The sequence below is a fragment of the Schistocerca serialis genome, chromosome 3 (assembly GCF_023864345.2).
Source record: "Schistocerca serialis cubense isolate TAMUIC-IGC-003099 chromosome 3, iqSchSeri2.2, whole genome shotgun sequence".
Lineage (NCBI taxonomy): Eukaryota > Metazoa > Arthropoda > Insecta > Orthoptera > Acrididae > Schistocerca > Schistocerca serialis.
The window spans coordinates 119,418,583-119,706,940 of NC_064640.1; the positions used below are offsets into that span (position 1 = coordinate 119,418,583).

The 288,358-nt window shown below is 43.9% G+C and overlaps 1 protein-coding gene across 1 annotated transcript; it reads left to right on the plus strand.

Moving 5' to 3' along the window:
* The first annotated feature begins 94,108 nt into the window (after positions 1–94,108).
* On the plus strand, positions 94,109–225,769 carry LOC126471547 (uncharacterized). Its single transcript, XM_050099774.1, has 2 exons — positions 94,109–94,133; positions 223,832–225,769. Exons 1-2 carry the CDS (start codon positions 94,118–94,120, stop codon positions 224,791–224,793), a joined length of 978 nt encoding a protein of 325 aa, XP_049955731.1. The 5' UTR covers positions 94,109–94,117; the 3' UTR covers positions 224,794–225,769.
* Positions 225,770–288,358: the final 62,589 nt, after the last annotated feature.

Below are 288,358 nucleotides of genomic sequence, written 5' to 3' on the forward strand. Positions count from 1 at the left end.
TCCGCCTGTTTAGCTGGATAGTAGCATGCTTCCCTCCCATGCAAGCGGGCCCGGGTTTGATTCCCGGCCAGGTTGGAGATTTTCTCCGCTCGTGGACTGGGTGTTGTGTTATCCTCATCATCATTTCATCCTCATCACCGGCGCGCAAGTCGCCCAACATGGCGTCGAATGAAATAAGAATCGCACTTGGCGGCCGAATTTCCGCAGATGGGGCCTCCCGGCCAACGATACCATACGCTCTTCTCCATTTACCAAAAAGACCAAATAGTTTTCTATCAAACCACACTGCGTCGCATGGTAGTTCTCACAGTAACATCGGAATAATTCTGAGGAGCCCAGTAGATGTAGAAGTGTCACTTCACTGTGAGATTTAACTGAAATTGTGCCTCGCGTTTTTTTAAATGTTGTTTGTTTTGAATCCCCTTTTGATTAGCCGCTTACGATAAAGATTCCCTTGGCAATTGAAAGAGGCTGATCAGAAGATGTACCCTTGCGCCACTTTTAGATGACAGTTGTTTCACAGAACACTCTTTCTGGAAACCTTAAGAATCTGTACATGCTTTTAAATTATTGCCGACAAAAATTTTGATGCATCTTTTTAAAACTGTTGTCCAAAACGCACTTGAGTTGAGTTCTTTTAATTTCAGAGACACTTTAGCACATATTAACTTTCCTTATAGGTTCGTCACACAAAGATCTTTACTCATATTTCGAGTTTCTTATACGAGCAAAGGTAGAATATTTTCAGTGAACTATAGACAATCAATGAGTGAGTATACATTTCAGTTGCCCTGTATGAAAGTAATCTGCTCACTCACATTACCTTCTCTATGGCTACTATTGGCTTTTCAGGCGGCAAGCCGTCACATCACCTGTGTCAGAGATACAAAGGACCATCGCAAAATTGTGTGGCTCACGACCTATCTGAGAATGATTTTAGCCACTCCCGTGTGTGCTTTGCTTGTGAGTCCTGTACTTGATATAATATTCATTTACTGATCAGAAAAAGGATGGACAGAAAATCCTGATATTATCTGAATTAGGATATAACAGATAAGTCACAGTTAAAATTTTGAACTTGCAAAAGGACAGCGCGCTACTAGAATAGTACACACTCGGCCGAAAGAGCTCATAGTATACTCCCTAGGATCAGTAAGAAATTGAAAATTATTTACATCAATCCCCTTTGTTGAAAATTATTTACATTGTAAGTAGGCTGTTTAGGTTTTTATGTAGGTAACGCCACTTAGCGCTCTGTATGAAAAATCACTGGCTGTGCTGTGTGTAGTCTGTGGCTAGTTTGCATTGTTGTCTGCCATTGTAGTGTTGGGCAGATGGATGTGAACAGCATGTAGCGTTGCTCAGTTGGAGGTGAGCCGCCAACAGTGGTGGATGTGGGGAGAGAAATGGCGGAGTTTTGAAATTTGTAAGACTGTCATGAACTGCTATATATAATATGACTATTAAGGTAAATACAGTGTTTGTTCTCTATTAAAATCTTTCATTTGCTAACTATGCCTATCAGTAGTTAGTGCCTTCCTTAGTTTGAATCTTTTATTTAGCTGGCAGTAGTGGCGCTCGCTGTATTGCAGTAGTTCGAGTAACGAAGATTTTTGTGAGGTAAGTGATTTGTGAAACGTATAGGTTAATATTAGACAGGGCCATTCTTTTGTAGGGATTATTGAAAGTCAGATTGCGTTACGCTAAAAAATGTTGTGTGTCAGTTAAAGCACAGTCGTATAATTCTTCAAAAAGGGGACGTTTCAACATCAATTCCCTGTTTAACACAGTTCACTTCTCTCGGAACTATTGTTCCCCGTATTCAGACAGAAAAGTATCGCCAGTGGAACTAGAGCGCGTAAGGTGGTCGATATCTCGCATTCTAAAGAGAATATAAGTACTAGAGAAGCATCCTTCCCACTATAAGCTAACATATTCGATTCTGATCTTTTCAGTGTCCGAAAGGCAATGCTTCAGTTCCCAAAGCAGCAGTTGCACGGAAACAAAGTACTCCTTCATTCCAGAATGATATTTTCACTCTGCAGCGGAGTGAGCGCTGATTAAAACTGTGTGCCGGACTGAGACTCGAACTCGGGGCCTTTGACTTTCGCCGGCAAGTGCTCTACCAACTGAGCTACCCATGCACGACTCACGACCAGTCCTCACAACTTTAATTCCGCCAGTACCTCGTCTCCTACCTTCCAAACTTCACAGAAGCTCTTCTGCGAATCTTACAGAACTAGCACTCCTGAAAGAAAGGATATTACGGAGACATGGCTTAGCCACAGCCTTCACTGTTTCAGAACTTAGTATAATGCCTTGCTGAAATATTAAACGGTCTAATGGTGGAAAGAAGAAGCTCTACATGCTATTAGTTACATGAGTAACATCTTTTGAACGTATAATAGCAGATGTCTGGAGACTGTTGACCGTACAGTATACAGGATGTTCCAGGAGGAATGGTCAATATTCAGCGAACGACCATTCGTAGCAAAAAAGTCTAGTAGACATGAGCTCTGAGATTCATACCTGACTTGTCCCTCTTCACTACTGTGAAACACATCTCTTCTACTAAACAAGTGCTCGTATCTCTTAAGGTATCTTCCTCTAGGCCCTATGTTTATTGGACATTTTTTCATTGTGTGTGCCCATACGATGACATCTCAAAATATGAAAAGCAAAGGGCTTATAATGGAAAAGAATTGTTTCACCGTATCGAAGATGATTAAGTGCTCATAGCTCTTAAGGTACGCATTTTAGAGCCCATGTTTATCAGACTTTTTTGCTTCAAAATATCGTTCCTGTCACCTCACTGAATACTGACCATTTCTGTTCAGACAAGCTATATAACAACTGGAGGAAGCGGCGAGAATCAGACATCCTTCCATAATGCGGATGAAAACACACTGGATATACTGTACAAACCAACAAATGGTTGAAGGCAATGTTGTTCGTTACGTAATCCTTACTAAACATATTTTCCATCAGAAAAAATATAAACCTAAGTTCCTCTAATCAGGCGTGATAAACCTTCTGATGTCTATCAGACCCTGTCACTTCGCATCTCTGTGGCTGGTTAAACCGGTCCCTTAATGCTCCCTGCCGCTGCAACACGTATTACTTACAGTGATGCATGAAGATATGAACGTGTGATAAGGTTTTAGCGAGACCATTTTATGTTTTTGCACGCTACAGTGATTTCTGAGCTCTGAAGAGCCATTCTGTTCGCCTTAGATGAGATATGTTGTTCGTTCCATAGACGTAGGTCCTATGGTGAGGACATCCTCGTGACTCCAAAATACGTCAAAAAAATTCAAATTGATTTTTATTTACAAAGTAATACAATAGCTGTCATGTATATATTAAATTTAAAGTACACAATACAATTTCTAGGATATTAACCAAGCATTGTTGAATGACAACAATAAAAAATATTTACTAATCCAGTCATATTAATGTACTTTAGATGAGAAGAAGTCGGTTACTGCATTTTCTTCTCATTATATGATATGGTAAATAATAATCAATTGGATCTCCTTATAAAGTACTCCTAGATGTAATGAAAGCAGTTGGTCCCAATAAGTCGTAAAGGCTGTTCTGGAACTGTATTTTATTAGTAGCTAAACTATTTATGGCTGGTGACGAGTTACTGAAAATGTATGTTCGTCAAAAATGGATACCATACTGGACTAAAATAAGTGACTTTAAGTATTCATGCAGAGTGTTCTTATTACTATTACTGAATTTTTGAAATGAGCAATTGCCTGAAAAAATACACTTATTTACAATAAATTTTATCGAGGAGTAAATACATTCTAAGAAAAAATCCCGAACCACGAAGCAATTATCCGGATGGGAGGAAAATCGGTGGGCGCTGATGGCCACGATGTTGAGCGCATCACAAACCAACCTCATCATCCAAGAGCCGTATATTAAGCGATCAGATGAGGCTACGTCCTCTACAAAATGTGACGTTAATAAAGAGATATCTGAAGGAGGAGTAGGGTATTTTCGTAAACAACGCCTGCAACTTTTCGCATCTCCCTGTCACTAGCAATCCACAAGCAGTCGCTGTATCAGTGGAAGTGCGTCATTGGTGAGCAACATGTTCCTTCTACCCGCACCCACATGAGGTTTTAAACTATGATACTGTTTGCCAGGGGTCTCGTCCAAGACGTGGAGGGGATCTTGCAGACGGCTATCAAGAGCACTGGGTGCAATCGACTGCAAATAGTGGCACTTATCAACACGAATGACGCCTGCCACTTGGGTTCTGAGGGCATCCTCAGTTCCTTTCCGCGAATGGCCAATTTGATGAAGACAGCTAGAATCACACGCAGGTTGCAGGCTGAGCTCACCATTTGTAGAATCGCACTCAGGCTCGATTGTGGTCCACTGGTCTGGAGCACAGTGGAAGGTCTAAACCAGAGGCTCAGAAGACTCTGCGACGCTATCGGGTGCGAATTTCTCGACCTCCGCCATTTGGTGGAGAACTGCAGAGTTCCTCTTAATATATCAGAAGTGCAGTAAACACAGACAGCGGCTACTAGAGCAGTGTAGTATGTGTGGCGTGCACATGCGGTTTTTTAACTCAGAGGAACCCCTGCTTTGGATCAGAATCGAATTGCCTGCAAAAACTGAAGACACATCAGCCATAACGTTATGAGAGAATGCTCGTCCTCACAGATCAGATATAGAAAAGATTAATATCATATTAAAAACCGCAGGAGCATCTAAGGAAAGGTCCCAGAATTAGTATCGCATATTGACGCTTATAATGTCAAGATAGTATTAGCAACAGAAGGCTGGTTGAAACCTGAAGAGAATAATAACAAAATACTAAATTCAGATTGGAATATTTGTCGTAAAGATAGGTTAATCGCCAATGGTAGGATTGTATTTATTGCAGTAAATAATACGATAGTATCTAGCGAGGTTACCACGGATTCCGAGTGTGAATTAATCTGGGTGAAGTTAAGCATCAAAGGTCGGTCAAAAATGGTAATGGGATGTTTTGGTAGACTGCCTGGGTGAGGAGCTATAGGGGTAGAGCGCTTCAGAGAAATAGCCTTCCTGATCACTCCATTGTAATACGGGATGACTTCGACTTGTCAGGCTTAGATTGGGAGAGCCATGTTAGCATTTTTTCTCTGGTGCCAGAGACAGAGGTTCGTGTGACATTATTCTGAAAGCCTTGTTTGAAAATTTCTCCGAGAACCATTTCGAGAAGTAACGTCTTAGATCTCATAGCAACGAACAGACTTGAACTTATCGAATCAATTAACGTAGAGGAAGTTATCCGTGACCATAAGGCTGCGATAGCAACTCCACGGGTATTACAAGGAATTTTATGAAAGCTTGGAACGCCAAAATATTTTTTGGCTTAGCAAAAGTGACAGGATAAAAATTGAAGAGTATCTAAGTAATTGACATCAAATATTCAGTGCTGAGAACGAAGATGAGGAGTACAAAAAATGAAATAATTCAAAAGCGTCGTTCAGTTTGCCTTAGACAAGTACGTTCTGAACAAGTTCTCAAGGGATTCGAAAGACCTACCGTGGCTTAATGGCCGTGTTAGAAAACTGCTAAGTAAACAAAGAGAGCTTCATCACAGATTCAAGAGAAGTCAAAACCTAGCAGACAAACAAAAGCTGAACGAAGAGAAAATGAGAGTGAGGAGAGCAATGAGAGAAACGTTCAGTGATTTTGAAAATAAAATTTTATCAACCGACCTGAGTAAAAAGCCTAAGAGGTATTGGTCTTACGCAAAATTACTAAGTGGTTCGATATCAGTTATTCAGTCACTCAATGGCTATAAATGCATCGAAACGGTAGATAACAGAGAAAAGGCCGAAAAACTAAATTTGGTCTTCCGAACTTGTTTCACCGCGGAAGATCGTAACACGGTACTTCCTTTCAATCATCGTACGAACGTCTCAATGGTAGATATTGAGATAACCGAGTGGAATAGAAATGTTGCTACTATCGCTCAGTAGTGTAAAGGCATCAGGACCAGACGAGATACGTGTAAGATTCCTCAAAGATTATGCGGAAAATCTTCTCCCCTTCTAACAACAGTTTGTCATAGGTCGCTGGAGCAACGAAGGGTGCCTAGCAACTGGAAAAAAGCGCGCTGTCGAAATATCGTGCTACGAAAACGACTGCACCAGGATGGATATCCGAGAACAGTGTAAGTAATGTTTAACTGGTTTGGGGGTATACAGAGTGTGTGATTTAGTGCTCGGAGCTGCCACCTCTGGTAGTAAAAGTGCCTCTAATCCGGCTGGGCATCAACGTGAACTGAGCTCGGATGACATATATGGTAACATCATACCATGCTACTTCATACCTATGCCAGAATTAATCAGTGTTAGTGGCAGGCAAGAGATGGCGTACCAGTCTGTCAGCAACTCATAACCAGATGTTTTCGACTGGTGGGAGAAGGTCCCGGCGGAGGTTCGAGTCCTCCCTCGGGCATGGGTGTGTGTGTTTGTCCGTAGGATAATTTAGGTTAAGTAGTGTGTAAGCTTAGGGACTGATGACCTTAGCAGTTAAATCCCATAAGATTTCCCCTTTTTTTGTGGGAGATCTGAAGAATGCGCTGGCCCAGGCGACACTTAAACACACTCTGCATCAAGTTAGGTCACGACAGGATGCTAACATCTACATCCACATCTCTACTCTAAAAACCACCGTGAGGTGCGTGTCAGAGGGTACATCCCATTGTACCAGTTGTTAGGGTCTCTTCCTGTTCCGTTCACGTATGGAGCGTGGGAAGAATGATGGTTTGAATGTCTCTGTGCGTCCAGCAATTATTCTAATCTTATCCTCACGATTCCTACGTGAGCGATTCGTAGGGACTGTAGTATATTAGAGTCACCATTTAAAGCCGGTTCTTGATACTTTGTTAATAGACTCTCTCGGGATAGTTTACTGCTGTCTTCAAGAGTCTTTCTGTTCAGTTCCTTCAGTATCTCGGTGACACTCTCCCACGGATTATACAAATCTGTGACCATTTGTGCTGCCCTTCTCAATGTATGTTCAGTATCTCCTGTTTGTCCTGTTTGGTACGGGTCCTACACACTTGAGCAATATTCTAGGATGGGTCACATGAGCGACTTGGACTCATTGATATTATAGTCATAGGATAGTATGCTTTTTCGTTTTGTGAAGTGCACAGTTTTACATTTCTGAACATTTAAAGCAAGTTGTAATCTCTGCACCACATTGAAACCTTATCAAGGTCTGACTGAATATTCATGCAGCCTCTTTCAGACAGTACTTCATTACAAATAAATGCATCATCTGCAAAATCGAGATCTTACTATTAATACACTCCTGGAAATTGAAATAAGAACACCGTGAATTCATTGTCCCAGGAAGGGGAAACTTTATTGACACATTCCTGGGGTCAGATACATCACATGATCACACTGACAGAACCACCGGCACATAGACACAGGCAACAGAGCATGCACAATGTCGGCACTAGTACAGTGTATATCCACCTTTCGCAGCAATGCAGGCTGCTATTCTCCCATGGAGACGATCGTAGAGATGCTGGATGTAGTCCTGTGGAACGGCTTGCCATGCCATTTCCACCTGGCGCCTCAGTTGGACCAGCGTTCGTGCTGGACGTGCAGACCGCGTGAGACGACGCTTCATCCAGTCCCAAACATGCTCAATGGGGGACAGATCTGGAGATCTTGCTGGCCAGGGTAGTTGACTTATACCTTCTAGAGCACGTTGGGTGGCACGGGATACATGCGGACGTGCATTGTCCTGTTGGAACAGCAAGTTCCCTTGCCGGTCTAGGAATGGTAGAACGATGGGTTCGATGACGGTTTGGATGTACCGTGCACTATTCAGTGTCCCCTCGACGATCACCAGTGGTGTACGGCCAGTGTAGGAGATCGCTCCCCACACCGTGATGCCGGGTGTTGGCCCTGTGTGCCTCAGTCGTATGCAGTCCTGATGGTGGCGCTCACCTGCACGGCGCCAAACACGCATACGACCATCATTGGCACCAAGGCAGAAGCGACTCTCATCGCTGAAGACGACACGTCTCCATTCGTCCCTCCATTCACGCCTGTCGCGACACCACTGGAGGCGGGCTGCACGATGTTGGGGCGTGAGCGGAAGACGGCCTAACGGTGTGCGGGACCGTAGCCCAGCTTCATGGAGACGGTTGCGAATGGTCCTCGCCGATACCCCAGGAGCAACAGTGTCCCTAATTTGCTGGGAAGTGGCGGTGCGGTCCCCTACGGCACTGCGTAGGATCCTACGGTCTTGGCGTGCATCCGTGCGTCGCTGCGGTCCGGTCCCAGGTCGACGGGCACGTGCACCTTCCGCCGACCACTGGCGACAACATCGATGTACTGTGGAGACCTCACGCCCCACGTGTTGAGCAATTCGGCGGTACGTCCACCCGGCCTCCCGCATGCCCACTATACGCCCTCGCTCAAAGTCCGTCAACTGCACATACGGTTCACGTCCACGCTGTCGCGGCATGCTACCAGTGTTAAAGACTGCGATGGAGCTCCGTATGCCACGGCAAACTGGCTGACACTGACGGCGGCGGTGCACAAATGCTGCGCAGCTAGCGCCATTCGACGGCCAACACCGCGGTTCCTGGTGTGTCCGCTGTGCCGTGCGTGTGATCATTGCGTGTACAGCCCTCTCGCAGTGTCCGGAGCAAGTATGGTGGGTCTGACACACCGGTGTCAATGTGTTCTTTTTTCCATTTCCAGGAGTGTATTGTCTGTTTCTACACCTGACGATATTTCTTCATCCAAGATAACATGCTGCCTCTTCCCTACCAAAAAATCCTCAATCCCGTCACAAAATTGACTTCATATCCCATATGATCGAACTTTTGACAATAAGTGTAGATGTTGTACTGAGCCAAATGCTTTTCGGTAACCAAGAAATACTGCATCTACCTGATTGCCTTTATCCAAAGCATTCAGTGTGTAATGTGAGAAAAGTGCAAGTTCACTTGATCGATGTTTTCAATACCACAGAGCCACATTGCTTGTCCAAAAGAATCTACTTTATTTTAGGTGAAAATCTTAGAGGTCGATCTTATTGAGAATTTTTGAGAGTTAAATCGGAGTACTTCGGAAGAGGTACATTTGACTTTTGAACTTCGCGTACCATAAATATAAAAAAGTACAAAAATCCGATTGTAGTGTGGTCCCCTTGTCACAGAAAAATGGGCAGTGTGGTCACATAAGATTAGTAGCAGTATGGTATTCTGTCTTACGGCAGGTCTTGTAATGGGTTAAGCCTCTTGCACCTCTTTCGAGTTCTATTTCTCCACTCATCACACCCCCTATTCTTCCTCTTGCTCTCTGGTTCAAATATAAATTTCTAATTAGCCGTCTATCCCTACAGTCAACTTCATGTTTCCTTAGGATTTCCATCAGTTTGTCCCATCTGACACAGTGAAAAGCCTTTTCAAGATCAATGAACACAACATACACCTTCCTTTTCTTCTTCATGTACCTCTCCCCTATCACTCTCAGAAGCCCAGTGGCATCTCTAGTTCCCACTTCTCGCCTGAAACCAAATTGTTCGTCTCCTATTTCCCAATTCAGCTTTCCATATAACCTTCTGTTGAGCGTCCTCAGCAAGATTTTGGCTGCATGCGATATCAGACTCACTGTTCTATGTTCCTCACACTTTTTGCTGTTCTTTTTCTTTTCTTTAGGCATTAAGACACTTTCTGTAAAGTCCTTTGGCCATTTTCCTGTCATCTATATTTGATTACACAATTCAATCAACTCCCTTTTCCCTTCTTTCTCCAATAACTTTAACAGTTCCGCAAGAATCTCATCAATTCCCATTGCCTTTCCATTTTTCATCTCCTTCATAGATTCTTCAATCTCACTAGTTAGTATTGCATTTCCATTGTCATCACCTGTAACTTTATCTTCTACTTCTATCCAAAGGTCTTCTTCACTTGGTCGGCTGCTTGCAGCGTATAGCCATTCTATATATTCTTCCCATCTTCTCATTATTTCTTGGGGTTCACATATGAAGGGACAATTTAATTCTACTCCTGGTAAATTTGATTCATGAAGTAATAAACTTTCTAGGTTCCTCTTACGTATAAGGTACGGTGTGCGATGTTTTGAGTCTGTCTCAGTACATTGAAACGCGCCGCCATCTTAATACCGTACACTTATAAAATCCTGGTCGTCTCGCGGAAACCGGGCGTAAGCTACGGTCAAATTTAACGGCGGTCAACTCCCTCGTTTAACTTTAACTAAGGTCGGTGCACCAGAATTTTGTGTTGACACAGAATTAGATCCGATTTAACCGCGATTAATTTTTAATCGAGGTTGGTGCACTAGGCTGTCAAACGCCGTTTCTGAATGAGAAACTTGGTGCATAATGTTTCTTTATGTACAAAATGTAGATAAGCTTAGGCTTATTTACTGTCTGTGGTTGCTATGAAATACTGATCATTTGTATATCCAAACATATTGCACACTTCGTGATAATCTGGTGCGTGTTGCATGCTACTTTCATAGTGTTGCAGTTTTAATGCGCATCAATGTACTAACGGTGCAGGTGGTGACCATCATGACTCTCACAATAGCGATAATTACATATCTCTGGCTACTTTAGCGACCGAGATGGCGCAATCGCTAAAACACTTAACTCGCATCCGGGAGAAATGCGGTTCAGTTCTGCACCTGGCCATTCAGATTTAGGTTTCTCGTGGTTTCCTTAAATCTCTTTAGACAAATGTTGGAATGGTTCCCTTGAAAATGACACCGTAGATTTCTTTCCCTACCTTCCCAAATCCGAGCTTGTACTCCGTGCCTAATTAATTCGGTTTCTACGGGATGATCAACTCTGATCTTCCTTCCTTTTTTTTACTTTCGTACTACTTTCATCACGCCAAGAAATTGGAAGACAACTGCTCAGTTCACCTGGAGTTAGACAACGTTTTGGAAACTCCATCACAGTATCGTTATCGGCGTAGGATTAATTATCTGACCAACAAACGATAAGACTTCAAAACATTTTCGTAACCGAGATCTTGTTTATCTAATCCTCTCTCGTCGGAGTTTCGGCCTTCCGTCACTTATAGGTATTTTTGCCGCACCCTGTAGTAAAAAACTATAGTTTTGTAAATGTGCATAGCGTTTGGAAACATTTTGACAAAGTCCTTTTTTAGTTCACTCTTACTACTAGGAAACAAAAACATTCACACGTTTCTGCCAAGTGGTAATTTACTTTGTAGATCGATGGCCTACCCACCAGAATTTAAAGCATTTGTTTTCATCTTTTCTTAAATTAATTTAAACAATTAGATTGTAAGATGTCGTTGTTATGTGTTTCACTTCACTCGCAGATAAAAGTCATTCAGTTCTCCACAAACGTTTCAATTCTTTCAAATTTAGTGCATAATGAAGAAAACCGTAATATAGAGCTGTTGAAAGAAGTTACATACATGATACAAATCAGTTTTATTTATTTTGCGAAATATGGCATAATTGTCATTTTGCAGAACGCTTCTAATGATAAAATAACTACTTTCCTTCTATTATTTAACCGGATGACAGTCACTGCTTTTACTTTTACAGTTATCAGTTTTAGCTATGATCTACAGCCGTCTTAAGATCTGGGTTAGGAGGCTACATACGTTGTAACAGTGGTCTGAAGATGGCTGTAGAACATGTGTGAAACCGTTAAATGTAAACGTAAAACCAGAGACTGTCGTCCCATTAAATAACACAAGAAAAAAGCGATAATTTTATTTGTATTTAGCTGAGTTAAGAGAATAAATCTGAATCACATTACAGTCAAATAACGTAAGGCAGTGGTTCCCAACCTGGGGGTAATTACCCCCGGAGGGGTGAAATTAAATTTTCTAAGAGGTCAAAAAAAAATCAGTAATGTTTGGATTTGTAAACTCAACTATTTTCAAAAAGTCATTATTATTATCATCACAATTTCGTAATACTCCAGCACTGCTAGCATTAATGGGTGAGGCAATGTGGTGGGGGTTACAGCTTGTGAAACGAATGTATGGACATCAACTTCCTTGCTCCTCACATAGTCCACCTGCGGCACGTATACTTTGAATCATCCATCTGTGACAGAAAAACTGATACACAAATGCTTAAATATACCTTCTCTGAAATGTATGTAATTCCCACAATGGACCAGAAACTGCTTCATTATTCACTTCGCTACAATAAACGAGCTAACTGAAATCTCAGCATAGCAGTAATTGGCTGGTTGGTTGGCTAATTTGGGGGAGGGGACCAAACAGCGAGGTCATCGGATTTGGGAAGTTTGGGGAAGGAAGTCGGCCGTGCCATTTCAAAGGAACAAAGCCGGCATTTGCCTGAAGCGATTTGGGAAAAGCATGGAATACCTAAATCAGGATGGCCGGACGCGGGTTTCAACCGTGGTTCTCCTGAATGCGAATCCAGTGTGCTAACCACCGCGCCACCTCGCTCGGTACAGCTGTAATTATTTAATGGCTACTATTGTGCGGCAGTGGTCAGACGCCAAGCACTGGCAGCCTAAAGTCTTCCAATTTCTACCATTTCGGGGGTAAAGAGTCCAGGAATCTAGTAGTACACAAGCAGTAGGTATAGTTGATTGATTTTAAAATGAAATGAGGTTGCAGGGTGCGAGTAAAGCAAGTGTCAAAAAAAATGGTTCAAATGGCTCTGAGCACTATGGGACTTAACATCTATGGTCATCAGTCCCCTAGAACTAAGAACTACTTAAACCTAACTAACCTAAGGACAGCACACAACACCCAGCCATCACGAGGCAGAGAAAATCCCTGACCCCGGCGGGAATCGAACCCGGGAACCCGGGCGTGGGAAGCGAGAACGCTACCGCACGACCACGAGATGCGGGCAAAGCAAGTGTCACTAGGAACAACAGTGGTGCAGAGGAAGCACGTTGTGTAATAAGTATTTACCATCAATGTGGATAATTACCTTTCTTTTCTGCAGAAGAGTTGTAGGTAACACTCGCGATGCACTGAGAATTACTTCATCTTTCTACAAATATAAAAAAAAATGTTGTTAGAATTAAGCGGTACCAATTATTCATCAATTCATTAATTCGGGGTTTAATAAGACACCTACGAAAACTAAATATCATTTAAAAAATAAAAGCTTTCAAAGAAGATTCTTTTTCATTCTAAAGTTCGGTTAGGCGTTAATGTTGTTGATGGTTGGTGGGGGTACTAGACAATATCTGATTGCAATCATGGGTAACAGTCTCATAAAGGTTGGGAACCACAGATGTAGGTGAAGCTATACCGACAGTAGGGTCACTAAATAGCAGTCATTGCCAGCGCTGACAGGTACAGCCGGAAGTATCGACCATATAATCTTTGAAGGAACAGTCGTAGGGTTCGTGTGGAATAATTCAAGACGACTCCTCAAAACCGAAACAGCGGAAGCGTCATGGAGGTTTGTACCTTTTCCTCCAACCTATGAGCAGACAAAAATACCACTGCGACGTCTCGATGAAACAATGTAAGACATACATCGGTTCGTTATGTGCTTAATTCACCAGTACCAACAAGACCGTAGCTCTTTCTGTAAGATATAAGGAAACCTGAAACTTGTTTGTGTGTGTCCACTGAAATAACTGAGTGGGTGAAACTTCTTAGTGTTTACTTATTTTTATAATTTCAACACTGAACTACGAAATTTTCCCTGAAAATGACAACTCAAACTTAACCTATTCATTTATTACCAACATTATACAAGCCCAACGCGATCTGACTGCTATGCAGTGTAACATGGCTTCAAACAATTAACTGCTAACTGCTAGTCCGTCCAACCACGGAGTCTCTTACAGAGGGCGCTGCCAACATGTAAGCAAGCTACTGACATAGCCCCCCTGATCCCCTCAAAAAATTTTACAAAGTGTTTTAGGCAGTGGCCAAGACAAAGTTGTTAAATTTTTTTATATTAACGATATCAAATAGATCAGATGCGTACAAAGGTTAAGTAATATGCTGTCGGTCAATAAAGTGAAAATTCTCCTCACAGTCCCTAAAGACAGTTCTATACAGCAGAAAATAAGTCTACGGAAATTATATGCACAAAGGCTGAGCAGTATATGAAAATGCACATGTAAGTAGTGGACAACCATGCAGTCTTGAAGAAGTAGTGTTTTCCTCCCCAGGGAAACACAGTACTCATTTGACATAAAGATTTCAGTTAATATCATAAGACTGGTAATGGGCCACAGCAGAGCAGACTCTCAGCAGAATCAGTCGAAGTCTTGAAGAATATTGTTAGAATTGGTGGGTCACCACAGAGCAGACCCACAGTAGTCCTTGTAGAGGTTATGGTAGTAACGGCCCGACAAAGGTGCAGTCCCACTGCAGTCCTTGTAAAGATTATGGCAGTAACAGGCCACCAAAGGTGCAGACCCACTGTAGTCCTTGTAAAGATTATGGCAGTAACAGGCCACCAAAGGTTCAGACCCACTGTAGTCTTTGTAGAGGTTATGGTAGTAATGTGCCACCAAAGGTGCAGATCTACTGTAGTCCTTGTAGAGATTATGGTACTAACGGGCCACCAAAGGTGCAGACCCACTGTAGTCCTCGTACAGATGGCCAGCAGCCATCCGTTGCAGGTGAAGCTTTTAAGTGTTTACTTATTTTTATCATTTCAACACTGAACTACGGAATTTTCCCTGACAATGACAACTCAGACTTAACCTATTCATTTATTACCCACAATATACAAGCCCAACGCAATCTGACTGCTATATAATGACAACATGGCTTCCATTAATTAACACAAAAGAATGGCCCTGAATTGGAAGAAATCCTAACAATAACCCATACTTTTCATAAGTCACTTACCTCATAGAAATTCTTTATAACACGAACTACAGCAATTGCAGCAAGCATCAACTAAAGCCACTAAATAAAATGATTGTAACTACTGTAGGCTCTAACTACTAGGAGGCATATGGTTAGCAAAAGAAAGATTTTGTTGAAGAGCAAACAATGTATTTAGCAGATTTTACCATATATATATGTGACATCCAGTTCCAAAAATTATATAGTTGTCAATAATTCCTCTGCCCAAACGTTTCCAACTACATCCATCCTTATTTTACAATGCATGTCCTACCAACACTAAGTCTCCACCAAGGACACATGTCCAAGCCGTTCGCTCGCTAACTGCTAACTGCTAGTTCGTCCAACCACGGAGCCTCTTACCGAGAGCACACAGTTCTCTCAGCAATATTAATGCAGTCTATAGCGCTGCCAACTTACAAACACATAAACAGGCTACTTACAAACCGAATTATCATTAGGGTAAATAAAACATGAAGTACGAAAAATAAATACCGCGATTTGTTGAGATGCTTTTACGAAATTAGTCTCCGTCGCATTTTTCTGTCTGTGTGTGAAGACTAAACCACGAGATACTGCAACGGTTTTGATTCGGTTTTCACCAATATATAGATTGATTCACGAGGAGGGTTTTTGTGTATAATTTATAAATGAAGAGTGGAGACATCAAACGTTTTATTTGCCAAATCTCACGTTTGTAAGGAGAATGAAAAGCAATGTATATCTCTTTGTACATAACTTACTTGTATCCAAACAACTGAGAAGTTATTCTGGTAGCAGAGAATTGCGCTCCTCACCTCCTCACTGTAAAAAATAACGAGACACATTATAATGTAAGTAATGTGCTAAGAATGTATTGGCTGACATTCCAGGCAACTGACTGGTTCTATGCCAATAACAAATGTTTTCTCTTTCAAGTGCCATTAATCCTGAGTCACTACGGTTTATTTCTGTCGATAGAAGTACAGAAATATTGCAGTTAAATTTCAACTAGCAAACCTGTATCCATTAAAAACCATTTCTAATACCTTTTACTTTTTTTACAAGAGAATGACAACATTATATTCAAGAAAAATTCTCGCAGTATTAATTTCTGTTTCTAACACAACTCCATTCTTGCGATCAGATGTTGCCAAGTTTGTTGCAGAACTTCCTTTCATGTAAGGAAGAAACGCCAACATCTTCAACAGGTCTTTCTGGTTTGCAACTGATAAACGTGGTTGATATTTCGTATGAAGTGCAGCATGGCACACGTCAACGGTGGTCTTTCCCCTTTTGAATACACTAGAATATTTTTTCCATTATTCTGTTTCAGATTAGGAATTTTTAGTATCTATCTGAGATGGATTAGTATGAGACACTTTGATCATACTGTATTTGGAGGTTTTACACGCCTGTATTGACAACAATATTTCAGCAATACCTTTAAAATCAAATAATTCGGTTGTGTGCAGTGAAATTACAATCGTGTGTAAGTCTTGCGGAACAAAGACTTTGACGCATATCACTTGGAACTCCAGATGAAAGCAGTGCTTCGCTATCCAGGAACTGCGGGCTCAATGTCTCTTTGAAATACTAGCTCCTGGACAGTACCGGTGACGGCATTCTACAAATCTAAAGACTTTCCTATCTTCCTAGCTTCCTATCTTCTTAACACATAACTTGTTAATTTTAAACATTTCATTATCCTAATTAGTTTTAAGTTTGCAAGTATATGCAGCTGCAAATGTGTTAAAACACTGAGAGAACAAATAAGCTTGATTTTAAGTACATGTACAATTTAATATTGTGAAAACACGACCTGCCTTAGTCATTAGGTGACAGGTCAACTTTAAACGGCAGAAAATAAAATATAAAAAAATTGGCGAGACGGAACACACGTCTAGTAACATCGCTCCCAGAATCTGACGAAGACAAGTAAGACTGTCATCGTAGAACCGAGGAGTTGCAAATCAGGATGGACACTTGGGAAGACACTACTGATCAAAAGTATCCGGACATCGCTACGTAACGCTGACGTAACTGTTAGATGTCACGAGAGCCACAGCTGCCGCTATAAAAGGAGGTGGGGAGTATTGTGTTGTCAGTAGAGATGCAGTAACAGTGAAACGGGTCGGTAGGAGGGCTCAGTGACTTAGAACGTGGACTAGTCATTGGATGTCACCCGAGCAGCACATCCATCAGGGACATTTGAAACCTTCTTCTCCAAGTCGGCTGTTGGTGATGTAATTGTAAAGTGGAAACGCAAAGAACAACCACATCTAAACCATATACTTATATGGATATGGTGTCTGTTATAAGTATATACACTCCTGGAAATGGAAAAAAGAACACATTGACACCGGTGTGTCAGACCCACCATACTTGCTCCGGACACTGTGAGAGGGCTGTACAAGCAATGATCACACGCACGGCACAGCGGACACACCAGGAACCGCGGTGTTGGCCGTCGAATGGCGCTAGCTGCGCAGCATTTGTGCACCGCCGCCGTCAGTGTCAGCCAGTTTGCCGTGGCATACGGAGCTCCATCGCAGTCTTTAACACTGGTAGCATGCCGCGACAGCGTGGAAGTGAACCGTATGTGCAGTTGACGGACTTTGAGCGAGGGGGTATAGTGGGCATGCGGGAGGCCGAGTGGACGTACCGCCGAATTGCTCAACACGTGGGGCGTGAGGTCTCCACAGTACATCGATGTTGTCGCCAGTGGTCGGCGGAAGGTGCACGTGCCCGTCGACCTGGGACCGGACCGCAGCGACGCACGGATGCACGCCAAGACCGTAGGATCCTACGCAGTGCCATAGGGGACCGCACCGCCACTTCCCAGCAAATTAGGGACACTGTTGCTCCTGGGGTATCGGCGAGGACCATTCGCAACCGTCTCCATGAAGCTGGGCTACGGTCCCGCACACCGTTAGGCCGTCTTCCGCTCACGCCCCAACATCGTGCAGCCCGCCTCCAGTGATGTCGCGACAGGCGTGAATGGAGGGACGAATGGAGACGTGTCGTCTTCAGCGATGAGAGTCGCTTCTGCCTTGGTGCCAATGATGGTCGTATGCGTGTTTGGCGCCGTGCAGGTGAGCGCCACAATCAGGACTGCATACGACCGAGGCACACAGGGCCAACACCCGGCATCATGGTGTGGGGAGCGATCTCCTACACTGGCCGTACACCACTGGTGATCGTCGAGGGGACACTGAATAGTGCACGGTACATCCAAACCGTCATCGAACCCATCGTTCTACCATTCCTAGACCGGCAAGGGAACTTGCTGTTCCAACAGGACAATGCACGTCCGCATGTAACCCGTGCCACCCAACGTGCTCTAGGAGGTGTAAGTCAACTACCCTGGCCAGCAACATCTCCGGATCTGTCCCCCATTGAGCATGTTTGGGACTGGATGAAGCGTCGTCTCACGCGGTCTGCACGTCCAGCACGAACGCTGGTCCAACTGAGGCACCAGGTGGAAATGGCATGGCAAGCCGTTCCACAGGACTACATCCAGCATCTCTACGATCGTCTCCATGGGAGAATAGCAGCCTGCATTGCTGCGAAAGGTGGATATACACTGTACTAGTGCCGACATTGTGCATGCTCTGTTGCCTGTGTCTATGTGCCTGTGGTTCTGTCAGTGTGATCATGTGATGTATCTGACCCCAGGAATGTGTCAATAAAGTTTCCCCTTCCTGGGACAATGAATTCACGGTGTTCTTATTTCAATTTCCAGGAGTGTAGTTGTGGCAATACTGGCCATGACCTTCCTCTTCTGTGCGCATGCACACATATTACCCGAACTCTTACGGTACTTGGTAAGAATGTCTTCCACGAGTAATGAGTGTGTTGGGTACGGACACTACGAATGTAGTGTGTGGACATATAAGATGAGAATGTGGGTCCCACGGGAGGCGTGCGCGAGATAATCCCTGCATTCGCACTATCCTCTGTGCCCTGGGTGGCTCAGATGGATAGAGCGTCTGCCATGTAAGCAGGAAATCCCGGGTTCGAGTCCCGAGTGGGGTACACATTTTCACCTGTCCCCGTTGGTATATATCAACGCCCGTCAGCAGTTGAAGGTTCAAAATGGTTCAAATGGCTCTGTGCACTATGGGACTTAACATCTGAGGTCATCAGTCCCCTAGACTTAGAACTACTTAAACCTAACTAACCTAAGGACATCACACACATCCATGCCCGAAGCAGGATTCGAACCTGCGACCGTAGCAGCAGCGCGGCTCCGGCAGTTGAAGGTATTAATATATAATTCTAATTACAACTGAACCAAGACCAGGTAGACTTCATGAACTGATGGGCAGGAACCGTCAAACATTGCGGAGGTGGCAGTAAAAATCGTATGAAGTCGATAGAAGCAATCACTGTCGATTTCCAAACTCTACTAGCAGTCCAGCTAGCACAAAGACAGTGCATACGGAGGTAAGAAGAATGAGGTACCATGGTCGAACAGCTCCATGTAAGCCACACATTACTGTACTCTGTGCTAAGCGACACCTGAGACAAGTAAAGACCGACGACACTAGATGGTGGATGACTGGAAGCAAATGATTTGGAGTGATGAATCGCGCTATACTCTGTGGCAGTCTGATGGAAGGGCTGCGCTTGGCGAATGAGTGGAGAGAGTTACCTTATATCGCGTGTAGTGCCGACAGTGAAATACGGAGGATGTAGCGTTACGGTATGGCGGTGCTTTTCGTGGTTAGGGTATGGTTCCCTTATAGCGCTTAAGAAAACACAACACGCGGAAGCATATGAACACATTTTACAGCCATATGTACTGCGTACGATGGAGGAACAGTTCGGAAACGGTAATTGTTGGTTGGTTGGTTTGGGGAAGGAGACCAGACAGCGTGGTCATCGGTCTCATCGGATTAGGGAAGGAAGTCGGCCATGCCCTTTCAGAGGAACCATCCCGGCATTTGCCTGGAGTGATTTAGGGAAATCACTAACAGTAATTGTATCAGCATGATAATGCACCCTGTCGTAAAGCACCATCTTTGAGGCAATGGTTCTTGGACAATGTTGTAGTTGTGGTCTTCAGTCCAGAGAGTGGTTTGAAGCTGTTCTCCATGCTACTCTACACTGTGCAAGCTTCTTCATCTCCGGATAACTACTGCAACCTACATCCTTCTGAATTTGCTTAGTGTATTCATCTCTTGGTCTCCCTCTACGATTTTTACCCTCCATGCTTCCCACCAACACTAAACTGGTTATCCCTTGACGCCTCAGAACGTGTTCTACCAACCGATCCTTTCTTCTAGTCAAGCTTTGCCTCCTTAATTCTATTCAATACTTCCTCATTAGTTATGTGATCTACCCATCTAATCTTCAGCATTCTTCTGTAGCACCACATTTCGACAGCTTCTGCTCTCTTCTCAACTATTTATCGCTCATGTTTCACTTCCATACGTGGCTAAACTCCATAAAATACTCTTAGAAAGGACTTCCTGACACTGAAAGCTATACTCGCTGTTAACAAATTTCTCTTCTTCAGAAACGCTTTCCTTGCAATTGCCAGTCGACAATTTATATCCTCCTTACTTCAACCATGATCAGTTATTGTGCTCCCCAAATAGCAAAACTCATCTACTACTTTAAGTGTCTCATTTCCTAATCCAATTCCCTCAGCATCATCTGATTTAATTCGATTGCATTCCATTACCCTCGTTTTGCTTTTGTTGATGTTCATCTTATATACTCCTTTCAAGACACTGTGTATTCCGTTCAACTTCTCTTCCAAGTCATTTGCCGTCTCTGCAGAATTACACCTTCATCGGCAAACCTCAAGGTTTTTATCTCTTCTCCATGGATTTTAATTCCTACTCCAAATTTTCCTTTTGTTTCCTTTACTGCTTGTTCAGTGCACAGATCGAATAACATCGGGGATAGGCTACAACCCTGTCTCACTCCCTTCTCAACCACTGCTTCCTTTCGTACGCCTCGACTCTTATAGCTGTCATCTTGTTTCTGTACAAATTGTAAATAGCCTTTCGCTCCCTGTATTGGCCCCTGTCACCTTCAGAATTTGAAAGAGAGTATTCCAGTCAACATTGTCAAAAGCTTTCTCTAAGTCTACAAATGCTAGAAACGTAGGTTTGCCTTTCCTTAATCTATCTTCTAAAATAAGTCGTAGGATCAGTATTGCCTCACATGTTCCAACATTCTTATGGAATCCAAACTGATCTTATCCGAGGTTGGCTTCTACCAGTTTTTTCCATTCGTCTGTAAAAAATTCGTCTTATTATTTTGCAGCCGTGACTTATTAAACTGATAGTTCGGTAATTTTCACACCTGTTAACACCTGCTTTCTTGGACTGGAATTATTACATTTTTCTTGAGGTATGAGGGTATTTCGCTTCTCTCACACATCCATGAACCATGGACCTTGCCGTTGGTGGGGAGGCTTGCGTACCTCAGCGATACAGATGGCCGTACCGTAGGTGCAACCACAACGGAGGGGTATCTGTTGAGAGGCCAGACAAACATGTGGTTCCTGAAGAGGGGCAGCAGCCTTTTCAGTAGTTGCAGTGGCAACAGTCTGGATGATTGACTGATCTGGCCTTGTAACATTAACCAAAACGGCCTTGCTGTGCTGGTACTGCGAACGGCTGAAAGCAAGGGAAAACTACAGCCGTAATTTTTCCCGAGGACATGCAGCTTTACTGTATGATTAAATGATGATGGCGTCCTCTTGGGTAAAATATTCCGGAGGTAAAATAGTCCCCCATTCGGATCTCCGGGAGGGGACTACTCAAGAGGACGTCGTGTTCAGGAGAAAGAAAACTGTCGTTCTACGGATCGGAACGTGGCATGTCAGATCCCTTAATCTGGCAGGTAGGTTAGAAAATTTAAAAAGGGAAATGGACAGGTTAAAGTTAGATATAGTGGGAATTAGTGAAGTTCGGTGGCAGGAGGAACAAGACTTTTGGTCAGGTGATTACAGGGTTATAAATACAAAGTCAAATAGGGGTAATGCAGGAGTAGGTTTAATAATGAATAAAAAAATAGGAGTGCGGGTTAGCTACTACAAACAGCATAGTGAACGCATTATTGTGGCCAAGATAGACACAAAGCCCATGCCTACTATAGTAGTACAAGTTTATATGCCAACTAGCTCTGCAGATGATGAAGAAATTGATGAAATGTATGACGAGATAAAAGAAATTATTCAGGTAGTGAAGGGAGACGAAAATTTAATAGTCATGGGTGACTGGAATTCGTCAGTAGGAAAAGGGAGAGAAGGAAACATAGTAGGTGAATATGGATTGAGGGGAAGAAATGAAAGAGGAAGCCGCCTTGTAGAATTTTGCACGGAGCATAACTTAATCATTGCTAACACCTGGTTCAAGAATCATAGAAGAAGGTTGTATACCTGGAAGAATCCTGGAGATACTAAAAGGTATCAGATAGCTTATATAATGGTAAGACAGAGATTTAGGAACCAGGTTTTAAAATGTAAGTCATTTCCAGGGGCAGATGTGGATTCTGACCACAATCTATTGGTTATGAACTGCAGATTGAAACTGAAGAAACTGCAAAAAGGTTGAATTTAAGGAGATGGGACCTGGATAAACTGAAAGAACCAGAGGTTGTAGAGAGTTTCAGGGAGAGCATAAGGGAACAATTGACAGGAATGGGGGAAGGAAATACAGTAGAAGAAGAATGGGTAGCTCTGAGGGATGAAGTGAAGGCAACAGACGATCAAGTAGGTAAAAAGACGAGGGCTAATAGAAATCCTTGGGTAACACAAAAAATATTGAATTTAATTGATGAAAGGAGAAAATATAAAAATGCAGCAAATGAAGCAGGCAAAAAGGAATACAAACGTCTCAAAAATGAGATCGACAGGAAGTGCAAAATGGCTAAGCAGGGATGGCTAGAGGACAAATGTAAGGATGTAGAGGCTTGTCTCACTAGGGGTAAGATAGATACTGCCTACAGGAAAATTAAAGAGACCTTTGGAGAGAAGAGAACCACTTGTATGAATATCAAGAGCTCAGATGGCAACCAAGTTCTAAGCAAAGAAGGGAAGGCAGAAAGGTGGAAGGAGTATATAGAGGGTTTATACAAGGGCGATGTACTTGAGGACAGTATTATGGAAATGGAAGAGGATGTAGATGAAGACGAAATGGGAGATAAGATACTGCGTGAAGAGTTTGACAGAGCACTGAAAGACCTGAGTCGAAACAAGGCCCCGGGAGTAGACAACATTCCATTAGAACTACTGATGGCCTTGGGAGAGCCAGTCATGACAAAACTCTACCATCTGGTGAGCAAGATGTATGAGACAGGCGAAATACCCACAGACTTCAAGAAGAATATAATAATTCCAATCCCAAAGAAAGCAGGTGTTGACAGTTGTGAAAATTGCCGAACTATCAGTTTAATAAGTCACAGCTGCAAAATACTAACGCGAATTCTTTACAGACGAATGGAGAAACTGGTAGAGGCGGACCTCGGGGAAGATCAGTTTGGATTTCGTAGAAATGTTGGAACACGTGAGGCAATACTAACCTTACGACTTATCTTAGAAGAAAGATTAAGAAAAGGCAAACCTACGTTTGTAGCATTTGTAGACTTAGAGAAAGCTTTTGACAATGTTAACTGGAATATTCTCTTTCAAATTCTGAAGGTGGCAGGGGTAAAATACAGGGAGCGAAAGGCTATTTACAATTTGTACAGAAACCAGATGGCAGTTATAAGAGTCGAGGGGCATGAAAGGGAAGCAGTGGTTGGGAAAGGAGTGAGACAGGGTTGTAGCCTCTCCCCGATGTTATTCAATCTGTATATTGAGCAAGCAGTAAAGGAAACAAAAGAAAAATTCGGAGTAGGTGTTAAAATTCATGGAGAAGAAGTAAAAACTTTGGGGTTCGCCGATGACATTGTAATTCTGTCAGAGACCGCAAAGGACTTGGAAGAGCAGTTGAACGGAATGGACAGTGTCTTGAAAGGTGGATATAAGATGAACATCAACAAAAGCAAAAAGAGGATAATGGAATGTAGTCAAATTAAATCGGGTGATCCTGAGGGAATTAGATTAGGAAATGAGACACTTAAAGTAGTAAAGGAGTTTTGCTATTTAGGGAGTAAAATAACTGATGATGGTCGAAGTAGAGAGGATATAAAATGTAGACTGGCAATGGCAAGGAAATCGTTTCTGAAGAAGAGAAATTTGTTAACATCGAGTATAGATTTAAGTGTCAGGAAGTCGTTTCTGAAAGTATTTGTATGGAGTGTAGCCATGTATGGAAGTGAAACATGGACGATAACTAGTTTGGACAAGAAGAGAATAGAAGCTTTCGAAATGTGGTGCTACAGAAGAATGCTGAAGATAAGGTGGGTAGATCACGCAACTAATGAGGAGGTATTGAACAGGATTGTGGAGAAGAGAAGTTGGTGGCACAACTTGACTAGAAGGAGGAATTGGTTGGTAGGACATGTTTTGAGGCATCAAGGGATCACAAATTTAGCATTGGAGGGCAGCGTGGAGGGTAAAAATCGTAGAGGGAGACCAAGAGATGAATACACTAAGCAGATTCAGAAGGATGTAGGTTGCAGTAAGTACTGGGAGATGAAGAAGCTTGCACAGGATAGAGTAGCATGGAGAGCTGCATCAAACCAGTCTCAGGACTGAAGACCACAACAACAACAACATACATCTTGCTCACCAGATGGTAGAGTTTTGTCAAGGCTGGCTCTCCCAAGGCTATCAGTAGTTCTAATGGAATGTTGTCTACTCCCGGGGCCTTGTTTCGACTTAGGTCTTTCAGTGCCCTGTCAAATTTTTCACATAGTATCATATCTCCCATCTAATCTTCATATACGTCCTCTTCCATTTCCATAATATTTTGCGCTCAAGTACATCGCCCTCTATATACTCCTTCCATCTTTCTGCTTTCCCTTCTTTGCTTAGGACTGGTTTTCCATCTGAACTCTTGACATTCATACATCTGGTTCTCTTCTCTCCAAAGGTCTCTTTAATTTTCCGGAAGGCAGTATCTATCTTACCCCTAGTGATATACGCCTCTACATCTTTACATTTGTCTTCTATCTATCCTTGTTCACCCATTTTGCACTCCCTGTCGGTCTTATTTTTGAGAGGTTTGTATTCCTTTTCTGTATTTTTATATTTTCTCCTTTCATCAATTAAATTCAGTATCTCTTCGTTACCCAAGGGTTTCTACTAGCCCTCGTCCTTTTACCTACTTGATCCTCTGCTGCCTTCACTATTTCATATCTCAAAGCTAACCATTCTTCTGCTACTGTATTTCTTTCCCCCGTTCTTGTAAATCATTCTCTAATGCTCTCTCTCCACAACATCTGGTATTTTCAGTTTATCCAGGTCCCATCTTCCTAAATTCCCACCTTTTTTCAGTTTCTTCAGTTTTAGTCTACAGTTCATAACCAATAAATTGTGGTCAGAGTCCACATCTGCTCCTGGAAATATCTTACAATTTAAAACCTGGTTCCTAAATCTCTGTCTTACCATTCCAGTGTCTCCAGGCCTCTTCCACGTACACAAACTTCTTTCATGATCATTAAACCAAGTGTTAGCTATTCTTAAGTTACGTTCTCTCAGATTTGTAACGGGCAGCTTCCTCTTTCATTCCTTATCTCCATTCCATATTCATCTACTACTTTTCCTTCTCTTCCTTTTCCTACTATCGAATTCCAGTCCCCCATGACTATTAAATTTTCATCTCCCTTCACTATCTGAATAATTTCTTTTATCTCATCATACGTTTCTTCAATCTCTTGATCATCTGCGGAGCTGGTTGGCATATAAATTTGTACTACTGTGGTAGGCTTGAGCTTGGCGTCTATATTGGCTACAATAATGCGGTCGCTATGCTGTTCGCAGTAGCTTACCCGCGCTCCTGTTTTTTGTTCATAATTAAACCTACTCTTAGACAATAACATTCCTGAAATGGGCTGACCTGCCAAGAGTCCCGACCTGAACCCAATGGAACAACTGTAGGATGAATTAAACTGTCGACTTCTCTGGTTTCTGATTTTGAAGAAGCATGGGCTACCATTCCTTCACAGACATTCAAACACCTCAATGAAAGTGTCCCCAGCAGATTTGAAGCCATCATAAAGACGAAGAGTGGACACACCCTACAGTAGGGTCCAGTGGTAATGGTCCAGATACTTTTGATCAGGCAGCGTATATGTTCCTTCAGTAGTATCAGTAACGCCTTAGAATCACATGTCTAACATGATTCACACATATACGTTTTATTCATATTTTATTTCTCTCTCAATATTTCCCCGGAGTGCAGCATTCAAGCAAGTCGTCTGTGATGAGTCACCAGGTCACAGCATGTGAAGTCTCGAGCAAAACCGGAGAGTTCTGCAGCTTCCTGACGTGGCTGCGCCACTTTGCTTATCACTTGCAACGCTAAATCGATGATAACGGATGATCCTCGTAAAGCATCTCTTATGTTATGATTGAGATACCCTTGCGCTTTACCAACACGGGTGTGGCTGACGGACGAGAAATGACAGCGCCCAAAGTGTTACGCAATATTTTCTCGCAGCACTTGGCGGTACGGCGAGTCCTAAGTTAAGCTCCTTATCTGTGAACATTGATCCAGTACAGTCTAGCACCCAGCCCGGGTCCGCTAGAGCAGTCCCAGAATATCTGTGTACCGTCAGACCAGCTTCTTCCGTCACCACTGAATCTCTGTTAACTCTGGGCTCACAACACGAGATTATCGCGCGCGAGATAATAGACATGGAGAACCTCATTTACCGTCAGAGTTCCCTAGCACGTTCTTCCCACTCGTTTGGAGCTGTATATTTATTTCCAGAGGACAGTACGAGTTCAACTTGTTCGTTTGGAGATCAAACTATACGCATTATTTATCTTATCTTTACTGTTTCGCCAGTAAAACTTTCTTCTCTTTAGTCGCTTTTGAAAATATAAATGCTGTAAACTCAACTTCAAATGTCTCATTTCGATGACGAGTTAAACTTTTAACAAACTAATCACATTGTATCTATTATTCACATTTCTGCCCGAAAATTTTGTCAAACGATAACAACTTCTAAAAGAATTTCCCACATATTAGATTTAAACTGCGAACAGGAATGAAACTACAGTTCATGTTTTAACGTGTAAATAAAGGCTGTGACACATATTAGGAAACTGCGCTGCGCAGTATTGTATGCCTGTTTCTAAAGTTTGTGACGGACTTTACCTCAAGAAAGATCTTTTTGTTTATAATGGGACAAAACATTTGAAGTTACGTTGTATAAAAACAGCTACCATCCGGCAATAACACAACGTTTTTCTTTTTCACTCTGGATAGGAAACATTGCTTTCCACTAGACAAATAATGTTAACATTTTACTAGTTTCAGTATGTTGTGGACGTAAAACTAGTTTTCTACCGAAATTCGTTCTTTGTTAATCCTATGTAGCTTCGTACCAAGATATTACTTAAGCCAATGCACACTCTGAACTGTCAAAACAAACTGTCGCTTACCATTTCCAGTGCTGAGATGAGTGTATGGGCACGTTACGAAAGCCAATAAATTATATGTTTTCACGCTGTACTTTCAGCAGACGTGCAAAAATAACTTAAAATATCGTTCATATATGAACTTCAGTTATAATTTTTTAGAAGAAATAATTTTCAGTCTTATTTACATCTATCTATCTTCAAAAGTCTTTCGGGCAAAAATACAAATTAAAACCCAGGTGTAGGCAGTACTTAAAGTACTGACACTCAAGCGAGACAAACTCATACAAAAATAAACTGATACCGTCTTATATAATCGAAATGTCGATTTCAAATTCGTCAAAAAACTAGACTGTGAGTTAGTAGCTATAGGGGCACAAAAACTTACACCTCTCACATTTCTCTCATGCGTCACATTAAACATACGTCGCTTCAGTTCATAGATGTCTTTACCATGGTGCGGAACCGACAGCAAAACCACAAAGATCAATTATTGTGTTTTGTAACACACTAACAGCTAACTTGGTCTGCTATAGTGTTGTTAAAATGTTGATGCCGCAACTCACATTTTGTGTCGTCCTGTATCATTCTGGATGTGGCTGCCTACACAAAAATATGACTACTCCCTAGCTCTCTCTCTCTCTCTCTATTTGTGTGTGTGTGTGTGTGTGCGTGTGTGTGTGTGTGTGTGTGTGTGTGTGTGTGTGTGTGTGAGAGAGAGAGAGAGAGAGAGAGAGAGAAAGAGAGAGAGAGAGAGAGCGTGTGTGTGTGTCAGATATGTACAACAGGTCGGATTCTTACGACGAGGGGCATAAGATCATACTAAAAAGAAAAAAAATAGAGAATTGCAATTTCGATAAAATAGAATACCTTTGTTTGTAAGCTATTATTTAATGATAACGTTTGTTACTTGTTATACATTCAAAAATGTATCGGAAATGCTACCAACTGTGTGGACAAGACATGTTGACAACAAAACTAGTGTTTCTGTGATCGCATACTACACTGGTGTGCAAAACTTAAGGACGAAAGCAATTTACGCATGATTTGTCACTGCGAAGTAACAGAGCACGGTGAAACTTGGACAATACATAGAAAAAAAAGCTACAGGACAGTACAGAAGGTAACTGAAAGAAATAATTAATGAGACGAACAGAAACTACCATCATTCAAAGACAACAGTTACACTGAAGTCGCCTCGTTTATGATGGTCCCCTGGACATTACAAAAGGCGGGACATGGTTCTTACAAGGGAACCTCCCCATCGCACCCCCCTCAGATTTAGTTATAAGTTGGCACAGTGGATAGACCTTGAAAAACTGAACACATATCAATCAAGAAAACAGGAGGAAGTTGTTTGGAACTATGAAAAAATAAGCAAAATATACAAACTGAGTAGTCCATGCGCAACATATGCAACATCAAGGACAGTGACAGTTCAGGGCAGCCATGGTCCCGTGGTTAGCGTGAGCAGCTGGCGAACGAGAGGTCCTTAGCTCAAGTCTTCCCTCGAGTAAAAAGTTTTAATTTTTTATTTTCAGACAATTATCAAAGATCAAGCACTCACACATAATAAACTTCGCTCTCCAAAATTCCAGGACATGTTCAGATTTGATTGGACATATGCAGGATTTGGCGGTCTACACACGGAAAAATTTGAAAACGTTAAAAACATGTTTTGACAGAGCACAGGGAAAACTGTGTGACTGTGAAACTGTTGCATTCATTTGTTGCAGTTTATGTGACAAACTCTTATGTCTTCATCACTTTTTCGGGAGTGATTATCACATCCACAAGAAAACCTAAATCGGGCAAGGTAGAAGATTATTTTTACCCATTCGCCAAGTGTACAAGTTAGGTGGGTCGACAACATATTTCTGTCATGTGACGCACATGCCGTCGCCAGTGCCGTATAGAATATATCAGACGTGTTTTCCTGGGGAGGAATCGGTTGACCTATGACCTTGCAATCAAATGTTTTGGTTCCCATTGGAGGGGCACGTCCTTTAGTCTACTAATCGCATGGTTTTGCGGTGCGGTCGCAAAACACAGACACTAAACTTATTACAGTGAACAGAGACGTCAATGAACGAACGGACAGATCATAACTTTGCGAAAATAGAGAATGTAATGTTTTCACTCGAGGGAAGATTTGCACCTAGGACCTCTCATTCCGAAGCTGCTCGAGCTAACCACGGGATCACGGCGCTCCTGAGCTCACATTATCCTTGATGTTGCCTATCTTGCGCATGGACTACTCAGTTTGTATATTCTGCTTATTTTTTTCATAGTTCCACACAATTTCTTCCTGTTTTCTCGATTGATCTGTGTTCAGTTTTTCAAGGCCTATCCACTGTGCCAACTTATAACTAAATCTGAGGGGTGTGCGATGGGGAGGTTCCCTTGTTAGTAGGGTGTGAGATCACTACGGGGGGGGGGGGGGGGACAGAGCATGCTCTGTAACGCACTCCCATGTGGGCCACAAGGTTGGTAAGAACTCCATTAGCGCCGTTGCCGTTGACAACTCCTGGATGGTGGTTGGTGCAGGTGGACGTGCTGCAACACTCTCCTCGCCCACCCCATACGTACTCGATGGAATGTAAGCCTCTGGAACAGGCAGGCCAGTCCATTTCCCGAATATTCTCTCATTCCAAGAGCTTCTCCGTCTCCGCATTTGATGTGGTCGCACATTGTCATCCATAAAAATGAGGTCATGGCCGTATGCACGCCTGCAAAGACGCACATGGGAAGGAGTACAGTGTCACGAAGACGTTGACCGATGAGTGTCCAGTGTTCAAAGATTTGGAGGTCAGTATGCACATGCAACATTGTGTATCTCCACACTATAACACCTGGACCACAAAAGCGATCACGTTTCACATACTTCAGGACGTTCCCTCATATGGCGAGAGGTGGGAACGCGTAACGCAGCCAGGAACATTGTCGAACATGATCGTTTTCGTGGTCTATGTGTTATGGTGTTGCATCGGTGTACTGACCTCCAGATCTTTGAACATGGTACACTCACCTATCAACGTTACTGTGACACTTTACTCCTTCACCATGTGCGTCTTTTCATGTGTGCATTTAACATTGACTTCATTTCTGTGGATGACAGCCGGCCGGTGTGGCCGTGTTGTTCTAGGCGCGTTAGTCTGGAACCGCGTGACCGCTACGGTCGCAGGTTCGAATCCTGCCTCGGGCATGGATGTGTGTGATGTCCTTAGGTTAGTTAGGGGACTGATGACCACAGATGTTGAGTCCCATAGTGCTCAGAGCCATTTGAACCATTTGTGGATGACAATACGCGACCGCATCGAACAGCGTAGATGGAGGAGTGACTGGAACGAGAGGATATTCCGCGGATTGACTGGCCTGCTCGTTTCCCTAGTTTAAGTTGGGTAGATGTATTACAGCATATTCACATGCACCAAAGACAAGCCAGCAGTTCTCAGCAACGATGGCGTAGGAGTGGAATGTCCTTACCAAACTTGTCGCCAGCATGGGATCACATTGCAGAGAATGCGTTACCGTCCATGGTAATCAAACACCCAATTAAGACCCAAGTCCAAGGAATCATCATAAATCATGATGATATCAGTGTAATTTGTTGTTGTTGTGGTCTTCAGTCCAGAGACTGGTTTGATGCGGCTCTCCATGCTCCTCTATCCTGTGCAAGCTTCTTCATCTCCCAGTACCTACTGCAACCTACATCCTTCTGAATCTGTTTAGTGTATTCATCTCTTGGTCTCCCTCTACGATCTTTACCCTCCACACTGCCCTCCAATACTAAATTGGTGATCCCTTGATGCCTCAGAATATGTCCTACCAACCGATCCCTTCTTCTAGTCAAGTTGTCCCACAAATTTCTCTTCTACCCAATTCTATTGAATACCTCCTCATTAGTTATGTGATCTACCCATCTAATCTTCAGCATTCTTCTGTAGCACCACATTTCGAAAGCTTCTATTCTCTTCTTGTCTAAACTATTTATCGTTCACGTTTCATACACTCCATACAAATACTTTCAGAAACACTTTCCTTGCCATTGCCTGTCTACATTTTATATCCTCTCTACTTCGACCTTCATCAGTTATTTTGTTCCTCAAATAGCAAAACTCCTTTACCACTTTAAGCGTCTCATTTCCTAATCTAATTCCCGCAGCACCACCCGATTTAATTCGACTACATTCGATTATCCTCGTTTTGCTTTTGTTGATGTTCATCTTATATCCTCCTTTCAAGACACTGTCCATTCCGTTCAGCTGCTCTTCCAGGTCCTTTGCTGTCTCTGACAGAATTACAATGTCATCGGCGAACCTCAAAGTTTTTATTTCTTCTCCATGGATTTTAATTTCTACTCCGAATTTTTCTTTTGTTTCCTTTACTGCTTGCTCAATATAAAGATTGAATAACATTGGGGATAGGTTACAACCCAGTCTCACTCCCTTCCCAACCACTGCTTCTCTTTCATGCCCCTCGACTCTTATAACTGCCATCTGGTTTCTGCACAAATTGTAAATAGCCTTTCGTTCCCTGTATTTTACCCCTGCCAGCTTCAGAATTTGAAAGAGAGTATTACAATCAGTGGAATTGTTATTTTGAAATAAAAGTGTCATTTCTGTTCGTCACATTGCGTATTCTTTCAGTTACCTACTGTGCTATACTGTAGTAGTTTTTTCTAAGTATGGCCCAAATTTCATCGAGCTATGTTACTTTGCAGTGACAGATCATGCGAAAGTTACTTTCGTCCTTACGTTTTGCACACCACTGCAGGAACTTTAACGCGGTAAACGACGTCGCACGTGCGCTTTGCCGTGTCTTGCTTTCCTTAGAGCTGAGAGGCATATCGTGACGAAATCATTTCCATTTTGTACCCCAAGCCGCAATAACGGCTATTTATGGCTCCGGCTGGCGTAACCCTGCCACGCTTCGTACGATCAATAACGCTAAGATATCCTGGTTGTCTTGCGGACGTCTGGCAGATGAATTTAGTGGTGAACTTCGACCATAAGAACTGCTTTTTTTCTCTTTTAAGAGTCCCGGAATTCCCAAAGGAAAAGTAGATGTCTGACTTTACTGCAGACTAATTTTAAGTGAAAGGCTGAATGAAATGAGTATTAGAATTTAACGACTCGTCGACGTACTTACCAATGAGGAAACGAGGAGCAGTAAAATTACAATACACACACTGGACTAATAATTTCGCTATACATCTAGAAAATTGAGTTTTTCGTAACATATAAGCAGAAACCATGTCTGATCCGCAGCATTAGGTGTCTTAGAGACTGAGCGAACATAATGTCTGACAATCCTCATTTTATCCCCAGTACCGCAAACGAACTTCCTCAGTAATATGAGTGGTATGGACTACATTTCCTACGTGAGGACGACTATGGACCTACGTGCTAGTTAACTAGCGGCTCCCGTTCTGCTACGTGAGGATGACTAAGGATTTAGCCGTTAAGCAGCGGTCGCCATATCTAAATCCATATAAACGGCCGCGAGATTACATGCCTCTACTATGTACCATTGCTTTAGCATGAAACCACCGATGCTGTTGCTAGACAGAGACGTCCATCGGTACACTGAGGTACTTTTACGAAGGCAGTGCATTGTAGCAGTTACTTTCTGCGTTCAAAGCAACAGTCGGCGCGGAGATCGTGCTATGTGAATGTAGGAGATCATTGACAGTGAAAGTTAATATGTCTCAAGTTGTTGCAACGTAAATTTGAGTCTGTACTATTGCTTTTATAAGCCGTTTCGAAACGAAATCACTGGGGAAGTATATAGTTTTTATACAAAATTTATTAAATTTTAGGTCCATTTTTGCTTGTTATTTAGGACTATAATTTCTTTTGGGCACTATGAGTTCATGGAAGTTTTGAGATGTGGGATTCTGTCAAGGAAAATGCGAATTTACCTTCAAATATATCACATGAAATGATGGGTGGTTGGAAACTCTGTATTCTAGCGGTTCCAAATTGAAAACACCTCATTAAAACAATTACTTGTTTACTTTTCACTAATTTCTTCTCGCATTCGTTGCTTACTAGGATTATAAAGGTTAATTAAGTGAAAAATTTTAAAATTTTATTTTTATCAAGCTGGTGGGACTTAAAGGGTTAAGCAGAGTATAAGGCAGCAGTTGGTCACCAGACCAGTGTCCTACAGGGCGACAGCACAAAGGTGTTTCAAGCAGCAGTTATGTCACGAGCATCTCTATCACTTTCGTCATTCTCGAGTAAAATCATCTGATTATAGTCTCGTTCAGTACTTCTTATTCATATATAAGAATATTTCTCGAGACACGAGACACGTTTTTGCCACACTCACTGTATTAACAAGTATCTGATATCACAATTTGTATTTCGCGGAGTGACTACGTAATTGCTTGTGTTTTGTCTATTAGATACTGCGAAAATATAAACCACATCATTTAGTTTTACTATAATAGCCTTCGTATGTACATTGACGTATTTCTTTAAAAGTTCATTTCAGAGAGGTGTTTGTATGAACCTGGAAGACTGTAGGGTGAGAAATAGTGTTTCCTGCATGAAAGGGCACTGAGAGGATCATATAAGGTCGGTCGTGAACGAATAACATATTTGGAGAAGATGTAGCACACGAAATGTATGTTTACAGGTCATCATCTGCCACACAATTTTACTCATCAAAATACACTCCTGGAAATGGAAAAAAGAACACATTGACACCGGTGTGTCAGACCCACCATACTTGCTCCGGACACTGCGAGAGGGCTGTACAAGCAATGATCACACGCACGGCACAGCGGACACACCAGGAACCGCGATGTTGGCCGTCGAATGGCGCTAGCTGCGCAGCATTTGTGCACCGCCGCCGTCAGTGTCAGCCAGTTTGCCGTGGCATACGGAGCTCCATCGCAGTCTTTAACACTGGTAGCATGCCGCGACAGCGTGGACGTGAACCGTATGTGCAGTTGACGGACTTCGAGCGAGGGCGTATAGTGGGCATGCGGGAGGCCGGGTGGACGTACCGCCGAATTGCTCAACACGTGGGGCGTGAGGTCTCCACAGTACATCGATGTTGTCGCCAGTGGTCGGCGGAAGGTGCACGTGCCCGTCGACCTGGGACCGGACCGCAGCGACGCACGGATGCACGCCAAGACCGTAGGATCCTGCGCAGTGCCGTAGGGGACCGCACCGCCACTTCCCAGCAAATTAGGGACACTGTTGCTCCTGGGGTATCGGCGAGGACCATTCGTAACCGTCTCCATGAAGCTGGGCTACGGTCCCGCACACCGTTAGGCCGTCTTCCGCTCACGCCCCAACATCGTGCAGCCCGCCTCCAGTGGTGTCGCGACAGGCGTGAATGGAGGGACGAATGGAGACGTGTCGTCTTCAGCGATGAGAGTCGCTTCTGCCTTGGTGCCAATGATGGTCGTATGCGTGTTTGGCGCCGTGCAGGTGAGCGCCACAATCAGGACTGCATACGACCGAGGCACACAGGGCCAACACCCGGCATCATGGTGTGGGGAGCGATCTCCTACACTGGCCGTACACCACTGGTGATCGTCGAGGGGACACTGAATAGTGCACGGTACATCCAAACCGTCATCGAACCCATCGTTCTACCATTCCTAGACCGGCAAGGGAACTTGCTGTTCCAACAGGACAATGCACGTCCGCATGCATCCCGTGCCACCCAACGTGCTGTAGAAGGTGTAAGTCAACTACCCTGGCCAGCAAGATCTCCGGATCTGTCCCCCATTGAGCATGTTTGGGACTGGATGAAGCGTCGTCTCACGCGGTCTGCACGTCCAGCACGAACGCTGGTCCAACTGAGGCGCCAGGTGGAAATGGCATGGCAAGCCGTTCCACAGGACTACATCCAGCATCTCTACGATCGTCTCCATGGGAGAATAGCAGCCTGCATTGCTGCGAAAGGTGGATATACACTGTACTAGTGCCGACATTGTGCACGCTCTGTTGCCTGTGTCTATGTGCCTGTGGTTCTGTCAGTGTGATCATGTGATGTATCTGACCCCAGGAATGTGTCAATAAAGTTTCCCATTCCTGGGACAATGAATTCACGGTGTTCTTATTTCAATTTCCAGGAGTGTATTTCAGCCCCACAAACTGTAGTAACAAATAAGTTCTCCCAGATTATTCTTTAATAATTGCATATTTCATGGGAATTCATTTAGGTTTTCACTTCTCTGTAATTAAAATCAGAGAATATCTCTTTATGTGCAAGAAAAGCAGTGTAACATATCATTTCCTGGCCACCCCTGTGTGCTAACTCTGGCTGCTATTGTAGTTGCAGTCGCCTCGGCCAGTTTCCTGCTGCAATAGGAAGAGGTTTTGTTTGGCCTCAGTATGGAAAACCAGTCTTTCCCTAATCCTCCTAAATGGACGGTGGTTGGAAGTAGATAGGCTGATTTCAAGGCGAGATATTTACTCAAGACAGCCAGTGTTTTCCAAAGCTCGTTGTAGTGTGAATTTTGAAGGTTCTGCTAGGAAGTAGTACGTTGCAGAAGTACAGGAAGTGGCCTTTAAAAATGCCTAAATTCTGCTCGTGATTTCGATTAGCTGGAGCCGGCCGCGGTGGTCTCGCGGTTCTAGGCGCGCAGTCCGGAACCATGCGACTGCTACGGTCGCAGGTTCGAATCCTGCCTCGGGCGTGGATGTGTGTGATGTCCTTAGGTTAGTAGTTCTAAGTTCTAGGAGACTGATGACCACAGCAGTTGAGTCCCATAGTGCTCAGAGCCATTTTAACCTTTTTTTTATTTATTAGCTGGCAGGCCTATAGATTCAATAATTTCTCGTGGAGTTTCGGCAGCCCTCGTGGAGTAGAGATGGAAAGTCGTGGGCCCTCTGGACCAGAGAGGTGGATCCCCTCCATATCTGCACTAGCATAGTTCAAATGGTTCAGATGGCTCTGAGCACTATGCGACTTAACTTCTGAGGTCATCAGTCGCCTAGAACTTAGAACTAATTAAACCTAACTAACCTAAGGACATCACACACATCCATGCCCGAGGCAGGATTCGAACCTGCGACCGTAGCGGTCGCTCGGCCCCAGACTGTAGCGCGTAGAACCGCACGGCCACTCCGACCGGCCACTAGCATAGTGACCAACACAGAATGTTCTACTGTCATCTCGATGAAAAGGTTAGTACTCGAGTCGAGGAGTATGCGGGATTATGATGTTGTCCAAACGTCTGGGTGCGATCTCTCACTAGTACTGTCCCATGGACGAGATAGTAGACAGAATCTATTGAAGGGTAGCGATTTTAAGGGCAGAGGAGAAAAAAGTGCCACGTTGTGTAGAGTCGTGAGGGCCTGTGTGTTCGACATCCCTGTTCGTGCTTGCTACTTGGCTGTACGAGTACAGCTGGCTGTGCCAGTCAGGTTTGCTGTAATACAGAGGTTCACCGATATTGCATTCTTTGTGTGCTTAACTCCAAGGAAAAGTTTTTTGGGCAGCTGTGCTTCCACCTATGATTGTGATCGTAGTTCACCAGATTCAATATGAAGGGGCAGTTGGAGTGTCAAGAGTTCTTGTGCAGTCGTGTGGCGAGCCAGCGATACGTGCTCATCTTAGATCATTGCTTATGACTCGTACCTTGTTTGTATGACCTGCAGACGGCGCAGACGTATTGGAGCAATAGGGCTCTCTGACGCGAGCTGGGGTCTTAAAGGGGCTTTAATTTCCGAAATATGGAGTTAGTGATCTTTCTTGATCAATGAGGCTACGTTTTCGATACGGACTGCCTAAAAAATATTCTAAAGTGCACTCCCGTGCGCGGGTTTCGAATTAAGCACTTTCCTGCTCTCGGTGAGTATTGCGATAGTGAGTGTGGTAGTGTTCGGTAGAAAGAGGACTCAGAGGACAGCGTGGAGCCAATAGCTATTGGAGGCGAGGTTTTCCTCGAATCAAATAAATTTCATTTGTTTCGATGCAAATTGGAGAGTGATGGTTTTGTATGACTCATTCCCTACTGACTGTGAAATGTATTCCTATTTTATTGTTGTTTTGATTTTAGGTGGGCGTTGCCGGTGGACAGTTGGAGGTGGTGTATGAACTGTTGGCAGTGGTCGGATTTCGGGATATTTCTGACATTAGCTGAATTGCTACAGGGTTTTTAGTTATTGACCTTGGAGCTGTGAGAAGTTTAACCCTATCTCGAGGTTCAAAGTGAGATTGGCGACCCTAACTTAGTATGATTGGCATCATAGCAGAGTAGAAAATTAATCGGAGTCCGCCAATAAACGTTCCCAAATGAATCTGCGGTGAAATTCGTCGCGTGATTTGCCTTGCGGGGCTTTTGGTCGCGGCTGCAAGTGGAATTAGGGGTGACGTTACGGAAGCTCGACCCTAACTTAGTATGATTGGCATCATAGCAGAGTAGAAAATTAATCGGAGTCCGCCAATAAACGTTCCCAAATGAATCTGCGGCGAAATTCGTCGCGTGATTTGCCTTGCGGGGCTTTTGGTCGCGGCTGCAAGTGGAATTAGGTGTGACGTTACGGAAGCTCTGAGTAACAGATGAGATAACATTTCAACACTAGTTGAGCATGGTTCCGAAACCTTTTTGTCTTCGGCAGTACATTTCAACCCTGTAATCAAGCTGAGATAGTCACCACTTTCCTCGAATGCTTCATTTCTCCACGGTTATTCTGCAGATTTTCTTCGGTTTGGTGAAACGACTGCGACTCATTTTGAATCTTGACCTCGAAAACGATAAGATCCGGACATGCAGCTATTCAGTCCAGCATTAAACATTCTTACGTATAAATTTTTGCAGCCTTCAGCCAGCAATCTAGGAATAAGCTCGTGCAGAGCAGCTACGATCTCGTAATAAGAGTCACATGCTCGTTCTTACCATGATAAATAATTGCCGAAAATGTTCTAAGAGACTGGACGTCCATTCTGAAAGATCAAGGTTCAAATCTTATCCGGCCAGCCGCATTCCGATTTTCCAAAAGCTGCGATAGCCCATGGCTCGTTGTGGTTCTGGCATAGTGGTCATAAAGTGAGTGCGGAGGTTGTGCTAATACCTCTCCGAGGATGGAGATAAGGAGTACATAAGTGTGGATGGCGGTAGTGTGGACATGGGCCTGATGGGAGGTATAGCCGGCACTGATGGCCGTCTCAGGTGATTATTTAAGTCTTGACAAGGTCAAACCAGGGACGTAACATCACTCAGCGCGTCAACGGTCGTTCCGAGGTTCCCGTCAGATCACCTGGCCAGTACTTGGATGGGTGGCCGTCCAGATGCGCCGCGCTGGTGGCACTTTCTCCTTTGTCTCTGAGGTGGAGGAGCCAGGAGGTGCGGCGGCGTGGAGTCCGTGATCACCAATCTTTGCGCTAAATGTCCTGGTTTCAACTCCAAATCCTTACGCAGTATTTCATGACGCGAAGTCATGCTATCCTGTTGATGGTGATTCGTTCGTCGGATGGGGAGGTTAAGCTCGGCCACCCACTTGGCGCTCTTCGAGAGTAGATTATGTGCCGACACCGAAATTCACCCTCTCCCCTCTCTCATCATGACCAACACAACATACACGTGCACACACACACACACACACACACACCCATTACAGTCACCTACACTCAGCAGATACACTTAAGTACACAGCTCTTATACTTCGTGAAGGAAAGGTACCTGCGGACGCGAAGGATATGGAAAACCTTTCCCATTAAGTGACTGAACCTACCCTTCGGTGTCTCCCAGACATTCACGTCACACGGCTTTATTTTACTTAATATCAATCAGTTGTGGCGGCCAGAGTTGCTTACGATGACGCACAAGGTCCCCTTGCCCCGCGCCTACTTCAAAACAATTCATATCTTTGACATCTCCGTGACCAGTGACGATATATGACACCTCGAATCCATCCCGGTGTATGGTAGTAGGTGCGAGTCCATTTGCCCGTTTGAGCCTTGAATGTTCTTACCAACCACTCAGCTTCTAGATTTAACTCAAGGTGGAAACTTTAACTTTGTGTTCTGCCTTACGGCAGGTCTTGTCATGGGGGAAGCCTCATCAGAGAGGTCCACCACATGAGCGTCTAGGGAAGTGATTCTAGTGGTGGTGTCCCGTTGCCTTCCACTGCTAATGATGAAATGATAATGAGGAAAACATAACACCGAGTCCCTGAGCGGAGAAAATCTCCGACCCAGCTGGGAATCGAACCCGGGCTTCTTGGCGTGACAGATCGCCGCGCTGACCACTCAGCTACCGGGGAGGACTCAAGGTGGAAAGGAGTGGTGATTTTTTTCACAAAAGGAAAGTGAGCTGCTGTCGGATATGATTGAGTGTGGCGCTTCTTCTAAGGCAAGGGCGGACAAACGTTGCACGTGCCTCGTGGGGTGGGTACACGGTTGCAAGCTAAAAGATTTACTTTTTGCCCAACTGTGAGCGAGCGGGTTCAGCATTACCTCAGCAAACAGGTCGACAGCGCGCGTTGAGGTATGTTATAAACAGGTCGACTGCGCACGAGTGTTTTATTTGCCACTTTGTAATGTCTGCATTGAACTGTTGTCATTAGTCACTTCCTCCGAGTGGGTAAAAAGGCCGAGCTGTGTGTGCCAGTTCCTAGTCCTCGTATGTAACCAGCAGGTTAGAAATGGATTGCAACATTCCTTTGAAGCATATGACAAGTGAAAGAGGCCATAAGTTGATCGTTGTTGGAAGCAAGAAATTTCGGAAAGATAGAGAAACACAACGTGCAGTAGCATGCAGGTGCACAGTAAAAACAAGTCACGTGTTTACTTAAACGATTCTTCAACCCACATTCTGTATACAAATGAAGTCAGTCATAACAATGAAAACATTGCTACTTAAATAGACAAACAACTTACAATAGTGCAAAATGGAAGGCTATTAGTGAATTATGTGAGAGACCATACATATGACTGGTCTAGCGTAGCAGTGGCAGAGTCATAAACCTCTTAAAATGGGAAGGAAAATGCTGTAATGCCAACTTGTGTTTTCCTTCGCGTGCAGTTGATTAAAAGTGATCACCACGCGCAGTTGATCTATTTCGAAAAGCTACCTCGCGCACAGTTGATCACTTTAGGACTAAGTAAAATTTCGGGTCTGCGCGCGGTTGGGATCACCTGGGTTCGTGCGCGTCGTTCGCGTAGACTACGGCAGGCCCCGAGGTACGGGGACAGCTCTCAGGTAACGGCAATGTAATACCTTTCTTAAATGGCGAAGATTTTTTTAAAAAAATATTGACTTTCGGGACGTGTCAATGCAGCCATCTCAATAGTAGAATGTCACTATTGACGACACGAACGTGAGGACAACACAACACCAGTCCCCGAGAGGAAAAAACCTCTGACTCGGCTGGGACTCGTACCTGGGTCCCGTCGGTTAGCAATACGCCGCGCTGACCCGAGATGGATGACGCCGAAGATGATGAGAAGCGATCACTTGACAGTGTACGTTCTATTACAATCAACAGAAAATACACTGCCAATAAAAGAAACGGAGAAGTGGATATCTGGTGTCGTTTAAAATGTGATGGTAGTATCAGCTTTTCTTTGTGCGAAATAATGAAAATTCGATATGTTTAACATGTGGCTCTATACTCGTTGGTCAGCTGAAGTTTGGTATAGAAGGTCATTATATTTCAAAAGGGTGAGAACAGCTTAATTTAAGATCCTGAACGGATGGGAAAATTAACTAATCTTAAAAAGACGAAACCTGGCGAATCTGACTTAAGCTGTTTTTGTCACGAGAAGTCTATAATTTTCTTTCGGCATGTTTCTCATCTAACTGCTATAGTATTTTATGCAGCAGTATCTTCAATATCTCAGGGCGACAGTAATGACAGCCCAGCGGTACGTGCAAGTTACAAGATTGCACCTAATATAGCAAGAGCTGGAAAACCATTTGCTGACGTGGAGTCCATAAATAGAGCATCAATGACGCTGCAGATCTCATCAATGACGCTGCAGATCTTTTGTGCCCACTGAATGTAAATCGTCTGGAGCAACCAGCCTTTCACCGCGGGCTATACGTCGCCGCCTAAGTGCTACGTCTGGTGACGTTTATCGACAATTAATAAGTAAAGCAGGAGATCCCGGGTTCGAGTTCCGGTCGGGGCACACATTTTCAACTGTCCCCGTTGACTTATATCAACGCCTGTATGCAGCTAGGGGTATTCATTTCACTGTAATAAGTAAAGTCCAGGACTTCATAGCATTTTCTGTCGCATTTAATGAGTCGACAGACTTTACAGACCCATATGTCTAATAAACACATCAGATAAGAAACTTCCTGGCAGATTAAAACTGTGTGCCGGACCGAGACTCGAACTCGGGACCTCTCAGAATTGAAGCTGTGAGGACGGGTCGTGAGTGGTAGAGCACTTGTCCGCAAAAACCAAAGGTCTCGAGTTCGAGTCTCGGTCCGGCACAGTTTTAATATGCCAGGAAGTTTCATATCAGCGCACACTCCGCTGCAGAGTGAAAATCTCGTTCTGGAAACGTTAGCTGAGGTTCAAGAGAGACTCCTACGTGACCGCCTGCAAGCAGGCCCAATACAGCCTTAGCTCACAGTAAATAGGATTCGGAGAAGGCGAACCATTCGATGATGCTATAAATAGAGCACTCACAGTAGTCTCAGAAACCACACGTAACTACTTAGCCGGCGGCTGTGACCGAGCGGTTCTAGGGGCTTCAGTCCAGAACCGCGTTGCTGCTACGGTCGCAGGTTCGAATCCTCGGGCTTGGATGTGTGTGATGTCCTTAGGTTAGTTAGATTAAGTAGTTCTAAGTCTATGGGACTGATGACCTCAGATGTTAAGTCCCATAGTACTTAGAGCCAATTGAACCATTTCAGCTATTTAACTGCAATTACCATAGGTGCTGTTGACAATCTCTGATGGCCTGAAATGTTCATGAGACTTAAAGAACTGGAGGTATTTGAGACGCTGTAGCACAGTTTCCTAGACTACTGTCGGACATGGACTTAGAATGGCGCTCGAGCAGTCGCAAAATTATTAAGAAAATAACCAAGGGATTGTCCGAAAGGATCGATCTGTGAGCCCAATTTCTGGAATATCTTCACTGAACCCTTCCTTCATTAACTGGAAAGAGACACGAGAGCGGGTGAAGTAGTCGAATCAGGTGACAACAGAGACCCTCTAGAAGTGGAAAGCTTCACACAGTTACATAGTGGTGCAACACGAACTGGCTAACAGTCGCAAACAATGGAAGTACATACATTCTAATCAAAGTATCACCGAAAACGAATCCCTGCATTAAACTTGTCAACACAGTCATTAAACGTAAAATAATAGCAATATATTTTTGGATAGAACTGGACCAGAGGCATAGTTTGTACGAACATATAAAACTGACAACAGATAAAGCAGGAAAAATACTACACAAACTAGCTCGAATCAACTCGGCCAATTATAGATTATCCACCACACTGACACGAACGTACCACTGTGCACCCTTCAAATTAGTACTGAGCTTTACTTCGAATGCATGGGCATATCATCTAAAACCCGCCATGAACAAAACAGCTGTCAGGCGAAGGCAGAGGAATGTGCTAATAAGAATATCTGCAGCGTATGGTACCGCATCAGTGGAAGCACTGTATTTGGTAATAGGAATATACCCAGCCGACATAACGATCGGACGTCGCCCAGCATCATACTGTTCCAAAATGGGCAGACCTGACAGGACTGAACAAATCAATGGAGTACCAATTCACAACAAGCTTCAATTCAAACTCTGGCGGATGGAGACTTGAAAAGAAGAATGGGACGTTAGTGGTTAGGAGCACCGTGTATGCACCATTCATTGATTTACAGGAGCAGCTGAAGATGAACTACGCCAATCCCAATCGTGGCATGGTTCACTTTCTGACCGGACACGGCCCTTATCCCATGCACTTACCCCGCATTACACAGTAACGCCGCAAACTGTACACGCTGGGCAATTTGAAACTCTGAACACACCGACCTGACCTGTAGGCTGTTCACTAATCTAGGGTAAACAGGACAACACAGAAACGCATTGAAACAGGACACCACATGCAACCTAGGGCATAACGAAGACGCGTCAAACTCACTTAACACTTTAGACGACACAATATCTTCAGCACTCTACGCTCAGTACCTAACCAGACGACCGTGTCACCGATTACAAAATATACAACACTAAAACAGATTTCATAGGGTAGAAAAACGATGACAAAAGACGAATGCACAAAAGTCAATACGCACATGAAACGTAATGGAGACAAGCAAATACACACTACTAACATACAAATACGAGGCCTGTTCAGAAAGTAAGCTCCGATTGATTGCCAAATTGAAACCACAGTGAACATCAGAAATGTTTTACTTGTAACAATTAGCTACACCTTTCAGCTACTTCTCTACGTAGTCGCCGTTCTGACTTAGACTTTTGTCATAGCGTTGTACCAACTTTTCAATAGCCTCATCATAGAAGGCAGCCGCCAGTGCTTTCCGCCAATTCTCCACGCTGGCCTACACCTCGTTGTCTGTGTCAAAATGTTGTCTTCAAAGACAGCGGTTCACGTGACCAGAGATGAAACTCAGGGGGAGACAATTGCGGACTGTATTGTGGGTAATCTCACATTTCCATTTGAAAACGATGCAGGAGCATCTTCATTGCCCCTGCAGAATGCGGCTGAGAATTGTCTTGAAGAAGAAACAGCACGACAGTTATGTAATGTTAGCTGCATAGCTTCAGGCGAAATTTCTCACCAGGCCCTCGTACTTGGCGGCAGACACTATTTTCTAGACATCTTTACGCACTCACTGCGAGCTCAGAAATGAGAAGAGCGACGTGATGCTAACTGGGGTTATACTAGAGACACTACCCAACACATCTGTGCAAAGCTTTATCGGATTTTCATAGTCGTTTCCATTTCGCGACCGTTCGGAGCTTACTTTCTGAACGCCCCTCGTAGATATAACAAACGACTGTAAAATAAGCCTAGTAATAGTCTCAAATATATAAGGGCATAAATAATAAATTTAGATAATTGCAACTGATTGCACGGCAAAGTACCACCTTAAATCTGTTCAAAGATAAATAGTTTTATAATAATTACAATAGCACATACATTTAACAAGCAAGAAACATAACATAGCCAGAACAAGTACAACTTAAAATTTATCGTCGGGATTATAAAAATTAAGAATATGAAAGGCGTCCGGAAGTCAATGGTTCGAGTAACAATACCGAGACTTTCACGCCCGGACTCCTACTGTGGTGGGACAAACCTTTCCCCTCTACCCTACCATGTCATCTTCTAATTTTCTTCTTAAATTCAAATATTATGATTTCCTCGTTCACGTTTATATACATTTTTGTTCAAAGAGTACCACTGTAAAGTTGCATCACGTAAACAATAACAAAGAAAGAGAAAAACAAAAAATCATAAAACGTCCGCCTCAACGTGACAGGGATAGCCTTTCGCTAACTTACGAACACCAACAGACAATAAGAAATTCGGCAGCCAGCCACAAAGAACACAGCAGAAATGAAGAATCCACAGACGTGTCAGACCCTACGCAATTATGTCTGAGGCATGGACGCTGATCTACACATAACTGGGGACTTTTTTTGACATGATAGCTTTAAAGGGTACTACCACTATCGCGTACATCCTACAGTGAAGAGCCAAAGAAACTGGTACATCTGTCTACTATCGTGTAGGGGCCCCGCGAGCACGCAGAAGTGTCGCAACACGACGTGGCATGGACTCGACTAACGCCTGAAGTAGTGCTGTAGGGAACTGACACCATGAATCCTGCAGGGCTGTCCATACATCCGTAACAGTACGAGGGGCTGGAAATCACTTCTGAGCAGCACGTTTCAAGGAATCCCAGATATGTCCAATAATGTTCATGTGTGCGGAGTTTTGTGGTCAGCGGAAGTGTTTAAACTCAGAAGAGTGTTCCAGGTGCAACTCTGTAGAAATTCTCGACGTGTGGGGTGTCGCATTGTCCTGCTGAAATTGCCCAAGTCCGTCGGAATACACAATGGACATGAATGGATGAAGGTGAGCAGACAGGATGCTTACATACGTGTCGCCTCAGAGACGTATCTAGGTGTATCAGGGATCCCATATCTCTTCAACTGCACACACCCCACACCATTGCAGAGCCTCCACCAGCTTGAACAGTCCCCTGCTGACATACAGGATCCATGGATTCATGAGGTCGTCTCCATACCCGTACACGTCCATCCTCTCGATACAATTTTAAACGAGACTAGTTCGACCAAGCAACATGTTTCCAGTCATCAACAATGCAATGTCGTTGTTGCCAAGCCAGGTGGGGCATAAGGCTTTTGGCGTGCTGTTATCAAGGGTACACGAGTGGGCCTTCGGCTCCGAAAGCCCATATCGATGATGTTTCGTTGAATGGCTCGCACACTGACACTTGTTGATGGCTCAGCATTGAAATCTGCAGCAATGTGCGAAAGGGTTGTACTTAAGTCATGTTGAATGATTGCCCGCATCTCGTGGTCGTGCGGTCGCGTTCTCGCTTCCCACGCCCGGGTTCCCGAGTTCGATTCCCGGCGAGGTCAGGGATTTTCTCTGCCTCGTGATGGCTGGGTGTTGTGTGATGTCCTTAGGTTAGTTAGGTTTAAGTAGTTCTAAGTTCTAGGGGACTGATGACCTAAGATGTTAAGTCCCCTAGTGCTCAGAGCCATTTTTTTTGTTGAATGATTCTCTTCAGTCTTCGTTGGACCCGTTCTTGCAGGCTCTTTTTCCGGCCGCAGCGATGTTGGAGACTTGATATTTTACAGGATTCCTGATATTCACGGCACACTCGTGAAATGGTCGTACGGGAAAATCTCCACTTCATCGCTAACTTGGAGATGCTGTGTCCCATCGCTCGTGCGCCGACTACAAGTTCAAACTCATTTAAATCTTGATAACCTGCCATTGCAGCAGGAGTAACCGTTCTAACTGCGCCAGACACTTGTCTTATATAGGAGTTTCTGACGGCAACGCCATATTCTGCCTGTTGGCGTATCTGTGTATTTGAATACGCATGCCTATACCAGTTTCTTTGACGCTTCAGCGTAAAGGCCATCGAAGAAGCTATCTTCTGTTGGTTTACACTGGGAATATTTGGTGACAACAGACTGAGCACATGCAATGAAAGGGGAGCAAATGAGATTTGCTGGATAGCTTGGAAAGAATCTGTGGCGCACAGAAGAATCATTGTACAGCATTCATTGCACTTTGCACCAAGGGGTACTCTGTGCAAAAGCGGCAAAATTAGATTACGTCATGCAAGTGGATATTCAGGCAGTCAGTTATTTGATTTTCCGTGGTTTAACACACTAAGAATTCCATGTACTTTTAGTTGAATTTGGGGCCGAGTCCTGTATCATCCCATGTCACAGCGAAGTCCGGTGACTTAGCCGCGGCAAAGCACTGAACAGATTTTTTTGAGTTGAGAATGCTAATAAACGAGTTTTTAAATAACAAAAGAAGGCATGACCCTAAATTAGAAGATCCAGAGCGAGCTGCCGACGTTGCATTGTTACTGGACATTACGGGACAAATAAATGCTTTAGACACTAGCTTGCAAGGTCAAAATCAATTAATTTGTGAAATGAGTGAAAACGTGCATGCTTTCGCGAGACATCTTGCGTTATGCGATAGACAGCTTTCATCAGAGAATGCAGCGCGTTTTCCTACTTGGATAATGGTATTATTAAGTTATTTATAAACCAAAGGGTCGCCAGGTAGAACACACAGCCATGAATAGGTAAAAGGAGGACGCATTGTGACTCACTTTAGTTTCAGTTTCATCTAATGTACTTTCTATTCGCTATGAACGGGAGGGCAACTTGAACACGCTATTGAGGACAAGAATTTGATCGAGGACCTGCAACGGAACAACTTTTTTAATGAACAACGGTCTGATATCCGAAGTGGGAGAAGCACGAAATCAGTCATTACAGTGTTCACAAATATGGTATGTGAAGCTCTTCGCAAGGATGGCTGTGTTACAGGAAAATTTTTACACTGGTCCAATCATTTGACGCAGCTTATCGTAAAATATTACTAAACAAGCTAGAAGCATTATGTGTAAGAGGAACAGCAAAAGAGTGTTTCCAGTCTTACCTGGAAAACAGGGTACAAAAGATAGAGATAGTTAACATACCTGCTAATGATGAATTTTTAGTAAAACAGTTGTCAGACAAGAAGCTTATAAACATATATGTCCCTCAGGGTAATGTATTGGCTCCAATCCTGTTCTTAATCTATACCAATGCTTTCCCAGACACTATAAGACGTGGAGAGAAAGTTCTGTTTGCCGATGACAGCAACAACATTGTCATTGATTAAAAAGCAGAACTACTATCAGAGAAAGCAAAATAAACACTCAAGAATGTTTACTATTCGGCAGTATGTAATAAATTGAGGCTAAAAAATGGTTCAAATGGCTCTGAGAACTATGGAACTTAACATCTGACGCCATCAGTCCCCTAGAACTTGGAACTACATAAACCTAACTAACCTAAGGACATCACACACATCCATGCCCGAGACAAGATTCAAACCGGTGATCGCAGCGGTCGCGCGGTTCCAGACTGAAACGCCTAGAGCCGCTCGGCTACACCGGCCGGCAAATTAAGACTGAACATAAAAAAAGAAAACAGTATGCTCTTCAGTATAAAGACAGAAAACAACTGCGTGGCATTAAGCATAGATGATAAATCCATAGATTTTGCAACAAACACAAAGCTTTCAGATATGAAAATTGACTATCAGCAAGCATGTAATTAGCACACAAAGATAATGACAGAAAAGATGAACTCAGTATGTTATGCGCTTAGGGTTTTAGAATCAAATTGTAACAGTTAATGTCTTGTGGTGACATACTGTGCCTACATGCACTCTATTCTTAGCATGGGATTCGTTTCTGGTGTTCGAGGGCACAATAGGTTGACATAGTTTTTAAACTACAGAAAAGAGTCGTAAGAAGAATAAGAAGAAGCAGTAGTCGGGCTCATTGACAAGAGCTATTTTAAAAAATGGGTTTACTTACTGCACAGAGTAAGTGCATCTACCAATCTGTTACGCAAATAAGGGAAAACGTGCTACTCCAACAACAGTTCCTCATTTAAACATGCAACTAGATATACTTTGTACTTTCATTTACCGAGGAAAGACAAACGAAAAACTCAGAGCAGCATGAAACGATTTAGGTAAAACACGGGCCGTGGATTTCAACCGTCATCCTCCCGAAGGCGACACCAGTGTGCGAAACACTGTGCCACTTCGCTCGGTATCAGATAAAGAAATTATACGCTGAAGCGCCAAAGAAACTGGTATAGGCATGCGTATTCGAATACAGAGGTATGTAAACAGACAGAATACGGCGCTGCGGTCGGCAACGCCTATGTAAGACAAGTGTCTGACACAGTTGTTAGATTGGTTTTCAAGATTTAAATGAGCTTGAACGTGGTGTTATAGTCGGCGCACGAGCGATAGGACACAGCACCTCAGAGGTAGCTATGAAGTGGGAATTTTCCCGTACGATCTTTTCACGAGTGTACCGTGAATATTAGGAATCCAGTAAAACATCAAATCTCCCACATCGCTGAGGCCGGAATCCCGTTCTTACGCCACCAACTACGACTCAAGATAATCGTTCAACGTGACAGAAGTGCAACCCTTCCGCAAATTACTGCCGATTTCAATACTGGGCCATCAGCTAGTGTAAGCGTGCGAACTATTCAACGAAATATCATAGATATGGGCTTTCGGAGTCGAAGGCTCACTTGTGTACCCTTCACGACTGCGTGACACAAAGACTTGCGCCTCGACTGGACCGGTCAACAACGACATTGGACTTTTGATGGGTGGAAACATGTTGCCTGATCGGACGAGTCTCGTTTCAAGTTTTATAGAGCGGATGGACGTGTACGGGTATGAAGACAACCTCATGAATCCATGGACCCTGCATATCAGCAGGACAGTTGAGGTGATATGGGACGCTTGATAGTCTAGATACGACTCTGAGGCGACGCGTACGTAAGCAGCCTGTGTGATCACCTGCATCCATTCATATCCATTGTGCATTTCAACGGACTTGAGCAATACCAGAAAGACAATGCGACACCCCACACGTCCAGAATAGCTACAGAGTGACTCCAGGAACACTCTTCTAAGTTTAAACACTACCGCTGGCCATTGAACACTCCAGACATGAACATTATTGAGCATATCTGGGATGCCTTTCAACGTCCTATTCAGAAGAGGCCTCCAGTCCTCGTACTCTTACGCATTTATGGACAGCCCTGCCGGATTCATAGTGTCAGTTCCCTCCATCACTGCTTCAGACATTAGTCGAGTCCATGTCACGTCGTGTTGTGGCACTTCTGCGTGCTCGTGGTGGCCCTGCACGATATTAGGCAGGTGTACCAGTTTCTTTGGCTCTTCATTGTAGCCCAAGAGGATGAAAAAGGTTACTAAAAATACATCTGTTTCAAAAGGCACCAAAACATTTTTCACAAGTAAAGCATACTATACAATCAGAGAGATTCGAGCCCACATGGAGGCTAACCGGCATTCGTTTTTCCCGCGAACTAATGGACAACTAGAACAGGAATGGGTGGAAATGACAATGACGGGGTAAGTCTGGGAGAGTTGAAGCACTAGGTGAGCGAGACCAGTGGCATATTTCACAAATGTGACGCGGGAGAGCAGCTCCCTGCTACTTGCAAGGAAGATCTTTTGTGAAGGTGCAAAAGTGTTGCTGTCATTTTCATGTTAGTTCTGGAGAAAAATTGCATTCTCTGTTTTGATAAGCCGTAGTGTTTTATTGAGTACTTGCATAATTTTAGTGTTATGGCTTAGTTCCCACAAAACTCATGCAGTTTTTTTACTTCGAGCTTGACGTATGTGTAGGCATGAAAGTAACCTAAAATGCCCACCGAGTTCGCCGCCTACAGACAGAAGCCGGGTTGGTCCATCCCTCCCAGACAATAGGGAGAGATAGACTACTTTTTTTCATGTGAGCCAGATGGAGCACAATTAATTTACCTTCAAGGCATGTGCAACAATCAACAAATTAGAAACTTCTATACAGACCAACCAACCACTTCAAAGCTCATCAAAAGACCTACTGATTACAAGAACAGCAAAAGAGCAGAGCTATCTGAACAAGTCAAATTCCTTCACTGATACGACTTGGGACTCCACTCCTACTAAACCTGAAACTTTCAAGATTACCACCTCAAAACTGATTACCCCTGAGCCAAAACAGACAAATCTTTTGGAATAAATATCACCTGTTTCTACAATTGATAAAGCCATGGATTTTAAGAGGAACGTAGTAGATGTATCGAAAGGACTAAACTCTGCTGAAAATATTGAAACTGTAAAGAAAAAGAGGTATAATAAAAGAAGGGAAACAGAAAAAGTATATACAGATCATCAAAGAGAAATAATAGTGAAGAGAAAAACAGACTGAATAAGCTCAATGAGAAAAATACTACAAGTAGTTCACAGTGTTCATCAGACGCAGACGTTGTAGTGGATTACGGAAATAACTTTGGTGAATGAGATACAGATGAATGTGTTGGCTGTGATGAAATCTATTACAAAACTAATAAAAATTAAGATTGGATTCAGTGTTTTGTCTGTTCACGATGGTCAACATTTGGTAATAAGCCTAACTGCTATGGTTACTTCCACAGAGTAATGCTTGAACAAACCCAGCAACTCAGAAAAGTCAATGTTCACTCAAGATTTATAATAAACTTACAAAATTGTTTTGGGCTAAAATACTTAATAGTATAATTCTGTAGTCATCGCAAAAATATGAAACTTTGATTGGCTCTTCTCTCCATGTATAGCCATCCTTATATTGTCTATCTCTCCCAGTACGCTATTGCAGATCACCCATTCACCTGTGGATGAGATGGACCACTCATGTATATTTTCATTGTATCATATCTGTTGTATTTTAACTGGCAGTGCCGTAATAATCTATTGTACTTAGGTTTATACGACACGCCATAAGAGACATGCTGCTAGAAGTAAAAAAAATTAGAACACACAAATTTTATGCTAAAGAAGAATGTGACCGAACTCTCCTGGACTTACCCTACACAAAGTACTCTCTGCCACACACTGCAAGTTGGCTTGCGTTGTATAGATGTAGATGTAGAAAGACTGCTTGGAGTATTGCTCATCAGGAATACATTGCCACTTCCAGATCAGATCTGATACTTGACCTATGACCTTCTATGAAGGCCTTCCATCCTCTGTACCCCACCCCTTCAGTAACCATAACCCCATCGCTCTCCCTCCTCTCTCCATCCCCTGCCACTCCTTTTCCCCACCAATACCCCTACCCTTCCCTCCTCCTCTCCGTGCCCCCATGCCCACCCCTTTCCCTCATCCCTCTCTCTCCATCTACCTCCCCCTTTCTCCCCACTCCCAAGCCATACCTTTCCCTTGTCCTTATCTGTAACCCTTTCTTGAAAATAGACCAAACAGACAGCTTCTAAGCCAACACATACATACTGAGCACTCCCAATCAGAGCTCAGTATTTTACTATTCAATCATACTCTTCAACTCCTTCTTAACCCACGTCCCTTTCTTGGAAACAAGTCAATCAGAGAACTTCTGAGTCATTTGTGTTACCCTAGCTATCACAGCTCAGTATTTTACTGCCATAAAGTTAAAACAACTGTCAGAGAGCTTGCTATGATAAGGCTGATCAGGGCATAAAATCATTCTCATCCAGTGGTGATGGAAATGGTCCAATTATCTGCCTTACAGGTTGGAACAGGAATACACTTCGCTTGTCAGCATGCAGACAACTTTTTGTGCAAGCACTCTCTGAAAGCTATATGTGATATAATCAGGGTAATTTTATACACGAATGAAGGAGCTGGAATATTCTGTCTGCTACGAAGGTTGAAATGGGCATGCCAGGTATAGATCACAAGAAAAACACTGAGATTTGTAGTTCATAATATATTATGAAAGTTTTTCAGTACATTTTCTTTAGACATCGATTGCATCACTTTCACATCTATAACCACCATGTTACAATTACATATTCATTGTTATAATTGTCTATAACATCTAGATTCCAATTTCAGTCATTGTTACCATTACATCTTTTCTCTATCTACGGCATATAGATTGCCTTTCGTATAGCTAACAATCAGGGAACTTAATGCTTTCATCTACTCACTGTCGACTGCTTCTTAGAAACGAGGGTTGTTGTACATTCAACTACTAAGCTTTGCCTAGTTTTTCACAGTAGTATTCCAAAGATACACAAAAATGAGATACTTCAATACTTCTGATTTTTTTCAGGGGGAGGAAGGGAGGGGGGAGCGAATAAGAAAACAAGCTTAAATTTCTTGTTGATTTATGCATATGCACTTACACACAGAAAACAAATATTTCTTAGTATTTGTTTGGTACAGTTCTCATAGTATCTAATCTAATTTTTTAACTTAAAAATTAAATTAAAATCACCTATTTTTTCAGTCAGTTTTTCGATAAATACAAAGACGGTATATTCTCGAATTCTAACACATATATAATTTTTTCCTGTAGAAAAGGTCAGCTCATTTTGTACTATCACAAACAGTACGTGAACTTTCTCCTCCGAATTATGAAACATTCTGTTGACTCCCACATACTTTGGGAATAACCACCATCGTGATTAAATAAGAGAAATCAAGCTTGCATGGAAAGATTTGGGATTCATTTCTCCCAAATACCATTCGAGAGTGGAATGGTTGAGAAATCTACATCTATATCCACATATATACTCCGCAACCCGCCGTGTGGTTCGTAGTCCTTATGCGAAATTTACGTTAATGGCAACAGAATCGTCATGCAGTCACCTTCAAATGCCGGTCTTTAAATTTTCTCAACAGTGGCTTGAAAAGAACGTCTTCTCTCCAGGCATTCCCATTTCAGTTCACGAAGCATCTCTGTAATACTCGTATGTTAATCAAATCTGCCGATAACAAATCTAGCAACCTGCGTCTGAATTGCTTCGATGTCTTTCTGTAATGCGACTTAGTGGGAATTACAAACATGCGTGCAGTGCCCAAGAATGGGTCGTACTAGTGTTCTATACGTGGTCTCGTTTACAGACGAACCACACCGTACTCAAATTCTCCCAATAAACCGAACTCAACCAATCGCATTCCCTACAATCGTCGTTGGGTGCTCGTTCCATTTCATATCACTTTGGAACATTACGCGTAGATATTTAATCGACGCGAATGTGTCACACAGCACACTATTAATGCCTTATTAGAACACTACAGGATTATTTTTCCTACTTATCTATATTAACTTACATTTTTCTACACTTATAGCAAGCTGCCATTCGTCACACCAACTAGAAATTTCGTCAACGTTATTCTGTTTACTTCTATAATTACTCAAAGACGACACCTTCCTGTACACCACAGTGTCATCATAAAACAGTCGTAGATTGCTGATTACCCTGTCCGTCAGATGATTTATGTAGGTAGAGCATAATAGCGGTCCTATCACACTTCTCTGGGGTACTCCTGACACCACCCCTGTCTCTGATAAACACTCGCCGTCGAGGACAACGTAGTGTGTTTTGGTACTTAAGAACTCTACGAGTCACATATCTCGGAGCCTAATCCGTATGCTCATATCATCGTTAACAGTCTGCAGTGGGGCACCGTGTCAAATGGTTTCCGGAAATCTAGGAATATGGAATCTGCCTCTTGCTCTTCATCGTTGGTTTGCAGGAAATCGTGCGAGAAAAGGGCAAGCTGAGGTTCGCCCGAGTGATGCTTTCTAAATTCATGTTGGCTTGTGAACAGAAGCTTTCCCGTCTCCAAGAAATTTATTTTATTCCAAATGAGAATATGTTCAAGAATTCTGCAACAAAGACATGTTAAGTATATTGGCCTGGCTGTAAGAAGGTCTGAAAGTAGTTAAGTGAATCATGTGCCAAACACATAACGGTGATTTACAGCGTAAACATGTAGCCGTAGGTTGCACAGTCTGACAGCATTCGTAACAATACTGCAAAATGAACTTTATCTAGGACGAGTACAATGTCAATTCTCTTAGCTCAAATTCAGCTGTTCCAGTGGCGTGTTTTAAATTTTATAACGGTATTAAATACAGCAATCTCTGATTTTCACTGCGCAACGTTTCCCTTAGCGTTATGACATGGCTATTGGTTTTTTTCCCTTGGACAAATACATATCACACCCATGTGACAACCTTGAGTTTCACTGAGGCTGTGCATCGTGAAGTAAGTTGGCATTCACCTACTGTTTCCTTGGCTCTGGCTGCCTTCCTTGCTATGCTGTAACCGGTTGGATAACACGTTCACACGTTCGCAGTGGTGGCTCATAATCCATTATTCACGAAAACTGTTGGGGCCGATGAATTTTCGCTGGATCGCCCCCTTGGGCCGAGAGGCGAATACTTTATGGACCACGGTGGTCTTCAAACGCTGCTTCTCTATGACAAATGATGACAACTGAAAATACATTTTGTATGTAAATGTTTATTTGTGTCGGCTTCTGTAAATAATAGAAGTCACATAGTAAGGAGCTGCTAGGTTTCAGCTGGTCTAAAAGATCCGAGAACTATATTCCTTCATCTTCCCACATTTGTATAGTCAACTTTGTGAAAGAATGTGTTAACATTCCGCAAAAAATGTCTTTAGTCGGTCATACCCATGTGGGTAAATCGTAAGTGGTTTATAGCTGTGACTGTAAATCCCAGTCCGTTACTATACACGGTGGACAGAGTCTGAGATGCTTTTAATGGTTCTATATTCCGACGTAATTGTCATAAGGAATGTGACCAAAATATAACTCAAATGTTTATTTGACACTACAACAGTGAAGCCATAGTCACATTAAATAATTTTTTTCTTTAAAAAAAGGGGTTCCATTGCCGGTTTCAACGAACTACGTCCGTCATTTTCAAATGTAGAACATCAGTTGGAGAACATATAATGGGAATTATGACCATAAATCTTGCAAAAACTGCGAGAAATAATGGGGCCAGGCAACCGAGGCAATGGTGGCACAACCAAGTCACTACAAGTTATGCCCATGCTTGCCCAAACGTTCTTTCCATGCCCTAATGTAGAATAGATAAAAACTACAGCAGAGTAAAAATGGCCCAGAATTCTTGCAATGTGTCCTGCTGTGACACAACGATCGTATGGCTCATATAAATTCACAAGTCGTAAGTGTATCAAGCACAGCAAGCTTTCATATGGAATGCAGCACATAATTTTTCTATGTTTCTAAAAAAGAATCTCAAAACACACTTTACTTTCATGTAGAGTATGTCATTCATACATGAAAGTACAGTGTGTTTTGAGATTATTTTTCCGGAACGCCGGCCGAAGTTGCCGAGTGGTTCTAGGCGCTACGGTCTGGGACAGCGCGACCACTACGGTCGCAGGTTCGAATCCTGCCTCGGGCATGGATGTGTGTGATGTCCTTAGGTTAGTTAGGTTTAAGTAGTTCTAAGTTCTAGGAAACTGATGACCTCAGATGTTAAGTCCCATAGTGCTCAGAGCCATTTGAACCATTTCCGGAACATAGTAAAATTACATACTGTATTCCATAAGGAAGCTTGCTGTGTTTGATGCACTTACGACTTGTGAATTTATATGAGTCATACGATCGTTGTGTCACAGCACGACACTTTGCAAGAATTCTTGGCTATTTTTGCCCTGCTGTAGCTTTTATCTATTCTACATTAGATTAGAACATGGAATGAACGTTTGGGCAAGCATGAGTATAATTTGTAGTGACTTGGTTGTGCTACCATTGCCTCGGATGCCTGGTCCCATTACTTCTCGCAATTTTTGTAAGATTTATGGTCATAATTCGCATTATATATTCTCCAACTGATGTTTTACATTTGAAAATGACGGACGTAGTTCGTTGAAACCGGTAATGGAACCCCCTTTTTAAAGAAAAAAATTTATGTAATGAGACTATGGCTTCACTGTTGTAGTGTTAAATAAACATTTATGGTTATAAGGGTATTGCAAGGTAGGTTTTGCTGAGAAACTATGGTTAAGAAAAAATTCGATACGTTGCGCCGTTTCCGAGTTAATCAGCTTTGAAGTTAGTCAATCAGGCCACTGCGCACGCCACTTCAAGCGGCGCTCCAGGGTGTGTCGCCAAACGTGTCCTTCATTTAGTTCCTTAAACAAGAGAGCGATATATTAGACATCGGACGGTAGTAAGGACTGAAACCTAGCTAAAGGCTGTGTAATCTCGTGCGCTATCACCTACGCTATGAAAACAGCTGACACTAATAGTATCTTATTGACTATTCGAAGTCATTTGGACTATTTTTCTACCGTGACTGTCTCACGAAATATGTAAAGCTTTTTTTTAATTACCGCTACCAGTCACAAACCTTGTTAACTATTGTATTACTTATTTATTTAGCGACATGTTTCGAGGGTTAAACCTCATCTTCAGGCTAAATGGCATTACAAAAACTACTTTACAATAAGGTCATGCTGATGTTACATAGTCTTTTCGTAACTGTTGTGTTCATCCTGTGGAAGACGAGAAAACTTAGTAAGAGGCGATGTCACTTTGGAAGCTGGATTGATGTTTGCACGAAAATGTTTTGTAATGGTCACTCACTTTGTTCTTATGGCGTGGCAGTCTTGTTGTGACCCGTTGCGGTGTTTCCAATTCCGTGGCTCTCTTGGTCACTGTTCATAAATTGTCACTAACATAGTAACTTGGAGGAAACAGTATCACAAACAGTTCTGTAGTGCACTGGGCAAGATGGCGATCGAAATACAGCTGGTTTCGATTTGACTATCGATTTGTCGATATATGTGGTATCAGACGCTTACATGTCTTCTGCACGGCTTGTTACTTTATTACAGATGTAGGTTGACGTATAATACGATAACAAGACGTGCAGAGGACATGTAAACATCTGACACCACATAGATCGACAAATCGATAGTCAAATCGAAACCAGCTGTATTTCGACCGCCTTCATGTTCACTGCACTACAGAACTGTTTGTGATAGTGTTTCCTCCAAGTTACTACTATGTTAGTCTTCACGATAAAGGCTGACAGCCAAAACATTTGCAGGATAAAAATTTATTAAAATTCTTGACCAAGGTTTCGGTATATATAAATATACCTTCATCAGAAGTAAACAATCCTGAACAGGAAGACACTTTCATTAGAAAAACCTTAACATCGGAAATGAGAAACACTAAAACTTAAGTAACAGTGAAATTACCAGAGTAATACAGGCACAAAATCGTTTAGTTACTCATTAAAATTACATCATGCAATGGAGATTAATAAAACAATTGTGCCAAAGGCTTCTGATGAAGGTGTATTTATATATACCGAAACCTTGGTCAAGAATTTGAATAACTTTTTATCCTGCAACTGTTTTGGCGGTCATCCTTTATCGTGAAGAATTTCAACAGTTGCTGTTTCAGCCATGTTTAAAATCTCGTACTATGTTAGTGACAATTTATGAACAGTGACCAAGAGAGGCACGGATATGGAAACACCGCAATGGGTCACAACAAAGCTGCCACAGCAGAAGAACAAACTGAGTGGCCATTACAAAACGTTTTCGTGCAAACATCAGTGCAGCTTACAGAGTGACATCACCTTTTACTAAGTTTTCTCTTCTTCCACAGGATGACCACAACATTTACGAAAAGACTATGTAACATCAGTATGACCTTATTGTAATGTTGTTTTTGTAATGCCATTTAGCCTGAAGACGAGGTTTAACCCCCGAAACGTGTCGTTAAATAAATAAGTAATACAATAGTTGACAAAGTTTGTGACTGGTAGCTGTAATTTTAAAAAAAAAAACCTTTACTAATTGTATCTGCCGGGACGCTTGAATTTTCGCGCGCAGCGGCTTGATCTGCTAACTTGGAAACGGTGCAATGTATGGAATTATTTTTTTAACATTATTTCACAGCACAAACTATTCTTCAATACCCTTACAAGCTTTACAAACTGTTTCTGATCTTCCTGTATAACGTTACTAGCACTAGCATTATAGCGTATTAGTCCACCTTTGGAACCCAGTACAGCAGCAATTTTGGTGTCGCGGATTCGACAAGTGACGGTAGATTTCCGGAGTAATGTGGCACCAGATGTCTACGGACAGCTCACGCAATACCCGTAAATTTCCGGCTGGTGGTTTGTCGACGCTGCTGACGTTCTCACAGGGTGAACCTGAAGCTCAGGCAACAAGGGTATTTTCTGAATATTTTTGTACAAGGAATCCGTGGCCTTCGGTGGCTCGTTACAGAGTAATAATGGAATTATGATTTATTCGGTTTATTCACTTACCACATGTTCTTCTGTGTAAGTATCTTCCGCCGGCCGGAGTGGCCGTGCGGTTCTGGGCGCTACAGTCTGGAACCGAGCGACCGCTACGGTGGCAGGTTCGAATCCTGCCTCGGGCATGGATGTGTGTGATGCCCTTAGGTTAGTTGGGTTTAATTAGTTCTAAGTTCTAGGCGACTGATGACCTCAGCAGTTAAGTCGCATAGTGCTCAGAGCCATTTGAACCAGAGCCAAATACCTTCCCAGCAGAGAACAAGCCTCTAACTGGCAATCGTCAAAAATTACAACACAAAACACAGAGTAATGCAACGATTCTCAGATGTAAAGGTACTGAGATGTGGTTACCTCCGCTGCGGAAATAGCTCGCAGCTCACAGAAACTCTCAGTCATCACACAATTTCATTGCGTACCCCGCATATCTGTCGTTAGAATCACGTGGGAATGAAAAAGAAAAAAAAAAGAAACAGCAGCGAGATTCGATCAACAGCTTACAAAACTAGGCGGTTACTCGCTCTTCTGGGGCATCCTTGAATACTAGCGATCATACGAAGTATGTAAGATCGCGTAAAAGTTTGATACTCGATTTTCTCGGGAACGGTTGAGAGTTGCGACCTCCTGTTTACATAAGTTGAAGTTCCAGTCCTGTTCTACACACACTGTCAATATGCATCAAATCGGCGAGGGGAACTTCCAACATTGAACAGCCCACGAAACTCCCCTCACCGATTTGATTCATACTGACACCATGTGGAAGACACGACTAGGACTTCAACATAATGTAAACAGGAAGACGCAACTCTCAATGGTTTTCGAAAAAATAGAGTTTGAAAATTTTATGCATGCTTATATACTTTGTATGGTCGACGTATTCAAACAGTTCGCAGCAGAGCGAGTGAGCGCTTAGTCTCAAAAGCGCGGGGTCCTTGGATCGAAATTTCCTGCCAGCCCTTCTTTTTTTCGTTCCCGCGTAATTCTAACAACAAATTTATTATGACGGTGCAGATTGTCAGTATTTAATGATCCATTTATTATTTTCATAATCTTTATCCTGAAAAATCAGGATTTTCGTAAGGAGACTGGAAATAAAAAAGGATACTCTTCAACTTTCCATCAAATCATTACAGTCATTTTATTTACATTATTGTATCTACATTTGAGGCAAGTATAATGTGTAACCTACGGAGCTCTGAACGAATCATAATGCTACTGATCACAGAAACATGGAAAACAATAATTACTGGATCATACAGCACTTGTAATGAACGCCGAAGTTTTGCGTGTGCATTGTTTTTTCATTGTGACTATTGCAAAACAAGCGTGGTTTACATTCATAAACGACTCTCGGTTATCACACAATTTCATGGCGTACCATGCATAATTGTTGTTATAATCACATGGGAATGAATGAAAAAAAACCAGCAGAGAGATTCGATGCACAGCTTATAAAACTAAGCGGTTACTACAGATGGTTTATCTCTTCATTCAGTTCTTTTGTAAACAAGCATATTCCAGCCAAATTTCCCCATGTCTTTTCACGTCGTGATACTGATATTCATCGACTCACGAGTCCTTTAATGAAACTTCCAAAAGATTAAAACTGTTAGCCAGATCGAGACTCTATCTCAGACGCTTATCTTTTATGAGCAATGTTTTTACCACGTGAGCTATCTGAGCAAAGCCTGCGGTCCTGTTAGAAGATGTAATCGCCAATGGAGTCCTTTATTATCTGGCCACCCAATCAAGGAATTTTTATTTTTTCCTTCCTACACCACTACCGTTTGGTCATCTGCCGAGATATTTGCTGTTACATTCGTTTTATTACGTTCCCGAGTATCTGTTATCCCTGTTTCTCGAACATTGACATAAACTGTTTTATACTGTTTTGCTTAGATCGGGCCCTGTCTTTGTTTTTCCTGTTGGATCTCCGCCAAGTTCTATGATTTCGTTACTACGCCCACTTTTGTTCTTTGCAAATCGTTCTTACTGACTCCACTGTTAATACTTTTTTTCCGAAGAAGTTGCTGTTGGTGTGACACGTAAATAAGTTCTCCTTCGAGCATCATCTGTCGCTGCGATAGCTTACAGCTTGCAGAAAGATCTTTAGCTGTGTAGTACTAGAGAACATGGCATTACCCTCGCATTAACGGATTAGTCCTGTCCAACAGCTCCGCTTCGCCGAGCGCTGAGTTGTGCACGAGGCAGCAGAGCTAGGCAAGTTTCGAAACCGTGCCGCCACGCCGTATCGTTAAAGAATGCTGGTACCGTTATTAGGCATGTTTTACGCTTGGCGCATTGCTGTTGCGACTATACATTGTTTTTTTCCCCCACCCTTTACGGCTTCCCTGTTTTCATATGTACACCCTATCGTCTACAGCGAACCATACAATGTTCGAGCGAATGAGCGATTGCTTGGTTCTCATTACTGTGTAATATGATGCCGTAGAAACTGGTCAATGGGCACGTAGGTTTAGAATAATCTGTATGCTTGTTGACCTGCTTACAGCATAGTACAGTACGGTTTTATGAAGTCTGTTTGCTGGTTCGCCCATTTTTCTTACCGAGCGAGGTGGCGCAGTGGTTAGCACACTGGACTCGCATTCGGGAGGACGACGGTTCAATCCCGTCTCCGGCCATCCTGATTTAGGTTTTCCGTGATTTCCCTAAATCGTTTCAGGCAAATGCCGGGATGGTTCCTTTGAAAGGGCACGGCCGATTTCCTTCCCAATCCTTCCCTAACCCGAGCTTGCGCTCCGTCTCTAATGACCTCGTTGTCGACGGGACGTTAAACACTAACCACCACCACCACCATTTTTCTTCGCGAAATTCAAGCTTTAGGCATGTCTAAAGGAAAAAGACTGCCCGACAATAACATTTTATTTCCCTTCTGTCTTTGTTAATGGATCAGGCTAATCAAACGAACGTAAACTGATCGGGAAGAAGATTACAAGTTCTTGGTACCCAGGCGGAGATAGATGGAACATGATATACACGGATGAGTCACACATTTTCATTACGATTTATGATTTGCCTTCTGGCAGTAATATTGCAAATGTGCTATATAAGAATTCGTTCACCATGCTCATGTAGTACTAGGGATAGAAAAGTGGCTGAAACCAGATGTGAAAAGTAATGTAATTCTAAATTCCGATTGCAACGTATATCGCAAAGATATATCGAACGCCGGTGGTGAGAGCGTGTTTATAGCCGTAAAAATACGATAATATCTAGTGAGGTTAACACAGATTCCGCATGCGATATCATTTGGGGAAATTAAGTGTTAAAGGTGGATTAAATATGGCTCTCGGATACTTTTATAAAACCCATGCCTGAGGAGCAGTGACAGTGGCAGGGAACCATGTGAAACTGTTCTAAATACCTTATCCGAAAATTATATAGAGGAGGCAAACAGAGAATCTAATGGTGAAAATAAAATATTAGAGCTTCTGATCACCGACAGCCGCTAACTTATCGACTCAGCGAAGTACAGGGAATACAGGTCTTAAGGCACTTACAGCATCACTCACTACAGCTGAAAGTAAGAATGTAAAAAATTTTCACTCATCAAGGGCGACAAAAACAAATTTTATATTAGCTGAGCGGTCAAGACGAAAAATTCATATCTAGGATCGAAAATGTTGAACATCAATGGACGAAGTTCAAGAGTATTGTTCAATGCCCTTAGGCAGGCACGTGCCGAGAAAAAATTGTGAGGGATAGGGTAGACCCACCGTGGTTCGACAGTCGTGTTAGAAAGCTGCTATGAAAGCAAAGATTGCTTCACTTCAAATTTGAACGTATCCAAAGCTTCACAGACAAACAAATACTGAACGAAACCAAATTGAGCCATGTGCCAGGCGTTCAGCAAATTCGAAAGTAAAATTCTATGTAGCGACTTGACAGAAAATCCTAAAAAGTTTTAGTCTTATGTTAAATCAGTAAACTGGTCGAAGCCATTCGTCCAGGCACTCTGTGATCATAATGGCATAGAAACAGAGGATGGTCGAAATACTAAACATCTTTTTTCCCAAACTGTTTCACTGAGAAAGATCGCACTGTAGCTCTTTCTTCAAATCGTCGTACGAACGTCAGAATTGCAGATATCCAAGTGAGTGACCAGGGGGAAGGAAAGGGACTGAAATCGCTCATCAGGAGAAAGACCACTGGACCTGATTTGATACCGGCCGTTGTGGCCGAGCGGTTCTAGGAGCTTCAGTCTGGAACCGCGGGACCGCTACGGTCGCAGGCTCGAATCCTGCCTCGGTCATGGATGTGTGTGATGTCCTTAGGTTAGTTAGGTTTAAGTAGTTCTAAGTTCTAGGGGACTGATGACCTCCGATGTTAAGTCCCATAGTGCTCAGAGCCATTTGAACCTGCCTGATGGGATACCACAACGATTGTACGTAGAGTATGCGAAAGAACTTGCTCCTCTTCTAACAGCAGTGTGCCGTAGGTCGCTGGAGGAGCGAAGCGTTCCTGGTAATTGGAAAAAAATGCAGCTCATTCTCTTTTTCAAGAGGGGTTGTCTAACAGATGCACATAACTATGGACACATATCTCTGGCGTCGTTCTGTTGTAAAATTTAGGAACGTTTTTTGTGCTGGCATATTATGATATATTTGGAAACTGAAAATGTCCATGGGCATTAACATGAGTTCTGGAAACAACGATTGTGTGAAACACGATCTGTTATTCCACGAGACCCAGGAAGCAATAGATACCGGCGTCCACGTCGATGCAATGTTCCTTGTCTTCCGAGAGGCGTTCGCTACAATTTCACACTGCCACCTAATGAATAAAATATGAGCGTACGTAATATAAGACTAGCTGTGTGACTGAAATGAAGATTTTCTAGCAAGAAGGTCGCATCATGTCTACCTCAACGCAGAAAAATCTTTAGACGTAAAATTATATTCAGGCGTACCTAAATGGAGTGTTATAGGACCATAACTTTTCATATTATATATAAGTGCCCTTGTTATAACGACGGGAGTTCCATGAAGCTTTTCGCGGATGATGCTGTTGTATACAGAGAAGTCGCTACGGTAGAAAATTGTAGCGAAACGTAGGAAGAAATACTTTTGAACACGTTCTCTGAAAATTCTCTGAGCAGCTAGGTCGGCAGCCCACACGGAATGGAAATATCTTAGACCTTGTAGCTACAAATAGTCCTGAACTTACCGACAATGTCAGTATAGAAACAGGGATTAGCGATCACAATGTCAGTATGGCAACTATGATTACGAAAGTTAATAAATCAGTCAAGAATGGTAGGAGAGTGTTTTTGCTAGACAGAGCAGATAAGCAGTTATTCATATCTTACTTAGACAGTGAATTTGCATCTCTTAGTACCAGTAAGATGGATGTAGAGGAATTATGGGCAAAGTTTAACCAGACTGTAAATCTTGGTCTGGAGAGCTACATGCCTAGTAAATGGATAAAGGATGGCAAAGACCCGCCACGGTTTAATAACGAAATTCGTACGATGCTGAGGACGCAGAGGCTGTTGCACTCTAGGTTCAAAAGGGGAACGCACAAACGACGACAAGCGAAGGTTAGTAGAGATTCGTGCGTCTGTGAACATATCTATGCGCGAAGCATACAACTACCACCGTCACAAAAAGATCTGACAGAGAACCCTACAAGATTCTGGTCCTGTGTAAAATCGGTAAGTGAGTCTTAAGGCTTCCATTCAGTCTCTTGTTGACCAGCCTAGTGTGGCAGTTGAAGATAGCAAAACGAAAACCGAAGTTTTAAATTTCATGTTCAAGAAATCGTCCACGCAGGAGAACCGTACAAATATACCGTCATTTGACCATCGGACAGACTCCGTTACGGACGACATAGAAATAAGCATACCTGGCGTAGAAAAGCAACTTAAAGGTTTGAAAACAAATAAATCACCAGGTCTGGATGGAATCCCAGTTCGATTTTACAAAGAGTACTCTACGGCATTGGCCCCTTACCTAGCTTGTATTTATCTTGAATCTCTCGCCCAGCACAAAGTCCCAAGTGACTGGAAAAAAGTGCAGGTGACTCCAGCATATAAGAAAGGTAAAAGATCGAACCCGCAAAATTACAGATCAAAATCCCTTACTTCCGTTTCCTGTTGAATCCTTGAACAGATTCTCAATTCGAATATAATAAAATTTCTTGAGGCTAAGCAGCTTATGTTCACGAATCAGCATGGTTTTAGAAAGCATCGTTCGTGCTAAACTCAGCTTGTCCTTTGCTCACATGATATACTGAGAACTATGGATGAAGGGCAACAGGCAGACTCCATACTTCTAGATTTCCGGAAAGCTTTGGGCACGGTGCCCTGTTGCAGGCTATTAACGAAGGTAGGAGCATATGGAACAAGTTCACAGAACTCATATGAGTGCCTCGAAGACTTCTTAAATAATAGAACCCAATATGTTATCCTCGACGGTGAGTGTTCATCACAGAGACAACGATATCGCCAGGAGTGCCCCATGGAAGTGTGACAGGATCGCTGTTGTTCTCTATATATATAAATGATTTGGCACACAAGGTGGGCAGCAGTCTACGGTTGTTTGCTGATGATGTCGTGGTAAGATGTCGAAGGTGAGTGACTTAGACAGAATTTCCAGTTGGCGTGATGAATGGCAGCTAGCCCTAAATGTGGAAAAATGTAAGTTAATGCGAGTCAGTAGGAAGAACAAACCTGTAATGTTCGGATACAGTCTTACTAGTGTCCAGCTTGACACAGTCAAGTCGTTTAAATATCTGCGATTAACGTTGCACAGCGATATGAGGTGGAACGAGCATGTGAAAACTATGGTAGGGAAGGCAAATGGTCGACTTCGGTTTACTGGGAGAATTTTAGGAAACAACTGCTCAAGTGTTTCGGATCCGTACCATGTCGGATTGAAGGAAAAGATCGAAGCAATTCAGCAATTTGCTACCGATAGGTTCGAACAAAACGTAAGTGTTACGGAGATGCTTGGGGAACTCAAATGGGAATCCCTGTAGGAAAGGCGGCGATCTTTTAGGGAAACACTATTAAGAAAATTTAGAGAACCACTATTTGAAACTGACTGCCGAACGATTCTCCTCTCGCCAACATACATCGTTCGTAAGAACCATGAAGATAAGATACGAGAAATTAGGGCTCATTCGGAGGCTTATAGACAGTGGTTTTTCTGTCGCTCTATTTGCAAGTGAAAGAGGAGTGGAAATGACAAGCATTGGTACAGGGTACCATCCACCACGCACCTTGTCGTGGGCTGGGGAGCATCTGTGCAGATGTAGATGTAGAGGACCTGCTGAGGATCGACGCTTGGTGCAGGGATTCGCAATTGACCCTCATCATAAACAAATGTAACGTATTGTGCATGATTAGGCATAAAGACCCATCATTGTATGATTACACTATTATAGAACAATCACTGGAAGCAGTCATCTCCATAAAATATATAGGAATATGGATACGGATCGTCCTAAAGTAGAACGACGACACAAAATTAATTTGCAGATAGGGCAGCTGCCAGACTGAAAGTCATTGGGAGACTACTCAGGAAAAGTAGTTCACCCACAAAGAGGGTAGCTTAAAAAACCCTCGTTCGACGAATACTTTAATATTTCGTCTCAGTCTGGGATCCAAACCAGACAGTGTTGATGGAGAAAATAGAGAAGATGTAAACAAGAGGAGGACGTTTCGTTACAGGTTCATTTAGCAAGCGCGAAAGCTTCACAGCAAACTCCAGAGGTACACGGTACAAGAGAAGGAAGGAAAGTTAGGATTTAACGTCTGCGGTGCAAGACAGGCGTTCTGTATCAGAGTGTGGTTTACTGTTAAAGCTCCGAGAGTGTACTTCCCTTGTAGTCAAACAACAATTTGCTTGCTCCTACGCATATCTCGCGAAAAAGTTCATGAACGTAGTACTAGAGAAAATCGAGCTGCCATGTGGTTTACTTTTAAAGCTCCGAGAGCGTACTTCCCGTGTAGTCACACAACAATTTGCTTGCTCCTACGCATATCTCGCGAAAAAGCTCATGAAGGTAATACTAGAGAAAATCGAGCTGCCATGGTGACTTAACAATAATTGTTCTCGCCGTGAACCAAGGATAAGGCAGTAGTACACAAAATACGCTCCGTTTGCAGCATATATATGTAGATTTAGATGTAAATCACGGTTATGAAGTCACTGTAGCAGGCCTCTGGCCTAGTGTTGTCGGCAATTGAAAGTAGAACCTCAGTCACCATGCGATGCGTGAATTCAGTAATAACAGTTCTGGCGATGGTTTTTGTTTTATATATATCGTGGCCGGCCGAAGTGGCCGTGCGGTTAAAGGCGCTGCAGTCTGGAACCGCAAGACCGCTACGGTCGCAGGTTCGAATCCTGCCTCGGGCATGGATGTTTGTGATGTCCTTAGGTTAGTTAGGTTTAACTAGTTCTAAGTTCTAGGGGACTAATGACCTCAGCAGTTGAGTCCCACAGTGCTCAGAGCCATTTGAACCATTTTTTATATATATCGTGGGTTTACGCTCCAGGTTAGTGAATTTAACTCTGGCAGGCGTAAATAAAATATGCAAGAGTACCGTCCAAACTAATGAACGGGGAAACTTATGACCATTAAATGAGACACAGTTTACAATGAATCTGATTTATTCCAATGAAATTATCGTCAAACAAATGGCAAGCCGTGGAAACATTAATCTTCTCACAACAAAACTGCAGATAAACAAATGCAACCTGTGAAATTATTAATCTAACAAGAAACTTGGGATATCTGATATGGTGGGCTGGTAGGAAAGATGCTAATAATCGCACAAGTCAATTAATTACGATCGCGAACTGACTACTGATTGCCGTGCAGTTGATTGAAAATAGATAGTACTACAGAAGGGAATATGTCAAACCTGCGGTCAGAGGTGAAAGCAACTGTCCATGCCGTTAAAATGCAAGTCTTCAGAGTGAAGCTTGAAGTAATTGGATTACTTAAAACTGATTTTAATGGGCACACATTGTGTAGAGGTTGCGACTCGATCTCATCATAATATTGTATGCCTCAGATAAGGTGGCTCGGAAGGCCAGCGGCGGAGACTATGGAAGATCGTCTTGAAGTTAACGAGAGAAGTCAGTTACGAAGACATTAAGCTGCACCTCTCTGCGTAATCTTCCCCACGTAATTCCTGCGATAATACCTGGTGTACAGTCAGAAACAGACATAAGAGATCACCTTAGACAAAGAGTACGATGGGTGGAATTTAGGTGCCGCAACATAAAACTGTCTGTCCAAATTGAGGTCCCGCATAGGTACCGCTACAGCGACTGCCCCGGGGGCAACGAGCCGCGACAGCGGTCCGCTAACTTACGTTCATCCGTGAATCAGCATCTTCACACCGTCAATACAAATAAAAAAGTCTAGCCATTTTTTCTGACTGTTTCTGCAGACGTAACGGTCTTATTCCAGTAATGACTGAATATTGCCGGCAGTACTTTATACAAAACGATAGCGAACAGCCGGCCGCGGTGGCCGTGCGGTTCTAGGCGCTCCAGTCCGGAGCCGCGCTGCTGCTACGGTCGCAGGTTCGAATCCTGCCTCGGGCATGGGTGTGTGTGATGTCCTTAGGTTAGTTAGGTTTAAGTAGTTCCAAGTTCTAGGGGACTGATGACCACAGCAGTTAAGTCCCATAGTGCTCAGAGCCATTTGCATTTCTTGATAGCGAACAGAATCATGAAAATTTCTATCCATATATTGATTTTTTCCTTCTTCTTCGTGTCACACCCAATTTATGATAGGTGAATAACACTTATTAGATTCCACATTCTATGCTGCACATGAAATGAAGTGAGGAAGGCAGCACAATGACTAAGAGGTTGAACTCGTATTTTTTAGGAGTAGGGCCCTGATCCGCGTCTAGCCATCCTGGTTTAGGACTTATGCAGATCAGCTAAAACACTTTAGAGACGTAGCTACATGGTTCGTTCAACAAAGCCACTGCATCATATGCCGTTATCTATATTATTCGAGCTTACGTTTCCCATCCTTAATTACTACTGCTGGTAGTGACGCTAAAGACTGACTTTCCTTCCCTTTGCTTCAGACATAAATTTAAAGTCTGAGAAATCCTGGAACATAGGATTAATTGATTTGCTTAGTAGAGAACTCTGCAGGAATATAGTTTGAAAATAGTGTTTGGAAATTTATGTGATTTCCAGGGCCATATTATTTTACTCACTGACTATTTCTTTCAACATCTCAACATAGCTCCTGTTTCCAGATGCTGCATTTACACTGATAAAAATGATAACAGAACTATGGAAGAAGTACACTTGAGAGGTGGATGCTTCGAATCCGGCATCACTTTCTACACTGAATCCGCCGTTACCAGCCTCGCTTAACCTCATCAGCCTCGCTATTAATCTACATCTACACCTACATGACTACTCTGCAATTCACAACTAAGTGTCTAGGAGAGGAAATAAAGAAGGAAGACTAGGATTGAACGTCCCATCGTCACTGACGTCATTAGAAAAATGCCTCTGAGCACTATGGGACTTAACATCTGAGGTCATCAGTCCCGTAGAAGTCTTTCTACGTCCCTACAACAAGTGGTTCACAAGACGTTTCGATTTAAGTTTTTCATGTGTTTTTCTTACTGAATGTTGTGATAGCAAACCGCAAATCGAATCTGCCCTTAACGAACGCTACTGCAGATCTTCACTTTCGTTAGGTCCATTTCACCCACACTGGCTCTTCCGAGCCCATTGTACAAGTCTTCTCAATAGAGAGAACAAGTACCTAGTCAGACGAATCCCACTTACAGATTTCGCCTTCAGCCCGAACTTATAATCGCATCTTAGGTGTTTGTACCCTAGTATCTGCTCAGTGTATATTTCTCGTTAACTGGCGAGAGCTTCATCCTAACTCTAAACATAAAAGGGAAACAGTCAGAACAACAGTGTATATACTGTAAACTGTTTCATTTCTACTCATCTCGATCTAGACGATACTTTTAACTCTAATCTTTCTTTCTTCTTTTTTCTAAACCACCATATGAGCAGTGATGTACGCTACGGTGTAATGAACGCTATATGCCGCACACAAAACTGTTTATTAATACATATAAACCCAAGAAATTTCAATGCTAACGGAATTCGTACACCTCCAGAAGATCCATAAACGAGGCATCAGAACGTCTGTTAGTAATTTTGTAGTTATTTAGTACACGAGACTGCAAAACTGTAGTATGCCACATGCGACAGGTATCGAAATCATTAAAATTACTTTGATTGTTTCCAGCACCCAGAATACGTACTGAGGCATCGGTAGTAGAAAGTCGCTGAGTGAAGTCATTTTGAAATCATTCTACGCCCTTCGAGAGCAGGGCATTGCTATGGCTCTACTGCAATGCGGAACTGCTATCCAAGTAAATTAATTTATTTAAAATAGTTACGTATGTCTGAATTTTTTGGCTCTCGTTTAAACATATAATATTTCGTTGTGCTGATATTATTGTCTGCCGTGAAGCTGAAACTCGCAACGAATATTTAAGAAAGACATGCATCTCGTTTTATTTACAACAGAGTCATCAGTGATCTGGGATAAAGCTGTACTCGTAAAACTCACTCCATCTTCATTATCCATTACCTTGTAGCATTCGTGGTAAATTCAAGGAAAAAAAAATTCTGCTTGGGGTTTGGGTGCTGCGTGTGTTCAGTTGTCAGTTCCTCTATGTCTGAAGTGTAGGGACGGTCATAAATGAATACTCACAAAGACGCGAATTTATCATGGAAAGTTGTACTAAAATACTGGTTTTATGTACTTCGAGAAGAACATGATGGAGTAACTACATATTTCTCTAAAGTGAACAACCAGATGAGAATTCTGCTATAAAGATTGAATTTGACGGGCTGCTAACGAAAAATCAGTGATTTTAAAAATTCTGAATGACACGTAATTGTGCGAATTGGAGACAAAAATTAGTTTACAGTTGCAACGCAGTAATTTTCTGTATTTGTTCCGCAGAATAAGCAATAATCACCTATTGAAATCAGTACTTTCCGCCTTATTGATCGCTGTGCAGCTCCTATGCGAGTCCTGTTTCTGTGCTGTGTGTGTGTGTGTTTGGGGGGGGGGGGGATGGAGGTTATTATAGCGTCATTGGAAACAGTGCTCTTCTCGATAGTTAGTTAATTTAATGAGCTAAATTTGACAGTTAAGTGAATTGTATCGCTGTAGTTATACGTCCACCACAATGAAAACAATAGATAACAAGGCAGAAACTTAGGTAATTACTTAATCACTGAACTCCTTTCTGCACGAGCAATCAAATGCTGAGAAAAACTAAATCGTTCCATCAAAGAGAATGAGATGTTGCTTCAAACTTGAAAGATAATTAAGTTACGAGTGGTAAGCTAACAACAAAATAATTCTCCCGTTAAACAATATCTTGCTGAAAACTTGGTTCGATATTTTTCACTATATATGAGGTCTGTCTACACTACTTAGATTACAAAGTACACAGCAAGTAAAACACTCCAACGGTCTATAGCAGGATCTATATAAGACGCCTTAATGTTACGAGATTCAAATATCTTAACAGTAAATAGCAAACATTTAAATATGTGATTAAACGATCTCGGCCGTAGTCGTTAGGAAGTCGTTAGAGTCAATGAATAATAATGTTTCTACAATCGTAGGCAACTTTCAGGAACAGTTGCACGTTATATAAACTACCTTACCACGTTCACTCGCTACATTTTCGTCTTGGTACATGGATGATGATGGTGCCCACTGAGTACAAATTTAAGGAAGGAAAGAAGATGAACCTCTGAACTCCCGTCGACTGCGGGGTCATACTAGAGATGGGGAGCAGCATTGCATGAGGAGAGAAATCGGGCGTATCCTTTTCAAAGGAATAATGCGGTTTAACTGATTTGTGTAATCCACGAAAAACCTAAATCGCTATAGCCGGCTGTGAATTTTAACTCGGATACTTCCGGATGCGAGTCCAGTGCTTTAACCACTGAGTCACCTCGCTTGGTAGCTAGTTACATAGGCAAAAATTCTACTATTCTTTTGTTTTTAACGAGCAAGAAAGAGTATTACCATTTTTCTTTCAATCACATGAAAGTGAAATCGCGTTTATATTTCGCCCACAATGATGAAGTGAGTAGCTAGTTACATAGGCAAAAATTGTACTGTTATTTTGTCTTTAACGGGAAAGAAAGAGTATTACCATTTTTCTTTCAATCACATGAAAGTGAAATCGCGTTTATCTTTCGCCCACAATGATGAAGCGGATCAGCATTCGCCAACATTAGCTTAGACTACTGCTTAAAAGCAAGCGTACATACTTTTCACATAGAAAAACTAAGGAGTAACGTAAATAAATATCTTAAAATTCCTCTCTGCCAGGATTTGTGGTCATATCGGACCCAGTTAACTAATTCACAAATCTTATGGGCAGTGTCAGACGGAAGGATTAATGTCTTACCGACATAATGTTCCTGAAAGATGAAGCACTAGCCGAGTCGACCAGAGTTGAAACATAAAAACCAGCCACAGCTTTGGAGAAAAAAAAACGTCCCGGCATTGGACTCAAGTGCTTTAGGGTATCCTCGCAGAACCTATAGTGAGGTGGCAAGCCGAGAATTTGAAACCTGGTCCTGCCATACCAGTCATGCGTTTAACACGCAGCGTCATTTCCTGCGGAATTTTCGTGAACAGTACACAGTGACGACTAGGGATGTTACAGTACCTAGGCGCCATCTCGATTACAAATTTAACTTCTTTTACGTTATTTGGCTTCGTCGGTGTGGGGCCAGTGTGTTTGGCTACCACACGGAGAACATGGATTCGATGCCAGCTACCACAGGCGACTGTTCCCTAGTGTGAGGACTGGGACTGGAACTACGCAGCTTCGTGAGGAACAAGTAGCGGCTCTGGTTTCGAAAGGCGTGATTACCAGCCGGGAAAGCGGGATACTGACCTCATGCCCCTCCAGTACTGCCGCCGAATGACGAGATAGAGAGAGGATGTAGCTGCGGTCGGCAAGCAGGCTGAACTCCTACAAGGGCGTCGGCGTCACGCTGTTTATTTACAGTGTTCGCCATTGAAATGGCGAATAATGACGTTTTACTTATTGCATCTATGCAATATAGTAACAAATTACATGATTATATTGTTGGGTGATTTGACGGTGGGCAGAGAGCGAAATTTACTACACGGAGCTGCTACCTCTAGCAGAAACAACGGCTGTAACTCGGATGGACAGAGATGACAGACACAGGTACATTATTCCATGTCGATAAACTCTACGGTGTCTACATCTACATGATTACTCTGCAATTCCCACTTAAGTGCCTGACAGAGGGTTCATGGAACCATTTTCATACTACTTCTCTACCATTCCACTCTCGAATGGCGCGTGGGAAAAAGGAACACCTAAATATTTCCGTTCGAGCTCTGATTTCTCTTATATTATTATGATGATCATTTCTCCCTACGTAAGTGGGTGTCAACAAAATATTTTTGCAGTCGGAAGAGAAATTTGGTGATTGAAATTTCGTAAATAGATCTCGCCGCAAAGAAAACCGCCTTTGTTACAGTGACTGCGACCCCAACACGCGTATCACATCAGTGACACTCTCACCCCTATTGCGCGATAACACGAAACGAGCTGCCCTTCTTTGCACTTTTTCGATGTCCTCCGTCAATCCTACCTGGTAAGGATCCCACGCCGCGCAGCAATATTCAAGCAGAGTACGGACAACTGTGATGTAGGCTGTCTCAAAAATGGTTCAAATGGCTCTGAGCACTATGGTACTTAACTTCTGAGGTCATCAGTCCCCTAGAACTTAGAACTACTTAAACCTAGCTAACCTAAGGACATCACACACATCCATGCCCGAGGCAGGATTCGAACCTGCGACTGTAGCGGTTGTGCGGCTCCAGACCGTCTCTTTAGTGGGTTTGTCGCATCTTCAAAATGTTCTCCCAACAAAGCGCAACGTTTCTTTCGCCTTACCACAATATTATCTATGTGGTCTTTCAATTTGAGTTGCTCGTAATTGTAATTCCTAGGTATTTGGTCGAATTGACAGCCCTTAGATTTGTGCGATTTATCGTATACCGAAAATTTATCGAATTTCTTTTAGTACCCATGTGGATGACCTCGCACTTTTCTATGTTTAGTGCCAATTGCTACTTTTCGCACCAACCGTGGTAGCTGGCGAGTAGTGTCGTGCCAACCCCTCGATAACCCACGACCACGACGAGAAAATTCCAGGAATCAGAGCCAATACAGAGGCTTATCGACAATCATCCTTCCCACGCGTCATTCGCGAGTGGAAAAGGGAAGGGAATCAGTTAGTGGTACCAGACGTACACTCTGCCACACGTCATTAGGTGGCTTGCAGAGCATGATGTAGATGTAGATGTTTTCAGAGGGTGAGAGATATGGAGAAAGTGCTGGGTAGGACAACAGTCGAGAACCCTCTGTATCGAGGAACAGTGGTGGGCAAAAAAAGGGAGACACCAAAAACACAACAAATTACCATAATACGGTACAAGAAAACCGTTGGCATCCATAATAGCATCCAGTCGTCTCGGAAGGGATAAATGCATAAATACAGGTCCAGTGTGGTTTTGAACACAATTTTGTAACGTTTTTCTTGCAAAACAGAAACACGTTCAGATAACGATGATGGAGGTGGATAGCTATCACCCACCTTTTTCCTCCAAATTAGACCAAAAAGGCTCAATAATATTGAGATCTGGTGACTATGGCGGCCAGGGGAGATGTGACAGTTCATCCTCGTCCCTAAAAAACCAGGTCTTGGGGATGCAACCTCTGTGAACAAAGGACGTGTCGTCTTGGAACTCAGCATCACAATTGGAGACCAAACGTTGTACCATATGACTAACCTGACCAGCCAAAACGGTCAAATAATCCTCGGCAGCAATGCGACCTTGCAGAGTAACTATGACGCGCATGGAATCTACATCTACATCCATACTCCGCAAGCCACATGAAGGTGTGTGGCGGAGGGTACTTTGAGTACCTCTATTAGTTCTCCCTTCTATTCCAGTCTCGTATTGTTCGTGGAAAGAAAGATTGTCGGTATGCCTCTGTGTGGGCTCTAATCTCTCTGATTTTAGCCCCATTGTCTCTTCGCGAGATATACATAGGAGGGAGCAATATACTGCTTGACTCCTCGGTGAAGGTATGTTCTCGGAACTTCAACGAAAGCCCGTACCGACCTACTGAGCGTCTCTTCTGCAGAGTCTTCCACTAGAGTCTATCTATCATCTCCGTAACGCTTTCGCGATTACTAAATGATCCTGTAACGAAGCGCGCTGCTCTCCGTTGGATCTTCTCTATCTCTTCTATCAACCCTATCTGGTATGGATCCCACACTGGTGAGCAATACTCAAGCAGTGGGCGAACAAGCGTACTGCAACCTACTTCCTTTGTTTTCGGATTGCATTTCCTTAGGATTCTTCCAATGAATCTGTCTGGCACCTGCTTTACCGACGATCAACTTTATATGATCATTCCACTTCAAATCACTCCTAATGCCTACTCCCAGATAATTTATGGAATTAACTGCTTCCAGTTGCTGACCTGCTGTATTGTAGCTAAATGATAAGGGATCTTTCTTTCTATGTATTCGCAGCACATTACACTTGTCTACATTGAGATTCAATTGCCATTCCCTGTACCATGCGTCAATTCGCTGCAGATCCTCCTGCATTTCAGTACAATTTTCCATTGTTACAACCTCTCGATATACCACAGCATCATCCGCAAAAAGCCTTAGTGAACTTCTGATGTTATCCACAAGGTCATTTATGTATATTGTGAATAGCAACGGTCCTACGACACTCCCCTGCGGCACACCTGAAATCACTCTTACTCCAGAAGACTTCTCTCCATTGAGAATGACACGCTGCGTTCTGTTATCTAGGAACTCTTCAATCCAATCACACAATTTGTCTGATAGTCCATATGCTCTTACTTTGTTCATTAAACGACTGTGGGGAACTGTATCGAACGCCTTCCGAAAGTCAAGAAACACGGCATCTACCTGGGAACCCGTGTCTATGGCCCTCTGAGTCTCGTCGACGAATAGCGCGAGCTGGGTTTCACACGATCGTCTTTTCCGAAACCCATGCTGATTCCTACAGAGTAGATTTCTAGTCTCCAGAAAAGTCATTATACTCGAACATAATACGTGTTCCAAAATTCTACAACTGATCGACGTTAGAGATATAGCTTCATACCACGGTATGATTGCTCAAATCATCACCGAACCCCCACCGTGTTTCACTCTTGGAACATAAACCCGGAAAGAAGTTGGAAACACTATGGAACAAGACTCATCACACCAAACGGCATTCTTCCAGTGTTCCATAGTCCAAGTTGTATGACTTCTGCACCACGTTTTCCTGTTACGGGCATTTGCATCACTGAAGAATGGTTCTGGAGTTCCAGCTCGCCCTGCACTTCCCTGCTTATGGAGCTCCCTTCGTGTTGGACTGATATTGACAGGGCATGGCTGTAACGGATTGTGCAGCCTCTTCTCGATCCCTGAGTCAACAGATGAGGACGTTTGAAAGACATCAACCATCTGCACGAACAGTTCGACGACGTTTGCAGTAGCATGGACTATCAGCTCGGAGACCATGGCTCCGGTTACCCTTGACGCTGTATCAGAAACAGGAGCGCTTGCGATGGTATACTCAACGACGAATCTGGGCGCACGAATGGCAAAACGACATTTTTTCGGACGAATCCAGGTTCTGTTTACAGCATCATGATGGTCGCATCCGCGTTTGGCGACATCGCGGTGAACGCACATTGGAAGCGTGTATAGCCAGCTGGTGTGGCAAGCGGTTCTAGGCGCTTCAGTCTGGAACTGCGTGACCGCTACGGTCGCAGGTTCGAATCCTGCCTCGAGCATGGATGTATGTGATGTCCTTAGGTTAGTTAGATTTAAGTAGTTCTAAGTTCTAGGGGACTGATGACCTCAGAAGTTAAGTCCCATAGTGCTCAGAGCCATTTTTTTTATTTTTTTTTTTTTTTAGCCCTCTGTCGCTAGACTGGTTTGAAGTAACTTTCCACACTAGTCCATCATGCGAAAAACTCTTTATCCTTGTATAAAGTTTGCAACCTACATCGACCTTAATCTGTTAACTGTAATAAAGCTTGGGTCTCCCTATTCAATTTTTATCCCCTCCCCTTATTCACACACGCACGCTTCCCTCTATTACCGAACTGACGACTCCTTGATGCCTCAGGCTGTGTCCTATAAACCAATCCCTTCTCTTACCAGGAAAGTACTTGGGCTCGTACACACAGATCTGTATGAACGTTTGGTTACAGGACCATTATGTACCTCTGAATGTGCTGGTGGGTGTCGTTTTTCTGCAAAAACCTGCAGTCATGCTCTAGATATCACTGTAGATGTAATTGTAGACGCCATACGCAATGCAGCAATCTTAACTATAAATGTAAATGCGGAATGTCAATAAAATTATCCGAGCAATACGAATGACAGCTAAACGCACAGTGAAGAAATGCAAGTTGATCGCATGGCGTATTTGCACATTCTATAATATCAGTGTTGAACGCCACGTCAATGACACTTTTGAAGCTGTTCACTGGTTCTCCAATATCGTAGCCAGCGTTCTGCCACGCGTAACGAAGCATTGGTCTGTATACTCCCGCAGATAACTAATTGTAAATGACAGAATGCATATTCATGATAAAGAATCTGTCCTGCAATTTCGGCTGCATATTACTGGAACGTAGTTTAATGAAGTCTGTTATTCTCGTGGCATATATTTTATATTGCCTGGAGAAATTCACATCCAGTGTTTTCCGCCAGATGCTTCTAGTAGTACTCGTTCATCCTTATGTCCAGACCAGGAGTCACAAAGTACTAATGACTTTCTCGACAAATGTGGATTCAAAACTGACAGAAACTTCAGATGTTTCGTCATCTTCCCACTTATACTTGCATCGACGACGACATTTTGAGGGCACCGCGTTTCTATTTCCCTTGACACGCGGGGTCCAAACTTTCCACTGGATTCTTGGAAGCAAATATAGAGTTTGTCTGCCAATCGTCCCTCCATTGATATAGCATCATCGATCGTGTAACTATGTGCACAGTTAACTGATTGCAAGATCGCGACAGTGTTTCTCTCCCCTTTCACGGATAGTGTTCTGTCACAAGAAAGTTCATAGTTGAACTGACTCTGATCACAGTTGCATACAGAACTAATATCGATGTTTACTCTCGTGATATGCTCATTGACGTCAGCAACAAACGTTTGAGCTCTTTGAGTCAGCTCTTCTTCGTCATCCTTATCTTTTCGTGCTTGGAGCATAGTGATACGGCGTGATGTTATCCCAAACTCCTTTTTCATATTAGTAATAAATACTAGTGAAGCTGTAAAGTTTGTACACCCGAGATTCCTGGCTATGTCCAATGCCCAATGTTGTAAATGCCAATAATGAACGGCGAAACCTCATTCTCGCGCTTTAACGAATTTCTCCATTACACGCCCCTTGATGGTCTTGAACAGCAGTGTACGATTTCCTTTGAAAACTGTATTTCCTTCTCTTTTCTTTGCCACGTAATCCAGTATGTTTTTAACATTGCTTTTAGACTTCAATTTAGGTTATCTTTTCAGAAGCTTGTCGTATGTGTCAAAACCTCTTACGTAATAATCATCGTACATGTTCTCCAGTGTGTTGTCATCAAACGCCGTGATGATACTTGCAACTTTAACCTTCTTCTTGGGAGACGGTTGGTATTCACTGCCACTGCTTCCATCGCCTCTTCCCGCACTTGCCGTAGCACTACCGTTTGCAATGAGTTGTTCGTCATTATCATCCCTATCATCATCATTATTTGTTAGTGTTACAACAGTATCTGTTTCTAACTTATGCTCATATTTCTGCACTATAACAGATACCAGAAAACATGCGAATGATTCGTCTTCTAGACCAATACCATCTTCACGAGGAAGGGTTCTTCGTAACTTCATCTCAACCAATCGCAATGCATCAGCAGGATTGATTACCAATCGCCGAGCCCTCTGACACTTCAATATACAAATAATGTCACAAAACGCAACTTCAGAGGCCCAGTGCACCGTCCCTACTGGTCCCGACTGGCGTACCGGCAGGTCAGCGTGCAATGCGGCATGGCATACGCAGAGACCTCTAACGGACGACTGCAGAGTTTTGCAGATGCGGGAGTATCACTAGTGCAATAAGAGACCTTTACATTATTTCTCACACGATTTTGGTGTATTTGTGCTTGTTCGAGCCCAAGTACTTTCCTGGTTAGCCAAGCTGTGCCACAAGTTTCTTTCCTTTCCAGTTGGGTTCAGAAGCTCTTCATTGATTATACGATAAACCCATCAAATCTCCGTCATGCTTCTCTAGCACCATATTTCAAAGCTTCTGTTATCTTCTAGTCTGAACAGTTTATCGTCCACGTTTCACTTCCGTACAAGGCTACACTTCAGACAAATGCCTTTATAATGTCTCTGCTTGAGACATCTTCAGCTATTTAGTTGCCCGAGTAGGTAGTTTTAGTGTCTCGTTTCCTAATCCCATTCCTTCACCACTATGTGATTCAGTTCGATAACACTGTATTCCTTTGCGTTATTTTTGCTAGTGTGCATCTTACAACCTCTTTTCAAGACACTATCTGTTACGTTCAGCGAATCTTCCAAGCGCTTTGCTATCTCTAACATAGTTAAATTTTCATCTACAAATGTCAAACTCTTTGCGTCTTCTCTCTGAACACTCTCCAAATTTGTCATTGTTCTCCTTTGGTGCTTGCTCAATTTACAAATTGCTTAATATCAAGCATAGGTTTCGATCCCGTCTCACTTCATTCGCAACATCTACATCTACATGGATACTCTGCAAATCACATTTGGGTGCCCAGGAGAGGGTTCATCGAACCACCTTCACAATTCTCTATTATTCCAATCTCGTATGGCGCGCGGAAAGAATGAACACCTATATATTTCCGTGCGAGCTCTGATTTTCCTTATTTTATCGTGGTGATCGTTCCTCCCTATGTAGGTCGGTTTCAACAAAATATTTTCGCGTTCGGAGGAGATAGTTGATGATTGGAATTTCGTGAGAAGATTCCGTCGCAACGAAAAACACCTTTCTTTTAATGATGTCCAGCCCAAATCCTGTATCATTTCTGTGACACTCTCTCCCATATTTCGCGATAATACAAAACGTGCTGCCTTTCCTTGAACGTTTTCGATGTACTCCGTCAGTCCTATCTGGTAAGGATCCCACACCGCGCAGCAGTATTCTAAAAGAAGATGGACAAGCGTAGTGTAGGCAGTCTCCTTAGTAGGTCTGTTACATTTTCTTTGTAAGTGTCCTGCCAATAAAACGCAGTCTTTGGTTAGCCTTCCCCACAACATTTTCTGTGTGTTCCTTCCAATTTAAGTTGTTCGTAATTGTGATACCTAGGTATTTAGTTGAATTTACGGCTTTTAGATTAGAGTGATATATCGTGTAACCGAAGTTTAACGAGTTCCTTTTAGCACTCATGTGGATGACCTCACACTTTTCGTTATTTAGGGTCAACTGCCACTTTTCGCACCATTCAGATATTTCTTCTAATTCGTTTTGCGGTTTGTTTTGATCTTCTGATGACTTTATTAGTCGATAAACGACAGCGTCACCTGCAAACAACCGAAGACGGCTACTCAGATTGTCTCCCAAATCGTTTATATAGATAAGAAACAGCAAAGGGCCTATAACACTACCTTGGGGAACGCCAGAAATCACTTCTGTTTTACTCGATGACTTTCCGCCAATACTACGAACTGTGATTTCTCTGACAGGAAATCACAAATCCAGTTACATAACTGTGAAACATCCGCTTAAAAATATTAAGAATGACAGTGCTGGTAAACCTCTTACGTTATTTGATTTTCTCTCTTTACTTGTTCATATCATCACTAAACTGACACACAATATTTTAGCGCAACGCAATCTGACTTTCAATAATCCCTAAAAAAAGAATGGCCGTGACTAATAATAAACTATACCTTTCATGAATCACTTACCTCACAAAAATATCCTTTACTCGAACTACTGCAATACAGCGAGCGCCAATACTGCCATCTAAATAAAAGATTCTAACTACTGAAGGCACTAACTACTGATAGGCATAGTTAACAAATGAAAGATTTTTGATAGAGAACAAACAATGTATTTACTTTGATTTGATCCATTATAAATGGTTTCTGAAAGCCTGCGACTGTAGATACAATAGGTTTGTTTATAGATAAATAAATCTTCTGCTACCAGTCACGATTTTTCTTTATTTTACTATTTGCACGACGCGATTCGAGAAATAATTCCCATTTTCAAGTGCGTTTTTTTGATGTGTGTTAAGCCATTTCTTTTGATGTTGTTTATATAAGATATTTTCGATGTGTAAAGTGTACAAGCTGTGTGTGATGTTAAGTGTGTGTGAGACTCTACACAAATGGACCATTAGAAAACTTAAAAGTCAACAAAATGAAGCAGACTCACACACACTGACAACATCAAAAGAAATGGCTTAACACACATAAAAAAACGCAGTTGAAAATGGGAATTATTTCTCGAAACGCGTCGTGCAAATAGTAAAATAAAGAAAACTCGTGACTGGTAGCAGAAGATTTATTTATTTATAAACAAACCAATGTATTTACCTTAATAGAGTTCAAAAGTAATTATACACTCCTGGAAATGGAAAAAAGAACACATTGACACCGGTGTGTCAGACCCACCATACTTGCTCCGGACACTGCGAGAGGGCTGTACAAGCAATGATCACACGCACGGCACAGCGGACACACCAGGAACCGCGGTGTTGGCCGTCGAATGGCGCTAGCTGCGCAGCATTTGTGCACCGCCGCCGTCAGTGTCAGCCAGTTTGCCGTGGCATACGGAGCTCCATCGCAGTCTTTAACACTGGTAGCATGCCGCGACAGCGTGGACGTGAACCGTGTGTGCAGTTGACGGACTTTGAGCGAGGGCGTATAGTGGGCATGCGGGAGGCCGGGTGGACGTACCGCCGAATTGCTCAACACGTGGGGCGTGAGGTCTCCACAGTACATCGATGTTGTCGCCAGTGGTCGGCGGAAGGTGCACGTGCCCGTCGACCTGGGACCGGACCGCAGCGACGCACGGATGCACGCCAAGACCGTAGGATCCTACGCAGTACCGTAGGGGACCGCACCGCCGCTTCCCAGCAAATTAGGGACACTGTTGCTCCTGGGGTATCGGCGAGGACCATTCGCAACCGTCTCCATGAAGCTGGGCTACTGTCCCGCACACCGTTAGGCTGTCTTCCCCTCACGCCCCAACATCGTGCAGCCCGCCTCCAGTGGTGTCGCGACAGGTGTGAATGGAGGGACGAATGGAGACGTGTCGTCTTCAGCGATGAGAGTCGCTTCTGCCTTGGTGCCAATGATGGTCGTATGCGTGTTTGGCGCCGTGCAGGTGAGCGCCACAATCAGGACTGCATACGACCGAGGCACACAGGGCCAACACCCGGCATCATGGTGTGGGGAGCGATCTCCTACACTGGCCGTAAACCACTGGTGATCGTTGAGGGGACACTGAATAGTGCACAGTACATCCAAACCGTCATCGAACCCATCGTTCTACCATTCCTAGACCGGCAAGGGAACTTGCTGTTCCAACCGGACAATGCACGTCCGCATGTATCCCGTGCCACCCAACGTGCTCTAGAAGGTGTAAGTCAACTACCCTGGCCAGCAAGATCTCCGGATCTGTCCCCCATTGAGCATGTTTGGGACTGGATGAAGCGTCGTCTCACGCGGTCTGCACGTCCAGCACGAACGCTGGTCCAACTGAGGCGCCAGGTGGAAATGGCATGGCAAGCCGTTCCACAGGACTACATCCAGCATCTCTACGATCGTCTCCATGGGAGAATAGCAGCCTGCATTGCTGCGAAAGGTGGATATACACTGTACTAGTGGCCACATTGTGCATGCTCTGTTGCCTGTGTCTATGTGCCTGTGGTTCTGTCAGTGTGATCATGTGATGTATCTGACCCCAGGAACGTGTCAATAAAGTTTCCCCTTCCTGGGACAATGAATTCACGGTGTTCTTATTTCAATTTCCAGGAGTATATATATATATATATATATATATATATATATATATATATATATATATATATATATCAGTTCATGACATCCAATCTTACAAATTTCGTTTTTCTGACGGACACACGTCCAGATCGTCCGCTCTCAAAACTCTGCCATCTCTCTCACCACATCCACCACTGCTGGCGGCTCACCTCCAACTGCGCAACGCTACGCGCTGTTCACATCCAACTGCCCAACACTACAATAGCAAATATTCCAACAATGCAAATCAGCCACAGACTGCACACAGCACAGTCAGTGATTTTCATACAGAGCGCTACATGGCGTCACCAACATAGAAACCTAAACAGCCTACTTACAACTGTGACGATATTCCATAAGCACGCAATTTCACTACGAGCCGCTTTTGTGGTACAGTGTCAAAAGCCTTCCGGAAATCCAGAAATACGGAATCGATCTGAAATCCCTTGCCAATAGAACTTAACACTACGTGTGAATAAAGAGCTAGTTGTGTTTCACAGGAACGATGTTTTCTAAACCCGTGCTGACTGTGTGTCAATAGACCGTTTTCTTCGAGGTAATTCATAATGTTCCAACACAATATATGTTCTAAAATCCTGCTGCATATCGACGTTAACGATATGGGCCTGTAATTTAGTGGATTACTCCTTCTACCTTTCTTGAATATTGGTGTGACCTGTGCAACTTTCCAGTCTTTGGGTACGGATCTTTCGCCGAGCAAACGGTTGTATATGATTGTTAAGTATGGAGCTAATGCATCAGCATACTCCGAAAGGAACCTAATTGGTGTACAGTCTGGACCAGAAGACTTGATTTTATTAAGTGATTTGAGTTGCTTCACTACTCAGAGGATATTTACTTCTACGTTACTCATGTTGGCAGCTGTTCTCGATTCGAATTCCGGAATATTTACTTCGTTTTCTTTGGTGAAGGCATTTCTGAAAACTGTATTTAGTAACATCTAAGTGGGTTAGTCAAAAATGTGGAAAAACCGCAAGAAATACATGCGTGAACATTAATGCAGATGCTAGCCCAGCCAGCATGTTGCGCTGTTGTATTTGAAAAGAAATGGCTCTGAGCACTATGGGACTTAACATCTGAGGTCATCAGTCCCCTAGAACTTAGAACTACTTAAACCTCACTAACGTAAGGACATCACACACAGCCATGCCCGAGGCAGGATTCGAACCTGCGACCGTAGCGGTCACGCGGTTCCAGACTGAAGCGCCTAGAACCGCACACCGCCGGCTGTTGTATTTGACCACGGACGGTGACTGAGCAGTGTCCTCAATACGTTGCACGTATCAGTCGTGCTCAGAATAATGTTCTGTGTAGTTATGTGTGAATTACGTCGGAGCTAGGTGAATTCGAATGTGGAGAAATTGTTGCTGTTCGTATCGTGGGCGCTTCCGTAAAGAAGACAGCCGAAGTGTTTGGAGTTTTCAAGAGGCAACGTATCGAAGATTTATACCGCATACAGGGAAAACGGACCGAGCGTGGTGGCGCAGTGGTTAGTACACTGGACTCGCATTCGGGAGGACGACGGATCAAACCCGCGTCCGGCCATCCTGATTTAGGTTGTCCGTGATTTCCCTAAATCGCTTCAGGCAAATGCCGGGATGGTTCCATTGAAAGGGCACGGCCGATTTCCTTCGCCATCATTTCGTAATCCGAACCGGCCGATGTGGCCGAGCGCTTCTAGGCGCTTCAGTCTGGAACCGCGCGACCGCTACGATCGCAGGTTCGAATCCTGCCTCGGGCATGGATGTGTGTGGTGTCCTTACGTTAGTTGGGTTTAAGGAGTTCTAAGTTCTAGGGGACTGATGACCGCAGATGTTAAGTCTCATAGTGCTCAGAGCCATTTGAACAATTTCCTAATCCGATGGGACCGATGACCTCGCTATTTGGTCCCATCCTCCAACTGAACCAACCAACCAGTACCCCTGCCTGATCCCAGAACACAGGGAAACCGGAAAAACATCATCAGCTAAGTTACAACTTGGACGAAAGTGTGAACTGAATGATCACGACGGACAGTCATTGAAGAGGTCTGTGACGAAAAATGAGCGGACGGCAGTTGCAAACCTACTGCATAATTGAATGTCGCACTCGCGAATTCTGTCAGCGTCAAAACAACACGAAAAAGGAGGGAATTGCAGTGCGAGTTGGAATAAGTGACGCAAATGCCCGCAACTGCAAAACGTGGTGGCCAAACTATAAAATCTGGGCTATGGAGCAATGGAAGTATGTCATTTAGTCGGATGAGTCTTGTTTCACAGTGTTTCTAACTTTAGACCAAGTTTACGTCCCGGAAGTGAAACATGGCATGGATTCGGGGAGGATTTGGGCTCCAATGTTACAATGCAAGGCTGCATTACTGCCAAAGATTATGTGATCATTTTGGCTGATCAGACACATTTCATAGTGCAGTGGTCATTACTCAATGGTGATGCTGTCTTCCAAGAGAACAGGGCCTCTGTTCACACAAAATGGTTCAAATGGCTCTGAGCACTATGGGACTTAACATCTGAGGTCATCAGTGCCCTAGAACTTAGATATACTTAAATCTAACTAAGCTAAGGACATCACACACATCCATGCCCGAGGCAGGATTCGAATCTGCGACCGTAGCGGCAGCGCGGTTCCCTACTGAAGCGCCTAGAACCGCTCGGCCATAATGGCCGGTTCTCTACACACACCTCCCATGGACAAGGACTCATTTTGTGGGCACGAGAATGAACTGGGCATCTCCGCTGGTCACTACAGTCACCAGACCTCAGTGTGACTGAGCCTTTGTGTTCTAGTCTGGAGAGAAGGGTGTGTGATTGCTATCCACCTCCATCATCGTTATTTAAACTTTCCGCATTTTGCAGGAAGAATAGTAGATAAGATTTCCATAAAAACCACACAAGGCCGGTATTTACCCACTCCGAGGCAACTAGAAGCCCTTTTGAGTGCCAACTGCTTTCCTACACCGTATTAGTCATATAAATGTGTTGTGTTTTTGGTGTTTCCATATTTTCGTCCACCCTCTGTACATCTATTTCTACAGGATGGTCCATTGATAGTAACCGGGCTAAATATCGCACAAAATAAGCGTCAAACTAAAAAACTAGAAAGAACGAAACTTGTCTAGCTTGAAGGGGGAAACCAGATGGCGCTATGTTTGGCTCGCTAGATGGCGCTGCCATAGGTCAAACGGATATCAACTGCGTTTTTTTAAAATAGGAACCCCCATTTTTTGTTACATATTCGTGTAGTACGTAAAGAAATGTGAATGTTTTAGTTAGACCACTTTTTTCGCTTTGTGATAGATGGCGCTGTAATAGTCACAAACATATGGCTCATAAGTTTAGACCAACAGTTGGTAACAGGTAGGTTTTTTTAATTAAAATACAGAACGTAGGTACGTTTGAACATTTTATTTCAGTTGTTTAAATATGATACATGAACCATTGTGAACTTATCATTTCTGAGAACGCATGCTGTTACAGCGTGATTACCTGTAAATACCACATTAATGCAATAAATGCTCAAAATGAAGTCCGTCAACCTCAATACATTTGGCAATGCATGTAACGACATTCCTCTCAACAGCCAGTAGTTCGCATTCCGTAATGTTCACACATGCATTGACAATGCGCTGATGCATGTTGTCAGGCGTTGTCGGTGGATCACGATAGCAAATATCGTTCAACTTTCCCCACAGAAAGAAATCCGGGGACGTCAGATCCGGTGAACGTGCGGGCCATGGTACGATGCTTCGACGACCAATCCACCTGTCATGAAATACGCTAATCAATACCGCTTCAACCGCACGCGAGCTATGTACCGGGCATCCATCATGTTGGGAGTACATCGCCATTCTGTCATGCAGTGAAACATCTTGTAGTAACATCGGTAGAACATTACGTACGAAATCAGCATACATTGCACCATTTAGATTGCCATCGATAAACTGGGGGCTAATTTCCTTCCTCCCATAACGCCGCACCACACATTAACTTGCCAAGGTCGCTGATGTTCCACTTGTCGCAGCCATCGTGGTTTTTCCGTTGCCCAAAAGCGCATATTATGCCGGTTTACGTTACCGCTGCTGGTGAGTGACGCTTCGTCGCTAAATAGAACGCGTGCAAAAAATCTGTCTTAGTCCCGTAATTTCTCTTGTGCCCAGTGCCAGAACTGTACTCGACGTTCAAAGTCGTCGCCACGCAATTCCTGGTGAATAGAAATATTGTACGGGTGTAATCGATGTTGATATAGCATTCTCAACACCGTCGTTTTTGAGATTCCCGATTTTCGCTCAATTTGTCTGCTGTTGACGTGCGGATTAGCCGCTACAGCAGCTCAAACACCTACTCGGGCATCATCATTTGATGCAGGTCGTGGTTGACGTTTCAAATGTGGCTGAACACTTCCTGTTTCCTTAAATAATGTAACTATCCGGCGAATGGTCCGGACACTTAGATGATGGCGTCCAAGATACCGAGCAGCATACATAGCGCAAGCCCGTTGGGCATTTTGATCACAATAGCCATACATCAACACGATATCGACCTTTTCCGCAATTGGTAAACGGTCCATTTTAACACGGGTAATGTATTACGAAGCATATACCGTCGGCACTGGCGGAACGTTACGTGATACCATGTACTTATACGTTTGTGATTATTACAGCGCCATCTATCACAAAGAGAAAAAAGTGGTCCAACTAAAACATTCATATTTCTTTACGTACTACACGAATATGTAATAAAAAATTGGGGTTCCTACTTTTAAAAAAAAGCAGCTGATATCCATTTGACCTATGGCAGCGCCATCTAGCGGGCCAACCACAGCGCCATCTGGTTTCCCCCTTCAAGCTAGACGATTTTCCTTCTTTGTAGTTTTTTTTAATGCCTATTTCGTGAGATATTTGGCCCGGTCACTATTAATGGACCACCCTGTATATGTTGGAAACCACTGTGACGAGCATGGCAGAGGTTACCTCCTGGAAGATTGCGTAATTGCTTCTGTGCACGCAGTAATTAGTCTAACTTTGTCTTCGTGATCCCTATGGGAGTGGTAGCTACAGTGGGTTGTAGTATATTTTTACATTCCCAACTTAATGGCGGTTCTTGAAACTTTGTAAGTAGGCTATCACAAGATATACGGCCAATCACGTTAATGTGATCACCTGTGAAAAGCCTGGATAACCATCTTTTGCATTGCGAATTGGTGTGAAATGTGCAGGAAAGCAAGCAGTGATGTTCTGGAAGGTACCGACAGGGAAGAGGAACGACGCCGACTCCAGAGCCGCGGCCAGCTGCTCTATATTTCTCTGGCGAGGAACCGTGGCGCGAACAGTCTGAACGAGGTGGTTACACAGATTCTCCACTGGGTTTAACTGCAGGACGTTTGGTAGCCAAAGGACTACAGTAAACACATTCTGGTGCTCTTCAAATCACGCACGTACTCTGTGAGCTGTGTGACACTTTGCATTGCCGTCCGCTGTGGCCGAGCGGTTCTAGGCGCTCGCAGGTTCGAATCCTACCTCGGGCATGGATGTGTGTGATGTCCTAAGTTAGTTAGGTTTAAGTAGTTCTAACTTCTGATGACTTGAGATGTTAGGTCCCATAATGCTCAGAGCCATTTGAACCATTTTTGAACACTTTGCATTTTACTGCAGGTACACTACTGGCCATTAAAATTGCTACACCACGAAGATGACGTGCTACAGACGCGAAATTTAACCGACAGGAAGAAGATGTTGTGATATGCAGATGATTAGCTTTTCAGAGCATTCACATAACGTTGGCGTCGATGGCAACACCTACAACGTGCTGACATGAGGAAAGTTTCCAACAGATTTTCCATACACAAACAGCAGCTGACCGGCGTTTCCTGGCGAAACGTTGTTGTGATGCCTCGTGTCAGGAGGAGAAATGCGTATGATCACGTTTTCGACTTTGATAGAGGTCGGATTGTGGCCTATCGCCATTACGGTTTATCGTATCCCGAAATTGCTGCTCGCGTTGATCGAGATCCAATGACTGTTATCAGAATATGGAATCGGTGGGTGCTGGATCCCAACGGCCTCATATCAACTAGCAGTCGAGATGACAGGCATCCTGTCCGCATGGCTGTAACGGATCGTGCAGCCACGTCTCGATCCCTGAGTCAACAGATACGGAAGTTTGCAAGACAACATCGATCTGCACGAACAGTTAGACGACGTTTGCAGCAGCATGGACTATCATCTCGGAGACCATGCCTGCGGTTACCCGTGATGCTGGATCACAGACAGGAACGCCTGCGATGGTGTACTCAACGACGGCCGGCCGGAGTGCCTTGCGGTTTTAGGCGTTACAGTCTGGAGCAGAGCGACCGCTACGGTCGCAGGTTCGAATCCTGCCTCGGGCATGGATGTGTGTGATGTCCTTAGGTTAGTTAGGTTTAATTAGTTCTAAGTTCTAGGCGACTGATGACCTCAGCAATTATGTCGCATAGTGCTCAGAGCCATTTGAACTCAACGACGAACCTGGGTGCACGAATGGCAAAACGTCATTTTTTTGGATGAATCCAGGTTCTGTTTACAGCATCATGATGGTCGCATCCGTGTTTAGCGACATCGCGGTGTACGCACATTGGAAGCGCGTATTCGTCACCGCCATATTGGCGTATCACCCAGCGTGATGGTATGGGGTGCCATTGGTTACACGTCTCGGTCACCTTTCATCGCATTGACGGCACTTTGTACAGTTGACGTTACATTTCAGATGTGTTACGACCCGTGGCTCTACCCTTCATTCGATCCCTGCGAAACCCTACATTTCATCAGGATAACGCACGACCGTGCGTTGCAGGTCCTGTACGGGCCTTTCTGGATACATACAATGTTCGACTGTTGCCCTGGCCAGCACATTCTCCAGATCTCTCACCAATTGAAAACGTCTGGTCAATGGTGGACGAGCAACTGGCTCCTCACAATACGCCAGTCACTAATCTTGATGAACTGTGGTATCGTGTTGAAGCTGCATGGGCAACTGTACCTGTACACGCCATCCAAGCTGTGTTGACTAAATGCCCAGGCGTATGAAGGCCGGTATTACGGCCAGAGGTGGTTGTTCTGGGTACTGATTTCGTGAAAATGTAATCACATGTCAGTTCTAGTATAATATATTTGTCCAATGAATACCCGTTTATCATCTGCACTTCTTGTTGGTGTAGCAATTTTAATGGTCAGTAGTGTAGATGCCTTCGTGCCGAAAAAAAAAAAAACTGCATGTAGTTGTGGACTTGGTCCCCAAGGATAGGCACATACTTGTGTCGATCCATTGTGCCCTCCATAATCATGAGATCATTCAGGGAATGCCACGAAAACATTCTCTAGACCATAATGCTCCCTTCTCTGATCTGGATCCTTCCGAAGATTGTTGCAGAGCGTTTGCTTTGAGACGTTTCACTCCCGATGGAGCAAAAACGTGATTTATCTGAAAAGGACACCTACACACGTCAGCATTCAGTGGACGACCAGCTGCGGTATTGGCTTGTAAATTCCAGCCTTCGTCGCCGATGAACAGCATGGGCGCATGAACCAGGCACCTGCTGCGGAGGCCCCCACAGCGACGTTCACCGAACTGTGGTCGAGGAGACACTATTGGTAGCTCCTTCGATCATCTTGGCAGTAAGCTGATCAACAGTTTTATGTCTGTTCGCCTGTACGCATCTCCTCAGTCGTCGTTTACGTCTGTTATGTAGGTAGCCTATGGCGCACCACAGTTGCATCGGCGCCTGCTTTGGATAGCGCTATTTTCTCACGCACCCTAGCACGGTATACTTAAACCACGGTCTCACACGAACAGTTTACAAACTTAGCCGTTTCGAAAATGCCTCCCCTTCCTGTGTGAAGGCAATGATCGTGCCCTTTTTAACGTCAGATACATTATGTGGTCAAAAGTATCCGGACAACCCTAAAAACATACGTTTTTCATATTAGGTGCCTTTTGCTGCCACCTACTGCCAGGTACTCAATATCAGCGGCCTCAGTAGTCATTAGACATCGTGAGAGAGCAGAATGGAGCGCACCACGAAACTCACGGACTTCGAACGTGGTCAGGTGATTGGATGTCACTTGTGACACACGTCTGTATGCGAGATTTCCACACTCCTAAACATCTCAAGGTCCACTGTTTCCGATGTGATAGTGAAGTGGAAACGTGAAGGGACACGTACAGCACAAAAGCGTGCAGGCCGACCTCGTCTGTTGACTGACAGAGACCGCCGACAGTTGAAGAGGGTCGTAGTGTGTAATAGGCAGACATCTATCCAGACCATCACACAGGAATTACAAACTGCAACAGAATCCACTGCAAGTACTACGACAGTTAGGCGGGAGGTGAGAAAACTTGGATTTCATGGTCGAGCGGCTGCTCATAAGCCACACATCACGCCGGTAAATGCCAAACGACGCTTCGCTTGGTGTAAGGAGCGTAAATATTGGACGACTGAACAGTGGAAAAACGTCGTGTGGAGCCACGAATCATGGTACACAATGTGGCGATCCGATGGTAGGGTGTGGGTATGGCGAATGTCCGGTGAAAGTCATCTACCAGCGTGTGTAGTGCCAGCAGTAAAATTCGGAGGCGGTGGTGTTATAGTGTGGTCATGTTTTTCGTGGAGGAGGCTTGCACCCCTTGTTGTTTTGCGTGGCACTATCACAGCACAGGCCTACGTTGATGTTTTAAGCACCTTCTTGCTTCCCACTGTTGAAGAGCAATTCGGGGATGGCAATTGCATTTTTCAACATGATCGAGCACCTGTTCATAATTGACGGCTTGTGGCGGAGTGGTTACATGACAATAACATTCCTGCAGTGGAATGGCCTGCACAGAGTCCTGACCTGAATCCTGTAGAACACCTTTGGGATGTTTTGGAACGTCTACTTCGTGCAGGCCTCACCGGCCGACATCTATACCTCTCCTCAGTGCAGCACTCCGTGAATAATGGGCTGCCATTCCCCAAGAAACCTCCAAGCGCCTGACTGAATGTATGCCTGCGGGAGTGGAAGCTGTCATCAAGTCTAAGGGTGGACCAACACCATACTGAATTCCAGCATTACCGATGGAGGGCGCCACGAACTTGTAAGTCATTTTCAGCCAGGTGTACGGATACTTTTGATCACATAGTGTAAATCACTCCGTTTCCGCATTACGACAACAACTGCACTGTTTTCCGCGTCCCCTTGACACGCTTTCTACACCCTCTTTGAGTGATTATCGCAAGTTGACGTCGAACATAACCGGTGGTCCTTTTAATGTGACCCGGCCGCGAAGTCTGCGCCTATCTTCGAGTGTCTGCCAATTCCGGTTTTTCTGCGTTTCCTCAACGCTCTCCAAAAAATGTGTGTGACATCTTATGGAACTTAACTGCTAAGGTCATCAGTCCCTGAGCTTACACACTACTTAACCTACATTATCCTAAGGACAAACACACACACCCGTGCCCGAGGGAGGACTCGAACCTACGCCGGGACCAGCCCTCAACGCTGTCCCATTGATCGAACAGAGCCTAATGCTTCCATTCCATGTGCATCGTCTATTATTAATATAGTTTGGTTTCTGTACAAGTTGTAACGTGATTACATTTTCACGCAATTTGAGTGCATAGATCCTGAAAAATCAGTACCCAAAACAACCACCTAATAACGGCCTTCATACGCCTGGGCATTGAGTCAAACAGAGCGTGGATGGCTCGTACAGGTACAGCTGCCCATGCAGCTTCAACACGATACCACAGTTCATCAAGAGTAGTAACTGGCGTATTGTGACGAGCCGGTTGCTCGGCCACCATTGACCGGACGTTTTCAATTGGTGAGAGATCTGGAGAATGTGCTACCCAGGGCAGCAGTCGAACATTTTCCGTATCCACAAAGCCCCGTACAGGATCTGCAACATGCGGTCGTGCGTTATCCTGATGAAATGTAGGGTTTCGCAGGGATCGAATGAAGGGTAGAGCGACGGGTCGTAACACATCTGAAATGTAACGTCCACTGTTCAAATGCGAACTAGAGGTGACCGAGACGTGTAACCAATGGCACCCCATACCATCACGCCGGGTGATACGCCAGTATGGCGATGACGAATACACGCATCCAATGTGCGTTCACCGCGATGTCGCCAAACACGGATGCAATCATCATGATGCTGTAAACAGAACTTGGATTCATCCGAAAAAATGACGTTTTGCCATTCGTGCACCCAGGTTCGTCGTTGAATACACCATCGCAGGCGCTCCTGCCTGTGATGCAGCGTCGAGGGTAACTGCAGCCACGGTCTCCGAGCTGATAGTCCATGCTGCTGCAAACGTCGTCGAACTGTTCGTGCAGATGGTTGTTGTCTTGCAAACGTCCCGACCTGGTTACTCATGGATCGAGACGTGGCTGCACGATCAGTTACAGCCATGCAGATAAGATGCCTGTCATCTCGACTGCTAGTGATACGAGGCCGTTGGGATCCGGCACGGCGTTCCGTATCACCCTCCTGAACCCACCGATTCCATATTCTGGTAAGTCATTGGATCTCGATCAACGCGAGCAGCAATGTTGCGATAAGATAAACCGCAATCGCGATAGGCTACAATCCGATCTTTATCGAAGTCGGAAACGTGATGATACGCATTTCTCTTCCTTACACGAGGCATCACAACAACTTTTCACCAGGCAACGCCGGTCAACTGCTGTTTGTGTATGAGAAATCGGTTGGAAACTTTCCTCATGTCAGCACGTTGTAGGTGTCGCCACCTTGTGTGAATGCTCTGAAAAGCTAATCATTAGCATATCACAGCATCTTCTTCCTGTCAGTTAAATTTCGCGTCTGTAGCACGTCATCTTCGCGGTGTAGCAGTTTTAATGGACAGTAGTGTAACTTCAACGTGTGTGAACTGAAGCGAAATCTAGTGTATTCGGACGGCGATTTGAACCTCATTCCTCCATAACACTAGTGAATGGTATGTTTTCGCCAGGCCCTCCCAGAGGTACGTAGCGGGATTCGACGGTGCCCGATGGAAATCGACAACGGCCCAAGAGCGGTAGGAGAAAGAGGGGGAGGGCGGGCAGTGAACCCGCGGCCGGCCTTGTTCCGGGAATGCGCGCCTCGCTGTGGCGGCCAGTGGGTCAGCCGGGAGAAGGTGATGGTCGGCAGCGCCAGACGCCAGTCGCCGCCGAGCCGCCGCAACATGCCTCTCGCGCCAGGTGAGTCCGCAGCCGGCGCGAGCGACCAGGTAGGCACCGTGGCCTTGCCGCGTGTGTGTTTATCTCTGGCTCCCACAAAACACGGGTCATCTCCCAGTGTAGCTTCAGCGCGAGATGTTCGACGGCAGGTGTCAGCTCTCCGAAGGAAAGAGATGGACATGTAAATAAGCTGGAAACCAGTATTCTTTTCAGCCCCAGAGTCTTCGTTCGCGTTCAGCTGTGTGAACTGTGGAATATAAGAGTGGTGACGCCACATCCACCTTCGTAACATGACGGACAGCATTTGATCTTTTGTTTCTGAATGTCTGGCCATAATCGTTATTTAATAGTCACTAAAATCAGCAGAACTGAATCACGCCCACGTGAGGCTTCAGAGTAACACAGGAACAAGCGTAATCCGGAGATAAGACGTCTCTTGACTAGTAGATTGTTTTGATTATTCGTTCAAAGATGTGCTGCTTCAACTTATGAGTTAATCTCTGAATCTTTATCCAACTTCAGTATGTAACTGACTACATTGTGTCCGTTGTGAGCCGGCCGGAGCGGCCGAGTGGCTAGCCGGCACGGTAGCTCAGCGTGTTCGGTCAGTGGGTTAGTTGCCCTCTGTAATAAAAAAAAACTGAGTTAATTGATCAACAACGAACTTAAACGGATGTCTTACGCCGTCCGCCCCGAGCAGATGCAACGAACAAAATGAGATTAAAAAAAAAAAAAAGTCGTTCTACGCGCTAGTCTGGAACCGCGCGACCGCTACGGTTGCAGGTTCGAATCCCGCCTCGGGCATGGATGTGTGTGATGTCCTTAGGTTAGTTAGGTTTAAGTAGTTCTAAGTTCTAGGGGACTGATCACCTCAGAAGTTAAGTCCCTTAGTGCTCAGAGCCATTTGAACCATTTTTGTCCGTTGTGCGTGTAGTATGATGAAAATAATACTGATGAAGGATGTGGCAGACAAACATGTAGCTTGCACCAGTCAAGGAGCAGAGGTGAACTGAGAATGTGTATCTCAGTATTTTGTGTACGAAACATGGCAAAAACTGACTTGCGCTGCCACTCAGTAAGACACTGCGAAGTGTTTTAACATACTATATGCAACCCGTAGTCCTAGTTTACTTATTGAAATCAGCTTGCCCTAATATTTCCTGAGCCATCTGCACTATGTGGACGAAGAAATCCGTACGACCACCAAAAATCTAAGCAGTCAACCTCCGTTTGAGTATCACTCTGAACTGGCGCTTGTTGTGGCGTTGCATGAACTCAGGAAAGGGTTACAGAAAAAAGGCTTCTTACCAGATGACACTGTCTCAGACACTGCGAAAGCCGATTTGTTGCAATTATGCAATACTGACACCGAAGAAAACCTTTTGTATCACACTAGATTCACTGCTAACAAAATTCTGTCCAAAGTGGTTATATCTGTGGTTTTACATTCCATTTCTCACTTGATCTGAGCTCATGACATTCCTTCCTCTCTACCTAATCGGTTTTTGTTACTCGGATCGCACGCAGTTCCTCGCTAAAGAAACTGAAAGCAGCGCGAGTTTGAGACTTCCTGGTTTTTTCGCGTGATTAGGATAGCTGTCTACGGCAATATGTTGTTTCGCAAGGTAACTAGGCTGTAATGACGATGTCAAATGTGGCCCAAAATTACTTTCAGACTATCATTCTCGATATGTACTTGCTTTTTCAGGACATACTTGTCTTAGATGACGCAGTCGGTAAAAACGTATTACCAGGTGAGACAGATGGCATCAGTGAAGAAACTGACAGTGTGCTTGCATATAAAGCCACTTAATATTTGCCTGAAGTAATTTTAGGAGCGTTTAGAATCATTGAACTTCTGGTTATGAGTACAGGCTCTTATTACTGCTTCACCAAACTTGAACAGTTCCATAATATCAGGAGCGATGAGAACGAAGAGAACAGCAATGATCCTGTCGGTTAAGGAAAAAGATGGTGATTGTGGCAACTGTAGAAAGTGGTTGCACCACAGGTAACAAATTTACAACGTAAAACACTGCGCTGTATCGGCTTCTACCTTTCGTAACATCATAGATGTGGTATTTGTTTTCTCCAAACTCCTTCTCCTTAATGAGATTTTCACTCTCCAGCGGAGTGTGCGCTGATATGAAACTTCCTGGCAGTAGTTCTGCAAGGTTCGCAGGAGAGCTTCTGTAAAGTTTGGAAGGTAGGAGACGAGATACTGGCAGAAGTAAAGCTGTGAATACCGGGCGTGAGTCGTGCTTCGGTAGCTCAGATGGTAGAGCACTTGCCCGCGAAAGGCAAAGGTCCCGCGTTCGAGTCTCGGTCGGGCACACAGTTTTAATCTGCCAGGAAGTTCCTTCTCCTTATTTTATCTTACGAGAAGTGACGTTGACGCCATCGAAACGTAAAGAAAGAAAGTGTTCCCTGCGAGTGAATTCGACAAGCTGTATGTTGTAGCACGCGATGTGCCTAGGGAAAAGCCGGCCGGTGTGGCCGTGCGGTTATAGGCGCTTCAGTCTGGAACCGCGTGACCGCTACGGTCGCAGGTTCGAATCCTGCCTCGGGCATGGTTGTGTGTGATGTCCTTAGGTTAATTAGGTTTAAGTAGTTCTAAGTTCTAGGGGACTGATGACCACAGATGTTAAGTCCCATAGTGCTCTGAGCCATTTGAACCTAGGGAAAATAATTAGAGCAGACTCAATTCTGGTTCACAGATGTTACCACGCATAGGTGTTTAATCAGCTATCAGCGCAGCTCTGAGGGAAAACCGTTTATAATATTCCACCTTCATTTAGTAAGCACGAAAGCGTCAGACAGTTATTGAGAAAACTCCGGTGGCAGGCGCTACAAGAGAGGCGTTCTGCATCACGGCGTGATTTACTGTTAATGTTCCTAGAGCGTACGTTCCTCGAAGAATCAACCAATATAATGCTTCCTCCTAAGTATGTGAAAAGATCATTAAGGTAAATTTTGAGAGATTCGGGCTCGGTGCACGCACGGATGCTCACCAGCAATCGTTCTTACAGCTAACTATTCGCCAATGGAAGAGGAAATGAAGGGAAGTGACAGTGGTACACGAAGTACCCTCCGCCACACACCTTAATGTGACTTGTTGAGTATATATATGGATGTAGATTTAGAAGGAAGTCATCAGATGCCACCGTTAACAACTGAAAAGTAGATCCGTGAAGACATACTTGAACCTGTTACCCATTAAGCCGGCCGGGGTGGCCGAGCGGTTCTAGGAGCTACAGTCTGAAACCGCGCGACCGCTACGGTTGCAGGTTCGAATCCTGCCTCGGGCATGGGTGTGTGTGATGTCCTTAGGTTAGTAAGGTTTAAGTAGTTCTAAGTTCCAGGGGACTGATGACCTCATAAGTTAAGTCTCATAGTGCTCAGAGCCATCATTTGAACCCATTAGACTGAAATTGGTTAATAATCTTGTTTAGTGTTCGCGTGGATGTGGTCAGACACTTAATCTGCAATCATTGGTTGCGAAGAATAACAATTCGTGTTTGTGACTTTATCGTAGGATCCAATCTAATCGTATTCCTTTCATCATAAGCCTTGTGAGTCGGCGCATAGGTTACGATATTGAAGGTGTCGTATTCAGTATTGTGCCTGACTGTCGGATACAGGTTATCCTAGTTGTCATAAATGACTTGAAGCGAATACCAATATGAATCCTCAAACAAAGTCATAGCCAATTTCCATCCGTGTTCTTGTGTGTAATGACCTTGATATCAACGGATCGCAGACATCTAGCTCCTCTTTCTTTCTTGTTTCCCTGCAGCACTGCCTTTATAAAGCATTAATTTTATTTCGATCTAGAGTCTCTAATCTTAACTCAGATACCTTGAAACCCGTACATAAAACAATTTATCTTTAGTAAGTATCACGAGTATTTCGAGGTGTAAATTCTATCCATAAATTAATTTTAAAATAATCTTCCCGTACTTACGTCGCTGTCAGGAAGAATTGTAAGTCAAATAAGCAACAAAAAAAATGCAATGTCTGTTATGTGCGGATAACAGACAAATCTCGGCACGTTTAGTATCGTAGCATATTACTTCCGTTGAAAGTAGGTGCAGGGTGGGCAGCAAAAACTTGTTTACACAAATAAACAAGGAGTATGTGTGTCAGTGGCACCACTTTCCTCTGGCAGCTGCTCCACCCGCAGCTCATGTGAGCTTGCCGTTGCAAGCCTTCCACTTTTTATTTTTCTCGTCGAGCTAGGCAAAAAAGGACTACACCTTTATCGTATCTGACTCATGCTAAGATCAGCATCGTGCCAGACTTTCTGTTGTTAATTCTCGTTACACTACTGTGACATTTTTCTTGTCATACTGTCTTTCAAAGTAATGTAATTTTTTGGCTCGGGGCAGGGGAGACGGGGGGAGGGGGAAGGAAAGTATTGACTCTTTTGCCAATGGATATATTACACTATCTCTATTCACTGCATTAGTGCTCTATGAAATCCTTATGACGTTCCAACATATTCATTATACCCAAGGTATCAATCGGCGAGCGACGTAGCGTCGTCCTTGTATCACTAGACTCACGTTCGGGATAAGCAGGATCGAGGCATCATCGTTCGGCCATCCAGTTTTAAGATTCCTGTGATTTCCTTAAATCACCGAAAACAAATCGCGGAATTATTCTTTTAATAGACGCGACCGTTTTGTTTCCACATTCTCGGCAAGTTAGAGTTTATGTTCCTTCTCTAACGGCCTCGTAGCCGACGGGACGTCAAATCGTAAACTACTTAGCAGCAGCAGTGACCGTGACTTCCTTTGTGTCTCACCATGGAGAACTAGCTACGTAACAACTTCAGATTAACACTGGATATCGTACAAGTGTGCCTTTAATTGTCTAGCTCTATGCTGGAATAATCTAAAATCTTGGAACGAATTAATTCCATGGACCCTTGAAGACGTAAACTGATGCAAGAAAATAAATGAATAATAGGTTTCCAACAACCACGTCGCCGCGCGGGATAGTCACGCGGTCTTGGGCCCCTTGCCACGGTTCGCGCTGCTCCCCCCGTCGGAGGTTCGAGTCCTCCCTCGGGCATGGGTGTGTGTGTTGTTCTTTCCGTAAGGTACTTTAAGTTATATTAAGTAGTGTGTAAGCCTGGGGACCGATGAACTCAGCAATTTGGTCCCATAGTAACTTACCACAATAAATACAGCCACGTCAGACGTTCATTTTAAATACGTCTTGTGTTTAATTTAATCGTATTGACTCGGTGTAATACTAAATAGCCTTCTCATTTTTCGCTTGTATTCCCGCATTTCCGATATAAAGACCAGATTCATAGAAACGTGAAGCGGTTAACACTATACCAGTAGCATTCTCCTCTGAATTACCGCTTGTTCGCGTGTGGAATTTCTACTCTGTACCTCTTCTAAAATAATCCCTTAAACAAGTTGTATCCCTTAAACAAGCTGTATTGCTTGGAGTTCTAAGCCGCTTTGCAGAATTTTCGTGATGAATTCGACGATCTCAACGGCTGCTATCTTTAGGCACTTACGAAATCGTTGTGCTCAACCAACCACATGGTCGATTTAGTGACGTAAACTGCGGACAACAGAATCAGATGCACGTATCCGGTCGACCGAAATACGCAGTGAGAAATCACAAAACTGGATAGAAAATCACTGATAATTAACGCCGTGCGACGTCAGTACATCTAAGATGTGCCGTACCAAACGTATATCAAAAGTCGCCCGCTCTGCATCACAAAATCGCGTGTGATATTCTGTCGCAACAACAAGCATTAAACTTTCTACATAGATAAATTATCTCATTATCTTTTTGTTTCCAGTCGTGATTTTTCCATTCTATGCAATGTGTTGATGATTTCCTAACAAAGAGAATTTAAGAACTTTATAAAATACCTGTAAGTAATCACATGCACATGTAACATTCTGAATTATGTTTAAATTGTATTTATATATTTACAGTACCGTGCCTCCTTGAACGGGTGACATGACCCGAGAAGCAATTTCGCTAATCATTGCCGTGACACCACCGTTATCACGGTAAAAAAATGTAATTCCAATAGCTGGTAAACACCCGAATGCGAAAGGAACGATGGAAGATCAGCATATAACGCCCCGCCGACGGCGTTGTCGGTACTGACGTAACACAAGCTCAGAGTCCCAAATGAAATTGACCGTGTCCTTTTGAAAGAAACCATCCGGCATTTAGGCCAGGGGATGTTGGAGCAACCACGGAAAATCTAAACCTGAATGGACGAAAGAGACTTCCTCCCGCAGGCGAGTCTACTGTCTAAACCACTAAGCCACACATTCAGTATCTGAGATAGATTCGACGCTGTCTTTGTCCAGCGATAACAGGCCTAGTTGTTTTACAGAAGGCAGTCAATTAATGATTGATGTCATAGTTGCAAATATCGTCCATGACGAGCTTAATTTATTTGTGTATGTGTTCAGTGAGGTAACGGGAAATATATAAAAATCAATGATCCAATCGAACGATGTTTACCAAAGTAAGATCTTCCGCAAACCTTACATGCTCCCGAAGCGGATTTGCTTGGACTTAGTAACTCATTTAATGTAATAACAATACTTTTAAAAAAATTATAAATTCGTTGACGTAAAAAAAGTAGGAAAAGGTGACATCTTGTACACATGAAACAATACACAAATAGCTTTCTTTATGAAGTAGCACGACAATAATGAACTTAATGAGTAGCTATCATTGTGTGTGTCCTTTTTTTTTTTATTTTGACTACCATGGATTGGTTTAATACCTGACCACGTACATTCTCATTCTGGAACAGTGGTTGGACAATATAAATAATGTAATGAGAACAACACAATTAAGAACGGAATATAAGCGAGCACTTAATCCAAACAAAACTAGGAGCACAGTGGTGCAGTGGGTTTAGACATAACATTCGCTTGAGTAAGGAGATGGGTTCAAATCGTCATCCGCTCATCCTGATGTAGATTTTCCGTAGTTTGCCTAAGTCATTGCAAGGATCTTAGAAGAAAGACTAGAGTTTAATATCTAGTCAAGTCTGAGGAACTCAGTCGGATAACGTTAGAGAAAGAATTGATTATAAACTTTTACAGAAATCATCCCAGTTCTCCCGAAGTGCTTAGGAAAACTACAGGACGGCTAAATCAGGACGTGTGTCGAAGATTTTAGCCAACACTCTTTACGAATACGAATCAGTTGTCTAGCATTTAAATTACTTACGGTGAACAGTGCAATGGTATCTATGATAAAGTTACGACCGATTGCTCCCCGCATGCTTAACCAATGTGACTTGCTGCACGGTCCCTAATGACCACAATGTCGCCAGGACGTTGCATTTAGGCTTCCTTCTTACTTCCAACCGTACGAAGAATCACTTACATTACTCATAAGAGTACGATGAGGAGCACAAACTTGAAAATGGAAGAATAATGAGTTATAGAAAGGTGAGGAGCTTGCGCGTCCTCGTTAGTTGTGCGCTATGAACACGGAAATTAGTTACGCCAGCTGGTTGCATTTCCTTGAGGCATGTCGGACGTGTCTGCAGTACGTTACAAAAGTATAGCACATGTAAAGACACGACGGTTCCAAACGCAACTCCAGAGACGACTCTCGTGGCAGTTTGTTGCAGGTACACATGAGTTCACTGCCCTAGCCCTTACCTCTTTTGGAATCCCGTTGATGGGATAGCTGTTTTGTGACACAAAGTGACGCAAAACGCACCTAGGTTCTCAACTAAGCCTAAGCCAACGACAGTGCAAACCTAGGCAACAATCTGGGCGCTGATTTCTTCCTTTAACCTTAGTCGTTCCTTCAACCCTCTAGATATTAAATGCAACTACAACAAGTTAAGAAAGTTACATCGAAGTGTCTCTGTTGTTCTTAAACAAAAGATTAAAGTCTCTTAGAAAATTAACTGAACACATTCCATTTCCCTTGACGAATTTCAACGTCATTAAAGTTAAGAAAAGATAGAATCTATATTAATATTGCGTTTACTATGGGATGAGAGCAGGAGAAGGAATCGAGTGTCGTCGTTTTGAAGCAGCCGTACTTAAGTGATTTATAGAAATAACGGAAAACCTAAATCAGAAAGGCCGTAAGGCAATTTGAAGTCTCCTGCGTTGAGAGTGACTCCATTTTCTTAACCTCTGTAACACTTCGTTTATTTACCTACGTTTGGACCATATCTAGTCAGATACTGCAGTGTCCATAACTGCCTTGAACCCGTAACGCGTTATTTATCATCACACGCATAGCATACAAGTATTTGTTTATCATGAATAACACCACCACTCCGCTCAATCGGGAGATCTGGAGGCTTTGGTGCTCTGAGTCGTACTAGGCGGACTTCACATCCGAAGTGTTGTATTTGATTTATACAGCAGGAAGAGGAAGCTTGTCAGCTCGCTCTGCCACCTAGTTGAACATAATTTTTACCTGACACCTTCGCTTCTTGGCGTGTGTGTGTGTGTGTGTGTGTGTGTGTGTGAGAGAGAGAGAGAGAGAGTTGTAGATTACGTTTATGTGTTTAAAAGTAAAGCTGCCAGACCCAAATGTTTGTTTGGTTAGTTTGCACGCTGTGGTTCTTTAGTGAGCATGGCCCTTTCCTTCTCTGGCTTTTGATCTGACTTGCCTGTGAAAGGGAGAGCTACAGTTAAACGTGAACTAGGAACCACAGTGTAGTTTATAATTTTTCATTTACGCAAATCATTGCCACAAGTGAAAAATGCGATATGTATCGGAAAATTTTCTAGACCCGACTGAGCACTGAGCACGTGGTCTTTGGATTTATAGTCTGACGCCTGCCGGGGTGGCCGAGCGGTACTAGGCGCTACAGTCTGGAAACCGCCCGACCGCCATCGTAGCAGTTTCGAATCCTGCCTCGGACATGGATGTGTGTGATGTCCTTAGGTTAGTTAGGTTTAAGTAGTTCTCAGCTCTAGCGGACTGATGACCTCAGAAGTTAAGTCCCATAGAACTCAGAGCCATTTGAACCATTATAGTCTGACACCCACCGACTTAGCCCACCAGCCACTTTTGAATGATTATTGTTGGTGAATGTGATGAAGGCGTGTAGAGTGTAAAGCTTTTGTTGAATCAGGGGAGGATGAAACCAGGTGCCAGCACACTTGTTCGCAATTACACCAATAGGACCATCGAACTTACCGTCACCATCTGACAAATGGATCTCTGAGTGTCACACGCATTAACTCCGCTGCTGAACGTCGAGGTAATTTATTGTTAACTCAGGCACTGGTGCACAGTTGGTCATCAAGCGCAATACAATAACACCTCTTTCCCACATTTACCCAAATTCTATGAACTTTCTCCAAAACACTTAAATGTGAATTGAGGAGAAATCATGTAGCTATAGATGCAGGTAGATAACAAATTCTTCCGCCAACATGATTCGAACTATTTGCACTAGCGTGAGTTTAAAACTTCGGTTACGCGCGTCAGTCCACATTGGAGAATTGCAGTGTTAATCCGTTTGTACTCATAAGCTGTTGAAGTGTTAATCTCGACGCTTGTGATTTCTGGGTGGTTTCCGATGGTCACTTAAATGTTCAAGGAACAGTCCCCAATTCCGCATCACTATTTATAAGTAGAGATCAAAAATTTTCCGTTTGAGGGCGTTACTGCAGCGTATTTGCCGTAGCGCGCCTCCGATGCGTGTATATAGGCACCGACATGTAGATAAGGGAACAGCGTGGCATTCGAATCTTTTTGACATGCGTGCGGTAAATTCGGAAACGTGAATTGTGGCAACATTATTACCAAATGCGTCCAAACACAACCATCGTGGCTGCCGAAAGACAAACACTGGCAGATGTCCATCAGAGAATGAAGAATATGTTTGGGGCAGCACGTTCGTCGAAAACCACCGTTGTAGAATGGTGCGAAAAAGGGTGCTGCTTCACGATAATGCACGTCCCCATATCGTTAATGTCGTAAGACAGAAATTATGCCAACTCAAGTGGGGGACACTTGAGCACTCGCCCTGTATTCCTGGTCTCTCCCCGTGCAATTATCACGCCTTCAGTCCCTTAAAAAAGGCCTTCGAGAAACGACGATTCCTGTGGGACGAGGGTGTGCAGCGGGCAGTTACAGACTTCCTCACTCAGAACGACACTGTGTTTTACCAAACGGGCATCTTCAACCGGGAGCGCCGGCGGAATGATTCCCTCAGTGCTCACGGCGATTTTGCCCAGTTGGCATAGCGATTGTGGACTGCACGGCCTCCGAATGGAAACTTTTTGATCGACCCTTATACTTTCCAAGGGATTTTATGTGAACCGCAAACATATAGAGCCGCAGGAGAGTGCTCACTTAAAATAATGTAGAGTAGTTTACATAAAACCTTGTTCAAAACCTGAAATTTTTGTCGCTTACTGAAGGAATTTTCCCATGTTTTAGTACTCACAACCCACTTCCAGGGTGCGACTGCAACAGTTACCACCATTACGTTTCGTTTGCTTAGCACTTGAATGGATACGATGGATGCTTCGCTGGTCATTGTTGTATGACAGTGTCAAAATTCGTGAAATCAGGCTATGCCACATAATTCAAGACATTTTTTCGAATCCAGTGCAAATCACAAAACTAGGGTGCCTCACTGCAGTTAAACGACATCTTAGTAAATATGTAAAGCTGGGTATGGTTGTCTTCCCCATTAATGAATGTCGTACAGCCTTTACCTCCATCGCCACCAGCTAACTACAGTACCAGTGGTGGCATTTCTCCAGTGCGGGACAAAGATGTGTTCTATCTTCTTTACACCAGAAATTCGGTTTCACACTTAAAGTTTCAATAGCCTCACCGGCAAAATCTCGCAGACCTTTTCTGCGTCAGTGGAAAGTTAAGTTCATGTAATATATTGTGGGGCTTCTCTTTTGCTATCCCAAGGGCTATAGTGGTTGAGAGTCTCATTCAGTATGTAGCTTTAAATTTCCTCAATAATGGACGCTTAAAATAATTCATCATAACTTCATGATGGTTTTAAATTACCCATCTGACGAGATGTTGCTCAGATGGGAGGTGATGACGATCACTGTTCGAGTGACCAAGTATCAGTCTGAATCCACGTAGCAGAGAGAGCGATCCTCTGAAGCTGAAAACGAAATACTGGCGCTTGGACTTCTCATACGTCATTGCTAACACCATTACATAGAATTACATCAATAAAAACAATAGAGAACCAAACTGTCACTTTTCTGTGTAATAATAAAAAGACCTGATGAGCCAAAAATAAGTATGTCACGCTTCGCTCGCTTGTCGAATCCTCAGGTATACTATGGAACAAAAGAAGTTAAATATTTTTCAGAAGTAATTTATTCCTTGATAACTGCATAACTATGAAAATGATTACACAATCTACCCAACGCTAGGGGTAAATGATAAGAAGGGACTCTAAACAGTAATGGAAGTCCCAAATACAACCTCTAGCGCATGGTGTGGGCCGTCACGAGTATACATACGTGCAAGGAGTTTGTTATGCGTTGTACCATCATGAAGCCGCAGTTATCCTAAAACGTATTTCTCCAATATTCCCGAATGTTTTTCTACAAATGACGGCAATACCTGATTGCTAGACGTGGCCAGTGAAGTACACGTTGTCCCAATTTCTCTCAGCACATGTGCAGGTCAGTGGAATATGTTACTGACCTACAAAACATGTTGTACCACGGTTGAATTGTCGGCTTTAATGTTACTTTGCAGCAGAATTCTAAAAGAAGCGTACAAGAAATAGCAAAAGTGAACTGATAGCATTTCGTGTACGTAACAGTTGGGATCCAACAGTTAACAGTTACTCCTGCCCACACCATAGCTCCAGGTTTAGTAACACTATGTGATGTAGTGTGGACCTCATTATTACGCTAAGAATCTCGAGACCAAGTACTTGAGTATCCCTCATTTTGATGCGTGACTCGTATGAGATTGCAGTGCTACGTAATTCATATTCCCAGTGGTCTGTTGACACACCAAATCAGACTCGATGATGAAATATGTTCAAAGGATTCTGTGCTTTTAATCTAACTTCATTAAGTTGCCATGGACTGTGCCACGTAACAGTAACTGTATCAATACTGACCTCAGGGACCGTAGAATCTGATACGATAGAGCTGACGGTAAGTGGCACCACATCATCTAATGTGTTTGTCTCCATCATCTGTAGTCTGATGATAGGCACAAGGAAGTTCCTAGCGTGCTGTACAGTCTTCGTCAGTCCGTGCTGTAAAAGATCGTGCCATTCACGCTCGCTACGGTCGCAGGTTCGAATCCTGCTTTGGGCGTGGATGTGTGTGATGTCCTTAGGTTAGTTAGATTTAAGTAGTTCTAAGTTCTAGGGGACCGATGACCTCAGATGTTAAGTCCCATGGTGCTCGGAGCCATTTGAACCATTCACGCTCGGACCGTAGTCAACATGAGATGTTGCTCTACACACACTAGAACCTGGACGCAATATATGATCTCTTCCAAACACATGAAGTTCATATAACCCGAGCTTCTTCCGTAGCTAGACGACGACAATATTAAGTCGATTCTCAGTACGCCCGGAATTGCCAGTAGTCTACTTAGGCAATGTAGGAAGCGGCTTCTCTGGAACAGAGACTTCATTGATATCACATTAAAATCGTTTAAGATTGTCCTGTGATCATATAAGCATTTCAACTATTTTGCAACCGCTAAATCACTTTGTGTAGTGTAATTTTTTCTGTCTAATAGTTTATTCGATAGCTTTACGACTGGTTTAGAAACCGAAAACGTTGTACTTCTTCTTGGTGTCAGTTTGTTATGAGAGTCAAACAGAAAGTTGTGAGCAATCCTTTCTTGCAACAGCAATCCCATCAGTGTAATAAAACCGATGGTACTCAAAATGACACTCGATGTTTCCTTTCGACAACGTGCTGTCATTTCGTTCCTGGTAAACTCTGCTGACGAAATTCAGTGTGCATACGGATTACGAATGTTTGAATGGGCTCCAGCAGTGTTAGGAGTCAAGTGAAACACTTCAAATATGATAACACGAACACCCAGACAACATCATTAGAGAAGACAAACGTGTCATTGTGAATGAAATTGCAAACATAATTTGCGGTAGGATATATGTACACTACAGGAAATGGCTCAGTTCCTGGGTTACAGAAGGTTTTGTGCCCATTGGGTTCTACGTTTATTGACCGACGACCACTAACTTCAGAAAAGAACTGTTATACAACGTCCTCTTAAGAGATTTTGAAATAAATGAGACGCCGTTTTGAAGAGTATTGTGAAAGGCGATAAAGCTAATCCCAGTATTATTAACATGAAACAATATTCTAGAGTATGGAATGGCATCGTTTGGATTCGCCATCGAAAAGAAATCTATGACAATTCGATTGGCTAGCGTCTTCTGCGATGCCGATGGTTACATTCTGGTTGCTTTTCTTGAGCATGGACATATCATAAATACTGTCCGCTACATCTCGACACTTTGGAAGCTCCGTCGTACATTTCGCGACAAAGCCCTAGGAAGAAGCTCATCCTACAGCAGGATAACGCGTACCTCATACTGCTCTTGTCATTGTAGAGAAAATTAGAACATCTGTGTGGGAAAGACTTCCACACCCTTCCGAACTGGAAATCCACTTCTACCATCTTTTCTGTACTGTGAACGATCAGTTGCGATGTCAAGGCTACGACACGCTGGAGGACATCTGTTATCGTATTTGGGATACCCAAATGGACATCTACCGCAAGGAAATTTCCAGTTTTACAGAAAGGTGGGAGAACCTGCGAAAAATGGGGATTTTACTTAAAAGTGACCTAAAAGTACGTACATTAACGTGTCTAAAGAATAAAAATTAACATACGTGACAACGGATTGTTCATGACTTTCAGGATGACACTCGTATACTATTACATTATGATTAATAATATTGTGTGTGTGTGTGTGTGTGTGTGTGTGTGTGTGTGTGTGTGTGTGTGTGAGAGAGCGCGCGCCCCCGCGCTTGCATGGATGCGTGCGTGCAAAAAGACGTCACGAAGTGATAAATTAAGGCAAATATAGTCAGAATAAAAGTGACTTTCCAGCCAATAACAGAAAGTGAACGTTCTGGCACCCACGCCAATCTCGCGTCACTTTCGTACTCGAAGAACGCGTGTGGAACTTGGCCGAGCGCTGGCTACGCATCTTGCCTCCAAAGCTGTGCTTCTGATACTATATTTTAGTTTACCTCATATTTTCAGCGAGAATAAACAGAGAAAGTAAAAGTGAAATTGCATCTAATAAACATACCTCGATTTTTCTTATCCAGTATGTTCGACATAATCGACATGAAGACACAGGGCATCTGCAACTTTAGAGAATTACTTGAATCGAATCTAAGTTCCAATCAAACTTTCATTTTATCCACGACGGTTTCGCACCTCAAGCCCAGTTGGTGAAACACCTTGCTTCATTGCAGTTTTTGGAATGCTTGAAAAAACTTAAGGCTTCCTCTGCCACCTGTTCTTTTCCTGGTCACCCATGTCGTCAGACTTTGTTCATTTCGTTTCCTTGGAGGAAAGTGCAATTCAAAATTGAGTTCGTCCTAATACTGATTACTTTTCATTGCTGTAGCTAGAATGGTACAAGGCCTTCCTGTACACACGGACTCAGGTAAAGTATGCACTTTGTAATTAACAAGAAAGCCCTCGCTATTCCATAAGCGACATCCATTCATGTGCCTAACCACACTGGTGTGCAAAACTTCAGGCCGATCGTGTTCGACAATATTCCTGTTTGAATTACGTGCTCCCAACTCTTGCCATGTGAGGGTACGTCCACCGCTGTCAAATGATCCTTTTGATGGTCCAGATGTTATGGTGCTGGGAGGCATAATGTTGCATGAGCGTTCTCACATCTAAATCTTCTAGCACGGTACAGCCACCGGTGGACGTTATAGTGACACTGCACTTCTTCCCTATATGCGTCTTTTGAGTGGTTAATTCGGCCCTGACTTCATTTTTTTATGCATGAAAAGGCGTGACCTCTTCGAACAGTTCAGGTGGAGGAGCTTTTGGAACGAGAATAAATTCGGCGAATGGACTGCCCTGCCCGTTCCCCGACTTAAATCTGATTGAGCACGTGTGGAAAGCATTTGAGAGACGAATTTCAGCACGCCCACATGCACCAGCAGTTCTCAACTGCGCTGATGGGGGAATGGAACGCCCTGCCACAAGAATTCCTTAGTAACCTCGGGAGCCATCATGGGAGCACGTTGCGAAGCATGTACTGTCGTCTGTGGGGATCACATACACTATTACGAACCATGTCCCGCCTTTTGTAATGTTCTGGTGACCACCACGATTCGTGGTGGCTTCGGTGTAATAATTGTCTGTGAATAAGAATATCATTTCTCATCGTCTCATGGTGTATTTCTTTCAGTTACTTCTGTACTATACTGTAGCAGTTCTCTCTCTGTATGGTCCAATCTTCATTGACCTATGTTTCTTGGTAGTGACACATCGCGCGAAAGCTACTTTAGTCCTTATGTCCTGCACACTGGCTAGCTACACAGACTGCAAATTCCTTATTTATGAACTATTAGTTCATAAGCTTCTACTCTCCCTTTATTCTCTACACTGTGTGTCTGTGTAGTAATTAATTCCTGTTTCTGTAAGTAAATTATTATTGTCGTTAATTTTTAGGCGCGTAGCGTTATGAAACAATGAGTGCATAGTGCGTGTAGTGTTGGTAGTGACTGGGAGTGAGAAATGAATGAACTGTATAGTACTAACCTTTTTTATTATTAAATAACTTATTTGTAAAACATTATTGTACACTGGGGTCAAACCGGATGAGGTAGCACTGTTTTAACAAAAAAATGGTTCAAATGGCTCAGAGCACTATGAGACTTAACTTCTGAGGTCATCAGTCCTCTAGAACTTAGAACTACTTAAACCTAACTAACTTAAGGACATCACACACATCCATGCTCGAGGCAGGATTCGAGCCTGCGACCGTAGCGGTCGCGCGGTTCCAGACTGTAGCGCCTAGAACCGCTCGTCCACACCACTGTTTTAACAGAGTGGCCTTGTATTCGGGAGGGTAGAGTCTCCAATCTTCATCCAGCCATCCTGATTTTGGTTCCCCGTGTTTTCCATAAATTATTACGGGCAAATACCGGGATGGTTCCTACTATAAGGCCATAATCGACTACCTGTCCCATTCTTGTCATAAGATACCTGTTAGTCTGTAAATGTCTGCATGTATGAATTACTTTCTTTTTGTTTCTCTTAAATTACAATAGCGTGTTCAATAGCCTTGTAAAAGAGAGGTGTAATCTTAGACTTAATTAACACTTTCCATATCTAATTAGGACTGCCATGCCACATGCATGAGTTGTATTTTGATGGATTACTATATGGTGTAAACGACTTCTAATTGTAATTTAGAGCACAAGTTGCTACTTCTCTTCCTTCTTCAAGTTTTTAAATCATTTCCTTAACAATCGTTCATTTTAGGCAACGAGATGTTGGACCAATTTCTATTCACAAAACAAAAGAAAACGAAGACTTTGTTATCATGATCACCGGAGTTTTGAATTTCTTAAGCCTTCCTGAAAATTCTGAAAGGAAGCTGAATCAACTGCAGCGTACGTTTTGTAAAATTTAGGATACTGAACGTAAGACAAGATACGTGTACCCCAACTCACATATGCTAGGATTTTCGTATCTTTTAATTCGCTTCTCGTATGAAACGAAACGATGGGCACGTTGGTGATAGCAACAATGAGCAAAAGGAAAGAAGTATTCCACTTTCCACGTGAAATGGATGTTTTCCAGGCGGACGACACAGGCATTCAAAAAAGACCAAAATGCTATAAAAACATTGTGCGACTCTGTATACTCACAGGAGAATCCAGGCAGCTGTGTGGGTAACTCCAATTGAAAGTAAATATTTTGCCAACCCCATAGTTTTAAATTCGTATTAAATAACGGCCCCTGTCTGTCACGGTATATCTCTTTTCATATATAATACCCTCGAATTATTAGCCCGAGTCCAAATATTAAAGTTCGAAGAGCGACAACATATGTTTAAAAATATTGACACATGTAAGATAAACGTTGGCATACGAATAACACACACCGGGTGGTTATAATTAAAGTGCAACTACTTATAGAGGTCCAGTATGGGTTGTAATTACCGTATGACAGCGAAACTTGGTAGATATTCTAATGTGTTAATGCGCAACCGATTTACGCTAGAAGAAAATAATTTCCGCAGTGCTCAGCACGCCTTGAGAGCGACGTGCTCCACCCCGCCGGCTTTTACTGTCATCAAGGCGTAAAAATATGGTATGATTATCGTCTTATAAAAGACCGAAACCGGTCACCAAACGAAATATATACACTGCACATATGAACAGGACTGTTTTATTGAAATAATTTTAATATAATTTTACCAATCGCTGTTTTTATAAGCGTAAGGTTCCAAAAAAACATTTAATGCTAATATTGTAATGGGGAATAATGTACAGTTCTAAGGGAGAGATAGATAGGACCCGTGTCAGTAGGCTCACGGTCAGGATTTCTCATGATCCGGCATCTTACCTTGGGTGTAAGTTCGCTCTCATATGCTGTGAGAACCGACAAGTCCATTGCTTACGAATTTGAGAAGGCCAAATTACTGCAAGAATTTTTAATTAAAAAGAAGGAGCAGCTTATAAGGCTTACGTTAAATGGTTTGAGTTCCTGCAAAAAAATGAACAAAAAATTGGCTCTGAGCACTATGGGACTTAACATCTGAGGTCACGAGTCCCCTATAGCTTAGAACTACTTAAACCTAACTAACCTAAGGACATCACACACGTCCATGCCCGAGGCAGGATTCGAACCTGTGACCGTAGCGGTCGCGCGATTCCAGACTGAAGCGCCTAGAACCGCCAGAATGAACAACAAGCATCCTATTTGTCCATGACGTCTTTAAAATGACTAGGAAAATGTTCGGCTGTTTTTGACAGAGTTGCCTCTAACATGTCTTCGTTCAGCAAGGAAGGAAGGAAGATTGGGTTTAACGTCCCGTCGACATCGAGGTCATTAGAGACGGAGTACAAGCTCGGATTGTGTCAAGGATGGGGAAGGAAATCGACCGTGCCCTTTCAAAGGAACCATCCCGGCATTTGCCTGGAGTGATTTAGAGAAACCTCGGAAAACCTAAATCTGGATGGTCGGGCGCAGGTTTGAACCGTCGTCCTCCCGAGTGCGAGTAGAGCGTGCTAACAACTGCTCCTCGCTAAGTGTCTTCGTTCAGGCAGGGCAATGCAATTATCAACAATGAACGTAAGTGTAATTTTTTTAATGAATGTAACGCAACTGTTAAATGTGCAAACAAAGGTCCTATACTGGCTTCATAGAGATAATAAAACCTTTACGACGTTTAAATCTATGTCTTCCAGACTGTGGTTGCTGTTCTTAAACCGGTGCTGTATTTACTTATTCATACGCGCTGACAGTATCTACCATCGCAAGGAAAAAGTAAAATATTCTACGCACATGGAGGCATTTCCTTTTCCGCCCCCGATAGGGGAACGACGAAGAAGCCCTTTCCAAATTAGCCATCTGGCAATTTGCTTTAAGCGACTAAGGGGTAACAACGAAAAACCTACATCTGGAAGGCTGGACGGGATTATGAACTGCCATCCTTCCAAATGCTTACCAGTCTAGGTTAAGACTGAAAATGCTGAACCATGTTGCCAGTTGAATTTACTGACAGAGTAAAACTGTGCTCCAGACTGAAATTCAAACTCGGTACCTTTGCATTTCGAGGGCAAGTGCTCTCATTTTGGAAGCATGATACCAGTTAGATGGAGCTGAAGAAAGAATTTTAGTGTAGAGCGCTCCAAAAGAGAATTGAACTTAACTGCTAAAAATGTTCTATGCAAATATTGTATTACACACAATATTTTCGTAGGGCTCTGTACATATACTTACAAAGGGAAACACAGCTAAGGTATGCGCTCGTAAAGCAAGTTATCACTCTTATAAGTTTAAATTTGCATGTAACTTGAAAACTCTCTTCTTCACTTCCAATTTGACCAATGAATTATCATACTCGTTAACTGTTTTTAAAAAAGCTAGATGAAATTGCATGTTACTCAGCTGCCTCAAGTGACTGAGTCCTGCAATATTCTGATCAGATTGAATTTAATGATCAGTTATTACTATCGGCATGAGAACGCATGGATCATGAGGGAGCATGTACATAATTATCTGCAAGGAAGCCATGTCGTGAGATAAACAGTTTCGGTGTTACGGGAAAAAACAGTCACGTAAAACAATGTGTTCCACTCTTTCGTGACTGCTAATTGAAAGACTAATAGTAAGCTGGCGTAACTCTGATAATTACTAAAGTGTAACAACGTAATTAACCCTGTATCAATATCCGGTTCTAAGGTATACACGAAACAGAGTATTCGCGTGTCAAATTGCCCACTCGGTGCTCTTACGCCACTGATGCTCAGCATACCGTTCCACTTAGAAGGATTATTACGATATCAGTTACTTTGTTACTAGAAGCATTATTGCAATACTTGGTACTCGGTTACAAATGCCGCGCCGGATTAGCCGAACGGTCTGGGGCGCTGCAGTCATGGACTGTGCGGCTGGTCCCGGCGGAGGTTCGAGTCCTCCCTCGGGCATGGGTGTCTGTGTTTCTTCTTAGGATAATTTAGGTTAAGTAATGTGTAAGCTTAAGGATTGATGACCTTAGCAGTTAAGTCCCATAAGATAACACACACATTTGAACATTTGGTTACAAATATAGTAATCGCGGGTGTCACAATAAATTAATATATTTCTCTTTGGTTTGTTTCTGTAAAGTAGAAATGGTCTGTTTCTAATGTATGTTTCTGTTCAAAACATTATATTCTCCATTCCCTCTGAACGTCTTAGGAGTTCATAAGGGAAATTTAGGAACATACTCTGTATAGGGAAGAGGGCTGGCCACTAGAATTTATCGTCTTGTCGATGACGAGATCATTAAACGCCAACCATAAGCTAAAATAGGATAAGTACAAAGAAGAACTCCGGCAGAATCCTATCCAAAGGAACTACCCCAGATTTGCCTTAAGCTAAACATAAATCTGGATGGCCAGATGCTGATCTAAACTCAGTCTTAACTAGTGTACAATAAAGTAACAAAAAGTCATCGAATAGCGATATGCACATATACACATGGCGATAGAATCGCGCACACAAGGTATCAAAGCGCAGTGCGCTGTCGGAGCCGTTTTTTGTACTCAGGTGATTCGTTTGAAACGGTTTCCGAAGTGATTATGTCCGCACGACGGAAATTAACAGACTTTGAAGGGAGGGGGGGGGGAATGGTAGTTGGAGCTAGATTTCGGCAATAGTTAGGAAATTAAATATTCCGAGATCCACAGTGTCAAGAGAGTGCATTAACTTAACGACAGATAGCATCGGCGTTTGCGTAGAGTTGTCAGTGTTAACAGACAAGCAACACTGAGTGAAATAACCGCAGGAATCAATATGGGACGTACGACGAAAGTATACGTTAGGGCAGTGCGGCGAAATTTGGCGTTAATGGGCTATGGCAGCAGACGACCGACGTGAGTGTAACTTTGCTAATAGCATGACACCGCCTGCAGCGCCTCTCCTGATCTAGTGAATAGACGATGGCAGCGCAAGATGAGTCCTGATTTCAGTTGCTAAGAGCTAATGGCAGGGTTAGAGTGTGGAGCAGACCCCACGGAGTCATGGGTCCAAGTTGTCAAAAAGGAACCGTGCAAGCTGGTGGTGGCTCCATAATGGTGAGGGCTGTGTTTACATGGGATGGACTGGGTCCTCAGGTCCAAATGAACCAATCATTGACTGGAAATGGTTATTTTTGGTTACTAGGAGACCATTTGCAGTCATTCATGGACTTCATGTCCCCATGGTAATGTGCCATGTCACTGGGCCATACTTGTTCACCGTTGGTTTGAACGACATTCTGGACAATTCGAGCGAATGATTTGGCCACCCAGAACGCCCGACATTAATCCCATCGAACATTTATGGGACATAATCGAGAGGTCATTAGTGCACAAAATCTTGCACCAGCAACACTTTCGCAATTGTGGACAGATGTAGAGGCAACATGGGCAACTGCCTTGCCGCAGTGGTAACACCGGTTCCCGTCAGATCACCGAAGTTAGAAAGCTAAGCGCTGTCGGGCTGGGCAGCACTTGGATAGGTGACCGTCCGGTCTGCCGAGCGCTGTTGGCAAGCGGGGTGCACTCAGCCCTTGTGAGCCAAACTGAGGAGCTACTTGACTGAGAAGTAGCGGCTGCGGTCACGAAAACTGACGACGGCCGGGAGAGCGGTGTGCTGACCACGTACCACTCCGTATCCTCATCCAGTGACGCCCCTCGGCTGAGAGGATGACACGGCGGCCGGTCGGTACTGTTGGGCCTTCCCAGGCCTGTTCGGACAGAGTTTTAGTTTACAGAGGCAACATGGCTCAATATTTTGGCAGGGAACTTCCAATGAGCTGTTGAGTCCATGGCGTGTCGAGTTGCTGCACTACACCTGGCAAAAAGAGGTCCAACACGATATTAGGAGCTATTCCTTGACTTCTCTCACCTTAGTGTAAATCCACTGATCCTCTAGAAATGATATAAAGAACAAGGGAAATTACTGGTTCAGGAGACTAATCACTTATGCGTTATGGTTACCCGCCGGTTGGGAATGAGTTTCCGAAAATGATGAGGATCGTCGTATGTCTACTTGCTATGCTCAGTAGCTCTTATGGAAACGAACTGGCCGCGCGGTTAGAGGCGCCACGTCACGGATTGCGTGGCCCCTCCCGCCGGAGGTTCGAGTCCTCCCTCGAGCATGGGTGTGTGTGTCGTTCTTAGCATAAGTTAGTTTGAGTAGTGTGTAAGTCTAGGGACCGACGACCTCAGCAGTTTGGTCCCTTAGGAGCTCACACACATTTTTGCTTTTATTTTGCCGGCCGCGGTGGTCTCGCGGTTCTAGGCGCGCAGTCCGGAACCGCGCGACTGCTACGGTCGCAGGTTCGAATCCTGCCTCGAGCATGGATGTGTGTGATGTCCTTAGGTTAGTTAGGTTTAAGTAGTTCTAAGTTCTAGGGGACTGATGACCACAGCTGTTAAGTCCCATAGTGCTCAGAGCCATTTTTTGAACTTTTATTTTCCATCCAGCTTTTTCGGGAGTTAATGTTTACCACTTCTAGTTTTCATCTTGTTAAGGTAAAAAAATATGGGTTCTTTTGTACCGTATTAAAACTGGCCATAATCTTTCCGCTACACAAGTCACTTCCTCGTTTTTATACAGCACTGTCGGGATTCACTGTGTGGTTTGATTACTGTTTCGTTCTGATACGAAATGGTGGACCTAAATACTGTTTACAGTAGCTAGTTGGCGCTCAAAATCAGGCAGATTCCTTTTTAAATGCTTTACAATATACAGATAAATTCGTTTTTACATGTCATATTGATTAGTCTTAAACCGAAGTTGTACCCATTTAGCATATATTGAGGTGACAAAAGTCGAGGAATACCTCCTAATTTCGTGACAGACCTCCTGTTGCCCAGCGTAGTCCAACAATTCAATGTGACATGGACTCAACAAGTCGATGGAAGTCCCCTGCAGAAATATTGAGCCAAGCTGACTCTATAGCTGTACATAACTGCGAAAGTGTTGCCGGTGCAGGATTTTGTGCATGGGTGAACTCTCGATTATGTCCCATAATTGTTCGATGGGATTCATGTCAGGCGATCTGGGTTGTCAAATCATTCGCTCGAATTTTCCACAATGTTCTTCAAACCAATCGCGAATAATTGTGGCCCGGTGACATGGCGCATTGTCATTCATACAAATTTCACCATTGCTTGGGAACAAATGCTCAACAAGTAACTGAACATAATCATTTCCAATCGAAGGTCGGTTCAGATGAATCAGAGGACTCAGAACATTCCATGTAAACAGAGCCCACACCATTATGTAGCTACCACAAATTTGCACAGTATCAGCTTGACAACCTGGATCCATGGACTCGTGGAGTTCTATTCCACACTCGAACACTACCATCAGTTCTTATCAACTGAAATTGATCATCTGAGGAGACCACGGTTTTTCAATCGTCTAGGGTCCAAGCGATATGGTCACAAGCACAGGAGGGGTGCTGAAGGCGATGTTTTGCTGTTAGCAATGCCACTCGCTTCGGTCGTCTGCTGCCATAGCCCATTAACGCCAAATTTCGCCGCACTGTTCTAATGGATACTTTAACCGTACGTCCCACGTTGATTTCTGCGGCTATTAGACGCAGTTTTGCTTGTCTGTTAGCAGTGACAACTCTATTCTAACGCCGCTGCTCTCGGTCGTTAAGTGAAGGTCATCACCATTGCGTTGTCTGTTGTGAGAGTTAATGCCCGAAATCTTGTATTCTCGGCACACTCTTGACATTGTGGGTCTCGGAGTATTGAATTTCCTAACGACTGACAACTAACATTCAAAATCTGTTAATTTCCGTCGTGCAGCCATAATCACTTCGGAAACCTTTTCAAATGAATCACCTGAGTACAAGTAACAGCTCCTCCAACGCACTTGCCTTTTATACTTCCTGTACGTGATATTACCGCCATCTGTATATGTGCATATCGCTATCCCATCACTTTTGCGCCTCGGTGTAAAGCTTTCTTAATGTTAATTCTTCTTGCAAAATGTACCGTACGCCTTCTTGTGATACGCATACGGTACCAGCTATTTAATGCGCCTTCAATAGCTGCGCCAATAATCAGTCAAAGCTTGCTAAGATTTCAGAGTGACCGAGCGAGGTGGCGCAGTGGTAGCACACTGGACTCGCATTCGGGAGGACGACGGTTCAATCCCGCGTCCGGCCATCCTGATTTAGGTTTTCCGTGATTTCCCTAAATCGGTCCAGGCAAATGCTGGGATGGTTCCTTTGAAAGGGCACGGCCGACTTCCTTCCCCATCCTTCCCTTATCCGATGAGACCGATGACCTCGCTGTTTGGTCTCTTCCCCCAAACAACCCAACCCCCCCCCCCCCCTCCCCAATTTCAGAGTGGTGCAAAGATTGCCAACTTGCTTTAAATATTCATAAATGTAAGTTTTTACTCTTCATAAAACGTAAAAGTGTCGCATCCTTTGGCTACAGTGTCAGCTTGTCACAATAGTTCAAAATGCTTCAAATGGCTCTGAGCGCTATGGGACTTAACTTCTGAGGTCATCAGTCCCCTAGAACATAGAACTACTTAAACCTAACTAACCTAAGGACATCACACACATCCATGCCCGAGGCAGGATTCGAACCTGCGACCGTAGCGGTCGCGCGGTTCCAGACTGTAGCGCCTAGAACCGCTTGGCCACTCCGGCCGGCTGTCACAATAGTATCATTTAACTTATACAAATAACAAGTGCTGGGAACATAGACTGTAATGAGCACATAGACTTCATCGTAGCTGAAACAGATGGTGGACTTGGGGTCATTGTAGCATACTGAGATAATGCAATGAGTCTATAAACGAGATTGATTACAAAACACTACTCCCGCCCGTGTAGCCTTTAACGCTGCCACGGCTGGGATGAAGAATTATACAGCCCCGGATCGAATCCCACCCGGCAGATTAACGACAATTGGGTCGATGAGCTGGCAAGCCTGCGTGTGGTTTTTCGGCGGTTTCCCACATTCCACTAGGTTAATACCGGGCCTCAGATACATGCTACGCAAACATTTAAAACACTTTCTCACACTTGCACAAAGAATTTGATCTACAGGGTGTTTCTGTAAGAGCGTGCAAAAATTTAACAAGACATAGAGGATGCTCCACTGAACAATTTGAGATAGGGAGCCTGAGACCAGAGAAGCCAGCTTAAGGAGATAATAGGAATAATACCACATTACTGTGTACTTTCTTATTTACATTAGCTGCAGTTAAGTACAAATACCATCATTGACACAATGGATGTACCATTTGTACTGTGTCTTACAAAATGTGCTGTAACTGACGGCCATGAACCTCAGTGCACGCATGACATCGGCAAACAAAATTCTGACGCACCCTAACAAATATCCCTAGTGTGTTTCAAAATAATGTTCAAACGTGTGCGAAAGCTTATGGGACTTAACTGCTAAGGTCATCAGTCCCTAAGCTTACACACTACTTATCCTAAATTATCCTAAGGACAAACACACACACCCATGCCCGAGGGAGAACTCGAACCTCCGCCGGGACCAGCCGGTGTGTTTCGAGTCGTATCACAGGCAGCTATATTTCTGGTAACTAATTCCATTTCCGTATCCACTGGGGTTTCATACACAAGTGACTTTAGATATTGCCATGGGAAATAATCAAGGGGATTCAGGTCAGGTGACCTCGCTGGCCATTGAATAGGACCTCCCCTTCCAAACCAGTAACTAGGAAATACACCATTGAGATGGTTGTGGATATCCACACTGAAGTGAGGCGGTGCACCAATATGTTGTATCCACATCCTCTCACGAACAGCCAAGGATACGTTCTCCAACAATTCAGGTAGAACTCTTGCACGAAGCTCAAGAACAGGTAGCCATTCAGACGGCCTGGTAGAAGATATGACCCAATGAGATTATCGCTTAGCCGGCCGCGGTGGTCTCGCGGTTCTAGGCGCGCAGTCCGGAACCGTGCGACTGCTACGGTCGCAGGTTCGAATCCTGCCTCGGGCATGGATGTGTGTGATGTCCTTAGGTTAGTTAGGTTTAAGTAGTTCTAAGTTCTAGGGGACTGATGACCACAGCAGTTGAGTCCCATAGTGCTCAGAGCCATTTTTGAAGATTATCGCTTACAATGCTGGCCCAGATATTCACAGAAAAAACCTACTTGATGGTGTGACTCAACTGCAGCGTGAGGGTTTTCCTCATTCCACACATGGCTGATCCTGCTGTTCGAAATACCATCGCAGTCAAGTGAGGTCTGGTCAGTAAGCAGCACGATTTGGAGGAAATCTGGTCGACGAATCCACTGTTGGAACAACCACTGACACAATGCAACCCTTGGTGAAAAGTCAGTCGCAAGCATTGCATGGACTCGTTGTGAGTGATATCAGTGTTATTGTTCGTGGAGTACCCACCACACGCTAGTATGTGCAGCGCCCATTTCGCGTGCAATACATCGTACTTGTTGTGGGGTCCGCTGCAACACGTTTCAGCACCTCCTCTTCAAAATCGGGCGTGCGAGTGGTCCTCATGTTGCCATGTCTCTCGTTTCTTCTTTCCAATGAACCACTCTCCCGCATTCGTCGATCGAGAGAAATAAAATCTCGTCGTGACGAATGATGCCTGTTAGAAAATCATTCCCTGTACAGCCTTTCAGCAGGGAGAGAATGGCAACGAACGTTCTTCTACAAAACTGTACCTGTACCGCTCGATCGTATTACTCTGTACGTCTCTGAACAGCACTCAGTAATGAATGGGTCTTATTTGATTCATAGCATGTTCTGTCGTGGTACAATGTAAATACGATACAATAGAGTCACCTTGCAGGGAACAAGGAATGTATACGTAAACAGCACAGTACGTGTAAACTTGTAGGCATGTTAGTTGTAAATAAGCTGGAAAGCAGTAATGCTAGACAAAGCAGTAGATAAGATTACTTCCATACCTACTTAAGCTGGCTTTTCCGACCCCAGGTTTCCTACCTCAGACTGTTCAGTCTTACATTTTTTCACGCTCTTACGGAAACACCTTGTATACGCGAACAGATTGGGCACATTGCTTCTGTCCTGAGTCTAATAGGAGATTGGTGGCCTCATCTGTTTGGTCTCCTTAAACTCTCAGCATCAGCACGAAACACTAGTGCGACCCATATAACAAGTGTATGGGATCAATACCAAATAGGACCAACAAGGGATATTTAGAATGAGATCTTCACTCTGCAGCGGAGTGTGCGCTGATATGAAACTTCCTGGCAGATTAAAACTGTGTGCCCGACCGAGACGCGAACTCAGGACCTTTGCCTTTCGCGGGCAAGTGCCCGCGAAAGGCAAAGGTCCTGAGTTCGCGTCTCGGTCGGGCACACAGTTTTAATCTGCCAGGAAGTTTCATATCAGCGCACACTCCGCTGCAGAGTGGAGATCTCATTCTGGAAACATCCCCCAGGCTGTGGCTAAGCCATGTCTCCGCAGTATCCTTTCTTTCGGGAGTGCTAGTTCTGCAAGGTTCGCAGGAGAGCTTCTGTAAAGTTTGGAAGGTAGGAGACGAGATACTGGCAGAAGTAAAGCTGTGAGGACCGGGCGTGAGTCGTGCTTCGGTAGCTCAGATGGTAGAGCACATGCCCGCGAAAGGCAAAGGTCCCGAGTCCGAGTCTCGGTCGGGCACACAGTTTTAATCTGCCAGGAAGTTTCAAGAGATATTTAACTATACAAAGAAGGACATCACGGAACTTCACTGGTTAGTTTCACCCAAGGAGAGCGTTACGGAAATTCTAAAGAAACTGAAGTGGCAAACTCTTGAATATAGACGCAAACTACGCCGAGAAAGCCTACGTACAAAGTTTCAAGACCCGGCTTTAAATGAAGACTCTAGGAATATACTACGACACCCTAAGTATCGCTCCCGTAAGGATCGTGAGGACAATACGAGATTAATTGCAGCAGGCACGGAGGCACTTAAACACTGTTTCTTTCCGGCCTCTGTACGCGCGCTGAACAGAAAGAAACCTTAATATTTGGAACAATAGGAAGTACCCTCTGCCACACGTTTCACAGTTGTTTGCAGAATATCATTGTAGATGTAGACCCAAAATTGTGCCGGCCGCGGTGGTCTCGCGGTTCTAGGCGCGCAGTCTGGAACCGCGCGACTGCTACGGTCGCAGGTTCGAATCCTGCCTCGGGCATGGATGTGTGTGATGTCCTTAGGTTAGTTAGGTTTAAGTAGTTCTAAGTTCTAGGGGACTGATGACCACAGCTGTTAAGTCCCTTAGTGCTGAGAGCCATTTGAACCCAAAATTGTTCTAAACCGCAGTTTACACTTACTTAACGTCATCAGTTCTGGGACGTTCTTTAAGAGAAGTGCCGCTACATTTCAGATCAGCTGCCCATTTCTTGGTTGTTGGCAATGAAGGACAAGACTCCTTATAAACGTCAGAAATTGTTTCTGTAATCCTGTTGACGATAAACCGTCCGAGATACAGTATTTTACGACGGCAAATCATTCCAGTTTATCGAATGAGATATACACAATACAACTTTAAAAATCAATATAGAAAAAGCTATTCCACAGAGTAAACGAACAGTGATATGCTTTATTGTACAAGACTTTCAAAAATGGTTCAAATGGCTATGAGCACTATGGGACTTAACATCTGTGGTCATCAGTCCCCTAGAGCTTAGAACTACTTAAACCTAACTAACCTAAGGACACCACACACATCCATGCCCCGAGGCAGGATTCGAACCTGCGACCGTAGCAGTCGCGCGGTTCCGGATTGAGCGCCTAGAACCGCGAGACCACCGCGTCCGGCACAAGACTTTCCATTATATCATAAACAAACCTTTAAAGATAGCTTAGTGAATATCCTTTCAGTCTTTCATTTCATCTTATCTAATTCGATAGATTTATCGATAACAGTTCAATCCCCGTGGCAGACCGAAAACTTTTTGCTTTGCCCTCGTGCTTAAACGTGCTTATCGCGATAGTGTTGATACATGGCCTCCCATATCATACTGGCTTTCTTCACTTGATTATTGTTAGTAAAGTTGGTTAAGGATTGAAAAACGTGAAATAGGACTTCCTTGCTCTCTTTCTTAACGTTTGTGCACACGTTAAATGTGAATAAAGACGCTAGTACCGATTAGTAATACAGAATTTGACTTAGCGGTCTGCAAAATGTATTGAAATTGGTGGTGGCATTTTTGATATGAATTACAAATGGACACTGACAGTAAACCAAAATAATGATCTAAATGCTAATTTACTGTCAACTTATCGTTGCCATTCCTGATGGTTTCAAACAGCTTTACCTAGAAAACTGTTGAGAAATGTCCATATGATCACCTTTTAAGTACATACGTTGTTTCTTAAAATATGTCGGTCATATGATGCTATTGTGAATATCACAAAGTGCTGGGCGTTCGAGCACGCGACGCCACTGAAGTCCCTGTCGCTTCACGACCCACACACCGCGCTGACTCACTCACATACCAGGCATTCTGCGCATCCCGATGACCTAGTGCAATGGAAAAAGGAGGTTAATGACTAACAGGACATCATTCGAAAGAGAAACAATGAGGCCAATCGAATTGATGGAATCAAAATTGTGGTTCTGGCAGTTACTTATACAGGTGTTGGAAATGCCACGAGAAATGTATGCTTGAAAATGCACTACTGGTCATTAAAATTGCTACACCAAGAACAAATGCAGATGATAAACGGGTATTCAATGGACAAATATATTATACTAGAACTGACATGTGATTGCGTTTTCACGCAATTTGGGTGCATAGATCCTGAGAAATCAGTACCCAGAACAACCACCTCTGGCCGTAATAACGGCCTTGATACGCCTGGGCATTGAGTCAAACAGAGTTTGGATGGCGTGTACAGGTACAGCTGCCCATGCAGCTTCAACACGATACCACAGTTCATCAAGAGTAGTGGCTGGCGTATTGTGACGAGCCAGTTCCTCGGCCACTATTGACCAGACGTTTTCAATTGGTGAGAGATCCTCACAGCTTTACTTCCGCCGGTACCTCGTCTCCTACCTTCCAAACTTTACAGGAGCTCTCCTGCGAACCATGCAGGACTAGCACTCCCGAAAGAAAGGATATTGCGGAGACATGGCTTAGCCATAGCCTAGGGGATGTTTCCAGAATGAAATTTTCGCTCTACAGCGGAGTGTGCGCTGATATGAAACTTCCTGGCAGTCGTGCTTGGGTAGCTCAGTTGGTAGAGCACTTGCCCGCGAAAGGCAAAGGTCCAGAGTTCGAGTCTCGGTCCGGCACACAGTTTTAATCTGCCAGGAAGTTTCATATCAGCGCACACTCGGCTGCAGAGTGAAAATCTCATTCCGGAAGGGGAGAGACATCATTCGCTAAGACACAACGCGGACGAAAGTTTGTATTGAGTAATATTGACAGATGATCATTGCAGAGGCTTATGACGAAAAATAAGAGGATGCAAAAGTCACTGCGGAACACAATGTCGCACTCGCGAACCTTGTCAGCACCAAAACAACACGAAGAGAGCTCCACAATCAGGAAATTGCAGGACGAGCTGAAACTCCAAAAGCTACTCATCAGTGATGCAAATGCCCGTAACAAAAAAACGTGCTGCCGATGATATAAAACTTGAACTATAGCGTTATGGAAGAAAATCGGTTGGTCGGATGAGTCTTGTTTCACACCGTTTCCAACTTCTGGGTGACTTCCTGTTCCAAGAATGAAACATGGCATAGGTTCGGCGATGATTTGGGCTGTCATATCGTAGTATTCCATGGGCCCCATGGTTACTCTGCAAGATCGTGTTGTTTCCAAGGATTATGTGACCATTTTGGCTGAACAAGTCCATCACACGGTACAATCTTTGTTCCCCTCCTTCTGTACCTCGCAGTTCCCACTGATGTTTCGTAACTTCCATAAACCTTGGTGACTCGGTCATCCTCTTTTGCCATTATGCGAGAACCTACGTGGTCAGCCAGCTATATTGGATCCTGTAGACATGTCCACACAAGGCTCGACGTCCCTTCCTAGCCACGATTGGGATTTTTCACAGTATTTGTAGAGCTACTGGTTTTCTCGTCTATAATATTCATTACCTTCCTTGACTGGTCGCAGTATGTTCCTCATTATCTGTCTCTCCGGGATTTCAAATTTGTCTGTGAGACGCTTCTTGTTGAGTACTAGACCCTCTGTAACAAATAGGGCTTCAGGCCGAATGACTGATATTGCTTCATTTTTGTGCTACGGGAAAGGCACTTTGTGTTAAAGGTGCTTTCGGTAAGTTGCTATGCCACTTTCAGCTTGATTACTAGAGTTTATAATGCTGCTCTTTCGGAAAGATTGGATTCCAGCCATTTTGTTGGTTTTCTTAATTTTTCCCTGCTCCAGGTGCAAAGTGCTCTCATGTTCGCGATGTATTGCGTTCTTTCAAGCGACAGATTCAGCTCCACCTTTGGTGCTTGTTGTCAGACAGTATTAAGTTGAATTAGATGGAAATGCCAGGTCGTCAACAAATGCCAGACAATCAGTATTGAGCACACTGATCTTGTTCCCCAGAAAGATATCATTTCGATGTTCCTGTCTAGCTAACTCATTCAGTCACTCTCTTACTACCCCTTTTCCAGCGCACAGTTAAAAACGAGAGGGAAGAGACCATCTCTCAACTTCACTCCTGCCTTCATTTCAAAACTTCTTGAATGTGTTCCTCTGAACTTTACTCGTGATCTGGTGGTGTTTAATGTCGACTGTATAAGATTATGGGCCTTCTGGTCCATTACTATCTAAATCAGAGTAGTTCCATAAGTCTATTCATACGCTTTCTCAAAATCAACAAAAATGACGACATACTTCTTACCAGCCATCTTCTCTTGTTGTAGCGCTGACTTCAAGTTGAGTATTTCTTCGGTATAAGAGTGTCCTTCACTGAATCCTTCCTGGCATTGTCCTAGTTGTGTGTCTACTTGGGATTCGCTTCTGTTTAATATGGCATTAGAAAGAATGTGACAGGTATCAGCGAAATCCTGTTATAATTATAGATGTTGTCAAGTCTGTATTAGTGTATATTATGTATATGAACAGAGGACGTGAGACGGGACGAGAAGAGAAGACGAGGTATCTATTGGTGACACTAATGGATCGCCTCTGAACTTTTACGTTAGATGCAGCAGTGGAACCGAGATACATTTTCCCTCTCCGGAAATGGAGTACCCAACGCACGCGGTCAACCGAGTAGCTCGCAAGAGTCGACGAGAGGTCAGACTATAAACGGAGACTCGTATATCCGCTCCACGTGTGCACTCTCGTATATATGCACACGGAGGCCCAGAAGGGCGTGACAGGCGGCGTATCGCCTGAGGTAAACAATCTTCCTTGGTGGCCGCCCAGTGGTCGTCACGGAAATGCAAGTCCTCGCGTGCAGCCTTAGGCGCTCGCCTGCTCTCGCGTGTACGACAACCACGCCCAAATGCTTGAAAGTGTTTCGACTTTCCTGTACGGACATCGAAAGCTCTAGTAGTTAAGATGCAACACTCAAATTATAGAGCTATGCAAGTAACCGGCGTAACGCTGGAGCGTTACGTGGGTTATGTGAATAACGAAGTAGATACACTGCGCGACAAAAAAATGAGGTGCCCAGAAGGGGTGAGCTGAGTTCAGAGCGTATATGACTACATGACTATATGACATTATTCCAGTGAATAGAAAATCGAGTCAAATTTACAGATAACTTGGCATTATGAGTCTATTTACACTACCGGCCATTAAAATTGCTACACCACGAATGTGTCGTGCTACAGACGCGAAATTTAACCGACAGGAAGAAGATGCTGTGACATGCAAATGATTAGCTTTTCAGAGCATTCACACAACGTCCTGACATGAGGAAAGTTTCTAACAAATTTCTCATACACAAACAGCAGTTGACCGGCGTTGCCTGGTGAGACGTTGTTGTGATGCCTCGTGTAAGGAGGAGAAATGCGTACCATCACGTTTCCGACTTTGATAAAGGTCGGATTGCAGCCTATCGCGAATGCGGTTTATCGTATCGCGATATATCTGCTCGCGTTGGTCGAGATCCAATGACTGTTAGCAGAATATGGAGTCGGTGGGTTCAGTAGGGCAATACGGAACGCCGTGCTGGATCCCAATGGCCTCGTATCACTAGCAGTCGAGATGACAGGCATCTTATCCGCATGGCTGTAACGGATCGTGCAGCTACGTCTCGATCCCTGAGTCGACAGATGGGGACGTTTGCTAGACAACAACCATCTGCAAGAACAGTTCGACGACGTTTGCAGCAGCATGGACTATCAGCTCGGAGACAATGGCTGCGGTTACCCTTGACGCTGCATCACAGCCAGGAGCGCCTGCGATGGTGTACTCAACGACGAACCTGGGTGCACGAATGGCAAAACGTTATTTTTTCGGATGAATCCAGGTTCTGTTTACAGCATCATGATCGTCGCATCCGTGTTTGGTGACATCGCGGTGAACTCACATTGGAAGCGTGTAATCGTCATCGCCATACTGGCATGTCACCCGGCGTGATGGTATGGGGTGCCATTGGTTACGCGTCTCGGTCACCTCTTCTTCGCATTGACGGCACTTTGAACAGTGGACGTTACATTTCAGATGTGTTGCGACCCGTGGCTCTACCCTTCATTCGATCACCGCGAAACCCTACATTTCAGGAGTATAATGCACGACCTCCTGTTGCAGGTCCTGTACGGGCCTTTCTGGATACAGAAAATGTTCGACTGCTGCCCTGACCAGCACATTCTCCAGATCTCTCACCAATTGAAAACGTCTGGTCAATGGTGGCCGAGCAACTGGCTCGTCACAATACGTCAGTCACTACTCTTGATGAACTGTGGTATCGTGTTGTAGCTGCATGGGCAGCTGTACCTGTACACGCCATCCAAGCTCTGTTTGACTCAATGCCCAGGCGTATCAAGGCCGTTATTACGGCCAGAGGTGGTTGTTCTGGGTACTGATCTCTCAGGATCTATGCACCCAAATTGCGTGAAAATGTAATCACATGTCAGTTGTAGTATAATATATTTGTCTAATGAATACCCGTTTATCATCTGCATTTCTTCTTGGTGTAGCAATTTTAATGGCCAGTAGTGTATCAGCGTGGTGTTGAATCTCCTCTGGCCAGGATGCATACAATGATTTCGTTTTGAAGGATGCCCTAAAGCCATTTTATCCTCTCCTGAGTCAACTCGATCCACAACTGTTGCGAATGGTCCTTGATATCCTGGGAACTGACACAGAACGGAGTTGTCTGAGATGGCCCCACAGATGCTCTATCGGATACAGATATGACCGTCCTGATGGCCACGGGAGTGACTCAACATCATACAGGCTATTTATAGAGATACGTGCCATGTGTGGATTAACACTATCCTGTTGGAAAATGACACCACGATACTGTCTCATGAGAGGTAACACATGAGGAAGCAAAACGTCCGTGATATACCGTTGCGCCGTCAAAGTTCCCTCCGTCACTACCAAACGTGACCTGAAATCATACCTAATGGCTTCCCACACCATGGTACCAGGAGTACCTCCGTTGTCCTTCTCCAAAGCATCAAAGACCAAGACGTCTCCCCAGGTCGACGCCATACTCTCCGACGATGGTCGTCCGGTGTAGGACAGCACAGTGATTCATCGCGGAACACAATGCAACGCATCATCAGCAGTCGAGCATCCTACTCACGACACCCCTTCAAACGAAGCTGTTTGTGTTGTGGTGTTAAAGGCAGCCTATACATGGAACGGTAATACACTAATCTATATGATGTGGGATGAGGCAGAATGTTACAGGGAGTTCATCACGGACGGCAGGCGCAGGTCTGGAGGGGCTACGATGTGCTTGATGCACCCTTGTGGTGGTCAGACGTGTTCGAGCGGAACCTTTACGATGAGTATGTCTGTCCTCATGTTCCCACGCAGTCCAACAGCCGGCCACTGTCACATGCGAATGCCTCACAAATCTGGATATTGCCCGATTCGACCAACTGGCCCAAATGGAGAGCCACAATGAGGCCCTTTTCAATCTCTGCCAGGTATTGATAACGCTGTCTCACAAGAGTACGAAGCTTCTCGGTGTCGTATCACTCAACATCTGATGCTGTTCACACCTGTTATATAGCCTACCAGTCCTGGTATCAACTCTAAACTACACTAATGCACTCTGGTAGCCGTCTACCTGCTACAGAGAGCCGGCCGCGGTGGTCTAGCGGTTCAGGCGCTCAGTCGGGAACCGCGGGACTGCTACGGTCGCAGGTTCGAATCCTGCCTCGGGCATGGATGTGTGTGATGTCCTTAGGTTAGTTAGGTTTAAGTAGTTCTAAGTTCTAGGGGACTGATGACCACAGATGTTAAGTCCCATAGTGCTCAGAGCCATTTGAACCATTTTTTGCTACAGAGAACTGCAGTTCTAATTGTCTGTACCCGTCAATGGTGTGTACATGTAGGAAGTTACACCGACATCCGACCGTGTCTTCTGGGTGCTTCACTTGGTCAGACAGTGTATTTTTAAAAAGATATAGGTAGAACCTTTCGTAACCAAAACGAAGTGACGACAAAGGGAGAAATCTGCACAGCCATCCTGAACAAGATCTTCGTTTAACTAGTTTCCCGCTGTCTTCCTTTGGTGTTTGTATCCTGTCTCAGATATGGAAGTACATTCAGGAAGGAATGAGTGATATATCGGGGCTGCACATGGCTTAATCCTCAGAAAAAACACTAAGATACTATACAGTTTATCCATCCCATCTGATGAATCAACATAAATGTAGTAGAAGACGATCGCTGATCTGTCACAGAAGAGAATTACAACCACCAAGTACCTACACGTATCTGTGCGGAGCGATTTTGTGAGAACCTCAAAGTAAATCCAACAGAAGACGATTACAGGAAACTCTACGTGGTGGACATAACTGTAAATTTCTATGTGCGTTAGGTCTGAAACACCTTGGTTTATCATGTCAGTGGCCTTGAAGCACAGATAGGGGAGGATAGTTATGTGACATCCACATTTTGTGTCTATTTATTCGGTGTCTCAATTTGCACGCCGTCCAGTACTTAGCCTCAGGCATCAAATATTTCTCATTACTTCATAAATGCAGAACAAAGATGTAACTATCTAGTATCCTGACTGCACTCGTCTAAAAATGAAAACGTTCTCACACTGCCGCTCCATTGTTGTTGTCCGTTTCTGGAATATGCTACACGAAACTCTACATAATATTCCTTGCCCTGCTACATTCAAGAAAAAGTTGAAACACTTCCTGTGCCAATTCCTATCCCAAGAAATTTTCTGCTCTGAGATGGAAGCAAATTCTCATTTCCTCTTCCAATACGATTTTTCAGTCACTTACATCACCTTGCTTCATCTACTCTCTTCATAACCAATATTCCACCACCTCCTCACGTTCGTCTATATCCCCGTGGCCCACGCTTTCCCCGGGTTCATTTCTGCGACACTCAACAGTCTGTATAAATCTAATCTACGAGGGGCGTTCAGTAAGTGGTGCAACACTTTATTTCTCTGCCAGTTTCAGTTGAAAAAATGCGGAATTTGTTGTGGGATATCGTGCAATATTCCCGTTTCAGTCCCTACAGTCGCATGAAGTTCTGATTGGTCGCGACGCTATACGTAGCCTTCAAAATGGCGTCTGTAACTGACTTGTGTTCCAGGCAGAGAGCTATCATTGGTTTTCCGCCAAAACAAATTCAGAGTATCGCAGATATTCATGGGCCCTTTCAGATGGTCTACGGATACCTGGCAGTGAAAAAAAGAACGGTTAATCGTTGGGCGAGACGTTTGTCATCATCGAAACAAGTCACGCAAACCTGTCCGATCTTCCACTGCCGGCCGGCCGCACACAGCTTAACTCCTGCAGTGTTGGAACGTGCAGACACTCTCATTCGAGGTTATCGACAGATCACAACTAAACACCTCACTGCACAACTGGACGTCTCTGTTGGTAGTGCTGACACAGTCGTTCACCATTTGTGGCGCTAAAAGGTATGTGCCTGCTGGGTTCCTCCCCGCCTAACAGAAGACCATAAAGAGCAACGAAGGCCCATTTGTGCAGAGTTGTTTGAACGTAACGAGGCTGATCGTGAAAAATTTTTGTCGAACCTAGTTACAGGTTATGAAACATGGGTTCATCACGTCGAACCGGAAACAAAATGGAAATACATGGAGTGGCGCCACACCACCTTTCCTCCGAAGAAAAGGTCCAAACCCGCACCCTCAGCAGGTACAGTCACGGTGACGATCTTCCGGAATTCTGAAGGGGTTTATTCTGCCTGATGTCTTTCCTCATAGTGCTACGATCACCTCCGAACTACAGGGTGTTACAAAAAGGTACGGCCAAACTTTCAGGAAACATTCCTCACACACAAATAAAGAAAAGATGTTATCTGGACATGTGTCCGGAAACGCTTAATTTCCATGTTAGAGCTCATTTTAGTTTCGTCAGTATGTACTGTACTTCCTCGATTCACCGCCATGATTTCAAACGGGATACTCTACCTTTGCTGCTAGAACATGTGCCTTTACAAGTACGACACAACATGTGGTTCATGCACGATGGAGCTCCTGCACATTTCAGTCGAAGTGTTCGTACGCTTCTCAACAACAGATTCGGTGACCGATGGATTGGTAGAGGCGGACCAATTCCATGGCCTCCACGCTCTCCTGACCTCAACCCTCTTGACTTTCATTCATGGGGGCATTTGAAAGCTCTTGTCTACGCAACCCCGGTACCAAATGTAGAGACTCTTCGTGCTCGTGTTGTGGACGGCTGTGATACAATACGCCATTCTCAAGGGCTGCATCAGTGCATCAGGGATTCCATGCGACGGAGGGTGGATGCATGTATCCTCGCTAACGGAGGACATTTTGAACATTTCCTGTAACAAAGTGTTTGAAGTCACGCTGGTACGTTCTGTTGCTGTGTGTTTCCATTCCATGATTAATGTGATTTGAAGAGAAGTAATAAAATGAGCTCTAACGTGGAAAGTAAGCGTTTCGGGACACATGTCCACATAACATATTTTCTTTCTTTGTGTGTGAGGAATGTTTCCTGAAAGTTTGGCCGTACCTTTTTGTAACACCCTGTATATTGTGCTACCCTCAAGAAACTGAAGAAACGATTTCAGCGTGTTCGTCGCCACACAATTGCAGACGTACGTCTCCTTCTCCATGACAACACAAGGCATCACACAAGTCTGTGCACCCGAGAGGAGCTCACAGAACTTCATTGGACTTCTCATTCTCATCCACCCTACAGCCCTGATCTCGCACCTTCCATCTGTTTGGCCCAATGAAGGATGCACTCCGTGGGAAGCAGTTCGTGAATGATGGGGAGGTTATTGACGCAACAAGACGTTGTCCCCGATGTCGACGAGCAGAGTCGTACTACGCGGGCATACAGGCCCTGCCAATAAGGTGACATAAGGCTGTCGCATTGAACGGAGATTATGTTGAAAAATAGGGTTTTGTAGCAAAACGAATGGGAAGTAACCAACCTGCCTTCAGAAAAAAAAGTGCTGCATTACTTTCTGAGTGTCCCTTATATCTGCAAATTTTCTACGAGTATATACACTACTGGGGCAACGGCTTTGCCGCAGTGGCTACACCGATTCCCGTGAGATCACCGAAGTTGAGCGCTGTCGGGCATGGTCGACACTTGGATGGGTGACCATCCGGGCTGCCATGCGCTGTTGCCATTTTTCGGGGTGCACTCAGCCTCGTGATGTCAATTGAGGAGCTACCCGACCGAATAGTAGCGGCTTCGGTCAAGAATAACATCATAAAGACCGAGAGAGCGGTGTGCTGACTACACGCCCCTCCTATCCGCATTCTCCACTGAGGATGACACTGCGGTCGGATGGTCCCAATAGGCCACTTGTGGCCTGTAGACGGAGTGGTTTTATACACTAATGGCCATTAAAATTGTTACACCAATAGGAAATGCGGATGATAAACGGGTATTCATTGGACAAATATATTATACTACAACTGACATGTGATTATATTTTCACGCAATTTGGGTGCATAGATCCTGAGAAATCAGTACCCAGAACAACCACCTCTGGCCGTAATAACGGCCTTGATACGCCGGGGCATTGAGTCAAACAGAGCTTGGATGGCGTGTACAGGTACAGCTGCCCATGCAGCTTCAACACGGTACCACAGTTCATCAAGAGTAGTGACTGGCGTATTGTGACGAGCCAGTTGCTCGGCCACCATTGACCAGACGTTTTCAGTTGGTGAGAGATCTGGAGAATGTGCTGGCCACGGCAGCAGTCGAACATTTTCTGTATCCTGAAAGGCCCGTACAGGAACTGCAACATGCGGTCGAGCATTCTCCTGCTGAAATGTAGGGTTTCACAGGGACAGAATGAAGGGTAAAGCCACGGGTCGTAACACATCTGAAATGTTCAAAGTGCCGTCAATGCGAACAAGAGGTGACCGAGACGCGTAACCAATGGCACCCCATACATCACGCCGGATGATACACCAGTATGACGATGACGAAAACAGGCTTTTAATGTGCGTTCACCGCGATGTTGCCAAACACGGATGCGACCATCATGATGCTGTAAACAGAACCTGGATTCATCCGAAAAAATGACGTTTTGCCATTCTTGCACCCAGGTTCGTCGTTGAGTACACCATCGCAGGGGCTCCTGTCTGTGATGCAGCGTCAAAGGTAACCGCAGCCATGGTCTCCGAGATGATAATCCATGCTGCTGCAAACGTCGTCGAGCTGTTCGTGCAGATGGTTGTTGTCTTGCAAACGTCCCCATCTATTGACGCAGGGATCGAGACGTGGCTGCACGATCCGTTACAGCCATGTGGATAAGATGGCTGTCATCTCGACTGCTAGTGATACGAGGCCGTTGGGATCCAACACGGAGTTCCGTATTACCATCCTGAACCCACCGATTCCATATTTTGCTAACAGTCATTGGATCTCGACCAACGCGAGCAGCAAATTCGCGATACGATAAACCGCAATCGCAAGGCTACAATCCGACCTTTATCAAAGTCGGAAACGTGATGGTACGCATTGCTCCTCCTTACACGAGGCATCACAACAACGTTTCTCCAGGCAACGCCGGTCAACTGCTGTTTGTGTATGAGAAGTCGGTTGTAAACTTTCCTCATGTCAGCACTTTGTAGGTGTCGCCACCGGCGCCAACCTTGTATGATTGCTCTGAAAAGCTAATCATTTGCATATCACAGCATCTTCTTCCTGTCGGTTAAATTTCGAGTCTGTAGCACGTCATCTTCGTGGTGTAGCAATTTTAATGGCCAGTAGCGTAATTCTAAGCTTGACAAGCAAATATAAATTTTGATTTTCTTCTGTCATAGCTGTTATTATTGTTTCCTATTTATGACAGTACTATTTCGAGATGCTACAATCCAATTTTAAAGTAGATATCATAATGTGCGTATTGTCAAATTCCGGGGTTGTGCTGAAAAGTAAGCCCCCGAATGTCTTATGTGAAAACTCTTAAAGATTTTTAAATAAAAAACGTTATTAACATTCTGTATCTTTATTCTTCATGCCTACATTTCTCAAAATAGTCACCCTGGCGACGAAAACATTGCTCCCAACATGAGACCAATTTGATGATACCTTCACTGTAAAAATTTTGACTTTGGTGATAGAACCACAACCTCACCTCTGCTTGCATCACTTCATCACTATGAAAGTGAAGTCCTGAAAGTTGTTCTTTAAATTTGGAAACAGATGAAAATCGGATGGGACCAAGTCGGGACTGTATGGAGGATGACTGATGAGAGTGAACACAAGACATCGGATTGCTACAGACGTCGCAGCGCTCATGTGTGGTCTTGCATGTCATGCTGAAGGAGAGGATGCCCCATGTCTGGAAGAACTCTTCGAATTCGGAACTCGATTACAGAACGCTGTTTCCCATTCACCGACACAGTTACGTTACACCGCCATATTATGCATTACAATTCGGAGCCCTCCAGCGGCATATACGAGGACATGAAGAAAGAAGATAGAAAATGTTAAGAATATCTGTTTTAATTTATTACTCGAAGAGTTTTCACATAAAACATTGGCGTCACTACTTTCCAGAAAGCTCTAGAATGATGCATGCGTGGATATATGTAAGACAGGGCGTTGTCACCCTAATTTTGCCAGTATGAATAAATATCTAAGTAAATAAATAAATCAAGCCGTAAAGGAGGATAATGTCAGAAAAATTTAGCGGAATAAACATAGTGTCACACACAGGCAAAAGAGGTAGCTTATAAAATCTTTACACAGTAAGTTTTGTGACACATGTGGTCAAAAAGTATCAGTGGGAGATGGATGGAGGATGCGAAGATTAGGTTTAACGTCCGTCGACGATGAGATCATTAGAGACGGAGCGCAAGCTAGAACTGGAGAATGACAGAGAAGGAAAGCGGCCATACCCTTTCAAAGGAACCATCCCGGCATTTGCCTTACGTTATTTAGGGAGATCGTGGAAAACCTAAATCTGCATGGACGGACGGTGCTTCGAACCACCGTCCTCCAGAAAACGAGCGCAGTGTCTTTCTACTATGCCACCTAGCTCGGTTATACAAGAAAGGCGTTTGACAGCATACAAAATCTGATTCTCAAAACTCCGACAGCCCGCGTACCAATTCGAAACATATACTCGTAACTGTCGTAGTGACTGCGATGGTAGAACTGAAGATATCTACAGTCCATTTTTGTTGCAGAAGCTTATGTTCACTGTTATTTCTAAAACTTTATAGAGATTTTCTTCAGGTAAAGTGCAAAAAAATGAGTCGACAACTACTGTTGGATACAGAGACCTTCTTACCACACAGCAGGGGGTTAGCCTTACACGACTCGAATATTGTAAGCCATAGCACTGTAACTGCCACTTTCTGTCTAGAGTGTCATTCGTTTCTTTTAGTGTTGTCAACTTTCTCAGGTCTCCCTTTAAATTGTTTTTTGTTTGGCTATCTGTGTGTGGATGTAAGTTCTGTGTGTGTGTATGTACTCACTTTGTTTGTTATTATATTATTTATTTATTCATTTTTCTATTATTATTATTATTATTATTTCACTTTTCATTTATTCACTTAGGAGAGAAATAGGATTTGTGATCATCTGTTTGAAATTTATGTCTGTTATATGATCAGTCAGTGTAAACAGCAAAACCCGAGAGAGTTGCGACAGTTAGAGAAACGAATGACACTCTACACAGAAAATGGCAGTTACAGTGCTATATTTCTAAAACAGGGACCACAAGAAAAACTGCAAGCTTTCAATCTATTTGTTGCATGAATGAAAGCTGTTGGGCCTACATATAATGAATTAGTTGCTGATCTGTAAGCAACTTCTCATTTCATTATAAAAACTTCCATCAACTGTTTTAAATCTATAACCTGTATGTGCAAACGATAATCTACATGTGCAAGCGAAAAAGTAGTGTAATACTGCAGAACACCCACTGAAGATGGCTTGTAAAAAAGGTGAAACGCCTCAGAGTGCGTAAGTTAAAGTAAGTTAAATAAAAAAAAGCAGTGTGCCGTATGCAAAGGCATTTTCTATAAACTACTGAAATGTATATACAACCGCTACGAAAATGGCTACCACAAGAGACTTGCTATTTTTGCTTTTATTATCGTATACTTTTGCCGGCGCTAGTTTTCACTGTTGTATATGTTACACACTGTATAACTAGCGATATCAAAAGTAGAGACACGTCTCGCATTGGTAACCGAATTGCATTGACATGCCTATAAGCGACGGAAGGAAAATAGTCATATTGTTGGTGTACAGTACTGTGGCGTGTGACAATTTACATGAATAATTGGAATGAAAGTAATGGAAAAAAAACGGGATGGGAAAGAGGAAGGAAATAATGACTCCCACCCGCACAGGGCATTGTGACAAGGCAACGGTGAGAGTTGAAAATTAGTACCGGACTCGGGCACGCACTCAGATTCTCAAGAACGGTTGCCTTAACCGCCCCCCCCCCCCCCCCTCTGTTTCCACCATTTTGTGTGGGCGGACATCTCATGACAACCCTTCAAGTTCATGTTGAATGCTTCGTTCACTTTTTTTAAATATTATTCATAGAATACACTGAGCTACCGCGCCGGCAACACGCCTCGGCCAACCGTACACGCTTCCACTCAGACCAAAACTCCCAACTTCACGCTCGTCGCACAGCAAGGATCCACCCATTAACGCACTACTCGCAGATTCCTGATTCCAGTTGGAGTTCGGCCGTTGGCTGTGCATCCGCACTGAAACTCTCATCAAATAGGCGTCGCGCCCATAGAATTGCAGATATTGGTGGTTTCCGTTCTATCGGACACATCTGTAAGGACGCATGTACACTACTGGCCATTAAAATTGCTACGCCACGTAGGTGACGTGCTACAGACGCGAAATTTAAAAGACAGGAAGAAGATGCTGTGATACGCAAATGATTAGCTTTTCAGAGCATTCTCACAAGGTTGGCGCCGGTGGCGACACCTACAACGTGCTGACATGAGGAAAGTTTCCAACCGATTTCTCATGCACAAACAGCAGTTGACCGGCGTTGCCTGGTAAAACGTTGTTGTGATGCCCCGTGTAAGGAGGAGAAATGCGTACCATCACGTTTCCGACTTTGATAAAGGTCGGATTGTAGCCTATAGCGATTGTGGTTTATCGTATCGCGACATTGCTGCTCGCGATGATCGAGATCCAATGACTGTTAGCAGAATATGGAATCGGTGGGTTCAGGAGGGTAATACGGAACGCCGTGCTGGATCCCAACGGCCTCGTATCACTAGCAGTCGAGATGACAGGCATCTTATCGGCATGGCTGTAACGGATCGTGCAGCCACGTCTCGATCCCTGAGTCAACAGATGGGGACGTTTGCAAGACAACAACCATCTGCACGAACTGTGGTATCGTGTTGAAGCTGCATGGGCAGCTGTACCTGTACACGCCATTCATGCTCTGTTTGACTCAATGCCCAGGCGTGTCAAGGCCGTTATTACGGACAGAGGTGGTTGTTCTGGGTACTGATTTCTCAGGATCTATGCACCCAAATTGCGTGAAAATGTAATCACATGTGCTGTAGTATAATATATTTGTCCAATGAGTAGCCGTTTATCATCTGCATTTCTTCTTGATGTAGCAATTTTAATGGCCAGTAGTGTATAAGGACATGTCATGTTCTGTCTGACGTGTCTGACGTGACCATTTGCCGACCTGCAGGGTTGAGGTACGGTCGGCACAGTTTCAAATCCGGCTTAGTCGGCCCCGTCATTAGCAAGCCGAGGCAGCGAGGTTGAACTGCGTTGGCAGAGGACGCTGTTTGGGTAACGGGGCACGCGTGCCATCGCGTGGCGTAGCCGCGGGTGTGGCGCCTGCCACCTGGCCCAACGGCTGCGCAGTTGCCCGCCTTATGGCAGTACTCACAGCACGTAAGCTCCGTTTGTGTGGCGCGCGCCGGTGCGACAGCTGGCGCAGCGACCCTTGGCATTCATTCTTCTTCTATCCGATAACGCGCTTCTGCGGAAGGAAGGAAGGGAGCTGTAGGGTTTGACTATAGTTGTAAAACTGCCGCAGGCTACTGTAGATTAACAAACGGTTGTTTTCCTACTGGCCTTGGCCAGTTAATATCGTAACCGCCTTACCTGTACGTTAGGTGTGTTGCCTACCCATCGGGCGTTACTTCATTTCGGTCGCTTTGTTTGCGTATGTGTTCAGTGTCTTATTAGATTCCCCCAGAAACCGGAAGCGGCGAACCATCTAGAAACTGAGCGAGGACATATAAAGGGCCATGTAGCTCACAGAACATTTTTACTCTACATTGTTATCCACTTGTCCGTTACTTAAAAATAAACATTTATAGCAAAATTGAAATTGTCAGTGCTTAATTCATGTTTTATTCGAAAACTGCCGACTTGAAATGTGAAACAGATACGTTGTAGTAAAAATAAAAAACAATACAGATTTATCATATAGCACTAGAAAACGCAATATGCTAAAAGATAAGGTAGAATTAAAAGCGACGCAAAACAAAAACGTATCAGGCATCGCTTCAGTGCTTCGTCAAGCTCATACACTGAAGCGCCAAAGAAACTGGTATAGGCATGCGTAGTCAAATACAGAAATATGTAAACAGGCAGAATACGGCGCTGCGGTCGGCAACGCCTGTACAAGACAAGTTCAAATGGCTCTGAGCACTATGGGACTTAATTTCTGAGGTCATCAGTCCCCTAGAACTTAGAACTACTTAAACCTAACTAACCTAAGGACATCACACACATCCATGCCCAAGGCAGGATTCGAGCCTGCGACCGAAGCGGTCGCGCGGTTCCAGACTGTAGCGCGTAGAACCGCTCAGCCACTCCGGCCGGCACAAGACAAGTGTCTGGCGCAGTTGTGAGATCGGTTATTGCTGCTACAAAGGCAGGTTATCAAGATTTAAGTGAGTTTGCACGTGGTGTGATAGTCAGCTTACGAGCGATGGGACACAGCATCTCCGAGGTAGCGATGAGGCAGAGATTTTCCCGTACGACCATTTCACAAGTGTAGTGTGAATATCAGGAATCCGGTAAAACATCAAATCTCCGACATCGCTGAGGCCGGAAAAAGATCCTGCAGGAATGGGACCAACGACGACTGAAGAGAATCGTTCAGCGTGACAGAAGTGCAACCCTTCCGCAAACTGCTGCAGATTTCAATGCTGTGCCATCAGCACTGTCTGTGCGAACCATTCAACGAAACATTAACGATATGGGCTTTCGGAGCCTACACGAACTTTTACGCCGAGCCTGGGCCCAATAACACCTACACTGGACTGTTGATGACTGGAAACGTGTTGCCTCGTCTGACGAGTCTCGTTTCAAATTGTATCGAGCGGATGGACGTGTACGGGTATAGAGACAACCTCATCAATCCATGGACCCTGCATTCAGCAGGGGACTGTTCAAGCTGGTGGAGGCTCTGTAATGGTGTGGGGCGTGTGCAGTTGGAGTGATATGGGACTCCTGATACGTCTAGTTCGACTCTGACAGGTGACACGTACGTAAACATCCTGTCTGATCACCTGCATCCATTCATGTCCATTGTGCATTCCGACGGACTTGGGCAATTCCAGCAGGACAATGCGACACCCCACACATCCAGAAGATCCAGGAGCACTCTTCTGATTTTAAACACTTTCGCTGGCCACCAAACTCCCCAGACATGAACATTATTGAGCGTACCCGAGATGCTTTGCAACGTACTTTTCAGAAGAGATCTCCATCCATTGTGCTCTTACAGATTTATGGACAGCCCTGCAGGATTCATGGTGTCAATTCCCTGCAGCACTACTTGAGACATTAGTCGAGTCAATGCCACGTCGTGTTGCAGCATTTCTGCGTGCTTGCGGGGGCCTACATGATATTAGGCGGGTTTCTTTGACACTTCAACGTATTTCTTTCCCTATCACTGCTACGAACATTGCGAGCAATGCTACCATTTACTATGTCATTTTTGTACTGTGCTGAAACTAACGAACCGTAGTTTTGGTAGAGCCCAACACTAGGTTTAACATTCAGTGATTTAAAACCGTCGTCGGTGTCGAACCTCAATATCGAAATGAACGCACTAGCGTTGGACGTTCACAGTTGTTTGGTTTCCCGGCAGCACCGGGGGAGACGTAGACTTTGTGTCGGTTGGCAAGATCCTCCTGCGGCGTGAGCTACGAGGAAAGTGCGCGCGGATGTAATTTGAACCCAACAAGATTAGGACTCAATCGAGAAGTTTACATTTCAAATACAGTTGTGTCCATGTATCCGAAGATTTCCAATCGCCGACGTTATTATTCGCATATAGCTACTTGCTTGCTCTGGTTATTTCCGTCGGTTTGCTATTGTGGTTTCGTATGCTATTGACGATTTTTGTCTTGGATTTTTGTTTTGGATTCCTCTCGGTCTGTCCTACTGGTGTGTGTATGGTTTTTGTCGCCGTCCACTTGGTCCTTTCGGCTACTCGTCGTGTTCTCAGAAACCTTCCAGTGGCACACCACACCTGGGTACTGCGTTACAAAAAGTAGGTTGGAAGAAGATTAGGGGCTTGTGTACTGAGCACCTATGGTCCTATTCGGAAATCACTAGACGACGAGTTTGCTTTGTTCGTTCATGAAACCTAGAAGACGATAGCTCAGGTTGGTACTGTGTTTTTTCTCTTCCAGAAAGTCTTTGATATAGTTCCGTACCGCCGCCTAGGTACCACAATAAGTGTATGTGGAATATCGGAATAGACATGCGATTGGATTGACGACTTCATAGCACGTAGAATAGAATGGTTCAAATGGCTCTGAGCACTATGGGACTCAACATCTATGGTCATAAGTCCCCTAGAACTTACAACTACTTAAACCTAACTAACCTAAGGACAGCACACAACACCCAGCCATCACGAGGCAGAGAAAATCCCTGACCCCGCCGGGAATCGAACCCGGGAACCCGGGCGTGGGAAGCGATAACGCTACCGCACGACCACGAGATGCGGGCTATAGCACGTAGAGCTCAGATTGTTTTTCATACTGCGGAAGATTCGACCGAACCAAACTTACCATCCGACTTACCTCAAGATACTGTGACACGGCTGCAGCTGTTAACATTTGGGGAAACTTGGAGAACATTTCGCGTAAATTTCCTGGTTCAAATGGCTCTGAGCACTATGGGACTTAACATCTATGGTCATCAGTCCCCTAGAACGTAGAACTACTTAAACCTAACTAACCTAAGGACATCACACAACACCCAGTCATCACGAGGCAGAGAAAATCCCTGACCCCGCCGGGAATCGAACCCGGGAACCCGGGCGTGGGAAGCGAAAACGCTACCGCACGACCACGAGCTGCGGACGTAAATTTCCTGGCTATGGTATAATATTACCAGCTATAGACTAAGAGACTCGTGTCATTAAGGCAGGCAGTAGGTACAGAGAATTATTTGACTATGTTCTAAACGCCTTATCCGAAATTAGCTGCAGACGCCAGACTGAGATTCATTGGAAGAGTGCGCAGGTAGTGTAGTCCATCCACTGTACCTGTCAAAACACTTTTTCGACCAATACTTGAATATTGTTCGTCAGTCTGTGATGCGTGCTGGACAAGACTCATAGAGGTTGGCTAGTTGGCTGATTTCAAGGACGGGACCCAACAGCGAGGGAAGGATGGGGAAGGAAGTCAGCCGTGACCTTTCAAAGAAACCATTCCGACATTTGAATGAAGCTGTTTAGGGAAATCACGGGAAACCTAAATCAGGATGGACGGACGCGAGTTTGAACCGTAGTCCTCCCGAACGTAAGTCCAGCGTGTCATCTCACTCGGTGCTGATAGAGGAAATAGAGAAGATCCAAAGAAGAGCAGCGCATTTCTTTACAGGTTCATTTACTAACCGCGGAACCGTCAAAGAGACGCTCAGCCAACTCAGGCAGCGTGCACTGCAAGGGAGGCGCTCTGCATCACAGTGTGGTGCATTGTTAAAATTCCGAGAACGTACATTCCTAGAAGAGTCAACCAATACATTTCTTTTTCCCACGTGTACCTCGCAAAATGAATATGAGGGTAAATTTAGAGACATTCGATCTCACCCGGAGGCTTACCAACGGGCGTTCTTCCAGAGGACCATTCGCGACTGGCACAGGAAATGGGGAAAGTGATAATCGTACCTAAAATACCCTCCGCTGCTCACCGCTATGCGATTTGCGGAGTATATGTGTAGATGTATATAAATGGCCTGATACATAACGTCTGTGACACTACGACGCTCTTCATAGTCAACCAAACTGTGTGCAAGACATAAATGAATGAATGACATTAGCTGTTACTGAGCATTGATTAGATCAACGGGGAAAGTTGAAAATTTGTGCCGAACCGGGACTCGAACAGGGGACTCCTGCTTACTAGGCAGGTGCGCCGATCACTGCTCCATACGGATTCAGTGGTCATCGCAGCTGCACGGGCTATCCTAGCACGCCTCCCGTCAGACTCAAATTCTCAACTTACCCACACACTACTGAAATAGTGTTCGTTTCCCATGATTCTCATTACTCGCGGCTCTCCGCAGATTTCCGTAAGAGTTCGAGCACTGAAGTGATCACTGGCCGTCATTATATATGTTCTGCTCTTTCGGACATGTGAAGTGTTAGGTACCTTTATCGTGCAGGTAGGTTAAAAAATTTGAAAAGATAAAAGGCGAGGATGAAGTTAAATATAACGGGACTAGTGAGGATGGTGGCAGGAATAACACTTCTGGCAAGGCCAGTACAGGGTTACCACACAAAGTCAAAGAGGGATAACGCAGTAGATCGTCTAACAACGAGTAAGAAAACACGAATGCAGGTCACTTCCCACTACAGTAACACGAGTTTATATGCCAACTAGCTGCGTAGAAGACAAAGAGGCTGAAAAAAATCTATGATGAGACAAAGGAAATTATTCAGGTAGTTAAGAGAGATGAAAATTTAGTTCTTACGGATGACTGGAATTCAGTAGTAGAAAAGGGACGAGAAAGAGAAATCTTAAGAGAACATGGACTAGGGAAAAAGAGTGAAGGATAAAGTCGACTGGCAGAATTTAACACAGAATAATATTTAATCAGCGCTATTAAGACTCATGAAAGAAGTCTGTATACATGGAAGAGGCATGGAGGTACTGGAAGGTTTCAGATTGACTGTGTAATGTTAAGACAGACGTGAATTCTTCTCAAAATTTATTGGCTATGAACTGTAGATCAAAACTGAAGAAATTATAAACAGTTAGGAAATTAGGGAGATGGGACCTGGATAAATTGAAGGAACCAGAGGTTTTTGAGAGTTTCAGAGGGACTATGAGCCAAACTTAGATTGAATCAGGGGGAAGGAATACAATAGAAGAACGCGTAGCTTTGGGAGATGAAATAGTGAAGGCAGCACCTGATCGCATAGGTAAAAGGACAAGGCCCAGTAGAAATCTCTGGTTCATACAGAAGATGCTGAATTTAAAGAAGAAATGCGAAAATATAAAAATGCAGTAAATGAAGCAGGCTAAAAGGAAAACAAACAAATAAAACATGAAATTGACGGAAAGTGCAAACCGGTTAAGTAGGAATGACTGGAGGACAACTGCAAGGCTGTAGAAACATGCATAATTAGGGGAAAGATATATCCCGCCTATAGGAAAGCTAAGGTGACCTAAGGAGAAAAGAGAAGCTCTTGTATAAATATCAAGAGCTCAGATGACAAGACAGTACTGACACAGAAGCGTAAGCTGAAATGAGGAAGGTATATATAGAGAATCTACACTCCTGGAAATGGAAAAAAGAACACATTGACACCGGTGTGTCAGACCCACCATACTTGCTCCGGACACTGCGAGAGGGCTGTACAAGCAATGATCACACGCACGGCACAGCGGACACACCAGGAACCGCGGTGTTGGCCGTCGAATGGCGCTAGCTGCGCAGCATTTGTGCACCGCCGCCGTCAGTGTCAGCCAGTTTGCCGTGGCATACGGAGCTCCATCGCAGTCTATAACACTGGTAGCATGCCGCGACAGCGTGGACGTGAACCGTATGTGCAGTTGACGGACTTTGAGCGAGGGCGTATAGTGGGCATGCGGGAGGCCGGGTGGACGTACCGCCGAATTGCTCAACACGTGGGGCGTGAGGTCTCCACAGTACATCGATGTTGTCGCCAGTGGTCGGCGGAAGGTGCACGTGCCCGTCGACCTGGGACCGGACCGCAGCGACGCACGGATGCACGCCAAGACCGTAGGATCCTACGCAGTGCCGTAGGGGACCGCACCGCCACTTCCCAGCAAATTAGAGACACTGTTGCTCCTGGGGTATCGGCGAGGACCATTCGCAACCGTCTCCATGAAGCTGGGCTACGGTCCCGCACACCGTTAGGCCGTCTTCCGCTCACGCCCCAACATCGTGCAGCCCGCCTCCAGTGGTGTCGCGACAGGCGTGAATGGAGGGACGAATGGAGACGTGTCGTCTTCAGCGATGAGAGTCGCTTCTGCCTTGGTGCCAATGATGGTCGTATGCGTGTTTGGCGCCGTGCAGGTGAGCGCCACAATCAGGACTGCATACGACCGAGGCACACAGGGCCAACACCCGGCATCATAGTGTGGGGAGCGATCTCCTACACTGGCCGTACACCACTGGTGATCGTCGAGGGGACACTGAATAGTGCACGGTACATCCAAACCGTCATCGAACCCATCGTTCTACCATTTCTAGACCGGCAAGGGAACTTGCTGTTCCAACAGGACAATGCACGTCCGCATGTATCCCGTGCCACCCAACGTGCTCTAGAAGGTGTAAGTCAACTACCCTGGCCAGCAAGATCTCCGGATCTGTCCCCCATTGAGCATGTTTGGGACTGGATGAAGCGTCGTCACACGCGGTCTGCACGTCCAGCACGAACGCTGGTCCAACTGAGGCGCCAGGTGGAAATGGCATGGCAAGCCGTTCCACAGGACTACATCCAGCATCTCTACGATCGTCTCCATGGGAGAATAGCAGCCTGCATTGCTGCGAAAGGTGGATATACACTGTACTAGTGTCGACATTGTGCATGCTCTGTTGCCTGTGTCTATGTGCCTGTGGTTCTGTCAGTGTGATCATGTGATGTATCTGACCCCATGAATGTGTCAATAAAGTTTCCCCTTCCTGGGACAATGAATTCACGGTGTTCTTATTTCAATTTCCAGGAGTGTATATAAAGGCAACAAATTTGAGGACAATATTGTGGAAGGAGAAGAGGAAGTAGGTGAAGACGAGGTGGGAGATATGATACAGCGAGAAGACTTTGACAGAACTCAAAGAGATCTCGACGGAAAGAAGGCCCCTGGAGTAGCGATATTCCCTCAGAACTACCGAGTTCCTTGAGAGAGCTAGGAGAGTCAGCCATGATAAAGTAACTCCATCTCGTGTGCAGGTCGTATGAGACATGTGAAATATCCTGAGGGATCCGAAAGAATGTAGTAAGTACGATTCCAAAGGAGGCATGTGCTGACAGATGAGAGTAGTACCAAACCATCACGTTAATAAGTCATTGTTGCAAAATCTTGACACGAATTGCCTTCAGAAGAATGAAAAAGAAAAACTGGTAGAAGCCGACCGTCAGGAAGATAAGTTTGGTTCCGGAGAAACATAGCCTGTACCGACCCTACGACTTATCCTAGAAGATGGATGAAGAAAGACAGACTATTTTGTAGCATTTGTAGACTGAGAGAAAGCTTTTGACAAAGTTGACTCGACTACACACTTTGAAACTTTGAAGGTATCAGGGATAAAATACAGGGAGAGAAGGCTATTTACAACTTGTACAGAAAACAGACATCAACTATAAGAGTCAAAGGACACTGAGGTAAGCCAAGGTTGACAAGGAAATGAGAGAGGGCTGTAGCTTATCTCCATTATTATTCAATCTGAGCAAGCGTTAATGAAAACCAAGGAGGAAATTTGCAGAGACAATTAAAGTTCAAGAAGAAGAAACAAAAACGTTGGGTTTTGACAATGATATTGTAATTCAGTCGGAGGTGACAAAGAGCTTAGAAGGGCAGTTGAATGGAATGGATTGCACCTTGGAAAGAAATAATAAGATGACCATCAACAAAAGTAAAACAAGGGTAACGGAACGTAGTCAAACTGAATCAGTTGATGATGAGGGAATTAGATTACGAAATAACACAGTAAAAGTTGTAGATGATTTTTGCCGTTCGGACAGTAATGTAACCGATGATGGCCGAAGTATAAGGGAAATTAAAAGCAAACTGGCAAGAGCAAGAAAAGCATTTCTCAAAAAGAATAATTTGTTAATATCTCATATAAATTTAAGTGCTAGGAATGCTTTTTTGAACATATGTATCTGGAATGTACCGCTATATGGAACTGGCAAGAGCAAGAAAAGCATTTCTGAAAAAGAAGAAATTGTTAACATCTCACATAAATTCAAGTGCTAGGAACGTTGTTTTGAATACATGGGTCTGGAATGTACCACTGTATTGAACTGAAACCGCGGGGAAAATTAGTTCAGATTAGGAGAGAATAAAAGCTTTTGAAATGTGGTGTACATTGTAACTAATATGAAGATATTGAATAAAACTGGAGAAAAATGGAATTTATTGCCCAACTGTCGGTTGATAGGACACATCATAAGGCACGAAGAAACCGCCAGTTTGGTATGAAAGGATAGCAGGAGGTGGAGGTAAGGTAGAAACTGTAAAGCGAAAACAATTATTCGATGATGAAGAAGCTTGCACAGGACACAGTAGTATGGAGAGCTGCATCAAACCAGTCTTCGAACTGAAGACCGCAACAACAACGTGGTAATATAGGTAAATCCTAACGTTTAAGGAGAGATGTGCTGAAATACAATGATAATTTGCCAGATACAATAATTCAGAAATTTGTGGGATCCACTACTGATTATGATAATGATAATTATTGTACAATAAATTATTACGAAATTAATAAGCTGATATGTAGCCGTATCGTCAGACTTTTTGTCATTAGTAAAGAAGTACACCTCCCATATAGGATATTAAAGAAATATTACGGCAAAAATACAAATTCCTGTTTTTTTTACCATTGCAGAAACTAATTTCCTCAACGATAGTGAAGGCGAAAAGAATGGATTTTGTTGGAAAGGCGGAACTAGCGGAAGAAGCAGCACAAGAGCAAAATCCACAATGCGTCTGACTTGCAACAAGTGGTCAGCGTCTGTTCACCAGAGATGCGGCTGGAAACATGTTCTTGATGTCTAATTCCACTGGGAGCCGTATGCACCGCGACCGTATTCTTGTCAATATATTTTGGATAAATGGCAGCATCGGTCGTTAACATTGAAACCCTTTATTTTACTGATCGATTTGGGTCACTGTGTGACCATCTTCAGTGCTAAAAATACACAAGAACCAACAGATATGAGGATCTTAACACAAATGTGGCCCTGTTTATAGGCGCCATCAAAGATAAATAGAAAAAAACATATACAAATACACAGATTCTCGTACATACCAAATTATTGGAACCTTGTAGGCCCATATCATAATAGGACAACATTTTCTATGAGGTGTAACATGTACTGTGTTGACTACTTCCAACAGATATCTTCACTATTACTGCATACAATAATTTTTAAATTTACAGAAGGGTATATCTTGTAAACTTAGCAGTTAACCATAGCAGTTGCCGATCCAATGTACAGTGAGCTTGTAGCTTTCGCAGTGAACCAGCTAAGCTCAGCATTGCAATAATAAGCATCATAGTGTCCTATACAATCCAAAGCATGCATATCAGATACTACAAATACTATCAATACCAACGACGGAGCCGGCCGGAGTGGTCGAGCGGTTCTAGGCGCTACAGTCTGGAACCGCGCGATCGCTACGGTCGCAGGTTCGAATCCTGCCTCGGGCATGGATGTGTGTGGTGTCCTTAGGTTAGTTAGGTTTAAGTAGTTCGGAGTTCTAGGGGACTGATGACCTCAGAAATTAAGTTCCATAGTGCTCAGAGTCAACCAACGACGGATGCTGCAATTTATCCAAAATATATTGGAAACATGTTCCTCAGTGCTAACAACCCTGAGTAGTATCTTTAGGGGACTCAACAAGCAGTTAACAATGAAGATGCATTTTGTAAGGAATTTTATCCCAGGGAGCACCCAATCTCCTGTTTCCAAGGAAATGAATAGTAGGCATTCGGATTATGGGGCCTATAACATAGTACAAAGGATGAGTCGGAGCATTCTGAAAACTGCTTTAAACAACAAACACAGAAAATCAAACAACGAAACAATAAATTACCTCGCCACTCTAATGTAAATTCCCTCTTAAAAACAGGAAAACTTAAAACTTTCTAAAGGAAAAAACTATAATGATAACAGCACTGCAAGGAACAAGATTTACTGATGAACAACCTTTAGATTCAGAAGGATCCAGTATATGTAAGGGAAAACTTGGAAAAAGAGTTATCAAAAACGTACCGCAATTTGGAAAAGATTTAATTGTAAACGAAAACGTATTAAGCTCAATAACAGAATTTAAATCAATTAATGAAAGACTTTCCACGCTAATATTTAAATAATCAAACAAAGTTTAACTTTGTGTTCTGTCTTACGGTAGGTCTTGTCATGGGGGAAGCCTTGTCAGAGAGGTCCACCGCATGAGCGTCTAGGGAAGTGATTTCAGTGGTGGTTTCCCGTTGCCTTCCACTGATGATGATGAAATGATAATGGGGACAACACAACACCCAGTCCCTGGGCGGAGAAAATCTCCGACCCAGCCGGGAATCGAACCTGGGCCCTTTGGCGTGACAGACCACCGCGCTGACCACTCAGAAAAACAGATCACAGAAAGAGCAAACGGAAATTTTTAGCACACTGTGTCAAACACCCTGGATCACATTCCATCAAAAAACACAGTGTTCTACTTGGAGGCTTTAATGCACAAATTGGCAAAGCACATCAGTACAGATCAATAGTAAGGAAAATTCCCTGCACATAAAGGAACCAACGCAAATTGAGAAAGACTCGTAAACCTATGCAAGCAGCATAACATAATACTGAAAACTATGTTCTTCAAAAAACTTCCTATGAAACAAACTACATGGGTATCACGAAATCCGATTTGTGGTAAAAAACAACTCGATCACCTTGCAGTAAACAGACACACTGCAACGGAGGTACTCAATCTAACAGTTGTCAAGAGCGCCGGATTAGATTTAGATCATTACCTCCCTGTCAATAAATTCAAGGTTAGCCCAATATTTGGAAAAAAAGAACCAATACCAACCCAGAAAGTTCGACAAACGAAAGTTACCTAGAGAAAATGATTACAAAAAGCAGCTGGAAAAAATAATACCTAAATGTGTTGGAACAACTTCAAAAAGATATTATTAAGATTAAAGAAGAAACTATCCCTCTTAAAAAGAAATGGAAACGTGCATGGTGGAATGATGATTATCATGAGTTAAATAAAAAGCAACAACGAGCTTCGAACATTTGGAACCCAAGTAAAAATGATAAGAACAGGAAAAATTTCATAGAAGCAAGGAAACATGCATCAAGAGGTCCCAAAAAGGTCAGAGTACAACATATAAAAGATCAACTAAAGTCAATCGAGGCACACTCTCAGCAGTACAGCACAAGGAACATCTATAAAACATTCGAAAATAGTTTAAAGAAGTACACATTAGTAGTTTTACAGTTTATAGATCCAAAAATACAAAAGACTGCACGTAATAACACAGAGAACTGCAGAATAATTGCAGACTACTTCAAAGAATTACACAACTGCGATCCACGAAAAGAAGAATATCATTTTGATAATGTATTCCAAATACACCCAGACTCAAAGCCACTAACAACAGAGGAAATCAAAGGAATCATAAAACAATTTAAAAATAACAAAGCATGAAGGGAAGACAATATAGTTGCTGAATTGTGGAAACACTCTAGTGACAACATTATTCTACATCTAACAGAAATCGTTAATGAAATTTGGACAACAAACAGCTTACCATCAGAATGGACATCGTTATTAATACATCCACTACATAAAAAAGAAAAGAAAACGGATCCTAACAAATATAGAGGGATCTCCCTCTTATCAATGACACGTAAGATCTTGTCCATGGCACTTTTAAAGAGATCTGAAGGAATACTCGACCCACAACTAGGAGAGTATCAAGCAGGATTTAAGAAGGGGAGGTCTTGTCCAGAGGAAATACTAAATATAAAGAACATAATAGAAATGAGGAAAATCAGAAACTTGAAATATGTGATAACTTTTGTAGATTTTGAAAAAAGCATATGACTCAATTGATAGAAATTGACTGATCAACATTTTAAAGGAATCCGGACTCGACAAGAAATCAACAGAAATAATTAAATGAACTTTACCAAACACAACATCAAAAGTAAAATTTGTGAGTAACTATCAAAACCTTTGGACATAAAAGCAGGAGTAAGACAGGGAGATGGTTTATCACCCCTACTTTTTTAACTGCGCATTAGAGAAGGTAGTGAGAGAATAGAGAAAATCCGTCGACACTGAGGGTGTTGACTAGAAGGAAAACAAAATAAAATCATCATAAATTGTCTAGCTTTGCTAGTGGCTAAGAACAAAGCACAGAACTACCGAAAGAAGTAGACAAAGTAGGACTAAAAATGTCATTTGAAAAAACATATTTCATTAGACATATCAGTGATGCACCTCCAAATCTTAAAATTCATAAGAAAACGCTATCTAAAACAAACTGTATTAAAAACCTAGGAGAATGGATAACAAGCAACACAAAAGAAAAAATAGCCATAGAAAATGGCGTACATAAAATGGAAAGGCCTTTCAAAATGACAAAAAAGTATAAAAAAACATTGTCCTGGAACAGAAAACTAAGACACCATCATACAGTGATAAGGCCTGAAACACTGCATGCTGCAGAAACGCTTAAACTAACAAGATTTGGAGATCTTGAGAAACTGGAAAAAGTTAGAAGGAGAATTCTAAGGAATATGCTGGAACCTAGAGGTAATACTAATGTTAAATACAAATTAAAATCAAACAGAGAGCTCTGTTTGAAACTGGAAAAGCTAACTGATATAAGGAGGACAAGAAGACTACTGTTTTATGGCCACATATCTACATTTACATCACACTCCGCAAGCCACCTAATGGTGTTTGGTGGAGGGTTTTTTCGCTATCACTATCTGATCCCTCCAACCCCATTCCATTCGTGAATAGTGCGTGGGAAGAATGATTGTCGGTTGAGACTCTGTATTGGCTCTAATTTCTCGAATTTTAAAAAAATGGTTCAAATGGCTCTGAGCACTAGGGGACATATCATCTGAGGTCATCAGTCCCCTATAACTTAGAACTACTTAAACCTAACTAACCTAAGGACATCACACACACCCATGCCCGAGGCAGGATTCGAACCTGCGACCGTAGCAGTCACGCGGTTCCGGACTGAATCGCCTTGAACCGCACGGCCACCGAGGCCGGCTTTCGAATTTTATCCTCATGGTCACTACGCGAGATTTTAGTTGGGGGGGGGGGGGGGGGGGAGCAATACAGGGCTATTACAAATGATTGAAGCGATGTCATAAATTCACTGTAGCTCCATTCATTGACATATGGTCACGACACACTACAGATACGTAGAAAAACTCATAAAGTTTTGTTCAGCTGAAGCCGCACTTCAGGTTTCTGCAGCCAGAGCGCTCGAGAGCGCAGTGAGACAAAATGGCGACAGGAGCCGAGAAAGCGTGTCGTGCTTGAAATGCACTCACGTCAGTCAGTCATAACAGTGCAACGACACTTCAGGACGAAGTTCAACAAAGATCCACCAACTGCTAACTCCATTCGGCGATGATATGCGCAGTTTAAAGCTTCTGGATGCCTCTGTAAGGGGAAATCAACGGGTCGCCCTGCAGTGAGCGAAGAAAGGGTTGAACGCGTGCGGGCAAGTTTCACGCATAGCCCGCGGAAGTCGACGAATAAAGCAAGCAGGGAGCTAAACGTACCACAGCCGACGGTTTGGAAAATCTTACGGAAAAGGCTAAAGCAGAAGCCTTACCGTTTACAATTGCTACAAGCCCTGACACCCGATGACAAAGTCAAACGCTTTTAATTTTCGGCGCGGTTGCAACAGCTCATGGAAGAGGATGCGTTCAGTGCGAAACTTGTTTTCAGTGATGAAGCAACATTTTTTCTTAATGGTGAAGTGAACAGACACAATGTGCGAATCTGGGCGGTAGAGAATCCTCACGCATTCGTGCAGCAAATTCGCAATTCACCAAAAGTTAACGTGTTTTGTGCAATCTCACGGTTTAAAGTTTACGGCCCCTTTTTCTTCTGCGAAAAAAACGTTACAGGACACGTGTATCTGGACATGCTGGAAAATTGGCTCATGCCACAACTGGAGACCGACAGCGCCGACTTCATCTTTCAACAGGATGGTGCTCCACCGCACTTCCATCATGATGTTCGGCATTTCTTAAACAGGAGATTGGAAAACCGATGGATCGGTCGTGATAGAGATCATGATCAGCAATTCATGTCATGGCCTCCACGCTCTCCCGACTTAACCCCATGCGATTTCTTTCTGTGGGGTTATGTGAAAGATTCAGTGTTTAAACCTCCTCTACCAAGAAACGTGCCAGAACTGCGAGCTCGCATCAACGATGCTTTCGAACTCATTGATGGGGACATGCTGCGCCGAGTGTGGGAGGAACTTGATTATCGGCTTGATGTCTGCCGAATCACTAAAGGGGCACATATCGAACATTTGTGAATGCCTAAAAAAACTTTTTGAGTTTTTGTGTGTGTGTGCAAAGCATTGTGAAAATATCTCAAATAATAAAGTTATTATAGAGCTGTGAAATCGCTTCAATCATTTGTAATAACCCTGTATGTTGTCCGACTCCTCTCGAAAAGTGCTGTCCACAAATTTCAATAGTAAATCTCTCCACGATGCACAACGCCTCTCTTGTAACTTCTGCCAGTGGAGTTCGTTTAGCGTCTCCGTAACACTCTCTTGACAGCTAAACGATCCCGTGTCGAAACGTGCCGCTCTTCCTTGGATCTTCTCTTTCTCCTCTGTCAATTCTACTTGATAGGGATCCCAGATAGATCAACAATACTCAAGAATCGGGCGAACAAGCGCCTTGTAAGCCACTTCTTTCGTGGATCAGTTACATTTCCTTAAGATTCTTCCTATGAATCTGAGTCTGGTGTCTGCTTTTCCCACTATTTGTTTTATGTGGTCATTCCACTTAAGGTCGCTCTGGATAGTTACGCCTAAATATTTTACGGTAGACGCTGCCTCCAGCTGTTTGTCATCAATAGTGTAGCTGTACAGTAGTGGATTTCTTTTCCTATGTATGCGCAATATGTTACATTTATTTACGTTCTGAGTCAACTGCCAGAGCCTGCACCATTCATCAATTCTCTGCAGGCCGGTCTGCAAATTCTTACTATCTTCTGGCGTTGCTACTTTGGTAGACACAACTGCATCACCTGGTCGATTTTGTTCCGTTAAGAGCGACTGTTGAGTTCTATCTGCAAGGAAGTCTTGAATTCAATCGCAAGTCTGCTCCGATACTCCGTAAGCTCCTATTTTTTTTCATTAAACGTCAATGCAGGATGGTGTCAAATGCCTTACTGAAATTAAGGAACACGGCATCAACCTGAGCGGCGTTGTCCACTTCTCTGTGGATTTCATGGAGGAACAGAGCTAGCTGAGTTTCGCAGGATCTCTATTTGCGGAATCCATGTTGATTTTTATAGAGGAGATGTTCATTTTCTGAAAACGTCGTAATTCTTGAGCATAAAACATGTTCCATAATTCTACAATAGATTGAAGTCAACGATATAGGTCTATAATTGTGTGGATCTGTCTTATTTCTTAAAAACGGGAATGACCTGCGCTTTTTTCCAATCGTTAGGTACCTTTCGTTGCTCAAGCGAACTACGATAAATTACTGCTAGAAGGAGAGCAAGTTCTTTGGCGTAATATTTATAGAATCTAATAGGTATCTCATTTGGTCCTGATGCCTTTCCACTACTAATAGATTCTAGCTGCTTTTCACTTCCGCGATCGGTTATCTCAATATCTGCCATTTCGATGTTCGTACGACGATTGAAAGGAGGGACAGTGCTACGATCTTCCGTTGTGAAACAACTTCGGAAGACCGAATTCAGTATTTCGGCCTTCTCTCTGTTATCTTCCGTTTCTGTTTTGGTGTGGTCGCTGAGAGAATGAACAGATGATTTTGACCCACTTACTGATTTTACATACGACCAGAATCTCTTACTGTTTCTACTCAGGTCGGTTGGCAACATCTTACTTTCAAAATCATTGAAAGCTTCGCTCATTGCTCTCCTTACGCTCATTTTCGCTTCGTTCACCTTTTGTTTGTCAGCTAGGTTTTTACTTGTGTTGAATCTGAGATGAAGTGCTCTCTGTTTAGGTAGCGCTTTTCTAACACGGCTATTAAACCAAGGTAGATCTTTCCCATTCCTTAAAACCTTACTCGGAACATACTTGTTTAGAGCATATTGAACAATGTCTTTAAATTTGTTCCGTTTGTTCTCCTCATCTTCGTTCTCATCACCGGATATTTAATGCTGAATGCTGGGATATTCTGAAATTTGTATCCTGTCACCCCTGCTAAGCAAATATGTCTTCCTACCTTTCTTAACATTCCTTGTAGGACTCGTCGTCATAGATGCTGTCACAGCCTTATGATCACTGATACCTTCCTCTACGTTAACTAATTCGATAAGTTCAAGTCTGTCTGTTGCCAGGAGGTCTAAGACGTTACCCTCACGAGGTGGTTCAAATGGCTTTGAGCACTATGGGACTTAATATCTGAGGTCATCAGTCCCCTAGAACTTAGAACTACTTAAACCTAACTAACCTAAGGACATCACACATATCCATGCCCGAGGCAGGATTCGAACCTGCGACTGTAGCGGTCGCACGGTTCCAGACTGAAGCGCCTAAAACCGCTCGGCCACAGCGGACGGTTCACGATTTGGTTCTCTAACTATCTGTTCAAGGTAATTTTCGGACAAGACATCCAGAACAATGCCACAGAATCCCTGTGTCTGGCACCAGTTTTGGTGGTACAACACTCCCAATCCATACCTGGCAAGTTGAAGTGACCCCCTATTTCAGCAGCATGATCAGGAAAATTACTAATAATATTCTGCAAGTTTTGTCTGAAGCGCTCTACAGCTACAGATCCTGACCCAGGTGGCCTATAAAAGCATCCGATCACCATTTTTTACCGTTCTGTGATACTCGGTTTCACCCAGATTAATTCACATTCGGAATCCTTGATAACCTCGATAGATTTTATCGAATTTTTTACTGCAACAAACACGCCACCACCATTGGCGACTAACATATCAAAATGGTTCAAATGGCTCTGAGCACTGTGGGACTCAACTGCTGAGGTCATTAGTCCCCTAGAACTTAGAACTAGTTAAACCTAACTAACCTAAGGACACCACAAACATCCATGCCCGAGGCAGGATTCGAACCTGCGACCGTAGCGGTCTTGCGGTTGCAGACTGCAGCGCCTTTAACCGCACGGCCACTTCGGCCGGCGACTGACATATCCTTACAATAAACATTCCAATCTGAACTCAGAACTTCGTTGTCATTGGCGTTTGACTTCAACCAGCTTTCTGTTCCCAATATTATCTGTGCATTATTGCTTTCAGTAAACGATACTAATTCTGGGATCTTCCCTCGGATGATCCTGCAGTTTACTAAAATCATATTAATCTTTTCTATCTCTGACTGCGAGGACCAAGATTCTCTGGATCTTGAATACCGAATGGATAGTAACAGACCTACCAAGCAGATCTTCAGTTTACTAAACAGCTACAATTATAAACCCACATGGTTCACCGAAATTGACTAAGATATGAAAAACACAGGAATTAGAATGCACATAACAGATAACAGAATACTTTTTAGAGAAACAACACAAAAATCACTATTTCAGGAACGAAAGAGGTCTGCAAAAAAAGAAAGTGGTCCCAGGAAGAAAAGGAACGACACCCCCAAAGGATGAAGGAAGTCTGGAAGCAACGAAAATTAAATACATGGAAGCAAAACCAAAGTTGATTTGTTCGTAAATTCCAAAAGGGTTATTCGAATAAATAAATAAATAACCAGGGGTTCTGTTTTAGAAAAAGAATATCTCATATCTTCCTTGGTTACAGTGTCTTAGTGTTTGCTTTGAGTGGTTTATGGATACAACAAAAATCAGAACTGCTAGCAGGGATTAGGGTCCGATTCCTGTTGAATATAAAATCACCCCATCCTTGAGATTCCTCGTTTGGAAAGAAGCATGCGTAAAACAATGTAAATATGTGTAAAACAGATGATGAAGTACGCTTTAGAGCTCAACGGTTTTCCCATGTTAACGATAGCCACGTGTAATCCACTCAAAACCCGCGAAGCGTAAGCGAGTGTGGTCATATTATGGGAGCCTCAGCAAATGCTCAGCCCTTCAAAACCATCCTAATGGACATTTTCAGTACGTCCGTTGCAGCCTAAATTTAGCATACAACTGATGGAAAAATTATTTGTACATTTCTGGTAATTTGAAACACCACTGCAAATGTAACTGTTGATTTTTCTGTGTATGTCCCTTCTATAATACTTAGAAAAGGGGCAAAAATAAAGACCCCTAACCTTGTCTTTTGTGCGCATGTTCCTTCAGAGGCAAAAGTAAAGACCATCTATCAAATTTTCAGCAGTGGGTTTAGTAACTTCCTCTCAGATCAAAACTGTGTGCCAGACCGCGACTCGCGTCTGAGCTATCCAAGCATGACTTACCATTACTCTTAAGAGCTTTACTTCCGCCAGTACCTCATCTCCTGCCTTGGAAACTTCATTTCACTCTGGAAACATCCCTCAGGTCGTAGCTAAGACACGGCTCTGCAATGTCTCTTCTTCCAGTAGTGCTAGTCCCGTAAGGTACGCAAGACAGCTTCTGTGAGGGAGGGTGGGAGATATGGTACTCCCGGAAATATAGCTCTGAGGAGCGGTAGTGAGTCGTCCTTGTGTAGCCCAGTCGATAGGTTTCAGTCTGTCAGGAAGTTTGTTTAGTATCAGTGTGATTTTATTGGTAATGCTGTGCATGTTTAAAGTGCGAGACGTTGATACATGTACCCGGATTATGACACACAAACACGTGGTTCCGCGAGCTTGCTTCATTCCAGTCATGAATCTAGTTCAGTTGTGATTAACTACGCTGGTTTAGAGTTGCGATCTGCGAGCATAGTCGACTTCCCTTTTGAACTGAAATTTGATCTAATTAAACAAGCGTTAACGCCTTATAGCATGGTTTAGCAGGTTACTGGTGAGAAATGGCAAGTACCAAAAATTTCAATGTTGACAATAGTGAGAGAAATGTTATAACTGATCTTCATAAGTATCTCCCGTTGTATGTTATGGTTCAAGGTTTCAAAGCCTTAGTTGTTTATGATGGTCAGCCAAGGACTTGCATAGTATGCAGATCCACAGATTATCTCACGGCTACCAGCACCCCTGTAAAACGTTTACGGAGGAAAAACAGGCCCTATCCTCCGCGATTCATGGGCGAAATCACCAAAAACTGACGTACGTTGAGACTTTGTCAGCCCCGTGACAGGAAAATGGAAATTGGCAGGGACCGGACATATCACGTCGGGGAGAAAATGAAGAGCTCGTTGACGAAAAAAAGGGATCCAGCGGTCCACTCGCGATACTGTTGAAACCAGGACTCTGCAAGAGAGACTAGTACCCAGACCATAGAGAGTAGCAAGACACCTGCAAAGGAAACTAATATGTTTGTTAAACGTCCCGAGGTACCACAAGCCTGCAGTCTAGATTACGTTCCACAGTTACCAGTAGGCAGCAACTTGCTAATTGACGAGGACAAAAACCAAAAAAACCCAACCTTAAACGACAGGGTCGGCCATTCAATATCAAGTAGAGACATTTCAAAAAATGTCATATGAACAAACGAAACGGCCCATTAGCATAAAAAGTTAGGAAGAGACAGGAATAAGAAAGAGAAAGGACACGCACCAAAGAAATCTTTAAGAAATCTCAGACAGGCGAAAAGTCAGTAGATGATGCAATGAGGGTAATGGATCCATTCAGAATGAGGATGTCTCTATGGACCTAGACAATCAGACAAACACAAACATGATAACATCTTCCTCGTCTACTCTGGATACGAACATGCTTTGGTCGGAAGATACTGAGCAAAAGTAAACATTTATATGCAGACTTACAGGCTGGCTGCGGTAAACCTCCCTCGGATAAGTTCGGCGGTAAAGTTACAATGTTTGAAAGACTGTCTTTATGCTGCTGATATAGATGTTGCTATGTTACAAGAGGTTGTAGCAACTAAAGTAGCGGACATAGCAGGTTATGACGCCTTAGTCAACATCGCAAACGAAGAAGGAACAGCAGTTTTATTCAAAGAGGTTACCCCATGTCGAGCTCAAGCTATTCTAGATACGGGTAGAGATACAACTGTCCAACTGCATGACCTCATTCTGATAACGTATATGCGCCGTCAGGGACTAACTAAAGACGTCATAAACTGAGCGAGGTGGCGCAGTGGTTATCACACTGGACTCTCATTCGGGAGGAATGCAGTAGTGGTCGTCCGCCACACAAGCGGCAACAGGGGAGTAAACGATTTTGTGACTTTTAAGGGTTCAAACCAGGAGTGAATTTTATAATATCATTGTTTGCTTTAATAGTTCAGTTTATTGTGTTTCTGCGTGTTTATTTAATAACGAATAGCCACAGTTCTCGCGTTTTCGTTTGCGTCGGAAAGTAAATCGATTTTATGACATATTACAAGTTTCTAAACAGGGGCGAATTATTTAGTTTCACCAGAGTGCTTCAGTAGTTAGGTTTTTGAATCTCCTTGCGTAAATCTAATTTATTAGACACTAATCTTGCGTTTTCGTCAGGGTCTACAGTAGAGTTGCGCAGGACGTGCCGATAATCCGTTTATCTGCATAGTTTAGTTTTCCACGGTCTTTAGTATGGATAGGGACTGCGGTTGTTGTGTGCGGATGCGAGCCGAGTTTGTGGCACTTCGCACACAACTTCAGGCCGTGATGTCTTCGGTTACACAGCTTAAGGCTGCAGTGGATGGGCGCCACTGTTGTGGGCCGGCCGTGGGGATCCAACGGACGTCCAGCACAGCCGAGTCCTCCGATCGGTCCTCACCATTGGACAGCCAAGTTACTGCTCGCACTGAGGTTGACCCCTCACCTGTGGTCGAGTGGGAGGTCGCCCCGGGGCGTAGCAAACGGCGAAAGACTTCCCAGGCGGCCGCACATAAAGCCGTCGGCACACGGACCGCGCTGTCCAACGTTAACGTTGAGCGTGCCAAGTTCAATGTGCTGCTGAACGCTCAGGAACGATGCGACTTGTGCATACTGTGCGTGGGCCCCAACGTGGTATACGCGATCGCAACGCACTCCCGCGGCAGTTGAGGGATGTTAATAGTTCGTAAAATCACACTGTTTACTCAACGGGCGCGCGTAAAATTCCCCATGTTAGCTCTATTAAAACGCACATTTCCTCCATCGTCCACGAAAAGGAAAGTACCATGTCCAATCAATAAGGACACAGACCTATAGAAGTTCCATTACAAACAGTGCGGTACAAATTTGGAATACTTCTCCGCATAAGATAAACATTATTTCATCATTCCCACATTTTAGTAAAACCCCAAGGTCGCCTTACTTGATCACTGTCCCTACCCAGTAGCAGAATCTTTTCAACATGTGAATTACGAAGCGTAAAAGAAAAAGGAGCAGAGCTGTCCTGTAGATTAAGCCAATCGAACAAAGTCACCGCTCAAAAAAAGGTGAATTTATATTTACATAACATCAAATATTATACCATATACTTATATTAAACTAATAATAGAGAATCAGAACCTAATAAAAACGCGAATGTTACGAAAAAAATTGGAAGTGTTAAGATGTGAACCACCGCCCCCAACACATCATTGTTCTTTTTTTTCGATATTGTTCGTTGTGTTTGATCTGGGCGGACGTCACAAGACATCCGTTCAAGTTGATCGTTGATGCCTTGACTCAGTTTTTTTTTATTACAGAGAGGACGCAGCCCTCTGACCGAACATGCTGAGCTACCGTGCCGGCATCCTAACAACTGGTTTTCCAGTGATTCTCAATTTGCTGGTGCTCAGAAACGGCATATATACATATAGGCTTGAAATGAATGCCAATATGGCGCCTCACAACTCTGTACTGAAGGGAGACGGCGTGCGTGTGACGTAGATGGCGTTGTGCCATCTCATTGGTCAACGCTCAGACGCACGCTCAGAATATCTGACATGCCAGATATTGCTCTGCACGTTCGGAAAGACTCCCGAAAGTACTATTCCACGCTATGACGTCAGAAACTCGGCACGCTCAACGTTCGGATGCACGGTCCGTGTGCCGACGGCTTAAGGCCTCCCCGGTTTGTCTGACAAACAGGTTCCAGACGCTATCTGTGGGTGACGCTGTCGCTGAGCCAGATGCTGTAGCCTGTCCTGTTTCAGAGGAAACCTCTCAGCCTGCAAGATCCGGATAATCACAGAGGGTGGGGTTATTGATAGTTGGGAGCTCCAACGTTAGGCGCGTTATGGCGACATGGATGCCAAGAAGGGAAAGAAAGCCAATGTGCACACCGTATGCATACCAGGTGGAGTCATTCCAGATGTGGAACGGGTGCTTCCGGATGCCATGAAGAGCATAGGGTGCAGCCAACTGCAGGTGGTTGCTCACCTCGGTACCAATGATGTGTATCACTTTGGATCAGAAGAGATTCTCTCTGGTTTCGAGTGGCTAACAGAAATGGTAAAGGCCACCGGCCTTGCTTGCAAGATGAAAGCGGAGCTGACCATTTGCTGCATAGTCGACAGGACCGATTGCGGACCTCTGGTACAGAGCCGAGTGGAGGGTCTGAATCAGAGGCTTAGACGGTTCTGCGACCGTGTAGGCTGCAGATTACTCGACTTGCGCCAAAGGGTGGTTGGGTCTCGGGTTCCGCTGAACAGATCAGGTGTACACTATACGCAGGAGGCGGCTACACGTGTAGCAGGGGCTGTGTGGCGTGGACTGGGCGGCTTTTTAGGTTAGAGGGTCTCGCGAAAACGCAAGAAGATCTTCAGCCACAAAGAGTGCAGGCCGAACACAGGAACAACATAGGTACAGGATCCATCGGTATAACACTTGTAAATTGTAGCTGTGTTGGGAAAGTACCAGAGCTCCAAGCGCTAATAGAAAGTATTGATACTCAAATCGTAATAGACACTGAAAGCTGGCTAAAGCTGTAAATAAGCTCAGCCGAAATTTTTGCGAAGAACCTAACGGTGTTCCGAAAGGATAAGCTAAACACGGTTGTAGGTGGCGTGTTTGTTGCTGTTAGAAGTAGTTTATCTTGCCGCGAAATTGAAGTAGATAGTTCCTGTGAGTTAGTATGGGCAGAGGTCGTTGTTGGCAACCGGAATAAAATAATAATTGGATCTGATTCTTGAGTTTCTCCCGGCGTATTTGATAATCAAAATATCCACGGGTATGCTGCCGGTCTATAGTGTCCAACGGGCACAATATTTCGGCGATCAAACATGTCGCCATCATCAGGTGAACTGACGGACTGAGCTCCTGTGAACGTGCCGGCACGGAGATCCGTACACTATGGCTGCTCAGAGGGAACTGGGTTCGGTCGCGGCGGCGGCCGATTTAAATACCCTCCGCCCGCGGCGCGCTCCCTCCGCCGTCCGCGCCCAGCGCCACGGTCGCGCGGTGGAACAGATTGCGACGGCGTCTGAGATGACGTCGGTGTGATGGCTCTGTCCGCCGTGGTCGTCACAACTATACGTCTGCTCGATTTATTCTTGATTAACCCGATCGCTGGTTCCCAAGCCTTGCTAAGATTATAGCCGCACCAATGACGACCTCATAAACCGTGACTGTGGCTATAATCTTAGCAAGGCTTGGGAACCAGCGATCGGGTTAATCAAGAGTAAATCGAGCAGACTTATAGTTGTGACGACCACGGCGGACAGAGCCATCACACCGACGTCATCTCAGACGCCGTCGCAATCTGTTCCACCGCGCGACCGTGGCGCTGGGCGCGGACGGCGGAGGGAGCGCGCCGCGGGCGGAGGGTATTTAAATCGGCCGCCGCCGCGACCGAACCCAGTTCCCTCTGAGCAGCCATAGTGTACGGATCTCCGTGCCGGCACGTTCACAGGAGCTCAGTCCGTCAGTTCACCTGATGATGGCGACATGTTTGATCGCCGAAATATTGTGCCCGTTGGACACTATAGACCGGCAGCATACCCGTGGATATTTTGATTAATAATTGGATCGTTTTACCGACCTCCCAGTTCAAATGATACAGTCGCTGAAAAGTTCAAAGAAAACTTGAGTTTGATTTCAAACACGTACCCGATTCATACGATTATAGTTGGCGGTGACTTTAATATACCCTCTATATGTTGGCGAAAATACACGTTTAATTCCGGAGGTACGCATAAAACATCATCCGAAATTGTGCTAAACGCATTCTCTGAAAGTTATTTCGAGCAGTTAGTTCATGAGCCCATGCGAATAGCAAACGGTTGCAAAAATACACTTGACCTCTTAGCAACAGATAATCCTGAGTTAATAATGAGCATCAAAACGGATACAGGGATTAGTGAACACAGGGTTATCGTAGCGAGATTGAATATTGTAATCCCTAAATCTTCCAAAAATAAACGAAAAATATACCTATTCAAAAAAGCAGATAAAAATTCACTTGACGCCTTCCTGAGAGACAATCTCCACTCCTTCCAAATTAACAATATAAGTGTAGACCAGATGTGGCTTAAATTCAAAGAAATAGTATCGGCATCAATTGAGAGATTTATACCAAACAAATTAACAAACGACGGAGCTGATCCTCCTTGGTACACAAGACGGGTCAGAACTCTGTTGCAGAAACAACGATTCAAACATGCCAAATGTAAACAGACGCAAAATCCCCAAGATTGGCGATCTTTTATGGACGCTCGAAATTTAGCGCGAACTTCAATGTAAGATGCTTATAACAGTTTCCACAACGAAACTTTGTCTCGAAACCTGGCAGAAAATTCAAAGTGATTCTGGTCATATGTGAAGTATGTTAGCTGCAAGAAAAAATCAATGCCTTCTCTGCGTGATAGCAATGGAGATACTATCGAAGACGGTGCTGCCAAAGCAGGGTTACTAAACACAGCCTTCTGAAATGCCTTCACAAAAGAAGACGAAGTAAATATTCCATAATTCGAATCAAGAACAGCTGCCAACATGAGTAACGTAGAAGTAAATATCCTCGGAGTAGTGAAGCAACTTAAATCACTTAATAAAAGCAAGTCTTCTGGTCCAGACTGTATACCAATTAGGTTCCTTTCAGAGTACGCTGATGCGTTAGCTCCATACTTGACAATCATATACAACCGTTCGCTCGACGAAAGATCCGTACTCAAAGACTGAAAAGTTGCACATGTCACACCAATGTTCAAGAAAGGTGTAAGTAGACTGTTTAGGTTTTTATGTTGGTAACGCCACGTAGCGCTCTATATGAGAATCACTGACTGTGCTGTGGATTATTGAAAGTCAGATTGCGTTGCGCTAAAAATATTGTGTGTCGCTTTAGTGAATGTCTGAGTGCGTTCAGTTTTGCTCAGCTGTTTGAAAATCAAATAACATAAGATGTTTATCAGCACAGTAATTCATTAATTTTTCTAAAGGGACGTTTCAAAGGTAGTAGGAGTAATCCACTTAATTACAGGCCCATATCATTATCGTCGATATGCAGCAGGATTCTGGAACATATATTGTGTTAGAACATTATAAATTACCTCGATGAAAATGGTCTATTGACACACAGTTAACATGGGTTTAGAAAACATCGTTCTTGTGAAACACAACCAGCTCTTTATTCGCATGCAGTGTTGAGTGCTATTGACAAGGGATTTCAGATCTATTCTGTATTTCTGGATTACCAGAAGGCTTTTGACACTGTACCACACAAGCGGCTCGTAGTGAAACTGCGTGCTTATGGAATATCGTCTCAGTTATGTGACTGAATTTGTGACTTCCTGTCAGAGAGATCACAGTTCGTAGTACTTGACGGAGAGTCATCGAGGAAAACAGAAGTAATTTCTGGCGTTTGCCAAGGTAGTGTTATAGGCCCTTTGCTGTTCCTTATTTATATAAACGATTTGGGAGACAATCTGAGCAGCCGTCTTAGGTTGTTCGCAGATCACTAATAAAGTCAAACTAAACTGCCAAACGATTTAGAAAAGATATCTGAATGGTGCTAAAATTGGCAGTTGACCCTAAATAACGAAAAGTGTGAGGTCATCCTCATGAGTGCTAAAAGGAATCCGTTAAAATTCGGTTACACGATAAATCAGTCAAATGTAAAGGCCCGTACATTTAACTAAATACCTAGGAATTACAATTAGGAACAACTTAAATTGGAAAGAACTCATAGAAAATGTTGTGGGGAAGGCTAACCAAAGACTGCGTTTTATTGGCAGGACACTCAGAAAATGTAACAGGTCTACTAAGGAGACTGCCTACACTACGCTTGTCGGTCCTCTTTTAGAATACTACTGCGCAGTGTGGGATCCCTACCAGATAGGACTGACGGAGTACATAAAAAAAGTTCAAAGAAAGGCAGCACGTTTTGTATTATCCCGAAATATGGGAGAGAGTGTCAGAGAAATGATACAGGATTTGGGCTGGACATCATTAAAAGAAAGGCGTTTCTCGTTGCGACGGAATCTTCTCACAAAATTCCAGTCACCAACTTTCTCCTCCGAATGCGAAAATATTTGGTTCACACAGACCCACATAGGGAGAATCAATCACGACGATAAGGGAACTCAGAGCTCGTACTGAAAGATATAGGTGTTCGTTCTTTCCACGCGCTATACGAGATTGGAATAATAGAGAATTGTGAAGGTGGTTCGATGAACCCTCTACCAAGCAGTTACATGTGATTTGCAGAGTATCGATGTAGATGTAGACGACGGTTCAAACCCGTCTCCGACCATCCACATTTAGGTTTCCCATGATTTCCCCTACTCACTCCAGGCAAATGTGGGGATGGTTCCTTTGAAAGGGCACGGCCGATTTCCTTCCCCATCCTTGTCACAATCCGAGCTTGTACTCCGTCTCTAATGAACTCGATGTCGACGGGACGTTAAAGCCTTCTTTTCCTCAAAGACGGCATAGAATTAACTTTTATCGGAATGGGATAGCTGAATTGATAACGAACGTTAGGGTCGTCATACTTGCCGGAGATTTTAACTGTGTTACGCTATGATGGTCAGACACCTAATTTTAATTATTGTCAAGAGCTATAACATTGGAGAATGGATTAGAACTGCAAGACACCTGCACCTTAGCGGCTATACTTACGTTAGCAGCACGTCATCGAGCGTATTAGATAGAATCTATGTTACTAAAGAATTAATGCGCAATGTCGCTGATTGTGAGATATGGCCTGTAAACTTCTCCGATCATTCTGCATGATCTCATTCAGATACATCCGACAAAAAGCTTTTCTCGGCCATTGGGTGTGGAAACTTAACGACTCGTTATTGCAGGAAGCTGAACTCAAGCAACAGATGAGGCAATCTTGGTAAAAATGCCTACGCTCACAAACCAAGTAGCGGGAGAGAATGATTTGGTGGACCGAACACGCAGAACCGAACCTTTAATTCGTAAATGCGTTATACAATATGCAAAGGCCCAGGCAGGCTGGCGCAAACAAACAGCGGAATATTACTCCCCTGCTTGCGAGACCTTTATAAACAACCAGATGACCTGTCGGCTAACACAATCAAGCTAAAACGCTTTAAGTGGAAAATAACCGCTCTAGTTCGACAGCGTCCGGACGGGGTGCGTACGCGAGCCCGAGGCAAGGACGAGCTTACGCAGGAACATACGTCGTTATTCCACGTATTAAGGGAGACACACAAAGTGAAACAGAGACTAATAAACGGGCTGGGGGACGGTGAAGAACTTTCAGCACATTTTACAAAGGGAATACGTCAGAAGGACAATGTCAGTCTAATCGAAAACGTTACTCAGGACGAAATAAAAACCATAACTAAAGACGCTTCGAGGAAAGAGTCAGCTTGTGCTGACGGGCACTCTGTGGAATTTCGTGTCTGTATGTGGGACATTTAGGGAATTAACTCATCGAGAAATATAATGATATTTAACCAATCAGGTGTTATTCCCCCCTCCAAATTCACGGAAGGAATGATGGTACCCATTCCTAAAAAACCGAGCAGCAAGAGGATAAAACAAACCGAGCAGTAAGAGGATTGATGTTTTAAGACCATTCACTCTACTCAGCGCTGAGTTTAAAATTCTCACTCGTAGGCTGAATAGTACAATGAAGCGATTCCTGAAAAATGATCGTGTGGCATTGTCGGCTGGGAGGCCCCATCCTGGAAAGTTTCGTATTTCAGGCGACGCCACATGGGGGGCTGGCGTGTCGGTGATGATGAGATCGACACAACACTCAGTCCCTAGCGGAGAAAATCTCCAACCCGGCCGGGAATCGAAGCCGGGCCCCCTGCACGGTAGGCAAACACGTTACCACTCAGCTAAGCAGGCTGATTCCTGAATAATGTCATAGGCCTTTACCAAATTAGTGCAATAAAAGAAAGATCAATGTTAGATACCTTATGCGATTAGAGGGACATCATAAATGTTACCTGGATAAGTGACAGTTTTTCATTAGTGTTTTTAGACTCTGATAAGGCGCTCGATACGATCAATCACGGCTTCTTACTCAGCACGATGCAGAAAACGTGTTTCAACGACCGCTTCATAAACGTCATCCGTAAATGCATAAGTGGTGTTTTCTCAAGGGTTAAAGTCAATGGACAATAGACTTAAATATTTCCAGTTCAACAATCGGTACGCCAAGGATGCCCTCTGTCTATGACATTATATGCAATCGTGGTGAAACCCTTGCTTTCGACACTGCATCGAAAACTGCTACAGATCTTCAGAATTAAGACAGTCTGTCGCTGTTATGCTGACTATATAAGCGTCATTGCAAGTTGGAATCGTGAGGTTGATGAGGTGCTACGTATGGTACACAGTATCCGCGATCCTGAGGTGCAATACCAAATCTTCAGTTAGCCAAAATGATGTATCTCTGTCCTTACAGTAGCACGAAAGGTGCGCATTGGTTGGATGTGACTGGAGAGGGAATCCAGCCAGGATTTTGCTCTTGGCCACGAACAAGTGGGAGCGGAAACTTAATGTCATCAGAGCCTTTGCTGAAGGAACATGATTTGCGATCCTTAGGCCGTTTACAGAAAGCCCATTTTTATAAATACATATACACTTAACAAAATATATCATGTGGCAGCAGTCTTACCGTTAACGCATATAATTGCGCTAAAATTACTAGCTGAAGCGCATTGGTATGCGTGGAAACAAAATATCTTCAAAGTATCCTCCCATACGGCGACTTTGCTGAGACACAAATGGAGGCTTTGGATTAAAGATGTCACATCAAAATGTGACGTACTGTTTCTAACTCGTGCTACCAAACTAACACATTCCACCAAAGTGAGCATTACGAAACTTCTATACGTCTCCTTAGATCCTGAGGATAGCTCCCATTAATATATCATAATAGATGCCGGCCTATATTACTTTGAAGGTACTATGTAGAACTTCCTCCGGCACAATCCACCACCAGAACCGTCTATGATTTTGTTACGAGCAATCATCCTCACAACCCAATAGAGATACAATATCCTACGAGGAGCTGGATGAATATTTGCAAAAATATCAATAATAAAATTCTACCAACTAGAGTAAGCACTGCATGGTATGACGTCGTAAACGAAACCATACACACAGTGGAACGACTATATAAAATAAAGTTGAGACCATCCCCATAATGTGACAAATACCAGCTTGTAGAAACAGTAGCGCATATAATCCTATGCGAAAATAAAATCATAATTTGGGACTGGACTAGGAAGAAATTATCACTAACAAATAGAACCACAGAAAGTCATATACCAATAACTGAAGTTTTACAACCCGACCTGAAATATTACCGGTCCACAAAGAATAACTATTATTCGTGGCTTATGGCGCAGTTTGTGTTTTACATGCTAACAAACAAAACGTCGAGCTTAGAAGAGTACATGTTTTGAGCATTTTAAGTTGCAGAAAAATAACAGAGATAAGGATTGATTTCAACATTTTTATCTATTGCCTTATGTCGGCTACCATAAGCAGTACAATTTTGCTATTTGGAACCGCAATTCCTATTCTTTTCTCTTCCGTTATTGCTCAATAAACTCTGTTGTGTTGGTATGGAAACGAAAACTGCTCTAATATGGCAAACTCCTCCGGTGACGAATTTTGTTTTATTTGACGACAGAAATATAACTTATAGCTACCTTACAGGCGTCACATTTCACCCAACGTATAATACCTTAAGTTGTGAAAATGTTTTCGAATGAATATTTGTTTAATAATTTTATTCGTCACTATTGTGACCGTTTTGAGTTATATCAATAGGAAGAACTTTCGCCGTTGGAAGTGACAAATCTGTTATTTAGTTCACCTCAATTTACTGCTTCAGTTCCGTTTTACAACTTAAGGCATACATCATAACAAACATGTGACAGTGCCTAGCATTGAATTTTATTTTCCTTACGAGTAATAATTCGAGAAATTATGCCCAATGTTCCAGGGCCACCAAAGACCCCACTATTTTGACTGTTTTGAGTTACGTCAATAGGAAGAGCTTTCACCGTTGGAGGTGGGAGTCTGTTATTTATTTCACCTTAGTTTACTACTTCAGTTTGGTTACACATTTTGAGCCATACATGGACAAAAACATGTGACATTGCTTTGCATCGAATTTTCTTTCTCTAAGAGTGATAATTCGGGAAATTATGGTCTGTGTGCCAGCGCCGACGAAAAAAAAAAAAAAGAAAAAGAAAAGGTTTCCTCATTGGCACATGTCTTATGATTCAAGCCTACAAGCCTAGTGTGAGTTGTCAGTTCTAGTCGCACTGTGGAAAAGTGCATTCTATGTCCTTATTTTTCGGTTTATTTAATACAGCTGCAAACCTCTAGACGAAAATCTTTAAAAAAATGAAGTTGACATAGCGGTAAAGCACTCGCTTAGTAATGCGCTGGCTGATTATCTCTCTGGAGAAATGTTACAGTTAATAATTCCCCTTTTCTCATTTTCTTTATTCGATATGCAAATGGCCAAAAAATTAAAAAGTTCGATTAAATTAAAAAATAAAATTAGAATTACAAAAAGTCGGTGTAGCATTTGCCTGGCAAAGGCAAACGTCTCGAGTTCGATTCTCGGTCTGACACACAGTTTAAATCAGTCAGTCAGTTTCAAATCAGCGCACACTCCGTTTCAGAATGAAAATTCATTCTGTAATTTCTTTAGCATTTTTTGGTGCCATGATCAATCATCGCTTCCGGCAGCTAGTGGCTACTGTTTCTTGCTTATGAAGTGAAGGTCTCGTGCTCGGAACCCGATGACCAAACCAGATTTTTCTGGGATAAAGAGGTCAGCCACCGGAATGACCAAACCTGTTGGAGCAACAGGAGATACTGCTTGGGTTAACAAGAGGCGACACTGACGTGCAACCCGCCGCCGCAGTAACTCAAAGCCAAGTAGTTCCACTTGGCTGTGAGCCACCCCGCCCCCCCCTCACCCCCCTCACCCCCAAAAAAAAGGACCCACCACGAAGAAATTATGTGAATGGGGCGGTAATCGGTAGATGTGATGTACATAGAGAAGCGTCTTCGGCCTGGAATCATTGACTTGGGTATAATTGTCTTCAGTGATGAGTCCCGCTTCGAATTGAGGCCCAATGACCAGCGAAGACGTGTCTGGAGACGCCCCGAACAGCAATTGGATGCCAACCTGACTATCGCTCTCTATATGGCCTCGAAACCAGGTGTGATGGTCTGGGGTGCCATTTCTTTTCTTATCAGGACCCCTTTGGTTGTCATCCGCCGCAGCCTTACAGCACAACGATACGTTGACGATATTCTATGCTCCATTTTGTTGCCATTCATTGCATGCCATCCTGGGCTTGCCCGCACACGGCGAGAGTTTCTACTGCTCGTCTCTGCGCTTGCCAAATTCTACTCTGGCCAGCAAGGTCGCCGGATCTCAGCCCAGTTGACTACATTTGGACCATTGTAGGTAGGGCCCTCCAACCAGCTCGGGACTTTGACGATCTAATGCACCATTTAGCGGAATTTGGCACGTTATCCCTCAGGAGAACATCCAACAACTCTGTCATTTAATGCCGAGCCGAATAATTGCTTGCATTAAGGACCAGAGGTGGACCAACACGTTATTGAATTGCACAATTTTTGAAGCTCTTTCTCTTGATTAAATCACTCAATTTCTCTGAAATTGTAATCATTTGTTTGTCTGTACATGTACATCGCATCTACAGATTTCCGTCCAATCCATATAATTCCTCCTTGATGCATTGTCTTTTTGTCTTACGGTGTAACTTATAGCTACCCTCATTCCTCCTGACTTCTTTATAAAATGTTCAAATGTGTGTGAATTCTTAAGGGACCAAACTGCTGAGGTCATCGGTCCCTAGACTTACACACTACTTTAACTAACTTAAACTAAGTTATACTAAGAACAACACACACACACACACTCATGCCTGAGGGAGTACTTGAACCTCCGGCGGAGGGGCCGTGCAGTCCATGACATGGTGCCTCAAACCGCGCGGCAACTCCACGCAGCCCATTTTTATAAAAATTTCTAACAAAGGCCAAACGCTTTTACAGTATTTCCATTTACATAATTATTAGACAAGCCGCCGCACAGGGTGTAGTAGATTATACATGGTGTGTTAATATAACCCCGCCCTCATCACTTGAGTAATCAGCTAATGGCTGATATGAGAGGACAACAACTGTCAATGCGTCTCCACATAAGATTCTCTTATCGTCATTAAGCGAGAGGTACACCGATAAGCCAAAACATTAATGACACCTGCTTAATAGCTTATCGGTTCACTTTTGACCGCACTACAGCAGCCCTTCTGGGTTGCTTGTGTTTGACAAGTTCTTCGTTCAAATGGTTCAATTGGCTCTGAGCACTACGGGACTTAGAACTGCTTAAACATAACTAACCTAAGGACATCACACACATCCATGCCCGAGGCAGAATTCTAACCTGCGACCGTAGCAGTCGCGCGGTTCCGGACTGAAGCGGCCAGGACCGCTCGGCCACAACGGCCGGCCAAGTTCTTCGTATTTCCGTAGGTATGTGACACCAGATGTCTGCACACAGGTCACGGAGTTCCTATAAAGTACCAGCTGCTGGTTCGTGTGCGTGGAACTGGCGCCCGATAGCGTTCCCGATGTGCTCCATCGTGTTCAGGTCAGGCGAAGACACGAACATAAGTTCACTATCATGTCCAACATACCACTATGACATGGATAGCTGTCCTGCTGGAAGACGCTAAGTGTGAAGGACTGCAGGTGGTCCGCAAAAAATGTTCACGTAGTCCACAGACGTCATAGTGTCTTTGGTTAGTGCAACAGCTCACATGGGAGCCCAGATGAATATTCTCCATAGCATAAAACTGCCCCCATCTACTTGTGTCCGTGGCACGGTGTAATGTCAGGAAGGCGTTCACCTGGATGACAGCTTATTCAGAAGTTAACATCGAGTTGGTGTAAAAAGAAACGTGTTTCAGCCGAACAGGCGACACGCTTCCATTGACCCACAGTCCAATCTCTATTATACTGTGGCCACTGCAACTGTAACTGATAACGTCACTGGGTCAACATGGTAACACGAGGTGCGACAATTAAGTAGTGTGACTGATGTGAAAAAAAGTTGCTTACCGTTTTAGTCGAGTTTAGTGTTGTCTCCTTCAAAGTAGTTCCCTTCTGACTGCACACACTTTTTCCAGCGCTTCTGCCATTGATGGTAACATTTCTGGAACTCATCTTCTGTAATATCCTCCTAGACCCTCCTCACAGCTTTTTGGACATCTTGTGTTGTTTGAAAATGGTGTCCCTTGACCGCTGTTTTGACTCTTGGAAATAGAAAAAAGTCCCATGGAGCGATATCTGGTGAATAATGTGGCTGTGGTACTACTGAAATTTGTTTTGAGGTTAAAAATTGCTGTACTGACAGAGTAGTTGAGATGGCGCATTATCGTGATGCAGAATCTTCAGTTATTATTAGACGAACCGTTTCTCGATTGATGTTCAGTTCTTCTGCAATCATTTTCACGGATAATCTTCGATCAGATCGTACGAGTTCAAAAAACCCTGGCCAAGTTGACATCCGACCGTGAGGTTGATGGTCGTACACTGCGGTCTTCATCTTCAACATTCGTTCTGCCTTCACTAAACATTTTATGCCAACGAAAGACTTGAGTTCTTGACATAACCTCCTCTCCAAAAGCCGTCTGAAGCTTACCGTAAGTTGTCGTCGTGTTTTCACCCAATTTCACGCAAAAAGAAAATGACATACCGTTGCGCAATATTATGCGGTTCCATATCCGTGACGAGAGACACAAACACGTGTTAACTTATTACAGCACAACTCAAGACTGAGCAGTTGCATCGATGTGCTGCTTGGACTAGAAGCAGCTTATAGACCAAGGTAAAAGATATTGTGCCTACGCAAGCCTGCAGGGTTGCCACATCTTCCAAAGAAAATCAGTCTCATTATTTTATTATCGCACCTCGTATGTAAGCACCATTTTCAAAATTCGATATTACAGTGCCTGTGTTATTCTGAATTACGATGCAAAGTCCCTTTGGACATGCATACGTGCATGAGGATATGTATTGGGTGTACGATTACAGGTTGTAGACGCATGTTTGATGACGCGTGGAAGTTTGGGTTTGGCCGTGAGTCGTGCATGGATAGCCAGATGGTAAGGACATCACTCGCGATAAGTCCCGGTCCGTCACCAATTTTCATCGCCGTCATTCCATTCTACAGCTGATGGTTGTCCATATTCGCAATTACAAATACATTTGATGTATTTTCAAAATCGGTTCTGACCAGTGTCCTCCAAAACACTTGTGCCTCCATCAGTATTTCACACTGTTGTCACGTCTGCCACTGATCACCGCCTGTCTTGTTTTACAGACAGAGCAAGCTCCGACCTCCACGTTCTATGATGAAATGTGGACGTGAAACACCTACTCGCCTACTCGTAGTTTCACTATCCCTCAACCACTATCCAACGGTGCTCACGACAGTAGCACACAAACAGCTGACCAGTTTCCCGTTTCATAAATGCTATAAAAACCTGCCGTTCTTTCCTTCCCCTCTTATATACGTTCTTTACTGCATCAGGCACCCTCAACACCACCAGGAGGCGTACTGTCCCGCGGTGAATAGTGATCATCACAATATGTGAATGAAAATAATAGACTCATGCTCCGCCCCCGGTAGCTGAGTGGCCAGCGCGACAGAATGTCAACCTCAAGGGCCCGGGTTCGATTCCCGGCTGGGTCGGAGATTTTCTCCGCTCAGAGACTGGGTGTTGTGTTGTCCTAATCATCATCAGTTCATCCCCATCGACGCGCAAGTCACCAAAGTGGCGGCAAATCGAAAGACTTGCACCAGGCGAACGGTCTACCCGACGGGGAGCCCTATTAAAACGACATTTACATTTTATCCACTCATGAACAAGTGAATTATACACACCCACTTTGTTGGAGTTGAAATGGCGAAATTCGGTGTGTCGCGTAACTGGAATGTAGTCAAACATTGTATTAACCATTGTCTTGACATTCATCTAAAAGATGGCTAAGACAGGCAATAGCAGCACATTTGGTGGCATCCAGACCGTGGATAACCGGCTCATGGAGCACTCTGTCACCAATGTCTTGCAGGCACTGGGGTTTTCACATCCCGACAAATAAGAGTGTACCACGAGTGTCTCGATACTAGCGAAACTGACTCCACAAGAATGAAGGGCCGTGGGCAACAATGTATTGATGTCAGAGATAGCCGTAGATACTGAAATTTTTAACTGGCCTGTTGACGGACCACAATGCAGAATAATATGGAGCGGGTAGAATCTATGAAGAGTCACATCACGTAGAATCACCTGCCTCTGGGAAGCAGAAGTTGCCAAAACAGACTTAAATCTCTAGCTACATGTCAAGGGGGAAGGAAGAGTATCATGAGGGGATACTGTCACTGATCGCTCGAAACATGGTAAAATGTACTGATGAGGAGCGGTATACGTTTGCACATACCGATGACAGGGCCGTGGCCTTAAAGTGGAAACTATCCTGGCATTTGCTTGAAGGAGTTTAGGGGAGCCACGGAAAACCTAAAACAGGATGGTCGGATAAAGAATGAACCTCCATCCTCTCGAAAAGAAGGCCAGTCGGTTAAAAACAGTGCTATCTCATTCTTTTTATCCATATAGTGCAATCGTCTTTTGCAAAGAAATTATTCAATAGTGTAAAAGGCTAATGCTACACTCTCTTCATTCATTTCTCACTTGAAGTCGCTGCACACACTACACACATTATTTCATAATGTAGCACTTCATATATACTCAGGAGACATCGGATCACATTCGGAAGGACGGTGATTAAAATCTCCTTCCAGCCATCCAGATTTTGCTTTTCCGTGGTTTTCCTAAGCTGCCTTGGACACAGCCGATTTGTTTCCCCATCCTCCCGATTACAAGATTGTGGTTCTTCTGTAATGATTTAGTCGCCGACGGGATGTTAAACCCTAATCTCCTTTGCTTGCTTCTAATCGGCAAGACTATGCTTTAGAATCACAGAATACTGACGTGGAACACGTTCGTCCATGTTAAAAAAAGATAGCTTATCTTTTGATACGGGCGTCACAAAATTACGCGAACGTCCGAAACAATGCCAGAGTTTTCCAGAATACAGTGAAAATTAACGACACCATTCCTAACCGATTAATTAACTGACATTACTCTACCTTGAAGATACCATTATGTAAGGTTGCTTAGAGATGAAAAGCTTTCCGACATGTGATATTCAGTCGTTTTCACGTAAGTATTACAGAAAGTAAGTTCCACATGTCATCCCAAGGTAAGATCACTGCGCAACAGGAGTGGCGCATTGTCAAAAGAGACTACTTATTCCAGGTTTCCTGGAAACACACTATTGCTAGGATAACATGTGCATCACAGTGTAGGAGTGAAATGGCGCGGCAATTGGAAACGTACTTGGAACGTAATCGGGACAGTACGTTTCTTGTGGTAAAAGCGTCCAAATTGTTTACAGATTCACCTTGAAATTCTGGCGGTATCTGGACTAAACGTAACATCGCGGACAGCCGTGGTGAAATGGTGCCTACAAAGAGACAAAGGCCACTCTTACGTGGATGATACTGATCTGGAAGAATGACCATAAACATCGTCCACAAACGAGGAAGTCCAGGCTATCGGCAAGCCGAAAGAACATCTGGGGGAAAGAGATTTTCCAATGATGAGCGTGGGCCCACACTGGATCTCTAAATTAAAAAGGGTGGCAGCTAGACCACCCAGTAGGTATGGGGTGAAGGATAGAAATCTGGGATCGATGAGATTGGTCACGAAGTTTCTCGGCAGGAGGCGATCCGTCCTGTGAGGATGACCTGAAAGATGCCAGAAAAAAAGTGGGAGCGTCGTCCAGAGGATGATGACAGTGAAGTTCAGACACTTGGCTTTTAAAAGTGCAGAGGAAATATTGCACTAGAGCATTTGAGGCAGGGTGGAAGTGAGCTATGTGAACTAACGCGACGCCACTTTTGTCACAGAAAGTGGAAAATTCTGCAGATGCAGATTGGGGAACATTGTCTGTGACAATGCGTCAGGAAGCTCTTCAATGGAAAACATGTGAGATAAGGTTTGAATAGTTTGACTAGTTGATGTGGCAGGTATGTGTGAAACATATAAGAACCTGCTGCTTGCGTCTGTTACAATGAGCCAAATGGCTTAAGAAAGATCCCATAAAATCCAAATGCAACCTGGGCCAAGGACTGGAAGGGTCTGGCCAAAGGAAAAAACAGTGTGGAGGGGTGGCGTGCTTGCTCTAGCAGGTGGTGAGTGGTTCAAATGGCTCTGAGCACTATGGGACTCAACTGCAGAGGTCATTAGTCCCCTAGAACTTAGAACTAGTTAAACCTAACCAACCTAAGGACATCACAAACATCCATGCCCGAGGCAGGATTCGAACCTGCGACCGTAGCGGTCTTGCGGTTCCAGACTGCAGCGCCTTTAACCGCACGGCCACTTCGGCCGGCTCTAGCAGGTGGTGCAAGACTACCCCATTTCAGTAACAGCAGTGACCATTCCATTCCAATAGATATTGTGGTGGGCCAGACGTTTAGTGGACACCATGTTCCAGTGCCTGATGTGGAGAAGTGACAAAATGCGCTGCTGGAGAGATGCAGGGATTGCCACCTGGACGCAGCCGTTTTCTCCTTGGAGCAGCAGCACATCACATAGTGTTGAGAGCTTGTTCTGACGGTGCCAGTAGGCCTGGATATCTGGCTGCCGAATGTGTTTGCGGTCTACCAGCGAACCATGGCATACTAGGCAGAGTATCTCACTGATGGTTGGGTCCTCCGTTGTGTGGCATGCGTTCAGTGGGAGGTTCGGCATGGCATCTTTCACAGTGATGTCCAGGTTCAAACATACTTCGGGATCCCTGTGAACTGCCGTTCATGACCCATGGGTGGGCAGGAAAGGAGATCAGCATTTACATGTTGTGTGGCAGAGCAATGCTGAATGTCATAATTATAACTCGCTAGGAATGGGGCCCACCACTGAAGGTGGTGTGCTGTTTTGGTGGAAATCCTGGATGAAGCCTTGAAAAGAGGAACCAAAGGTTTATGGTGAGTAAATAATGTGAAATGCTTACCATACACATAATCATGGAACTTTCGAAGGTCAAAAATGATGGCTAATGCTTCTTTCTCTATCTGGCTATAAGTTCACTAAGCAGTGGTGATGGTTTGGACATAATAGCGATTGCGCTTTCCATCCCTCTGTCAGTGGGACAGGACTTCCCCCAACCCATAGTCTGATGCATATACTACCAGAATAAGAGGTTTGGCAATGTCGTATGCTGTGCGGCGCAAGGAATGGAGAAGAGCCTGCTTTAAATCTCTGAAAGCTTTGTCACACACTGAGGTCCATTGCCAATGGACGGTTTTCCACTGTAAGTGGTATAGTGTTTTGGCAATGGCGATTGCACGTGGAATAAACTGTCGGTAGTAATTCAATTGTCCCAATGCTGATTTCAACTGGTTGGTATTGATAGGAGCCCCAAAGTACTGAGGCACTGGGTGGATGTGAGAAGCACTGAAAATGTGTCCCAGATATTCAACATAAGGATAAAAAAAAAATACTTGCCCTTCTTTATTTTAGATTGGCTAGCTGGATGACCTTGAATAGAGCGTCCAAGTTGTTGGCCACGTCCTTGGCATATTTGCAATGATGGTAATGTTGTCTAAGTAATTTGCTGTTCCCAGTACATCAAGAGCAAGATACTCGAGCTAATTTTGAAATACCGATGGTACACAGGCTATACCAAAGGAAATCTGTTGTGCTATAACAACTGGAAGAGTATTGATGACTAGGATGGATCTAGGCTGGATTGGAATTCTTCGTCCAGTGGAAGTCAAGACATGCATCCCTCTGGTCAGTTTTTGTGAAAACGTTTGTGCCTGCTAAATGGGTCATGATGTCCTCCACTTTAGGTATTGGGTACATATGACTGATTCGGCATTGATGGTCGTCTTGAAATCTCCAAAAGCGTGTAAGGCACCATTTGGTTTTACAACAATGACAATGGACGTAGGCCATTAGCTGTTAGGGACGAAGTGAGGCTGCTCTTATCTATTAGGCGCCGTTATTCGCCCGAAGCTTATCCCTGAGCACAAAAGGAACATTTATAGCCTTGAAACTCTGTGGCGTTGCCGGTGCAAGGAGGGCCAGGTGGATTTTAAAGTCTCTAACACCCAAAGAGGGTTGTGAAAATACAGAGCTGAATTTAAAAAAATAAAATAAAAAAAAACTTTGAGGTACAGGTTTGTACCCAGAGGGTTTACTGTGGGGAACAGAGACATGAATTTCTGACCTCTGTGCATTGAAGAGGTCCATGCCTAAGAGACTGACAGCTCTCGGGGCATCCACCACCAACACCCTGGTTGTGATGGTATGTGACTGATGCTGTACTTGACCGTGAATTGTTCATTAATTTTTAGAAGGTTATTGCACCAACTTTGCATTGGGGTATCAAAGGGATGGAGGAAGGGGATCCAACACTATAATATGATTCCCAGTCAATAATGACTGTGGCGAACTCCTCGTATTGACGTGCGTGAATGTGGGCACATTATTCATTTTCAAACTTAAATAGAGACTTTCTGCAGAGTGTAGTAACACCGTTTGAATAAATTCTATGTATGGGCACAGTTCATCCAGGTTGTCCGCCCCCATGTCTGAGGGATCCAAATGGACGCAGCTCATTGACATTTTCAAAATTGAGTGAGACACTTCGGCCCTGTGTCTATGTTTCCCATAAGAGGTGCACTTTGCTCGCCGGTAAGGGCACTGGGGTCGCTGATGACTGATAAAACACTGACTGCAGGAAGGAGGCTGTGAGACACAGCACTATGGTGACGTGTCTTTGCCTGAACTTTGTAGATCCTTTTGGGCAGATGTCCACAATAGGGTTTGAGGAAGATGTGTTGTCCATATTGCATACACTGATGAGGGTTCCTGTAGCGTAGCCCAGTACTCAAGAGACTGTTTGAATGTCCTGAAGATGGGAAGGCAAGTTTCTAGAGAGGGGTCCTTCAGTTTCATGATAAATTATGATGACAGGTAAGCCCAGATATACATGTACACTCATGTTCGGTAGTTGAGTTATCTTGGAGAGCCACGAAAAATATTACATCATGTAGATTACACTAAACAACATGGAAACACACGACATACATATCATTCCAGGACGAGAACTATTAGTGTGCCTGCAATTGCTTAAAACCTGGGATATGGTGATTCTGCGTGTGTGTTGTGGCAAGTGGCACACAGTATTCGAGTCGTGTGGAAGCAGGATGGCACAGCGAATACGCATAAATGACACTACACCTCGCCGGATCGCTGGCATTTGCAGGTTGCCCACAATCAGCGAGATATGTGCTCATAGCATCGTTTGCAATCTGTGGATAAAATTTTAGAAGGGAGGAAACATACAACGGCACCAACGATAAGATCAGTTACGTACTATAATCCAGTGCGAGGGTCGTTATCTTACATTACAACCCAAATACGTCAAACCAACAATGCACCTGACCTACCTAGAGACTTTTCACCAGCCCGCATATCACACACTACGAATCAGACTGTGTATTATCGACTTCTGCAGACTCATTGACCTGCCAGACGCATTTTTACCACACGGATGTGGATCCAGGAATAGTGGGATAGTATCCTGTTCACAGATGAGCGGCAGTTTAGTTTGCAGACTGCTCTTTCCGTCTGTCCATCTAGTATGCCTTTAGAACACTTTACACCCTTGCCATTATTTTGGAAAGAGACCAGTAAGGTGGTATCAGTGTTTCTGTCTGGGGCGGTACCGTTTTCTAAGAACATATAAAACTGCATGTTTTTCCTAGGAATCCTGTGATGGATTTGATCTCTAGCAGATGACAGACTGCAAAGGTGTCTGCACCTTTTTCGTGGTGGGTATGAACCTGAGTTCCTCTTGATGTATACTAATATCCGACCACACAGTTTTGGTGAATGAATACCAACAAAACTAGGGCATCACCCCTGCAGAATTGCCAGTTTGCATCCTGAACTGAATCCAACTGAAGACCTATGAGATACTCTGAGTCAAAGTATAGCAGATCTTGTAAGGTCCCATTGACCTCGTGGCCTGTTAGTAGGTGCCACTCTGATCTGTGTCGGCAGAACTCTACCGAGATGCAGAAGTTCCCCATAGACTCAAATGTGAAGTGAAAGGTTGCACGCAACGGCAACGTCGGAAAATTAATAGCCCTTACAACAATCAGTAGTAATAAGGGGGTATAGTGGAGTTAATCTAGCTACTGAAATTAAAGAGTGGTCGAGAGTAATCCAAATTTATTAGAGTCATAAACTCAAAGAAGGACAAAAACATCGTCTGACAATATCACAACATTAATTCCGGGTGATCGGAAATAAAAGAAAATTAAAACGTAAAATATGGATGTGTGTGATGTCCTTAGGTTAGTTAGGTTTAAGTGGGTCAATGGTCGTCTCCATAAACGTCGTCATCTAGGTGAACAGCAGCTCGATAAATGCAGGGCACAACGCACGCAGGCTGGTGGAAGCAGTACTATGCTTTGGGATATATTCCCCTGCGCCTGCATGGGACCTATGGTAGTAATCGAAGACACGCTGACAGCTGCGAACCAGCTTTATGTCTGCCACGACGGCGATGTCATCTTTTGGCAGTACAATTGTCTGTGCCTCGGAGCCAGAACCGTGCTGCAGTGGTTTGAGGAGCATTATAGTGAACTCGCGTTGATCTCTCGGCAACCAAATTCGCTTGACGTACGTACTATTGAACCCATCTGGGTCTCTATGTGGCACCATCACCGCGTACGCAAATCAGCGGCCTGTTATTTTTGCGAATTGCATGACATCTAATGCCACATACCTCCACAGACCTACCAACAAACTGTCGGATCCCTGATACGCAGAATCAGTGACGTATTTTGTTCCAAAGACAGTCACACAAGGTATTAAGCAGATGGTCATAATGTTTTGATTCATCGGATTAGATAGATCATAGTGTGGCACTCATCAAACGAGTTTTATAATTTAATTCCTGTACCCTTAATTAGAAAAGGGGGGAAAAAGGGAAGTAGGGGAAGTCGTTATTTGCCGATTGGCTTATTTCTTTGTTCGTATTTTAGCAAAAAGCATCCACACTAAAATGGAACCATTATGCTTATTCATTCTGCGTGCTTGCGTAACTAAATAACATTTTTATATACAAATTTCAAAATGCAAAACCAACTCCTATTTCATTCACCTATACAACCTAAATTCTGTCACAATGATCCCTATCTTAAATCTCTCTCACTCTGGTGAAGCAACAAATGCTCACCCTTACATGTCAGAAACACTCATCTACTCAATCTACTGATGGGTCACCTGTAATCCAATTACACTTATTTCTTGACCTTTACAATATTTGACATTCATTCCTTCATACATTCATCCAAAGTCACATCACAAAATATTATATAGAGTTAGAAACATTGCTTGACATCTAGATTACGCAATGCAACAACACATATGGCATGACACATAATAAATATTTAACTTTTCGATGTTTTAGAATATAGGAAAAATAATCGTAACCTTTGAGTAAACACAATTGTTTACGCAGAGAAGAATTTTGGTCCTGAGTGTAAAAATGTGAAATGTGGAATAACCAAAAATGTAGTCAATTTTTTTGTGATTGTTTGTATTTAATCACATCAATTCAGTCCCACCTAATTCTTAACATCTCCCCACACCAAATACTTCAATGCATTGTTCAATACCCACCTGGCTGGCAATCTAACCTTACATATAAAAATAGCACGAAATTTCATAACACTAATAAAACAGAGAATCAGTAAAATACATTTTATTGGCAAATGACAAAATCAGTCGATCCATTGTCTTTATTAGTGAATGTTTGCTGAAAAATATAATAATAGATACAGCACAGCAAAATAAACATTGTGTTACACTATGACCAATTTCATAGTTTTGTTTTAGACCTATTTACATTGCATTATTACACGCCTTAGTCTGACGCACGCATGACACTTACAGATACAGACCCACCGGGTACGTCAGTGAATTAGATCAATTCATACAGTGGCCTCTTCCATTACCTCGGGAGGTTTCTGTCAAAAAGTTCATTTTCTCTCTCTCGTAAGGTTGTGGAGTCCCATAACTCGTTATTGCCTCTCAAGTTTGTAGCAGGGTCATGGACATTGTGATTCACGCAGAACATAAGTCTCCATTTTGCACCATTTTTCGTTTTTTTTTTCTTTTATTGGTGAAGCTGTGTGTCTCTCCACAGAAAGAAATTTTCCACTTCACGATCCTACTTTAGTGGTAGGTCGGGTGCTGGCACCAACTGATATGGAGTTACTTCTCAAACTGCATTGTCAACAGTGATATGCTTGTTTTACTCACATGGGGCATAGTAAGTAGTTAACAGGATTACCATGTGTGGTATTCTGCCAATACGTTATGGGAAAAGTCTGGTTGTCTCTGACCCGTTAGTTACGGCTGAGAATATAGTTGCTTAGGTGCTTTTCATATAGAAAAGAAAAGGGATGTTACTGTCTCCGGCACAGTCCTACCAAGTGCGGTAGACGGCCAAAGTGTCGCTGTCAGAAAAAATGGTACATTGTAGTGATGGCTGACACCTTACAGTTGTCTTAGATATACCATGCAGAGAGAGCCGCAGTTCATATTCTGTGCTCACGTATGGTTACAAACAGTTGCTCTTTTTCTTGCTGCTCACGGTCAGTACGGTGGTGGCCTTCCTGCGCTCGCCACTTTATCTGCCCCAGCTGAGGTTTGCTGTGGAGAGCGCCTGCGGCCCACTCCAGTCTCGAGGTCAGCCCCCGTAGATCGCATGACGTCTCCATGAGTAGCCCTTTCCTAGAAGGCAGAAGGGTGGGGTCGAAGTCCATTCAGTGCCCTTCTGCTCCCTACTATCGCCTGCACCCAAAGCAGCTCTCTGGCTCCCTCGTGACGCTCACTGAGGCGAGGCTGACCCTTTTAGCTCCCTGTGTCATCTGGTTGTCTGCTGCTCTAGTGTCTGCTACACACGAGTGTCTTGCCTGCACGGGTCTTATCGTAACACTTGCTATCACATCTCTAGATTATCCAAAGGAAAAATTGGATACATCTCAATAAAAACATACTTGAAACTTAAGCGAAAATTACCCACTTCTAATTTTACAGCGGTGGTTACATTGTTCTTTGTCCTATTTGTTTATGTACAAGAGTAGTATCCTCTAACTAGTCAATTAATTAATTCAATACTCATAACAAAAAAAATGAAAACTATCAATTTCTTAATCTAATCATAACATCCTCATTTATTTTCCATATTTACATTTCGTAAAATGAGTATTCAAATTATTTTATACATGTTCTCTCATGCTCTATTAGCATCAAGCTGACTCCAAAAAAGGCTCTTTTTTATTAACTCGTTTAAAATTATTTGATTATTATCATTAGTGGTTAGTAAAATGTGTTAGATCCTCACTCTTTGTATGGCTCTGAGCACTATGGGTCCTAACAAATGGTTCAAATGGCTCTGAGCACTATGGGACTTAACTTCTGAGGTCGTCAGTCCCCTAGAACTTAGAACTACTTTAACCTAACTAACCTAAGGACATCACACACATCCATGCCCGAGGCAGGATTCGAACCTGCGACCGTAGCGGTCGCGCGGTTCCAGACTGAAGCGCCTAGAACCGGTCGGCCACTTCACTCTTTGTATGTATTATTTCCTTAACAACCTCGTACAGTCTAATATGCTACATGCGTAAATACAACTAAGATTTCTCCTAAGAGCTACGGATGCCCATAAAATCGCTTTCCTCATGCTTCTATTATTCTGCATCCCAATCGAGCTCCAATTTTTACTGTATACTATACTGAGTTTCTCCTTCTTCTGGATTTTCCTTGGTACAATCATCTTTTCTCTCATTTCCATGTTATTTCTAACCTGCAAAACGCTTCTCGAAAAACAAACAAATAAAAAATTAAAAGTTCGAACAAACAACGAAACTAAATTTAATTAGCACAATATCCACAACAGTATCTTCTGTTACACTTCATTCAAGGAATTTCACGAAATACATTGCCATATGAAAATAAGTTAGGATTCCACTTAATTTTATTCAACCATACCTTGATTGATTATTACCTTTCCTTCCTTTTTTATCCATTCTGCCACCTCTGGTATGTGTTTCAGTCGGTTTCTGAACATCGTAGCATTGCCCCTCTTTGTCCTTTTCTCTCTCTCTCTCTCTCTCTCTCTCTCTCTCTCTCTCTCTCTCTCTCCCTCCCTCTTTTAGTACAGCATTTTCACCCAAATTTTACAGTTTACTTCGTATCTAGTCTGGTTCTCCTTAGTATGGTGGTACTCTCCATGATCTACTCAACAAGAACAAACATCGAACATCTGTAGTAAGCTCGTACACACTTCAGGTTATCTTAATTTGTTCCGTTTCCGGTTGCTGGTCACTTCACTCTTTCGTTCCAGTGCGCTTCTCACCTGTACGCGATCCCCATCTACTAATTTTCAAGGCAGGAAACTTGTTTGCTGATTATATCTCTTCATGCACCTTCGGGCTCACTGAACAATATCCTAGAACCAAAACTCCTTCGTGCAAACGAAAATTTGTCCCTTACTCATAACTATCTGTCTAGTGCTCTACCTTTCTTCTCACCTTTTCATTACAAGTTTCTGTCACACACTATAATGAATCATCGCATCTTTCGTGAGATTCTCTATCTAATAATTCATCATCCGTCACGAATGTGTCATAACCACAACTTCAACCATACGTTTACTTCCTTGCGACACCTACTCCACTACATATACTATCAAAACAATCAAAAGGAGAATGGAACTCCTCGACATTACTATTCTTACTTTGCCATTCTCAAAATACGGTCCACACATACTCTCGACGTTCGACGTCCCACTCATTATAAAAAGGCTCAATCTTTCATTTGTCGTGGACATTAAATACCTCACAACTCCCTTTCTCTACAGAAGAAAACAAAAGCTTACAATAACCCAATGAACACTTATATACGATACAGACTACTCGCTCTAAGCACAGCCTTCCCATCAAGCAAATACACCTTACAGCTAAGGAGACACAAGAAAAATGTATTCCAAGGAACTGAAGAAGAGAAATAAAGGAAATGTACAAAGTTATGACAATAACACAAACATTTCATCGTATTTACTAAACTTATCTACAGATTATGAAAAACTCAAGCGCACTTACATGTACATAGATCACCAGATATTTACACTCAATACTTCCAACACCATTATGTCAACTTACGTAGCAACAGGGCTTAGGGTTAACCTTTCCCCTGCTGTCCTCATCCGTTATTGCCACATCGTCCCACACACGCCGTAGTTCGCTCGAAATCGTGCTTTCTTTCCCCATTTTGTCTCCACCCTACACAGTGAAGATGATTACTCCTCATGCCACTCCTATTTTCTTCCTTGCGCTTTGTACACCATAATTCTTGCTGAATTTCCCTAAATTCCTCGAGGCTATCCTTGCAGTGATCCACAACAGCTCGCTTATAATTTATGGGTAGCTTCTAATAGCATATACTTATGATACTAGAGGGACAAAAGGAGGCATCGAGGAACTGATTTTCATGTACCATTTCTTCCAAAAACCTTACTGGACTGCAGAATCCATACTCTCCTATGTTGCGTATGGCAAGTATTTCTTTTCTGACCCTTTCCTGCTTTTCTTTGGGCCAATAACAGGTCAAAACCGCACTCCTAAACCCCTCGTATGACGCACAGGATAATCTCGTCAATCGCATTTTGTTATAGCATAGAGATCGAGATAGTCATTCATAAAATCCCTCTGGTCATGTAGAGGGGAAGGATTGATCAAACTTTCCAATCTAGGTCTTGGGATGTTATCTTCTACCGTTATACCTAACGATCTTGTAACTCGGATATGTGATGCTCATAATCGAAAGTCTCGTCTTTCAGTGACAAGAGCGGAACCTTTTGTTCCCTGCATAAGCCCATCTCAGTCCACCCCATCTTCCTGACTTCTCATTGAACCATTTATTGACTGCCGATCTACAACTGTCCTATCACTTTACACAAATACTATTCATCAGGTTACCTTTCATTAGGAAAGTGGGTGCACTCAGCGACTGTTATGTAATTTATAAATGATACAGCGCAGCAATCAGTCGTCTTTTTTTTTCTTTTTTGCAGGTGTTATTGCGCAAATCCAGATTTCGGCTAGTACCTAGCCATTATCAATGTAGTATTTTTTAGTCTCGATGTACGATAGTTCCCTGTTGTTCAGGCGTCAGTCACAGTTCTTTGGCTAGGCACTAGCCGAAATCTGGATTTGCGTAATAAAACCTGTAAAAAAAAAAGGACGAGTGATTGCTGCGCTCTATCATTTATAAAGCTCCATTCAATTTCACCGGACTTTCCACTTATTCTCACCACTATCCCCTGTATCCACTTCTCCACTTTCTCTACGCAGCTGTGGCGCAGTGGTTAGCACACTGGACTCGCATTCGGGAGGACGACGGTTCAATCCCGCGTCCGGCCATCCTGATTTAGGTTTTCCGTGATTTCCCTAAATCGCTCCAGGCAAATTCCGGGATGGTTCCTCTGAAAGGGCACGGCCGACTTCCTTCCCTGTCCTTCCCTAATCCGATGAGACCGATGACCTCGCTGTTTGGTCTCTTTCCCCAAAACCAACCAACCAATCTCTACGCAGCTTTCTAGTGCAACTTCCAGAAGCCCTGCCACATTAATCTGTTACTGCATCTGTGAAGTTCACTCACCTACATCTACATCACATCTAGATACATAGTTGGCAAGCCACTATATGGTGCGTGGCGGAGTGTACCTTGTACCACCACTAGTCATTTCCTTTTCAGTTACACTCGCAAGTAGAGCGAGGGAGAAACGACTGTCTACATGCCTCCGTACTAGCTCTAAGTTTTCTTATGTTATTTATCTTCATGGTCCTTATGCGAAATGTACGTTGGTGGCAGAAGACTCGTTCTGCAGTCAGCTTCAAATGCTGCGTCTCTAGATTTTCTCACTAGTGTTCCTCGAAAAGAATGTTGCCTTCCCTCCAGGGATTCCGATCTGAGTTCACGAAGCATCTCTGTAATACTTACGTGTTGTTAGCGTCCACCAGTAACAATTCTACCACTCTGTCTCTGAGTTGCTTCGGTGTCTTCCTTTAATCCGGCCTGTTATGGATCCCAAACACTCGAGTGGTTCTCAAGACTGGGTCGCACTGGTGTTGCATATGCAGTCCCCTATACAGATGAATCACACTAGTCTAAAATTTTCGCAATAAATCGAAATCGATCATTCGCCTTCTTCACTACAATCGTGTCCGCTTGCTTAGCTGTGGGGTAGCGTGCTTGCCTCCCATGCACTGGGCGCAGGTTCGATTCCCGCTCGTGGACTGGGTGTTGTATTTTCCTCATCATCGACGGCAAGTCGTCCAATGTGGCGCCGACTGAAATAAGACGTGCACTTGGCGGCCGAACCCGAATGGGATATCCTGGCCAGCAATGCCATACGATCTTTTCCTTTCACACTACAATCATTTCACGCTCATTCCATTTCATGTCGCTTTGCAACGTTATGACAAGATATTTAATCGACATGACTGTGTCAAGCACCACACTACTAAGGCTGTTTTCGAACATTACAGGATTGTTTTTCCTATTCATTTGCATTAACTTACATATTTATACATTTAGAGCCAGCTGCCATTCATCAAACCGACTAGTAATATTGTCTAAGTTGTCTTGTATCTTCGTACAGTCACTCAATTACGACACCTTCCCGTACATCACAACACCATCAGCAAACAGCCACAGATAGCTGCTCACCTTGTCTGTCAGATCATTTGTGTCTATAGAGAATAATAGCGTTCCTATCACACTTCCCCGGAGGCGCTCCTGGCAGTTCCCTTGTCTCTGGTGAGCACTCGCGATCGAGGACAACTTACTGGTTTCTATTACTTAAGAACTCACCGAGGCACAGTCATATCTGGGAACCCACTGCGTATGCTTGTAACTTCGTTAACAGTCTGCAGAGAGGCACCACATTAAAAGTTTTTCGGAAATCTAGGAATATGGAATCTGCCTGTTGCGCTCCATCCATAGTTCGCAAGATATCATGTGAGAAAGGGGCTACCTGAGTTTTGCACGAGTGATGCTTTCTAAAACCGTGATGATTTGTGGACAGAAGCTTTCCCGTCTCAAGGTAGTTTATTATAATCGAACTCAGAATATGTTCAAGAATTCTACAGCAAACCGATGTTAAAGGTATTACTCTGCATGTCCGTTCTTTTATCCTTCTTAAATACGGGAGTCCCCTGGGAAGCCGACCGCTGTGGCCGAGCGTTTCTAGGCGCTTCAGTCCGGAACCGCGCTGCTGCTACTGTCGCAGGTTCGAATCCTGCCTCGGGCATGAATGGGTGTGATGTCCTTAGGTTAGTTAGGTTTACGTAGTTCTACGTGTACGGGACTGATGACCTCAGATGTTAAGTCCCATAATGCTTAGAGCCATTTGAAGTCTCCTGGGCTATTTTCCAATCGCTTGTGGCTTAGCACTGGGCGAGATATTAGCAGTAAATGCAAGTTAAGTAAGGGGCCAATGCTATAGAGAACTCTTTATCAAACCGAAGTGGGACTCCATCCGGAATAGACGACTTGCTTTTTTTCGACTTTTTCAGTTGTTTCTCTACGCCATGGATTACGATTACTATGTCCTGCGTATGGTAGTCTGTCGGATGGTCAAACACCGTTATGTTTCCAGGAGTGCTAGTTCTGCAAGGTTCGCAGCAGAGCTTCTGTGAAGTTTGGAAAGTAGGAGACGAGGTACTGGCGGAAGTAAAGTTGTGAGGACGGAGCGTGAGCCGTGCTTGGGTAGCTCAGTTGGTAGAGCACTTGCCCGCGAAAGGAAAAGGTCCCGAGTCCGAGTCTCGGTCCGGCACACAGTTTTAATCTGCCAGGAAGTTTCGACGTTATGTTTGTACGATTCTCCTACGTGAACGATTTCTTGAATACGAAATTTGAAACTTCGGCTTTCTTTTTGCTATCATCTATCGCCATCCAAGGCTGGTCGACGAGTGACTGGACAGAAGCCTTCGACCTGCCCAGAGATTTCAAGTAGGACTAGAATTTTCTCTGATTCTCAGCAATGTCTTTTGCTAAGGTATGCCCATGGAAGTTGTTGTATGTTTCACGCATCAATCATTTTATTGACGCATTAATCTCTATTAACTTTTGCGTGTCGTCATTTGCGCGTTTCCTTTTGAATCGAGAGTGCAACAGTCTTTTCTTCCTCAGCATTTTCCAAATTTTTTTGTTAAACCACAGTAGGTGTTTTCCGTCCTTAATCCACTTACTAGGCACAGAACACTATTTACAGCCCGTTTAGACTTTACCCATAATTCTTCTACGTCAATGATACTGGAATTTAATGATGTCATTTCATTGTCTAAGTGGGGTGCTAACACCTGCCTGTCGGCTCTTTCCAGCGAAAATACTCGCCTAGCCTTCTTGGTTGATTAATTAACTTTGGTAACTATCGTCTGTATGATGACATCACGATCATGAATACCTATCTCTATACTAACACCGTCGATAAAGTCAGACCTGTTTGTAGCTAAAAGATATAAAATATTTCCATTGCGTGTGGGCTGTCGAGCTAGCTGCTCAAGACAGTTTTCGGAAAGCGTGTTGAAAAGTACTTCACTAGACTGTCTGTCCGAACCCTCTTGCAGTGGGTCCACAGTCGTCCCAGTCTATACTCGGTAGGTGAATTGAAATTCTACCTTTACTAACAGTTTTTCCTCCGACGCCTTCCTCTCTCTTGTCCCTTTATTTTGAATCTCCTGTCTTATGTCCTGTATCATTTTTTCAGTATGTCATTCTTGTCTTTTCCTCTGTCGAATTGGTCGGGAGACGTACCGGATTCGCTCGGTTGAGCATCTGTAAATGTGACCAAATCGGACCTAACACTGATTTCTGCGTCAGAAATTGTGGAGGACATGTCCGTCGGTCGCAGGTTCGAATCCTGCCTCGGGCATGGATGTGTGTGATGTCCTTAGGTTAGTTAGGTTTAAGTAGTTCTAAGTTCTAGGGGACTGATGACCACAGATGTTAAGTCCCATAGTGCTCAGAGCCATTTGAACCATTTGACATGTCCGCGCCCACATTCTGAGGGGCTACCTCACTCTCGTTCACACTTCCACATGTCCTGTTCTCTTCAATTTCGTGTACGTTATATGACTAATAGGGGTGCACTTGCTGACCATCCTGAAATTTCCTATAACTACCTTGTATAATGCCCCTTGTCACAGTCACCATTCATTTTACCTTCTTCCTATCTGATTCTTAGTGGCCCGCACATAATAAATGGTAGGATCAAAGCATTTGTGAACATCCCACTGGATGCGGCATTGAGTTTTACAGATAAAATACTCGCAAATTCAGTAACTAATGATCAGTAGGATGTATCCTTGTATTGGAACACTGAAGCCTTTGTTCAGTACCACGAAATAAGTCAAGTAAGAAACCAGCGAGTTATGGATCCCAATCTCCCTCGAGAGTTATTGGAGGCCTTGCCACCTTGCACTGGCGATAATCAGCAAGGCAAAAAATGTTCAAAAATGTGTGTGAAATCTTATGGGACTTAACTGCTAAGATCATCAGTCCCTAAACTTACACACTACTTAACCTAAATTATCCTAAGGACAAACACACACACCCATGCACGAGGGAGGACTCGAACCTCCGCCGGGACCAGCCGCACAGTGCATGACTGCAGTTCAAAATCACCAAGGCACTGCGGGTTTCAAGTTACATGCGACGCTTACATCATCCTAATGGAAATTTTCTACCTACACTTGTTATGTTTTACTTATGATATATTCAACCGCTCCGTCGCAAATTCAACCAAGGGTATTCCCTGCAGTCCAGATCAAGGTGCACGTATCTCCTACATACCGAACAAAAGCTGGGCGTAAACTGGTTGCATGGCGCATGATGCCCTATCAGACTGCACAGCGCACACCTAATGTTGTACAGGCCTCCATTCATTTCCCTTGTATTACCTGTAAACTTCTTATAGATTTTTGCTAGATCTTCGTCTACATGTCTGCTCTTCAATTACCAATGGTGAGGCATATACATTATTTTGTTACTTCAAATTCCCAGCATGATTCACTAGTTTAACATGAATGTGACTGATGGTCACCCCGTTGTTTCACTTGATACACCCTATCGACACTATCTCCCAAGCAGATCTCACATCCGAAAACCCTTCCAAAATTTGTAATGGAGAATCAACGCCGATCAGAGCAAAAAAGTGAAGCAGAGACTCGCAAACATCAAACAAATGCAAAAATACTGAAAAGGAAAGCACGTAAGCTATATACACTGAAGCGCCAATGAAACTGGTATAGGCATTCTCACTGAAATACAGAGACATGTAAACAGGAAGAATACGGTGCTGCGGTCGGCAACGCCTATATAAGACAACAAGTGTCTGGCGCAATTGCTATCTCGGCTACTGCTGCTACAATGGCAGATTATCAAGATTTAAGTGAGTCTGAACGTGGTGTTATAGCCGGCGCACGAGCGATGGGACACAGCGTCTCCGAGGTAGCGATGAAGTGGGGATTTTCCCGTACGACCACTTCACGAGTGTACTGTTAATATCAGGAATACAGTAAAACATCAAATCTTCGACATCGCTGAGGCCGAAAAAAGATCCTGCAATAATGGGACCAACGACGACTGTAGAGAATCGTTCAACGTGGCAGAAGTGTAACCCTTCCGCAAACTGCCGCAGATTTCAATGCTCGTTCATCAACAAGTGTCAGCATGCAAACCATTCAACGAAACATTATCAAAAATGTGTGTGAAATCTTATGCTAAGGTCATCAGTCCCTAAACTTACATACTACTTAACCTAAATTACCCTAAGGACAAACACACACACCCATGCCTGAGGGAGGACTCGAACCTCCGCCGGGATCAGCCGCACAGTCCATGACTGCAGCCCCTCAGACCGCTTGGCTAATCCCGCGCGGCGAAACATTATCGATATGGGCTTTCGGAACTGAAGGCCCACTCGTGTCCCCTTGATGACTGCACAGCACAAAGCTTTATACCACGCCTGGGCCCGTCAACACCGACACTGGGCTGTTGATGTCTGGAAACATGTTGCCTGCTCAGACGAGCCTCATTTCAAATTGTATTTAGCGGATGCACATGTAGGGGTATGGAGACAACCTCATGAATCCATGGACCCTGCATGTCAGCAGGGGACTGTTCAAGCTGGCGGAGGCTCTGTAACGGTATAGGGCGTGTGCAATTGGAATGATATGGGAACCTTGATATGTCTATATACGCCTCTTACAGGTGACACGAACGTAAACATCCTGTCTGATCACCTGCATCCATTCATTTCCACTGTATATTCCGACGGATATCGGCAATTCCAGCAGGACAATGCGACACCCCACACGTCCAGAACCGCTACAGAGCGGCTCCAGAGCACTCTTCTGAGTTTAAACACTTCCGCTGGTCATCAAACTCCCCAGACATGAACGTAATTGAGCATATCTGGGGTGTCTTGCAACGTGCTGTTCAGAAGAGATCTCCACCCCCTCGTACTCTTACGGATTTATGGACCGCCCTGCAGGATTCATAGTGTCAGTTCCCTCCAGCACTACTTCAGACGTTAGTTGGGTCCATGACACGTCGTGTTGCGGCACTTCTGCGTGCTCGCGGGAGCCCTACGCTATATTTTGCAGGTGTACGTTTCCTTGGCTCAGCAGTGAAGATGCCTAGAATACTGTCACACGTAAAAGTTTTGTTACGTGCTAGAGTTATAGGATATAACGGAACTAAATGTCTCTATGTTTAAGACAGTCGACTCAATTTATAGAGGAGCCGATTTCAAATAATCTTTCGACCATGAAAGGTTCCGTAGCTCACTTCAGGCAATTACTCGGATGAGTCAATGAAGAAACCCACACCTAAGTTCACTATTATCCAATCACAACGAGTGGTTCACCTTTGATGGATCTCTAACCTAACGCTCCTTCCTCCCCCTTTGTAACGGAATCGACGCCCGGACTTTGAGTTTTGTACACGTATACTAAATCATGCAGCTGCCGCTCTAAAATTGAGATAATACACTCCTGGAAATTGAAATAAGAACACCGTGAATTCATTGTCCCAGGAAGGGGAAACTTTATTGACACATTCCTGGGGTCAGATACATCACATGATCACACTGACAGAACCACAGGCACATAGACACAGGCAACAGAGCATGCACAATGTCGCCACTAGTACAGTGTATATCCACCTTTCGCAGCAATGCAGGCTGCTATTCTCCCATGGAGACGATCGTAGAGATGCTGGATGTAGTCCTGTGGAACGGCTTGCCATGCCATTTCCACCTGCCGCCTCAGTTGGACCAGCGTTCGTGCTGGACGTGCAGACCGCGTGAGACGACGCTTCATCCAGTCCCAAACATGCTCAATGGGGGACAGATCCGGAGATCTTGCTGGCCAGGGTAGTTGACTTACAACTTCTAGAGCACGTTGGGTGGCACGGGATACATGCGGACGTGCATTGTCCTGTTGGAACAGCAAGTTCCCTTGCCGGTCTAGGAATGGTAGAACGATGGGTTCGATGACGGTTTGGATGTACCGTGCACTATTCAGTGTCCCCTCGACGATCACCAGTGGTGTACGGCCAGTGTAGGAGATCGCTCCCCACACCATGATGCCGGGTGTTGGCCCTGTGTGCCTCGGTCGTATGCAGTCCTGATTGTGGCGCTCACCTGCACGGCGCCAAACACGCATACGACCATCATTGGCACCAAGGCAGAAGTGACTCTCATCGCTGAAGACGACACGTCTCCATTCGTCCCTCCATTCACGCCTGTCGCGACACCACTGGAGGCGGGCTGCACGATGTTGGGGCGTGAGCGGAAGACGGCCTAACGGTGTGCGGGACTGTAGCCCAGCTTCATGGAGACGGTTGCGAATGGTCCTCGCCGATACCCCAGGAGCAACAGTGTCCCTAATTTGCTGGGAAGTGGCGATGCGGTCCCCTACGGCACTGCGTAGGATCCTACGGTCTTGGCGTGCATCCGTGCGTCGCTGCGGTCCGGTCCCAGATCGACGGGCACGTGCACCTTCCGCCGACCACTGGCGACAACATCGATGTACTGTGGAGACCTCACGCCCCACGTGTTGAGCAATTCGGCGGTACGTCTACCCGGCCTCCCGCATGCCCACTATACGCCCTCGCTCAAAGTCCGTCAACTGCACATACGGTTCACGTCCACGCTGTCGCGGCATGCTACCAGTGTTAAAGACTGCGATGGAGCTCCGTATGCCACGGCAAACTGGCTGACACTGACGGCGGCGGTGCACAAATGCTGCGCAGCTAGCGCCATTCGACGGCCAACACCGCGGTTCCTGGTGTGTCCGCTGTGCCGTGCGTGTGATCATTGCTTGTACAGCCCTCTCGCAGTGTCCTGAGCAAGTATGGTGGGTCTGACACACCGGTGTCAATGTGTTCTTTTTTCCATTTCCAGGAGTGTATGTCTCTAACAACCTCCCAACGGAGACGTTAAACAGAAAATAACTATTTTACGGCCAGTCAGTGTTTTATTTCAATCTTTAAACACTAGATTTTTTTCGTAGTACACAACTAAATTTGCGCCTCCTTACGAATTGAACAAAGTTTTAGCCTTCAGTCTAGTGTACTTTCTGGGCACGTACTTGTATCGCGATCGATACGCCGGTGCAGAGAACAGTAGATTCTATAAGATTGCACTTAATGGAGGAGAGTTATTTGATTTTCTTGGCTTTGTTTGCCTGATAAGTAGGAAAACTGTATCTTCCCTATGCTTTAGTACTGTATTATGGGCTGTATACAAATTCGGTAAAACGAATTATTGTAGCTCTAGAAAGCACTTCCAAGCAAACGTCCGCGCCCTTAAGTGATTGGACACTTGCACGGAGCACTCGACATCGATCGCCAGTTGGAGTAAGTGGTTTTCTGTTCCTGGCCCAGACATTCTACCTGATTACAAACGCAACATGTAATTTTACTTTCAGTTCGGTAGCATGTTTTTATATGAACACAGTGCGCAAGTTTATTGTTCACGAAGTCTGAAGTAAAAAAAATGCATTTGACGCGTTCCGCAGACTTTTTGATACATACTTTTTAATGATCTGATCTTTAACAAACATCGTCGATGCTAGACGAGAAGCTTTAACGTTTAACAACAAGAACTATTAGTTATCCTGTAGGCACTGACAGATGCCACACTAATATAAAAGCAAGTAACTCTGATAAGGAAGGTACAAGGTATAATTCGATAGAGCATCTTATCTACGGAAGCGTTCTTTTTCTGAAGGTATGCTCTAACTTTTTACACAGTTCTCAGATACTTAAATGCTATCTAAAAACGTCTCCTTGAGCGGTGTCAGGTGATAAGCTTGGGTTGTAGTTGCGAGTGGACGACCTTCAGAACGCTAGCATTGCGACATCACGCTTGTTGGTTCCGAATCCCGACTACGGTTTCTTCCGGGTGGGAAACCCGACCGGTCGTGTCACCGACTCTCCTCGTGCGCTGGCCGCATTTCTGTGGCCGGATTGGGTTCCTGGCTATTTATAAACATCTTGGGCGGACTGACATTCATTTAGAACGACGTAAGGGTCCTTAGCCTCCCTCTGCTTGCGACCAGCGAGCATTCCTCTGTCTTCTGTCCCTGTATCTAGGTACTTTTGCAGGCAAAGTAAGAGGTTATTTTTCCGTGGTGTGCCCATTGATAGCGTAGTGGGTTATCTGCAGTACTGCTAACGGTTTATACACAGTCACCGAAATGATGCTACAATACTTGTGAAGTTTTGTTAACTTTTTCAGCATTGTTATTTTGTTGCCCGATTGTTGCGTTTTCTGTTATTATTACCGTATGCCTCATTTAATACTGTATTTAAGCCAGATTGATTTCAGTAACGTATCCAACTCGAGAACGGTAGAGGAAAGGCAAAACCAGTACCTCTCTATGCCTCAGCGGTAACCGGATACTCCATGCTCCCCACAGGAGTTATATTATTCAGAACTGTGACACAACCAACTGTATGACTTAGGTGAACCCTTGGATGCCATATCTACAACCAGACATATTTCAACTTCGTGTATTTCAGCAAGTTATTGGGATACAATTACACGTTACTTAGCCCGCATCTCGTGGTCGTGCGGTAGCGTTCTCACTTCCCACGCCCGGGTTCCCGGGTTCGATTCCCGGCGGGGTCAGGGATTTTCTCTGCCTCGTGATGGCTGGGTGTTGTGTGCTGTCCTTGGATTAGTTAGGTTTCAGTAGTTCTAAGTTCTAGGGGACTGATGACCATAGATGTTAAGTCCCATAGTGTTCACAAGGGAACCTCCCCATCGCACCCCCCTCAGATTTAGTTATAAGTTGGCACAGTGGATAGGCCTTGAAAAACTGAACACAGATCAATTGAGAAAACAGGAAGAAGTTGTGTGGAACTGTGAAAAATTAAGCAAAATATACAAACTGAGTAGTCCATGGGCCACATAGGCAACATCATGCACAATGTGAGCTCAGGAGCGCCGTGGTCCCGTGGTAACGTGAGCAGCTGCGGAACGAAAGGTCCTTGGTTCAGATCTTCCACTGAGTGAAAATTTTTATTTTTTATTTTCAGTTTATGTGACAAACTCTTATGTTTTCATCACTTTTTTGGGAGTGATTATCACATCCACAAGAAAACCTAAATCGGGAAAGGTAGAAGAATCGCCAAGTGTACAAGTTAGGTGGGTCGACAACATATTCCTGTCATGTGGTTCACATGCCGTCACCAGTGTCGTATAGAATATATCAGATGTGTTTTCCTGTGGAGGAATCGGTTGACCTATGACCTTGCGATCAAATGTTTTCGGTTCCCATTGGAGAGGCACGTCCTTTCGTCTACTAATCGCACGGTTTTGCGATGCGGTCGCAAAACACAGGCACTAAACTTATTACAGTGAACAGAGACGTCAATGAACGAACGGACAGATCATAACTTTGCGAAAGTAAAGAAAGTAAAATTTTCAGTCGAGGGAAGACTTGAACCAAGGACCTCTCGTTCTGCAGCTGCTCACGCTACCACGGGACCACGGCGCTCCTGAGCTCACATTGTGCATGATGTTGCCTATGTGGCCAATGGACTACTCAGTTTGTATATTTTGCTTATTTTTTCACAGTTCCACACAACTTCTTCCTGTTTTCTCAATTGATCTGTGTTCAGTTTATCAAGGCCTATCCACTGTGCCAACTTATAACTAAATCTGAGGGGGGTGCGATGGGGAGGTTCCCTTGTCAGAGCCATTTGAACCATTTTGAACCACGTTACTTAAATTTAACTTCATAGTGCGGCTGGGTTTTCGGAATCAGATTTTGAGAGGAACATTTGAACTCTTATGACAATTTATTGAGTTTTTTCCAATTCATGGTGGTATGATACCAGTACTAAATGTTTTGAAATGATATATAGTCCTGGCTGTAAAACAAGCTTTATTATTTTTTTATATTTTGCCAATAACGCGTTTCGCCTTGTTTAAGTCATCTTCAGATTGGCCCGCACAACAGGTATTAATCACATAGGATGCCGTCCATCCAAATCCCTTAGAAGACAAACACCGTTGTCAACATTTTAAGAACATTGCGTGATACGCTGATATAGAATAGTGTTGAGCATACGAGTAGTTACGTTTAAAATACATAAAAGACCTCAATAGGTAGTTGCCGTCAAGTTTTAAGAGACTTCGCGCAGTGTTCTTGTAGAGTATATAGCGCAGTCCAAAGGACACCAAAAACAGGATCAGGCCTACAGAAATGCATCCCAAAATGTAAACTTGTACAATGGCATTTCTTACATGGTTTATTCCGCGTACTCAACACTATATCTGGGCACATGTAATTTTCTCAAAATGCTGACAACGGTGTTTGCCTGCTAAGACACTTGCATAGATGGCGGCCTACAAGTTTAACACCCGTTGTGCCAGCCAATCTGAAGATGCCTTAAATAAGGCGAAAAGTGTTGCTAGCATAATATAAAATAATAAAGCCTGTTTTGCAGCCAAGACCGTTTATCTCTTCAAAACACCATTTATTGCATATGAACTGTAAATTAAAACTGAAGAAATTGCAAAGTAGTAGGAAATTAAGAAGATGGCACTTGGATAAGTTGACTGAACGAGAGGTTTTTGAGAGTTTCAGAAGGAGCATTGTGCAGCGATTGACTGGAACAGGGGAAAGTAATGCAGTAAATGACGAACGGGTAGGTTGGAGAGATGAAATAGTGGAGGCAGCAGGGGATCAAACAAGTAAAAAGACAAGGCCTAATAGAAATCCATGGATATCGCAGGAGATATCGAATTTGACTGATGAAAGGAGAAAGTATAAAACTGCAGAAATGAATAAGGCGAAAGAAAATACAAACTTCTAAAAAATAGGTCGACAGGAAGTGCAAAACTGCTAAGCAGAAATGGCTATGACAAATGTAAGCATTTAGAAGCACATTTCACTAGGGTAAAGATACTCGTAGATGCTAAACTGTTTATCGTCCATGTCTCACTTACATACATGGTTATATTCCAGACAAATACCTTCAGAAAAGACTTCCTATCATTTACATCCATATTCGACGTTAACAATTTTCTCTTCTTCAGAAACGCTCTCCTTGTCATTGTCAGTCTCCAGTTTGTATCCTCTCTACTTCGGCCATCATCAGTTATCTTTCTGCCCAAATATCAAAACTCATCTACTACTTTTAGTGTCTCGTTTCTAACCTAATTCCCTCAGGATCACCTGATTTAATACGACTACATCCATTATTCTTGTTTTGCTTTCGTTGATGTTCATCTTATATCCTCTTTTCAAGATGCTGTCAATTCCGTTCAGCTGCTCTTCCAACTAATTTGCAGTCTCTGACAGAACTACAGTGTCATCGGCAAACTTCGAAAGTGTTTATTTCTTCTCCATAAACTTTAATTCCTACACATTTTTGTCTGGTTTCCTTTACTGCTTTCTCAGTGTCCAAATTGAATAACATCGGAGATAGGCTACAACCCTGTCTCACTCACTTTTCAACCACTACTTCCGTTTCGTGTCCTCGACTCTTATAACTGCCGTCTCGGTTCCGTTCAAGTTGTAAATAACCTTACCCTGTATATTACACCTGCTACCTTCAGAAGTTCAAAGAGAGTATTCGAGTCAACTTTGTCAAAATATACAATTGCTATAAAAGAAGTTTTACATTTCCTTAAACTACCTTCTAATGGAAGTCGTAGGGTCAGTATTACCTCACGTGTTCCTACATTTCTCCGGAATCCAACCTGGTCCTCCCCGACATTGACTTCTACCAGTTTTTCCATAATTTGTGTTAGTATTTTGGAACCTCGACATATTAAACTGATAGTTCGGTAATATTCACACCTATCAGCACCTGCTTTCTTTGGAACTGCATCTATTATACTCTTCTTAAAGTCTGAGGGTATTTCGCCTGTCTCACACAACTTTCACACCTGATGGAATAGTTTTGTCATGACTGGTTCTTCCAAGGCTATTGTTAGTTCAAATGGCTCTGAGCACTATGGGACTTAACTTCTGTGGTCATCAGTCCCCTAGAACTTAGAACTACTTAAACCTAACTAACCTAAGGACATCACACACATCCATGCCCGAAGCAGGATTCGAACCTGCGACCGTAGCGGTCACGCGGTTCCAGACTGAAGCGCCTTTAACCGCACGGCCACACCGGCCGGCGGCTATTGTTAGTACTGACTTAATGTCGTCTACTACAGGCGCCTTGTTTCGGCTTAGGTCTTTCAGTGCTCTTTCAAATTGTTTTCGCATTATCGTACATCCCATCTCATCTTCATCTACGTCCTCTTTCATTTTTATGACATTAAATTCAAGTACATCTTCTTGGGTAAAATGTGCTAAAATATAATGTATGTTAAACCCTATTTGCCAATCCGCAAATATTGTATGAAGGATTTCCCGTTTACCTCTACGTTTTGGTGCTCTATAGAAAGGAGCTTCATATTTCTTTCCTATTTTTGGCGTTTTTTTAAACCACATGTCAAATGTTCGAGAATTTCTGTTTAGCTCTTCCGCGCTTCTTTTTCTGACATTGGTATGTTTCTCACTGGTAATGGAAGGAGCATCGTTCTCAGTTGCAGACAGTATTGACATCAGCAGATTCCATGAATTGAAGAGAGCTTTCTCCGCTGTCACAATACCGAGAGAGCGTGTACAGTGTTTAAGACACTGGACATGTGGAGAAGAGCGAAATTTACGTCTCCGCCCAATTATTCATGTCTAGGTTTTCCTTTCGTTCAACGACAATAATTGCAATCGATGCCGCGATAGTTCATTGACTAAGATCATGATCGACTTCCTTCATCATCCTTCTCCAAATAAATCACTGATCCGTCTTTAACGACATACATGTCGACGAACACAACTGAGATTTCAAGACCTAATTCTTCTACCGCCCTGACTGACTAACTCGAATTTGGGCCTTTCTTGTTCTGCTCTAGTATATTTCACAATTTTTGTATTTAGCTGATCCATATTTCCAAGGGGAAAGGAATACAGTAGAACAAGAGAACAAGAATGAGTAGCTTTGAGAGACGAAATAGTGAAGGCAGCAAAGGACCAAATAGGTAAAAAGACGAGGGCTAGTAGAAACCGTTGGGTAACACAACAGATATTGAATTTAATGGATGGAAGGAGAACATATAAAAATGCAATAAATAAGGCAGGCGAAAGGGAATACAAACGTCTAAAAAAAGAGATCAACAGGAGATGCAAAATGACTAAGCAGGAATGGCAAGAGGACAAATGTGAGGATGTAGAAGCATATATCACTAGGGTTAAGACAGATACTGCCTACAGGAAAACTAAAGGGACTTTTGGAGAAAAGAGGACCACCTGTATGAATATCGAGAGCTCAGATGGAAAACCAGTCCTAAGCAAAGAAGGGAAAGCAGAAAGGTGGAAGGAGTATGTACAGGGTCTATACAAGAAAGATGTACTTCAGGGCAATAGTAAGGAAATGGAAGAGAACGCAGATGAAGATGAGAAAGGAGAAATGATACTGCGTGAAGAATTGGACAAAGCACTGAAAGACTTAAGTCGAGACAACGTTCGGTTAGAGCTACAGATAGCCTTGGGAGAGCCAGCCGTAAGAAAACCCATGAGGTGAAGTACCCTCAGACTTCAAGAAGAATATAGTAATTCCAGATCCAAAGAAAATAGGTGCTGACAGGTGCGAAAATTACCGAACTAACAGCTTAATAAGTCGCGGTTGCAAAATAATATCACGAATCCGATGGCAGTTACTATAGTCGAGGTGCACGAAAGGGAGGCAGTGGTTGAGAAGGGTGTGAGACAGGGTTGTAACCTGTCCCCGATGTTATTCAATCTGTATATTGAGCAAGCAGTAAAGGAAACAAAAGAAAAATTTGGAGTAGAAATTCCAGTCCAGGGAGAAAAAATAAAAACTTTGGGGTTTACCGATGACATTGTAATTCTGTCAGAGACAGCAAACGACTTGGAACAACAGTTGAATGGCAGTTTCTTGAAAGGAGGGTATAAGATGAACATCAACAAAAGCAAAACGAAAATAATGGAAAGTAGTCGAATTAAATCAAGTGATGTTGAGGGAATTTGATTAGGAAATGAGAAACTTAAAGTTGTAGATGAGTTTTGCTATTTGGGAATCAAAATAACTGATGTTGGCCGAAGTAGAGAGGATATAAAATGTAGACTAGCCATGGCAAGAAAAGCGCTTCTGAAGAAGAGAAATTTGTTACATCCAGTATAGATTTAAGTGTTGTGAAGTCCTTTCCGACAGTATTTGTATGGATTGTAGCCATGTATGGAAGTGAAACATGGACGATTAACAGCTTAGACAACTAGAGAATAGACGCTTTTGATATGTGGTGCTACAGAAGAATACTGAAAATTACGTGGGTAGTCACGTAACTATTGAGGAGGTACTGAGTAGAATTGGGGAAAAGGGAAATTTGTGGTACATCCTGAGTAGAAGAATGGATCGGTTGGTAGGACAAATCCGAGGCATCAGGGGATCACCAATTTAGTACTGGAGGGAAGCGGGGGGAGGGGAGGGGGGGGGGGGTAAAAATCGTAGACCAAGGGATGAATACAGTAAGCAGATTCAGAAGGATGTAGGTTGCAGTAGTTTCTCGGAGATGAAGATGCTTGCACAGGGTAGAGTAACAACGCAGCCTTTGGATTGAAGACCACTACAACAAAAACACAACACAACAATGACTATCATCGTTTTCATCTTCCTTAATCATTATTATTCACTTAGTAATGCAATAGCTCGTCTACACCAAGTCTTATAGACAGATAGCGACCATTTCAGTCTGCAGTTATAGGTTACTGAGAATTAACGAAAATGGCTTTTGCAGACAAGGAGCTGGATCTGCCAAAGACTGTTGCAGTATTGTCCTATGTTGATGAAATATTGCAGGAATAATTTCAAAAAGCGATCTCTTTCTATATGTTGTTCTGCAATACGGATGGCCATTGTAAGTAGCAGCATACCGAAAATCGTGCCTTACGAGCAAACATTTCACCACTGTGAACCTTTGCGTCCATATCCAAAGTCGCTGCTATATTTTACTCGACAAGATTACAAAACCGGTATTTTCAAATCTTGTTTGATTACAGAGTTCTTACATACGAGTGGTCAGAACGTCGATAGTATTTCAGCTGATAACGCAGGAGATAACTGCAAATAAATACATACTAGTATATTCTGCTGCAATATTTAGGAATCATATTTTCCCTCTCCCCATGAACCATGAACCTTGCCGTTAGTGGGGAGGCTTGCGTGCCTCAACGATACAGCTAGCCGTACCGTGGTTCCTGAAGAGGGGCAGCAGCCTTTTTTGTAGTTGCAGGGGCAACAGTCTGGATGATTGACTGATCTGGCCTTGTAACATGAACGAAAACGGCCTTGCTGTGCCGGTACAGCGAACGGCTGAAAGCAAGGCGAAACTACAACCGTAATTTTTCCCGAGAGCATGTAGCTTTCCTATATGGTTAAATGATGATGGCGTCCTCCTGGGGAAAATATTTCGGAGGTAAAATAGTCCCCCATTCGAATCTCCGGGCTGGATTACTCAGGTGGACGTCGTTATCAGGAGAAAGAAAACTGACGTTCTGCGGATAGGAGAGTGAAATATCAGATATCTTTATCGGATAGATGCGTTAGAAAATTTAAGAAGGGAAATGGATAGATTAAAGTTAGATATAGGGGGAATTAGTGAAGTTCGGTGGGAGAAGGAACAAGACTTCTGCCATGTGAATACAGGGTTATAAATACAAAATAAAGTGCGGTACTGCAGGAGTAGGTTTAATAACGAATAAAGAAATAGGAGTGCGGGTAACCTACTACGAAGAGCATAGCGAACGCATTATTGTAGCAAAGGTAGACACGACGCCCACGCCTACCACGGTAGTACAAGTTCATATGCCAACTAGCTCCGCAGACGACAAAGTGATTGATGAAATGTATGATGAGATAAAAGAAATTATTCAGATAGTTAAGCGAGACGAAAATTTAATAGTCATGGGTGACTGGAATTCGACAGTAGGAAAAGGAAGAGAAGCAAAAGTAGTAGGTGAATATGGAATCGAGGTAAGGAATGAAAGAGGAAGCCGCCCGGTAGAATTTTGTACAGAGCATAACTTAATCATAGCTAAGACTTGGTTTACGAACCATGAAAGAAGGCTGCATGCGTTTAAGAGACCTGGTGACCCTGGAAGGTTTCAGATAGATTATAGAATGGTAAGACAGAGATTTAGGAACCAGGTTTTAAGCTGAAAGATATTTCTACGGGCAGATGTGGACTCTAACCACAATCTATTGGTTATTAACTGTAGATTCAAACTGAAGAAACTGAAAAAAGGTGGTAATTTAAGGAAATGGGACCTGGATAAACTGAAAGAACCAGAGGTTGTAGAGAGTTTCAGAGAGAGCATTAGGGAACGATTGACAAGAACGGGGGAAGGAAATACAGTTGCAGAAGAATGGGTAGCTTTGAGAGGTGAAATAGTGAAGGCAGCAGAGGATCAAGTAGGAAAAAAGACGAGGGATAGTAGAAATCCTTGGGTAACAGAAGATATATTGAATTTAACTGATGAAAGAAAAAAGTATGAAAATGCAGTAAATGAAGAAGGCAAAAATGAATAAAAACGTCTAAAAATGAGATCGACAAGAAGTGCAAAATGACTAAGCAGGGATGGCTAGAGGACATATGTAAGAATGTAGAAGCATATATTACTAGGGGTGAAGTAGATACTGCCTACAGGCAAATTAAAGAGACCATTGGAGAAAAGAGAACCACTTGTATGAATACCAAGAGCTCAGATGGAACCCCAGTTCCAAGCAAAGAGGGGAAAGCAGAAAGGTGGAAGGAGTATAGAGAGGGTCTATACAAGGGTGATGTACTTGAGGGCAATATTATGAAAATGGAACAGGACGTAGATAAAGTGAAATGGGAGATATGATACCGAGTGAAGAATTTTGCAGAGCACTGAAAGACCTAAGTCGAGACAAGGCCCCGGAAGCAGACAACATTCCACTAGAACTACCGATAACTTCGGTTGAGCCATCCCTGATATGACTCTACCATCTGGTGAGCAAGATGTATGAGACAGGCGAATACCATCACCCTTCAAGAACAACATAATTATTGCAATGCCAAAGAAAGCAGGTGTTGACAGGTGTGAAAATTACCGAACTATCAGTTTAATAAGTTTCGTCCGTAAAATACTAACACGAATTCTTTACAGACGAATGGAAAAACTGGTAGAAACCGACCTCAGGGAAGATCAGTTTGGATTCCGTAGAAATATTGGAACACGTGAGGCGGTACTGACGAATAATATTAGGACATAGATTAAGGAAAGGCAAACCTGCGTTTCTAGCCTTTGTAGACTTAGAGAAAGCTTTTGACAATGTTGACTGGAATACTCTCTTTCAAATTCTGAAGGTGGCAGGGGTCAAATACATGGAGCGAAAGGCTATTCACAATTTGTACAGAAACCAGATGGCAGTTATAAGAGTCGAGGGACATGAAAGGAAAGCATTGGTTGGGAAGGGAGTGAGACAGGGTTGAAGCCTATCCCCGATATTCAATCTGTATATTGAGCAAGCAGTAAAGAAAACCAAAGAAAACTTCGGAGTAGGAAGTAAAATCCATGGAGAAGATATAAAAACTTTGAGGTTTGCCGATGACATTGTAATACTGTCAGATACAGCGAAGGACGTGGAAGAGCAGTTGAACGGAATGGACAGTGCTTGAAAGGAGGATATAAGATCCACATCAACAAAAGCAAAACGAGGAATGTAGTCGAATTATATTAGGTGATGCTGAGGGAATTGGATTAGGCAATGAGACATTTAAAGTAGTAGATGAGTTTTGCTATTTGGGGAGCAAAATAATTGATGATGGTCGAAGTAGAGAGAATATAAAATGTAGACTGGCAATGGCAACCTCCACGCTGTCCTCCAATACTAAATTTGTGATAACGTGATGCCTCAGAAAATGTCCTACCAACCGATCCCTCCTTCTAGTCAAGTTGTGCCACAGATTTCTCTTCTCCCCAATTCCATTCAGTACCTCCTCATTAGTTATGTGATCTACCCATCCAATCTTCAGCATTCTTCTATAGCATCACATTTCGAAACCTTCTATTCTCTTCTTGTCTAAACTATTGATTGTCCATGTTTCACTTCCATACGTGGCTGCTCTCCATACAAATACATTCAGAAACGACTACCTGACACTTAAATCTACACTCGATGTTAACAAATTTCTCTTCCTCAGAAGCGCTTTCCTTGCCATTGCCAATCCACATTTTATATTCTCTCTACTTCGGCCATCATCAGTTAATTTTCTCTCCAGAAAGCAAAACTCTTCTTCAACTTTAAGTGTCTCATTTCCTAATCTAATTCCCTCAGCATCACCCGACTCAATTCGACTACATTCCATTATCCTCGTTTTGCTTTTGTTGATGTTCATCTTATACCCTCCTTTCAAGACACTGTCCATTCCGGTCAGCTGCTATTCCAGGTCCTTTGCTGTCTCTGACAGAATTACAATGTCATCGACATATCTCAAAGTTTTTATTTCTTCTCCATAGATTATAATTCCTACTCCGAATTTTTCTTTTGTTTTCGTTACTGCTTGCTCAATATACAGTTTGAATAACATCGAGTATAGGCTACAACGCTGTCTCACTCGCTTCCCAACCACTGCTTCCCTTTCATGCCCCTCGACTCTTATAACTGCCATCTGGTTTCTGTACAAATTGTAAATAGCCTTTCGATCCCTGTATTTTACCCCTGCCACCTACAGAATTTGAAATAGAGTATTCCAGTCAACATTGACAAAAGCTTTCTCTAAGTCTATAAGTGCTAGAAACGTAGGTTTTGCCTTTCAAAAATGGCTCCGAGCACTATGTGACTTAACTTCTTAGGTCATCAGTCCACTAGAACTACTTTAACCTAACTAACCTAAGGACAGCACACACATCCATGCCCGAGGCAGGATTCGAACCTGCGCCCGTAGCGGTCGCGCGGTTCCAGACTGTAGCGCCTAGAACCGCTCGGCCACGCCGGCCGGCGTTTGCCTTTCCTTAACCTATCTTCTAAGATAAGTCGTAGGGTCAGTATTGTCTCACGTGTTCCAACATTTCTATGGAATCCAAACTGATCCTCCCCGAGGTCGGTTTCTACCAGTTTTTCCATTCGTCTGTAAAGAATTCGTGTTAGTATTTTACGGACGAAACTTATTAAACTGATAGTTCGGTAATTTTCACACCTGTCAACACCTGCTTTCTTTGGCATTGCAATAATTATGTTGTTCTTGAAGGGTGATGGTATTCGCCTGTCTCATACATCTTGCTCACCAGATGGTAGAGTCATATCAGGGATGGCTCAACCGAAGTTATCGATAGTTCTAGTGGAATGTTGTCTGCTTCCGGGGCCATGTTTCGACTTAGGTCTTTCAGTGCTCTGCAAAATTCTTCACTCGGTATCATATCTCCCATTTCACTTTATCTACGTCCTGTTCCATTTTCATAATATTGCCCTCAAGTACATCACCCTTGTATAGACCCTCTCTATACTCCTTCCACCTTTCTGCTTTCCCCTCTTTGCTTGGAACTGGGGTTCCATCTGAGCTCTTGGTATTCATACAAGTGGTTCTCTTTTCTCCAATGGTCTCTTTAATTTGCCTGTAGGCAGTATCTACTTCACCCCTAGTAATATATGCTTCTACATTCTTACATATGTCCTCTAGCCATCCCTGCTTAGTCATTTTGCACTTCTTGTCGATCTCATTTTTAGACGTTTTTATTCATTTTTGCCTTCTTCATTTACTGCATTTTCATACTTTTTTCTTTCATCAGTTAAATTCAATATATCTTCTGTTACCCAAGGATTTCTACTATCCCTCGTCTTTTTTCCTACTTGATCCTCTGCTGCCTTCACTATTTCACCTCTCAAAGCTACCCATTCTTCTGCAACTGTATTTCCTTCCCCCGTTCTTGTCAATCGTTCCCTAATGCTCTCTCTGAAACTCTCTACAACCTCTGGTTCTTTCAGTTTATCCAGGTCCCATTTCCTTAAATTACCACCTTTTTTCAGTTTCTTCAGTTTGAATCTACAGTTAATAACCAATAGATTGTGGTTAGAGTCCACATCTGCCCGTAGAAATATCTTTCAGCTTAAAACCTGGTTCCTAAATCTCTGTCTTACCATTCTATAATCTATCTGAAACCTTCCAGGGTCACCAGGTCTCTTAAACGCATGCAGCCTTCTTTCATGGTTCGTAAACCAAGTCTTAGCTATGATTAAGTTATGCTCTGTACAAAATTCTACCGGGCGGCTTCCTCTTTCATTCCTTACCTCGATTCCATATTCACCTACTACTTTTGCTTCTCTTCCTTTTCCTACTGTCGAATTCCAGTCACCCATGACTATTAAATTTTCGTCTCGCTTAACTATCTGAATAATTTCTTTTATCTCATCATACATTTCATCAATCACTTTGTCGTCTGCGGAGCTAGTTGGCATATGAACTTGTACTACCGTGGTAGGCGTGGGCGTCGTGTCTACCTTTGCTACAATAATGCGTTCGCTATGCTCTTCGTAGTAGGTTACCCGCACTCCTATTTCTTTATTCGTTATTAAACCTACTCCTGCAGTACCGCACTTTATTTTGTATTTATAACCCTGTATTCACATGGCAGAAGTCTTGTTCCTTCTCCCACCGAACTTCACTAATTCCCCCTATATCTAACTTTAACCTATCCATTTCCTTTTTTAAATTTTCCAACTTTCCTGCCCCATTAAGGGATCTGACATTCCACGCTCCGATACGAAGAACGCCAGTTTTCTTTCTGCTGTTAACGACGTCCTCCTGAGCTGTCCCCGCCCGGAGATACGAATGGGGGACTACTTTACCTCCGGAATATTTAACCCAAGAGGACGCCATCATCATTTAACCATACAGTAAAGCTGCATGCCCTCGGTAATGATTACGGCTGTAGTTTCGCCTCGCTTTCAGCCGTTCGCTGTACCAGCACAGCAAGGCTGTTTTGGTTAATGTCCCAAGGCCAGATCAGTCAATCATCCAGACTGTTGCCCCTGCAACTACTGAAAAGTCTGCTGCACCTCTTCAGGAACCACACGTTTGTTTGTCCTCTCAACAGGTACCTCTCCGTTATGGTTGCACCTACGGTACGGCTATCTGTATTGCTGAGACACGCAAGCCTCCCCACCAACGACAAGGTCCATGGTTCAAGGATGGGCGGGGGAGCGAGTTCCATACACTTCAGCAATAATCCAGTATGGGTCGAAAGAGTGGTTTGTTTGCAGTCTCCTTGGTAGACTCATTATATTTAACCAGCATCCTGCCAACGAACAGAAGTTTGACATTTGTTTTAGTTACGATTGAGTCTACGTGATGCCATGAACTTCACAGTGGTTTGCAGAGTATAGGTTGTAGCTGTAGATGTAGAACTCATGAAAATACCTGGATGTAACTATTTGTGGGAAAATGTAATTAAATTATTACATTTTCCCATCTAGATAGATCTAGATAGATGGGAAAATGTAATAATTTAATTACAGCTACATCTATACTCTGCAAACCACTGCGAAGTCCATGGCAGAGGGTACGTTCCATTTTACCAGTTATTAGGGCTTCGAGTTACATTCACGTGTGGATCTCGGGAGGAATGACTGTTTAAATGCCTCCGTGAGTGCTCTAACTAGTTTCGTTAAGTCCTTGTGATCGCTACGAGAGCGACTCGTAAGGGGTTATAGTATATTTCCTCACCATCTCTGTGACACTCTTCCACGAGCCAAACAAATATTTGACTATTGGCGTTGTCCTTCTCTGTATACGTTCAGTATCCCCTGTTATTCCGGTTTGGTAAGCGTCCCACACACTTGAGGAATATTCTAGCAAGGGTCGCTACAATATTAATTATATTACACGGGAAAAGAATACCAAAACAAAAGACAGAGGAAACGTAGGGTGCATAATTAAAGAATCAAGTTAAATTAACTATGTCACCACTTAAAATAACTTGACAATCCGGCGCTATGTTGCTGGATTGTTTTCTAGCGTAGTTCATGAGCAGGATTAAAACAATCTGATTTGATCCATTATAAATGGTTCTGAAAGCCTGCAACTGTGAAAACAATAGATTTGTTTATAAATAACTCATCTCCCACCAGTCACGATTCATACACAGAAATTGTTGAATTTATGGAACTCTTTCAACTAACCCTAAGTTACAACTACTTCACTTTTAATGGCAACATGTATAAACAACCAGATGGCCTAGCAATGGGCTCATGTATATCTGGTACCATAGCTGACATATACATAATACACTTAGAACAAAAATTAAACAGCCAATAACCTTGCCTAAAGAAAATTGAATTTTGCAGGAGATGTGTTGGAAATGATTCAAATGGCTCTAAGCACTATGGGGCTTAACATCTGAGGTCATCAGTCCCCTAGACTTAGAACTACTTAACCCTAACTAACCTAAGGACATCACACACATTCATGCCCGTGGCAGGATTCGAACCTGTAACCGTATCAGCAGCGCGGTTCCGGACTGAAGCGCCTAGAACCGCTCGGCCACACCGGCCGGCGGAGATATGTAGATGTCACACTACTGTTAGTGAAAGGGGATACCAAAGACATCACAGACATTCTAAATTACTTCAACAATCTACATGAGAAAATCAAATTTACAGTGTAACTGTGTAACTGTTTTGTTTATGTAAAATGTTTTCGATGTTTAAAAGTACACAAGTTGTGTGTGATGTTTAGTGTGTATGAGACTCGTGAGACTCTGCACAAATGGACTATAAGGAAACTGTAAGTACAAATTCTTCTAAATTTCGCCACTAACTTCACAAAAAGATCGACAACCAACTAAAAAATCGCGTGTTTTCTTTTATACTGCAGTAAAATCAACGAAATGAAGCAGACTCTCACACATCGACAACATCACATAGAAATGGCATAACAAATACAGAAAACGCACTTGAAAATGGGAATCATTTCCCGAAACGCGTCGTGCGAAAAATAAAATAAAGAAAATCGTTACTAGTAGGAGATTAGTTATTTATTAACAAAGACTAAAACAATAATGTGATCATCAATGTTAACACCGACCATACATATATATCTTGTAAATTGACCCGTTCTTCATCATTTCGATAAAAGAATCGTTCAAATGACTTATGGAACATGTAACTGGATAACTACAATAAGTCCACTCAACGCTTTACATTTATATATAAATCTGTCATGATATCAGACTAATGACAACCAATCTATGTAAAGAAGAAAACCAGAAGTAGGAACATGATACAGATAGTGTATGTATTAGAGATATACTTGTCAGGTACACTTCTTGATTAGGTGTCACTGATACGGTAGGAAATTTTCGGATTCAGCGAACAGGCTCCACTAACTGAACTGTACAGTTTCCCGGCTGTAGATGCAGCATGCCCATCATCCTTGACCCTCGGAATCTGCCGACTACAGGAAATGGAAGGCTTTTATCTGTCACTCCGACCTCTGGCCTGCTCCTACTAAAGCACTCACTGCTCGTCATTTGATCCAACTGAGATTCTCTTTGAATGCGCTGGTATGGCAATACAGTTGTTCTTCAGATGTCCTTGACAAATGTCATCGACGACGACCCTAAAGCTTCTGATATCCCACTGACATTCCTGTCGCCTCCATGCCATTAGCGTTGCCAGTATATTCAGGTTCCTCTGCCACAGCTCCTACATCCCGCTAGTCACGTCTTAATGCATACCACTGCAGTTCCTTGTGGGATGTAGACATCTGATCAATTTCAGCCAATTTCCGAATCTTTATGTATTGCTCAAGATCGACAATATGAGAATCTCTATATACTCCATTCACACACTTCTGGAGACCTCCCACAGTCATATGCGTCCGTGAGGGACTTCCTGATTCTTATAATAATTTGGGGGTAAGGGTCTTGCCCAGGAAGAATATACACCACCCCTCCCGGAAAATTTATGCCATATGGGTCGTCAGGCGCATTTTCTCTGGTGTTCCCGCAAATACTTGCAAGGTTGTTTTTTGCCATGTGTAGCTGGTGTCGGCCCAAACAAATTCTGCTCATCACATCTTTCATACGACGCCCAGCATCGACGGAATGCGACGGATTGTTTCCCACTTCAACCAAAATGATTTTTAAATCGGAGTTTTACTTGAGGCGCCATGTCACGGACTGCGCGGCCCCTCTCGCCGGAGTTTCTAATCCTCCCTCGGGCATGGGTGTGTGTGTTGTTCTTAGCATAAGTTAGTTTAAGTAGCGTGTAAGTATAGGGACCGATGACCTCAGCAGATTGGTCCCTTAGGAATTCACACACATTTGAACATTTTTTACATGGCCATTCGATAGAGCGCTACCAGATTAGTCTAGTACGATATTTGTTTTATCGGCATGTGTTTACGGGGACAATAAAACGAGATGAATAACCGGTACTCTAGCAGCGACTGAGCAGCACACTTCTGCAGGGCGATAGCAGTCAGCGCAGGCCAGGGCGGCGCTGTGGCTGCTGGAGTAGGCTATTCGTAATTCCTCCTGTTTAAGTAAGCTACTCGTTATTCCTCGTGTTTACTGCCCCGGTGAAACTAATATTGCAACAGACGAATTTGAGACCACTCTGTCGAATATGCCCCTAAAATTCAATTTTAAAAAGCATTTTGTCTGTAATGCTTTCCAGTAAAGCTTGGCGTCGCATGAAAGGCGTGATAAGCAGTATTGGTTTTAGCGGACTCAGCTACACACTGAAAATACAAAATGGCAAATATGTGCCGAAAGACCAGAGAAAATGCGCCTAACGATTCTTAGTAGACACACCCAGTATAATCCACCTGATATCTTTCCGTTCAAAAATGGTTCAAATGGCTCTAAGCACTATGGGACTTAACATCTGAGGTCATCAGTCCCCTAGACTTAGAACTACTTAAACCTAACCAACCTAAGGACATCACACACATCCGAGCCCGAGGCAGGATTCGAACCTGCGACCGTAGCAGCAGCACGGTTCCGAACTGAAGCCCCTAGAGCCGCTCGGTCACAGCGGCCGGGTATCTTTCCGTTACACTGAGTAACTGTTCATTTGCCCTGTGGGCAGCGCCTTTTGAATCCCTCTACACTGCAATAGCATCTACATCTACATCTACATAGATACTCCGCAAGCCACCGTACGGTGCGTGACGGAGGGTACCCTCTACCACCACTTGTCATTTCCCCTCCTGTTCCCTCCTCGCAAATAGAGCGACGGAAAAACGACTGTCTATACATCTGCATCTACATATATACTCCGCTAGCCAGCAAGCGGTGTGTGGCTGAGGTCACAATTCGCACAAAAGTCATATCCCCTCCCCCCCCTCTGTCCCACTCGCTGATCGCGCGAGGGAAAAACGACGGTCTGAACACCTCAGTACGAGATCTAATTTCCCTTATCTTTGAATGATGATCATCAGGCGATTTCAGAGTTGGTGGTAATAAAATATGCTCTACATCCTCGGCGAAGATCTGATTTGAGAATGTAGTGAGCAGCCCCTTCCGTTTAGCACGTCGTCTATCTACAAGTGTATCCCACTTCAAACTTTCTATGAGATTTGTAACGCTCTCGCGATGGCTAAATGTACCAGTCACGAATCTTGCCACTCTTCTTTGGACCTTCTCAATCTCTTGAATCGGACCCAACTGGTAAGGGCCCCATGCAAACGACCAGTACTGGAAGAACTAACCTATTGTAGGCAATTTCCTTTGTTGAAGGACTGCATCGCTTCAGGATTCTACCAATAAACCGCAATCTAGAGTTCGACTTGCCCGTTGCTTGTGTAATCTGATCATTCCATTTGAGATCATTTCGAGTAGTCACACCCAGATACTTGACGGATGTAGCCGCTTCCAAAGACTGGGCATTTATTTTGTACTCGTACATTAATGGGGATTTCGCCTTGTTATACGCAGTACGTTACACTTACTAATATTGAGAAACAACTGCCAGTCATAACACCACGCATTTATTTTCTGCAAATCCTCACTGATTTGTTCACAACTTTCGTGTGATACTACTTTCCTGTAGACTACAGCATCATCGACAAACAGTCTAATGCCGCTTTCAATACCATCAACCAGATCGTTTACGTAAGTCGTAAAAAGCAGCGGACCTATTACGCCGCCCTGGGGCACACCTGAAGATACACTTGTCTCTGTTGAAGTCACCCCATTCAGAATGACATACTGCTCTCTGTCTGTTAGAAAACTTTCTATCCAACCGCATATGTCATCGGATAGACCGTAAGTGTGCAGTTTTTGGAGCAAGCGACAGTGCAGAACTGAGTCGAACGCCTTTCGAAAGTCGAGAAATATGGCATCAGCCTGGGAGTCGATATTTAGATCCTGTTGTATATCATGCACAAAGAGGGCCAACTGTGTACTGCATGATCGCTGTTTCCTAAAACCGTGCTGGTTTCTGCAGATGAGCTTCTCAGAGTCTAGAGAGGTCATTATGAAAGGTCCGTATGAGCCCTAATTTCTCGTATCTCAACATCATTGTTCTTACGTGCGATGTATGTTGGCGGCAGTAGAATCGTTCAGCAGTCAGCTTCAAACGCCGGTTCGCAAAGTCTTCTCAATAGTATTTCTCGAAAAGAACGTCGCCTTCCCTCCGAGGATTCCCATTTGAGATCCCAAAGCATCTCCGTAACAGGTACGTGTTGTTCGAACCTGCCGGTAAAAAATCTAGCACCCCACCTCTGAACTGCTTCGATGTCTTCCTTCAGTCTGGCATGGTACGGGAGCCAAACACTCGAACAGCGCTCAAGAATAGGTCGCACCATCGTCATATATGCGGTCTCTTTTACAAGTGATCCACTCTTTCCTAAAATTCTTCCAATAAACTGAAGTAGACCATTTGCCTTCCCTGTCACAGTTTTCACATGCTAGTCCAACTCATATTGCTTTGCAGTGTTACGCCTAGCTATTTAAACGGCTTGACTGTGTCACGCATGACACTAGTAATACTGTATCCGAACATTACAGGTTTGTTCTTCCTACTCATCCCCATTAACTTGCATTTTTCAACATTTAGGGCTAGCCGGCATTCATCACACCAACCTGAAATTTGTCTAAGTCATCTTGTATCTTCCTACAGTCACCCAACTTCGACACGGTGCCGTACACCACAACCTCATCAACAAATAACTGCAGATTGCTGCCCCCCTGTCCGCCAAATCATTCATGTATACAGAGAACAACAGCGATCCTATCACACTTACCTGGGGCACTCCCTACGATATCTTTGTCTTGGATCAACGCCGTCGAGGACAACATACTGTGTTCTATTATTTAAGAAGTCTTCGCCCACTGACATGTCTGTGAACTTACTCCATATGCTCGTACCTGGGCACCATGTTAAATGCTTTCTGGAAATCTGGAAGTATGAAATCTGCATGTTGCCCTTCATCCATGGTTCTCAGTGTATCTACATCTATATCTATACTCCGTAAGCCACCTGGCGGTGTGTGGCGGAGGGTATCTTGAGTACCTCTATCGGTTCCCCCTTCTCTTCCACTCTCATATAGTTCGTGGAAAGAAAGACTGTCGGTATGCCTCTGTGTGGGCTCTAATCTCTCTGATTTTATCCCCATGATCTCTTCGCGAGATATACGTAGGAGGGAGCAATATACTGCTTGACTCCTCGGAGAAGATATATTCTCGAAACTTCAACAAAAGCCCGTACCGACCTACTGAGCATCTCTCTTGCAGAGTCTTCCACTGGAGTCTATCTATCATCTCCGTAACACTTTCGCGATTACTAAATGATCCTGTAACGAAGCGCGCTGCTCTCCGTTGGGTCTTCTCTATCTCTTCTATCAACCCTATCTGGTACGGATCCCGCACTGCTGAGCAGTATTCAAGCAGTGGGCGAACAAGTGTACTGTAACCTACTTCCTTTGTTTTCGGACTGTATTCCCTTAAGAGTCTTCCAATGAATCTCAGTCTGGCATCTGCTTTACAGACGATTAATTTTCTATGGTCATTCCATTTTAGATCACTCCTAATGCCTACTCCCAGATAATTTATGGAATTAACTGCTTCCAGTTGCTGACCTTCTATATTGTAGCTAAATGATAAAGGATATTTCTTTCTATGTATTCTCAGCACATTACAATTGTCTACATTGAGATTCAGTTGCCATTCCCTGCACCATGCGTCAATTCGTTGCAGTCCCTCCTGCGCTTCAGTACCATTTTCCATTGTTACAACCGCTCGATATACTACAGCATCATCCGCAAAAAGCCTCAGTGAAGTTCTGATGTTACCCACAAGGTCATGTGAGAAAAGGGCAAGCTGATTTTCGCACGACCGATGCTTGCTAAAACCATGCTGATTCGTGAACATAAAGTTGCCATGCTTCGTCTACCGCCGACACGACAACTCAGACAACGGAGACTTCCACAGTGGTGGGCCAGACTCAACTAGGACACTGAGTGGCATCTGTGTTATTTATCGGTGAGTCCCGCTTCTGTTTGTGGTGGCCAGATCGACGCAATATGTCCCTAGATGACCTGGTGAAAAATCGCAGGAAGCAGTGCTTTTCGAGATCCATACCTATCCAACAGGCCCCATGAACCAAGGACCTTTGCCGAAGTTGGGTGGCTTGCATGCCTGAACGATATAGCCGTAACGTAGGCACTCCCAGAACGGAGGGGTATATGTAGACAGACCAGACTAACCCATGGTTCCTGAAGAGGGGCGCCAGCCTTCTCTGTAATTGCAGGGGCGATTGGCTGAGCCGGCCTTGTGACATTAGCCACCATGGCCTTCTTATGCTGGTACTGCGAACGGCTGGAATCAAGGGGAAACTGCAGCCGCCATCAAGAAACACAAAACTGACATTCTACGGGTCGGAACGTTGAAACTCAGTGCTCTTAATCGGGTAGGGAGGTTAGAGAATTTAGAAAGGGAAATGGGTAGGCTGAAGTTAGTGAAAAGTAGGACTTCTATTAAGGTCAGCGCAGGGTATCAGCACAAAATCAAATAGGGGTGGCTCAGGAATAGCTTAATATGGATTAGGAAGTAGGATTGCCGCTGCGCTACTACGAGCAGGTTAGTGAACGCAATATCCTAGACGAGATAGACACGATGCTAACATTCACCACAGCAGTACAAGTTTATATGCCATCTAGCTCCGCAGATGATGAGATTCAAAGATTACACAGCGAGACGAAAGAAATTATTCAGATAGTTAATGAAGTTCAAATGTTAATTGTGATGTGTGACCGTAATTCGATAGTAGGAAAAAAGAGAGAAGGAAAAGTTTTAAGAGAATGTGGACTGGGGGAAAGGAAGGCAAGGCGAAGCCGCCTAGTCGAATTTTGCACGAAACACTTGGTTTAACAATCATAAAAGAAGGTTTTATATGTCGAAGAGACCTGGAGATACTGAAAGGTGTCAGACTGATTGTAGTATGGTAAGACAGAGACTTCGAAATCAGGTTTTAAACTGTAAGACATTTCCAGAGGCCGGTGTGAATTCTTACCATAATTTATTGGTTATAAGCTGCAGATTAAAACCGAAGATATTGCAAAAAGGTAGGATATTAAGGAGATGAGACGTGGATATGTTGCAGGACCCAGAGGTTGTTGCCGGCCGCGGTGGCCGTGCGGTTCTAGGCGCTCCAGTCCGGAGCCGCGCTGTTGCTACGGTCGCAGGTTCGAATCCTGCCTCGGGCATGGGTGTATGTGATGTCCTTAGGTTTGTTAGGTTTAAGTAGTTCTAAGTTCTAGGGGACTGATGACCACAGCAGTTGAGTCCCATAGTGCTCAGAGCCATTTGAACCATTTGAACCAGAGGTTGTTGGGAGTTTCAGGCAACGTTGGGCTGAAACAGCAGGAAGGAATACAATAGAGGACGAATGGATAGTTCTCAGAGATGAAACTGGGAAGGACGCAGAAGATCACATACGTAAAAGAACATGGCCCAGCAGAAATCCCTGGATAGCACAGGAGATACTGAATTTAATGACGAATGAAAAAAACATAAAACTGCAACTAATGAAGCAGGCGAAAGGGAAAACAGACGACTAAAAACTGAGACTGACAGAAAGTTCAAAATGGCTAAGTAGGAATGATTGGAGGACAAATGCAAGACTGTAGAAGCATGCATAACCAGGGGAAAGATAGAGCCCACCTATTTGAAAATTAATGACACCTATGGAGAAACGAGAGCTACAATACTGATAGAAGCATTTGACAAAGCTCATAAAAATCAGGTCCCTAAAGTAGACGATATTCCCTTAGAATTAGTGAGATGTTTGGGAGAGTCAGGCATGACAAATACATTAACCAGGCGAAACCTCCACAGATTTAAGGAAGAATCCAATAATCCCAATTCTAAAGATGCCAATTGCTGACAGGTGTAAATACTACCGAACCGTTAATTTAATAAGTCATAGTTTTTAAATATTGAGATGAATTATTTGCAAAAGAATGGAAAAACTGGTAGGGGTCCACCTCAGGGAAGATACGTTTGGGTTCCCGAGAAATGTAAAGGCAAACTACGTTCGTAGGATTTATAGGTTTAGAGAAAACTTTTGACAGTGTTGACAGGCCTGTACTCTTTAAAATGGCGAAAATAGTAGCGACAAAATACAGAGAGCGCCTATGAGAAAGGACACGAGAAAGAAGCCACAGTGGCGAAAGGAGTGAGACAGATTTGTACCCTATCCTCAATGTTATTTAATCTGTGCATAGAGCAAACAGTAAAGGAAACCAAGGAGGAAATTGGAAAATGAATAAAAATTCAGGTAGAAGCAATAAAAACTTTGACGTTTGCGATGACATTGTAATTCTATCAAAGAGGGTAAAGAACTTGGAACAGCAGTTGAACGGAATGGATAGTGTCTTGGAAAGAGTTTATAAGATGATCATTAACGAAAGTAAAACGCAGGTAATGGAATGTAGTTTATATAAATCAGTCGGTGCTGCGAGTATCGGGTTGGGAAATGACAGACTAGAAGGAATAGATACTTTTTGCAGCTTGGGCAGTAAAATAACTGATGATGGCCGAAATAGGGAGGATATAAAATGCATATCTGGTAAAGAGGAATTTGCTAACGTCTAATATAAATATAAGTGTTAGAAACTCTTTTCTGAAGGTTGTGTGGAGTGTAGCCTGAGATGCAATAAGAAGACATATGGATTCATACCAGTCTGCAGACAGGAATCTCCGTGAACTGATACACGATGTGTTTCAGGCGTAGCAAGAAATTCCCCAGAATGACTTTCGGAGGATTTTCGCTTCCATGTCAGAATGAATGCAAGAGCGTATTCAAGTCTGTTGAGGGCACGCCATATACTGGAGTTGATGATGGATATAAGTTCCGAATGGAATGACAGTTTAATCACTTAATACCCATTATGTGATGAATATCTCAGCAAAGCCAAAGTTTCTTAGTTTTGATACTGTACCTATACATTTGTACATTATGCATATTTCTTTGTACTACTGTTCCATAATTTCAATGTTTTTTCGATACTTCGCTACAAACACGGTTCATTATTTCAATACCCGGGCAATGCCAGATTTGTCAGCTAGCAAGTTTTTAAATCAAAGAAAAATATTGTTAAAAATATAAATAAGTAAAGCAAATTGAAAAAATAAAACTAGTAACACTTCCACTATTAAACGATTACCATCATTTAAAGAAAAACTAAAGCTCTTTTCTAGAATTTTTTTGGTCTTTACGCATTATCTTGTACACACTTGCACTTGGAAAGTGGGATTTAGCAGACAGTCATGCACGGACGGGCTGATGTCCTTGCTTATCGTGATGTGGCTGGTATGGGCTCCCCTTTCGTCAGGTTCTGTACATAACACTCCAGGACGCGTCCCATCTATCATACCTACACAGGCAGCTCAGGGTCACTGTGACCGCAGCTCTATGACTTTCCATGAGAAGTCCTCCGTTGCAGCTGGTCAGAAGAACCTTGTTCCCAGAACTTTTCATGCGACGACCTCTTCGTGTTAGTGTTCCTTTGTTATTACGTCAACTCCGTAGCTGTTTCACCACTGCTTCGTCGTCCCACGCTTTTGTTCATCTTGCTGTGACCTGTTCTTACAAGGCTGTTGCCCAGGTTTCTATTACGGCAGCTCCAACTCTTCTTTCTTCCTAGTGGATTTCTAACTCCTTCAACGAAACTTTATTTGTTATTTCGTTAAATTTATTTCGCAGCGTTTCTTCTCTCATTTCATAGGGAATTGTGCACTGGAAGAAATTCCTGTCATTGTCTGCCACTATTGCATCCCTGCACCATATGATCCGGTGCGACTTCACAGTCACACTCATATGCCTTCCATGAATTGCAAGGCCTTTGGTTTATTATTTTCAGGTTTGGTTGGTGTCCAGTCAAGGCCTCAATGTGTCTCAAACCAAGCAAGTCGTTAACGTCTAGGAAGATACTATGAACACGTCTTCTGTTGTTGTTGTTGCTGTTACGTCCCGGGAATGCTACCATTCCTGCAGGAGCTGTGATTCAATTTCTTGTTTAGTTGTCACAGGACGCCCTAGGTTTTTCTTCGCTCTTTGGACCTCTCCCTTCTTCAACCAGTATTCTGCACCTTTTTTCCGAACTTAGCCAGACCTCCAGGATAATCAGTAGAATCCTAGCCCGTATAGTCCTATATGCTCCGGTAAAACAAAATAATAATCACGTTTTGTTGCAAATGTTACAGGGCTTATACTAGTTTCACCAGTTGCAGTTTATGAACCCAAACGATAGTTCTGTAACCTGTAATAGCTACCAGCATGAGCTCGTAGTATGTTCTGATACTTTGTAATTGGAGTCCAAACCTATTGTGCCCCATATTCGCTTCTTTGTTCTTTATGTAAAGTTCTTTTTGGCAGACATGTTGGATGTAGGAGGGGAATTTTTATCTCTGGTCTAACAGCAACTCCAGACACCTGTTGAGTTCTTGTCTTTTATCTGTTCTTAACTTCGCTTTATTGTAGGATTTCTGCTTATTGACAGCTTCCTTTTAAGCACCAAGTAAACTGTCTTGTATGTGGTTATCCCCAGTTCATTCTCTGCACGCTATGCTTGCAGCCTTTGTAGAATGTGTTAGCAGTTGTCTTCTAATTTGCGTCTTGACTATCCCGCTACGCCTCAGTATTAGGTTGTCTGTGTAAGCAGTGCATCTTCTTGCTTCTCGCTTAGCTTCTAGTTCCCCCAGCAACGGCTCAAGGACAATGACAACGTTCTAAAAGACAGGAAAGCAAATAGTGGCTTATGGACATCCTTCGATTAATTCTTTCATAAAACGTTTTCTAGCTGGATCTTTTATCACAGCGGTAATCTGTTTGACAATTGTAGAGGGCTGTTGGACATCTGGCGTCCTTTCGTCGCGAGAATAAGGCAGGTCACTATAAATTATCAAACGCCCTCGTTAGTGCCCTCCTGGAAAATTTCAGTTCAGATTTCGTATCCATATTGTTACTAGTGGTGCAGATGCGAAAATAAAATTGGCAGAAATGCGACGCTGAGAACCATTCAAATTTGTTATCGTCGTTTCTTACCTTCCTATAATCCTGAAATTTTGTTAATTTGCTGTTATTGTGCTGTTACTCTTTTTTTTAATTGTGTCTCCAGAATTATTGCTAAACAGAATACTGACACATTAAAATGCTATGTTCATCTAAAGAACCTGTTGCAACTTTAGAGGTTGTCTTTGAAGATGGTTTGGTAGACGGACGTTGAGGCGTCGATCTGTGGAAAGCAGGGGAGGAGGGAGGGGGGGGGGGTGTAGGCACCAACTACATTACTCACCTATATTCCGTTAGGCGAGAGAAGATCCCAACAGTCAGCAGTGCTATTGGGAGCTTTCAATCAAGAAGTGCAACAGGTTACCAAACAGCAACTGTAAACCATTGTAGACTATGCTTAGAATTGCAGCAACAGAGGCGTTGCCATAAAACCGTAAACAGAACCAAGTTACGTGACTGGTGGTGAAGCAGCCTCACCAAGTCCATTTTAGCTGTTACAGGGCTGTTCTGACCGACGGTAATAAAGGATGCCAAAATAACATTGGTCTACCTCAGGCAAATATAATAGTAACTCTAATGATCTCAGTAACAAAACGATTTATCAGAAACCATCGGCAGCACTATTTGATTGTTCGCTGACGATGATGATGTATATAGGAAAGTATCATCGTTGGACGATCATAAGGAAATGCAGGAACGTAGTTCACACGAAACTTTTGAGTAAATTTAGACGATCTGTATTCGATGAAGTCTGTGTGACCACTATCCTGCTACCGTCGTTTATCTCGCGAAGAGAAAATGGTTCAAATGGCTCTGAGCACTATGGGACTTAACTTTTGGCCGCGCAGGATTAGCCGAGCGGTCTAAGGCGCTGCAGTCATGGACTGTGCGGCTGGTCCCGGCGGAGGTTCGAGTCCTCCCTCGGGCATGGGTGTGTGTGTGTTTGTCCATAGGATAATTTAGGATAAGTAGTGTGTAAGCTTAGGGACTGATGACCTTAGCGGTTAAGTCCCATAAGATTTCACACACATTTTTTGAACTTAACTTTTGAGGTCATCAGTCCCCTAGAACTTAGAACTACTTAAACCTAACTAACCTAAGGACATCACACACATTCATGCCCGAGGCAAGATTCGAACCTGCGACCGTAGCGGTCGCGCGGTTCCAGACTGTAGTGCCTATAACCGCTCGGCCACCCCGGCCGCCTCGCGAAGAGATGATGAGAATAAGGGAAGAGAGATTATAGCACGTGTAAATGCACGTAGATAATCATATTTCCTTCGCTCAATCCGCGAATGGAATAGAAGAGAAAACCAATAATACTGGACAGATGTCGACCCCTATGCAATAGTCTGGGAATTTTGAAATTGCCCTTACAGTATATATTTCCTTTAATGTCGTTTGTTGTTAGCAATATTAGCTTATTCCCAAGAGTTAGCAGCTTTCAATCAGTTAATACTAGGCAGAAATCAAATCTGCATGTGGAATGCAGCCCGCATCTCGTGGTCGTGCGGTAGCGTTCTCGCTTCCCACGCCCGGGTTCCCGGGTTCGATTCCCGGCGGGGTCAGGGATTTTCTCTGCCTCGTGATGGCTGGGTGTTGTGTGCTGTCCTTAGGTTAGTTAGGTTTAAGTAGTTCTAAGTTCTCGGGGACTGATGACCTAAGATGTTAAGTCCCATAGTGCTCAGAGCCATTTGAACCATTTTTTTGTGGAATGCACTTCCTTGACTCTTGTGCAGAAAGGAGTGCACTATTCTGCTGCATCCATTTTCAATAAGCTACCACAAGAACTCAAAAATCTTAGCAGTAGCCCAAACACTTTTAAGTCTAAACTGAAGAGTTTCCTCATGGCTCACTCCTTCTATTCTGTCGAGGAGCTCCTGGAAGAGCTGAAAAATTAAGCAAATTCCAGTGTTACATTGTTGATTTTCTTTATTTAAACTTACGAATTGTCGCCTTAATTTGTTTCTTATATTTCATTTTATCTGTTTCTACTATCGTGTTATAATTTCATGTATTGACTCGTTCCATGACCATGGAGACTTCTCCTTAATTTGGTCCCACGGAACAATAAATAAATAAATAAAAATAAAAAATAAATATATTATCCGCCTGCATTATACAGGGGCGTGCGTAACATTTATGTAGATGTAGATGCAAATTTCTGGTGGCAGCGATGATACGGGACACTATTATGTTTCAGGTACGGTCGTCGTGTGGCTGGCGCTAGGCGTAGCGGTGCACGCGCAACAGGCGCGGCCCGTATACCGACCAGCACCTCAGCAGGGCCAACAGGCAAAGCTGCGTCCCCTGCCTGGACAGCTGCGCTATCAGTCTCTGCAGTCCTCGCCGCAGATACATACGGAACCAGCGCAGCTACATACCCAACTTCCGCAGCACCCTCGGGTGCCTCAGTCTCGCCCACAGCTCATACGGCAGGCTACAGGGTCGGTCAAGTACGATTCTCTGCTGGCCAGCTCACAGCCACTGCGCCAGGTGGCATTGCCGCCCAAGTACGACGGATTGCTGTCGACGGGGCAACTGTTACATCAGCCCGCCGTGTCGGCCAAATACAACCCTCTGCTGGCCTCGCCCCAGTCGCTGCGACAGCCAGCCGGCCCACTCAAGTACGACTCGCAGTATGCGCCGGCACAGTTGCTGCAACAAAGTGTCGTGTCTCCCAAGTACGAAATAGCGTCCGACGACCATTTCCCCGGAGGCTTCCAGCGGTACCAGTATGCGTCGAGGCCCGTCGATGTGGGTTACACGCCTAGCTTCGCTAGGAAGACACCTTACTACAGACAACATTACTCGCCCTCGGGCGAGTACTACCAGAAGCCGCACTACAGTTATGCTCCAGACCAGGAAATGCTCGAAGTGCAAAAGGAGGTTCTGGAGCTGGTCGAGCCCCTTCATAAGGAGGACGGGATGTTCCCGCAGAAGAACCGCAGCTCCATGTACGCGCTTCTGGTGCCTCTCATGCTGCTAGGCATCAGCATTCCTGCGATCGGCTTCATGTACACCTATCTCAACCGGCGTCGCAGCTTCGGTCGATCCTACACCGACGCCGATGCCTGCTCGTTGCTGCCCAGCGATGAAATCCTCGACTGCTACATGAAAATATTCCAGCGCAGCCTCGAGTGTTTCCACAAAAAATGCGAATGATAATATGCGCAGATCTCGCCTAAAAAGGACAATTTACATACGAATTTCATAATCGTGGATTTGTTACCATCGGCAGTCATTAAAACATCCTCGTTGAAAAAGAAGGCTCTGTCCAATCTTGAGTATCAGGTTTCTTCGACCTAGTCTGTTAGGACAACAAATGCTGTTTACCAGCTGTCTGGAGAGATATGAGGAAGTAGGCAGAAGGTAACAGCAAAACTGAGTGACAAACAATGAAAGCATCTCTCGAGAAAGCTCAACCGACAACAGTGACAGTTCCTGGCCATCTGCCACACAGCCTAATTCCTGAGAGCTGCTCTCACTTATCAGTACCACCAATATTCGAAGATAATATGAGTTATAAATATTTTTTTCTGTTTCACATTAAGGTTCATCGCTCCTACAGCCAGGGGCAATGAGAATCTTGCACTGAAACTAGCTTATAGTACTGAATCCCTCCGTTCCTTTAAAGATATTATCGATCACAGCTGGTAGCCCCCAGGAACAATGTCTGTTGGACAACTCATGTTTGTGACTTTTGAGAATCCCAGCAAACACTTTCATTGCTTCGACGTGAAGTTAGTTTAACTTAATTCTTAACAGTTCTTCCACTGGACACCGGTTTTGTAGAGATGGTAAACAATTGCTCATTTTGCTAAAGCCTGTAATGTCTGGTACATCTTGTCGTATTCAAGAGGAGCAGTAGTAGCAATCATATTGGACTTCATTTGACTAAAAGAAATCTAATGATGCTGTGGTGACTTCCCTCATGAGGATATCTGGAACCCGTCCTGACAGACTCGGCGCGATTTCCTGACTTAAGAGTAGAGGGAAAAACACTCGAAAGACTGAAACCCTTCTTGATTTGGACGTCATCTTCTTACCTGTATTTCATACAAACACTGCTTATTTATTTATTTATTTGTATTAGTATATTGTACCTAAATGTACTTTATTTGTGTGATATGAAAATACAAATATTTATGATAGAACAGAATACGCTGACTATTATCGTCGATGATGTTGACTTGGTCGTATGAAACACGCTGTGCTAAACATGTGCCAACATGTGGAGATCATTAATAAAATTTGTAATTACGACTATAAATGCAACTTGCTTGTTGTTCTGAAATATATAATTCATATGGCTAAGTTATAAACGTTGTTTTGTCTCACACATGTGCAAAATAACATTATTGATGTTCCAAACACCTCAGTTGTTAAAAGAATGTCGACTATGATTATTTGAAATTTCCTTGGCTGCATGCTGGCGTCAGTTGCGCAACACGAAGAACCAGCAGCGACCTAAATCATGTGAAACAACACAGATTTAGAAAGTTTTCATTGCCAAGAGAAGGAGGCGACGATGACAGTATTCGTGTTTTTACAGTAAACAACGTCACAAAATGCAACATAGCCACTGTATTCTCATTGGGAATGACTGGGGTTCGAAGTGGTAGAGGCTGTCGAGATTTAGGTAATCCGAGATTGTAAGGTGTAAGGTTAGGTACTGATGACCTTAGCAGTTAAGTCCCATAAGTTTTCACACACATCTGAACATTTGAGAGGCAGGCTGCCACATTTGTTACCGGTAAGTTCGATCAACACGCGAATCGTACGGAGATGCTTCGTGAACTCAAATGGGAATCCCTGGAGTGAAGACTACGTTCTTTCCGAGAAACAGTGTTGATAAACATTAAAGAACCGGCATCTGAAGGTGAATGCAGAATGCTTCTGCTGTCGCCAACGTACATATCGCGTCAGGACCAAGAAGATAAGATAAAAGAAATTAGGGCTCGCACGAAGGCATATAGACAGTCCTTTTTCCCTCGTTCTATTTGTAAGTGGAACAGGACAGGAAATGACTAATAGCGATACAAGGTACATTCCGTCACGCACCGTATGGTGGCTTGCGAGACATGTATGTGTATACACTGCCGGAAAAAAATAAGTACACCTGGAAAGATGACGTTGATGTTGATCCGATGACAGCATATGCCACCTGGGGGATAGTAGATGTACTGATAATGATTTCAACGTCATTCGCCAACAGATACCACAGTAATATAGCTACCAGAGAGCCATCTGTGTCTACCCTTTAATAGGGAATGTTCACAGCCAGAAAGGGAAACGTGTGAGACAAGCAGGCAACCACACCACTAAGAATACATTAGTGCTTCCTGTAGCCAACGGAGCGTCTTTGAAAGGGGTCAGATTGTCGCCTTCGAGTGGCAGGATGGAACTGCTACACAAGTTGGACCTACTCTGTCAGTTGAGCAACGATGCTGGTATCAGTAGTCACGTGATCATTCTCACACCTGGAGACGAGGTTATGGACGCCCATGTAGCATAGACGTCCTCCAGGATCGTCGTATTGTAAGGATAGCAGTGGCAGATCGTACAGCTACCACAGCACAGTTAAGAGGCCTTGTGAGCCCAGACGTGCCGACAAGAACTGTTGCGAACCGTATGTTAGTGTGGGACTACGGGCACGCACACCTCTATCCCGTCTTCCACTCACGCCGCAGCATCGACTTGCACGACTCGATTGGTGTCACCAGCGAATCGCTTGGAAGATGGAATGGCGCGCTGTGGTGTTCAGCAATGAAAACAGATTCTGGACACACGCAATTGACAGTCCTTTGCGCGTACAACGCAGACCTGGTGAGCGTTGTCTCATAGAGTGAGTTCGTCCAAGACATGCTGACCCCATCCCAGGCCTTAAGCCGTCGGCACACGGACCGTGCATCCGAACGTTGAGCGTGCCGAGTTTCTGACGTCTTCGCGTGGAATAGCACGTTGGAGTCTTCCCGAACGTGCATAGAAATATCTGGCATGTCAGATATTCTGAGCGTGCGTCTGAGCGTTGACCAATGAGATGGCAGAATGCCACCTATGTCACACGCACGCCATCTTTCTACACTACAGAGTTGTGAGGCGCCATATTGGCATTCATTTCAAGCCTGTATGTATATATGCCGTTTCTGAGCACCAGCAAATTGAGAATCACTGGGAAACCCGTTGTTAACTGTGTGATTCCTTCCAATAAAATAATGAGAAACATCATATTCGTGGCAAAATAAGTATTGTTCAAATGGTTCAAATGGCTCTGAGCACTATGGGACTCAACTGCTGAGGTCATTAGTCCCCCCCCCCAGGGGCTCAGCATTCATTTGCTGGGTACGGGCTTGGCGACCCCGGGGTTCCTGAGCTGGGGACTGGTAAGCGCCACCTGTCCCCCGTCACCGTAAGCTCTGAGTACACTTCAGCGACCACCGTGCGGCGCGGCGGTGGAATGTTGTGTGTCTCAGGGAATGGGGATCTTGGCTTGGCCGCCCGGATCGCGAGGATGGAACAAACCTCTATAAAAAAACCCTCAATCTTCCGGTGTGCTCCGCGCCTATGAGATGCATGGCTGTTGAGGTGGAACAGTCGCAAGCGGGCAACCTCTGGGGCACCTGCCACACCCCAGTTGTATACGGCTTACTCAGGCACGCGGGGCTCTGTCTGAGCGGACCTTTAGTTCCCTAGCTGCTCGTGGGACCGCAATGGACCCTTCGACTTCTACATTTCCCCCTACCAGTGGATTGGGTGGGCCGCTGGTAGGCAAACACACCCCTTCGAAAAAGCGACTTCGTGCTTCGAGTCCTCCAGCTCCTGGTGTTGCTAGAGATTTATCAGACTGTTGTAACAGAGCACATGCTGATAATCAGAATGTGTTTTTGATTATTAAACGAAAGGAGGGTAGCTTTGAGAGGGTTTCTCCCTTTTACATCCACAAGGGTCTTGAAGGAATTGCAGGTACACTGAAATCTGTTAAGCGACTGCGCAATGGGACTCTGTTAGTTGAGACTTCTAGTTCCCGTCAAGTCGCTTCTCTTCGGAAAGCACCCTGTCTCGGAGAGTACGCTATCGAGACCGAGCTCCACTCCACACTCAACTATAGTAAGGGTGTTGTGACATGTGGGGACTTGGCGGATCTCTCCACAGACGAGTTGAAATCTGAGTGGGCTGCCGAAGGTATTGTTGATGTGCAGAATATTATGAGGCGAGTCGATGGGGACCTAGTAAAATCCGACTCGTTTATTCTCACGTTCAGTTGCCCGCGACTTCCAGAGCATGTTAAAGCGGGGTTCTTACGTTTGCCAGTACGGCCATATTTCCCCAACCCAATGCGCTGCTTTAAATGTCAGCGCTTTGGGCATACTACATTGGGGTGCAATGGGATAGCCACTTGCGGTAAATGTGGTCAGCCTGCCCATGAAGGAGCTGATTGTTCGTCGCCTGTGAAGTGCGTGAATTGCTCTGGGAGTCACCCTGTCTGGAGCCGGGTCTGCCCCATCTATCTCGACGAACGGAAGATACAGGAGATTAAAACATCTAAGCGCATACCCTATGGTGAGGCCAAGAAGCTCTTTAAGGCCATGCAACCTCCTGTGTTTACTACATCTTTCGCTTCCGTTCTGAAAAAACCGGTACAAATGGCCACTGTTGCTACGCAAACGGAGGTTGCTAGTGTTAGCACTAATACCTGCGTTTGCCAGTGCACTTGTGCTGCTGCGGTTGTTTTGCAACCTGCAGCTCTCCCCGCAACGTCGGACAAGGCCGTGGTTGCTGACATTGGGGTACTTCCTGCCTCTTCCCCTATGGCGCCTTCTGCCCAGGCGAGTAAAGCTCCACCTGTTGACAAGGCTCTGCATTCTAAGCCCCCTAAGACCAAGACGCCGAAGGTGAAGATTTTGCCACCTGCGGAGACTGATCAGGGTCGGTCCGATGACGAGGCCATCGTACTGTCTGACATCTCCCGTGGGTCGTCATCGGAGCTGATGGACATTGATGTCGACCGGGGGCGCTCTTCTCGCCCCAGGAATAAATCTCCGGCCAGTACGGGCTCTCCTCCAAAACACAGAGGCCGGGTGAAAGTTCAGCCACCCTGATCACTGGCTTCCATCTTACAGTGGAACCTGAATGGGTTCAGGACGCATGTGGCCGAACTACAACTCCTTGTACGTGAGTTCCCTTTGTGCTTATGTCTCCAAGAGACACATTTTCGGGCCACTGATGCTCCTTCTTTACGGGGCTATACCGTCTATCGGAAAGATGATCTGACGGGGGAAAGGGCAAAGGGTGGTGTTGCGGTTTTTGTCCGTGACATGCACCCCTCATCTGAGCTCCCTCTCGTTACAGACTTGCAAGCAGTTGCAGTTGACCTTCTTGTGGGTCGGAGGCTCACAGTCTGTTCCCTTTACTTTCCTCCTCAGGATGCGATAGACTCTGAGGCTCTCTCAGACCTTATTGGCCAACTTCCCCGCCCCTTTCTTCTTCTGGGGGACTTCAATGCTTATAATGTCTTATGGGGCTCGTCGACTACTTGCCCCAGGGGTCGCATTCTGGAACGCCTCATGGTGTCTGAAGAACTGTGCATCCTCAACTCTGGTGCCCCCACTCATTTCTGTACTGCTTCTGGGTCGTCGTCAGCTATTGACCTTTCCTTTTGCTCTCCAGCACTAGCGGATTCTGCTCTATGGGAGGTTGATGCTGACCTCCATTCTAGTGACCACTTCCCCCTTTGGATTCGCCTCCTGGATGAGGCTATGGCATTTCCGGTACCGCCCCGGTGGCACCTCTGCAGGGCTGACTGGACACTTTTTAGCCACCTGGCCGTTTTGGAACACCGTGACAGCGTCCACGAATGGGTAGACCATGTTACAGCTGTGATCTCCCATGCTGCTGAATTGTCAATCCCACGGTCATCCGGTCATCCCAAGAGGCGTCCTGTCCCTTGGTGGACCCCTGAGTGCCGCTCAGCCATCCGAGCCCGCCGTGCCGCTCTGCGCCGCTTCAAGTGCCGTCCCACGGCTGACAATCTTGCAACCTTTCGGGTGGCAAGGGCTAAAGCGCGACGCGTGATTAAAGAGAGCAAACGACGGTCATGGCAATCGTTCTTGAACTCCATCTCCCGCTCCACTAGTTCTACGAAAGTATGGGAAGCCATCAGGAGGATTTCCGGGAAACTCGGCCAGCTACCCGTCACGGCCTTGCTGCATCAGGGAAGTCTCCTCACGGCGCCGAGAGACATTGCCCAGACACTGGCCATGCATTTTGCGGAATCTACCGCCACTATTAACTGTGATCCAGATTTCTGCCGCTACCGCACTGCCGTCGAGAGGGGTCACTTGGACTTCCGGTCTCCTAATTCTGAACCCTACAACTGCCCCTTCACAATGTGGGAACTGGATTCGGCGCTGTCTGTGGCTCCTGATACTGCGCCTGGTCATGATCAAATCCGGTATAGCGTGCTGCAGCACTTGTTACTGCCTTCCAAGGAAGTTCTCCTGAATTGTTTTAATATGATATGGTTATCCGGCACGTACCCTGACTCGTGGAGGGAAGCGATTTTGATACCCCTCCTCAAACCAGGGAAGGACCGAACGCATCCCAGTAGTTATCGAAGTATCGCCTTGACGAGCTGTGTCGGGAAGACGTTGGAACGCATGGTCAATCGTCGCCTGGTTTGGCTGCTCGAGACCAGGCAGCTCCTTAGCCCCTCTCAGTGTGGCTTTCGGAGATGGCGTTCCACTGTAGACAACTTGACCCTGCTTGAGGCGGCCATCCAGCAGGCTTTCCTGCGTAACCAGCATTGTCTAGGTGTATTCTTTGACATTCATAAGGCGTATGACACTACTTGGCGCCGCCATATCCTCAATCAACTCCATGAGTGGGGCTTTCGTGGCCGTCTCCCCATCTTCATTCGGTCCTTTCTTTCCCACCGCCTCTTTCGCTATAGGGTTGGTAATGTGCTATCTGATTTGTATGTGCAGGAGAATGGTGTTCCTCAGGGAAGCGTTTTAAGTGTCACCCTCTTTGCCGTCGCCATTAACAGTATCACGTCCACTATCCGGAGTCCTGCCCAATGCTCCTTGTTTGTGGACGATTTTGCAGTTTTCTGTACTTCCTCCAGTCTTGTCACTGCTCGTCGGCAGTTGCAGCTTACGATACAGCGATTAGAGGCATGGACTGTGAAGACGGGTTTTACCTTTTCTGCCGACAAATGTGTGTGTGTTCATTTTAATCGTTCTCGACGTCTTTTTACCTCCCCTGCATTGCGTCTGAGGGACACCATTCTTCCTTTTAGCGACACTGTGCGGTTCCTGGGCCTCACTTTTGATTCCAAACTGTCGTGGTTGCCTCACCTTAAAGACCTCAAGGTGCGGGCCCTGAAGGCACTGAATATTTTGAAGTGTCTGAGCCATCGGTCCTGGGGAGCAGATCGGGCACGTCTGCTGCAGTTTTATAGGGCTTTCGTCCGATCGCGTCTTGACTATGGTTGCACCGTGTATGGGTCAGCAAGGCCTTCGTATCTGAAGATACTTGACGCAGTACACCATGAGGGTATCAGGCTGGCCACTGGTGCCTTCCGTACCAGTCCCATCCCCAGCCTGTGTGCTGAGGCAGGGGAACCGCCGCTCGCCATCCGGCGGCAACTCCTCATGGTGCGTCGGGTGTGTCAATTCCTTGCCTGTCCTACATCCCCTGCGTACCCTACCGTTGCCCGACCGCCTCTGGAACGTCTCTTTTCCAGTCGTCCCCGGGCAACGAGACCATTTGGGATTCGTGCCAAGCATTTGCTTGAGTCCCTTGGTGTGGAGCGTGTGGGCCCCCAACGACAAGGTTTTACTCGCCTGCCTCCCTGGTTGCTCCAGAGGCCCAGCGTCCTTTTAGACTTGTCGGAGTACCGGAGGAGCTGCACTCCTGCGTTTGTTTTTACCGCCTTATTTTATGATATTTTAACCCAGCATCCCGACCATGTACCAGTATTTACAGATGGCTCTAAACAGGGGGACTCTGTTGGTTGTGCTGTTGTTTTCCCCGATCGAGTCGTCAAGTTACGGCTTCCTGCGGCGTTTACCATCTTTGATGCCGAATTGTTTGCGATCTTGCGGGCATTGGAGCAGATGAGATGTGTTCCCAGTCGTAAGTTCCTCATCTGTTCTGACTCCCTGAGTGCCCTTCAGACCATGCAACACTTGTACCCAGCGGATACGGTCGTCCAGAACATCCATGATGCCCTACTCCACCTGCAGCGGCAGGGGAAGGAGGTTTCCTTCTGCTGGGTGCCGGGGCACGTGGGTATTAGGGGAAACGAGCTGGCGGATGTGGCTGCCAAAGATGCATGTTCCCTCCCTCACGTTGTTGACTGTGCCGTCCCTCTCCATGCTGTTACCTCCCTCCTGCGTTTTCGCGTTATGCGTCAGTGGGAAGAGGAGTGGCTGGCAGTCGGTGAAAATAAGCTGCGTCTGGTCAAGGCCACCACTCGGCCATGGCGTACGTCCTACCAGTCATGCAGGCGGGATGAAGTTCTCCTCACTCGCCTCCGCATCGGGCACAGTCCCTTCACACATGGTTTTTTACTCCGGCGGGAGGATCCCCCAATCTGCAGTGCTTGTGGCGTCCAGATTACTGTCCGCCACATTTTACTTGACTGTCTTTTATTCTCTGACCAGAGGGCGGTGGTTTCTTTGCCACCGGATTTGCCCTCTATTTTGAAAGACGACGCAACGTCTGTGTTTAAGGTTTTACGGTTTTGTGTCCTGTCCAATTTGTTGCCACGGCTTTTAGGGAGAGGTTTTTAATGTGCTGCTGGATGACTGGCTCACCCAGATTTTAGGTAAGAGGTCCGCCAGTCACGAATACCTCCTTGTTTCCCTTCAGTTTCTGTCCTCCCTTCCTTGTGTTTCCTTTCCTTTTTTAGTGCACACCTTCTCCTCTTGTTTTGCCTCTGTACGTGAGGATTTGGAACTGCGTCAGGTCTGTGTCTTTTCGCTGTTCCCCTTGTTCGCTGTTCGTCTTAGTCCCTTCACTGCATGTGTTCCTGTTTTTATGCGTTTGGGCGCTGATGACCTCGCTGTTTAGCGCCCGTAAGCCTCAAACACACACACACACTCATTAGTCCCCTAGAACTTAGAACTAGTTAAACCTAACTAACCTAAGGACATCACAAAAATCCATTCCCGAGGCAGGATTCGAACCTGCGACCGTAGCGGTCTTGCGGTTCCAGACTGCAGCGCCTTTAACCGCACGGCCACTTCGGCCGGCCGAATAAGTATTGTAACTTGCGTATTATGAGAGTAGACTATATGAAGGCAGCGACACACTGAAGATCCACCCAAAACGCATTGTTCATGGTACAATTTGTTATAATTAAATTTCAATTAGTAACATATCTACGATTAAGGTTTTCAGCAAGGTGTAACATACTATGATTAAATGGAAGACGGGCGTTGTTGGCCTAGCGTAATAAGTAGAATCACCGTCTTCTAGAAAGTTGTTTGTCGGAGCGGTGGTTCGCGTCTTAATACTTCCAATTTTTTTCCTAACATTCGCGTTTTATTAGGTTCTGATACTTTATTATTAGTTTAATGTAAGTATATACTATAATATTTGATGTTATGTAAATATAAGTTCACCTTTTTCTGAGGAGTGACTTTGTTCGATTGGCTTAATCTACTAGATAGCTTGCACTACTTGTATAAAGATATTTTGCTCCTTTTTCTTTTACGCTTCGTAATTCACATGTTGCAAAGATTCTGCTGCTGGGTAGGAATAGTGATCAAGTAAGACTGACCTTGGGGTTTTACTAAAATGTGGGAGTGATGAAATAATAAACATTATTTATTATTCTTATGCGGAGAAGTATTCCAAATTTGTACCGCACTGTTTGTAATGGAACTTTTATAAGCCTGTGTCCTTATTGACTGGACATGGTACTTTCCTTTTCGTGGATGATGGAGGAAATGTGCGTTTTAATAGAGCTAACGTGGGAATTTTACGCTGGCCCACTGAGTAAACAGTGTGGTTTACGAATTAGGAACATCCCTCGACTGCCGCTGGAGTGCGTTGCGATCGCGTTTACCACGTTGGGGCCAACGCACCGTACGCACAAGTCGCATCTTTCCTGAGCGTTCAGCTGCACGTTGAACTTGGCACGCTCAACGTTAATGTTCGACAGCACGGTCCGTGTGCCGACGGCTTTACAGTCAGCGCTTGTACTGGTGCCCGCGGAGGTACACCATGTAATAGTATAGGTGTTTCAGCACGGGTCGATACTTGATACCTTAGAACTTCTTGTGCTACTGATCTGTACTCCATATGCACTGTTGTAGCAATAAATAGTTAGTGAACTGGAAACCTCTAAAAGGGTGGACTAATTTTTTTTCCGGCAATGCAGATAGGTAGACAGATAGTTTACTTACAAAGTATCAAGAACCACTATTAAGAGAGGAATCTGAGAATATACTACAGCCTCTATGTATTGCTCCCTTAGAATGCGCACAGACAAGATTAGGCTATTGACAGTTCGCACAGACACACATAAAATGGCATTCTTCCCGCGCTCCATGTGCAAATGTAACAGGGTGAAACCCTAATGTGCGACAGACCGGGAAATACGCTCTATCATGCGCTCAACAGAATTTAACAAAGTATAGATGTAGACGTACAGCAAAAATAGCATGATTTATCCAGCGACATCCTAAATGATCACCTCTAGTATCTGCCGCAAAACAGCAGTCACTACTGGAGCATCAGTGTCGTGTGTGAGCACCACTGTACGAAAAATTGAACGGAATGCGTCCAAAAAGAATACATTTGCCACGCTGCCTGCCAGCGACGACTTTCACGAGCCCGTAGCTGTCCGATACACTTAGATTTCTGGACAATGCAGGGCGACATAAAGCCACGCGTGCCTGCAGTTCAGCCCGCCGCATACGGAGTCACACCAAAGCACACACGTTATATGGTTGCAACGATGAGCACGCTGTGGACATAGCAGCACGGTGTTACTGACAGTAATCTCTATATCACATGAGTGTAGAACTCATGTCTGAGCAAAGAACTTCCGAGTGCTAGCGTGCTCTTGTCTTCTGCACAGTTAGTCTTACTGTCTTCTTTTCTTTCTTGTCTCTTTGTCCTGCATCAGCGCAGGGTCGGCATGATTATGAAAGGGTTTGCCATGATCAGTTTAAGGGGTTGCCGGATGCTCTCAGTGGCGTTATTCAAGCGGAAGTGAGCGAAAGTTTCCCTAACAACAAATAACCCCGAGCAAATAGGGAGCGTTATGACAGATACATGGATTAGTGAGCACAAGGTTGTTGTTTTGAGACTGAATACCATAATACCCATACCTATCAATAAACAAACGCAAAATATGTCTATTTAAAAACAGCAGGTAAAAATTCACTTGACGCCTTCCTACGAGATAGCCTCCATTCCTTCTGAACTGACAATGAATTATGAAAGTGTAGACCAGATCTGGCTTAAATTTGGAGGAATAGTATCAACAGCGAAGAACAGATTTATACAAATAAAGTAATAACAGATCGAACTGACCCTCAGTGGTATACAAAACAGGTCAGAGCACTGTTGCGGAAGCAACGTCTTTGCCAAGTTTAAAAGAACGCATAATACCCATGATTGGCGAATTTTTACAGAAGCTCGAAATTTAGCACGAACTTCAATGCGAGTGCTTTTGATAGTTTCCACAACGAAAGTCTGTCTCGAAGTCTGTCAGAAAACTAAAAGAGATTCTGGTCGTATGTAAAGTACACCAGCGGCAATACACAATCAATACCCCCACTACGCGCTAGCGTAGGTAATGTTACCGATGACAGTGCCATTCAAGCGGAGTTACTAAACACAGTTTTCAAAAATTTATTTACCAATCAAGACGAATTAAATATTCCAGAATTAGAATCAAGAATTGCTGCCTACATGAGTAACTCAGAAGTAGATACTGTATCATCCGTGTAGCAAAGCAGCTTAACTCACTTAATAAAGGCAAGTCCTGTGGTCCAAACTATATACTAGTTAGATTCGTTTCACAGTATGCTGATATAATAGCACCATATTTAACAATCATGTACAACCGTTCGCTCGACAAAAGATCCGTACCTAAAGACTGATAAGTTGCACTGGACACCAATACTTGAAAATGGAAGTAGGAGTATTCCAATAAATTATAGAACCATACAAGTAACGTCGATTTGCAGTAGGATTTTGGAACATGTACTGTGTTTGAACATTATGAATTGCAACGAAGAAAACTGTCAACTGACAGAGAGTCAGGATGGATTCAAAAAATATTGTTCTTGTGAAACCCAGCTAGTTCTATATTCTCACGAAGTAATGAGTACTATCCACAGAGGATCTCAAATTGACTCCATATTTCTGATATTTCCAGAAGGCTTTTCATACTGCTCCTCTCAAGCGGCTTATAATATACTTGTGTGCCTTTAGCGTATCGTCTCAGGTTTGTGATTGGATTAGTGATTTACTGTCGGAAAGATCACAGTGAGTAGTAACAGGAGGAAAGTCATCGAGTAAAATAGAAGGTATATCTGGTGTTCCTCAGGAAAGTGTTATAGGCACTCTGCTGTTTCTAATCTATATAAACGACTTAGGAGACAATCCGAGCAGTCATCTTAGATTGTTTGCAAATGATGCTCTCATTTACCGTCTAGTAGAATCATCAGAAGATTCAAAACTAATTGCAAAATGATTTAGACAAGATATTTGTTTGGTGCAAAGAATGACACTTGACCCTAAATATAGAAGAAATCCGTTCAATTTCGGTAATATGATAAATCACGCAAATCTAAAGGCTGTCAATTTAACTAAATACCTAACAATTACAATTACGGCAACAGCCTTGCCGCAGTGGATACAGCGATTCCCGTGAGATCACCGAAGTTAAGCGCTGTTGGGCGTGGCCGACACTTGGATGGGTGACCATCCAGCCGCCATGCGCTGTGGCCATTTTTCGGGGTGCTCTCAACCTCGTGATGCCCATTGAGGAGCTACTCGACCGAATAGTAGCGACTTCGGTCAAGAATACCATCATAACGACTGGGAGACCAGTGTGCTGACCCCACGCCCCTCCTATCCGCATCCTCCTCTGAGGATGACACGGCGGTCGGATGGTGCCGGTAGGCCACTCGTGGCCTGAAGACGGTGTGCTTTTAAGAATTACAACTACAAAGTAAACTGGAACAATCACATGGATAATGTTGTGGGGAAATCAAACCAAAGATTGCATTTTATTGGTAGAACACTTAAAAGATGCAACAGGCCTACTAAAGAGACTGTCAATACTATGCTTCTCCGTCCTCTGCTAGAGTACTGCTGCGCAGTATGGGACCTTTACCAGATTGTGTTGACGGACGACATCGAAACAGTTCAAATGACAGCTTGTTTTGTACTATCGTGAATTAGGGAAGCGAGTCTCACGGATTTGATACACGAGTTGAGATGGCAATCAGTAAAACAAAGGCTTTTTCATTGCAGTAAGATCTTTACACTAAATTTCAGTCTCCAACGCTCTCCTCAGAATGCGAAAATATTTTTTTTGACACCCATTTATATAGGGCGAAATGATCATTGTAATAAAATAAGGTAAATCAGAGCCCATACTGAAAGTTTTAAGTGATCATTTTTCCCACGCGCTAATAGAGTGTGAAACAGTAGTGAAATAGTGTGAAAATGGCTTGATGAACTCTCTGCCGGATTCTTAAGTGTGATTTGCAGAGTAGTCATGTATATATAGGAATGTTTGTGAATGGTGTAACTGAGGCGGGACTTGAGTACCAGCCCAGTGTTCACCTAGCGGTATGTGGCAGACCACCTAAAAACCACATACAGGCTGGTCGGCACACCAACCTTCGTCGTTCACCCGCGGGGCGTTTTCGATTTGGGGCCCTGTCGCATTCTGTCCCAGAAGCGGCACTTTAATACGCATGGCTATCCTTTTTTTCTTCTTAAGAAACCTTCCTGGCACCAAAAGGGAGGGGTACGGAAAAAGTTGCCAGGGATAGTAACCTGAAGCTTGGTCTCCATGCCCCATGTAGGGAACATGAAGTAGAGATAGAAAGAACAACAATTACTTATTTATTTATTTCCTTTTTTGTCGTATTGTTTCTTTAATTATTGTTAATGCCAGGAAACCAGCATCGTGAGGAGGAGGGAGTGGCAAGTCGCCAGACGCAGCGACACTACTGACGCATAGTTTTTTGGAGGAAACTGGAGAAAGATTGTCTGTATTTGGGATTGTCGACCACTGCACAATGGCGTTCATTGAGGAAGTGCCAAAAATCAAAGATATTTTCCTCACTGTCAGCAAACATGTAGTGAACTGTGTCCACAATTCAGCTTCACAGAGTTTGTCTTCACTTATGGAAAGAATCTCAAGTCCAGAAAGAGAAGCAGATGAGGAGGTATCTGATGAGGAATCGTATGGGTAATTAGGGCCAGCATCTGTCGCTCCAAGAACCAGACCCCTGTCACCAATGCGCTCACCGGTTGGTGCTCGTCCATGTCCAAGACATCGCATGTGACACATGACAGGTTGTCTGCAAGGTGAATCCGGTTGAGGTATGACCAACATACTTGCTTCCCATTGACCGTAATCTACCATGCAGATTGGACATCATTATCACAATAATGAGTGCACACCAATCCCCAGACGGCGTGCCAGTCGACGTGGGGTACTTACCCTCAACCAGATTCGGTGACTCTGTTTTGCTGGAGAACGCCCTAGATCGCCTTCGTGGATGTCAAGCGTGTTGGCAGTATCGCACTACGGAAGCAGCTCAGTTCAACAAAAAATTGATGGAAGCAAAAGGAGGGTGGAGGAACATCCAAAAGCTGGATAGCTGCTGAGAGTGAGTGTGGTGCAAGGGCCTCCAATAACAGGCTAGTACGGCACGTGGGACAATGGCGCCACAGTGCCAATTGAGAGGTGATGAAAAGGGGTATCACTGTATCAGGGACATGATACAGACCTAAACTGCACCTGCACTGCGGGAGGGTGAGGGTCTCGTACCTTATCTTGAACTGCAAGCCGTGACAAACAGGTGAACCCAATGCCACTAGTGTGTGGTAGGCCATGGATGGCGAAATACGAAGTGTCTGCGCCATGTGGGGTATGAGTGATGCCAAATATACATTTACATATTGTGTCCACTGCAGAAGATCGAGGGCTTGAAAACGGTGATAGAAGAGCCCAGCTCCTAGTTGTGACAGTAGGTGTTGGCAGCTTAGGGCAATTGTGTGCCACCGGCCACTTGCGAAACCTGGTCCTAAGCATCAGATAGTAGCAGCTACACGCAATGGAGCAGCGCTGTCTGCAGGAAGCCCCGTACCTATAACTATGGCGCTCGATTTTCGGATGTTAAGTCAGCTACCAGAAGCGTAGTCGTAGGGAGTAACCCATGCCAGTGACTCCTTGATCTCAGCACCGCTATGAAGAACGATTAGGAGATCGTCCGTCTAAGCAGTGCATCTGAATACATGGCCACCGAGAGACATCACAGACAGGCATTGACTAAGGCTCTAGAGCAACAGTTTCCTTGACAAAAGCATACAACATTGCAGAAAGCAGGCAGCCTTGATGCTCCGAATGGCGTATCAAGATGGGAGGAGGGAGATGGCCATTGTAGAGTACATGGGACATAGCTCCACGAAGGAGGTGTATTAAAACGTTGATGATAGTGTCAGGATATCCCATATTGTGGAGCACCCCTTCCAGGTATTTGGGATCAGCCCGATCGAACACCTGGCTGAAGTCACAGGCTGCCAAAATTCCAGGCACATGACAAGAGTGTGCAAGAGCAATTATGTCTCCATAACGACAGAGAGCAGTGCAGATGTTACTGGCAGCTCTCAAAGAAGTTTTACCACCGTAAACCACATACTGGGTCATCTGCTTAAGCCGTGCAGCCAACAACTGGGTAGAGATATTTGTCTCGCTGTTGAGCAACGTCAAGGGGCGATAATCGCACATCTGAGAGGTACCCTGAGACTTGCGGATGGGAATGAGGAGGCTGTCGAGGAAACCATCTTGGATCTGTAGGAGAGGTGACATAAGGTCCCGGCAAATTTTCGTCCACATTGGCTCCAATAGGGGACAAAATATCCGATAACATTCCTGTGGGATGGCGTCATGGCCAGGCGACATGTTCGTAGAACTCACCTGGATAGCAGCATCGATTTTGTCCTCCATGACGATGGCAAGCATATCCATCGTTGCACCTCCGGGAACCAAGCCGAAGGAGAGTCAGGAGACTGCCGTAATGTTGGCAGGGTGTTGATGTTGTGCAGAGTGCACCATAACATAATGTGCATGCAGGGCAGACCATATATCGTGCTGGGCATTTACGCGCCAGCCATCATCAGCAGTAAGAACGTTAATCAAAGTCATCTGATGGTGGCGCTGTTCTGTTATCACATGATACATAGATGAATGCTACTGCACCAACTTGTCATGTGTGTGCACCCTGACCATAGCTTCTTCAAGATGATGGTGAGAGAGGCATGTGAGCTGTGCTTGGAATGATTCACCACCTCATTGTACATTCCCAGAGAATGTTGAATAGAAACCCTGGATTCGTCGCTGCCAATCCACAACCTCCCTTCTGTAGCCAATCAAGGTCCTGCGGAGGCAGGTTTTGTGCAGAGCTCCCACCATAACAGGGCAGACTGGTATGCATCACAGTGTCGACGACAAGCTGCCCACGTGGTCTCAATGAGCTGCTGGCAACTGGGTGAAGTAAGATGGATCACGTTCAGTTTCCATGATCCCTGGCCGAGCCACACCCTTTGGCGACAGAGATTGATGACACAGATATATGCATCATGGTCAGAAAATGCAGTGGGCCAAACAGCAGGAGATATACACTCGATCGAGGCAGCTGGATGAATGGCTAGTGAAATACATACACCCCAGACAATCCTCATGAACATGCTCCCAAGAATCCATCAGGTTGTGGTGCTGGAGAATTGCCACTAGCACTTTGCATTAAGAGTGACGTGGCTGTCTTTGGGCGCCTGGGTGGAGCTGAAATTGCCTCCCATGATCAGTGTATCCTGCCGACCCAGGATGAGACATATAGGCATGACTGAATTGGAGAAGGAAGTGGAATGTTCACGGTGGCAACCCGATTCAGATGGCGCAAGACCTTGATGATGGCAAATGGTTCAAATGGCTCTGAGCACTATGGGACTTAACATCTTAGGTCATCAGTCCCCTAGAACTTAGAACTAGTTAAACCTAACTAATCTAAGGACATCACACACATCCATGCCCGAGGCAGGATTCGAACCTGCGACCGTAGCAGTCGCGCGTTTCCGGACTGCGCGCCTAGAACCGCGGCCTTGATGATCCTGATGCCACTAAACATGAGAGCCATACCTCTGGCATCATGGAGATAGGCAACTGTATCAGCGAGAATTCCATGACATTAGAGGATCGCCACCCCACTACCAGTAGGGAAAGCATGCGAGACATGTGCGATAATACCATGGGAAGTACAAAAGGTTTCAACATGCACATCCTGAAGGAGGACAACGTCAACATCCGCACCATACAGCATTTCATGGAGTAATGCTAATTTGTGGCATACGCAAATGGTACTGACATTGGCCATGACTATGCGATAAGTTTGAAAAGCTGTCACAGCCAGGAGGACAGGCAGTTCAAACACAGGGGAAGCTCGGGAACCTCCCTGTTAAACCCTGTGGAAGGGCACACCATTGTGATGGGCAGGGAGCTGAACCCACCAAGGGGGATCTATCGCTCTATACACCTCCAAAACGTCCATCCTCAGCATCGACGTCATCTGCACAGGAGACAGACATTTGACCAGGCTGGTTCAGTGGGACAGGTAGCCGTCAGACACGCAAAGGGAGGCAACAAAATCAGACACAGATGGGGGAAGGTCGGTGCCTGTAAGTGGATAGTGACTGGAGATGGATGCAGGGAAAACCGTCGCGTCGTCAGGTACCAGGGTGTCAGAGAACAGCGCAACATCAGTAGGACAGTCGTCATCCTTTGCACACGCCTGATGGTAGCAGTCCTCAGAAGATGTATGACATTGTCTCTTCCCTTTCATCGGCGACCATTACTTCCTAACATCTCGTTCCATGTCGAATGGCGGGCGGCTGTCTTCTGCCAGAAGGCAGGAAAGTGAAGCTGGTATGGCTCTACGATCAACAACCAGACCTGGACAGATGGCTTGTGTCTGCTGACAGTCATCGTCCGTTGGTACTGCCTCTGGTGGCAGTGTAGGAGAGACAGGCAAAACATCCATCATATTGTCGAGAGGAGTCGACCCCATTGCCGACTGATTCAGAGGGGAACGGGAGGGGGGGAGCAGGCAGCCCCGCCATGGGTGCACAAGATAGAAGCAACACAGTGGGCGCCCTGAGGAGGGCGACGTCCCTAATGGGCGTCTGTACCAGTCTACATCGGAGACGTTCAGAGTGGACATGGCATTCCTGGCCACAGCCTGAACAAATGGGCAGCTGGCCATCGTATGTGACAACAGCCCTGCATCCAGCAGCTAACAAGCAGGAAGGCATGTGTTTCCTCACAAACTAGACATATATTTTAAATAAGAGCATACTTGCTTATGTTTCCAATAATACTAAACATAATATTCTTGAAATCATCAATTCAACGTAAATAAATACGCCTAAATCTAGCACATATATGCTTGTAATAACATAACAACAATTATGTTATAATAAATGAAATAATGTACATAAAAAACGCCAAGCTGCTTCAGTAGAGGGGCAGTATTCTTTCTGCCTCAAATCACTGACTAATGATCTGTCAGCACTTTGGTCACTAACGACACATGGCGAGGTCATCCAGGGGTGAGGAAGAGTGGGGAGGAGGAGGCGAGAGGAACGTCGTTGAATGAGAATCGAACTCTTTCCCACTCCTTTTTTGATCTCATCCAGTAGGAATCAGTCGAGTTTTGTGCCCTACGGCGAGAAGACTCTTCGATCAATTGTTTATTGTTGTAACAAACTGTTGCAATTACGCGATGCCAGTACCACACTGATGCAACGCCAGTGTCGTCGATGTCTCGCTGACGCACCACTCCCACGCAATTTTGCGAACACATCGAGACGAGGTGCTGGGAATATATGTACTGTATGATTGCGACATTTCCCTAGCCTTGCCGCACATAAATGTTGCAATTTTTCTGTAAGCATAGTGATGTGCAGCACTCCTTTAAGGTTATGTGTTGACTAATAATTGAGACTAATGCTCGTAAGGCCCTTGAATGTGATCTTACAAGTTTCGTTGTGTTGACACAACAGGTGTAGTCACCTTAAAGTAGGAAAATGTAAAACCGAAGGTGTGATACTTATGGATAAATGGAATTTATTTTCCAAAGCTCGGATAGCTAAAGATTGTTTTTCTGTGAACAGATCCATAAGGTACTGTGAAAATTACGATGATGCTCACAACGTTATGACAGGACTGTAGATGATCATAGAGTCTCATACGAGAGTGAAGATCTTTCTGGGTGTTACGATCACCTAACGAACCGCCTCACTAAATTTTATGTTTATTTAAGACGTGATGACCTAAATCTAATCTTTCTGAAACAGACGTACGTCTTTTCCATCTCTCTAATCGTCTAGCACCAGCAAAGATCAGCTCACGGTTCAATCCTCTTGGCAGAATGCTGACATGCCAAAGACACCATTTCAACACAGTTAAGAAGGTACAAACACGAGTGAACCTGCTGAAGAAATTGGCATGTAGTACATGGGGCGTAAATACATCAGTTCTCTGCTGAATATCCTTTGCAGTGGTATACTCTACAGCAGAATATTGCGCACCAGTTTGGCTCTGCACAGCTCATATGAAGAAAGTTGACGCCCATTTGAATGTAGCTATGAGAACCATTAGTGGCATTGTCAAATGTACACCTAAATGCTGACATCAATACTATTGGGCACCTGCCCAGCTACACCGAGCGAGGTGGCGCAGTGGTTAGACACTGTACTCGCATTCGGGAGGACGACGGTTAAATCCCGCATCCGGCCATCCTGATTTAGTTTTTCCGTAATTTCTCTAAATCGCTCCAGGCAAATGCCGGGATGCTTCCTTTGAAAGGGCACGGCCGACTTCCTTCCCTGTCCTTCCCAAATCCGATGAGACCGATGACCTCGATGTCTGATTTCCTTGCCCAAAGAACCCAACCCATCTGCCCAGCTTATCTTGGCTGATAGGTGGTTGTCTACAACCTTTGTCAGTAATGTTGCAAATTGAGTCTATTCCTTTTCATGAAGATTTACTCTCCGCTGACTCGTAAACGCCTCGAATCCAGAAACCAGTATATGAAGAAGGAGTTCAAATGCTGTTCACTGGATTCAACCGCGACTCTGAATGGAAAAGCGAGTGGAAAGCCACGAAAATCCGGTATCACGAACTTATTAACAACCCAATTGTTAAAGTCCCACGCCTTCATCATCTCAAGGAGGTGCGGGTACAGCTCAACAGATTCCTGACTGGAGAAGGTATGTGCAAATACAAAACGCACAAATGGGGCATTTCCACTGACAGGACATGTGACTCTGATAATATTCAGAAAATGAGCCGCACTGTAAATGAATGCATTAACAGAATTTTTCCTGGTGGTATCAAGAATGTACATGAAACATCTGACGAGGCGCTCAACTGGACTGAATCTTCTGACATTCAAGTATAGTCTGGACCGCTTAATGTCTATAGTATAAGTAGTTGCAAATATGTATTTTTAGGTGCATTTGTAAAACAGTTCTGTTGTGGTAATTAAAGTCTTTTGGTAGAAAGGCAGTTAATATTGTTGTGTGGACAGGCAGAAGGGTGCTTCGAAAGCGTTAGACACAGTTGTTAGGCCAGTTCCGGCATTTGTCATCTCTGTCTGCAGTTGCACAAGAGGATAAGATTCTACGGATTAGACGGCTGCGTTTGCAGTAGAAGACTGAAGAAGAGGGAGGAAATCAGCAGAAATATTCTCCCACCTCCCACAGCTCACATCCCACCTGAAGGAAAACGAACAGCTGGTGAGCACCATGCCCTTGCCAACTGTCGCTGTTTCATCTACTACCGAATTCAACAGTAAGAGAAGCATTACTATGCGATTCAAGTTCTACAGGGTGAAAAAAGTACAATCGCAAGAGATATGATTCATCAAAATGGTGAAAACCAAAGTAGTGTTGTTATATAAAGGGCGATCAAAAAGTTACCGTTCGAAGGCCATGCTGTCCAGAATCAGTATGCAAATTAGACAAAATCACCGTGAGCACTGAGGCAATCACCCCACCGACACACCAGGTTGAAGATACAAATTTGGTAAAACACCGTGTCCTGCTGTGTGAAGGAGTCTGTGACTGCCTGCTGTACATCCTCGTCCAGCAGGAATCGTCGACAGAATGCGCGATAATCACTTGGAGAGAGTCAGGACTATAGGGCGACCGCTCAGGTGCCAACCACCTGAGTTGGTGTAACTTCTGCTGGCCTCGCAGATCGACCGGCGTCTTGTGGCGAATCGTGACCAGCACGAGACTTGGCGCGCCATGCCACAACGGTGGTTTTCGGCACACCTACTGCCCCATACACATTCTTCAGTTTATGCAGGTTTTGTTATGAGTGTGCTTGGCAATAATGTGTATTATGTTTCTCTAGTGGGAAGGAATGTTTTTTAGATAATTTGTGTTTATTGCAGAGGTGTCGTATGACATCCTTGATAGGGATGTATCTAATATTGTTAAAACCGATGCGTCTGATAATTTTCTAGAACAGATCACTAACAGAGCCAGAAATATGTTTCTTCACTGAATGTATCAGAAAAGAAATTTTTCTTCAATTAAAGGAAGGAAAAGTGGTTATAGAAGGAATTTAAGTATGAGGAGGAATATATTCAAGACATATTGATTCCAGAAACTAAATCATTTTAAAAGCACTGGTGGCGAAGTGAGGTGAGGCAGTGCCATTTTCCTGCCCACTCTCATTCCAGCATGTCAATATTCATAATAACTTAAAATTACTTAGAAGGGTATTATTGTTTCTTGTATTTGATAACATGCAACTAAAAACTGTAAGTTTACTGCTGTAGTCCTCATCAAAATGAGACCAATGGTCTGGGTTTTACCCAATTTTGAAGGTATTGGAGCAACAACATTACGAGACGAACAGAGGGGCCATGTTTTCTTTTGTTCTGAAGGGTCGAGGTGAAGAACAGCCTGAGGATCAGAGGCGTTGGCGATCAGGTTGCTGATGTGTGGGGAAGAGGTCCCACTTGGAGCTGCTAACACAGCTCCTCAAACCTTTCAGAAGGTATACACTTCTGATTTAAAGAAAAGTAAGAAACAGTTTAAACGACGGGAAGACGAGCCGCCAGAAGCAGTGCAGTGTTGGATGAACTCACGCAGCAAACAGCGGGCAAGAGAGCCGCACCACCAACTAAAGTCAGTGCGGGCCGCGGTGTTCATGGGTGTGCATGAATCTGCGCTAGCAACATCTGCAGAGAGTTCCATTTTTGTATACACGTTGGAATCCTAACTTCTCCAACTTGTAGAAACCGATACCTAATATTACAAGCTATTACATCTCGTGAAACTGTATTAATGGAAAGAAGTATGTAAACTTGTTCACGTCAATAAAAGATCTGAATACTCATTCCGGAGCGTTAGTGTCTTACCTCGAAGTATTCAGTTTGCAATACTTTACCATCTGCATCATTTTGACACTAAAGTGCAGCAGCTTTATCGGCCTTGGATTCAATGAAAATGTAAGTAGCGTAGCGCGAATATGTGGCAGAGTAATGGCGGGGACGTGGGGCTGTTAACATAATACACTGAGGTGACAAAAGTCATGGGATACCTCCTAATATCGTGTTGGACTTACTTTTGCACGGTGTAGTGTAGCAACTCGACTTGACATGGACTCAACAAGTCGTTGGAAATCCAATACTGAACCACACTGCCTCTATAGTTGTCTATAATTGTGAAAGTGTTTCCGGTGCAGGATTTTGTGCATGGACTGAACTCTCGATTATGTATCATAAATGTTCGATGGGTGGTCAAATCATTCGTACGAATTATCAAGAATGTCCTTCAAACCAGTGGCGAACAATTTTGGCCCACTGACATGGCGCATTGCCAACCATAAAAGTCCCATCACTGTCTGAGAACATAAGTCCATGAACGGCTGCAAATGGTTTCCAGGTAGCCGAACATAACCATTTCCAGTCAATGATCGGTTCGGTGGGACCATAGGACCCAGTCCATTTCATGTAAACACAGCCCGCAAGCCCACACCATTATGGAGCCACCACCAATTTACACAGTGTCTTGTTGACAACTTGCGTCCCCGACCGGAAAAAGGAACTCAACTGACCAGTAGCCTAGGGTCCAATCGCTATGGTCACGAAACCAGCAGAGGCGCTGCACGCGATGTCGTGCTGTTAGCAAAGAGACTTCCGTCGTTCGTCTGCTGGCATAGTCGATTAACGCCAAATTTCGCCATACTGTCCTACCGGATCATTCGTAGTACGCCCCACATTGATTTCTGTGCTTGTTTGATGCAGTGTTGCTTGTCTGTTAGCAGTGACAATTCTACACAAACGCAACTGCTCTGAGTAGTTAAGAGAAGGCCGTCGGTCACTGTGTTGTCCGTGGTGAGTGGTAACACCTGAAATTTGGTAATCTCGTCACACTCTTGACACCGTGACTCTCGGTATATTGAATTCCCTAACGATATCCGAAATGGAATATCCCATGTGCAGCTCCAACCACTATTCCACGTTCAGAGTCTGGTAACTCCCGTCGTGCGGCCATAATCACGTCGGAAACCTTATCACGTGAATCGCTTGAGTACAAATGACAGCTCGGCCAATGCACTGCCCTTTTATACGTTGTGTGCGCAATACTACCGCTATCTGTATACGTGCGTATCGGTATCCCATGACTTTTGCCACCTCAGTGTAAGTGGAAGATCGCACACAGAGGCGGCGTAGCGGCGACTCCTCCGTCTGCAGCCACGAGTGGCGCTCCGAAACGACGTATGGTGGAGACGTCCAAGTGGTGCGTCGTTGCTTTCATTCTAGAGCAAACGTGATTTAATGGTTAATGAGACTGAACTTAATGAGAGCTACCACTCGAGAGGGTTTGTAAGTTTAAGGCCCAGCCGAAAGCATAAAACATTTATATCTGATAAAACAATTTTTCATCACATGCATTTTACTTCAGTGATTGTCGTAAGTGAAACACCTAAACCTTCATCTGGAAAACAATTGCAAATAAAATTTCGTACATAGGAGTGTTTAGTCAATGCATTAGCTGCTCTGAAATGAAATGAGGGAGCATTTTAGCAACTATGTGGAAATACACTCTGTAATGAAGCTTCGAGATGACAGATACGGTTGTTGTTAATAGTTAGTTAGACTTCCTATTATGATATTGCCGCACTGAGGTCTTCAGAATGTCCTGCCACAAACTGGAATGACGTTGTGTAGTGTAACATGTAAACACCTTGAATGATGACATCAATTTTAGAATGCTTGCAACTCAACTGCATATTAACAGTTTCTAATTTTTTTGAATTGACATACTTCATGCGCATTATGCCGATTTTCGTCCTCTAATAAACCTGTTATCGAGTATTTTTTTCTCCAGAATGAATTTTTCACTAAGTAGTCGAGTGTGCGCTGATTGAACACTTGTCCGCGAAAGGCCAAAGTCCCGAGTTCGAGTCTCCGTCTGGCACACAGTTTTAATATGCCAGGAAGTTTCATATTCTTTGCTCGTATGGTAGTGGATTCCATGAAAAAGATTTCATTAATCTGTGTGACGGGAGAGCGCCCCATTTGTCAAGGAACAGAAAGAACTTCAAGCGTTACATATGGTAATGGAACTGATTATGGTAAATTAAGGAGTTCTTTTCGGCTTTATCTGCGAATGCTAACAACACATCCAAAAAAAAGCAGATGTATTTCGCTAAAGCATTTTGAGCATACAGGTGTCACTATTTCTTGTATGTTTGTCGTCCAACTCACTGACACAACTGGACAGGTACCACACTGCGTCGAAGTGATTAGATATTTTGTCTCATTGGGCCGTAGTTCGTTACTATTCTCTGAATGATGTCCTTCACTAACACAATATAGAAACACTTACCAAACATCCTATAAATATTCTGGAAATGGTCGAAATAAATATTTGAATGCTATATTTATTCTTCTTTTTCAACTATAATGGAAGCGTCAAATACCTTGTTCATAGCCTAACATCCACAAGGTACGAAATATGGAGTGCATTACTGTCTGAATTTGGTCAAGACAGCATAGAATGAGGCGAAAAAAGTCTTGGGATACCTCCTAATATCGTGTTTGACTTACTTTCGCCGGGTGTAGTGCAGGAACTCGACGTGGCATGGACTCAACAAGTCGTTGGAAGTCCCCTGCAGAAATACTGAGCCATACTGTCTGTATAGTCTTCCATAACTGCGAAAGCGTTCGCGGTGGAGGCTTTTGTGCACGAACTGAACGCTCAATTATGTCCCGTAAATATTCGACGGGTGGCCAAATCACTCACTCGAATCGTCCAGAAAGGTCTTCAAACCAGTCACGAACAATTGTGGCCTGGTGAAATGGCGCATTGCCATCCACAAAAATTCCATCGTTGTTTCAGAAAATGAAGCAAATGGTTTCCAGGTAGCCGAACTAACCGTTTCCAGTCAATGATCGGTTCAGTTGGACCAGAGGACCCTGTTTATTCCACGTAGACACAGCCCACAAGCCCTCACCGCTTTGGAGCCATCACCAGCTTGCACAGTGCCATGTTGACAACGTGGGTCTAGGGCTTCGTGGGGTCTGCGCCACACTCGAACCCTACCATCAGCAGTCGGAACTCATCTGACCAAGTCACGGTTTTCCAGTAGCCTAGGTTCCAACCGATAAGGTCAAGATTGGAGGAGAGGCACTGCAGGCGATGTCGTATTTCTAGCAAAGCGACTCACGTCTTTCGTTGCCGGCATAGCCCATTCAAGTGAAATTTCGCCGCACTGTCCTAACGATAGATGCGTCGTACGTCCCACATAGATTTCTGCGCTTATATGGCGCAGTGTTGTTTGTCTGTTAGCACTGACAACTCTACTCAAACGCCGCTGCTCTCGGTCGTTAGGTGAAGTCCGTCGGTCACTGCATTGTCTATGGTGATCGGTAATGCCTGATATCTGGCAATTTCGGCATAACTTTGACACTGTGGATCTCGGAATATTGAAGTCACTAATGATTTCCGGAATGTGGCTAGCTCCAACTATCATTTCGCGTTCAAAGTGTGTTAATTCCCGTCTCGCGGTCATAACAACGTCGGAAAACTCCACCTGAATTACCTGAGAACACATGACTGCTCCGTCAATGCACTGCCCATTTATACCATGTGTACGTGATGCTATCACCATCTATATATGTGCATTTTGCTATCCCACGACTTTTGCATTTCGGTGTACTTGCCACTATTCTGTATTAAGATCGTCTCGCAACTCTGTGCACCAGGAGCCCTATCGTTTGCCCTATCGTTTGATTGCTATCCTGTATCAGGACATAATGCACGTACCACATCAATAATTATCAATGAAATTATTTGTTTCTGCATGTTAGTGTATGGTATCAGTGTAATGACACTCTGAAACACATCACATGTTTCCGGGCAGCTAGTGACTAAATGATACCCAGTATCCACAAGTCTTATTTCCGCTAGCTTCCAGACCTTCTGCGATGTTTCGACTCGCATACCATCTGAAACCCCTGCAAATCCTCGACACATCTTTATATCATATTTTTCATTGTTGAGTGTCCTTTCTGCCAACTAGAGTGTAGCTGTTAACCTTGTGTGGCAGTAGATTTCCTTACGTTTCTTATAGTAAATCACATATTAGCGGGATGGATAGGTGCTGTGTTTGTTGTGTGCGGATGCAGGAGGAGTTGGCCACAGTTCAAAGGTAGCTGAACGCTTTGTTGGTTACAGTCAACAGGCTCCAGAGTGCCACCTTGAGATGCTGTGGGGATGGGTGCCTGGGGCAGCCTCTGCTGTACTTGACGTGCAGATCCGTGGGGGGAGGGAGGGTCACAGCTCTATGTCACTGAGCCAGCTGGCCCACTCTCACCTCATTGTGGCTGGCGGACTGTGTCGAGGTCTCGAGCCTCATGGCGAAGGCTACATGGGGGACTGCACCTTCTGCCAGGAAAGTGGCTACTCCTTCTGCAAGGTCCAGACAGGCACGTGGAGATAGGGGTTCGTTGGTTATTGGAAGCTCCAATGTTAGGCGGGTCATGGAGACCCTCAGGAACATAGCGGCTAGGGCGGGGAAGAAGTCCAACATTCACTCGGTGTCCTTGCCGGGGGGCCTTGTCTGGGATGTGGAAAAGACTCTTCCGGCGGCTATCGAGAGTGCGGGGTGCAGCCAGCTAAAGACTGTTGCACATGTCGCCACCAACGATGCCAGTCGTCGGGGTTCCGAGGAAATCCTTGGGTTCTTTCGAAGGCTGGCTAAATTGGCGAATGCGACCGCCATCTCTCGATGAGTGGAAGCCAAGCTGACGATTTGCAGCATCGTATCCAGGGTGGACTGGGGTCCGTCGGTTTTGAGTCGAGTGGAGAATACAAACCAGAGGCTACGTCGACTCTGCGACAAAATGGTTGTGGATTCCTCGACCTGCACTATGGGGTGGAAGGTTGTAGGACGTCCCTCGATAGATCAGGGGTGCACTACACACAGGAAGAGCTACATGGGTAGCATAGTACCTGTGGCATGTACAGGGTCTTTTTTTTTTTTTTTTTTAGATTATGTTCCTCCCCACGGGAAACAAACCGTTGGCCTCAAAAATTACCAGTTCATGACACTGATATGGGGGTACCAACTGTAACAATTGTTAGTTCGCCTAAACAGGTCATTTCAAAGGATTTAAATACACTAAATCTCATGTTAGTAAACTGTCGAAGTGTCTGTAGCATGATCCCCGAGTTACTCTCAGAAATAAACAGTAGTAATGTCAATATTGTATTAGGTACCGAAAGCTGGTTGAAACCAGATATAAATAGCAGTGAAATTTTTAACTCAGTTTGTACATTGTTTAGGAAGGATAGGACTGATGCTATGGGAGGTGGTGTGTTCATTGCAGTTAAAAGCTCTTCAAACGCAATTGACACCGATGCTGTGTAGGACTTTGAAATAGTCTCAGACAAGGAGTGACAACCGGCATCCGCAACAAACGTCGCAAAACGTTTCAGGAACTTGAGCACATAGGAAACAAATATCAAAATTATCCATTAGTTACAGGTGGAGTCTTTAATATGGCTTCCACTGACTGGGCAAATTACACATTTATCACAGGGGGCAGAAGCAAGGAATAGTGTGAAGTTATTCTAGGAGCGCTCTCAACATACAACCTTGAGCAATTGGTAAGAAAACCAACTCGAAATGGGAACATGTTAGATATCTTGGCGACAAACAGACCTGATCTTTTTGAGGAAGTTAATCTAGAAGAAAGTATTAGCGACCATAATGTCGTTGCGGCTTCTATGTCAGTGGAAGTTGCAAAACAACTAAAGAAACAGCGTAGCGTTTTCTTACATTGGAAAGCACATAAAAGTGTCATTAATGAATATCTTCATAGTCAGTTCCAAGCATTCACCGCGAGACACAAAGATATTGAGCACCTTTGGTCGGGATTTGTAGGTATTGTCCACCACGAGCTAGAGAAATATGTGCTTAGCAAAAATATATGACAGAGAAACGATCCACCTTAGTTCAACAAACATATTAGGAAGTTGCTGAGAAAGCAGAGAATTTTACACAGTCGTTTTAAACGTAGTCACTTCCCCGATGACAAACAGAAATTATGCGAAATGAAGATAGCTGTAAAAATATCAGTGAGAGATTCTTTTAACGAATTTGAAAGCCATATTTCATCAGCAGATTCTAAAAATAACCCCAAAAAATGTTGGTCGTACGTAAAATCTATGAACGCTACAAATAATTCAATACCTTCTTTTGCTGACAGTACGGGTAATGTAACGGATGATGATAAACAGAAGGCCGAAATTGTAAATGTAGCTTTCAAAAATTCGTTTACGGTAGAGGACTGCAGCACCATTCCCCCTTTCAATTATCGAACAAACGCAAGGATGGCTGACATAGCGGTTAATGTATTTGGGATTGTAAAACAGTTAAGATCCTTAGACGCCAGGAAGGCATCTGGCCCAGACGGTGTCCCCGTAAGATTTTATGTTGACTATGCTACAAATATAGCACCATTCTTATCCATTATCTATAAAAGATCATTGGAAAAGCGAAAAGTTCCACAGAAATGGAAGAAGGCCCAGGTCATAGCAATCTATAAGAAGGGTAGAAAATCGGATGCACATAATTACCGACCAATTTCACTGACATCGACTTGTTGCAGAATCATGGAACATATTTCGTGTTCAGACATAATAACTTTTCTAGACTCTGAGAAGCTCATCTGTAGAAACCAGCATGGTCTTAGGAAACAGCGGTCATGCGAGACCCAGCCGGCCCTCTTTGTACATGGTATACAACAAGCTCTAGATACCGGCTCCCAGGTTGATGCCATATTCCTCGACTTTAAGGCGTTCGACTCAGTTCCACACTGTCGGTTGCTCCAAAAACTGAGCACTTACGGTCTAACCGATGACATATGCGGTTGGATAGATAGTTTTCTAACAGACAGAGAGCAGTATGTCGTCCTGAATGGCGAGACTTCAACAGAAACAAGCGTAAGATCAGGTGTGCCCCATGGCAGCGTAATAGGTCCGCTGCTTTTTACGATTTACATAAACGATCTGGTTGATGGAACTGACAGCGGCATTAGACTGTTGGACGATGATGCTGTAGTCTACAGGAAAGTAGTATCACACGAAAGTTGTGAACAAATCATTGAGGATTTGCAGAAAATAAATGCGTGGTGAAATGACTGGCAGTTATGTTTCAATATTAGTAAGTATATAACAAAGCGAAAATCCCCATTACTGTACGCGTACAAAATAAATGCCCAGTCTTTGGAAGCGGTAACATCCGTCAAGTATCTGGATGTGACTATTCGAAATGATCACAAATGGAACGATCAGATTACACAAGTAACGGGCAAGTCGAACTCTAGATTGCGGTTTATTGGTAGAATTCTGAAGCGATGCAGTCCTTCAACAAAGAAATCGCTTACAATACTTTAGTTCGTCCAGTCTTAGAGTACTGATCGTCTGTTATGGGACCCTTACCAGTTGGGTCTCATTCAAGAGATTGAGAAGGTCCAAAGAAGAGCGGCAAGATTCGTGACTGGTACATTTAGCCATCGCGAGAGCGTTACAGATCTCATAGAATGTTTGAAGTGGGACAAACTTGCAGACGCGCTAAACGGAAGGGGCTGCTCACTACATTCCAAAATCCGATCTTCGCCGAGGATGTAGAGCATATATTATTACCACCAACTTTCAAATCGCGCTCCGCCACACACCGCTTGGTGGCTAGCGTAGTATGTATATAGATGTAGATATAGAGCACGTCTGGCAACATCAACTTGGAACGTTTGTTATATCTGTGAGCGGCGATTTATCACTCTACATAAAATGTAGTTCGTTTAAAAATCTTCTCGTGATTTATGTTATCACAGAGTAATAACTTGTTTTTAAATATTTTCTAGTAACATTTTAAAAAACAAGATTACATTTTCTTGATTTCTCAGCAAATAGAAAAGAGTAACTCATTTTGTTGGTATGGAGGGTTGGTTAGTTGATTTGAGAGAAGGGACCAAACAACGAGGTCATCGGTCTCATCGGATTGCGGAAGGATGGGAAGGAAGTCGGAAGAAAGTCACAGGAAACATCTCGGAATTTGCCTGAAGCGATTTAGGGAAATCACGGAAAACCTAAATCTGGATGGCCGGACGCGGGTTTGAATCGGCGTCCCGGCGTCCTCCCAAATCCATGTCCACTGTGCTAGGCATGGAGGGATAAAAAGAAAATCAATAGCTATAGCCACAATTTGCTAACGCCTTTTTCAGTGAGATAGCTTCGGCAGGGTGAACAGCATTTGTCATTCTAAGAGCAAATAAGCGCCACATATCTTAATGTGACTTGCGCAGTATGAATGTAGATGTAGATCAAAAACATCATTATTCTTTCAGAAACATTTAATTGTTGTGCGCTAGAGTCAGAGTAGTTCTAATTTTCTGAAATATTATTCTAATTTTCTTTGTTCCATCACTTATTCAAATTGCTCTCATTAGCTTATGAAATGGAGTATCTAAATCTATTTGTGGTTTTCTGTAGTTACTTAAAAACTGACAGAAAAAAATTAACTCTAGCGCCAATTTTCATCCAAGTGTATAGGCTCATGCTAACTTTATAGCCTTTCGAATAGACTGGTAAAGCCTTTGAAGGCAAAGTGTTACCTGTGGATTATTAATGGCATGCGGAAAGTAGAAGTGAGCTAGAAGTGAATTAAAATCGTGTTACTGTTTCATTTTAACGACCCTAAAGATGCTTAAGTGATGTGTCTATAGTTGGAGTCACGAATGATGGCGATTGAGTTGAGACGTGTTCTGCGCAATTAAGTAAAGCATTCTCCGGCAGCCAATGAGTGTTCAGTAGTGTTCCGAGCGCCCTGCTGTGGATGTCGCAGCCAATACGAGCATTAAACTTGAGCGTTGCGAATTATTTAGTGACTTTTTATTCCATTTGTTGTGAGTTATCATGGCTGATGGTGGTGGAAAGTGACAAATGCTACACAATCAAGCGAGAGATATAATCTGCGGGATACACGCTTTCATGAAGCTCGAAGAATGGTGTGCTCGTACCACAACTGTCGCTTGGACCCGACAACAATGCAGTTCCCATCCAGTGTCTCGACCTGGGCGAACCGCCATCGTTCGTGGATCGAACTATAACCCAATTTACACGACTCTTGGAGGAATAAACGTTCACATTGACGACAGTTGGATACTGTACCTTTTGCGTAATCCGGCCATATCCAAAATCAGCACCACCAAGATGAGCGAACGGGTGAAAAACCATTTAGAGCGCATTTGGATAGAATACCCGGAAAGCTTAGAGTCCATTACGCACAGGGTTTGAGAATGGCCTGTGCCTCTAGGTGGCAGTTCATACGCCAGGTCTACTACGTACATACACACATCAAAAAAAGTTTTGCATCACTTCGGTTCCGAGAGTTCCGCAACCTGTACAGAAATTTGAATACAGATCAATATAAACATCACTTCCGCCATTTTTATTGCTAATCCATTTTGTACCACCATACAGCGAGACCTTCAAGGGTGGTGGCCCAGATTGCTGTATACACCGGTACCTCTAATACCCAGTACCACGTCCTCTTGCATTGATGCATGCCTTTATTCTTTGTGGCATACTATCCACAAGTTCATCAAGGCACTATTAGTCGTGATTCTTACGCTCCTCAGCGGCGATTCGGCGTAGATCCCTCAGAATGGTTGGTGGGTCACTTCGTCCATAAACAGCACTTTTCAGTCCATCCCATGCATGTTCGATTGGGTTCATCTCTGGAGAAAATGTTGGCCACTCTAATCGAGCGATGCCATTATCCTGAAGGAAGTCATTCACAAGATGTGCACGATAGGGTGCGAATTGTCGTCCATGAAGACGAATACCTTGCCAATATGCGGCTGATATGGTTGCACTATCGGTCGGAGGACGGCATTCATGTATTGTACAGCGGTTACGGCGCATTCCATGACCACCAGCGGCGTACGTCGATCCCAAATAATGCCATCCCAAAACAGCAGGGAACGTCCGCGCAGCCTGACCGGGTTGCCTCCAAACACGTTTCCGACGATTGTTTGGTTGATGGCATATGCGACACTCATCGGTGAAGAGCACGTGATGCCAATCCTTAGCGGTTCATTCGGCTTGTTGGTGGGCCCATCAGTACCGCGCTGCGTGGTGTCGTGGTCGCAAAGATGGACCTCGCCAGTGATGTCCTGAGTGAAGTTGCACATCATGCAGCCTATTGAGCATAGACTGAGTCGTAACACGACGTCCTGTGCCTGCACGAAAAGCATTATTCAACATGGCGGCGTTGCTGTCAGGGTTCTTCCAAGCCATAATCCGTCGATAGCGGTCATCCACTGCAGTAGTAGCCTTTGGGCGGCCTGAGCGAGGCATGTCATCGACAGGTCCTGTCTCTCTGTATCTCCTCCACGTCGGAACAACATCGCTTTGGTTCACTCCGAGACGCCTGAACACTTCCCTTGTTGAGAGCTCTTCCTGGCACAAAGTAACAATACGGACGCGATTGAACCGCGATTTTGGCCGTCTAGGCACGGTTGAACTTCAGACAACACGAGCTGTGTACCTCCTCCCAGGTGGAATGACTCTAACTGATCGGCTGTCGGACCCCCTCCGTCTAATAGGCGCTGCTCATTCATGATTGTTTACATATTTGCGCGGGTTTAGTGACATCACTGAATAGTCAAAGGGACTGTGATACAATATCCTCAGTCAACGCTTGTATTCAGGAGGTCTGGGAACCGAAGTGATGCAAAGCTTTTTTTGATGTGTGTACAATCTAGACGACCATTCATTTGTTTCTTTGCATGTAACGTGGTCTTACGAGTGTGTATGCGTGTTATTCGGTTCACACTTCAGCTATACTATTAAGCAACCGTCTAGTTGAACGTTCACTCGCTCGTGTGTCAAATAAAATGGCGGTTTCCAAATTCGTTTCAACAAATGCCTAGCTGATTACCTATTTCATCATAAGATAGACAATACAAAATGAGTTAACGTATGATTACACTAAGAAAAGAAATTTCACAGTATACTGCTAAATAGTTTACACTCCATGCCGTCGTACAGTTTTTCTCGCATATTAATGCTTAATGTTTTATTTGAAAGTAGCTGTAGTACGCCAAAACGATATTAAGGGGCTCCGTAACGCCCTATACTTGCAATGTTAAAATAACGCTTATAAATTACATCTTTCCTCACAAAGTATTTGAGGTAGGAAGTTGAACTTTTTACAGATTATTTATTGGAATATGGGCTACAACTTAACACAGGGATTTTACAAAATTTTAGTTCAGTTATTAAAGATGATTTTTTTTCAATTGTAATGAAAATTCACAACATTTTTTTGCAATTTTTTATTTATATATTCAAAAATATACAGTTTTTTGGAAAAAGGCTGTGTTAAATTATGCAGAAGGTACTGTGTAACATTTACTGAAAGTTTGAAACAAATATGTCTGGAAGATCCTTAGAAAACATGTAATTAGTATGAGAAAATAAAAGTTTTGGGAATCGAGCGACAAAGATTGGATTAACTTTTTAGTGCATTCCAGGTCCATAGGATGGATTATCTTCATCCTCTGCAAACTCCTCCTCCAGCTTCCTCTTGTTCCTCCTCCTGTTTATTCTTGCTTGTATTTCTAGACTCTTTACAGCCCTGTCTGCAGCCCGAAGGCGTTCCTTGTCTAAAGCAAGCATCGCTCGTTGTTGTGTTCGTAGATTTTGCTACCATTTTCTTCAGTTGCAGTTACTGCAACACTGTTCCAAAAGGTGGTCATGTATGAACACTTATCACATTTCAGTTGTATTTCACTAGCAAGTCCTACGTGCTTTATTATGGAGAGTTCCAGACCAACTTCACTTCAATGAATACATCTTACACAGTTTGAAAAAATTCCTTTGAGAACCGACATATCAAATATTTCATTCACATCCGATTCGCCCATAAAACATTCATAGTTTTCACTCATTGAACCAAGCTTCTTCTGTGAAGTATTTTCTTTCCCACTTTGACTGCTATGGGCAGGTGTACTTGAGAGGTTAGGTTCACTCACTTGGTTATCGTCTTTATTGTTTACAGTAATAACACATACCTTTGGCTTTCCAACATTTCTCCTTTTCTTAAAAGCTTTCAGAGGATTTCTATTAACTTTACTTTTACTCATTATTATACTTCAACAAAACAGAGACTCAAGAAACAGAATTAATTACGACTATTTTCGAGATAACGACAGAGTAAATAAACATGAAACAATCGACAATCACACCAGCGATATATATTGAACCATCAAGGTTAGCCACAACACATACTTTATCTCACATCACTAAAATGTACCTGATGAACACGGACGTTAATAATAACACCATTTGACAGCAGTTTAACAGAGCCACAGTGGGTCACGCCCATGTAGAACACATTTCAAAAAAATTTAAAAATAGTTGTAGTCTTCGGAATTGAATAAATTATATATCTATTAAAAGGTAATAGTCTGCAGATTCAGAAAACACAAAAAAGTAAAAATTGAACTTTTCATGATTTTGAGCCTTTCCGGAGCCCCTTAAAGCATCCCCTTGTACTGAGTAATTAATGAACAGTGTCTGACATGTCGCACATATGCTGGTGTGCAATGCTTAAAGACGGAAGTAACCTAAGGCATGATGTGTCACTGCCAAGTTACATATCTCGATGAAATGCACACCACACATAGCAAGACTTCTAAAGTACAATAGAGAAGGCCACTGAAAGAAATACGAGATGAGATGAACAGAAATGGCACTTTCAATCACGGACGATAATTATACTGAAGTTATTCCGATTTGTGATGGTATCCTGCACATTACAAACGGCGGTAGGTGCTTCTTAATAGGGTGTTTCATCACCAGGGATAGTAATGCATACCTTAGCACATGCTTCCATTCTGGGCACACGGTTGGGAAGGAGTTCATGTGGTAGGGTGTTCCATTGCTCCACCAGCGTGGATGACAACTGCTGCATGGTGCATGTGGAAATGCTGCAATACATCTTCCCAACGCATCCCACAGCCACTCGATGGGATTTAAATTGGGGGAAGGGGTTGGCCAGTCGGATCGCCAACTATCTTCTCGCTCCGAGAGTTCCTCTGCCTGTGCTGTTCAATGTGGTCGTGCTCTGTTATCCATCAGCGCCGAATGTACCTCTGAAAGACGCACATGGGGAAGGAGTACAATGCCACAATAATGTTGACTGGTAAGTGTACCGTGTTCAAAGATGTAAAGGTCAGTACGCCCATGCAACATTATGGCTCCCCACACACCTGGGACAACAAAACTATCATGTTCGACAATGTTCCTGGGTGCGTTACGTGTTCTCACCTCTCTCCGTATAAGGGTACAGCCAGAATTGCTGTGAGCAGTACCGAACTCCTGGGCTGCACTCGTCGAAGTTCGCCCTTCTTCCAATTTCCTGGTAAGTCTTCCGCGTGTGAAGCTGTCCAGATGTTGTCTCTGGCCCATTTTGTAATGAAGAACAACATCACAGTGAACCGTAACTGCTCGCTGATTGATACACATTGCCTTTTCCCGTTCCATCCGCAGCTCGTGGTCTAGTGGCTAGCGTTGCTGCCTCTGGATCATGGGGTCCCGGGTTCTATTCTCGGCTGAGTTGGGGAATTTCTCTGCCGGGGGACTGGGTGTTTGTGTTGTCCTCATCATTTCATCATCATCATCATCATCATCATCATCATAATTCGTGACAATAACTCGACTGGACTATGTAAAAATTGGAACTTTGTACGAGGGCTGATGGCCGCGCGGTTGAGCGCCCCACAAAACAAACATCATAATTTCTCCGATCCTTTAACTCCCTCGTGCCGGCCGGAGTGGCCGAGCGGTTCTAGGCGCTACAGTCTGGAACCGCGAGTCCGCTCCTGTCGCAGATTCGAATCCTGCCTCGGGCATGGATGTGTGTGATGTCCTTAGGTTAGTTAGGTTTAAGTAGTTCCAAGTTCTAGGGGACTGATGACCTTAGAAGTTAAATCCCATATGGCTCAGAGCCATTTTTGAACTCCCTCGTGTTGCAGGGTCGGCCCATTTGGCATTACAGCCACGCTGACCTCCCTCCATGTGACTTACCGCTTACTGTGCACGACGGGGAAATCTCTGGCAATATCCTCTCGCACTTTTATTCGTTTCCACCGAGTAAATAATATCCTACGGTACTTCATCTATCTCATCCTTATGTTTCGAGGAGCAGTGCAGATGGTCACGAAGTTCTTTGTCAGATAACTGCAACTCTCCCAATGCCGCACGTTTCTTACGTCTTTATTATTTACCTTCCTCGTATTGCAGATAGGATGACAAAAGCCAAGTGACTGATCATCACCCTTTGGACTACAAATAAAAAGAATAAAAAAATTTATATGTTAACAAACCGGGACGATTTGTAAGTTGCTATGTTGGTGATGTATGCTTTTGAGGTGAGTGATGATGAAAGTGAACCTCTAGGGTAAAACATAGTGGACAGTTTCTGTGTCCCTACAGGCAAGCTCTGGACACTCACCCTCCTACGAGGTTGCTAATGGCGTTATTTTTTTGAAGTTGGAGGTTTTGAAATGCGTCAGGCTGTAGCCAACGTCGCGTTTCAATCTTTTTTCATTCAACAAATTTGATTCCTTATATGACCAGACAGTTTCTTCCATAATAGCAAATATATGCCCAGGAGAGATAGACATTATCGGTGGGAGTGTGTGATGACTGCTGATGTTAACCTTTTTCCTTTTTTATTCTGATATGCACTGCTAGTTCATTTCTTTTACAGTTAGGTGGGACTGCTATGCTGTGGCCGGGAGGTTCCCGGTAACAACAGCATCGGGCGAGGTGAGTACGCCAGGCAGACACCGGGGAACACAGGTCCGTCTTAAGCCCTTACGGTGTGACGAAATACGCCCTCAGCCCATTCACTGAGTCCGTCACTTTGACGGATTAGCAACGCTGGTGGTGGACGCCTGAGGGGCTGTGAGGTCATTGACTGCCCTTAGATCTCGCTGTCATGGCGGATATGAGTACAGAGTTTCTCTGAAAGGCCGTTGCCCACCCGTGCAGTCCCAAACGCTTAGAACAGATAACATCTCACCATAGCGTGGGAGATTCAGAGCTAATCCATATGTTGGGCCGCTGGCACCACAATCGTAGACATTACTTACGGAAAATTTACAGAAAGTTTAGGAGAGGCGACTTTTGATTAGTCGGCCTTTGTGACTTTTGGGAATAGCGATTTGCCACAGGTCATCACTCACAATTTCCAGAAAGAAGCGTTAAACACTATAGAATATGGGAGTTGGAACGTTGTTAGAGAGCTAACGATTGGGAGAATTCGAGATGCAGCCATGTATTAGCTTAAACTGCAGTTTTGGGGGGCTCACGGCATAAGGGAGCAGACAGCACAAGTTTCTGGGGCATTGGGGATGAGCTCTACGATCAAGCAATTTCTCGCTTTCAGGCTTAGTCCTTCATGCTGAGATATTTTACATTTTGGGCAGAGACGCGTCGGGAGCTGTTGACACAGGAGAACATATGAAATACAACATGCCAGAGTGCAGCACAGTTTGGAACGGCGGCTCACCTCATCTCACACGTCTTGTGTAAGTGTCTCTGCAGTGTGCTGACGACAGGACTCGCACATGATATTTGATGCGTTTTCGCAGTTTAATTAATCGTTCTGTAACGAGGGGACCTCTTAGCCACGGCTTTGTTCTTTGCTGTTCTTAGTCTTTATACTCAGTAACCTACTGATGCAATCATCACCATTGACTTAATTCTACTTTTGAATTCAGCCACAACAGATGTGCAAATTCTTTACTTTTAGTTTTACCCTGTTTGAACACCTTCTCGTTATTTTCCCAGTAATCCACTAATATTACACTTTTGAAATGAATACCTACACTCATGTGCTTTACTGCACATCAATAATCTGTAAGTTAAGCAGAAGTATTGCCAAAAACCAGCTACAAGGAAATTAGAACTAAAGGGTAGATAGATTCTAGGAAAAATCATGCCCCCTTATAAAATATGGTGTAAGACGTCGTGGTCTCCTGACCTTCATTGCTTACATATTCCGCCGTCAAAATCATATTCCGCACATCAAGACGCTTCATTCGAACCCAAACTCGATAAGCTAAAGTCAATGTTGTATGAATTCATGTAAACGATATGCAAATGACAAGTAAATCGCAACTGCGCATCGAGATTGAAATACTCGAGGCTAGCGTACACACACACATTCAAGACACGACGGTCACAAAAGCTTTTAGTTTGGGAGAGGCAAACCGCACGCCAGGAGGCCGGTCCTTTCAGAGGACGAGTCAACCTATCTACATCGGCCTGCGACCGCCCGTAGAGCAGACAGCGTTTGCCCGAGTGAAAGGGAGAACGACCCCATGTTCGGTTTAAAAGCAAATTCCGCTACATTGTGTGGGAGAGCCCAGCCTACGCATTCTTTACAATCAGAGCACGCCAAACGCCGATGCTACAGATTTCCGGATTGGTCGCCTTAAACGAAACGTCATTCTCCCGTTTTAGAAGAGCAATGCTGATTGGCAGACAATATTTCTGACGCCTTGAGCTGAAGGAGTAATGGAAGAGACCGAAAGATATATCCCTTCACGTCTGGCGTGGAGAGGGGCCGTTCTGTTGTCGCTCTTGGAGCGAGAACACGTAACGAGAGCCTGTGCGCTCGTACGTGTACTCAAGAGCGAGGAACCAGTCTCTCCTCAATACTTCACTGGGAGAGCACCTCTGTCGAGAGCGAATTGGAGTGCGACTCTATATTGAGTCCTTGCGATCAAGCGTTGTTCACTGTGTTGGCCGCCACACTTATTGTGCGGTGTGAACGGACAGAGTTATAGTTAAACGCCTGCAAACGAATTTTTGAGTGGCATCGCGGTGGACTGGTTATCTGACCAGTGTACCACGCCAATAGTTAGACTAGGGGCGAATAGGAGTCCCTGACTTCATCAAGGCGTAGGGAGAGTTTGATTGGCGAAGGTCAGTCCAGATAGAACGAGAGTTATCTTATTTGTCAGCAGCGAGTGGCGCAGACAGCAGTCATCACAACTTACGGTATTGTATGCTACAGCTCTTGCGAGCCCCGTATTTCCCCCACAACAGTACACTTCACTGCATTTCACACGCGACAGCCTCAACCGTACCTAGCAACATTCTAACGGATTATTATTCAAGTTGAGTAGGCGCGGCTCTCGGCCATTCTGCCAAGTCAATAACAATCTTAAACTTTGTATAGAAATTTCATTAGCGAATCCTATCCTTAAGAGGTAGCTTCACATTCCGAAAAGAACCCGGAAATAACTTGTTCAGTTCATAACTAAAAGTGCCATCGTGATTTCTCAACAAAAAAATGGTTCAAATGGCTCTGAGCACTATGGGACTTAACATCTGTGGTCATCAGTCCCCTAGAACTTAGAACTACATAAACCTAACTAACCTAAGGACATCACACACATCCATGCCCGAGGCAGGATTCGAACCTGCGACCGTAGCAGTCGCGCGGCTCCGGACTGCGCGCCTAGAACCGCGAGACCACCGCGGCCGGCGTGATTTCTCAGAATTTTTGCAAAATAAATAATAATTTTCGTTAGTTTCATGTTTTTCTTACACTAACTAGCACTACTCCAGTATCCCACTAGTTACGTAAGAAATTTTGTGAATTTTCGTGTCATTTCCTTACAGCGGACGACTCCAGAAGATATTTATTGCTGAAAGTTTTCCAGGCATTTCTCTTTAGAACGTTAGGAGCGTCTGTCTGACTTCAGTAGTAGTGTGGAGGTGGAAATTGCATCTTGCAGGAGCCACAGGGTAAAGGGCACATCTCAGATTAATCCGTTGCGCAGAATGACAGAATAGCACACACACGCTCACAGTGGTGTATACATCACTAGAAACAACAAAGAACTCTACCAACGTGTAGAATGTATTGCAACAGCAAAGAGAAAGAGGAGGCTAATTTTCCACAGGCATGTAGTCAGTGTGGACGACCTTCAGCTGCCTGGGAGGGAAAGTCGCTACCGATAAGCGACGAGTCTAGTTGTGAAAACTAAAAATTCACTACAACAACGTTCACAACAGAGGCAGTACACAACACTTATCAGAATATTAGATTCTCTTCAGTTGCTTACAGCACTGACAGTTCGTTCGAGAACTGGAGATAAATGGACTTAGGGACAGAACAATAGGGTGACGAAGTATTGGGCTAAGAGTTAATCTCCCCGGAAGTATCAATATAATAATAACTACACACCGGAAGCAGCTACTAGGGTAGCAGAGTACGTGTGGCGTGCACACGGGGGTTTTTTAGGTTAGAGGGACCCCCCCTTGGGCGAAACGATAAAATACCTGACGGCTTACCAGAGAGGACATTATCATCGTTGATAAAGAACGTCCGTCCTCAGAGACCAAAAACAGGAAAAGTTAACGTAATATTGGTAAACTGCAGGAGTATCCAGGGCAAGGTTCCTGAATTAGTATCTCTTATTGAAGGAAATAGTGCGCATATAGTATTAGGAACGGAAAGTTGGTTAAAACCGGAAGTGAACAGTAACGAAATCCTAGACACAGAATGGAATATATACCGCAAGGATAGGATAAACGCCAATGGTGGAGGAGTATTTATAGCAGTAAAGAATTCAATAATATCCAGTGAAGTTATTAGCGAATGCGAATGTGAAATAATCTGGGTTAAGTTAAGTATCAAAGGTGGGTCAGATATGATAGTCGGATGCTTCTATAGACCACCTGCATCAGCAACCGTAGTAGTTGAGCGCCTCAGAGAGAACCTGCAGAACGTCGTGAAGAAGTTTCGTGATCATACTATTGTAATAGGGGGAGACTTCAATCTACCAGGTATAGAATGGGATAGTCACACAATCAGAACTGGAGCCAGGGACAGAGACTCTTGTGACATTATCCTGACTGCCTTGTCCGAGAATTACTTCGAGCAGATAGTTAGAGAACCAACTCGTGAAGCTAACGTTTTAGACCTCATAGCAACAAATAGACCGGAACTTTTCGACTCCGTGAATGTAGAAGAGGGTATCAGTGATCATAAGTCAGTGGTTGCATCAATGACTACAAGTGTAATAAGAAATGCCAAGAAAGGAAGGAAAATATATTTGCTTAACAAGAGTGATAGGGCACAAATCGCAGAATATCTGAGTGACCACCATCAAACGTTCATTTCTGAGGAAGAGGATGTGGAACAAAAATGGAAAAAATTCAGAAACATCGTCCAGTACGCCTTAGATAAGTTCGTACCGACTAAGGTCCAAAGCGAGGGGAAAGATCCACCGTGGTATAACAATCATGTACGAAAGGTACTACGGAAACAAAGAAAGCTTCATCATAGGTTTAAGAGTAGTCGAATCATAGCTGATAAGGAAAAGCTGAACGAAGCGAAAAAGAGCGTAAAGAGAGCAATGAGAGAAGCATTCAACGAATTCGAACATAAAACATTGGCAAACAATCTAAACAAGAACCCTAAAAAGTTTTGGTCATATGTAAAATCGGTAAGCGGATCTAAATCCCCTATTCAGTCACTCGTTGACCACGATGGCACCGAAACAGAGGACGACCGAAGAAAGGCAGAAATACTGAATTCAGTGTTCCGAAACTGTTTCACTGCGGAAAATCGTAACACGGTCCCTGACTTCAGCCGTCGCACGGACGCCAAAATGGAAAATATTGAAATAAACGATATCGGAATTGAAAAACAACTGCTATCACTTAGTAGCGGAAAAGCATCCGGACCAGACGAGATACCCTTAAGATTCTACAGTGATTATGCTAAAGAACTTGCCCCCTTTCTATCAGCAATTTATCGTAGATCGCTGGAAGAACGTAAAGTACCTAGCGACTGGAAGAAAGCGCAGGTCGTTCCCATTTTCAAGAAGGGTCATAAATCAGATGCGAATAATTATAGGCCTATTTCGCTTACGTCAATCTGTTGTAGAATAATGGAACATGTTTTGTGTTCTCGTATTATGACGTTCTTAGATAATACAAATCTCCTTCATCATAACCAACATGGATTCCGCAAACAGAGATCATGTGAAACTCAGCTCGCCCTATTTGCCCAAGAAATTCACAGTGCCGTAGACACTGGCGAGCAGATTGATGCCGTATTCCTGGACTTCAGGAAGGCATTTGATACGGTTCCGCACTTACGTTTAGTGAAAAAAATACGAGCTTACGGAATATCGGACCAGGTTTGTGATTGGATTCAGGATTTCCTAGAAGGCAGAACACAACATGTCATTCTTAACGGTTCAAAATCTGCAGATGTAGAGGTAATTTCGGGAGTACCGCAGGGAAGCGTGATAGGTCCTTTATTGTTTACAATATACATAAATGAATTAGTTGACAACATCGGTAGCTCCGTGAGGCTATTTGCAGATGACACGGTTGTCTACAAGAAAGTAGCAACATCAGAAGACTCGTACGTACTCCAGGAGGACCTGCAGAGGATTAATGCATGGTGCGACAGCTGGCAGCTTTCCCTAAACGTAGATAAATGTAATATAATGCGCATACATAGGGGCAGAAATCCATTCCAGTACGATTATGCCATAGGTGGTAAATCATTGGAAGCGGTAACGACCGTAAAATACTTAGGAGTTACTATCCGGAGCGATCTGAAGTGGAATGATCACATAAAACAAATAGTGGGAAAAGCAGGCGCCAGGTTGAGATTCATAGGAAGAATTCTAAGAAAATGTGACTCATCGACGAAAGAAGTAGCTTACAAAACGCTTGTTCGTCCGATTCTTGAGTATTGCTCATCAGTATGGGACCCTTACCAGGTTGGATTAATAGAAGAGATAGACATGATCCAGCGAAAAGCAGCGCGATTCGTCATGGGGACATTTAGTCAGCGCGAGAGCGTTACGGAGATGCTGAACAAGCTCCAGTGGCGGACACTTCAAGAAAGGCGTTACGCAATACGGAGAGGTTTATTATCGAAATTACGAGAGAGCACATTCCGGGAAGAGATGGGCAACATATTACTACCGCCCACATATATCTCGCGTAATGATCACAACGAAAAGATCCGAGAAATTAGAGCAAATACGGAGACTTACAAGCAGTCGTTCTTCCCACGCACAATTCGTGAATGGAACAGGGAAGGGGGGATCAGATAGTGGTACAATAAGTACCCTCCGCCACACACCGTAAGGTGGCTCGCGGAGTATAGATGTAGATGTAGATGTATATGGCATAATAATATACCACGGTATATTTTTCAGACTTTTCTCTCTAGCCAGCCCAGTAATAGAAGTTTAATATATTTTCTTATTCCATTTTTAAATGACGGCATTCACTTCTTATGTGCTGCAGTTTTTTTATGAAATTACAGACATTACCATGGAACATTAAGGTAATTCCGAAAGTGGAAAAGATCGTCAGTGGTACAACATGTTCATGCATGTAGGAACATATATTCGATTGAAGTTCAAAAGCATTTCAAACGAGAGAGTCTCGTCAGTACTGTATTTAATAGCCTGTATTTAATAGCCTATAAGTGACAGTATTGCTTTACTGCACATCAATAATCAGTAAGTTAAATCAAATTAAGCAGAAGCATTACCAAAAACCAGTTACAAGTTAAAATACAAACTGTTAGGAGCTAACGCAATTTTCCATTTTCAAGACAGGTACAACTGTAAAAATATTAGAAAAAATGGTTCAAATGGCTCTGAGCACTATGGGACTTAACAGCTGTGGTCATCAGTCCCCTAGAACTTAGAACTACTTAAATCTAACTAACCTAAGGACAGCACACACATCCATGCCCGAGGCAGGATTCGAACCTGCGACCGTAGCAGTCGCGCGGTTCCGGACTGCGCGCCTAGAACCGCGAGACCACCGCGGCCGGCAAAAATATTAGAAACTCTGTTCATTTACAAGTATCAGATGTTCCATGGTAAAAGACCTTCTTCTGTTTCAAAGTACAAGATGATGCTCGACCGACGAAGTATGACTTTACTGTCCACATGTTATATAAATAATTCTAAAAATATATATCATTTTACTCACAATACAATTCTGTACCTGAAGAATTGACAATGTATTCCAAATAGCCTATCAGTCTTCTGACTCGACTGACGCAGCCCACCACGAATTCCTCTCCTGTACTAACCTCTTCATGTCAGAGTAGCACCTGCACCTGTGTCCTCTATTATTTGCTGGATGTATTCCAATCTCTGTCTTCCTCTGCAGCTTTTACCCTCTACAGCTCTCTCTAGTACCATCGAAGTCATTCGGTGATGTGTTAACACATGTCCTACCATTCTGCCCTTCTGCTTGTCAGTGTTTTCCACATATTCCTTTCCTCGCCGATTCTGCGGACAACAAAAAAATGTTCAGATGTGTGTGAAATCTTATGGGACTTAACTGCTAAGGTCATCAGTCCCTAAGCTTGCACACTACTTAATCTAAATTATCCTAAGGACAAACACACACACCCATGCCCGAAGGAGGACTCGAACCTCCGCCGGGACCAGCCGCACAGTCCATGACTGCAGCGCCTAAGACCGCTCGGCTAATCCCGCGCGGCTGCGGACAACCTCCCCATATATACAGGGTCGTCCATTAATCGTGACTGGGCCAAATATCTCACGAAATAAGCATCAAACGAAAAAACTACAAAGAACGAAACCCGCCTGGCTTGAAGGGGGAAACCAGATGGCGCTATGGTTGGCCCCCTAGATGGAGCTGCGTTTTTTTAGAATAGGAACCCTCATTATTATTACATATTCGGGTAGTACGTAAAGAAATATGAATGTTTTAGTTGGACCACTTTTTTCGCTTTGTGATAGATGACGCTGTAATAGTCACAAACGTATAAGTACGTGCTATCACGTAACATTTCGCCAGTGCGGACGGTATTTGTTTCGTGATACATTACCTGTGTTAAAACGGACCTTTTACCAATTGCGGAAAAGGTCGATATCGTGTTGATGTATGGCTATTGTGATCAAAATGCACAACGAGCATGTGCTATGTATTCTACTCGGTATCCTGGACGACATCATCCAAGTGTCCGTACCGTTCGCCGGATAGTTACGTTATTTAAGGAAACAGGAAGTTGGAACCTTGTTGGCTCTGAGCACTATGAGACTTAACTTCTGAGGTCATCAGTCTCCTAGAACTTTGAACTACTTAAACCTAACTAACCTAAGGACATCACACACATCAATGCCCGAGGCAGGATTCGAACCTGCGACCGTAGCGGTCGCGCGGTTCCAGACTGCAGCGCCTAGAACCACTCGGCCACTCTGGCCGACAAACACGAAGTGTTCAGCCACATGTGAAACGTCAACCACGACCTGCAACAAATGATGATGCCCAAGTAGGTGTTTTAGCTGCTGTCGCGGCTAATCCGCACATCAGTACCAGACAAATTGCACGAGAATTGGGAATCTCAAAAACGTCGGTGTTGAGAATGCTACATCAACAACGATTGCACCCGTACCATATTTCTATGCATCAGGAATTGCATGGTGACGACTTCTAACGTCGTGTACAGTTCTGCCACTGGGCACAAAAGAAATTACGGGACGATGACAGATTTTTTGCACGCGTTCTATTTAGCGACGAAGCGTCATTCACCAACAGCGTTAACGTAAACCGGCATAATATGCACTATTGGGCAACGGAAAATCCATGATGGCTGCGACAAGTGGAACATCAGCGACCTTGGCGGGTTAATGTATGGTGCGGCATTATGGGAGGAACGATAATTGGCCCCCATTTTATCGATGCCAATCTAAATGGCGCAATGTATGCTGATTTCCTACGTAATGTTCTACCGATGTTACTACAAGATGTTTCACTGCATGACAGAATGGCGATGTACTTCCAACAAGATGGATGTCCGGCACATAGCTCTCGTGCGGTTGAAGCGGCATTGAATAGCATATTTCATGACAGTTGGATTGGTCGTCGAAGCACCATACCACGGCCCGCACGTTCACCGGATCTGACGTCCCCGGATTTCTTTCTGTGGGGAAAGTTGAAGGATATTTGCTATCGTTATCCACCGACAACGCCTGACAACATGCGTCAGTGCATTGTCAATGCATGTGCGAACATTACGGAAGGCGAACTAGTCGCTGTTGAGAGGAATGTCGTTACACGTATTTGTAATGTTGATGCTTTAAGTTGTTCTGAAAGCGGTGCTGATATTCAAGATAATAAAAGCGGGTTAAAAGCTGTGAGCTATCTGGGAAAGTTATCCTTGCATTACTGAGCAATTGTTTCACCAGGTATCCGGTCTAGTTTACCAAATTGCCAACCAGACTAACATTAATTATAATCTTTTAATAGTCATCTTACGACAACCGGTGATATATATATATATATATATATATATATATATATATATATATATAGAATATAAATAAAAAGAAATAAATTAGTTTATATTTGGACATTTATTTTAACATTGATCATTGTCCCGTTAAAATTTCAGCATCTCAAACTTTATTCATAACTAAACTGGTGCCTTATTTAGGATTGTGAAAATGTGAGTTTGTAATCTTACGGAACGCATCAAATAGGGAGCCAAGATTTGGAGTCTACATACAACGCTGCATTCATAAAATAACACACGAAGAACATTGAAGCATATGGAAGAGGAAATTAACCACAACCAACCGATTCAATTTTCACCCAAAGAAGTTACTTTCGTAGCGCAATCCTGTCCGTCATGAAATTACCACTCTGGTATACTAAATTCATACTAACTCTCTGTGCAATCTTCCCGAGCCGGCCGCGGTGGTCTAGCGGTTCTAGGCGCTCAGTCCGGAGCCGCGAGACTGCTACGGTCGCAGTTTCGAATCCTGCCTCGGGCATGGATGTGTGTGCTGTCCTTAGGTTAGTTAGGTTTAAGTAGTTCTAACTTCTAGGGGACTGATGACCACAGATGTTGAGTCCCATAGTGCTCAGAGCCATTTGAATCAACCAATCTTCCCGAAAAGCATAGCTGAGGGCTACTTTGATGATTACACCACATGCTTCACGTGGTCAACTTGGTTTCCACAAAGAGTGTAACTCCATAATAATTTTTATAGTTAAAATAAATTACATCGAAACGCGATTTACAAAAGAAAAACCTCAAACTGGTTACTATCGTCTTACTATTAACCTGATGGGTCAAGCAATTGTATAAGCACGTGGTCCTGGTCTCACAAAGTACACCCCACGTGGGTTGAACATAAAGAGAAGTTGCTATATTGAAAAATATTGTCAAGACAAGACGTTATAATCTCACGCGCATTTGCATTCAAAATTGATGAACTTAGTTTGAGTTACGGCTCATCAACACGTGGTTCCACTTTCTCACAAAGTAGTGACAAAGCAACTACTGGAAGATATTCTGAAATTCACACTCGAATTACACTGTGTTGCAATTCAAGATAACATAAGATATTTTAGATCTAAACCTGGAATAAAGGTGATTAAATTTTCAGTTAGGCTGAACTTAAGAAATCCATTGTCCTACGGACTTAGCAGAGACGCACTTAGCCAGAGATCTTACCACTTCAGGCGCTCGCCGCAGACAGACTGGTGTGGGCCCCTACCGAGGGTGCTTCACAAATACAAACGGAAGTGACCAGAAAGGCAGCTTCCTATACCAACATGACAAGGGATGGACAGGACCATACTAAGAATAGAAACCTCTTTGCTTTTAGAAAGTGTAGCTACCTGATCTGACGTTGGTCCTACTGTTCTCTAGCAGACAGGCTTGTCTGCTACCATCAAGCATGCAACTAGAAATACATTTGCTCATTCATCCTTTCACACAGAACGGAATGGGGATGACAGTATCTTATCATATACACTATATAAAAAAACACCGCATGTAGGTTCCATATGAGACTGTGTGACATGAATTACATATAAACTGTGTTTTAAAGTGTAGTAGTGTGACAGATCGTTCTTGTTTATGTGTAAAAGTAATATGTTCCACTGCTCAGTCTTCTCCCAAATGGAGTCAGAAACACCACAGTAAATTCAGAAGTGGAATGTATGCCGTAAATGACAACAGATTTAAGAAATTAACTTGAAAGGAATCCAACAGAGACCTTTCATATTGAGGTTTACAGACATCATTTTGAGCATTTATTGCATTAATGTGGTAGTTACAGGTAATTACGCTGTAACAGCATGCGTTCCCAGAAATGATAAGTTCACAAAGGTACATGTATCACATTGGAACAACCGAAATAAAATGTTCAAACGTACCTACGTACTGTATTTTAATTTAAAAAACCTACCTGTTACCAACTGTTGGTCTAAAATTGTGAGCCATATATTTGTGACTATTACAGCGCCATCTATCCCAAAGCGAAAAAAGTGGTCCAACTAAAGCAGTCATATTTCTTTATATGTAATAAAAATTGAGGGTTCCTATTTTTAAAAAAAAACGCAGTTGATATCCGTTTGACCTATGGCAGCGCCATCTAGCAGGCTAAGCATAGCGCCATCTGGTTTCCCCCTTCAAGCTAGACAAGTTACGTTCTTTGTAGTTTTTTTCGTTTGACACTTATTTCGTGAGATACAGGACTTAAATGTGTAAAAAGCTCAATATTTACAACTAGTGCAAAATATAACCTCATATCTAACAACAATAAAAACAGTAGAAAAGGGCAGAAACTGCTTATAGCGGTATCTAGTGCACATTCCTTCATATGATTCTCAAGTCAGCCATTAGACTGAAGTACCGATCAAAAAACCATCGTGTGTTCCGAAGTACACTGCCCTCTGGGCACAACTCTCTCTCCTACAAGTTATTATTGCTGTGAATTACTCACACATCATGGAAAGTTTTTACAGGGGCCACTATTAATCTTCGTAAATCTAGTGTGAATTCAATTACACCGAAAAAAGCTGTACGTAGAAATCTCGTTTCCTGCATAAATATTTCAAGACTTTTCAGTAAAAGTTGGAATGTATTCTCCCCTCCCAAGCGATATACTCAATTATCACGGAATTTGGTGAAAGCTTTTTTCGTTGTAATTGAATTCACACTAGATTTACGAAGATTAATAGTGGCCCCTGTAAAAAATTTCCATGATGTGTGAGTAATTCACAGCAATGAAAACTAGTAGGGGAGAGAGTTGTACCTAGAGGGAAGTCTACTTCGGAACACGCGATGGTTTTTTGGTCGGCACTTCAGTCTAATGGCTGACTTGAGAATCATATGAAGGAATGTGCACTAGATACCGCTATAAGCAGTTTCAGCCCTTTTCACTGTTTTTATTGTTGTTAGATTTGAGGTTATGTTTTGCACTTGTTGTAAATATTGAGCTTTTTACACATTTAAGTTCTGTATACAAGGTGGTCCATTGATCGTGACCGGGCCAAATATCTCACGAAATAAGTGTCAAACGAAAAAAACTGCAAAGAACGTAACTTGTCTAGCTTGAAGGGGGAAACCAGATGGCGCTATGGTTGGCCTGCGAGATGACGCTGCCATAGGTCAAACGGATATCAACTGCGTTTTTCTTTTTTTTTTTTAAATAGGAACCCTCAATTTTTATTACATATAAAGAAATATGACTGCTTTAGTTGGACCACTTTTTTCGCTTTGGGATAGATGGCGCTGTAATAGTCACAAATATATGGCTCACAATTTTAGACCAACAGTTGATAACAGGTAGGTTTTTTAAATTAAAATACAGTACGTAGGTACGTTTGAACATTTTATTTAGGTTGTTCCAATGTGATACATGTACCTTTGTGAACTTATCATTTCTGGGAATGCATGCTGTTACAGCATTTAATCTGTTTCTCAAAAGTGTGTAAACCATGTGAGTCCATGGTCGTTACAAAGGTTTTTGTACCTTTAGAAACAGCGTTCCTGTGTAATTTTCAATAGCTTTCAAAGCGTTAAAGGATGACATCTAATTTACGTACGTGCGGCAGCATAAAGTTTCTCCGCGTTTTCCCCGTAGCTGTGACAAGCGGGCGTAATAAAAGCGAACGCCTCTCGTAGCAACTGATGGAGACAGAAAAGCGTAACAAAGGGATTTGGAGACTGTGGGTGAGGACAATGGGAAAATTTGCCCGCGACAAAGGCGGGACGAGAAACAACAGTGCTGGCGCGGCCATCCACCTGTCACTCGTGCCGCGCAGACAAAGGGAGCCATTTGGGGCACAGCCGCCACCAAAACACGAATATAGCGCGCGCGCGGCTCCAGCTGTGGCTGTGTCAGCCCTGCCCGCCAACTCCTTCACATTTAAACATTTTCTCTACTTTCCAAAAATTATACGACACGTTCACCCAAACGGCAATCAGACTCCTTCGTCGTGTATGTACCGGGTGATCAAAAAGTCAGTATAAATTTGAAAACTTAATAAACCACGGAATAATGTAGATAGAGAGGTAAAAATTGACACACATGCTTGGAATGACATGAGGTTTTATTAGAACAAAAAAAAGTACACAAAATATCCGACAGATGGCTCTGGACAGCAAAACGTCAGTGTCTGCGCATGACAATCATGTATAAAAGAAGCTGTAATGAGAGAGAGAATCAGATGCGCCAGCAGTCGCAGCATGTTGACGTTACCTGAAAAGGCGCTTTTAGTGAAGATGTATTATCAGAACGGGGAATGTGCTAGTTCAGCGTTGCGATCCTATCGCCATAGGAAGGGGATTCGAACGGGTAAAGGTCCGTTGACAAATGCACCTGTGGCGAGAATGATTTCGAAGTTCGAAGCCACGGGTTGTTTAGATCAGGGGTCTCCAAACGTTTCAGTCTGCGGGCCACATTGATTCCTCCACAAAGTCATAAGGGCCAAGATCTACCTAGTGGGATTGAAGAACCCTAGCACTCCATGATCACCATAATGTAAGGCTAACGGAAAGATGAAATCGCAAAAATCTAAGGTTGTGGGAACAGCTAGCACTAAAACGAACTACGATTTTTATTTAATTACATAATTTTGATTGGTGGACGTACCTGATCGAATTTCTGGCATATTTTATTCTGGCGAATTTCACCGACAAAAAAGTATGTCACTGCACGTTCTTCACGAAAGCGTCCTGCAAAGTTAACGAAATCTCAAAATCATTGTTAGCAACACTATTACTACAAGACGTAACAGAGGTAGAGTATGTCAACGCATTGTTATTTCAAGCACCGCAACAATACGTTTAGTTATGTAGCCTTGTAGCGAGTAGCATAGCCAGAGCATATAGTTGTGTTGCGTGATTGTGTCTATGTTGCGAGTGTCTCACGAGTTTTTTAGTGATTTATGCGCTATACTAGTAGGTGTGGGACAGTTTAAAGTTTGAATTCGAAGAGACAAGGAACATCTGAAAATCGAAATACGTAAAGAAAGTGAAACCTTGCTTAAGAAGCATATTCCATAATGATTGATTACTGAGGCTAGTCGCCGAAGTGGCGTCCATTTGCAAGACTTGCACCAGACTCGTGAGGAGGATAAAATGCAAAGAATTTTTTTACTTAAAATGTTTTCGCCAAACTAATCTGTTAACCGTTTCTTTTTTTCACTATCGCAAGGAGAATGGCCTGTCTGTTTATTATGGATAGCCACAAGTTTAACCATGACCAAAATGGTTCAACTGGCTCTGAGCGCTATGGGACTTAACATCTTAGGTCATCAGTCCCCTAGAACTTAGAACTACTTAAACCTAACTGACCTAAGGACATCACACACATCCATGCCCGAGGCAGGATCCGAACCTGCGACCGTAGCAGTCCCGTGGTTCCGGACTGCAGCGCCTAGAACCGCACGGCCACCGCGGCCGGCTTAACCATGACCTTCCGCTTTGTAAAGATAGAGCTCCGACAATGTCGCAGTGTATTGGCCACGATAGGCCTCGAAACTCAATTGTTGGCAGTATAGGCACCACCTCAAATATTTGGCGGGCCAGATACCAGGGATGTCCGGCCAGCTAACACGGGCCGGTTTGCCGGCCCTCGCGGGCCGGTTTCGGCCCGCGGGCCGTAGTTTGGAGACCCCTGGTTTAGATGATAGACCCCGTAGTGGCCGACCGAGCACAAGGCGTAATGCTGCTGAGACAGTTCAGGAAGAAATGGAGACTGTAGCGGGTTCCTGTATGCACGGGGAAGTCAGCGCTCCTGCAGTCGCACGTCGCACCGGCATTCCATACACTACTGTTTCGTTGGCACTGAGGCGTACCCTCCGATGCTATCCGTACAAAATCCATCGGCATCATGAACTGTTACTGGCGATTTAGTGAAGCGGAGGGCATTTGCGGTGTGGGCGTTTCAAAAGATGGCGGAAGATGACGATAGGTTGAGTAACGTGTTGTGGACCGACGAAGCTCATTTCACGCTCCGAGGGTCTGTCAACGCCCACAACTGCAGAATCTGGGCTACCGAAAATCCTAGAACTGTCGTGGAAACTCCATTGCACGACGAGAAAGTCATGGTATGGGTTGGATTTACCACAGCTACCGTTATCGGGCCTTTTTTCTTCGAGGAAATGCGTGATTCTGGTTTTGTAACTGCTACCGTGACGGGTGAGAGGTACGCCGATATGTTAAAGAATTGCATCATCCCCAGCCTGGCTGATAAACACCTGCTGGAACGTACGATGTTTATGCAGGATGGCGCTCCACCCCATATTGCTAGACGCGTGAAAGATCTCTTGCGCGCGTTCTTTTGGTGATGATCGTGTGCTCAGCCGCCACTTTCGTCATGCTTGGCCTCCCAGGTCCCCAGACCTCAGTCCGTGCGATTATTGGCTTTGGGGTTACTTGAAGTCGCAAGTGTATCGTGATCGACAGCCATCTCTAGGGATGCTGAAAGACAACATCCGACGCCAATGCCTCACCATAACTCCGGACATGCTTTACAGTGCTGTTCACAACATTATTCCTCGACTACAGCTATTGTTGTGGAATGATGGTGGACATATTGACCATTTCCTGTAAAGAACATCATCTTTGCTTTGTCTTACTTCGTTACGCTAATTATTGCTATTCTGATCAGATGAAGCGCCATCTGTCGGACATTTTTTAACTTTTGTATTTTTTTGGTTCTAATAAAACCCCATGTCATTCCAAGCATGTGTGCCAATTTGTATCTCTCTATCTACATTATTCCGTGATTTATTCTGTTTTCAAATTTATACTGACTTTTTGATCACCCGGTATATAATAGGCCACACCATAGCGGCGGCGTGTAACAAACATTAAATTGGCATGCTTGGACACGGAACGAACTTCGAAATGGCAGATATTAAGATAACTGATCGAGGAATAGAAAAAACAACTGCAACCACTTTGTAGTGGAAAGTCATCAGGACCAGAGAAGATTATGCGAAAGAGCTTGCTGCTTCTAGCAGCAGTTTAATGTAGGTCGCTGGAGCAACGAAGGGTACCCAGCAACTGGAAAAAAGTACAGGTCATCCATGTTCTTAAGAATTAAAAATCTTGTCTAGGCAGGTATCATCGTACATATAATGTAGGAAATGCGTAACACAAATGCTAACTTTAATGCAATTCGAACCGCGCTGCTGCTACGGTCGCAGGCTCGAATGTTGTCTCGGGCATGGACGTGTGTGATGTCCTTAGGTTAGTTAGGTTCAAATGGCTCTGAGCACTATGGGACTTAACTTCTGAGGTCATCAGTCCCCTAGAACTTAGAACTACTTAAACCTAACTAACCTAAGGACATCGCACACATCCATGTCCGAGGCAGGATTCGAATCTGCGACCGTAGTGGTCGCGCAGTTCCAGACTGTAGCGCCTAGAACTGCTCGGCCACGGTTAGTTAGGTGTAAGTAGTCCTAAGGCTAGGGGACTGATGACCTCAGATGTTAAGTCCCATAGTGCTTAGAGTCATTTTTAATGCAATTCATTTACCGACCGGTTTCAGCCCATGATCATGTTCATGGTACTATACAAAAACAAAACAAAAATTGTACTAGAATGCAGTAACCAATACGACCTCAAAGTTCAAAAATTAAGATAACAACATTCATAAGAAGATACTTACGTCAAATATTAAAAAAAAAAAAAAAAGCTGAACTCCGTCCGAACGCTCTCCCAGCCGCTGTCAGTTTTCGTGACCGGAGCCGCTACTTTCCAATCAAGTAGTTGGTCAGTTTGCCTCACAAGGGATGAGTGCACCCCACTTGCTAACAGCTGTCGACAGTCCAGACGGTCACGCATCCAAGTGTTAGCCAAGCCCGGCAGCGCTTAACATGCAATTCTAAAACGTACATTACATAGTACACACTTTTCTAGATCCAGAGTACATAATTTAAATCAAGCAGAACAATTATGAATACAATAATTATGTGAAATACAGGTGCTAAGCGCTACAACTGAAGAATTAAACCATCTCGATAGGTCAAAAACTGAATCTTCTTCTTCTTCAGTAGCGTTACAGACCTTAGTGAGCCTTGGCTTCTTCAACAATCTTCCTCCACACTTCTCAGTTATTTGTTGCTCTTTCCCACCCCCGGACTCCCATACTTGTGATATTCATTATTACCTCGTCGATCCAGCTTCCTCTAGGTCTCCCTTTTCGCCTAGCCGAATGGATCACACCTTTCATCATTTTCTTTGGAATTCTATCCTCTGCCATTCTCTCCAAGTGTCCTAGCCATCATATCCACTGTGATTTCACAAATTTTACTATGTCCCCGCCTTGTACTAACTCTTGTAATTCGGCATTGTAGCGTATTCTCCAGCCTTCATCTTCGCTTATTGGCCCATAGATTTTGCGTAGTATTTTCCGCTCAATGGTTCTTAGTGCATTTTTATCGTGTTCTGTCAACGTCCATACCTCTGACCCGTATGTGATAACTGGGCGGACTAGGGAATAATATATTAGCAGTTTTGTTTTTCTTTTAACAAGGCTATTTTTGAAAAGTTGCGTATTTGCAAAGTAAGCTCTGTTTCCTGCTTGTATTCTTTCCGTTATAGCCTTTTTACAATTCTGTCATCATTTGTTATTAGGGCTCCCAAGTAGTTAAAAGAGGACACTCCTTTGAAGAATTTCCCATTGATGTTTACGTTTTTAGGGGTTCTTCTCGCCCAGATTGTGACATTACCATATATTTTGTTTTGTTTTCATTTACTATGAGGCCAATTTTAAGGCTTCTGTTTACATTGTCCGGTATGTTTCTAGGAGTGTATTGATATTTCTTCCTACTGTAGCAATGTCATCAGCGTATGCACATATCTGTCTAGTTTTCATAAATATGGTGCCTCTTCTGTTGATTTTATTTACTACACAATGCAGGGCTATATTGAATAGGACAGCGGAGAGATTATCACCTTGCTTCACACCTTTATTAAAGTCAAAGCTTTCACTTGTTCTGCTAATGACCTTTACTTTTGCTTTTGTCTCTATCATTGTCATTCTGATTAGTCTTATTAGTTTAGCATATATAACAACTTCTTTCAGCACTCTGTACAGTTCTTGTCGATTTATGCTGTCAAAGGCTTGTTTGAAGTCGATGAATAGGAAAAGCAGATCTATATCATTTGTCTTATCACAGCCGGCCTTGTGGCCGAGCGGTTCTAGGCGCTTCAGTCTGGAACCGCTCGACCGCTACGGTCGCAGGTTCAAATCCTGCCTCGGGAATGGATGTGTGTGATGTCCTTAGGTTAGTTAGGTTTAAGTAGTTCTAAGTTCTAGGGGACTGATGACTTCAGATGTTAAGTCCCATAGTGCTCAGAGCCATTTGAACCATTTTGTCTTATCACAAATATTTGATCAGTTGTTCCTCTGTCTGGTCGAAAGCCACACTGATATTCCTCTAGTATGCCTTCTGCACACTTCTGTATCCTTTCGTTTAATATACTTGTGAAGATCTTATAGGCTGTGCTTAGGAGTGTTATACCTCTATAATTTTCACATGCTGTTCTGACCCATTTTTTTTATAAATGAGCATTATTATTCCAATTTTCCAATTATCTGGCATAGTTCCTGTTTCCCATATATCTCATATTAATGTCTGCAGTTCCTTTATTACAGCCTCACCACCAGTTTTTATTAATTCAGCCCTTATGATGTCTTCCCCAGAGGCTCTATTGTTTTCTGACTTGTGCACAGCCTGGGAGACCTCTTGTAGTGTTGGCTTTCTTGCCTCATTGGTTTCATTGTCTACTTCCAGCTCCACTCTTTTCTCCTGTGTGGCTGTCGCCGTGCGGTTCTAGGCGCTACAGACTGGAACCGCGTGACGCTACGGTCGAAGGTTCCAATCCTGCCTTGGGCATGGCTGTGTGTGATGTCCTTAGGTTAGTTAGGTTTAAGTAGTTCTAAGTTCTAGGGGACTGATGACCTCAGAAGTTAAGTCCCATAGTGCTCAGAGCCATTTTTTGTGTGGCTGTCTCTTCATCTTCTAGGCTGGTGCTTAGTGTATCTATGACATACTCTGCCCATCTTCCCACTATCTGTTCTTCCTCCCTTATCATTTTCCCATCTTTACTGGAACAGGCCATTGTTTTTGGTTGGAATCTATTCTTCATTTTGCCTGTAGCATGATAGAACTTTCTTATTTCACTCTGTTCCTTTAATTCTTCTAGTTCTTGAAATTTCTCCTTATTCCACGCTCTTTTCTCTCTCTTGCACAGTCTGTTAGCTCTTCTCCTTAATTCTCTATATTGTTCCACATTATTTCTGGTTTCTCTCTTTAGCACTTTTGTTCTTGCCCTGTTCTTTTCTTCTATTGCTGACCTGATCACAACATAATGGTCAAGCACCACGCAGTTCAAAGATAACACAAATATGGAACATACTTGAAGACAACAAAGATTACAAGGCCAAAATGTAAAACACATATAATGAAATACTATACTGCATTTTGCAAAATATGTAAAAGATTAATATAGAAGTTAGGGCTTTTTGTTATTAAGTATAAAACTAACAACAATTGTTACAGCAATATACAAAAAATGTAACACAGTTGTAATTATGGCTAATATTAGACACAATATATCACACCATATCGTAAGTTGATGATACAAGTTGTAATCTTGCGGATGTAAAACAAGAAGGTATGCTCACATAGCTAACACCAGTAACCAATCTCAGAATCAACAAAAAGCCCTAAAGATCTAAACACTTTTTGACTTTGAACGTAAATAAATGTAACATATTGCGCACACATAGGAAAAGAAATTCACTACTCTATACAGCTACCCTATTAATGAGAACTGCTGGAAACAGTATAAAATATCAAGATGTATCAATCCGGACCAACCTGAAGTGAAATGACCGCATAAAACCAACAGCAGAAAAAGCCGATGCCAGACTGAGATTCATAGGAAGAATCTTAAGGAAATGTAATTCATCGACTAAAAAAGTGGCTTACAAGGGGTTTGTTCGACCGCTTCTTGAGTATTGTTCATCAATCTGGGACCCCAACCAGATAGGACAGCCTTTGACCAGTAATTACTCAAGAAGGCGTCACAGAACTATTTGTACATTGAACACCACTGTTCAATTGGCGACATTCCTATGGCAGTTTCTCCCCTCAAAGAACAACAAATAATTTAAAGGTGCTGCATTAATGACCATGACAGCATAAAACAATGATCAAATTGTTCCAGCCAAGTTTTGGGTTGCAGCGAATTACCAATGCCTTTGAACATCACAAATTTACATACTGTTAAGTAATACTTATAATCAAAATGGTCCACACCTGCTCATATTTCTTGACTTCCAAAGTCCAGTCGTTGATCAACGTAACCCTACTTGCATCTGCCAGGGCAGGACCCTATTCTAATGGTCCCTGTACGTCACGTGCTGATTCATCTGCACAAATCCGTCTAATTTGTGCACAGTTGTTGGGACTTGTGAGAGAAGTGCGACCCCCCCCCCCCCCCCCCAATGCATCATTGACTCACACCCGTACTTCTCCTATGTCAGACTCTAATTGTGTTTCCTTGTGCTTCTGCTCCTCGTTAAGGATCTCTTGCCATTTTTTAGATGACAGAACTGCTAGAACTTTCAGAGTTTAGCTTACTATTACAGCACAAGTTTCTGTGGTCAAACGCACTGCTTTTCGGACGGGAAGGCGTGCCGGTCCCCGGCACGATTCCGCCCGACGGATTAGTGTCGGGGTCCGGTGTGCCGGCCAGCCTGTAGATGATTTTAGGGCGGTTTTCCATCTACCTCGGCGAACGCGGGTTGGTTCCCCTCATTCCGCCTCAGTTACACTAAGTCGGCGATTGCTGCACAAACACTTCCTCCACGTACGCGTACACCATAATTACTCAACCACGCAAACATTGGGGTTACACTCGCCTGGTGTGAGACGTTCCCGCGGGGAGGGAGGGAGGGAGGGGATCGAGGGGGGGGGGGGGGGCACTGCGGGCCTGTTGTGGGGTTCTGCACCACTGCATGCTACGGCGGGGACGAAGTCTCTCCGTCGTTTCTAGGTCCCCGGTTCCGTACAATTCAATCTTTAATGGCTCAGTGGCCACACGTACTATATGGCGTTCAGTTTGTTCTGACGTCTTCCTACAGGGTGTTTCAAAAATGACCGGTATATTTGAAACGGCAATAAAAACTAAACGAGCAGCGATAGAATTACACCGTTTGTTGCAATATGCTTGGGACAACAGTACATTTTCAGGCGGACAAACTTTCGAAATTACAGTAGTTACAATTTTCAACAACAGATGGCGCTGCATGTGATGTGAAAGATATAGAAGACAACGCAGTCTGTGGGTGCGCCATTCTGTACGTCGTCTTTCTGCTGTAAGCGTGTGCTGTTCACAACGTGCAAGTGTGCTGTAGACAACATGGTTTATTCCTTAGAACAGAGGATTTTTCTGGTGTTGGAATTCCACCGCCTAGAACACAGTGTTGTTGCAACAAGACGAAGTTTTCAACGGAGGTTTAATGTAACCAAAGGACCGAAAAGCGATACAATAAAGGATCTGTTTGAAAAATTTCAACGGACTGGGAACGTGACGGATGAACGTGCTGGAAAGGTAGGGCGACCGCGTACGGCAACCACAGAGGGCAACGCGCAGCTAGTGCAGCAGGTGATCCAACAGCGGCCTCGGGTTTCCGTTCGCCATGTTGCAGCTGCGGTCCAAATGACGCCAACGTCCACGTATCGTCTCATGCGCCAGAGTTTACACCTCTATCCATACAAAATTCAAACGCGGCAACCCCTCAGCGCCGCTACCATTGCTGCACGAGAGACATTCGCTAACGATATAGTGCACAGGATTGATGACGGCGATATGCATGTGGGCAGCATTTGGTTTACTGACGAAGCTTATTTTTACCTGGACGGCTTCGTCAATAAACAGAACTGGCGCATATGGGGAACCGAAAAGCCCCATGTTGCAGTCCCATCGTCCCTGCATCCTCAAAAAGTACTGGTCTGGGCCGCCATTTCTTCCAAAGGAATCATTGGCCCATTTTTCAGATCCGAAACGATTACTGCATCACGCTATCTGGACATTCTTCGTGAATTTGTGGCGGTACAAACTGCCTTAGACGACACTGCGAACACCTCGTGGTTTATGCAAGATGGTGCCCGGCCACATCGCACGGCCGACGTCTTTAATTTCCTGAATGAATATTTCGATGATCGTGTGATTGCTTTGGGCTATCCGAAACATACAGGAGGCGGCGTGGATTGGCCTCCCTATTCGCCAGACATGAACCCCCGTGACTTCTTTCTGTGGGGACACTTGAAAGACCAGGTGTACCGCCAGAATCCAGAAACAATTGAACAGCTGAAGCAGTACATCTCATCTGCATGTGAAGCCATTCCGCCAGACACGTTGTCAAAGGTTTCGGGTAATTTCATTCAGAGACTACGCCATATTATTCCTACGCATGGTGGATATGTGGAAAATATCGTACTATAGAGTTTCCCAGACCGCAGCGCCATCTGTTGTTGAAAATTGTAACTACTGTAATTTCTAAAGTTTGTCTGCCTGAAAATGTACTGTTGTCCCAAGCATATTGCAACAAACGGTGTATTTCTATCGCTGCTCGTTTAGTTTGTATTGCCGTTTCAAATATACCGGTCATTTTTGAAACACCCTGTATGTAGCACCCGTTTTCCTGTTTCCCCTTGACCTTCACTTGCATCTTGCCCATGCGTCAGTTCAGCAATTTGCTTCTCAATTACAGGGACTGGCTCTACCGTTTCATACATTTCATTAACACTTGCACATAAATTTGATAATTCCTCCTGCCGTCCTTTAATCCTTGTTGCATAACTTGAATGACAGAGTTACTCGCCGCTGTCTTTGCATATAATCTAGAACTGACTTATTTAATTCGTTTTTGTGGCACTGCATTATCGTCTTCAATTTGTTTTTGTGTACCTTTAAACGATTTGGAGATTTCTGATAAAAAATCATCACCAAACAGTACATCGGACGTAGAGAGAGTTGGTGAATTCACACATGTCTTTTGTGGGTTTGCTTCCGGCATATTCTCACACTCCCTCTCCCAACATTTGCTGACTGACTACAGCATCTACAAAATATGGTAATATTGTATCTAGATTCTCAGTGCTTCCTCTAGCCACTCCGTTACCTGATGAGCTGTCTACTGCAGTGGATGCCAGCTCTTTCATGGTTGGAACAGCTCATTCCATATTTACTATAGATAAACCTCCCGCTAATTCCATATCTTCATTGCCTTGACTAATTTCCACTTTGGACTAACTGTATCGCCCAAGAGCCTCTTTATTCCAGTCTGACTCTGCATTCCCATCATCTATAAATTTCCACAAATTCACTCATGAATATATCTTTCTGTCAAACAAAACTGCATATAAAACCTTTAAAGAAGTCCCTCCAAAAATGACAAACCAACACTGTCGATCAACAACACAACAATGCACATACTCAGAGCTGCAAGAAAGACATAAAATTGGAAAATGCATACAGCAATTTAAATCTAATTATATCTCCTGATTTCACACATGAAATTTAAGTTCACAATCAACATTAGTGTATGCAGTCATCACCTAAATACGACAGCTGTCATGAAGTTCATGTAATTCCTCTAACTGACCAATCAAAACATTACACAGCAGTATGATACAGGACAAGGGTCGCCATTATTTGTGAAAGACGCCACTGGGTAGGCTTTACACTATCAGTTTGCCACTGCAATACATCAAGTATCCCCTTGCAGCATACAAATTCCCACTATGGTCCAGATGAATAGAACTGTTCTGTGCGCAAGAAAAAGGAGGGGAGGATGACCCTGACGTGTGAATCGTAGCTATCTGCCGTGATAAACATTAATGAATTACTGAGAAGTGATTGAGGCTATCGACTATTGGAATGAGACAAGTATTACGAATCATGTGCAATTATTGACTAAGAACTTCAACTAATAATGAAAACAAACACTGAAACAAATTCATGGCTTGGAAAAAATGAGTGTAGGTATTCATTTCAAAATTGTAATATTAGTGGATTATTGGGAAAAGAACTAGAGGAGGTGTTCAAACAAGGTAAAACTGAAAGGTAAAGAACTTGCACATCTGTTGTGGTTGAATTCAAAAATAGAATTAAGTCAATGGTGATGATTGCATCAATAGGTTACTGAGTATAAAGACTAAGAACACCAAAGAACAAAGCTGTGGCTAAGAGGTCCCCTCGTTAGAGAATGATTAATTAAACTGTGAAAACGCGTCAACTATCACGTACGAGTCCTGCAGTCAGCACATTGCTGGGACACTTACACAAGATGTATGAGATGAGGTGACCCACTGTTCCAAACGGTGTTGGACTCTGGAATGCTGTATTTCATCTGTTCTCCCGTGTCAACAGCTCCCAAGGCGTCTCTGCCCAGAACGTAAAAGATCTCAGCACGAAGGACTAAGCCGGAAAGCGAGAAACTGCTTGATCGTAGAACTCCGCCCGAATGCCCCAGAAACTTGTTCTGTCTGCTCCCTTGTGCCGTGAGCCCACCAAAACTACATTTTAAGCCAATACATGGCTACATCTCGAATTCTCCTCATCGGTAGTCCTCTAAAAACGCTTCTACGGCCATACTCATCATGTTCAGCGCATCTTTTTGGAAATTGTGAGTGCCGACCTATGGCGAATCGCCATTCCCAAAGGTTGAAAACGCCGACTAATCAAAAGTCGCCTCGCCTAAACTTTCTGTAAATTTTCCGTAAGTAATGTCTACGATTGTGGTGCCAGAGGCCCAACACATGGAGGAGCTCTGAATCTCCCATGCTATGGTGAGATGTTATCTGTTCTAAGCATTTGGGATTGCACGGGTGGGCAAGGGCCATTCAGAGAAACTCTATACTCATATCCGCCATGACAGCGAGATCTAACGGCAGACAAAGACCTCACAGACCCTCAGGTGTCCACCACCAGTATTGCTAATCCGTCAAAGTGACGGACTCAGTGAATGGGCTGAGGGCGTATTTCGTCACACCGTAAGGGCTTAGGACGGACCTTTGTCCCCCAGGTGTCTGCCTGGCGTACTCACCTCGCCCGATGCTGTTGTTAACAGGAACCTTCGGGGCACAGCATAGTAGTCCCACCTAACTGTTAAAGAAATGAACTAGCCGTTAATATAAGAATAAAAAGGAAAAAAGGGTAACATGAGCAGTCACCACACACCCCCACCGATAATGTCTGTCTCTCTTGGGTATATATTTGCTATTATGAAAGAAACTGTGTGGTCGTATCAGGAATCAAATTTATTGGATGAAAAGAGATTGAAACCCGAGGATGGCTACAGCCTGATGCATTTCAAAACTTCCAACTTTAAAAAAATAGCGCCATTAGCAACTTCGTAGGAGGGTGAGTGTCCAGAGATTGCCTGCAGGGACATAGAAACTGTCCATTGTCTTTTAAGCAAGTGGTTCACTT